The 210,206-nt window shown below is 41.0% G+C and overlaps 4 protein-coding genes and 2 long non-coding RNA genes across 9 annotated transcripts; 2 read left to right on the forward strand and 4 right to left on the reverse strand.

Moving 5' to 3' along the window:
- Nucleotides 1-2,308: 2,308 nt before the first annotated feature.
- On the reverse strand, nt 2,309-3,292 carry LOC140707621 (uncharacterized). The gene is made up of 2 exons (XR_012087782.2): nt 3,154-3,292; nt 2,309-2,456 (listed from the first exon to the last, which is right to left on the reverse strand). It is a non-coding gene; the product is annotated as an uncharacterized LOC140707621 (long non-coding RNA).
- A 9,680-nt stretch (nt 3,293-12,972) lies between these two features.
- On the reverse strand, nt 12,973-49,576 carry PPA2 (inorganic pyrophosphatase 2). 2 transcript variants are annotated; one of them, XM_020796399.3, is made up of 12 exons: nt 49,276-49,576; nt 45,797-45,861; nt 40,772-40,816; nt 39,163-39,216; nt 37,103-37,222; nt 35,644-35,730; nt 34,923-35,049; nt 26,276-26,403; nt 22,185-22,270; nt 20,556-20,625; nt 15,540-15,579; nt 12,973-13,191 (listed from the first exon to the last, which is right to left on the reverse strand). In XM_020796399.3, exons 1-12 carry the CDS (start codon nt 49,478-49,480, stop codon nt 13,160-13,162), a joined length of 1,059 nt encoding a protein of 352 aa, XP_020652058.3. In that variant the 5' UTR covers nt 49,481-49,576; the 3' UTR covers nt 12,973-13,159. The 2 variants fall into 2 exon arrangements, with proteins under 2 accessions (XP_020652058.3, XP_020652059.3); XM_020796400.3 differs by lacking the exon at nt 49,276-49,576 and adding an exon at nt 44,597-44,649 and having other exon boundaries at nt 45,797-45,856.
- A 10,224-nt stretch (nt 49,577-59,800) lies between these two features.
- On the forward strand, nt 59,801-132,925 carry ARHGEF38 (Rho guanine nucleotide exchange factor 38). Of its 2 annotated transcripts, XM_073001839.2 has the most exons (14): nt 59,801-60,134; nt 66,948-67,138; nt 82,930-83,053; nt 89,135-89,282; nt 89,962-89,979; nt 96,904-97,103; nt 99,504-99,637; nt 112,831-112,935; nt 114,299-114,421; nt 115,619-115,942; nt 118,973-119,113; nt 122,100-122,298; nt 122,767-123,029; nt 124,782-132,925. In XM_073001839.2, exons 1-14 carry the CDS (start codon nt 59,933-59,935, stop codon nt 124,965-124,967), a joined length of 2,358 nt encoding a protein of 785 aa, XP_072857940.2. In that variant the 5' UTR covers nt 59,801-59,932; the 3' UTR covers nt 124,968-132,925. The 2 variants fall into 2 exon arrangements, with proteins under 2 accessions (XP_072857940.2, XP_072857941.2); XM_073001840.2 differs by lacking the exon at nt 118,973-119,113.
- Nucleotides 129,015-142,782, reverse strand: INTS12 (integrator complex subunit 12). Its single transcript, XM_020796388.3, has 7 exons — nt 142,599-142,782; nt 139,139-139,302; nt 138,005-138,157; nt 136,753-136,940; nt 133,553-133,712; nt 131,186-131,338; nt 129,015-129,711 (listed from the first exon to the last, which is right to left on the reverse strand). The coding sequence occupies exons 2-7, from the start codon at nt 139,292-139,294 to the stop codon at nt 129,136-129,138; spliced, it is 1,386 nt and encodes a 461-aa protein (XP_020652047.3). The 5' UTR covers nt 139,295-139,302; nt 142,599-142,782; the 3' UTR covers nt 129,015-129,135.
- Nucleotides 142,783-142,800: 18 nt separating this feature from the next.
- Nucleotides 142,801-196,475, forward strand: GSTCD (glutathione S-transferase C-terminal domain containing). 2 transcript variants are annotated; one of them, XM_073001841.2, is made up of 12 exons: nt 142,801-142,904; nt 145,891-146,304; nt 147,110-147,562; nt 148,775-149,029; nt 150,591-150,684; nt 177,184-177,299; nt 177,483-177,527; nt 182,860-182,988; nt 185,516-185,649; nt 186,887-186,917; nt 191,784-191,853; nt 195,904-196,475. In XM_073001841.2, the coding sequence occupies exons 2-12, from the start codon at nt 145,897-145,899 to the stop codon at nt 196,038-196,040; spliced, it is 1,872 nt and encodes a 623-aa protein (XP_072857942.2). In that variant the 5' UTR covers nt 142,801-142,904; nt 145,891-145,896; the 3' UTR covers nt 196,041-196,475. The 2 variants fall into 2 exon arrangements, with proteins under 2 accessions (XP_072857942.2, XP_078232671.1); XM_078376545.1 differs by having other exon boundaries at nt 142,826-143,518.
- On the reverse strand, nt 178,616-182,835 carry LOC144583191 (uncharacterized). Its single transcript, XR_013536848.1, has 2 exons — nt 179,080-182,835; nt 178,616-178,775 (listed from the first exon to the last, which is right to left on the reverse strand). It is a non-coding gene; the product is annotated as an uncharacterized LOC144583191 (long non-coding RNA).
- Nucleotides 196,476-210,206: the final 13,731 nt, after the last annotated feature.

The following is a 210,206-nucleotide window of genomic DNA, read 5'->3' on the forward strand; positions in this document are numbered from 1 at the left end:
CATGTTACTGATCTGTTATTGGCAAAACTACAGCTTGAACGTTCCCTCCATTCACAATGTAAATGTAGAATCTTGAAAGACTTTCTGTTTCAAAAACTGAAGTTTCACCTTTGAAATTTAATTGCAAGTATCATCTGTGCAATCAGTCACTCGGAGTGTGAGATTCTCTGAGGTACATGCAGAGATGCTCAGCATAAACAAGGGCTGCTCTGTTTTCTTTTGTTCTGTCTTTCTGGGAAAGGTTTTGCAAGCAAGATGCTTCCTCACCTTGAATAGAAACAAGCAACTTCCACTTGCATGGTACTCCACAAGATAAAGCTGCCAGATCAGGGCACTTACACAATAGGTTAATGAAACTTAAAATAAACCTTTTTGGGGATAATTTGATTTTTTGAATTTTCTATTTCTTACCCAACATAAAACACAGGCTAGATTGGATTCTAGAAGAGCCATGAACAGTAGGCAAATTAGCTGTATGCATCTCTTACACTTCTGCTTGTGCAAGAGATTGCGTGAGTGGACATTGGCTCTCCTTTCACTTTTTCCCCTGACAGTGCTCCAGTGCAAGGTATAAAACAGACTTTCTGTGGTTGAAAGGCTACATCTATAGGCAGAAAAGCAATGCATCTTTACATTCAACCCGATGTCATTTGCCAAATTGCTTGTAAACAGGAAAAAGCTTAGTTGGAAATAGGGAGGGAGAAATGATGTCTTGTAAATAGAAGTTGTGGTTTTAATGTACAGAACCTTGCTCCATGGTAAATGGCAGGGGACACCATTTACCATGGAGATATAAAACTGCTTGTATAGGATTATCAGGTTGACTATAGCCATACTTGAAGATGCTTCTGAGTGTTGTCAACTTTACTTGAATGATTTTTTCCCCTGCTTCATCTTGATTGACGCACAGTGGCGTTAAAGTTCACTTTTAAAGCTAGTAGTTAACTTTTGCGTAGGAAATGTTAACAGTTTGACACTAAAATAATGACTTTTTTTAGGTGTGCATTTTCCAAGCTCATGTTCTGCTGTTTGTTTGAGGGGTTTTTTTATTTTGCTTTCCCTCATTTTTCAAAATTCGCCCCCTTCCTTTTCAGCTTTGTTCCTAAAAATCTGAGAATGGTTATAAATACTGTAAGTATTGTAATGTAATGAATGCAGGTTATTTGAAAAGCTGTTTTATTATATCATTCCTGATAACGCTGAAATGTGGGTGTTTTTAATAAAATTTATATTTATTTAATGCATTTGATGCTTGTCTTGTGAAAACATCTATTGGGCTCTTTCGCTGGCCACTTAACACCAATGGTGAACAAAGTCTGACTTTCTAAATCTAGAGTTGCAAATGCAATACAGTACACAAGGAAGAGTCCTTACTCTTCCTTTCCTTCGGATACAACCTGACCAAAGGGCTACTGATGGAGAGACAGCTTTGGCCCTATTCTACAGAGGATGAGGCTTGGGGAAACCAATGGATCTCCAAAAACTGCTGGACTCCTGCTCTCAACAGAGCCTTTGCCAAAGGTGAGGGATAGTGGAATATCCAATTCATCAGTATTTGGATTCCCACAGATTACCTAGTTCTGTACTTGAATGGTGTAACTGAACTAATAGAATGTTATTAAGGCAGGACATTGAAGAAGTCACTTCATTTTCACACAGACCCATGTATACATCTTTGGCTAATTTTGGAATGCAAAGCAAATACATCCAGATGTACTTGTGAACTAAATGATTGCTGACTAGTGTTTGGAAAATTAAAATGAAAGTGGTGCTCACTAGCAATGGAGAAGGTGAATTTCATGCTAGGTACTATTAGGAAAAGGATGGGGAGGAGGAACTGACCAGTAATCAGAGTTTGAAAAATGTACTTCCAGACTATAATTCCCACTCTTCCAGCTAGTTCTAATCTCCAGCAGTATTTTCTCCCAGCATGTAAATCTATACCGTGCATCATTTTGGTTGCCCCATTTTTAATAAGAATATTATAAGGTTGGAAAAGGCCAGCCAAAGAGATCAGGGAATTAGAGCACCTTTCCAGTCAGTCGCTGGATAAAGCCCATGAAGAAATGTGGGTTTCTGGGTCTTTTGCTTTCATTGCTTTTCCAATAACACCAGGGGTCATCCAATGCAACTGAATGTCAGTAGATTCACAGGACAGAACAAATTTAAGTACTCCACCACACTATGTATAATTAACTTGCAGAACTTGTTCCCATAAGTTGTGATTTCGGCAGAGTAGAAGATTTCAAAACACAGGCAAAGCTGAGCCTATGGAAGAGGAACAAGGAACAAACACAAATGGCACAAGTTCATTTTAAAAGCAATCTCATGTTTCAAATTATCTGTAATTTAGAACAACTCCACGAGTTCTAAAGCGTATGTTTGCCTCTAAAGGGTCTTGAAACTCAGCCATATTGCTTGTGTCTTATCTGGCAACAGCATTGCCAGCTGGTAGCCTGCAATTAAAAAGTACCATAATTAATAATGCATACCAAAACTAGTTCCTAGCATTCTGTCATGACCAGGGGACAAGTCTGGGTGGAGCTGTATGGTGATTTGTCATGGCTTCTCTCTCTCTCTCTCTCTCTCTCTCTCTCTCTCTCTCTCTCTCTCTCTCTCTCTCTCTCTCTCTGTGTGTGTGTGTGTGTGTGTGTGTGTGTGTGTGTGTGTGTGTGTGTGTGTGTGTGTGTGTGTGTGTCCGTCCTTGATGTGAAAGCCAATGTGCTATAGTGGAGAGAATACTGGACTACAACTCAAGAGGGCTGGGATTTTCCATGGCTTGGCCATGACAAATCACTGGGAGGCGGCAATAGCAAACCACTTATCTACTACTAAAAACCTATTATGATTGCCATTAAGTTGGAACCAATATGATGGCATGCAATAACAAAGTTGCATGTGTATTTTTGTGTTCCCTCCACCGAGTGGAAGGCAGTGTACATGGTTCTCCACCATACCCCACCTCGCTTTATTGTCAGAACAACCCAGTGAGATAGGTCAGGCTGAGGGACTGTGACTGGACCAAGGTCACCTAGTAAACTTCATAGCCTGGTGAGAATTTGAACTTGTGTCTTTCAACTCATAGCCAAACACTCTAATTGTTACACTACACTGGCTTTATGGGGCAGTGAGAGAAATGGAAATGAGTCTTACCTCAAACAATGGATTAATTCTTGAGCTGACTGGGCCCACATCCCAGCAAGATTCAGCCATGTCAGAATACTCTTGGCTTCCTTCCCTTCACTCAAGATGAACTTCCACCCATGCGGCAGGGCTTCTGTCTCCTCTCCTGTGCCCCATCTGCTCCATACACTCCCCAAAATTATCACTGCAAATATAGGACCATGTCAAAGATCACCAAAGGTGCACATGTGTGATAAACATCTTCCTTTCTTTGTGATAGAACTTTGATGAGAATAAGTAACTATTAAGTCTGGGCTCCCTCTACTGGATAGCTATAGAGTAAGGAACTCAACTGTAGCATTTTGTTTTTCAAATAGACAAATTGTAACTTTCCAAACATTCCCTACTCTTTTATTTTTATTTTTTGCATATTTTAGAAACCACACATTTTTAAAAATGGAGATTATACTGGTATTTGAAAAGATATGACTTAACTAAGCACAACACTACTATGCAAAGTTGAACTGAAAATTGACTTAAAATATTTAAAAAAACCCTCATGATCTAGTCTTGCTAGATACAAGCCTATAGATGTATGAAGCAGCTTCTCTGTGAGTGCCACTGCTCTCCTAGTGCTGTTCTTAAAAGAGCTAAATCCCATGTGAAAGGTCCCAAAAGATGTGGTTCAATTATTTCCAATATATGTTTCATTTCCTGTTATTCTATTTTTAAATTTTAATTTTAGCTTTGATACTTCCTGCTATAAATGCTTGTTCAATGCACAGTCATTCAATTAACTGAAAATAATGTTATTGCCTTGAGTTGAATATAGTTTCCACATATGATCAATGCTTACTTTTTAGCCTGGTGTGTGCTTCAAGTCAGAACCAAATTCTAGTGAATGTAGTAGAAGGTTTGGTGTAAATGAACAGGGAATTGACATTTCTACTCAAATCTCAGCTGTATACCAAAGGTTAGATCCAGCTTAGGGCATGAGGTAAAGCAGAATTACTTAAACCAGTGGTTCTTAACCTTTGTTACTCGGATGTTTTTGAACTGCAACTCCCAGAAACCCCAGTCAGGACAGCTGGTGGTGAAGGCTTCTGGGAGTTGCAGTCCAAAACTCCTGAGTAACCCAGGGTTAAGAACCACTGACTTAAACCATCCTCAACACATTAGTACCTTGAAAATTCTACACAGAAGGAGAGTTCTGATAAATGGGGCAAATTGGGAATACCCAATAATCCAGCAGAGGCACCTTCTAATCACATATACTCCTTGAATTTTGGAATAACTGTTGTTGCTTTGCTGCCATCCATTGCACTTTTGCATTGTAATTTTTTATTTAAAATTTGCATTAGTTATTTTATTCTTAGATAATTGTTTTTATATGATGTTTTATTAATTTATTACTATAGCTTTATTATACATTCAAAAGATGCATGGGATCAAAATTAAAATAACACACACACACACAGAGAGAAACACACACACACACACACACACACACACACACACACACACATACACAGTTGTTGTTTAGTTGTTAGGTCATGTCCGACTCTTCATGACCTCATGGGCCAGAGCACGCCAGGCCCTCCTGTCTTCCATTGCCTCCCAGATTTGGGTCAAATTCATGTTGGTAGCTTTGATGACGCTGTCCAACCATCTTGTCCTCTGTCGAACTCTTCTCATCTTGCCTTCACACTTTCCGAACATCAGGGGCTTTTCCATGGAGTCTTCTCTTCTCGTGAGATGGCCAAAGTATTGGAGCCTCAGCTTCAGGATCTGTCCTACCAGTGAAGGTTAATTTCCTTCAAAATGGATAGGTTTGTTTTCCTTGCAATCCAGGGGACTCTCAAGAGTCTCCTCCAGCACCACAATTCAAAAATATCAATTTTTCAGCAGTCAGCCTTCTTTATGGTCCAGCTCTCACTTCCATACATTGCTACTGAAAAAAACGTAGCTTTGACTATGCGGACATTTGTAGGGAAGATGACGTCTCTGCTTTTAAAGATGCTGTCAAGGTTTGTCATCGCTTTCCTCCCGAGAAGCAGGCATCTTTTAATTTCATGGGTGCTGTCCCCATCTGCAGTGATCATGGAGCCCAAGAAAGTAAAATCTGTCACTGCCTCCATATCTTCCCCTTCTATTTGCCAGAAGGTGATGGGACCAGTGGCCATGATCTTGGGTTTTTTTTAATGTTGAGCTTCAGACCGTTTTTTGCACTCTTCTCTTTCAACCTCATTAAGAGGTTCTTTAATTCCTCCTCACTTTTTGCCATCAGAGTGGTATCATCTGTATACCTGAGGTTGTTGATATTTCTTCCGCAAATCTTAATTCCGGCTTGGAATACATCCAGTCCAGCCTTTTGTATTCTGCATTCTGCATATAAGTTAAATAAGCAGGGAGACAATATACAGTGGTGCCCTACTTGACAACGATAATCCATTCCAGCAAAATCGCTGTAGAACGAAATCGTCGTCAAGCGAAAGTAAAAAGCCCATTGAAATGCGTTGAGAACCGCTCAATGCGTTCCAATGGGCGAAATAACTCCATAGGGCGGCCATTTTCCGGTGCCTGTAAAGTGAGGAAACACAGCGGGGGCCACTTTGAAACAGCGGGCAGCCATTTGAAACCCAACGATCAGCTGTTTTGATTGTCGTAAAGCAAAAAAGGTTCCTGAAGCAGGGAACCGATCGTCGTCACGCAGGTTTTAACCATCTAAACACCATTTTGCGATCGCAAAATACTCATCGTGAAGCAATTTCGTCGTCTACCAGGGTAAGCGTCTAGTGGGGCACCACTGTACAGTCTTGTTATAATCCTTTCCCAATTTTGAACCAATCAGTTGTTCCATATCTAGTTCTAATTCTTGTTTCCTGTCTCACATATAGATATCTCAGGAGATAGATAAGGTGGTCAGGCACTCCCATTTCTTTAAGAACTTGCCATAGTTTGCTGTGGTCCACACAGTCAAAGGCTTTTGCATAGTCAATAAAGCAGAAGTAGATGTTTTTCTGGAACTCTCTAGCTTTCTGCATAATCCAGCACATGTTAGCAATTTGGTTTCTAGTTCCTCCGCCCCTTTCAAATCCAACTTGTACTTCTGGGAGTTCTCGGTCCACATGCTGCTGAAGCCTATCTTGTAGGATTTGGAGCATAACCTTGCTAGCGTGTGAAATGAGTGCAATTGTACGGCAGTTGGAGCATTCTTTGGCACTGCCCTTCTTTGGGATTGGGATGTAGACTGATCTTTTCCAATCTAGCCACTGCTGAGTTTTCTAAACTTGCTGGCTTATTTAGTGTAGCACCTTAACAGCATCATCTTTTAAGATTTTAAATAGTTCCACTGGAATGCCATCACCTCCACTGGACTTGTTGATAGCCATGCTTTCTAAGGCCCACTTGACTTCACTCTCCAGGATGTCTGGCTCAAGGTCAGCAACCACACTATCAGCATTGTCCGGGACATCCATATCTTTCTGGTATAATTCCTCTGTTTATTCTTGCCACCTCTTCTTGATGTCTTCTGCTTCTGTTAGGTCCCTACCATTCTTGTCCTTTATCATGTCCATATTTTCACAAAAGGTTCCTTTAATATCTCCAATTTTCCTGAACAGATCTCTGGTTTTTCCCTTTCTATTATTTTCCTCTATATCTTTACACTATTCATTTAAGAGGGCCCTCCTGTCTCTCCTTGCTATTCTTTGGAAGTCTGCATTCAATTTTCTGTAACTTTCCCTATCTCCCTTGCATTTTGTTTCCCTTCTTTTCTCTGTTGTTTGTAAGCATCGTTGGACAGCTACTTTGCTTTCTTGCATTTCCTTTTCTTTGGGATGATTTTTGTTGCAGCCTCCTGTACAATGTTATGAGCCTCCATCCATAGTTCTTCAGGCACTCTGTCCACCAAATCAAGTTCCTTAAATCTGTTCTTCACTTCCACTGTGTATTCATAAAGGATTTGGTTTAGATTATACCCAACTAGCCCAGTGGTTTTACTTACTTTCTTCAGTTTAAGCTTGCATTTTGCTATAAGAAGCTGATGATCAGAGCCACAATCAGCTCCAGGTCTTGTTTATGCTGACTGTATAGAGCTTCTCCATCTTTGGCTGCAGAGAATATAATCAATCTGATTTCGATATTGCCCATCTGGTGATTTCCATGTATAGAGTCGCCTCTTGTGTTGTTGGAAAAGAGTGTTTGTGATGACCAGCTTGTTTTCTTGACAAAACTCTATTAGCCTTTGTCCTGCTTCATTTTGAACTCCAAGGCCAAACTTCCCTGTTGTTCCTTTTATCTTTTGATTCCCTAACTTTAGCATTCCAGACCCCTATAATGAGAAGATCATCTTTCTTTGGTGTTATTTCTAGAAGTCTTCATAGAATTAGTCAATTTCAGCCTCCTCAGCATTGGTGGTTGGTGCATAAACTTGGATTACTGTGATGTTGAAAGGTCTGCCTTGGATTCGTATTGAAATAATTCTATCATTTTTAGATTGTATCCCAATACAGCTTTTCCCACTCTTTCGTTAACTATGAGGGCTACTCCATTTCTTGTGTGGGATTCTTGCCCAGAGTAGTAGATATAATAATCGTCTGAATCAAATTTGCCCATTCCCATCCATTTTAGTTTACTGACGCCCAGGATGTCAATGTTTATTCTTGCCATCTCCTGTTTGACCACATCCAGCTTACCAAGGTTCATAGATTTTACATTCCAGGTTCATATGCAGTATTTTTCTTTACAGCATCGGACTTTCCTTTCACTTCCAGGCACGTCCACAGCTGAGAGTCCTTTCGGCTTTGGCCCAACCACTTCATTAGCTCTGGAACTACTTGTACTTGTCCTCCTCTCTTCCTCAGTAGCATGTTGGACGCCTTCCGACCTGAGGGGCTCATCTTCCAGCATCATATCTTTTAGCCTTTTGTTTCTGTTCGTGGAGTTTTCTTGGCAAAGACACTGGAGTGGCTTGCCAGTTCCTGCTCCAGGTGGATTGTGTTTAGTCAGAACTCTCCACTATGACCTGTCCGTCTTGGGTGTCCCTGCATGGCATAGCCCATAGCTTTTCTGAATTACTCAAGCCCCACCACCACGTAAAGGCAGCAATCCACGAAGGACATACATACATACATACATACATACATACATACATACATACATACATACATACATACATACAGACAGACAGACAGACAGACAGACAGACAGACAGACAGACAAAGAATGGACCTCTTATGTCCAGGGAAAGAAAACCCTGGATCCAACCCCAAATTAAGCACTATGTATGACCATTTAGAACTTCATTGAAACATACTCTTCCATTGCTTTGCTAATTTGACACATGTGGCAAGAGAAAAGTATATTTGATGCTGCTGGGTAGCTCAGTGGTTTAGCTATCTGGCTGCAGTCTGGAAGTTTGATTTCCCACTATGCTTCTTTGACAGGGCTGGTCTCGATCTGTAGGGCCCCTTCCAGTTCTGAAGTTCTTAAGAAGACTATGATGATTTTAGCTCTTATATGAACATACTCAGACATCATTTCATACTTGCCCCCCTCCTTGAAGTCCTTGATTTGAAACACTTCTCTTTGTTTCTGAAAGATTTCTAGGTGTGTTAAAAATTAGGGTTGCCTCTGGTATTCCTTTCCTCATTATATTCTGCTCAAAATCTATGCAGGGGGCAGGAGAGACTTGCATATTCAACTATTGAAGTTTATCTTCTGCTGTTTCTGAGCAAGTCTAGATAGGAACAGCTCTTCAGCATGCATGATAAATTTGTTTTAGTTTTTTAAAAACTGGGGGGGGGAGGGAGGAGCATTGATTCTATACTTCATGGGCACAAGAATCCAAAATTGCTCAAAGTTCCCATTAATGCTCTTTCCGCTGGGAAGTCTGAAAGGAGTGAAGTCGCTGCTCATGCAGGGGCTGACATAAAAGCAACAGAGGACGCCAAAATTACTTTTCTGAATTTCCTCTCACTGCAGTCATAATTGGGCACCCCGAGGTATTCAGTTCACAGTCACAATAATCACCATTTTATATCACCTAACTGACAGTCCAGCTGAGTTTGGGACTGATTTGTTATAAGTTTGTCAAGATAAAAATAAATGTTGTAAATTTTAATTTTAAAAAATTGTCATTATGGTCTGCTAAATCCTATGTGCATTAATAAGAAATAGACAATAAGCTTCCAGAAGGAAAGAAATTTTGCACCTTTATTGGCAGAGGACAGAAATGAGATGGCAGGTGTGTTTGTAACTTCTAATGATGCCACTTATTGTCAACTTGGTAGTGTTCACCAGAATTGCGTTCTCACTGGTAAAGCACGAACGTCAGTACTTATGTGCTTGCCTGTGATGAAGTTTAAGGTTTATGCAAAATAACTTCAATGCTTGGGGCTTTATCCTTTCAAGATGTTTTTATTTTATTTTAATTTTTAAAGGAACAGATGGAACAAAACATTATTTTATGGGGTGGATTGGGGACATCCCTGAGTCTTCTGCATGAGGATAATTTTCTTGATTAAAATATACCTTCAATGCTTTCCAAAGAGTGAAACCCAAAAGGAAAGGACATTTAAAATCTATTTGCCAACTCAGTAGGCAAACCCAACTTGAATTGGTTCTGAAATTGCAAACACATGGTCCTCTCAGAAAAGCTTTCTACCAGTTAAATATGTGCTTACCATTAGAGATGGGCACAAACTTTGATTCAGAGGTATGTGCTGATTTGGCGCTACACGGGCTCAGGTGTTGTGCAGGTCCCTAGGCAATGTGCACTTTCCTCTTTGCTTCTTCCGAACAATTGCCCATTCACTATCCACAGCCGTGTTTCCCTCCTCTGCCTCCTCCAGCAGCCACCATCTCCTGGGCAGCACTGCAGGAATCCCTGCCCCACTTCCTCATCTGAGTCGGCTGCTGCTGGAGGAGGCAGAGGAGGGAAACATGGCTGTAAATGTTGAGAGGGCAGTCACTCAGAGGAGGCAGGGAGAGGAATGTATGCAGTGCCTGCACAACATGTGTGGGCATGGCACCAAACCAGCACAAACCTCCAAACTGAGGTTCATGCCCATCTCTACTTACCATTCTGTCAAATCCAACTTATGGGGAAGAATGTGAGCTTAGTTTACTGAAAAATAAACAAAGTAGTCCTGTTGTAATATGCTGAAGTTTAAGAAAAAAACCTTCATATTATAGATGTTTCTCCTAGTCCACTCTTCGTGCCTACCAACTTACCATAGATAAATATAACAGGAGAATGCATATGAATGCAATGTGTCCTTCTGGGGGGAAAATGGGTTTTTATATAATGGTGGGATTCTAGTTGTCTCATACATTTGTGTAACATAGAGCTATGAAGACCAAGGCCTACTACCTTAAGATTTAGGTATAATTCACAAAAAACAGGCTTGTGTCTTTGTAGGAATGACATGTTCACCCTGGCCATTAAAGACCTGTTTCAGTTACAGTCACAATTATTTATGTTTGATTTTATTTAATTTATCCACCAAAATGTTGTAAACATGGGCTACACAGTTAAGTGTTCTACTAAAACACACAAAGAGAGAGGGAAAGAGAGAGAGAGAGAGAGAGATGGCAATTCTTCCTGAGTCTGAATATATGGCAAATCTGCAGTTAAATTGGGGAGTGGTAGTACACCTCTCTCCCAGGTCAATTTACTATACATTTGTGCTTGGAAAAGTAACTCATAACTGCCACTGAATAATTCAGGTTGGAAGTCTGGGACCCCAAATAAGCACTGTTGAGTTGATAAAGTCTGTTATTTTAGCTAATTAAATGATTCAGCAGCTAATGATAACTATTCAGGAATACAATCTAATTAGGGATAATACCTCAATTTATTCCCTAGTAAGGAGGGAGGGAGGGAAGGTGAGTTTTTACACAAGAGATAGTTTGGAGCACCACTGACCTAAGTAGAACAGCAGTGCTGGGTAGGGGAGCTGGGGTGAAGGTGAGAGTAAATAGGCATAAGCCAATCTCCAAACCTGAGTATCTCCCAACTTCATAGTCTCCTGGGGACTTTTCAAACTAAAAGGCAGCCCCAAGGATATTTGGTTGGGCTCTGCCAGGCCCAAGGAACCACCACACTCCACAGTCTCAAAAAGCCATCATGGACTAAGGCAGATACTCTCTTAACCACCGAAAACTCCAGCTCTCTGGAAACTGCTCAGAATTTAGCTGACTCTCAATTTACAGACCAAGTTGGACCTTGGCGTTTCAGTTGAAGTTAAGTTCCTGATAACCCTTCAACTAAAGCCTAGTAATAAGCCGACAGGCACCACAACAGTTCCACAGACCATGCAAATTGATAAACATTATTGGAGTGTTTGGCCAAATGCATCAAAATATGTCAACATGACCTGAGCAAACATTTATCAGGCAGCAAAGTGTGAGATGCATTCTCCTATCTATGTAGTGGATAGATTACAAATATCCATGATCTTTCACTCTGTAAGTAGATGTAAGCAAAACTGATGCAAAAAGGAATACCTGCTCCACTATAGGGGGAAGGGATATGAGACGGGAAATGGAATCCTACTAAAACGCCACCGGCTTTTTCCTCTTACTTCCAGAGTTCTTTCTCTTTCTCTGCTATGTCTTTTTTTTAATTGTAAGCCTCAAAGCAAGAATCATCTTGTTTCATAGTCATAATGTTGAGATGCTGTAGAAAAACACATTTGCTCGAAGAATGGGACCACGATGCTTAGGATTAAGTTGCATAGAAGGAAGGATGCAGCCTGGGATTACATAGAGTTGCCTGCTGCTCTTACTCTTGCTTCCCCTTCCCCACAATGACTATGTCTTGTGATCAAGACCTGCAGGGCAAGCTGGTATCTCAGCACAGCCAACAAATCAGGCCCCGTGCTCTTCTCTGTACTTCTGCTGGGGCCAAGCAAAAGGCTTTTCATCAGAAAGAACACATTGGAAATATTCCACAGTCTGTATTGTGGTTAAACCTTTATATGGCCAATCAAAAACGGCAATAGAAGTGCAAGCTTTCAAGATCTTCAGATCTCTTTAGCAGAAAAAACTGTATAAATCCTGTGAGCTTTACCTAGAAAGTCAAAGTTAGGTATTTGTAGTTATTTACAGCTGAGAAAACAAAGACTTCTGACATGATGAAGATGCAAAAATTCACCAGGAAGAGCTAAGCTTTGTGGGAGCTGCAAGGCACTAGGGGTCTGATAGTCTCTCTGCCCAGCATGCTTAGCCTTGAGAAAAGAAGACAGAGGGGTGATATGATAACACTTTTCAAATACCTGAAAGACTGTCATACAGAGGATGGGCAGGATCTGTTCTCAATCATCCCAGAGTGAAGGAAAAACAACAATGGACTCAAGTTACAGGATTTCGGTTGAATATCAAGAAAAAGCATTAGAGCAGTAAGACAGTGGAACCAATTACCTTGAGAGGTGGTGAGTGCTCCAACACTGAAAGCATTCAAGAGAAATGCAGACAACCACCTGGCAGATACCCTTTGATTTGTATTCCTGCACTGAGCAGGAAGTTGGACTTGATGGCTTTATAGGCCCCTTTCAATTTCACTATTCTATCATTCTATGCTCTTGTACAGGGTGCCTCCCAAGAATATATGAGACTCCTAATGTCTTGTAACAATTACTGAACTCAATGTCCCCCCGTGACCTCCTCTCTGTTTTCATGTCTGAAAGAGGCCTTTATTCCTCTGCAAGTTATTACAAACACCTGTTTGTTTGGCTACAGTCCCCAGAATTTAAGCTGGAAGGAATTCCTGAAAGGAAAAGACCAGTTGCTTACCAGTAACTGTGGGCAACAATTGGATTAATTTCATACACGGACAAAGAGAAATTCTTTAAAAAATCACTTTTATTTACACAATAGAAGATCTGCAGGACCTAAAGATGTTCATACTTGCAAGTGCATCAGTGATGAATTCAGTTGTGTATACTCAACAATGTAGGTGAGTCTGTATATGAGAGGACAGGGAAGGTGAAGCAGTTGGAAGATTTCACAGCTTGACTTAAGACAATGCTGGTCAGCCCCGACCAAGAAAATGCCACTGGTCAGCTAAGAGAAAAGAGACCAAATGCTATTCATTAGAAGAAACAAACATTATACGAGTAAAATGTAGGTCATTGTTGTCCTCAGTGTATACTCAGCATGGGTGTCTGCAAGGAGGCTATGCTGGAGTCCTAAATCAACTGATGCACATCCAACTGGGGCCTGTTCTCTGAATCTATCAAGGCTCCCCCTACCTGCCCAGCATACACAAAGCACTCAGTCTGAACAAACATTTCTGTAGTTCAAAATTTAAGAGACACACATTTTCACTTATAGTAGCTGATGTACAAAGTGGATGAGAGTGCAAAGAAATAAAATAAAACTTCTAGAATTCATTAATTTGGGTCTTATTCTTTGTACATTTATACTTTCATAGTTTATTTTTTATATTTTGTGTAAACTGCCCAGAGTAGACACATTCTAGATGGGTGGTATATAAGTTTAATAAAATAAAATAGAACTCTCGACCTTGAATAAAGACAGCCATATCCAACACCCACCCTCCCACCCCGAAGATCACACTTCCCCTTTTTAGGGAAGGACAGCCAATGTCCAAAGGTTTGGGGGCTTATTTTCCACCTTAGGAAACACTAGAGGATGAACCCAATATTACTAAAAATCAAAACTACGTAATTCTGGGAATGTACCTCCCGGTTTGTCTTTGTAGATTTGCAGGTTTTTGTGGGGCGTGAATTCTGCACCCAGTGTATTGCAAAATTGTCATGTATTGGAAGTGTGAAAAAATAAGCTAGGGTTTCAGCTAACACTAAAGCCCAAGGAAAGGAGTAATGTTTTAACCATAACTAGCCTTGACTGTTGTGACCAATATGAATTTGACTCCGGGAGGCAGTGGAAGACAGGAGGGCCTGGTGTGCTCTGGTCCATGGGGTCACAAAGAGTTGGACATGACCTAACCACTAAACAACAGCCCTGACTGTACTCTGGCCCCCAGGAGGTCCTTTAAGATGGTGGTTTTGGCTACCTACACCCTGAACTACCAGGTGTCTTGTAACTCCACATGACTCTGTTTTGTTGGTACTGGTGGCCCTCTGAGCTGCCTAAAAACCTCTTCTGGAGAGGGTGAAGAATAAATCCCCTTCTTGGCAATCCTGGTGGAAATAGTTCTGTCACCAGCAACCCCACAGCCTCTACAATGAAGGTTGAACTAAAAGTTTTGCTTCTCAGCATGAGGTGCCACACTGCCGTGTCTGATATGGTCATTCCCATCGCTAGACCACCTCTACTGATCCCACTAGCCTATTCAAGGTAAAAGCAATCAGCTTGGGAATCCACAGCATCCAGCAGGAAGCACAGCACATTATGTTGAAGAAGGTTAGGCTTACTACTCGGAATAGGATTTTTGTATTTCTTTGGAATACAGCCCCCAGAGGTATGTAGGAATCTGCCAATTATGCTCTGTGCAGGCAGCCTCTCACGAAACCACCAGACCTATAATGCCTTGAAGCTCCAACAAAGCTTAGAGCCCCCCCAATAGATTTTCTCCATTTATTTATTTATTTATTTATTTATTTATTTATTTATTTATTTATTTATTTATTTATTTATTTATTTATTTATTTATTTATTTATTTCCTGCCTATCTGGTCGTGTCAGGACCACTCTAGGCGTGTCAGGACCACTCATCATGTCTGAAAGAAGCCTTCATTCCGCAGTTGAAGTAATTACAAATACTGGCTAAAGTCCCAGAATTGTGGCCGGGAGAATTCCTGCAAGAACTCTGGGGCCTGCTGTCTAAAAAAATACAAAAATCCCATGCTTACTTACTATTATGCTAGCTCTTATTTGTGATGTCACAAAGAAGCCTGGAATACCTCTTTGTAAATGATTTTCTGGACGAAGAAATCATAGGATCATGCCTTAGGCTGCAATTCTTTACAGGCTTATGTGGGAGTAAATCCCACGGCACTCAATGGAGCTTACTTCTGAATAGGTAAGGTAAAGGTAAAGGTTCCCCAGTTGTGTCCGACTCTAGGACACGGTGCTCAGCCCCGTCCAAGCAGTAGAGCCAGCATTTGTCCATAGACAGTTTCCGTGGTCACATGGCCAGTGCAGCTATACACGGAACGCTGTTTATCTTCCTACCAAGGTGGTACCTATTTATCTACTTGCATTTACATGCTTTCAAACTGCTATGTTGGCAAGAGCTTGGACAAGCGACAGGAGCTCACTCCATCATGTGGATTCGATTTTGTGACTGCTGGTCTTCTGACCCTGCAGCATAGAGGCTTCTGCAGTTTAACCCACAGCGCCACCACGTCCCACACTTCTGAATAGACAGCACTGTAAATCTTTCAATCTGCTTTAGAATGTATATGACCTGTAACAGCTCTTACCTTCTTTGGAGACTGAATGTTCTTCCACAGCAGGTGGTGCCTACAGAAATAACATGAGTTTTTTAAAAAAATTGAATTAGTACTACTAACGTGCACAGAGAATACAAAAGGAAAGGACTCTTCCCTGAGAAACTTACAGTCCAAAATCCACTGTGGAAAAGGGGGAAGGGGAAACAGAGTAAACAGGAAGAGGATGTGCTCAATTCAGTTACATGTACTTTTAGGCTTAATCACAGCAGATAAGCCTTCCTCAGTCTATGTGCCTCAAACATATTGGACTAGAACTTGCAGCCACTAGCTTTGCTGACTGAAGATGATGGAAGTTATACCCCAGCGCTAGGAGTACAAAATCAGGATTCAAGAAGGCTGTAATACAGCATGACAACTAGAACACAGGTTTCTTCAGGAAGAAACTGGCTGCTTCAGCTAAAAGTCAGGGATAGAATAACAATATTTCTTTGTAGCATATGATGTGGTATGTTCACAGTGGCAGCTTCTTTTAAATTAAATCCACAGGATTTCAAAGTTTATGTACTTCTGGACAGTGTGGCTGGGTCCTGTGTATCCTTACTGTAGCACAGAGGTCGTCAACTGCCGGTCCGCGGCCCATTGCCGGTCCCTGGCTTGACCCCGACCGGGCCGCGGAGACAGACCTCCCGCCATCCCCCCCTCCCCCGCACGCACTTGGAGACGGCGGAGGAGGGGGATAGCCAAGAGCCCGGGAGGCAAGAGCATGTCCGGGTGCTCTTCTGGCTGCTTTCCTCGGTGGAGGGGGGTCCCTCGCCCCTGCATTCAAGCGCCCCGCGCGCAAAGCAGCTGTGGGGAGGGAAGTGCGTGCGGGGGTGGTCGGGAGGTCTGCCTTTGTGGCTGACAGCGGCAGCAGGGGCAAGCCCGAGCCGGGAGGCAAGAGCATGGCCAGGTGCTCTTCTGGCTGCTTTCATCCCGCCGGAAGCAGCGACGGAGGGGGATGGGAGTGGGCAAGACCTGGGAGGCAAGAGCATGGCAGGTGCTCTTCTGGCTGTTTTCCTCCCGGTGGTGGCGGCGGCGGGGGGTGGGAGTGAGCAAGACCCGGGAGGCCGTGAGGACAGACCTCTCCCCACCCCCCGCACGCACTCCCCTCTCGAGAGCTGCTTTGCACCCGCGCTTGTCAGCATGAGCGCTCCCTCGCCCCTGCATTAAAGCGCCCCACGCGCAAAGCAGCTGTGGGGAGGGAAATGCGTGCAGGGGTGGTTGGGAGGTCTCCCTTTGTGGCCCGACAAGGGCGGCAGGGGCGAGCCCGAGCCGGGAGGCAAGAGCATGGCCGGGTGCTCTTCTGGTTGCTTTCCTCCCGCCGGCGGCAGCGGAGGGGGGTGGGACCCAGGAGGCCATGAAGACATACGTCGCCCCACACAAACTCCCCTCCCAAGAGCTGCTTTGCGTGCGCGCTTGTCAGCATGAGCACTCCCTCGCCCCTGCATTCAAGCGCCCCGCGCGCAAAGCAGCTGTGGGGAGGGAAGTGCGTGCGGGGGTGGTCGGGAGGTCTGTCTTTGTGGCCCGACAGCGACGGCAGGGGTGAGCCAGAGCCGGGAGGCAAGAGCATGGCCGGGTGCTCTTCTGGCTGCTTTCCTCCCAGCGGCGGAGGGAGGTGAGAGTGGGCAAGACCCGGGAGGTCGTGAAAACAGACCTCTCCACGCCCCCCGTGCACACTCCCCTCTCGAGAGCTGCTTTGCGCCTGCGCTTGCCAACATGAGCGCTCCCTCGCCCCTTCATTCAAGCGCCCCACGTGCAAAGCAGCTGTGGGGAGGGAAGTGCTTGTGGGAGTGGTCAGGTCTGCCTTTGTGGTTCGGAACAAGCCTTCCCTTCCATAGTGCATGCTGCCACTGCACTTTTCTTCTGACGTCCATCAGCAACAGGGCTTCCTGGCGAGCTGGAGAATTCCAGCCAAGTTGGAACCCGAAGTGGCGAGAAAGCAAAGGCTCCCAAACTGGAATATTCCCTCTCCCCCACTTTACTTCCTGGAGGCACAACACTGCAGAGAAGGAGGGAGACAAGGTGAAGTGGGGGCGGGCAGGAGAAAGAGAGCCACCGGCGCAGCTTCTCTTCCTTTTCTTGCTGTGCCACGGCAAGGTAAAGCGGTGGGTAGGGCAGACGAGCAAAGGCTCCTGTTGTGGGGTGGGGAAGGGAGAGGCCAGCAAGCCTTACCAAACCCCAGCAAGCTGTTCCCTTCTTATCTCTCCCCCCCAACCCTAAGGAGGGGCTCCTCGCCCCTGATGGTCTTCACCTACGTCGCGTTTGGAAAATAGCCCCACCCTTTCCCCCATGTAAACACTCCTTCACCCCTTCAAGCATGTGCCCGGGTGCAGGGGTGGGGTGGGCGCGCTGGTGGGCAGGCGCTCCTGTGCATGTGCGAAGCGGTGGGGGAACCCTTTCCCCAACCACTTTGCAAGTGTGTCAGAGAGCGCAAGCGCGAGGGGGTCGCCCCACCTCCCTCAGAAGCTCCACCGGTCCGCAGTACAAAAAACGTTGAGGAACACTGCTGTAGCAGAAAGATACATCCTTAAAGACATGAAGACTAAATGCCTACCACCCACCAATATTACTTCTCTGTTTTGCATGGAATGTGCATTTTACAAATTATTTTAATGTATAAGCCTAGCCCACAATTATGTTCTATGTGTTTTTCCAGTTGTCCTCTCCTCTCTTTATTCTGTTTATGAACCTTCAAGGATTTAGTATTTTTTAAAAGGGAGTTTGAGGCTAGATTTGAAGAAAGAGGTTACCTGGACAAGCATTTCAAGCAAATGGGTGACAAGAAGGAGCTGCCTAAGACAGGAGGAGACCTTCTACAGAGCAGTGCTGAAGAAGCACACGGCCCCAACAAGGAGGGATCAGAGCAGAATGCTTCCAACCAGCTATTCTCAAAACTTTTTGCCATTACAGGCCCTTTTTGATTTGTGAGAAACTCTTATGCCTCCCCATCTCTTCCGTTCTCTACCATTCAACCTGTTCTTTTAATTTAAAAAATATACCCAATTCATAATTTAAAATTTTAAAAAATGAATATAAAAACTGAGTGAAAATGAATTTAAAAATAAGCACAATATTTTTTTCTAATAATAAAACTGGAATATACCCTTAATGAACAGCAGAAACAAAACAGATGTAACAAAAAAAGCGGTGGGGCATCTCACAGACTCATGCCTTCTGTGGAATTTTTTCACATACCCCTTGCGATGCATGTCCCCCAGCTTGCGAACCAATGAACCACTGAGGAAATTCATCCCCCATCCTTTCTGTAGCAGATCTGCATCTCCTATCATTGAACATGTATTTTGTAACTTATTCAATACACACAGGAGACAGCATGTGTATTGAATGGGTGGAAAACCCAGCCATGCACACACAATTTAGCTGTTATGGCTTCTGGATGCCAGATGTGTTGTCTGGAGCCTCTAGGATAAGATAGACAGAAGCTAAACAAATACTGTAAAAACCAGAATATAAAGGATCCCACTGAAAGGAAACCGAGAGCCCAAGCAAATTAATGAACAGTCTCTGAACATATCTGCCTGTAATAAAAACAGGGAACTACAAGTCATTGAGAGCCTGGCTCTTTAAGAGAAAATGTAGGTCTCACTCTGTGCCACCTCCTCCTTTACAACTGCCATGACTCAGTGTACCAAGTGGACACTTAAGCCGATTAATAGTTAAAACACAGCTTTTTAAACAGCTGGGAATGCTCAAAAAACATTCAATGTAACTGATGGATACAATGAACGCAGCTGTCAAAGCAGTTTATCAACTGATCAGAATTTGAAGTGCCCTTCATAGGATGTAAACAGGCATTTACATTTTCAGTTCCTCTGCTTACGTTTGTATGTTCTGAACAAACAAACAAATGCAACAGCTTGTTGGACCAAGAAGTCCCTTTTCTATATTTCTTAGCCTTACGCGTGCTTGCGTATACATAACTTTCTCTTTTCTCAAAAGACACACCTCATTGCACAAAGCAGCAAAATAAAGTATAATTTTAGAAATGTGATTGTAGATTAGACTAGCCGCCGAGTTTTGGTAACTAGAGATGGGCACGAACCAACTGTCCAGCAGTTCGTGCCAGTCCGTTTATGGGACCAAATATGTGTTCAGCACTTCAAAGCCCCACCTCCTTCAGCAGGCATCCAATTGGAGGCAGAAGCCTGTATTCCCTGCCCTCCCTCCTCTGGACACTGCCTCTGAGTGGGCACCTGCCAGAGGGAGCAGGTCTTTGAAACATCGAACACTATTCGGCCTATAAACAACCCAGAACAAACCACAGAACCAGCGGTTCATGCCCATATCTGGTAGCAACTCATCGAAATGGGGGAAACGAGAGGATGACTAGATACACATGGCCAGATAAACCTTGTCTAGTTTGCTCTTGTTTGTGATGATAAGCAGCAGGAGTGGTGAAACCAGTATGGTCAAATTCTGATATTTCAGTGAAACAGATGAATGTGAAAAATGCATCATCAATACACTGCTTTAAAAAGGTTTCCAATTTCCTCCCCATACATGCTCGTGTTGCTTCCCCCATCTTCATACACTTCCACCACTGCTCCCAACAAGCCCATGAGAAACCTGAGTTCTTCATTTCATTTGCAAGCCAACTCTTCCTTTTCTCTCTGTTTTACATCAAAGTTGAGGAAACTTTGGCTCTCGAGATGTTTCAAACTGCAGCCCCTAAGAGTCTACGTACCAAAGGCCACACTGAAATGGATCCGATGGGAAGTGTAAGCTAAAGGATTCCCATCTGTTTTAATTGCTGGAACACAACTGCAAAATGTTGATTGTCTCTGATGCTGCTAAAGCAGGAGGGGTTAGGAACTTATGACCCCCCCCCCAGAGGCTGTTGGTCTACAACTCTTTCCAGTTCATACTATGTTGCCTACACTGGGTCATGGCCAACTGCAGTTCGAAAACTACAACTCCCTTTCCCTTGTCTCCTGTAATGGCTTAGCCTTTAAGAAAAGAGATGGAAGTTAAAAAAAATGCCCTTACCGATTGAACAATAGCTTGGATATCGTTTTCATTACAGCAATAGGGACTGGTGTCAACCAGGAGATTGGTACTGCAAACAGAATACAATTACAAACAACAGACGATAAACAACAGTACCACAAGGTTTATGATACGGTAGGTAAATAAAGGAGTTTAGTGGTGCCTCGCTTAACAATTGCCTCGTCAAACGACGAAATCGTTTGACGATGAAGTTTTTGAGATAGCAAAACGAGGTTTAGATAGGGAAATTTCACTAAACGATGATCGGTTCCCTGCTTTGGGAACCGATTTTTCACTAAATGACGATTTAGAAACAGCTGATCAGCGGTTCTAAAATGGCCGCCCGCTGTGCAAAATGGCTCCCCACTGTGTTTTCAGGACGGATTCCCCGCTTTACAGGCAGCGAAAATGGCCACCCCTATGGAGGATCTTCGCTGGACTGTGAGTTTTCAGCCCATTGGAACGCATTGAACCGGTTTAACTGCATTTCGTTTCGCAAGACGATGTTTTCGTAAGACTGCAATTTTCGCGGAACGAATTAACATCGTCTTGTGAGGCACCACTGTACAAGAAAAAGAACTGCAGCCATCTAGCTGTAATAAATCTGATGTCCTCCAGGTTTTTTAAGATTACAGCTCCTAACCTCCCCAGTCAGAGATGATGAGAATTATAGTACAACCCATCTGGAGAGATGCAACTTGGAAGAGTGCCAGTACAGAATGAGCAGTTCTCCTGCATCAACATACTATGGCAACATCCTGGTCATTTGCACATTCAATACCAAGTTGTGTAAAAGGCTCTAGAACTAAATTTATTTATAACTCCAAGAATTGGAGGTGGGGGAAAAAAGCAACTTTTCCAATAGCTGAAGAGGAAGCAGGCTCAAATTGTTCACCACCTCTTTGAATAGAGGGTTTCTGGCTCTGCCTGGTAATAGGTAAGCAATGTTTCCTCCTAATAGCTCAGCTTGTGGTTTTTAACTCTTCTTGGCCTTGTCTTCCCTTCTCTCCACAAATGCCACATGTACAGGAAAGTAGGTGGGAAAAGAACATCTTTGTAGTTCTCCCAATCTTGTAGACATTAAAGATTCACAGCATCATCCTATGCATGTCCAATCAAAAATTAAGTATCACTAAGTTTAATAGTAGTTACTCTTAGTACAACATCTACACTGAAGACTGAAGCCCAGCAATGCAATTCTAAGCATGTCTATTTAGATCTAAGGACCACTCCATTCCACATGACTTCCAGTAATATACCCACTTCCTCAGCAGCAAATTCTACTGAATTCGCTGGTACTTACTTCTAAGTAGACAGGCTAAAGGCTGCAATAGATTGCACAGTGACCTTTTCATTCCTTTTTTTATCAGTTATAAATTTTTGGTGAGCAAACTGTAACTAGGGATGTAGAACCCAATCCTTGGTTTTAATTAACAAGTAGTTCACAAGTAGTTCACTAGTGATCATAATTCTCAAAAAATCTAAATGCAGATTTACCAACAAAAAATATGCAGAAGAGATCTTGAGCAACAAACTGGATACCATAATAACAGGATAAAAGAAAACACAAGATCATCTAGCATTAATCCAGGATTTTGATTCTGATGTACCACTAAGTTAGATGCTTACCATTTTATTGCCCCTCCATTAGCCTTTTTGTGAACAAGAGCTTTCCAGTGTTCATGGGTGGACTTAATGATTTCAAAAGCAAACGCCTAGTCAAGAAACAAAATTGAAATGTTTAACGCCCACATTAAAAGAGTCATCATCAGATGTTCTGATCTGCAAAACTCATGAACAACTTCCAATACACTGTGGTTATACAAACAACACATTCAACCGTAGCTTGGTACTTTCCAACTGAATTGCTACGCCATTTCTAATCTTTTCCTTTTTTAAACATCATCTCTCTGAAACTAGTTCCAAAACCATCCACAAAGTTTCCAAATGCTGCTGGATTTACAGCACCCATTGACTGGAAGCAACCCAAGAGTGACGATGAATCCGTCATCGTAATGGACCCCTTTGAGCGTGGCAATGTTCCATGCAAGCCATGGGAACCAAGCCATACTCAGGGAAACAGTCAGTCCATTAGCATTCCCAGAACCATTTTGAGAAGTCTTTCCAAGCCAGTTCAAACAGAAAGCCAAGGAATTCAGTTCAGGATTTGGCTCTGCTTTAGGCAAAGCTTTTCAACATGTGCTTAATTTTAAAATGCCAGCTGTTTGGGCCCCAGCTCTCTCCAAATCTCACTCAAACAGTTGGAAAGTGTCTAATTAAGGCCAGCAGAAGAGCTGGGAATGCAGTGGAGGCCAAGAGCTTTTTTCCAAAACAGGGGGCAGAGGTTGAAGACCATCAAGAACACTGTTTTCCTAAAAGGATGAAACTTCAGGAACAGCAGCAGAGGAAAAGCTTCACCAGAAATGACAAGAAAGCTTATCTGGCATCTCCAGCTCTGGGAAAACTCAGTATTCCTGTGCAAAAAGTATTTCTCATGCACTTAGATTGAAGGTTTCCTATTGACTGGGCATAGGCAGCTCACACAGGGGAATGGGAACAGAGTGATGGGCCTGTAAAGTTTCCCAAGATCACAGCACATTCTTCAGTTCTAAAGTGCAGAAAGTATCACCTTGGAGAACTTTGCAAATACCAGCCGAGGAGCGAAAAAACAAGTTAGTGCACATCCCTCTTTGCAATTAGAAAATAGGAACTGAAAATTAATCTTTGCAAACCCTACAGGTACAGTTAAGTAAAGCCCTTGTTTATTATCTCAAGCAGAAAAAGACATTTTTCCAGTTTACTTTCATAAGCACAGGTGGATGATCTTCTGGCATGAGGAGAACCATCTTAGGCACTTTATGACCAAAATGTTCAGTCCAGCCCTATACTGGATAAGAAAGTGAATGCTTTGGCCATTTTTTAATGAAATGCAAACAGGAAATACCTGCATGCACTTGTAATTTCATTTTTAAAAGACCTGGGAGCTAGTTTTTTCTCTCTCTGACAAAATGAGTGTTTCTGGAAGTCTCCTGGAGCCAAAAAATGGGATTTTAAAGCCAAAGAATTATAGTCATTTTAAAAATGGTCTTTATGGTGGGGCTCTGAAATATCCTTGGAGGCTATAAAAATGCAGCTTAAGGGCTATGTTGCCCATACCTGCTGTAGATGTGTAGTCCCCAAACATGAAGTCATCAGGTGTTGTTGGACTTCAAGTTCCCAGAAACCCCAACTGCTGGACAGCTGGCTGAGACATCTGTGAGCTGAAATCCAACACCTGGAGACTAGGTCTGGGTTTTATTTCTCCAGAACAATATTGAATGCAACACGTGTAAATTGTAATTGATCATGGAGGTTCGGCAAACACTGGATAGGCCATGAAAGCAGAATCTGAGATCACATTTTGGACTTTGGATAAAACATTGCAAACATAAGTAAGCTTTCGACCCTGTACAGGTCTGCATCAGACAGAGCACCACAAAGCTGTGGAAGGTGCAGAAGAAACACAGAAGTTCCAAAAGTCATGGCCAGATGTGCAGGCCAGATTCCTCTGTTAAAAAGAAGTTTCAATACAGAGGCTGCAGACTCGGCTCCGAGAGGCAGGTTTCCAATTCCAGCTCTGGTCGTGTGGATTGGAGTGGCTCTCCAATCTTGTTTCTTCCACACCCAACCTTTTTTTCCCATTTGCATACCCCTTGGTAACCCACTTCCGTGAATTGTTCCTTTCACATTAGCAAAATGTTTGCAATTAATATGGTTGCTGGACTCACAGGACTGACTGAGATGCTCGTTTATATATACACTGGTATGGGCATGATGGAACTCAAATGTCTGCGAAGTGGAGGAAAGCTGAGCCTGTGAGGAGCACGCTAACAAGCATGCACAATGTACAGTTGTGCCTCGCTTAATGATTACCCCACATTACGACGAATCTGCTTAACGACGATGTTTTGTGATCGCAATTGTGATCGCAAAACGATGTTTTAAAAAGTTTTTTTCGTTTGAAAACGATCGGTTCCCTGCTTCGGAAACGGATGCTTCGCTTAATGACGATAAAAACAGCTGATCGTCAGGTTTTCAAAATGGCCGCCGGGTGCTTAAAATGGCTCCCTGCTGTGCTTAGGGATGGATTCGTCGCTATACAGGCACCGAAAATGGCCGCCGTATGGAGGATCTTCCCCTCTTAACTGATATATGATATTTGCTGGACAGTGAGTTTTTAGCCCATTGGAACGCACTGAACGGTTTTCAATGCGTTTCAATGGGCTTTTTAATTTCGCTTTACGATGTTTTCACTTAACAGCAATTTTCCTGGAACGGATTATCGTCGTTAAGCGAGGCACCACTGTAGTTGCATGTTCCTAACACAATGTGTAGCGAGGGACTCCCGACTAATCACCAAAATAACAAAGCAGGGGAATGGGGCTTTTCTTGAGATTAAATAACAAAGAAAACCCGATCCACCACTCATCATGTTCATTTAATTTCACAACTTTTGACTTGTATTTTGTCTTACACTGTTGATACATGCACCTTTTCCTGCCATTATTAGACTTTTTAAAATCTATCTATCTATCTATCTATCTATCTATCTATCTATCTATCTATCTATCTATCTATCTATCTATCTATCTATCTATCTATCTATCTATCTATCTATCTATCTATCTATCTATCTATCTATCTATCTATCTACCTATCTACCTACCTACCTACCTACCTACCTACATACATACATACATACCCCTAAATGAGCTGGTTTGAACCACTGGGGGTTTGTGTACCCCAGTTTGGGAACCACTGTTCTATACTATCCACAACCCTGTAGTGTCAAGCTTGATGAAGACCTGTATAGGATCAAAAGCTAGCTTATGTTTGTGATTTTCCAATACTCTAGTATCTATCACCTACCCTTGCTTTTGGAGTGTACACCAAAGCCACATATCATTTTCTCTCTTTTATTAGCCCAATCATGCCCCTGCTCCAAATTTCACACAAAAGCACCTTTCTATACAGGGCACTACATGCTACCATGGTTCTATGGAGATGATTATTAATTTAAACAAGTCCTTAGGAATACATTGAAAATAATTTTCTTTGCTACTCTTGAGATGAAAAAACAACAACCTCTACTGATGTGGTATTGCTGTCAGATAAACCTTCATCAAAATTCTTAACTAAAAGAAACATAAATGACGAAAACCTTCCCCTCTTAACTGATATATGCAGTAGTTATGTGCTATTGTGTTAAACTAAAGTGTTCAACATACTGGATCATTTATACTCAAGTATCTCTCAGACAAAACATCATGTCTAGACCTTTCTGAGGTCAAGTATGACTCTTCTAGCTTTGTGTGTGTGTGTGTGTGTGTGTGTGTGTGTGTGTGTGTGTGTGTGTGTGTGTGTGTGTGTGTGTGTGTGTGTGTGTGTGTGTGTGTGTGTGTGTGTGCGCGCATTTTTTTAAAAAAATCCCCCCACAATACATGGGCTCAGAGATTCCACGGTGAAGACCAAAATATCTACATCCATAGTACCAGAAACTGAAATATTTCATGTGCACTTCTGGAAAACATTTAATATACATTTATCTTCTCATGAATCTCAGAATGCTTATTTTCTGGAATGAGAGTTCAGCAGTTCTTCAGAAATGATTTCAGAGTTCGTAAATTAGCAACAACCATTAGCCTCTTAAACCATTGCCTCTTAAAACAGAGATTCCTCACCTTGTCTTTAAATGTCCCATTGAATGCAAACTGATTCTCCGGTTTTCCATCTGGGACTTTATATAGTTTGAACCAGTCAACTGTTGCTTCAAGATAACCTGGTTTGAACTTCCTGACATCTTCAATATCTGTAATGAATTATTAAAAATAAACATGTATTCAGTAATTAGTGAGAGGTACCAATTTGGCTCCCAGTGTGGTGAATAGAGTGACGGACTAGGACTCTGGAGAAGAGGGACTGAATCTCCGCTTCGCCATGGAAACTCACAGGGAGTTAGGAACTGGTAAAAACACTCCTTAAATATCTCACTTAACCCTGAAAGCCCTAATAGTGTCACTATAAATTGGTTCCAACTTGACGGCACAGAACATACACACACCACTTTGGCCCCCCAACCCCAGTTGTCAAAGCATGCATACAGGGACTCCCATTTGCCTACAAAAAGCCAGATCAAGGCTCTATAATATGAATACCTCATAGAAAGCAAAAGCAAAAGCCCTTCATTTTAATGAGCAAGTGTGTGTAGGTTTGCCTGAGACCCAAAAGTGTAAGGATTATAAATTAGGCTTGACTTAATAAGAGTTATCTATATAAAGATTTATTTATTTATTTGATTTCTAACCCGCCCATCTGGCCTAAAAGACCACTCTAGCTAGCTACCGTATTTTTCGCACCATAAGACACTTTTCCCCCACAAAACAGGGGGGGTGGAATGTCTGTGCGTCTTATGGAGCGAAGAAAACAGATTATATTTTCCTGTTTTCTTCTCCTAAAAAATTGGTGCGTCTTATGGAAAGGTGTGTCTTATTGAGCGAAAAATACGGTATATAACTCAGTGCAGAGACAGAGACTGGAAGTCTGATTCCCCAATATGTCTCCTGGAGAAAAGCCAGCCTGTGTGGGTTTGGCCAAGCTGCACAATCCCAGGGTGTCCCCAGAAGGGAATGGTATGCCCATTTCTGTGTATCCTCTGTGTAGAAATTCCTGGAAAGGGTCGCCATAAGTCAGAATTGACAACACACAATTATTATTTATATAAAGATGCTAAGCAGAAATGTTAACCCACCCAGCTATACAGCATTTAGCAACTGTCCAGGTTTTTAAAGACCTCTGGATTACCGACCCTGTGTTTGTAACAAAAAATGTGGCGTGTTGCCACAGAAGTAACTTTTTATATTGACTGGTTTTCTAAAATAAGCCTGGAAAATGCTGTTTTTCTCATTGCTCAGTCTTTTCATTAACACCAGAATCTTTAGTAGGCATCTGAAAAGCTAACAGCGTCCCACCACTGCAAAATGGTCCCTTTCTGACAAGAGAGAAATTTTTTTTTACCTCCACCACATCTTGATAGATGTGGTGCAATGTAATACAGTCGTGCCCTGCTTGACGATTACACCATTTAACGATGAATCTGCTTCAGGATGATGTTTTTGCAATCGCAAAAGCGATCGCAAAATGATATTTGAATGGGTTTTTTTCACTTAGTGATGATCAGTTCCCTGCTTAGGGAACCGATTTTTCGCTAAACGATGTTTTTTCAACAGCTAACCGGCGGTTTTCAAAATGGCTGCTGGCTCTTAAAATGGCCCCCCGCTGTTTTTAGGAGGCATTTTTCGCAAGACAGGCACCAGAAAATGGCCACTCTATGGAGGATCTTCGCTTTACGATGAGGTATTTCACCCATTAGAACGCATCAGCCGGTTTCTAATGCATTCTAATGGGCTTTTTAATTTCACTTGATGAGGATTTTGCTTAACAGCGATTTCAACGGCATGGATTATCCTCGTCAAGCGAGGCACCACTGTAGTTGTTTCGGTGCAATGTAATTGTGCATCACCCATTCCATTAACTTAGGGTATGCCTAATGCAACTGGACACCATCAAGTCGATCATGAGCTATGGTGATCCTTCTCAGGGCTTCCCAGGTGTAAAATACTCAGATGTAGCTTACCATTCCCTTTTTCTGGTGGTTCTCTGTGACTGTGCAGCTTGCCCAAGACACATAGCCCGGCATTTCTCCAGAGAACCATAGCAGGGAACCAAACTCCCAAGAGCTGGCTCAGCTGCTCCAACTCAGGATGTGGTCCCACCAGCGAAATGTCCCACTGTGGTTACCCGACTTTTAATAGCATTCCTGTCGGGCTTTGAAGTCACATGGCATTCATTCCCAATGTGTTTCTCGGTCTGACAGATGTTAATTGACACACAATTTTTTTTAAGTAAAAACATTTTAAAAGGACATTAAAAAGTTGCAATAAGATCATTCACACACACAGCATTGCAACTTTTTTTTTAAAAAAAGATCCACAACAAAAAAAAGTAGAAGCTTCTGGCAGATCGAGAAACGATCTGCAATTAGCACGCTTGCTGGACTGGCTAATAGCCATGCATCATGTGACTGCAAATTTAAATGGCGAAATCAAAAGGGGAAAACTGGAAAACGTTTTATTGGTGTGACCACAGCCTCAGTGAGCCGTCCAGTCAGCAAAGCTGAATGCAGTCTTGTTAAAACTAAAAGATACGGCAGAAATGAATTGTTACTCACTGCCAGAAAACCAGAAGCAGAAGAGTATGCACCTTTTTACTGAGATGTGGCCTGCAGAGAATTTGGGGGGGGGGGGTTTGTGAACTCCCCACCCTGAGACATATGCCACCTGCTGTCCTTGTTCTTCACTGTTTCATAGCACAACTAGCGGTGATAAGACTAAATATAAAGAGTACAGTCAAACAACCTCGGCTTTAGTAAGCCAAGTACTGGATCACACCAAAGAGGACATGTACAAATAAAGGCTTTATTGGCCAAACTCAATTCAAAATATACATCTTCAAAAACACTTCTCTAGCATGCTGTATAAGCAAATGGATCACACAGGGATGCAGGTACCGCCCTGGAACTAAAGCCAACCTAGAGGCAAAGCTCCCAATACCAAGCAACCATATCCCAAAAAGGTCTGTGGGAAGAAGACACATGTTTTCAATGATAATTTATAAACAGTCACAGGAAACAGCAGCTTCAGTCCATATAAAGGCAATTGCTGTATTTTTGCATTGGGGGAAAAATGTCACATTAATCTATTTATTTTTGAATGCTTCCTCAAATTCAGTACACAGCATTCGTCAATCTCCCTAGTTATTTTGCATATAAAAACCACAACAGAGTTGTGTGTGTAAAACCAAACATAATAGGCACAGCAGCTAGGTTACTGGTCCTGTTTTCTCAGCTGAAACATTGGTTACATACCTTAGAAGAGAAAACTAATACAGTGGTGCCTTTCATTGCGATGTTAATTCATTTCGCAAAAATCGCTGTTGAGCGAAAACGTCACTATGCGATATTAAAAAGCCCATAGAAACGCATAAAAACCTGATTAATGCGTTCCTTGGGGCTTAAAACTCACCGTTCAGCAAAGATCATCCACAGCGGGGCCATTTTCGGTGCCTTTTAAGTGAGGAATCCGTCCCAGAAAACAGCAGGCGGCCATTTTGTTTACCCGGCGGCCATTTTGAAACAGCCAATCAGCTGTGCGAAAATGGTCGCTTTGCAATGATCAGTTCCCCAAGCAGGGAACCAATCATCGCAAAGCGAACTTCCCCCATAGGGAACATCGCAAAGTGATCGCTTTTGCGATCACAAAAAGTTCGTTGCAAAGCAATTTCGTCGCTAAATGGAGCGCTCGCTAAGCGAGGCACCACTGTAATTATGGATTATTTGTGATATACCTCCTCCAAGGAGTTCAGGACAGCAAAAATATAAGCATTATCTTATTTTCTTTTCAAAACAACCCTATGCGGTAGGTTTAGCCACAGGGTCACACACTGTTTTTCATGGCTGAAAGGGAATCAGAACCTAAATTTCCACAATTTAGATCCAATTTGCCACTCCAAATATGGGCAATCTCCACCTCCTAATCCTAAATACCAAATCCACAGCCAAGGTATCAGGTTCAATACCCAGCAAAGGCCTTCTGCCTTCCCCTGGCAGTCTGCTGGGCCTGCCAAAGAGAAAAAGGAGATATGGCCAAGAGAAAGTACATTCCCACTCACTTGATTCTGGCCATGTCCACTGTTACATTAACGGTGATGTCATCTGCCCGTCATTGCTATGGTTGTTTGTCATCTGCCAATAGCGTGACGGGAGGTGGGACATAAGAGGGTGGAGCTAGGGTATTTAAGGGGGAGTGAATGAGGTGTGAGTCAGATAGGGACTTGATAGGGTCTGGTTAGGGACTTAGGGAGTTAGGGCTTGTACATGTTGTGTAGTACTGTGCTATATATAGAGAGAGTGAAGGTCTGAGAGAGAGTATGTGTGTGGGTACTTTATTATACTGATTGCCTTTTATTTTAATTATTATAGTGATTTACCATTCCTTTTGTTATTATCAATAAACATAAGTTTTTATTTTAAAAATCATACTTTTGTTTGAAGAGTTTTATGAGGGAATGGCTGGTGGCAGCGTGAATAAAGTGAGGGTGTGAGAGTGACGTGGCAGCTCCTTTGTGACGTGAGAGGAGGCTGTCACATCCACCTATACTGCCTTTGATCCGGCTCATCATCAGAATGGATCTGTTTATTATGTGCTGAAGACTTAACTTCTAGGTACTTTTCCTAAGGCAGACAGAAACGTAAGACAGACGGGCTCGGGGCACCACCAATGGGGCTGTCGTGACCTCACGTTCCTCCCCAGTTGTCTCGTCACTCTCTGCTCATGCCAATCCCATGGGACCCAATCATGTGTATCCAATAAGGCAAGAAAAGCCCCCAGTGCCAAGACTGCAAGCTGCGGCTCCACGTTAACCATGTATCTTACCAATTGCTTACTCTTTTTTTCCAAGATGAATTCTGCTTGCTTCCCTCTTTATGAAAGTAAATCCAATTTGAGTCCCACAGCTGCTTTCAAACACTCAAGTGTATTCTACTCTTCCATGTAGGGGAGCACAAGTGTACTCTTCCACTTGATTCTATCACCTCAGCATACACAAAGGGACTTGGTTGTACTCCAGGTGTCTCTTAGACATTTAGGCATACTGCAAAGTCCTGGCATAGAAAATTTTGTTTGTTGGGATGCCAGACATATATTAGGAGAGCACTATGTGTCGATTTTCTTTAAGTATCTTAAAGACTTGATTAAGTACTGTATCTACTGACTTCAAGAACTTATCAAGGCTCCCAAAGTGATGTACAACAAAATCACAATACAAAGAAAGAAGAGAAGCAGAACATTATTTAGAAAGAAATTAAACACACACACACACACACACACACACACACACACACCTAGACAAGCTGTCAATTGCTGTCCCTCATCTCAGAACAGTCATCAGTAACATGGACTTTGGGCTCCAAAAGAAGAAGACCACTTAAGGATGCTCAAAAGCTTCCCTACAAGATGCCAGCTGCCCCTCTTGGAATGGATCCAACCTCTTTCTGTCTCAGACACAAAGACACAACTGCACAGACACAACCGCACCCTGCCGCTTTCTCAGCACTTGGAGCACAACAATGTACTAGGCATGGATTCAATTTAAATATGCAGTTATTCAAAGGCAAATGAAGTGACAAACAAAAAATAGAGATAAATTAAACAAGAAATGCTCAAATATTTATCCAATCCCATGAAAAAGTGTTGTTGCAAGCTTGCTGTGATTGTAGGAATAAACTGGAAACCCAAAGCAAGCACATTTGGAGATTCTGGAACAAGATACTTTTTAAATGAACCAGATTGCTTTACGCAAGTTAAAAATATAACTATCCAAGTATGCATTTATTTTTACTTGCATCTGTCACAGCCTTATATCTTTGAACTCTTCATGTGTTTGAACATCCCAGGAGCTGAATAAACCCATAAGAAAGGACAAAAATGTTCTCCTCTTACTGCTCAAAATGATTACCAACTGGTTAGCATTCATACCAGACTGAAGGCTATCCCACAGATGTGTTCATTATTAGATTTACAAGTGCTTCACAGCTGCATTGGATTCAAATGACCCAATTTCTTATGAACGATTCCCACATGTTCACAAGCTAGCAGCCCTCTGCTCTGCTATCGTTTCCTCAACTTTTTTTTTCTGTCAGAGAAATAATTTTCTAATATCTGGCCCTCTTCTCTTCACCAACAATGAAAATGAAGAAAGAGAAACTAACCCAGATGTGTACTGAGAGGCTCAGAACCCATAAGACAAATTCAGAATTGGTGTCTGAGCCATATTCTTATAGTCTTATTGGCAAGCCAGTTGATTTTAGAATGCCTGAAACTTGATGATTCATCCACTGCTACATCTGGCCGCCAAGTGTGGAAGAAGGATCCCAAATAAGAATGCTTACATCATGCTCAAAAAACCTTACATGGAATATTTGTTAAACAGACAGCTGGACTTGTCATCAGAAAGGTTGTGCTGAATCAGGTCTACCTAGTTTAGCATCTTATTTCCCCAGTGACAAACAAGAGACATCTGGAAAGCCAACAAATGGACATGAGATCAGAGCTCAAAAATTTTAATTTTTTGCTTGTAGTCCCAAGAATCTTCTAACCTGCATGGTCAAGAGTTCGGATGATTCTGGGAACTGTAGTCCAAAAGGAACTTTTCAAAGGTCTGCATTGTTACTTCCCAGTTAGTGGTACTAATTGAAACAATGTCTCTGAAATCTGGAGGCAGCTGATAGAAACCATAGCGAGCAGCCTTTAACAGCCTCGTCCTCCATGAATTTCTCCAATGAACTTCAAAAAGGTTCGTTCGTTTCGTTCGTTTAGTCGTGTCCGACTCTTCATAACCCCATGGACCAGAGCACGCCAGGCCCTCCTATCTTCCACTGCCTCCCGGAGTTTGGTCAAATTCATGTTGGTTGCTTTGATGACACTGTCCAAACATCTCGTCCTCTGTCATTCCCTTCTCATCTTGCCATCACACTTTCTCAACATCAGGGTCTTTCCCAAGGAGTCTTCTCTTCTCATGAGATGGCCAAAGTATTGGAGCCTCAGCTTCAGGATCTGTCCTTCCAGTTAGCACTCAGGGTTGATTTCCTTTAGAATGGATAGGTTTGTTCTCCTTGCAGTCCAGGGGACTCTCAAAAGGTAGCTATCCCCAACTCCACAAAAATGAATTCAGTATACTGACTATATCCTGTGTGAAGAAATACTCTACTATCTCTATCAGACAACTGGTTTTAGATATCATAGAAGGAAGGAGATAACCCTTTCTATCCACTTTCCCTATACTATTCACAGTATAAATTTCAGTCACATTATACCCATTATTCACTCATTTTCTAAGCCAATCAAGTGATTATATAGGAGTAGGGGAAGAACAGCTGAAGAAGAACACAGGTTAGGACAAATATACAGATCACGTTTCATGTTCATTGACACCAAATTTCTACCAAAACTGAACTTTTCTGAGAGGACTGTCCCATTTCCAACTTCAACATAAGGACCAGAGAGGGGCCCAAATTAATTTGGAACCCTTTCTATGAATTTGTCATGCAGCAGCACAGCTGTCATGTGGACCCTCTCCCCACTCCCCGGACCAGCGGAACCATTCAAGTTTCATCAAGTACCATCAGCGTCCTTTGTCACTGGCAGTGCACCAATCTGGGAAAGAGCTCGACCATCCCATCCCCACCTCCTCCAACAGCCGACCACTCTGATGAGATGAGGCTTCTCCTTGTGTAGCTGAAGAGTGGTCGGCTGCTGGAGGAGGTGGGGACGGGGCCAGCCGATCTCCTTCCCAGATTAGTCCACTGCTGGAGATGAAAGACCCTGACGACATGCAACAAAATTGAGTCGTTCTGCCAGTCCACGGGGTGGAAAGAGGGTCTATGCAGCAGCTGTGCTGCCACATAACAAAATTCACAGAAAGGGTTCTGAATTAATTTGGGCCCATCTCTAATGAGGACGACTGAATTCTCTTCCAAATTCACCCAGAAACCTCACTTAGGAAACAAGGAAATCAACAGATGTTAGAGTTCCTTTTTCTCTACCTCCCACATTAGAGTGGATGCATTAAGCTAATCTCATAGCATGAGAAGATTGTCTTTTATGGACTACAGTGACCAGAATTCCCCCACCCAGCATGGCCAACCCCAAACTGTTTGTGAGATTTTGGAAGCTGTAGTCCAAACGAGTAGCTTTTGCAAGCACTTCAAAGATATGACTTTTTCAGGATGAACAGAGCGAGGATATGTGGACAAGGAAGTATCCTTCTGGTTAGGGTGAAAAAATAGCTTATAAAAATTAGGTGAAAATTCTCTAAATTGTCAATAGTCACACAATTAAAACTCTAGTTGACAATTTACATTATACAGTGCTATAGGTTCAGATAGCCAGAAGCAACTCGGACCAAAACCACTCAAGAGACCTATGCCAATTGTGAAACTCTACAAGTGTGATGTAAAGGTTAGACTGTTGGGAGAGGTCCAAAACCTCAGTCAACCACCAAATCCACTGGGTGACTTTAGACCAGTCACTTTCTCTCACAATCTGAATTACCTTTCAGAGTTTTGGGGACAATAAAGTATAGAGGAGAGCCACCTACAGCATTGTGATATCAATGGATGAAATGTAAGATGTAGAAAATAAAATTAAAAATAAGTGGGAATAGATTACACTTGTCAATATTTGTACAGCTTAACAGGAAGTTTAAAATGCTTACCGTGGATTTTCTGCGAGTCTGGATCATTAGCACTGATAGCAATGATCTTCCAGTCGGTTTCTCCCTCATCAATCAGGCCTAGAAGTCCAAGGACTTTCACCTGAACAACCTCACCAGTACGGCGAATCTTAAAAAAAAAAAAGAAAAAAGATGAACTTCTACATCACAGCAGATTCAAGCCAAAGTCCCTACTGAGACATGAAATTCACTGGAATACTCGGGCCAATCACTCTCTCATCCTGTCAAGATTCTTGAGAGGGCCTGGCCTCAAACTCCCACATAACCATGAAGTACACCAGAGGACAGTAGTTCAGTTTTATGTTCTCAGCTTGATTTACCCTCATGGGCACCATGAGGATAAAGTGGAGAGGAGGAGAGCCATTTACATTGCCAGTGCAACAAATAAACATATGAATAAATGAAGTGAGGAACAACATGGCCATTTCTGTTGCCACGGATTCACTGACGGAGAGGCAAGAAATAAATGTAAATAAAAATAATAAAAAGTCACATCTTGTTCCCAAATTGAACTACTTTTCAGGCCTCTTTCTCCTGGATCTACTTACTTTCTTTAGAGCAGCAAAAAGAAAAGCCGTCCTATGGATTTTCTTGCATTGGATATTCTCATAATCACACTGTTTTCTCTCTCCACTCCAAAGCAAAAAAGAAACAACTGAAACACTGAACTCTAGAATAAGTCTTGTTAGTAATTAGGACAAACCTGTGAACCAATTTCACAGACGTCAATGGGATCATTGTCACCACAGCATCCTGTATGGTCATCTTTACAGCTGGGATCTTCCCAAGTCTGTTGAAAGAAAAAGAAAAACACCTAAAACCAAACTTGTGGTTATCATTATCTGCCTTGTATGAACTTTTGTAATTTATTTATATTCTGAGAATCCAGGCCCAGGTCTTGAGTGCATTAGATTTGTTACTGACTATAACACCCCCTGAGACAGTGTTGGCAGTGTGATGTCACAATGAAGTAGTTCTGGGATGGGGAATATGTGGCCCCTCTGATTTTGAGACTCCAAGTGTTCCCACTGTCACTTCTCATTAGCTCTGCTGGCTAAAACTGACACAGTTGCTACTAGAGACGGGGGGTATTCGTATTTGTATACGGACACCCTTGCACAGGTGGACATAGTGAGTCCACTCACCCGTCCGCTACTGCAGCTAGCTACGCGCTCCCTTCCTATTGCTCTGGAGCTCACGGTCAACTAGCCACTCCTGGCAGGAGGTAGGACTAGCCTCCCTGCCAGGTTGAAGAGTAGATAATCAACAGCGAGCTCCAGAGAGATAGGAAGGGAGTGCGGAGCCAGTGGAAGGGTGAGTGGACAAATATGAATACCCCAACCTCTAGTTGCTACCCAACAACATCAGAAAGGTCACACATGCCTCCTCACTCCCAGCATAATGAGAGCACCCTATGAGGTAAATCAGAGAAAAACATTCTCCATGTCTATTTTCTTCACAACCATGAATAATCATGTACACCTCTGTCATGTCTCCTCATTTTTTTCAAATTTAACCAGCCCAAATATTGCAGTCTTTCCTCAAAGGGCCTCAAAGGGCTGCTGCTCCAGCCCACTGATCATTTGGGCTGATCATTTGAACATCTGTAAGTCCAAACATCTGGAGGTCAGCAGCTGCCCAGTCATCTACAACAGTGATCCCCAACCTTGGGTCTCCAGATGTTCTTGGACTAAAACTCCCAGAAGCCTTCACCACCACCTCTGTTGGCCGGGATTTCTGGGAGTTGAAGTCCAAGAACATCTGGAGGCCCAAGGTTGGGGATCACTGATCTACAACATGTTTGGATTACTGGCGTAGCCCAAGAACAGGAAGTAGGACTGTGCTACACCAAAAGATCTCCTCTTACCTTACTCTGAACCCGGATTAGGACCTCTGAGCTTCATAAAGGATAACAGCAGACTGTGTGACAGTTTTGCCCAAAAGATGTGTTTGGTTTTTAAATACAATTTTTCCTCTAAATGTATGGATAATACCACTACACCATACCTCCCCAGGCCCAAGAAACAGGCCTACCAAATGCCTCTGCTTCCCTTGCAATCATTTTGCATTCAAAATATAGGCAGGATTTATGGGGAGACTTTGCTGAGAAGACACAAAAACTTTCTCCAGTTTTTGACAAATGAAAACCGAAGTTACATTACCTGAGGGAAGGCACCATAATTCCAAATATAGCCCTTATGGGGAAAGATATTTGCCACGTATCGCAGCTTGCCTTTCTTTACATCTTGCTTAATGGGATTCAACGGCTCCTTGGTGGCAATCTAAGCGCATTGTGAAACAGAAAGTGGGGGCCAGGGAAGAAAAGATTCCTATAAAATGGTTCAACTAATTGTTCCCATAACAAACAACAACTCAACAAAGCTCTAGGTTTTATATTTAGATTTATTACCAGCCCCAGCCCCTAAGGTGGCGGGAAATGGGAAAACAAAAACATAACACTTAAAACATTTGTAAGCAGATAAAAATATGAAGCATCTAGCGTGCATCTTTTTAAGCAGAAATAGCAGCAGGGGGCAATAATTATTGGGATCGTAGCACATGCTGAGGGCCACTAGGAGACATTGTTCCAATTCAAAGAGAAGCTCTAAAGGAGTATTTTTAAGCAGGACCGCAAGAGGGATTGGGGGGGAAAGAGTTGATCCCTCTCCACTCTACTCACAGAGAGTGATAAGTTTAAGTCCCTCTGTTCAGGCTCTTGAATGATAACTAGAGAGGGGCAAGAACCGATTTGTCCCACTTCATAAAGGCAGCAGCAGAGGTGCTGCTGCTCACCTCCCTCACCTCTTCTGGCTCAATTAGCCATTCACCAGGCCCAGCATGCTAGCTTTCTGAATGGATGGTTCAACAACTACATCCATCCATCCACCCACCCACCTACCCACCTACCTAGTATTTCTTTGACCTTACTCCAACTATATATATATGGGGACGTGGTGGCGCTGTGGGCTAAACCACAGAAGCCTGTGCTGCAGAGTCAGAAGACCAGCAGTCGTAAGATCAAATCCACGCAACGGAGTGAGCTCCCGTCGCTTGTCCTAGCTCCCGCCAACCTAGCGGTTCGAAAGCATGCAAATGCGAGTAGATCAATAGGGGCCACCTGGGTGTGAAGGTAACAGTGTTCTGTGTCTAAGTCGCACTGGCCATGTGACCACAGAAGATTGTCTTTGGACAAAACGCTGGCTCAATGGCTTGGAAACAACGACAAGCACTGCCCCCTAGAGTCGAACACGACTGGACAAAAATTGTCAAGGGAAACCTTTACCTTTACTCCAACTATATGGCTGTGTCACTCCATCCACTGTGGGCTCTTTTTTTCTGATGCATTATTACTCTCTCTAGTGACTAGCAAATTCATCTGGTAATCGCCAACAGGATAACAGTTAAAAACTGGTCACTCAGAAATGAGAGAGGTGACAGCTTTCTTGAGGGAATTTTGAAAAATGGAGTACCCCAGAAGAATGCATACTACTGATGTGTACCATGTACAGAAGCAGTCCATGCTACAAGATATAATTCCCTCTAGGAGTCAAGAGCGTTTGTCAGTTTGATGGCAACTACAGATAGCCACCCCTCAAGAATATGAAGCTTTTTCATATTTAGGGGACATTCTAGAGGTTGAGAGATCCACCCCTTTGTAAATTCTGAGTACTTAAAGAATATTTATTTCAGTTCTGCCTAAGAAAGGTGGGAACCGGAAATATCATCTTTAGGTTTACTGCTATACCACCCTAAACATGTGTCCCTGTCTGATTCTGGAAGGTAAGGCGAACTAGACCTGCTTAGTACTTGAATGGAAATACCAGGCTCTGCTCCTTTGGCTACCAGCCAGGGCTCAGCAAAAATTCTGCCCCAAATCCTAAATGACTGCTGCCAGTCAGGCTTGACAATATTAGGTAAGATGAGCTAATGTTCTGGCGCAGTATAAGCAGCTTCTTATGCTCATACCTCTAAAGCTAAGAGAAGGTTCGTAGATCGGACAAATCCAAAATCTGGAAAAACAACAGAAAGAGAACAAGACGACACGAGGAGAGATAGAATTAACCTACTCTGCTCTTTTGGGTAGAGGGTGTGACTGGATGGCTAGAACCCTTTCTGGAAGAATTCTGATGGAGCAAAGGATACACCAAAGCATTTCATTGCATGTTTCATTTGCATTATTATTATTATTACTTTAACTGTTTTGCCTATTTTTAAAAGTTACCTCCATTTTAGCATTTGTCCAGCGAGGTACTTCTACAATCATATTAAACAGAATCTGGAGAGAGAATTAAAAAGGGAACGACAGCCTGGATGAGCCACAAGCAGCTGTTAAAATGGACCCTGACAATGCTGAGCAATCACAATCAGGTACATGGGCAAGACTGGTAGGAAGAGTCAAGATTCAAGATTCTGACAGTAGGAAAAGGAAACCTTTCACCCAACTGAATTTGGAAATATGTCCCAGACTACGTAGGAAGCTTTCTATATATTTCTTCCTTTCTAGGAGGGCCCAGTGGCCCTCCTAGAGTTAGATCCATCTTGCTGGGAGCAAGATAGATCTAACTCAATGGCCAAAATCCTGTTGTTTAGTGTACTAAATTGCACTGGAGTAGGCTCATTAAATCAGTGGGGACTTAGTGAGTCAACTCTTCTGTTTGTTCAAATAAGTCTATTCTAGATGCAAACTAATTTAGGGAATCAAGTTGAAACTACAGTAAACCCATTTGGATCTATGGAACCTACAGACAAGTTAACTTACCAAATCCCCACTGATTCAATGGGCCTAGTTTAGTGCAACTTACAGTGCTAAGCAACAAGATTTCAACCAGTGGATCTTAACCTTTGACCTTCCACGTTTTCGAGTTCAGCTTCCAGAAGCACCAGCAAACATAGTGAATGGTCAGTAAACCTGTCAGAAGTTTTGGTCCACTCCATATTGGTTAACAAAAGACTCTCTGCTGTGGTTCTTAGGTGGGTGAGGAGGCAGATGCACTAAGCCAGTTTGCACACCTGCCCTCAAGAACTGGATTGAGGACTCTTTATTTAGAGCAGAGGTCTCCAAACTTTTCAGTATGAGGGCCACATCAAATATTTTACACATTTTTGAGGGCCAAAGGAGGGAAGGGGGACCCAAGCAATCCCCCAACCCCCCGCTGTCTTTGCAACCCTGATTTCATGGGTCTACTTTATTTGTGATTAAAAACTGGATTTAGTCAACCATCTCAATGTCCACACAAAGTATTGATATTTATCTTCACCATTGCAACAAGAGAACACAAGATTGAGGCTAGATCTGACTTTGGTACCAATAGATTCTTCAGGCCCACCACCTACTTTCAGAGTTCCCAAAGAAACACTAAAGGCTAGTACTACATATAGACTAATTCAGGAATGAACACATTTATTATTTATGACAGAATTTTATCTGAAAGAGAAAAGATGCCCACTGGTGGGGAATTGTCTTTAAACAGAATGTGGCCATGCATCTTACAAGCATGGCTAAGGTGTACTATTTACACCTGAAATACACAGTGGTCTCTTCCAGACACTAGACCAGCAGCCTCATCAAAACCAGCTTTTGTGAACTGAATCAAACCTCACCCTACATGATAGAAGGAGCAAAATACAGCCACAGGAAGGACCAAAATTCTTTAACTAACCTCTTTAACTAACCCCCCAGACAACTCATGCACCTATTTTCCCTGGCCTAGTTTCAATGCAAGGACACTAACAAGAGATCTTCAATTATTTATTGGTTCTAAAGCAATGCGCCCTTGCCCAATTAGGTAAAACATGGAAAAGAATATCAAAGAAAAGTTCTGCCATCATACCTCATTTTCACTGATCTTTGATCTCTTTGCAGGAATCTCCACATCCTGTGCCGGAAAAGATAAACACTAGTTATTTGCAAGGAGGAAAACACAAAATGTGGCAATGAAAATGGCAATCATTTAATTGGGAACTACCAAGTGCAACATGTAGTGCCTAGGAAAAATATCAGGCTCTAACTCTCTTTTACACTTACTTTGGAGTAAATTCTACTGAACTTACCTCCAAAAGAACATGCATAGGATCAAGCCACATATACAGTGGTACCTCGCTACATGACAACCGTGCAAAACGAAGAATCCGCATGATGATGAGGTTTTGCGATCGCTATACAGTTATTCCAATGGGCAATTTCCTCTGGACGATGTTTGGGTCCCTGCTTCGCAAACCAATTTTCACAAGATGACGATTTTGCCACTGATCGGCGCTTCACAAAACGAGTTTTTTCGGGATCGATGCTTCGCAGCGCAGCCATTTTAACAGCTGATCGGTGCTTCGCAAAATGGCTTCCCTATGGGCGATCTTTGCAAAACGACAACGATTTTTCCCCATTAGAATTCATTAAACAGGTTTCAATGCATTCCAATGGGGAAACGGTTTTCGGAAGACGATGTTTTCGCTAAACAGCGATTTCTATGGAAAGGATTATTGTCGTCGTCATGTGGGGCACCACTGTATATATTTAATATCCTGTTGACCAGCATTGATGGGATTTATTATCCAACAGCTCCCGGAGGGCTGCAAATTGCCCACCTGTGCTATACAGCCTTATACAGGCAATAAACACCACTGCTCATTTTCCTTTCCCTGCATATTCTATGATCTACATCTTTTTAACTAGCTTCAACATTCTAATTTATGAGTAGTGTAAATGGAATACTTCTCCCACTGTTTGCACCATCAATATGGTGCAGCATTTACGTTTTAATCTTTTTGCAAACACCCTGGGAATACGATTGAAAGCCAATATAAAATATTTACAATCAACGAAATAAATAAGTTCCCTGGATTGTCGCTGTTGGTGCTTTCAGACACATGCTGGTGTATTAAAGCCTATTAAAGAGACAAAAACACAGAACTGTTCTCTGCTTGTGAAGCAGAAAGCTTCTTTATACTAAGCTGAAAAAGCATCATGAGGACAGCCCTGCAAGATCAAACCAACAACCTCTTTCGTTCAATGTGCTGCCCGCACAGTGGCCAACCATTTGCCTTTTGGAAGCCCACAGGCAGGGCATGGATCCAACTGCACTGTGCCTCTCGCATTCCCTTTCAGCTGGTAAACAGAAGCATCCTACCTCTATAACCAGAGATAGCATACAGTCATCGTAATTACTAGAAGTTACTCTCTTTTTTTTTATTCCCTCTTGCACAATTTCCCAAGCAGCTTGGACACTTGGCCAGGCTGGCTGGGAGAGTCTAGGACTTCCAGACAAAAAAAAAGTTACTGCTTGAAAGGTCTCCTAGCAGCCATTGACAGCCACTGTCCATCATGAATTTGTCAGATCTTAAAGCTATCCAAGCTGGCAGCCATCACTATAATGTGTGATAGGGGAATCCCACACTTGAACTATGCACTAGGTCACTGTTTTCCAATGCCAGATGTTTTTGGACTACAACTGCTAGAAATCATGGCCAGTACAGCTAGGGGTGAAGGCTTCTGGGAGTTTTAGTTTAGGAACATCTGGGGACCCGAGGTTGGGAAGCACTGCATGAAAATGCACTACCCTTTGTTTGTCCTGAATGCCCCACCACTGAGCCTCATTGTTTTGAAAATGAAACAAAGAAAGCACCACCAACCCTGCTCCTAATGAATAGTTTATATAGCTTAGTATTGTTGACTCTAACTTGCAATTTCCCAGGATTCTGTCCATAGACCCTGGAGATCAAATATGGGACCTTGTGGACAGAAGACATGTGCTCCACACCACTGATCTACAGCCTCTACTGATTCAGACCGATTCTACTAGAACCGGTAGCAGTGCACTCTCCAGATGGTGGGGCTGAACTTGGAAATAACTGCATGAAAAGCTCTACTCCTAACCAAGTGCATTCTTTCCCACAAAATAGTCATCACATTCCGAATAAAGCTTTTTCACTGCTCACCCTAACAGCAGGCTAAACCTTTCAGAGATATCATGAGTTTGCTGATGAAAGTCATAATATAAGTTTCATCATAAACTAAGTGGATCTGTGTCTATGCTTTTTTAAAAAACAAAAAGTGACACTAAATTAGACCATGGAATTTAAACTCTCTGTCACTGTCCCAAAAGGAGATGTGTTGTGACTGGCAGATGGTTCCTAAATCACCTACATGTTTGGAACAGAGACCAGTGCTGGAGATGAAAGGATATTGGAATCAGCACTCTTGTCATTTTTTATTGGAAAATGGAGAGAGCCAAGGGCTGTGTAAAACTAAAACAGCTCTGGTTGCAGAATCTTGAAGTCATCAACAACATCTAGCATTGAGATGATACAGTGTTACTAGCTAAGAACTTTGATGATTTCCAAAGGTTACTCTATAAAGGCATTGAAGTAAGAGTAATGAATGAATGTTGAGAAAACCAAGTACATGGTAAAAAGTAAAAAGCAAGCAGCCAGGAAAAAATGCAATTAAAAATACAAAACAAATCTGTGGAACATGTTGAGAATTGTAAATACAGTGGTGCCTTGCTTAGCGATCGCTCCGTTGAGTGACGAAATCGCTTAGCGACGGAGTTTAAGCGATTGCAAAAGCGATCGCTTAGCGATGGTCCCTATGGGGAAAATTCGCTTTGCGATGATCGTGGGGAAGCATCATCGCAAAGCCCCCATTTTCGGCCAGCTGATCGGCGGTTTCAAAATGGCCGCCCGCTGTGTGTGCTCGCTTTAGAGGCACCGAAAATGGCCGCCCCTATGGATGATTTTCACTTAAGGTTAGTTTTGAAGCCCATAGGAACGCATTAATGGCATTTTAATGCGTTTCTATGGGCTTTTTAATTCCGTTTAGTGATGAAATCGCTTAGCAACGTTTTTTCCTGCACGGATTAATGTCACTAAGCGAGGCATCACCGTACCTTGGAATTTGGTTGAATGAACAGTGGGTTCAAAGGCATACAATGAAAGACAGAAAAGACATGGCACAAAGCAACTTCCTTAACGAAGAATGAAATATACAACAACCCTAAAATTGTACTTGAGAATATGCACTGTATAGTGATGTGTAGTCTCAGTTCTATTGTATGGTATGGAATCACAGACTAACACTGACAGCTATTTAAAAAAAATAGAAACTTTTCAAATGTAGATTCATAGCAGAATGTTCAGAACTTCTTGAATTAAGGGGGAGACCAATAATGAAGTACAGTACTAAGGAAAATTTTGGGGGGAAAGGCAGAAAAATGTGCAAAACATATAAAATACAGAAAGTTAGAATACAACTGTTATGTAATAAGCAGCAAAAAGTATAGATTCTTCCAGCTGATCTTTCGAAGTAAGACAAATGGGAAAGGAGATATAGGCAGGAGAAATCTTTGGCTGAAAAACTTTAAGAGGCTGATTTGAATGCAAGACAGATTTGTTTACAGCTGCCTCATTCATATTCAGAATAGTGGTGATAATCTCTTACTTCTGGGGAGAGAAAAATTAGAAGACTAAAGGTGTACCACTCTGTACCCACACAAGTTAATACATGGTAATATGAAATAGGCCTCCTCCCAAGATGCCTCTCCCAAAGAGATACGTTTTCTCACTTGGTTAATACCTAATTGTTTATCTGGGTATTTATATATCAGGCTAATGGCTGTTGCTGTTAATATCACTTCCATTTATCTGTGTTATTAGTCATTTACCTTTTGGATGTGATTGCTGGTTGTTTTTAATACTCTTAGTGAAGCCATATATTCTATGAAAGACAAGATGTACATAGAACACAATGTGCTTGCCTGTTTGCGAACACAACAAATATTTAACGACAACAGGAAACAAGTTCTAGAAGCTGCCCTTGGAACTTCCTATTGTTCTGAGAAATGGAAAGTATACAAATCAAAATTCCATTAGAATAGGCACAAGGAACCAACAAAACCCACATGGATTCAATGGTCCTATTCTAGTGCAATTAACTGCTAAGCAATAGGATTTGGGCCAATGTGTTCATATTAGAAATGGCTAATAACAGCATGAATACAGAGCATCAGTTGCATGGGAAGGGAAGTTTTTCCATTATATTAGTGATAGGTATGACCAATAATCCAAAACACAACAGAACTGCAAATATTTCCCAGCTTGCAAACAACCAGCTAAAAGAGCATTTCCTATATAAGAAATCAGTGGTATCTGTTCATAAGTACCATAATCTAAAGACTGGGCCCTAGCATTTGGTTGGCTGGGGAGGCCTTCCAGTGTTTACTGAGGGGAGGGCCACATGTGTGTGTGGCACATACGCACACAGGGTAGTATGTCTAGTAGCAACAGGAAAACTGCAACATCCCATATGGGATAAGATAAAGGTTTTTGTCACTCCTGGAGCTACTAATGGGTATTCCAAAACAGTGCCACCCATTCCCTGGTGCCCAGCTGACTGGCAGGGAAAACTGGATGGAGAGCCAAAGCTCAAAAATAAATCACTGTCAGGAAAATATAAGTGTCAGATCTCCTCACTACTCTGGTGCAAACGTCCCCAACTTCTGCCCACAGGTCATGCGCCCTGGCCTGCTGGCTCAAGGCTGTTTTGGTCCCAATATCTCCATGTCTAAAAACATAGCAATTTGCTTTGAAGTCTGCTTTGGAAAGTGGACAATTTGAGACATCATCCTGATTTAAAAAGATCACCTGAACAAGTTTAGCTTGTAAAGGATTAAACCTGGTTCTAGTAACCTGATGGGGTCCAACTCAAGAGAAGTAGATAGAAACCTCAGCTTTCATTATCTTTGCTGACCTAAATATTAGACAGTGTTTAAAAATGGAACACCAATCCTCTTTTTAAAAAATCCTTAGCAAACTTCAACTTCCAAGATCAACAACAACAAATGTGTTAATTTATAAGTAATTACCTCATTGGGTCCAACACACAGAGGAATGTCATGAAACGGAGAAATGTATTTTCCCTTTGGATTCTCTACAAGATTAAACAAAATGTTATAAGCAAACATGCACGCACATAAACAGCACCTTTATGGATACAAAAGAGTTTGCAATTTATGGCATGGTTTGGTGAATTGGAGTGCAAGGGCTGGGAATTCAAATCCCCACAGTAAACTCCAAGGAGTCAGTTGAAATTACCTGGCGCGTTTGCGGCTAATGAGTTTTGCAACCTGTTAGCTGTGTAACCAAGGCCAAGTTGCATAGCCCCTGGGTACCATTAGATGGACCGGTACATCACTTCTAAGAACTTTATAGCTTAAATCCTGTTCTACAGCTCTATCTGCACAAGAAAAATGACATCACTGGAAGTAGCACATTGACCCTGCTGAAAGGCTTCCTTTGGAAATTTCATGAAATGCATGGCAACAAAGGTAAATGAACCCTGAAATCATGTGTAAAAGCCTTTAATCAGCAATAATCTGCAAACATTCTTAGACATAGGCACTTACTGCAGTTTGGCAGTTTGGTAGGGTCTGGCAGACTGGGCCTACAGGTGTTGTGCAGATGCCCCAGGTTCTGTGCCTCCACCTCCTCCCATGGGCACCCACTCAGAAGAGGAGGCCCAGCATGGAAGCCCACCGTGGTGCTTCTGACGAGGCGCCAGCAAGGGAAGACTAGGCACAGAATCCAGGGTGCTTGCATAACACCTGTGGGCCTGATCCATCAAACCACATTGAACACATCTGAACCACATCTCTAAACATCACTGCTGCACAGGTAGACCCAGTCCAACAGGATTATGGCCTCTATCTAGAAACCCCTGGGTTGCCATAAATCAGACTTATCTTAGTTAGTTATTCTGCTTGCTTGGCTATAATATATGTAACAATTATATTGGGATGATTAAAGCCAAAAGGCATCAGGAAACCAGTTGGATTCATTAGTCTGCTGGGGTGGACCATCCAAATTGGTCCCCCACTCCTGCAGAGGTTGTGAGTTCCATTAAGTCTTAAATCCTAATACTATAGGTAGTGATCTGTCCATGACAATGGAACTGTAGAGAGCTCCTCCACACCCAGACCACCACTAGCCTGCCCAGTACAGAAGACTACGGATAGGGAAATCAGAGTGCTACATTGTTTTTATTATGTATTGACAATTGTCTAAATATTTAACTTGCAAGATTTTTGAACGGCTACATTTTCCCTATAAGATGCAGGGAAACTTCACATTATAGAAAACAGCCTTGTGCCATGTTAGACCATTAATCTTTCTACCCATAACCATTTTTTCCCACCTGCAGCTCTCCAGAATCTCTCTCTCTGGGTCCTTCACAACCCTGCAGTATCTAATGAAGCTGAGCAAAGATGAATCTGGGGTCTCTTGCATCTACTCTGCCTGCTCTGTCACTAATCTATGGTCTCTGACTTTCTCAATGGATTTTGTCCACATTTTGAGAGTTTTTTAATGTTACCTTTGGGGCCTGTTTAATTTTCTAGATACCTCACCAACCCTCACCCCAAATTGGTAGGACCAGTGCCAACAGTCATCCTGGCTAGGGGAGTCAGGACACTGTAATCAAAAAATAAAGTAACTTTGCCAAGCTCTGCTTTCTTGCCACTGCTACTATTGTGCACATTTTCTACAAGTGCACAACACGGACAGTGCAAAAAGCAGATACTGGAATGCACAGCTACAGGCTCAATTGTACGTAAAGCCCACTGCAATTAATTCTGTACACACTGGCAGAAGATTTAACCACACAACGTAAGCTTACCAGCAACATTCTGGACTTTAGCAGAGCTTTTATAAAATATTACATGTATTTTCACATGTGGTCAGCCAGTCCTGCTTATTTCAAGAAACTCTTCTACTTGGGTTTTCTGCATGAAATCTTGGACTTCTACCCCAAAATCCTGTACTGACAGCACCATTTCTCAAAATATGTATTACAATGGCACCTTTCAGTATTATTTTTATGGTATCTATAAGTTGGGAACTATCATTGGCCAAACTTCCGCAGCACAGATATGCTCAACAAAATACATGCAAGGATCACATATGGCAGTCCTCACAAGGGTTCAAACTGCACCTACACTAACCCTTCCTGGAGATGTCAGTCCCACATCAAGAGACCGAGTCATATTCCTGGTTGCATTTCAGTCATGTGACTGAGACTGAGTTGCAGCTTGTTAATTAGTGGCACTTCACTGTAATTTACACAACTGCACCTATATTAGTGCAAATTCCCACCAGAATTGTGGCTTGTGTATTTTTCTATATTTCATTTAAATGATGGTTTACATTCAACAAGTTCAAGGTGGCATATACCTTTCCTTTACTTCACAGCCATTACAAACCTGTACAGTAGATCAGGTGGAGAAAGACAGTGTGACTAGTCAAAAATCATCTAGGGACTAAAAACCAGTAGTATGTTACACCTAGAGTACAGTCACTAAATCAATGACACTTGCAGAGGAGTATGCTCACCAAACCCCAATGATCCAGTGGGCCTACTCTAGTTACAACTTATTACTTGCTTTCAGCCAGTAGAATTTCACGGTTCAGAGGGAGCTAAAACCTGGATGGACCTTCCCTGTCTTACCTTCCACTACAATGCTATATTCCATCCCAGGATAGATGTTGTGTGTATAAATCATAAGAGGCTACTCACAACTTTCACTAACTAGGAACTTGATTAGTATACCTTAGGATCCACAGCCTGGAATAAGGGCAAATGTTTATGGCGCAGTGACTCCTGATCCGAAACTAAACCATACTGTTTTCAGGCAAAGTTCGATCCTCCTAGCCCAGAGGATCAAAACTGCCCACGGACAGTTCTGAACAACAAAATCATTTATAGCTTTTTGTCTAAAGTTGATCAGTTGCTTATCTTTAACATACCATAAAAAACCCTCTTTAGTTATATTTGTGAAGATTAACAAGTTTAAAATTAAAATAATCATAGCATCACTGTTTCATTTTATTTTTAAGTAAAGTTTGTTCGGCCCCAAACACAGTTCAGATTTTTCATGTGCCCCCACTATAGAAATTAATTGCCCACCCCTGTCCTAGCCCTTGGCTGCGGAACCCTCATTTCTCCGGGATACTTTTAGTGCCACAATGTGCAAACAGACTTCCAGTCACTGACCACGACAACCTCCATTTATGTCGAAGCTTGCAGTCTCCGACGTCCATATATACTGTATTTCAATACAGGGGCGGGTCGTCCCTAAGTCCCGCCCCAGAGCGCTATACAGTATTTCTGTGTAAACGCCGATCCGACCGTGGCGTATCTTCTCAGGGAACGCAAGCCCCGCCTTTAGAACGCCGAGAAATGACGTAACAAAGGCGAACAAACGCTCCGCGTTCCAAAGGCTTCCCCGGGGGGGGGGGGGCGTTCGGAGGCTGTTGCTTCGCGCGTGGCTCCTCCCGGGCAGGTACTTACTAAAGTAGAGGCGGTAATCGGGCGAGTGGAGCTGCCCGCGCTGTTCCGTGCCGTACTGAGCCATCAGGCTGCTCTGCCAGCGGCAGCCCCCGGACCGCGGCTCCAGAAGCCGCGCGCGGGGGACGCTTTCCTTGCAGGCCAAGCGGCAGCGCTGAGCCGCCGTCCGCAGCCAGAGCAGCCGAGCCAAAGCCGACCCCGCGCGCATGCCGATGCCTTCCGCTCTTGCGAAGCCGTCCTTCCTCTTGGCGGCAAGGGTGGAGTTTGAGCATGCTCAGCTGGCCCGCTTGAAGCCCGAACGGCCGCTCGCCCTCAGCTTTGTTTACTCTTGAGGTGAACCAGAGGAGGCGGGCAGAGAGTCAAAAAAAAAAAAAAAAAGGGTCGGGCATCAGGAAGCCGGCCCTGGTGCAACAGATCCAGTGGCCAGTTGGAAAACGAGACCTGGGAAGCTACTTTTCTCGTAGTTCCGTGGAAGGGCCGGCTTCAGCAGACGTTCCTGCTGACATTCCTGTTAGAAGCTGCAGGAGCTTTAGCATAAATAGAAAACCGGTCTGTTCTTCACTTCGACAGCATGTGTTTCTTCCAGATCTCCCTTTTTATATGAGAAAACAGCGAGGCGTTAGGCTGGGATTTGGGAAATCCAAATTCTAGGGCAACTGAGCCATGAAACATGTGGATTTGGGGCCAAATAGGCTTGGTGCCTCTGATACTAGCAGTAGCGGGTAGCCGCCATAAATTAGTTGCTGTTGACTTTTAACCCAAAGTTGTTTTTTTAAAGTTAGCATTAAGTGTGTGTGGTTGCTGGGGGTAAATTGCATCAATGGGAGAATTACCACAGGATCCAGCTTCTTCTGTAAAAACAGCTCAAGATGCAATCAATCCTATGCACGGCTATTTTATAACAGCTACTGCGAGGGTTCAATATGTACCGGAGCTATTCCTGGCTCTTTTGCACGAAAGACTTCAGTCCAGGATTGCTCTTTCAACAATGGAACATTTATTGTGTCTTGAACAAATAAACTAGTGCCCTTAACCATGTCTGTGTCCTTGTCACCTGTCAAGGGGTTTCCATTTTTAAACAACAAAGGGGTTGCCATACCTAGAGTTCCACAGACCCGGTTGTCTGGAAAGGTCCAGTCTCTTAACGTGGTGGCCAGCAGACCAGGCAACAAGGGCACAGACTCATTTCAGAGAAGGTCGTCTCGGAGGGCATTCCCCGGCTGATCCAATGTTTCCCAGACTTTCTCAACTCTTGTCTTCATTGCCAGAACTCTCCATTCACTTCTCTTTAGCCTGTTCTCCTCAACTCTTTCCCTCTCCTCTTTAATCTTCCTCCTCCACTCTTTTGCCTGTTTCTCCCCAGTAAGAGGGAATAGCAGACCTCCTCCGATAGCCGGCCTCCTCCCTTGGTACTCTGATCCTTTCCCATTTATCATTCCAGGGATCCTTGGTCCATATCCACTCCTAACCCAGAGGCAAGGGCTCCTCTCTTTTTATAACTTCCACATGCCCTGACTCTCTGCTTTCCTCCATCTTGCTTCCCGCCTTTTTTGTTCCTCACTCACTAATTACCATCCCCCCTCATACTCTGGATCAATGTCTCCAGTGCCTTCCCCTTAGGGTGTTTATTCTGCGCTCCCATCTGAACAATCTGTGATTTGCCTTTCTCCTCAGGCCTATTCTCTGGGTCAAGGATGGACAGCGCTCCAGCGAGTGATGTCTCTGACACGCTTCCCATATCACAGCTACTAAATGACATTAGCTACTAATTGCAGCAGATTACCCATTGTGGTATAATGGACAGAAATTCCAGTTTATCTTTTGCTGGCATCAGTTTACATTTAGAAATATTTACTCATGTTACTCAACCAAAGGACATAGCCAGGAGGCTAAAAGGGAACCAGTCAGACCAGTTCCAGACTAGCCCCTTAACTCTGACCAGGACTCTTTTTCAAAAACAAAACAAAAACTGGTGGAACCACAGTAACTCCTCAATGAGATTCATCATGTTCTCAAGAGGATAACTGCTAAGTAATATCAGCTGAATGGAAGAGGACAGGATGATTGATAAGGAGCATTATCAGAACTTTTTAAAATTACTTTTTTGTGCTATGCTGGGAGATTCTAATACTAATTTTTTCCAAGCACTATTATAAATGTCCAGATTATGTAGACTAAACGTTTATGTGTAAATCAAGACTACAGCAATAAATCCTTGAACCAAAACAACTGCTAAGTACAGTGGTGCCTCAACTTACGAGCTTAATCCGTTCCAGAAGATGGTCGTAAATCGAAGCATCATTTCCCATAAGAATGCACTGAAATGTGATTAATCTGTTCTGATTGGGAAAAAGATCAACAACAAAAAACCACTGCAAGACCCATCAGGAATGTGATTAATCCATTCCAGCGGAAAAAAAAAAAACCCAGAAAACAAACAAACCCTGCAAGACCCATTGGAAATGGGGGGGGGAGATCTAAAAAGCAAATAAACCTGCAAGACCCATCAGAAATTGGGGGGGGGGGGGAGAGAGACCCAAAAAGCAAAAGTTGAAGCAAAATTTTGCAGCCAGAACTGGTCGTAACTCAAAATGGTCATAAGTTGGGATGTTCATAAGTCGAGGCACCACTATCTGTAAAGATTCTCAGTCATCCAGGTGAGGACTGAAGAAGCTACTTGGATGAGTAGCAAAATGTTTCAACCTAATAGGAAAGAAGTCCAGTTGCCATGACTCAGCTTCCAGATACGTATTTTCCCTGCCTTCCCTGAACCTTTCTTGACCTAAGAAAAAAAGAAACAAAATATCCCCCTCTAGTGGTCGAAGGCAGAATAGCAGCTTCCCATTAGTTTCTATGGACGGAAAAGAGCAGATACGGATCAAATGGTTTTCAATGCATTCCTATGGGAAATGCAGATTTGACCTGCGAACTTTTTGAATTGAGAACCGCCTTCCAATACGGATTAAGTTCTCAAGTCAAGACCCCACTGTACAGTCCAGGCAGTATCAGGCAGTCTGAAGACTGTCTCCCAATCCACTCTCTAAACGCTGGGAGGAGTGAGGAAGCAGACAGGCACCCTTTTCACTGGCCAACAGTTAACTGAAAGTACAAATGTTGCGCTTTCCCTGCCTCCCACGTGGGTTTTTTTTCAGTTTGTAACTCAAATCTAAGTATGTAAGTCAAGTCAATATTTTCCTATGAGAGTGGTTCGTAAGTCAAAATGTTCATAACTCGGGCCGTTCGTAAGTCAAGCCCCCACTGTATAAATTCAGGCATGTTCTATTAAACTGAAGCAAGGCAAAACAAGATCCTCCTTTTTTGAATTCTCTACAGAGTCTCTAATGATCATTGAGGACATATAACTTTATTAAATCTATCTTTTGCACTAACCTTTTAACCACAGAATACAGTGTCTTGAAGCAACTAGTCTCAAAAGAGAAGGTTTGGTTTTAAATATCATCTTCTCCCAAATAACTACAACTTTCAGTGGGGATATGCCTGGAAAAATCCACCATATTACCATCCATCCTATTGTTCTTTATTTGCTGAAATTTAGTTTCACAGTGCATTTCTTGAGCATGTGGGTTCGCATTCTGTCTTATCATACATATTAAATAGATATACCCATTTTTATCATTTTGTGTGGCAGCTGCTGATGAGTTATCAAACTTGTATCTAAGAACAGCTGCTAAAATACTGAGGCATCCCCCCCTCTTTTTTTCTGCACAGAAAAGAAAACGAGGATAAAGAGAGAGCAAAATTCCAGGCTTGTCATCTTCCCACTCAGACTCTACACCAATTGTCAGATCCTAATTTTAGCTCTATGCCTTGAATAGTCTTACTTGCTCATTGCTGCATTAGAACAAGCCAAAGAGCTTCCCCTCCCATTTTTTTCAGGCTGTTTGGTAACCCTCCACACATCTGATCTGAAATGTATAGAGTAAAATGAATCTCAAATAACTCGGCTACTGGTATTCAGCATGTTTTGAAGTTTTGTAATTCAAAAGTGCTTAGTACTAACTCTGGCTGATGTTTCAGACCACACACAACTGTTAAAAGCTTCAATATTATAACTGGACACATAAACTACACAGCAGTTGTTTCCTAATTTTACTAGCTTGTTCTGCTATGAGAAGCTTCTGATAATGCTGATGATTGTCTAATAAATGTGAGAGGTGTGTGGCTGGCTATTCCTGGATTTCTTCATGTTAATTGTTAGCAAGCAGTATGTAAATGTCACTTTTATTTTTCTGGTTATCTTGCAGTTAAAAACAGTTCATTGGTGCAGCGTTCAAAGTCCTCAGCAACGCAGTCATTCAGTTGGTTGGTAGTGTTTTGTTTTGTTTTTTAATGAGTTTTTCCACCTGACTAATCTTTTCCATAGAAGTTTTATTGAAGCTGGTGGCTTCTCAGAAAGGGCTGGTTGGTAGACATGCCTTTAATGTGAGCCTCTTGCAAAGCTCCAGAGGTTAGAAAAGGCTGTTACGAGTGACTGATATTCAGAGGCTGATGGCAGGGTTACTGTGTATGACTGATCATATGTCTCTGAAAGTGGTCTCTTATCCAGGTGCTAACGACATGCCAACTAGTCCGTTGAATGGCACTTCTGTCTTGATTACGTACATGCTGAAACTTCTGTTCCTGATCCTGTCTCCTTTGAAAACCAGCTCCAGCACAGACTTTAAGGAGGCTGTCCAGAAGCTTTATGGTAGCTGTATCCTTTGAACTCTGCCTTCAAATCAAGCACATCCATGACACAGTGGAAATGAGAGCGATCCTTCAACCACAGTTATACCTCCATGTTTCTTGGTTATTTCTGTACCATTATTGCAGGACAGAATGAGAGACAGAACTGGAGTGTAATTAATAAAAAACAGTTTAAGAATATTTAATATTTTTTAAAAAAAAACATGGGGCGTGTTTCATGACTGAATTCCATTTTGCAAATGGAGAGAGCAAATGAATTAGTTTTAAGAGGGAGGTCAATTGGTTGTACATATTGGGGAATATTTTCAACAGGTTACTTTGAAATGCTGTATATCAGTGATGAGGAGTTAGTGGCAAGGAACATTTTGTTTACTTAGCAGACGCAGGAATATGTCTTTGCCACAGCCATTGCTGGAAATGCGAGACAAAGATTAGCACTGGCCACATAACAATAACTGCTATGATATACTTTAATATTGTTGCTTAGGAACACAGTACCAATATTTTCCATGTGGTGATCAGCACCTGTTCCCTCAGGAAAAACCTTTTCTCATATAGAGAAAATTCACATGGGCATTAACATTAGTTAGGCTGCAGTCAACATGAGGACAGTGTGTACTTGTATACACAGTTCATGTTCTCACTTTGAAATAGAAATGCTTTTATATCATCTGTGGGACTTAATTGACACATATTTGAATGTATCTCATCCTACCTTCAATTTCACCATTTTTACTTGGGTAAATGGAATGTTAGCCATTATTTTGTTTGCTCACCATATGTTTTTTAAGTGTCCCATTAATCGATTCTGAGCTGTATCCATCCAGATGCCCATCCTTCATGCAAATGAGCACTTCCTCTTCTGGGAAAGATGGCTCTTTAGGCCTTTTGGCACATGGGCAATATTAGAAATGTGACCTTGCCTTTCCCATACCAGTGTGACCTTTTTTTCCCCACTTCCAAATGTGGGAAACTCTCTTCAGTTACCTACCTACTTTGCAGGATCTCTTCCCTTTATTGCTATTTGAGCAACAGCAACCCTCTTTTGTGATTAGAGGAGATAAACATGATCAGCAGTGTTTTCAATCATTGCTTGTTCAAAACACTGCTTAAACTAGGAGTTTGGAATTGTGCTTAGGTGCATTTCACCCACCTCACATGGAAACAGAACAGACATAGCTACCTGATCCAAATGCCACCTGGGCAGGAGAGCTGGCTTCACTACACTGGTGCTGCAAATGTTTGGCAACATTCTACTGTCTTATGTACTCAACATGGATTGTTTGTATGTTTTGTACTGTCAAGTCAGAACTGCCTTATAGCAACCTAAGGCTTTCAAGGTAAGTGAGTTTTTCCTGGTGAGTTTCCATGGCCAACTGGGGATTTGAACCATGTTCTCCAGAGTCCTAGTCCATCACTCTATCCACCACACCACACTGGGAATCATGGTTTAGGAAGGGATAAATCTCTGCTTTAAAAGGAGGAGTATGCAGGAGATGATTGATAACAGGGGAAAATATGGATTCTGCTGGGTTTTTTTTCTGATCAATGACTAGAGATAACAGCAAGTTCATACCATGTACGTCTTCTTCTCTCAGTCAAGAAAGCCAGCACTGTTGGGGGGGGGGGTCTTCCCTCAGGGTATGTGTCTGGGAAAGGAGAGTAGTGCAGTAAGTTCCCCAGGACCTTTCACAGACTAGATGAGAAACCCACACAGGAAGAACTAGGCTTGAGGGCTGGAAGTTCCTTCCCCTGCAGTTTAAACCAATTATAGTTTCCCAAGTTCAAAGAGCAGAAAGTACTGTGATCTGACTGAAACGTGAAGTAGGTGTTTCTGATATTCTCTTCTGCTGCTTGAAAAAGAAAGAAGAAAGGAAAGAGTCCTAGGTTTTCCTGCAGTTTTGTTCTTATTGTACAGGTTGTGTAAACAGTGCAGATATTTAAAAGATCAGGCCAGAAGCTGCAGCACTTACACAAAGATGTCCTCATGTGCAAAATCTGGTAGCCCAGTAATTTATAAGCATACCACTAACATTACATAGATTTATGCAAGGTGGCCAGAGAACAGTCCTCCATTGGAAGGACTGCCAGTGAACAAGCCTACTTTTGAATGTGTCTGTTGTTTGAAGGACTGTCAAGACCGAGACTAATTAAAGGGTCAAGAACTGCACAGACAGAGATCATGGACCTTAAGACTGTCTATCCATGGTGAACAACTGAAGAACAGAGGCAGCAGGCTCACGGCTGAGTTCACATTGTCACTGCCATCTGTACTTGAGAGAGACTCATTATAATTCTGCACATATTGCATAAATAATACCTGATTTTGGAAAAATGCATGAAATTAGATACAGACACAGACCTGCTTAACTTCAGTCGGGTGCCTGTTTCATCATTTTATTGAATGTTGGAATACCAAGTGCCATAGCAGGACACAAACATATGTACGGAAACAAAATTAACTTGTAGCTAGCTCTAGCTGTGCAAAGTACATTTTTGCACCCTACATCCTGTCCAACATGGGTTCATTCCATTACTGTCTGGCCCTTAACCCTAAATCATCATCATCATAGAACTGCAGATCTAGAAGGAACCCTGCGGATCATCAAGTTCAACCCCTGTCAAGGAGGCACAGTGGGGAATCAAACTCCCAACCTCTGGCTCCACAGCCAGGTGTCTTTCCAGGCACACTCATGTTTCTGATCAATATTTAGAAAATCAGTTCTGCAAAAACTGTTGAGTGTATGAATGTGGGACCTTGTGCTTATATATCCACAATTCAGAAACGCCAGGAAATGGCTGATATTGCTGCACAACATCATGCCTGCATTGGCAGCAAGAAAAAGGATGTCAAGCTTTATGTAGCAAAGGGCAGCCTGAATGCTGATGATACCAACGGCCACAGTCAAGATGGTCTGCACAGCCATTCTCAACCTTTTTTTGGCCACAGCCATAAGCACAACATGAAAGAAATATAGGTCAGATCAGGACTGAGTAAGTCGCATAATGAACCTTATAAGGTGGTGTGTGAAGAGTGTCCCGTCTCTGCCCCAGGGGCCATATGACCCCCATTGAGAATGGCTGGTCTACAACAATGGTTCCCAACCATGAATCCTCAGATGTTCTTGGACTACAACGTCCAGAAATCCTGGCCTGAACAGCTAGTAATGATGGCTTCTGGAGTCTACACTATACCCTCTTACGCTCACTACCATTCACACTTGTTAAAAAACCGCCAGGAGAATGGTTAATGAAGAAAAAAGGAGTGGTCTTCTGGGATTTTCCTTTGTTGGGCGTCACATTGTGAATGGCATTTGAGAACCTGTGTGAGTGATATAGTGGCAACAGCATTTGACTTAAATAAATTTTGAGATACAGCTTCAGATCTTGGGTTAGTCATTAAGCTTTACTAATGATGCTGACCTATTAAACTCTTGTCAGCCTAAGTTATGAACTGATCTTCCTAGAGACTTATTTGTATTAACAACAGAGCCTTTGAGAGCTGAGGAGAATCCTGAGATCTCTTCTAGTGTGTTCTTTTGGTTCGTGAAGGCTGCCAGAAACCCCACTGGGTTTAGCTCTTACCTTACCTGAACCAAAGAGTGTTCTTTAGCATTCTTGCCTCAATCCTCCTTGGATCTTTACCTCATACAATGCACAACTGCACTGAGGTCCTAGTATTAAGTGCTGGACCTAATTCCGCCACTCTTCTGTCTCTCTGGCCCTGCATCCCCTCCATCTTATGGGATGAGAGGCATACCTGTGGAGGGAAGATAGCTCTATGTGTACAGGCTCCCTCCATGATGGGAAGGGGGGGCAGGTACACAGAAATGCTTTTTGTCTAATCCCCTCCTGGCTCCCAAAAGCATGGATGGCTGAGTTCCGCCAAAGATACAGTATGAGCCATAATTATAGTCAGGACCCTTGATTGTCTTTATTAATAACACTGGGGATGCCACTGAATTGGACTCCTTTGCTGCAGGGGAAAAATGTAACTGAACCCAACCTCTAAGAATCCACCCACTCAAAGCTCACCCTTCGCTATTTGCATTCTCATGTACTTTGGGGGTGGATGGGGGGGGAATAACTGGTTCCACTGATTTTGATGGAAGCTAGCACTCAGATATATACAATAGAACAGGCCTCAATGTTCTGTTGATTCCCTAAATAGCAGAGGGTGGGTGTGAGAGAGAGGTGAAATATGCCCCAAGCCACACTTGTGGAACAGTATTAAAGTTCTTTCTCTGCTGATGGGTTCATTCTGGTTACACAGTTCCAGATTGGAGAAAAAGTGGTTGTAGTAGGAGTGTGGGGCAGGGAGGGGGGAGTGCTGTTGGTGATTATGGGACTGCTTTAGGGATAGAAAGCAGGTTTAGCGCAGTTTCTTCCCTGTAAACCCCCCCTCCCATGCCTCACTACTCTGCCCTGTCCCAGACTTAGTTTTGCAAATGGATCTACAGAACCACCACTATGTGGTGAGTGGTTGTATGTACATCTGAGTAGATAGAGGGAGACCCCCTTCAAATCCCTACTCAGCCATGAAGCTCATTAGGAGTCGTTAATCTGATGGTTGTCTCTCAGCATCATAGAGATCTTGTCAGGGCATTGTTTCACCCTAAACATGCCTATCTTGTCTCATTTTTGGAAGCTAGGCAGGCCAGCTCTGCACTTAAATGAGAATGGAAGACCAACAGGGAATATTCAAGTACTGTATGGTGGTGATGATGTGACTGAGAGCAATGTCTCGCATGTCCAGAGAGGACTTGGAAAGAATCCTACCTGAAATTTTGGAGACCTGCTGCCAGCCAGAGATGACACTACAGGTCTAGATAGACCAAGGTCTGACACAGGAGAGCATTCAAGATCTCTAATATGCCTGGGGTTTCTTCTGTGCCCTCCAGAGATTTTTGGAAAGGACATTTTTTACAACAAAGGTCAAGGTCAAGGCCCCCCTTGACAATTAAGTCCAGTCGTGTCCAACTCTAGGGGCTGGTGCTCATCCCTATTTGTATGCTGAAGAACTGGCATTTCTCCATAGACACTTTAGGAAAATAAACCAATGTCAGAGAGAGAGAGAGAGATTCTAGTTTGGCTCTGACAAATTAGCCTACCATTCCAGCGCTGTTCCTCCTGTGAAACAGAATGAGTCACTTGCCCCAGGCAATTGATTTTGTATGACTTAAAATGGCACCAACATTATACGATTAATGTAAGTTTATTTTATTTATTTATTTATCTATTTTGCCAGAGATTAGAGAGGCACTCCTGGGATTTTTCTGTGCACACCCACCTCCCCCTTTGCTAAAAATAAGTACAACTTGAATCACCTTGAAGGCTGGTTGGTGGTGGTGGAGTTTACTGCTTCACCTCAGGCAGTCTTGAGCTCTATAATCCTTAAAAGTGAGAATGGAAATGCCTTCACCTTGTCCTGCATAACAAAACTAACCATTAAGTGCAAATACCTGCAGACTTTTCACCTGCTTTAGCTAAAGGGGATGAGAGAGGTTCATTGAGTGGGTTCCCTGGCATGTGAAATCAGACCCCCCTGCTCCCTTTTTTGGAATGGATTTTAAAAAAAAAGGCACCTGTATTTCTGTAGTACAGAAGTAAAAAATACAAGGGCAAGGACAGGTGCTCCAGAAGAGGCTTATAAGGGAAGAATAGTCCTTGTTGCTGTGCCATTCCCTGTGCTGCAAGTCTCTCAGGTAACAGGTGTCTGGTTCCCCAGTCAGTGTGCTGAAGGATGACTTCATAAGGGTGGAGTCCTGTGAGGCTGTAGAGGTGGCAGTCAGGTGAGCCAGGTAAGAACTGAACTTCTGCAGGTCTTGGAACGAGACAGGCGACAAATGCAAGAAGCGGCTCCATCCACTCCATTCATCCAAGCAACAGGCAAGCACAACACGCCACCTTCAAGAGGATCAGCTTAGCTTTCAAGCACGGCTTTGTCCTGGAAATGGAAGCCAAAGATCCTGTTGGAAAAGAAAGCTTGGGGGCCAAAAAAAAGAACTTGCCCTTCTTAAGGCACAGGTTCTACATGCTGGAGAGGAGGAAGACCGACACGGTGGTGGAGAGTGGCATTTCTGGAGACCACAACAGCACTGGGACTTTAAGGAGGAGTCAGTCAGACAGGAGTGAATACAGCCAGAAATTACAAGGTACTGGGAGGAGTGGGAGAGGGAAGTAGGAAGGACGAAAGAATCTAGTGACATAAGCTTTGACATAAAACATGGCATAAACTGTTGTGGACTGCAACTCACTGAACCGGGCTGGATTCCACCAAAGTTTATGCCACAGGAAACATGCTAATCTGTATGGTGATGCAATGCTCTTTATCATATCCATATGGTGTAACCATATCAAAGCAGTTCTATACTATATATATCTTGCAGGTTGGTGGACAGTATGATACAAGTTGGAGGGCAGCCTTTGAGAGACTAAATGCAATTGCAGCAAATGGGAAAGAATTTTATTCTAAAATAATTAACGATTAAGCACAACCACTTACTAATTTTGTAAAAGGGGGTTTACTAACTGAATATGCCACTAAGCTTAGCAGGGGCCGCGTGTGGCATCTGATCCACCTCCTCACTCTGAGAAAAGGTATGTAATTAAATGCAGATTTGCAGTACAGCTGTGATACTTTTGTACTGTAACATTTTATTATGCATCAAAGGTCGTTTTCAATTTTTTAAAAAACTGAAAACGTTAAAATGTGCAGACTTCTTAAGATACACACACAAATAAAATAACTGGAAGTAAAATTGTGTTATGGGGCTGCAAGCAGGTTGCTTTGGTTTGGGCACTGTCTTGTTTAGACCTTAAACATGAGATTTGAGGCCACATTGATTTTTCACCTCTGTGCCCTTGAGGTGAGTGACATTTTATCTTATATATACCTCTCTGGAGAGAAGTCTGTTGTTATCTTTTGTGGATGCGGCAATCCCCAGTGCTCTTTTACTGTAATGTCATCCCCATGACTTGAGCAGAATTCTGTTCTGCATAGCAAGGTGAGATCAGATATACCTGGAATGGTGAAAGACATGAGGGGGGGGACTTTTATTTCCTAAAACAATAATCCTTTAGAAAAAATCAAGGCTATATAGCAGAAATCTGCTCCTTTGCAAGCTTACTTGGATGCAAATCCCACCAAATTCAGTCAGACTAATTCCCAAGTAAAGAGGCACAGGATTGCTGCCAAAAGGTTTTAAGCAATGATCGCCACCTGTTATTTACACGTCACCTGGCTGGAGGTATGTTGTCTATAAAAACTACATTGTAATACTGAACAGGTTTGGTTACACTGTCCAAAAGTCATGTCAGGCAGGCTCCCCTCTTCCCCAGCACACACACACACACAGTCGGAACTAGCTCTTAATGAGGAACAATAGTGTAGTTTGTTCTCAACAACCTCTTCCTCCTTTCCGGGCTCCTGCCCTCTGAGGCCTTTTTAAAGGACACTGTAGTATACACACTGCATTTCCTTATATGCAAAGGCTACCTGGCAGAATAATCTGGTTTACAACACATTCCTGGAAGAAATGGGAATACCACCTGTTCAGTTAGCTGTTTGTTAAGACTATGTCCTGCTTTACCCATAATTCAGGGATACATCTATCACTCCCACCTAATCATCCAGTCTATTCAACAACTACAGTGCCTTGTTTCCTTATAATAGGATCTAGTTCCTGGTGCACACAAGTTAGAGCTTACCTGCCAGTTGGACATGCTCCAGTTTGCTTGGGAATCGGATTTTACCATTTTGCATAATATCCTGTTGGATTTCGTAACTGCTGAGAGTGTCTTCCGATTCCGATGGGCGAATAGAATGGCATGTGGCTGCATGCCAATAAAATGTACAACTGTGCATTAGTCCCACTTTACAGGGGATGGTTCTCTACTGGCAGCTCTGCCAAATTAATCTTTGATGAATTTTTAAGACCCACTCAATCAACTTGTGTTTACATAAAGAAAACCCCACAGTGCTAGGTTTTGGACAGGCTATGGGCAGGGTGCTCCTACAGCCCTCCCTCTCATGGGACATCTTCCTCCATGCTGCTGTTGCATCAGCTGCAAGAGGTTTTGTGCCATTGAAGACCCTAAGCCTCCAGCATATAGGTGTGGATTCCTAAGTGCCCCATACCACAAACATGGTCCTTTAAGAGCAGTGTGGAGTCCAGAGTGTTACCATCTCTGTGGAGCAGATGAGTTAGTAACCAGCAATAAGTACCTCTCGGTTTTTTATGACTGGACTTGCTGGAAAAATCAATGCTTTTTCAGAATATTTTCAGAGCAAAACAGTATTAGGTTCAAAGGCAGGTTGCTGCAATGGACTATTTTTGATTATCTTGAAGTTCCTCCCAACTATTCTGTGGCTAAAATCTAGTCGTAAATTAAAACTAGAGCAGACCCATTGATTCAACGGGCCTATTCTAGTTGTAACTTACTACTGAGTTTCAGCCTCTGAGTCTTTGAAAGCTGTAATATCCATAGATATCAGGAAACATTTACATCACAGCAAGGATCTTGCAAAGATATCAGCCGACAAACATGAGTTAGTGGTTATGTCAGTCCAGGTGTGTGCATGAGTGTGTTTGCATGCATGCACAATCAAATTGATTCCAACTTATGCCAACCCTTTCCAGGGTTTTCTAGGCAGAGAATATACAGAAGGGGTTCACCATTCCCTTCTTCTGAGGGTGCCCTGGGACTGTGCAGCTTACCCAAGGCCACACGGGCTGGCTCTACTCGTAGGAAGCACAGTGAGGAATCAATCTCAGGCTCTGTAGCTGGATACCTAAACCACTTGTAGTTAAATATTTGTCACATTTTATTACCTTGGAGCGAGTCTGACTTTCACTGTGTGGGTGAATTCCTCATGGAATGCTTTATTGAATCATTTCAATACAATTAGATGGTGTGACCACTGTGTTTTGGTGGTGTATCAAAACATACTCTATAACTTTCAGAGAGAATAATGATTGTAGAATTTATGCAGGTTCCAGACTTTACAAATCACCACACAATGTAGGAAGAAAACGCTGGTCTGAGGCCACGGCAAACAGTTCTCAGTGGGGATATTCTTTTTTTATCCCTGGCAAATTTTCTCCTTTTTATGGGGTTTTCAGCACTCCAGAGAGTGTTCACACAACTATTCAAAGAATCTAAAGTCAGGGGACTGAAATCAAATCTTTCTGGGAACTGTTAGATGCCTTTTTAATATCTATTCCCAAAAAGCTGTTCATTGAAAAGACAAATCTGGTGACTGGGGTTTTGGATTACCTGATCATACATGTATCACTAGAACTGATCGTAGCAGAGCAATCTCAGATTCTATAGCCATGCATGCCAGGTCATGGGAATTACCACATTTCTTCTCTTCAAATACACTGGAAAAAGAAGATATCAAAAGAGAGAGACGTATCCTTGGCCTATTTTTTGAATGCAAGTTCTCTAGCATGTTGCTGATGTAGTTGGGAGGCAACTGGGATCTCTTCAGACAACTCACGAGTGGGCTGCAGGATCATATGTATTCCTCCGTTTTCCTCATCAGCGTTAGTTAAAGTTAGTTGCTTCAGAAATCTGAGTTGCAAGCCTTAGCTAAGATCTCAGTCAGCAAGTATATTAACTATGCTTAATGCTCATTAGTGTCCTTTTTATCTAGTATCTTTTAACCCCTTGTTCAAAGAGATCCTGAGATTGGCAGCATAAGGTAAAGTGGACATTGATATTTCAAATTAGTGTTGGTGTTTAAAACATTTAAAAATGTCTTTGAGAATGGGCATTTTACTATGCATTCTCGGAATTAACATATAGCGCAGAACTGTGCACTTTAACACAGGCTACTATATAAAAAAGACAGAAGCATTTGAAATATGGATTTATCACAGGATGCTAAGAACGTATTGGATCCAGAAATTGACGAGCAAAAGCAGTATTAACTAAAAGCCTGTTGCATAAGTTACACCTTTGGAACATTGGCAAATGTTATCAGCGAGGAAAGATTTGCAGGAAATAAAGAGTTTGTCACATGGGTTGCCCAACCAGCCTAGGACTGGAGTCATTGCATATGAACTGTAGCCTTCTTCCACCCCGGATCTCACAGCTTGCACCCAGTGAGACAGATTAAACAGACGTCAACACTCCTTAGAGCTGCTGGAACCAAAATCAGAACAGCTATAATACTGGGCGATCTCCAGGAGGATAGGAATGAGAGGAGGAAGAAGAATGATGTCCATTTAGAGCAGGGGTGGCCAACCTCTAGAGTTTGGGGGGGCTGCACATGCCCATCCCTGCATTTGAGAGGGCCACACCCACTCCCACAACATCATTCTCATTGTTTTTCTTACAAAACATTGGAAGGAGATTTAACTTCTTACATCTGCTAGAGGTCCACAACACGTGTTAAACAATCATGTAAAGGTCTTTTACATTGGCATGGTTTACAACTTGGAAAATTGATTCTCCCGCCCTTAGAGAGCACAAGGTTCTTTTGGAGCTCAATTTCTTTTCAGTTTTTTCCCACATTCAGGCTACATGCTTCCAGCCCCTGAGTTAGAGGTTAATCACTGAGACTCTTTGGGGAAAGGCAGGGAACATTGTCTGTGGCTAAAAGATGAAAGGATGGAGAAAAAACACTTAATCATATAGTTCACTCCTGATCTCTCAGACAGGTTAAAAGTTTGGATACCACACAGCCCCAATTTTTGTTTTTTGTTTTTGTTTTTTTAAACACTAAAACCATCTCCAGAATCCACCAGCCAGCATAGACAAAATATGGCTACAAAAATTATTCTTACAACCTCACTGCTTGTTTCTTGTGTTTATGTCTGGATGGGTTTGTCTGAGACCTCAAATAATGAATTTAAGGCTACCACCAATCTGCCTATCCTGAAATCCCAGGTTTGTGGGATGTGTGGAGAAGAGAGAGGAGAAAAGAGATAAGGCTGCTCTTCGCAAGTGTGATGCAAAGCACAACTTGTTACAATTACAACTTGCATAAACCACACAGCTTGGGGGGGAAACCATTTTATTTCTGTGTTATCATAGCTTCTTGAAAATATAGGAGGGGAGAGAATAACCCAAAATGCACTACATTCTGTGCCTACTGCCAGATTTTCAGTGGCACAATATTTTTTTTTCATGTTACTTTTTAAAACTCTGCATACTTGCAAGGCTGACTTGTGTGCCTGAATGGAATAAGCCTTCTCCCAGTTTGCTCCTTCGTCCAGTGGAAAGACTGGAAAATCCACACCTGAGTGGAGCTATCCTGGCTTAGGACCCTCCCCCTCAACTAGCCTGTCTCTCCAGTGCCCCAGACACATAGACATCTTCGGCTAGCTGATTTGCTGCCGAGAGCCTGGAGCAGGACTGCTTACCAAGGGCTTTGCACCCCATTAACATTTTTTTGCAAGTTCGGCTGTCACTTGGAGGCCCCTTTACACCTGGGGAGGTGAGTGTGGAGATTTCTACGGCATGGCTTTAGAAATGATTTATTTTTTTACTGTTTTTATTGCTAATTCCATCACCCACCCATCCCCGCTTTCTTTGCAAAGGACACAGGTAGCTACCTTATTTGGTATTGTCATTTCTTGGGAAGAGCCTCACCGGCATGTAACCTGACACCTCCAAGGACAAGCAAACCTGGCACCTATTGTATTGCTTAGTGGCAGGGAGCCAAAGGGATGCTGTGTCTCCCCCCTCCCCAATACCTCTACAAACTGCTGCCGATGCAAATGTATAATAGACAGAGAGGTGACTGCCTTGGCTATGGAGTACGCATTGGGTGACATTCGTCCAACTTTCATTCCATGACTTTTCCAGCAGTGTTTGTAAAATACCTGTCTAAGACATGTAAGCTCTCAACCGAACAAGGTCATAGGTCTGGCTAGTTGGCAAACGAATGAATACCTAAGTTGATACCTTTTTACAGCCAGAGAGTGAAATTCTGAACCTACCATAAGGGGAAGCTTATTATTTGGAGAAGATAAGAACTGCTCCTGATATGTTGTTTACTTAGCGTCTGCATTTATCAGACTGATTCTGTGTTAGTGCCGAAGCTTTTCATCCTTAGAATTTCCAGTAGGGTAACTGCATTAGCTTGCTGCAGCAAGAAAAGACTCCGGTGACTCCTTAAAAACTTACATATTTTATTTGGTGTAAGGTTTTGTTGAGGTTAGCCCCCTTTGCAGTCCACTTGTAGCAAATAAAAAATGCTAGATATTGCAAGGCTCTTGGTTGTTTTGGTTTCCTTAGAGGGTGCATCATATGCTGATCCTAAAAGTCCATGCTATGATGGAAGGAAACAATTTGGCTTAGATCTAAGGGCATTTCAGGATCAGCATATTGGAGTAAAAAAAAGAGTTTGCAATTAATTTACATTTTGTATTTTAATTGATGCAATGTAAATAGAATGTTTGCTTGTGATTATCATCATCTTAGAACTGCAAAAGTGAAAGGAACCCTAAGAATCATCAGCATGTTCTACCGTTCTTTGTGCTTATCATTTATATTGTTTATGTAGGAGTGCGATTGTGCGCATGGTGCTTTGTAGAGGAAATCAACAAACAAAGAGACAACAACAAACAAAGAGAGGAGGGCAAAGAATAAGGGCTGGATAGCCCAGCAATTTTAGGCATCTGCTTAGGGAGTCAGAGTTTGGCAGTTTGGGTGTCCCCACTGTGCCTCTTTGACAGAGCTGGACTCAATGATCCATGAGATCCCTTCCAACTCTCTAGGATATTATTGTTAAAAAAATACCAGGCGCAGTCAATCAAAATTACAAAAACGTTGACTGATATTATATAACAGATACAAATTTTAATCAAAAACCTAAGTAGCTGATGATGATGATAATGACAACCCTAATTCCATTCTGCTGCACAATGTGTATGTCTTTTCTTATTCTGACTTAGACAAAAATATGTTCTCCATCATACAGACATTAATTATACGGTTACTACATTTTATAGAAAAGATGGCACCCCAAGCAGGGTCTTCAGGGCCAGTCGGTTCACCGCTAGAAAATGAAGAGCAGCGGAATACACGGATGATGGCCAGAAGGCAGAAAATTATTGCTGAAATGATCCAGACTGAAAAGGACTATCTCAGTGATCTGGAATTGTGCATCAGGATCGTAATTGAGCCCTTGAGAAGAAAGCAGGTAAAGAAGTGTTGGGTTGTTGGGAAGGACTGCACATTGACTAGTATAGGAGTGGCTACTTTTCCAACTCTTGGTGTACTGCAGTTCCTAGCAATCCTAGCCAGCACAGGCACTGGGGAGGAATGCTGGGTGTTGTAGTCCAACAAATTCCCCCCCCCATTTTTAAGTACTGTATTTATTTAAGAACAGGGATGGAGAATACAGAAAATAAGGGGGGAAGAAGGAAAAGGGAAAAAAGGGTTTGGGGGATAGGAGAACATAAAATATACCATCATCCGATTAATTCATATTACTAATACAAATCAACTTTTTGCTTTTTCACCATTTGATTACCCTCCTGCTTTTATCTTATCCTTTAATTTTAGTTTTATTCTATGTTACTCCAACACTGTCTGGTAACTGCTGCCATTTATACCATACATCCCATTGTTCAGTTTCCTTTTGAATTAAACAGTCTTTCAGCCCATCTGACAGAATATCCATTTTTTTCACTTCCCATATTTTCACCATAAGATTCTCTGGTTTCAGTACCTCTGCTTCCTTGAGATTTTTGACATAATGCTTTTTAATTTTGGAAGCTGCATAGGTCACTGGGTAACTCTCTATCCCATTTATGTTACCTGGAGTCATGCCTAATACAGACGGTTCTAAAGTTTGTACAGCTTCATTTAAGTTTTGTTTGGCATCTACTGTCCTCTCTTTCATCCCTTTCATCAAATCTTCTATTTTGCTAAGATTTTCATTCACTTGCTGAAATCCTGTTATTATTATCCTTCGCATATTAATCTGCCATTCCTTTTCTATTTGTTGTACCACTGTTCCAAAACTTTGGGATTGAACAGAGCCAGTCTCCATTTGTTCTCTTGAATTTCTGGAGTCCATCTCAGGCTTTGGCGTTTGTATAGACATTACTATACCCTTAACTGCAGTAATCACCCCTTAAATATCCTTCCACAGTTTCCACAATTTTATCAACAATCCAAACCCCTCATCATGAACCTCCCCTTAGATCTCCCTCCAATCTTTATCCAAATATTATAATGTAAGATAATGTAAGATTAACTTTTAACCCAGCAAATACAGAGTCAAATAGAACCATGGCACAATTTTTTTCCTTCTTCTCCTGAGTTCAGCAAGCTCTATTATCAGACTCACACGCAGTCCGCAATCCGACAGACAAAACAACAATCACCAAGTCTCAAACTGTCCAGTAGTTGTCTTTGAAGCCCGTCTTGCGATTTTCATTAACCCCTTGATACTCCTTGGTCCAGTCGACCACGTCAGCTCCCTTCTCCCGAGAACCACCAAATTCTATTATTTACAGTTCACAAAATCCAGGGAAAAATGAAGAGAAGCGTGTCCCAGCCAAACTACATTCATCACACTCAAGTCTCTTAAATCCAGTCAGATGGTGTTACTATCTGGGATTCTTTTCCAAAAAACATAAGATTTATTTTTCCGTTTCACTCTCCTGGCTTTGAAATCACCCTGGCGTTTTAAGAGTTCACTTGGAGAGGCTTTAGTTTCGCTTTGAGTCAGACTGATAAGATAAATTCGCCGCTGCTTTTCTTCTTTCAGCCAAATATTTTCATTCTTATTTTCAGCTTAATGAGGCTGTTTCATAAATCAAAGGCTTTGGCGTACTTACTTGTTATATATTCTTAGTTTATATTGATTGCTCTCCTCTCCCCCGGTAAAGGGTTCCTCGCGGCTCAGTGCCAAAGATGGCACCCGCTCCGGTCCATGCACGGTGATTTCTTCAGAGGGAAGAAGTCCGGGTCTGCCTCCCATTCTTCTCCTTCTGCGGCTCACCATCTGCTTCAGAGAGACTTCTCCTAGACTCTCCTTCGATCCCCATTTCAAAAGGGGGATCCTGGACCGGATGGTGTGACAAACCCAGACCTACTGGGATCTGCCACACAGTTTACACTAAGCTGCCACCAACCATTCCCTTTAAGAAGTCACACAGACCAGGGATGGATTTTTAAACAATAAAAAGAATAAGGTTTATTTAAATACACACAGGGAAAAATAAACAATCAGGTGAATAGGATAAAGTAACGTGGCTTAGATTCACTCATACATACACACAGTTTGGTTCACCCAGAACCTTAACTTAAAGCACAGACCCTGAACCTATCAGTTCTGGCTAACCAATAGACACCTGAACCTATCAGGTTGGTACTCTGACACACAGTAGTACCCTGTCTGACACACAGACTCCCACAACAGCTTCTTCTTCCCAGCTGCTGCTTCGTCACAACCCAGTGTCTCTCAGCATCTCTCTTAGTGTGTCTCCTCCACACACGCATCACATATTTATACAGTACAGCCCCTCCTCCTGATGTCCCGCCTTCCACTCCCCATAGGATGGAACTTTCCCTCCAAACCCATGACAGACAGGTAACATCAGTGCTGTATGTAACACCTCCCCTCTTTATAAGTTGTTTTGTAGGGGGAAAGCTAAAAGTGCTTTTCACCAAAAAACAACCTGTATAAACATACAAAAACAGTTATACATACCATATTATACTTACTTATCCTTATACTCTAAGTTAACCATAGCAATTATGCATTTAAACATTTACCTTATACATTACATCAATTTACCTTTATTCATACAAACCAAATTCAAAACCAGGTACATTTAACTTTTTGTCATCAATATATACACATAGTCCATGTTCTTTCGCCGTCTTCATTCTTCAGGTCTTCTTGACAAGGCGTCAGCAACACAGTTCACTGACCCTCTGACCACCTTCACTTCAAAGTCATAGTCCTGTAGGTTTAAAGCCCACCTCATAAGTTTGCTATTGTGGGTTTTCATTGTCTTTAACCATTGCAATGGTGAATGGTCAGTACACAGAATAAAATGTCTTCCCCAGATGTAAGGCTTGGCCTTCTGGATCGCGTAGACTATGGCCAAACACTCCTTCTCCACGGTTGCCAAATGTCTCTCACCTTTTTGAAGTTTCCTACTCAGGTAGGACACTGGATGCTGGTCACCATTCTCATCCTCCTGGCACAAAACTGCTCCTACCCCGCTGTTAGACGCATCGGTGTAGATGATGAACTCCCGGTCGAAGTCTGGAGCACGCAGGACTGGATAGTTGATTAACGCCTCCTTCAACCTCTGGAACGCCGCCTCACAGTCGCTGGTCCACGGGATGCGGTCATCAGTCTTCTTCCTCGTTAGATCGGTCAACGGAGCCGCAATCTCGCTAAACCTCGGGATGAACTTTCTGTAGTAGCCCACCAACCCAAGAAATGATTTGACCTTTTTCTTGGTGTTGGGTCTAGGCCAATCACGAACAGCTTCTATTTTGGCCTCCAGGGGTTTTATCACTCCTCCCCCTACCATGTGACCCAAGTATTTTATTTCTGGGCTACCCAGCTGACACTTGCTGGCCTTTACTGTTAGCCCTGCTGCACTTAACCTCTGCAGCACTAACTCCAGGTGTATCAGGTGATCTTCCCAGGTATTACTGAAGATCCCTATGTCGTCAATGTAGGCCACTGTAAAGTCACTGAGCCCTGCCAAGGTCTGGTCCATCAGCCTTTGGAATGTGGCTGGTGCATTTCTGAGACCAAAGCTCAGGACTCGAAACTCATAGAGACCAAAAGGGCTGCAAAAGGCAGTCTTTTCTTGATCCCTGGGATCAATTCTTAATTGCCAATATCCCTTTACCAGGTCCAATGATGAGATGAACCGACAACCCCCTATGGTTTCAATCAGGTTGTCTAGCCTGGGCATTGGGTAGGCATCAGGAGTGGTTACACGGTTTAATTTCCTGTAATCGACACAAAACCTAATGCTCCCATCAGGCTTGTCCACAAGGACTATCGGAGAGGACCAAGGACTAGAAGAGGGGACGATTATGTTCTCCCTCAGCATCTCGTCCAGCTCCTTCCGCACCTTGTCCCTATAGGGTCCCGTTACTCGGTATGGGGATACTGCCTGCGGGGGTGCATCCCCTGTGTGGATCCGATGCATCACTCCCTTCACTATCCCCGGCTTGTTGGAAAACACCTGTTGATATTTACTAAGCAGCATTTTTAGTTCTTGCTGCTGGTCTTGGGTGAGTGCAGGACTGATCTTTACCTCCTCTGGGTTGTATTTTACTTCCCCTCTACCCTCCCAGAAGGGTAATTCCGCTTCCTCACTCTCAGCTGCTTTTATCGCGAATAAAACCCTCTGCTCCCCTCTGTAGTAGGGTTTTAGGGCATTCACATGAACCACCCTCCTTGCTTGGTTCTCCTCCTGCTCTATTAGGTAGTTCAGGTCTGACATCTTGGAAATGACCCTATATGGTCCTGCCCATTTGAGCTGCAGTTTATTCTCTCTGCAGGGCCTAGGCCAAAGCACTTCCTCCCCTGGGTCAAAGTGCCTCTCTCTAGCTTTGTGGTCATACCATGTTTTCTGTCTGACCTTCTGAGCTTGCAGGTTTTCTGCTGCCAGCTCTAGATTTCGCTTTAGGTCATTCATCAAGGTGTCTATGTAAGTCACAACGTCTTGTGGGTCCTCCTGGGTGATCTGCTCCCAATTTTGCTTGATCAAATCAAGGGGCCCTTTCACCCCTAAGTGTGCAGCAGACATGTCAGAGTGACCCCTTTGTAAGATCATGGGGCGATACTTTTCAGGTACCACCAGCTGACTTCTGATCCCATCTCCCCCTTTTGAGATATTCCTCGGGGTTTCTCTATATAAAATCCCCTTTTTCTCCAGAAATCTCACTGGGGTTTCAGGTGTTAGCTGGGCGTCAGTCACCTGTTCAAAACACTTTTGGAGAGTGGCGTCTGCCTTTTGCTCGTATCCAAATCTGCTGTCTGTGGTTAAGGTTTCCACCACAGCTTCTGAACTCCCCTCTGCTTCCGTCTCTGGCTCATCATTACCCCCCTGAACTGTCCCTGTGGTGGCTTGTGAGCGTGTAATCACTAGCACCCGTTTCACATGTTCAGCCAGGTCATTTCCCACGAGCACGGCTGCTGGCAGAGTCGATAAGATCGCTAGCCGCCAATCTCCCCTCCAGCCTTGAAAGTTGACAGGTACCTCTGCTACTGGCAGAGAGATTACCTGCCCCTCAATCCCTGCCACCTTCATGCTCTCATTTGGGATTATAAACTCCCTAGGAATAATATCTGGATGGCACAGGGTTACCTGGGAACAAGTGTCCCGCAGCCCCCTATACTGACGGTCAAGTATTCCTACGTCCACCCCTGCTGTCTCAAACAACTGAGAATCTGTTTTTATCAGCAAGCAGCGCTTTACCTCTATAAGAGGACCATTTTCCTCAGCCTGATCAGCAGAGGTAGCTGTTCCAGACTGAGTAGTCATGGCAACAGGCTCCCTCTGTGACACTGAGCCTTGCTCTTTCTGGACACAGAACACAGCTTTTGGCTTGGTCCCACTAGAATTCTGAGGCACCATTCCTTTTAGCTGCTTTAATTTCTCACACTCTGAGATTAGATGACCCTTTCCCTGACAGAAATAACATTTTCTGGTGTATTTTGATTCTCTCTCATCTTGTTTTGGTTTTCCCTCCAAAATCTGAGGTCTTAGTTTCATGTCTGAGGGCTTCCCTTCACCATGGGCCCCTCCCCCTTGCTGGCTTTTCCCTGGTCCCTGAGAGTACTTGCTGTAGGTTTCTTTGGGTTTACCTACAGATTTCCCCTCACCCAAGGGCTTTCTTATTTGGGAAATAAAATCTGCGATCTCTGCGGCTGCTGCCACAGATTTCGGTTTCCTTTCCCTCACCTGGAATTTCAATTCCCCATGCAGGACTGAATAGAACTGTTCCAGCGCTATCAAATCTTTAAGCTGCTCATAGGTCTCTGTCCCCTCCTGCGATAGCCATTTCTCAAGCAGCCTCACCAATTGGGCCCCCACTTGGGTAAAAGTCTGCTCTGGCTTCTTGGTGAGGGACCTGAATCTTTGTCTCAGCTGCTCCGCATTTATCCCATGTCTTGCAAACACCAGTTTTTTAAACTCTGCAAAATCTTTCATCAGTTCCTCAGGCATCTCGGCATAAACCTCAGCCAGGCTACCACTGATTAAAGATCGCATGATGGTCATCTTCTCAGTTTCCCTCACTGAGAAGTCCACAAACGCTCTTTCCACTAAGGAAAAGAACACCTCGGGACAATCTCCCTTGTGGTACACAGGGAATTTCTTCAGGTCAGCTTTAGACAGTTGGCCTCCCTCAGAATCCCTATTATTATTATTGTTCTGGTTCATCATTTCCAGTTTTCTTAATTCAAACGCCATTCTCTCTCTCTCCATTCTTTCTTCCCTCTCCATTCTCTCTCTCTCTCTCTCTAATTCAAATTGCCTCTGCCTTTCCCTTTCCCTTTCCTCCACTTCAAATTGCCTCATCCTCAGTTCGTGCTGTTGGACTATGAGCAATTTTCTAAGTTCTGGGTTCTGCTCTCCTGTGCTGTCACCTTGCACTGAGCCAAATTCATCCTCAGAACCTTGGTCAATCTGGGGGTCTTTCACTTCACCCATGTCTGTTACTTGGCTTCGAGTCAAGGGCATAATCCCCCCTCAGAACAGGCTGCTTTAAAAAGTCAAGCCTCAAAATAAAACGACCACTTTTTTCCTCTTGCCTCAGAACCAGCCTTCCCTAGAGATTGCTGCTGTTCTTCAGCACTAACTTGTAACAGTATCGAGTCAGAGCCTACCCCCCTCTGCTGGGCCTCTCAGCTGGCAAGCTAGCTCACTGTTACTACGCAGTTTTGCCTCAGCTTTTTCCCGCCAAAACTAGGCTGCCTCAGAGCACCTTAATCTAAGTCTCCCCAGTTGGCACGTTCTTCTACTAGCGCACCTCCCCGTGAGGTACACCTAGAAGATTACCTACGCGCCTCAGACTGTCCCTGACTAGACCCCCCTTGCTCTGGGCACACTTGCCAAGGCTTTGCTGGACCGCTGGACAACTGGACCAGTCGTATCCCACACGCTGGACACCAATCAATGTGACAAACCCAGACCTACTGGGATCTGCCACACAGTTTACACTAAGCTGCCACCAACCATTCCCTTTAAGAAGTCACACAGACCAGGGATGGATTTTTAAACAATAAAAAGAATAAGGTTTATTTAAATACACACAGGGAAAAATAAACAATCAGGTGAATAGGATAAAGTAACGTGGCTTAGATTCACTCATACATACACACAGTTTGGTTCACCCAGAACCTTAACTTAAAGCACAGACCCTGAACCTATCAGTTCTGGCTAACCAATAGACACCTGAACCTATCAGGTTGGTACTCTGACACACAGTAGTACCCTGTCTGACACACAGACTCCCACAACAGCTTCTTCTTCCCAGCTGCTGCTTCGTCACAACCCAGTGTCTCTCAGCATCTCTCTTAGTGTGTCTCCTCCACACACGCATCACATATTTATACAGTACAGCCCCTCCTCCTGATGTCCCGCCTTCCACTCCCCATAGGATGGAACTTTCCCTCCAAACCCATGACAGACAGGTAACATCAGTGCTGTATGTAACAGATGGTTCCAGTTTTTTCCAGAGAGAGCTCTTCTCTGGAGTTACTGGCAGTGCCGCAACAAAGCCCCGCCTCTCGTAGTCCAACAAATTCTGAAGGGCTACTGTTTTCCGACCACTGGCCTATAATACACATTCAACATCATTCTTCCTGCTAGAGGTGAGAAATGACTCCTGGACTGATACAAAATGACTGCCTGTGATCCCATGGTTTTAGATCTTCAATGGTGTGCACGTTAAGAAACTATGCACAGGAATCTTTTAAGGCTCATAAGGTTCCAGTAAAGAAAGACAATAATGCTGTTTTCTTGGACACTGACTATGAATAGCTTTGATTCAAGTGGGTGAAATATAGCAAATTAGGACAAAGAGTGAGAGTGACGGATAAGCTTAACCTTTCTCACCATACCTGTTTTCTACAATCTCTTTGGGTAAATAGCAGCAGCATCTCTCTACTTTACATAGTAAATTATAATATTCATATTTACTTCTCCATATTACACTCTGGCTCTGCATATTAAATTCTCAATTTAAGATTTAAATGCACAGTCCTCCCTGGCCTCATTCATGTGATGCATGTGCATTGCTCGATTCCTTTACATTTGGTTATTACGTATGCAGTGACAGGAAGCTGAGTGATGTGACATTATTGAAAAGCTTTGTGTCTAACTAAGATAAGATGAGATTTGGGACTGGTTTGGACATAATGCAGAATTGTAATTTAAACTTTGGGGAAGTGTGCAAGCTTGAATCTCAAACAGTTTAATTCACATGGCAGTCAACTATGGTTTACTGAAATGAGTCAGAGATGGGTTAAACTAGGGTATATTGCTAATTTTAGAAAATATGTTATTTTATTAAATTTTTCAAACACAGGACTGTAACCAAAACAGACAAGAAAAAAAAGGAAAATCTTTAAAAAGACCACACAGACAGACAGACAAACAAACAAACAAAAATACATAAAGCTGAAATCTAATTATTGACAAACGGTTCAATTTTAACACTTTTTTCAATTTACAAGTAAAAGAGGAATTAATTAATGGGCTGGAGATTTTCTTTATCATTCTTTATATTTCAATTTGTATTTAGTCCATTTTACATAATCTGAAGACCTTAAACATACGTTCAGTACCTTTCCGATTTGTATACAAAATGAAATCATGAAATAAAATCTGGTATTTAATACATTAATGTATAAATTCAACCAATGTGCTGGATAGCTCAGTGGTTTAGGTATCTGTCTGTGGAGCCAAAGGTATGGAATTCCATTTCCCCCTATGTCTCCTGTGAGCAGAACCAGCATGTGTGTCCTTGGGCCAAAAGCTGCACAGTCTCAGGACCACCTCAGAAGAAGGGAATGGTGAACCACTTCTGAGTACTCTCTACCTAGAAAATCCTGGAAAGGGACACCATAAGTCAGAATTGACTTGATGACACATGATTATTATTATTAAATTACAACCAGCAGGGTGTATACAGACACATGTGATGGTCATTCTCTCTAGTGTCACAGTTTTGGGAAGAGTATTTACATAAATGCAGCAACCCTTAGGGAGAATTCCTTAAAACTATTACCTGCATAAAGTACCACCATTGTAATTGTTTTAAGGAGCTCTCCCTAAGGGTTTTTGATGCGGTTTTCCTTAATTGGCCTTTCCATAATTTGTTCCGTATGGTTATGTTTTGCTGGCTTGTTAATAAACCCTGGTTTAAGCTGGGGCTGTGCACAATCCCAATTTGATGTGGTGAGCAGTTTGGCTAGTAGGATCAGAACCTTATGCAGGTCAAGAGATCCAGATCCTTCTTAGTGCACCCTGGTCGTTCCCCCCCCCCCCAAACCAAGTCATGAGTCAGAAATAAACTTCTGTGACTCTCACTCCCTTGAATGGGGAACCTACTTGGAGGTAACTTTGTGGAGGAGCAGTCACTTATTTCCATGAAACCTGAAAACCTGGTAGACATAAAAGAGGGGATTCTCTAGGAATGGCAGACACAAGACGTTTCAGATTCTTGTGGCCGGCAACTCCGAGGGATGCTACTGCCTAGCAGGAATTTAGAATTCAGTATTTAGAAAGGAACACTATAACACTATATCAATCACTGCATGGGAGAGAAGGATAAAAGCAAAAGAGGGATTTAGCCAGTTTTTGTGATCTTAGCCTCCCTTTTACCATCCTTTTTACCACCGTTTCATCGTCCTTTTTACCACCTTCATCGCCATCTGTTTTAATTTATCCCGTTGGTTATCGTATTCGTTTGAATGTATGTTTCATTTTATTTTTATTGTGTTTTAATATTGTGTTGCTTATTTCGTTGTTAGCCACCCAGAGTGGCCTAGTTACCAGATGGTGTGGGGTATAAATCCAATGAATGAATGAATGAATGAATGAATGAATGAATGAATGAATGAATGAATGAATGAATGAATGAATGAATGAATGAATGAATGAATACATACATACATACATACATACATACATACATACATACATACATACATACATACATACATACATACATACATACATACTCTGTCTTAGTGGACAATGCCAGAGACAGTCCAGTGACATTAGCAAGAAGTTTGCTTTGGCAGAAGGCTCCCAGGCAAGACAAAGTCCAAAGGGCAAACAAAATCTCCTCACACACATCTCTGAGGCAGAGGCGAAGAATGAAGTGGGGAAACTAGTCAACACACAGCTGGGCTGCAAATACTTAAAACAGCAATTTGCTACATGGGCGGTGTATAAATTGAACCAATCAGTCAATCAATCTTCCTAGCGAAAGCTATGGGAGTGCCCCTGAGCCATTGTGAGTGGATGCATTTAGCCATCCCCTTTGCCCAAACCTCTTCTCTCTAGAGCCATTTGCTAGCAAAGAGGGTATGAGAACAAAAGCCATCACGTTGTTTTCCCTAGTCTTGACAGTTTTGTGGCCAGTAAGGCCTTCTACAAAGAGGGAGCTATCTTCCAAAAACTGTGCAGCACTCAGATAAATTCACAACCATTCTGAGAACAGACACAGTGCGAAAATGCTCTGCAGAGAAGCACAATGAGTCCCAGGAGATTGTGCTTTAGACAGTGGAGCTAATGGAAGTGCTTACAACAATTATATCTTTTCATGCAGATTTTACTTTGCCGTTCTGCGGTTCATAGGAGACTTCAAAGCTGTCTGGCTACCATTTAGATCGTACACACTGCTTTTCTTTTCCTCTTCCCTAAGCAACAGAGGTAAAACTCTGTTGGGAACCACAATGTACTTGGCAGGCAGCAGTTTTTAACTCACTGATGGGCAACAGGTGTGAGGGAGAAATCCCAGCTTGACAATGGTTGGTACTGCAATTGCACTCTTATAATCATATGTCACTTTGAAGCTGATGCAGGTCATAGCCACTGCTCAAAGGAGCTTTTTCATTTCCTGCCTTTTCATTTAGCTGAGGTCCAGGATAACACCTAAACACTAAAACACATAGCTGCATAGCACATTCTGGGAGCTGCAGTCCAAAAAGAGAGAGAGAGAAATCGGCACACCTCCACTGAACAGAGATTGGCTGCGTGGAGGAAACCTTGTTTGTAAAATGTCAGCAACATTGTCTAGTCTTCCCTGATGTCCAGATGGTTTGTATTACAATTTCTCTTAGATCCATCAACAAGAACGATGGAACTTGTATTCTGTATTCACACATTCATTTCCTACCTTCCTCTCATAAATGGGGCTCAAGATGGCATACAGTTAACTAGGGAAAATACATTGAAAACATATAAGGAATCCAAGTATATATAAATACACACAGTTTAAAAACACAGAGATAAGAACATAAGCCCTGCTGGATCCGGCCAAGGGCCCATCTAGTCCAGCTTCCTGTGTCTCACAGTGGCCCCACCAGATGCCACATGAGACAACTAGATAGCTTTCTCTTGATACCCCTCCCCTGCATCTGGCATTTGGAGGTACCTTCCTTTTAAACCTGGAGAGTATACATCCCCATCATGGCTTGTAACCTGTGATGGACTTTTCCTCCAGGAATCTGTCCAGTCCCCTTTTAGAGGAATCTAGGCCAGATGACATCACCACATCCTGTGGCATGGAGTTCCACAGACTACCAACACGCTGGGTAAAGAAATATTTTCTTTTCTCTGTTCTCACTCTCCCAACATTATGCATTAATTTACATTTTCTTATATTGAAATGCATTTGCCATTTTGCCACCAATTCTCCCAGTTTGGAGAGATCCTTCTGGAGCCTTTCCCTCAGCAAGGCTTGTTCTTCTCTGTGTTTTAAGATTTTATCTTGGATGAGGCTTTCCTCGATCTTCCCTGAAACACACATTAGGCTAACCATCCCATAGTTTCCTGGGTTCTCCCTCCTTCCCTTTTTAAAGATTGGCATGACATGCTATCCTCCAGTCCTCTGGCACTGTGACTGTTTTAAGGGACAAGTTGTATATTTTAATTAAGAGATCAGCAACTTCATTCTTTTGTCCTTAATAACCCTTGGGTGGATGCCATCTGGCCTGGTGATCTTCAGTTTATCAATTAGGTCTAAAGCATCCTCTCTTTTAACCTGTATCTGATTTAACTTATTAAATTTAACTTATTAAACGGGGGGGGGCTGTTCGAGCAGCGGAATCTGCCTAAGGTCTACTGTCGTGTAGATAGATGTGAAGAACTCATTGAATCTCTCTGCAGTCTCCAAGTTCCCCTTTACCTCCCTCACAATCCAGAGGGCCAGCCACTTCTCTGGCAGGTTTCCTGCTTCTAACATATTTAAAGAAGCTTTTATTATTCCCCTTTATATTGCTGGCCATACGTTCCTCAGAGTTTTTCTTTGCCTTCGTATCATCTTCTTATATTTCTTTTGCCAGAGTTTGTGTTCCTTTTTATTTTCCTCATTTGGGAAGGATTTCCATTTATGGAAGGACCCCTCCTTGCCCTTTAAAGCCTCTCTAACTCTGCTCGTTAACCACGCCGACACTCTCTTGGACTTAGTTGCGCCCTTCTTTCTTAGTGGCATATACTTCCGCTGGGCCTCTACTACCGTTGATTTTAGCAGGCTCCATGCACTCGGGAGAGAATGGATTCTTTTTACTTTCCATTTCAACTTCATTCTAATGGGTTTCCTCATCTGAGGGAAATCAAGGCTTTTTGTGTCAGATTTCCTTGACACACTCTCCCCCCCCCAACATGCATGGCAAAAGAGATCACAGCATGGTCACTATTCCCTAGCGGCTCAGTGACATTCAAGTCCCTAACCAGGTCCTGAATACCACACAATATTAAATCCAGAGTCCCCTGTCCTCTGGTGGGCTCCATGACAAGTTGTTCTAAGGCACAGTCATTTAGCATGTCAAGAAACCTGGTCTCTCTTTCTTGACCCAAGCACGCATTGACCCAGTCTATGTGAGGATAATTGAAGCCCTCCATGATTACAATCCTCTCCCTCTTGGATGCCTCCCTGATTTGTCTCCTTGTTTTAAGGTCTCTCTCAAGTTTTTTTATCTGGAGGGTGATAGCACACACACACACACACACACACACACACACACACACACACTATCACAGCACTCCTTGGGCTTGCTAGTTTAACCCACAGTGATTCTATGATGGAATCAAACCTGCTATCCATCTCCATTCTGTTGGATTCTACCCCTTCTTTGACATAGATGGCCACCCCACCTCTAACACGCCTCTCCCTATCCCTCCTGTACAGTTATAGCCTGGGATTGCAGTTTCCCACTGGTTTTCTGAATTCCTCTAGGTTTCCATTATGGCCACTATATCAATGTTATCCCTAGTCACCAAGTGTTCCAGCTCTCTCATCTTTGCTCGGACACTTCAGGCATTTGCATAAAAGCACCTGCGTACAGAGTTTCCCCAAGAAGGGCTGCTTGTTGGTTCTTCTTCTTCTTCTTCTTCTTCTTCTTCTTCTTCTTCTTCTTCTTCTTCTTCTTCTTCTTCTTCTTCTTCTTCTTCTTCTTCTTCTTCTTCTTCTTCTTCTTCTTCTTCTTCTTCTTCTTCTTCTTCTTCTTCTTCTTCTTCTTCTTCTTCTTCTTCTTCTTCTTCTTCTTTTTTACTGGTTCTTATTTCAGTGGACCAACTATCACGTCCTATCACACTCCCAATCTTAATTCCTACACTGTCATCACTTCATGGTTCTCTACCCTCTCCATCCTCATTCCACAGGGATGAGAAGTCCCGAATCGGATGCCCCTCAGCTCCTGTTGGCTTTGCCCCAGAATTCAGTTTAAAAGCGGTTCTGCCACCTTTTCAATATTGTGCGCCCGCAGTCTGGTTACATGTTTGTTCAAGTGAAGCCCATCCCTATTGTAAAGGCCCGGCTTGTCCCAAAATGTTCCCCAGTGCCTAATGAATCTAAACCCCTCCCATCTCATCCACACATTGAGACCCCTGAGCTCCGCCTGCCTAGCTGGCCCTGTGTGTGGAATAGGTAGCACTTCCGAGAATGCTACCTTTGAGATCCTGGCTTTGAGCTTCCTCCCTAAAAAACCTAAATTTGGCCTCCATGCAAGGGGAAAAAACCCCACCCTGTTAAAATCCCTTCTGCAGCAAGCAAGCTCAGTCACTGAAAGCCTGACTGAATTTGAGAAAAGTCTTTGGTTGCTCTTGGAAAGACAAGAGGGAAGCGCCTTCCTTGCCGCCTTCCTTGCCTTGCTTCCCTGTGGAAGCAAAATCCAGAGCCCAAGACTCTGTCGTCCCAACATCTGGAGGCTGCCATGTTCAGAAACAGTTCTTCGGTCGCTGAATTTCTTTCCCTTTTCTGTGTTGATGCTGTAGGTAGCAAGTGGTCTCCCTAGAATTTGGGGGTGGGGTGTTCCCCTGCTCAGACCACATACCTCTTCCATTGCAGTTGAAGGAAAAATAAGTCGTGAAGTAACAGTGAAAAGCTCAGGACAGGGCCACTTCCATTTCTTTTTTTTATGCTCAATAATCCATGAATTCATTTAATGCCACTCTAATTATTTTAATTCTTGGTGGGAAAGAGCCTGTATTACATGATGTGCCAAAGTTTAGTATAAAAAATATTGAAGCCTGCAACTCAGTTTCGTGGGAGGAGCTCCAACTGAAAGGGCCACAGATGGCTTCTTATGGGGGCAGGCGCCCCCTCCCCGAAATGTTGAGGGGAGACCAACCCCTGGCCCGGAACCTCTTTCTCAAAAGGACCTGTGTAAGACTGCACTGTTGCTGTTGTGGTTTGGGGTTCTAAAGACCACTTTAGCTTTTAAACAGACATATTATTTGAAAGTTAAATTTTAAAAAACAAATCTGTTCCTACATGAATGACAGAATTGAACTGAGTGTGCTTTGAAGCTCCTAATGGGATTTTTAAAAAAGTTGCTAGCCCCTGCAATCAAAGATTACTTCCACTGGCAATTATTACAGTATATTGTTCCTGTTCCTATAACATGCAGTTTGATTCTTTGGAACTGTTTTCCGTAAGCTGCTGGGTAAATATGCAGTTCTGTTACTAATGAATACTAATGGATAAGCATGTTTGAAGGTGCTCTCTTAAATGCCAAAATCAACAGTGTTGCTAGCTTCACACATTACTCCCTGCTGGGTGTTCTTAGATTTCTACAGGCTCTTACTGTTCCTTCATTTCACAAGGAAACAGCCAATATAGCAAATAAAAGGTAGGTTTCTAAAATGATTAGACAGGAACAATGCCAGGTTTATTCCTGTGATGTGGCTCGCAGGTTATGTTTTTTCTCTCACACTATAATAAGAATAGTAATTATGTGTTGTCAATGCCAATTTATGGCATTTTTTTCCAGGTAGAGAATACTCAGAATTTATTTGCCATTGCCTTTTTCTGGTGGGGGGGGGGGCACCCTGGGACTATGAGGCTGGACCAAGGCTACAAAGGCTGGCTTTTCTCCCAGGAGGCACAGTGGGGAACCAAATTCCCAAGATACTTAACTCACTGACCTATCCAACCAGTATATTTTATAGAATTTTTCCCCAACATGATTCCTTTGATTTTGCTCTGGGCATTTTAAATTTACATTTTTTAAAAAATAAATGTTCATACTTTGCTATGCTCTTCTTTTTTTTTCCAAACTAATAATTTAAAATTTCAAATTAATTTTAACAAGAACAACCGATCAAAATGTAAGCCTTTAAAAAAAAAAAAGGAAATACAGTTTCTCAGTGAGAGAATTAACAAGAGGAGATTGGAGTGTGTGGATAGGAGGAAAGAGGACAACAAGACACAGTGTTTTCTTGGTTTTCTGACAACGGCTGCCCAATGTTTGTGTTTCCTCAGATTGCTAGGTTTGACGTGGATGGCTTATTTTGCAACATCGAATCTGTCCATCAAATATCAACCAAACTGCTGTCACTGCTGGAAGAAGCAACAGAGGATGTGGAACCAGCCATGCAAGTAATCGGTATGTTCACTAGCTGCTTTGAGCTCTACGAAGCTGTACGGAATAATGATAATGGTAATAAAACTCCCATTTGCTCTGGGCCTGGCCCACACCTTAATTCCAGGCTGCCATTTCTTTTAGTAAATGAATGTAAGATGGAGAATAAATGATTAGCTATAAGCAGAGCCTGGATTATAATGGCAGTGCCAGCCACAATGTGCGGAAGGTAAGATGAATAAATGGGGATTGAAGACTTCTGTATCCTGAGCTTGGAAAAGTTAGGGCTTTTTGATTAGCACTTCTAGAATCTTTTTGCTGTTGGCCTTCCTGGCTAGGACACTCTGGGTTTTAGAGTATTTCTTTCCAAGCTGTGACCGGAGCCAGCTTTACCATTAGCCTAACCACCACATGTGGTAGCCTGCACAAGAGCAGTGAATGCCTTGCCACCATGGACTCCAGACTCCCCGTCCCTCCAGAGAGAGGCCCCTGCTCATCAGAGGCGGGTGTTTTCCAGGTGTCAACCTCTGATGACCTCTGAGAGCAAAGCATTTAGGATAAGGCTCTCCAAGAGATTGCTTGTGCTGTGCAGGGAAATCTCTTGTGTGCCTTGGCACAGGCAATTTCTCTGGACAGTTCACTCATGATGATCCTGAGACATCCTTAGAGCCTGGCAGTGAATTACCATATTTTCTGTGTATAAGACTATACTTTTGTCTAAAATCTTTAGACTAAAAATTGAGGGTCGTCTTATACACGGAAGTAAGCTGAGGAGAGAACAAAAACAAGTGGAGGGGAAAGCAGGGATCAAAGCTATTCTGCAGCACTTTGATCCCTTTCCCCCCACTCTTGCTAAGCCCCACTTAGATTTCTTAATTTTGGATTAGAAAAGTGGGGGCGCCTTATACAAGGTGGCGTCTTATGCACGGAAAAAATATAGTAGTTAGTTAGCCTCTGCAGAGATATTGCCAGACACATGATTCAGGGATTCGGAGGAGTGTTGACCATGGTGATTGGGGGTTGGGGCAGAGAGATCTGTGGTTGGTGAGGAGAGGATGCTAGGCAGAAAGAAGGAAGCAGTGAGTGTGGGAGTCAGGGATCCAAGACATCTCTTCCCTCACTTTGTTCTGTTCCCCTTCTCCTCAGATGACATCGTAGAAAGCAGCGATGGAGAAAGTGTATCCCACCAAATTTTGTTCAACTGCATCTCCCATCCTTCCTCACCATTGACTATGCTAGCTAGGGCTGGTGGAAGTTGTAGTCTAACAGCACCCAGAGGGCCACCAGTTTGCCAATCCTGATAATGGGGAGATTGTCTAGATGTTTTCTGTCTGCATGCATCTCAGTTAGTGCGAGAGAACGAACAACCAGTCAGGCTTAAGGACCTCGCTCTTCTGCCCCCTGTAGCCCTCTTTCCGCAGCAGCTCCACATCAGTGGCCAGAATCCTATTGGGGATTTCGGCTGGGAGACATAATTGTAATTGTTTAAATTAAGGGAGACAAGTTGCCATGGATTAACCAAGTGCTGCTTACATTCCTTGTTGTGCACAAGTTGTGACCTCACACCAGGGGAAATTTGCAATAGGATCTCAGCATTGTGTAACATATCTGCCCATCCTCTTTTAAAGACTAGGTTTGTTTATTTTTTCACCTTGCACGGCATCATCCTTTCCTCCTCACTCTCTCCCTTCACGTTTTCTCAGCTTAACTTCTAGCCTGATTAAGAGTTTCTATGAACTCAAAGGCTTGACTTCTTTGTGACCTTTTAGCCGTACCTCATGAAGGCATGACCCTACAGTTTGTTTTTCAGTTACGTATTTAGTATACAAGCACATGCTGAAAATCAAAAGCTGATCCCCCCCCCCATCAAAGCACATGACTACCTCTGTTATCATCTTATCTCTGTGTCCTTTCCTAGACTGAATCACACGGAAATATTGGCATAAGGCTGTCACAAGGGCAGATTAGCTAGGGGCTGGAAAGGGGTCGGCATAGCTTCTGAGCTAGGTGAAAAAAAAATGTAGAAAGGTCTATAAGGGGAACCTGGTTCAGTCCAGAATCCAGGCGATAATCATAAAAATGCAGAGCTGGAAGGGACCTTATGGATCATCAAGTCCAGTCCCTTTCGGAGAGGCACAATGGGGAATCGAACTCTCAATCTCTGGCTCTAACAGCTAGAGGCCTAAACCACTGAGCTATGTAACAGTCCAGTCTGTTGCCCCCAGTTGATGCCCTTATGGGCTCTTTCTACAGTCCTTTGCTCTCCACAGTTCCTGTCTATTTTGTATGCATACCAAAGAGGCAGGTGTTCCACAAGCATAACATATATTGAAACACCCTCAACCTGAGCCAGGGAGATCTGGTGCCAGATGGGAACGGGGGCAGATGGATGGCCATTCCTGAATCCATCTTTCATACAAAAATTCAACTTACTCTTCCTTCTGTGCGGCTTGCCCTGAGATTTGTCTCCTTGCCTTGACATGGGAGGGGGGAGGGGGCACAGCAATTCCCTGAGGCGTTGACACATGGTTACCCTCTCTTTTTAAAAAGAGTTTTATTTTTAACAAAAATATAAACAAGAACAATCATATAAACATCCATTTAACAAACATCTGCTAAACATAGAGCTTTCCCACCAGCACTGGGTCCAATTTTGGAAGTTGCCACCATTTGCCTCCACAAAGCCCTCCCTTCCCCTTCCAAAACAATAATGACTCTTGTTTCCCCCCCAATTCCTAGTTATAATCAATTTTGTCACTGTTAGCAAGTTGAGAAGCAACTCTATAGTTATCTGATTCCATTCCTCCTTTTCAAATACTTGAGACCATACTGATAAATTAAATTTACTTGTATTTAATTTACTTCTTTAAAACACAGTTGTCAAGATCTTGCTGTAGTCTTGCATTCCCAACCATATATGAAAATAAGTACCTGATTTTTGGCATAATCTCCAGAATATCTTAGAATAACTGACATTCATTAATATTTTGTAAATGTCATTGTCCCTTTCATTATCTTCTCCTGCATTTTTCTTTTGCAATACAATCTCCTCAAATTTCATAAATTCTATGCATTTACCCTTTCTTTTAACCCAATCTGTTCATTGCTCTAATTAAAAAATATCATACCAAGATATTTTAACTATTCCTGTCACGTCTTTTATTTACTCTTTATTCCCCATTTTTTCCAAACAAACTTTTATTTTAATAACTTCTCTCTTTCTTAAGAGATTCTCAATCCATCCTTTTAAATGTTCTGGCACCTCCTCCAGCTCTAACTATCACATATAATGCCGAAACTGATGAAAGAAATATTTTTCTATAACTGTTCCTAATTAAAAGCATATTTTTAAAGAATGGATTCTCTATATGTTTACTATATTTTGATTGTCTTGTCCAAAAAGAATATTTACGTAGGTCAAATGTGAGTCTTGCATTTCCTTATTCAGCGAAATTAGTTTATTAAGCTGAATAAAGAATAAGCTATAATATTTGCATATGTCTTAACTGACTGGCTATTTAGTATAACCATAAAGGTGAAGTCCCAGCCGTCCAGCTGTAGCTGGTAACCCTCTCCGACAGCAAGAAATCCATGTCTTTTGGGTAATGACATTACAGTTGCTTGTTGAGACAGACTTCTACAACATGCAGGGAGTCTGACCTGTTGCTGGTGGTGATTGTTTTTGTTTTCGGGGGGGGGGGTATATAAGTCCAATAAATAAATAAATAAATAAAGACAAAGGAAGTGATGTGAGTTCCTGAGGCATGAGAGAGCTCTCTCTTTGCATTTCAGAAGTACAAAGGACGTGGCCCCATACCCATATGCATGCCATCTTTAATGAAAACTGGGCATTTAGTTGCTTTTCAGTTTTGTTCTCCTCTCTGTGATGGGCATTCATCTTAGTCCTGAGGCAGAAAGGAACATCAGATTTTTTAAAAAATTATTCTATTTTTGTCCCCTAATTAGACTGAAGCCTAAGGAAATGCATATAGAGATGTGCTGCTGAAAGTTATGCTCTTTGCCAGACAATGTGTAGCTTATTTATAATCTGAAGCCAAGTTTAATATTATTAGGCTGCAATAACTCCAGTGTACACCTGGCAAGAAACAGTTGCATTCTGTCAGGAAAGTCCATTCACAGAGCCAAATAATATGTGTACATTCCTTCCTTCCTTCCTTCCTTCCTTCCTTCCTTCCTTCCTTCCTCCCTCCCTCCCTCCCTCCGTCCGTCCGTCCGTCCGTCCTTCCTTCCTTCCTTCCTTCCTTCCTTCCTTCCTTCCTTTCACTTTCTCCTGTGACTTCGACGGCAACCTCACATGCAGAAATTAAAACAGGCATTTTCTGTTGGAGGGGAAAAAGGGAAAGTACATTTACCTCAGAAAAGCAAAGAGGAAGTACACACATTTGTCCTCTTTTTCAACTCCTGAAACTACACAAAAAGAAGAGAAGTTTCAGAGTCTCTAGAGGTGTGGGAAGAGGAAGCAGTGTAAATATTTCAACATAGTGTAATCCACAATTTCCTGATAGAAACGTTCTAAAGAGTGAAATGTCTCTGTGCATGTGTGCACACATGCAGCTGCCATAGCATCTGTTCTCTTGGTATAGCAGTTACATTGTCAGATTGTATAAATATGAAAAGAACAGAAATTCCCCCCAGGAAGGATAAAATAGACTAGTCTTTCATACTGGCCAGTCAAATATACTGACCTTTCCCCCATGAAAGGTAAAACATACTGGCCCTGTTAATAAATTGCAACTCATATTGTCTTAATATTTTGTTACTCAAACAAAATAAGATAATTTATTGTCATGAGATCAATATTAAAACAATAACAAGTCAATAATAATACTGATGATAATAAAATGGTAGCAATAAAAATATTAACAGAAAGCAGTACAAAGCTAAAACCTTGCAACAGATAGCAGAGGACATTAGAGACTTTAAAACATTAATTAATTAGAAGTTATTAGAGATGCACATTTTGATTTTTTTTGGACTACAAATCCCATAATTCCTATTTCTTCTTAGATAGACCTAACTTTCAAGGCATGAAGCCTGCCAGCTGGGCTTCTCTTCAGGTGAGCACAATGCAGGTGTCTGTAAGTTTGGGTTCTACAGGTGTAGCTCCCCGGGGAGGGGAAAATATTTATAGTCCAAAAAATCAAAAATGCACAACCCTAGACATTTGTGAACTTTCCATATCATGAGGGAGGAGGGAGAGAAGAGGACAGTGGTTTATTTACAGTGGTCCCCAACCTTGGGCCTCCAGATGTTCTTGGACTACAACTCCCAAAAGCCTTCACCATCACCTCTGCGGGCCAGGATTTCTGGGAGTTGAAGTCCGAGAACATCTGGAGGCCCAAGGTTGGGGACCGTTCGTTTAGATAAAACTTGCATATGCTAATTTATATATAGTTAAAAACAACTTATCTGCTGGATGCCTGTCCATTGAATCACTTATCCACTGCCTGAAAATACAAAATTAAAAAACCTACGTATTTCCAAGGTATATTTACTAGAACTAGAGGGGCCCAGAGACCATGCAATGTAAAGTGTTCAATACTTCTGCATTTTTCTGCATCTGGGGGTGGGGTGGGCTTGGGCTTGATACCACAGTTCCACTGTATTTACATATAAATTTAGAAATCATTCCTTTAAATCGAAATAATCTCATTATGATACGGAACACCGTGATCTAGGAACTTATGTTCTTGATCAGTTTTCTGCCAAGGTGATAATTTTGATGGCCCTTTTTTCTCTCCTTATTTTCCCTAAACTGGACTTAGGCTGGATAATGCCTTAATTAGGCTCTCGACTCTAAACAGAGAACCAATCTCTGTAAGGTAGAACACACACACACACACCCGCAAAATAGGGGGCACAGTTTCTTGGAAAGGTCTCCAACACCATCAGCACCTCTACCATCATGAAGGCACTGCCTGGTAGGTCTGCTCACTTCGTCTCATGAATATGTAGATGATAGAGAAGGAGAGAGCAGGGTTCCCAAGGCCGGACTTGCAAGCTAGGCAGGTTCATCTTTTTAAAGTGGACAGGAAATTATCTGATGGTACTCTGGCTTTTCTTTTTTGCTTTGTGCTTTAACAGGGCAAGTGTTTTTGCAGATTAAAGACCAACTAGAAGATGCATATAAAATCTACTGCTACCACCATGATGATGCCCATGTCCTACTGGAATCCTATGAAAAGGATGAAGAACTGAAACAAGAGATAAGAGAATGCCTACAGTCCTTAAAGTAAGAACCTTTCAAACAAATCTTTCTGTCGCTTATTCATGGCGTGGCATGAGAATGCTAAAATGCCTGTAAATGAAATATTTCCTATAAATCCAGAATTTTATGAGTTCACAAGGAGTGCGTAATTCTCCTGCTTTCCTGGAAGCACAAATACATTTCTCCGTCATTAGACTGAAAGAGGAACAAAATCTACAAGATGCCATCAAGCAGGCTTCCTGGAGAGGTGGTTTCAGGAAAGAGCTGTCTTAAACCAAAAGTATTCCATCTTTTTAATGCCCCCAATCAATCGGAAACTAATTGAAATAATAAAAATTCTTAATCCCTATTTTGTACTTCGCTATAGTGGAACTTTCTGGTCTTCCTAAATCTATTTCATTGTGATTTTTTTCTTAATGTATTGCCTAGAGGGGTGGGGAGCTTCTGGGCTGGGCTTGTCTACACTTTTTCTTGGGAATGTATTCTTATTAGCACATTCCCTTGTTATTCTGGTTCTAAAAGAAACCCAAGAATGCAATTGACTAAGCATTCGGTGGGCTTTGTGACTTGAAAGTTAGCACTCTTTGTCACTAAACATGTATTTCCAGTTTATTAGTGCCATGAGAAGAACCTTTAGCTAGCATTAAGCTGGTTACCTTCCCCCAAAGAATGCTAACAATTCTGAATTTCTTTCTCTTGGCAGGAAGATATATGAAGGAGGGTAAGTATCATATTTCTTTTTATTTTCATGATTCCGCCCCCCCATTCTTCATCTAAAGAATATTGAGCTGCATATGGCATCCACCCCTAAAAACCCTATGATGTAGATTGGCTCGAGAAAGCTTGCCCAATTTGACCATGAACACCAAATGACCTTCAGCAAAGCAAAGCAATCAACCTGTTGCTGTAGACAGAAGTACAGACGTAAATCTATACATAGTGTAGTGATTTGCATACTTTTAACACTCCCCCCACAAACTGATAACCGACAGTTCTGGATCCATAGGTTTTATTTTTTAAAAAAAGATAAGGTCAAAAAAATTGTAGCAGTTTCCTCTTGGCGCAGTGATTAAACTGCAGTACTGCAGTGAAGACTCCGCTCACAACCTGAGTTCAATCCTGGACTCACGAAGCTGCCTCAAACCTTCTATCCTGGCTTGAGGGGAAGGGCAATGTGTGGCTTCACAATTAAACATTGTAAACCACCCAGAGGGTGCTTTAATTGCTATGAGGCAGCATAAAAGCAGGACATTTTGCTTGACTTCATCAAACTGATATTCAGTTAAGGGAATTGGTTGTATTGCCAGACTAATATCCTGGTGATCAACATTAAAATAAACCAAAAAATGGAATAAATGGGCATTCCTGGGACCGAGGTATTTAACTCGCCAAATTTTAAAATCCAACAAAGATCAAGAGATTGCCAGTGAAGGTTGTGCTTGCAGAAAGAATAGAAAACCTGCGCTTTCCGATGTATAAAAGAGAACTTGTGCCTCGGTTTGTCTGTGCATGCGAAAGAGAGAAGCTAGCACAGATGTGCTGCAAATTGCCTTTGCTGCATTGCCACAAATTAATGTGCACTTATTAGCTTCAAAAATAGATGCCATAAAGTGGGAGTTGCTCTCAGAATGTAAATTGGTCAGTAATTCATAACAAAATTGCTTTTTCAGAGGCCAGTTTCTGGAGGGCTCTGTGGTGACAGAATAAGGAGATGGGTGAAATCTTCCAGGCACAACAACAGCTTCTCTTCCCCGCATCCCCCTGCCGCTGCCGCTGACCTTATTTCTGGTGGAAATCCTAATGAGCAATTTCAGCCTGTGGATTTCCTGTACTGGAAACACCTGTCTGGAACACAGTTCACAGTAACCCTTTCTCTCAGCTCTGCGCTGAGCTCCTAACTCATAGCAAAGAGGGGATGTTGCTGATTGCCAGGATAAATTCCTCCATGGAATTCCACAAATAATTTTGACGGCCACACAGACACACACATGCACATACACACAAACAGCAACAACAAAATCAGAATGCTTCTGAGGATGGTTTTTACGTTTGAGTCAAAACAGGAAAAATATATCATGCTCTATTACGAGGCAGCAGCGCCCCCAAGCTGTCAAGCCAAGTCAGCTGCTGAATTCTAGGCCTTACAACTCAGAATGCTACAGGGCTAAATTTACTGCATGCTAGGTACCCTGCAGCATTTCTCGCCAGCAAGATTTCCACCCCCCCACCCTAAACTAACATTATGTGCTAAGGAGATCTCTGTTTTCCACCATCAAATTTTCCTTTAGAATTTTAAAAGGGAAAGAATGTGTGGGAGCTTAATTCTTTGGACTAGAGATCCCAGAATTCCCCAGTCAGTGCTGTGGGCTTCAGAGACTGTAGTACATTAAAGCAAATTTCCCTAGTTCTGCTTCTCATATAACACAGAAGCAATAACCGTGTCCCACATTGCAAAGGGTGTCAAATGAAAGTAACTTACAGTATTTAGAATGAAAGGTAGAAAAAACTTGGTCTGTTGACTGCATTTTTTTCTCCTGCCAGTCATACATTTCCCTGTCAAGACCTAGTTCCATCTCTAGATAGACATGTGCGAATTACATGTCAAAACATTCAATTAACAGGCCAGTTTTTTCTAGCTTTATTCTATTTCGGCGGTGGTGGGTAATCCTATAGTTCTGTACAGTGGTGCCTCACAAGATGATTTTAATTCATTCCACGAAAATTGTCGTCTTGTGAAAAAATCGTCTTGCGAGGTTCCCTATGCATCGGTCTCAAAAAAATCCCACATCTTGTGAAGCATCGGTCTAAAAAAAAGTCTTGCGAAGCATCTGTCTTTAAAAAAAGTCTTGCGAAGCATGGTCATAGAAAAAAAGTCTTGCAAGGCACCATAGTGATTGCAAAACCCAATCATCTTGCGGGTTTTCGTCCCGCGAGGCAATCGTCTAGCAAGGCACCACTGAATTTATATTGCTACATCTATCTGGGAGCCAATGTGATGAAATGGGCAGAATTTCAAATGAGTTGTCATGACAGCTGAATTCAAATCCCCACTGGGTAATGGAAACACTGAGGAGTGGCACTGGTAAACCACTCCTTTAACATCTCACATTCCCTTCCCACCGATACAGTAAGGTCTTCATCAGTCAGAAGCTGTTTGGTAGTATATAACAAGTACGTATAATAATATGTCTCTCCCCTTGCATGTTATGAAAGAATCTCCCAGAACAGAAACCAGTAGTCAGAAGTTATTTGTACTATATCAACCTTGTAAATAAGCCTACAAAATATACTTGTCTGCAAAACGATGATCTGTAGAGTCCCTTCCAGCTATGCAGTTACTATTATTATTAAAACAATTAGCCAAATGGAACTAATAAGAGATAAGTTGTTTCCTCCTCCTACAACATTCTGCATTTCTGAGGAGGGGTATGTCCCTGTCTGGTAGCTTGTTTTATATTTATACTGGTCACATAAGAGATATACTGTAGCCAGTCCCTTTTCTGCCTGCCTGCTTGCAGTTCCTTATTGCCTAGGGTTATCACAGAACTCCTTAATTACAAGCTTAGCCTTCATACTGACATGCTACTTTTCTAAGCCCAGGATTTTGTTTTTCAGCTAAGAGAACCTTCAGACGTGCTGTTCTCCCTTTGCAGTATGCTGTGGCACTCAACAGTTTGAGAGTATGGCGCATTGTACGTTGATTGTTTATATAGAACAGGGATGTACATCCTGTGCCTCCAGAACCATAGCCTTTCCCCCACTTTTCTCAAATAACATCTGATCAACTAGGTGGCGAAGGAAAGTCTCCCATTGTTCCAGAAGTGATGTGAGCAGCAAATGGACAGAAAAGCTAGTCAGGAGCAGTGATCTAGGCAAAGGGAAAGTTTGTCAAGAAAAAGAAGGGTTGTGTTGCAGTGGTTCCCAACCTTGGGTCCCCAGATATTCTTAGACTATAACTCCCAGAAATCCTGGCCAGCACAGCTGATGGTGAAGACTTCTGGGAGTTTTAGTCCAAGAACATCTGGAGACCCAAGGCTGAGAATCATTGGCTTAAAGTAATCCTTCATGTTAAAAGGCTCTTATTTGGTAACAGATGAAAGATCCTGAAAATGACAGAAAAAGCCTTTTTGCAAGTGTTTTCCTTTCATTTTTAAATGGAATCCCTATCCCTGTTTGTTATCTCTGTACTTGATGAGCCCAAACGTTTGTAGCACCTGTTTCTCTTGCAGTCCTGTCCCTATGTCCATGGCTTTTTGGTGCATTATGTCAACATTGTGCAAACGCAAAGTATATAACACTTTACGTTGAGCGCCGGAATCCTGGTGGTATCTAGATATGGATGGTGATACATGCCAAAATTTAAAATCACCGCACACACAGAAGTTAAAATTTCTCATTCTTTGGCACCGCTTGCCCTGAGATTCATTTCCTTACCTTGGAGATCCAGGGAAGCCTAGTGGTCCCTTGAAACTTCAGACTTGGCAACACTCCCACTTCCCAACATGATAGTTCCAATCACTGTGATCCTGAACTGGATCCAACTTACTCCATTTGTAGAGAATGCAAACAGGGATGTTGCAAAAGAGGTATCCTGCCAATTTGCGGTATAACTTGCAAACGTACATGGTACAATCTGAACTGTACAATCGGCTTTGTCCCTTGGTCTAGAATACAAGCACAGGAACATGTTTGTGGACTGAACATGCTGAGTTATATAAAGAGAGGTCTTCAAAGGTACTCCTAGGAGCAGGATTTTCCCATGGACTGACCATTTTTACCACATATCATTATTCTACATTGTGTCCTGCCCTTCCTGCAAACTGTAACATACATGGCGTTACACTGTTTTACAATTGTACACACTCAGGAGAGGCAGGAAATGAAGAGAGGAATATGTTGTTATTCCATGTACGGCTTCATTCTGTTGCTTGCCATCTGCAGAGGGAATGGGATGCAGTTAAAATTTAGCCAGATGCGTTAATTTGAGCATAAAGGAGCAGCAGTGATTTGCGACGAGATTAGCATTGCTACTTGTAGCCTTAGAAATGTGACGGGATTCATGTGAAGACGCTGCGGCTTGCAGAAGCATTGCCAATGAATTACCAACTTAATTTAATGCCCAATGGATGTCACAAGTTGTTACACATCTATTTTAACCTTTGCGGAGAGATTGTTCTCTCTCTTTCTCTCTCTCTCTTCTAGGTATAATGCTAAGAGACGCATATTAAAATCGCAAGTAATCTAGGGAGAGCGGTTAGCACTGGATAATCTGACTGGGCAGAATTAGATGGTCTGAACCTGATAGCATTTAATGTCCCGGGGAATCATTATCTCATGGCAAACCTACTATCTTTCAACTGAGATTGCTAGATTGTGTTGTGCAGAAATGGAAGCAGATAAGCTGCTCATCACTTGGGCAGCTATCCAAAGAGCAATTGTGGAAGCAAAGACAATTGGCATCTACATCACCCTATTAAGGATTAGGATGCATTGCGGAGGGAGTGTGTAGAAAACAATAACAGTTTCAATTTTGGTTGTTCCGGGTTTTTCGAGCTCTTTGGCCGTGTTCTGAAGGTTGTTCTTCCTGACGTTTTTGCCAGTCTCTGTGGCCGGCATCTTCAGAGGACAGCAACCTGTCCTCTGGTTGCTGTCCTCTGAAGATGCCAGCCACAGAGACTGGCAAAACGTCAGGAAGAACAACCTTCAGAACACGGCCAAAGAGCCCGAAAAACCCGGAACAACCATTAGATCCCGGCCGTGAAAGCCTTCACAAATATAGTTTCAATTTTTTTATTTTTATTTTTTAATGTTGTGGGGCACAAAGAGAGTTCTATATTTGTGGGAGTATTGAGTTTTGGAGACGGGAAAAGTCTGTTTGTCAACTAAATCTATACTATCTCTCTCTCTCTGTGTGTGTGTGTGTGTGTGTGTGTGTGTGTGTGTGTGTGTGCGCGTGCATGTGTACACACGGAGAGAGCTAGTGAGAGGGAGGGAGGGGGGGAGAGAGAAAGAGCAATTAACTTGGAGAAATGAGCCAAGCTACAAATTATGCATTATGTGAGAAGCACACAAACACTCTCTCAGGGGTTAAGTATGTAGGGAAGTACAACAACTTTCTGTTATTAATTTTTTAAAGCTGTAGCTGTCTTAGTTTGTTTTAGCACATTTTAACAAATAAATAAACCTGAAAGTACAAAAAAAAAGTATTGAGGTACCTTTAAGTAACAGAGTGATTATAGTATATGGGTTATACTTCACTTCTGCAGGCATTATAACCTATGAAAGTTCGAATTAAATCTGACCAGTTAGGGACATGGTGGCACTGCGGGTTAAACCGCAGAAGCCTCTGTGCTGCAAGGTCAGAAGGCCGGCAGTCGTAAGATCGAATCCACGCGACGGAGTGAGCTCCCGTCCCTATTCCCAGCTCCTGCCAACCTAGCAGTTAGAAAGCATGTAAAAATGCAAATAGATAAATAGGCACCACCTCGGTGGGAAGGTAACAGCGTTCCATGTCTAGTCACGCTGGCTACGTGACCACAGAAACTGTTTACGGACAAACACTGACTCTACAGCTTGGAGACGGGGATGAGCACTGCGCCCCAGAGTCTGACACGACTGGACTAAATGTCAAGGGGAAACTTTACCTTTACCTAGTTATACGTACCTCATTATAATACTGACATAATTCCCTATCTGTCTCAGAAAGTTGAGCAGGAAGGAGAGTCAAGGTCCTAATGTGAGGGACCGGGCTTCAGCTGAGTGACAGAGCAGTGCTTTTGCATTTAGAAGTCCCTCGGTCAAGTCAGCACTCTAAGTACACAAAATCAAATAGCAGGTAGATGACCAAAAAAAGATCCCTTTCTGAGCACCTGGACAGCCATTGCCTCTGAAAATGAACAGTGCTGAGTGAAATGGACAAATAACTGGATAAAGGGGAGTTTCTCATGATACGAGTATCACCCTTGATGTAGGAGTGTCTCTTACTGGCTTCTCCTCTTCTGCAGATGAGACTGTACTACTGAATTTCCACCTCTCATCTTGTTTTCTTTCTGAGACAGGCAGGCAGGTGGGATACCAGCAGCCCTGATGCTAAACCACTGAGGAGGGAGAGAAAGTGCCCAGTTAACCAGTAATGAGTGCAGAAAATGGGTGCTGCAGTGATGTGAAAGAATTTATGGAAAAGTATTGTGAGTTGCTCATGTTTGTGCATCCAGGAAAACCCTAGATGCATGGCAAAGGCACACATGGTACCCTTGCAGAGATATCAGATGCTTACCTTCCACGTCCTCACTAATACTTGACATTTATGGGACACATATGACCCATAAATGGAGCAGACCAAGCGGAAAGAACTGGACGTTCATTTCTATCAACTAGGGTTATATGTAAATGTGAATTGTCATAGCAGCAAAGAACTGAAGGCATATATATCATTCAATATAGAATACTCTGTATTAGCCAACACCTGGTATGCCACTAATTATAATGACACAAGATTCATGCTAACAGTTGCTTGTTTTTCCAAAGCTTTTTTCCAAATGCCTTTTTTCAGCCGTCATATTTGTTTGGGTGAAAGGAACCATTGTGGTTTTGTTCCTTTCACAAACTCCTTTGTTTACTTAACATGACTTTGTTTACATTTCAGGGGAAAACCAAATCTACTGGACATGGGATCTCTGATGATCAAACCAATACAGCGAGTGATGAAATATCCACTGTTACTATGTGAGCTCTTAAATGCAACGCCTGTATCCCACCCAGACCACAAGGCACTGCAGGATGCCTTGGTTGCTGTAAAAGCTATGAATATGAACATCAACGAACTGAAAAGAAGAAAGGATATTGGTAAGAAAAAAAACAACAGCCTATCATTGTATGGGGCAGGAGATAATATCAAGATGTATTCAGAAAACCTTGTAGGAACTTTTTCATAAGAGATTATGAAGACGTGTCAACAACTTTTTCAGATAATGACACTGAGGACAGAATTAAAATGTGGGTAATATAAATATATTCAACTATATTCAGGAACAAAGTAATTGTACTGAGTATTTGGATTTTAGCTCTGTCCATAACTATATTCAGTGCCACTGGAACTGGCTATTTTAGACATTGGGCAGCTCATGGGTTTCAGAAAGAAAGGGCGTTTCCCCCACTCCCCATTTTGTCATGATATCCTAACACAATCCCTCACCCCTTAATTAAATGTCTCTGGTAGACTCAACCCAAAGTTCATCTAATTCTTCTGTTTTTAACAAGGACCAGCCATGTGCCTCTAGAATAGGGATGGTCTACTTCAGTGTGTTTGCAGGCTCCTGTTGACTCCTCTGGAACTCACTGTATACCCCATATGTGTTTTTTATTTTCATTTTCAAAAATGTAATTGACTGGAAGTGGTGGGCATTTTTAGATTAACACCTGCCCCGGAATCTTGTCCTAGAGAAGAATTGGTGCCATTGGAACTTCAAAAAGTAGTGGTTACGATTATTTTGCAGTTCAAAATATTATGTCACAGGATGAAACAGAGGCAATCCAGGAATAGCCCGGGGTGGCTGAAAACATTTGTGAAAATTCCATGCAGCTTTCAGGGCATGTATTTCTCATCACTACTCTATTCTCAACCATTTTTGTTGTTGTTGTTGTTGTTGTTGTTGTATGTATGTTTGTTTTTGGTTTTTTGGCCATGGCCAAAAACACAATATGAAAGAAATATAGGCCGAATCATGATTGTATAAGTCACATAAGAGATCTTGTAAGGTGATGTGTTTCCAGTCTATGCCCCCCTTCAAATGTGCCAGGGTACTCCCCAAGGGGGGGGCATATGGCCTCTCCTGCAAATGAGTGCTCTAGAGATTTTCCCGTTTTATTCTGTAATAAGGTGATAGCCACTCCCTACAGAGGAGTATACTCTGTGTATCGTATTGAGGAAATTCTCCCTGATGCTCCAAGGACTTCATGGGTCACGAAAGCTGTGGAAATACGGAGAAAATAGACATGGGAGTAGTGAGAAATTCACTTTTAGATTTGTGGAAAGGGTCTTTGTGGGAGGTAAGCTCTGGAGCAAGATCCTGTGGCCTATTTAATGGATATTTATTGTTCCTAGAGATTTCCAAAAGTAATAATTCACCTTCCCCCCTCCAATGAAAACCTATTTTGTGGAGGGGGTGGAGTATATTGGTGTTGGGAGGTACATGAGACCCCAAGGCTAACATTTATCCACCCCTGCTATATACAGAGGTTTCTTTTGGCTGTAATGGAAAACTATCAATATTCTTTGTATGTACTATATGGACTTTTCATCAGCATATTCACAGGCAAGGAAAAATTAAATCCCAGAATTATATGGTATATGTAGGTCCCATCTTACTAGCTTTATCTAGTGAGAAAAAGATGGGAATATTAAATGTGCTTCTGGTCCACTGTTCAATGCTTCTGTTTGCTTAAGGCGTATAATAAAGTTAGGCGGTGTGTATGTGTGATGTTTAAGCATCTCCCAGGCAGACTCACTAGGGATTTAGACTGCAAAGGCATGAAAATTATTATCGCACACAGGATTATGCATTCAGCAATAAATAGTATCAGTGGTGCTACTGCAAACAACAGGGGCAATTAGAAAGATGGATTTTTAAAAAGCTTATGTGGCTATAAGGATTTTCATCATCTTTGCTATTTCCATAAGTACAATGGTGCCTCGCTTAATGGGTGCTCCGTTTAGCGATGAAACCGCATAGCGACGAACTTTTTGTGATCGCAAAAACGATCACATTGCAATGTTTCCTATGCGTTTTTTTTTGCTTTGCGATGATCGGTTCCCTGTTTCACTTACCGATCATCGCAAAGCAATGATTTTTTAACAGCTGATCGGCTGTTCCAAAATGGCCGCTGGGTAAAAAAAATGGCCACCCGCTGTGTTTAGGGATGGATTCCTTGCATAAGAGGCAGCGAAAATGGCCGCCGTATGGAGGATCTTTGCTTTAAGGTGAGTTTTAAGCCCATAGGAACGCATTAAACAGGTTTTAATGCGTTTCTATGGGCTTTTTAAAATCGCATAGCGATGGAATCGCTTAGCAGCGATTTTTGCTGCACGGATTAACGTCGCTATATGAGGCACCACTGTACAGCCAGGAGTAATCTTCATGTCCCTATCTCTCTCTCTGGCTTTATGTGACATGAAAGAAAAGTAGGGCTGAACGGCATCCTATACATTCAAAGTTGTATTAATGGGTCTGCCTTACACAATTGCAGTGCTGAAATATAAGAAGAATGACGAAGACGAATCCTTGAAAGAGAAATTTTCAAAACTGAACATTCACTCAATTAGTAAGAAGTCCAAGAGGGTTACAAGCCACCTGAAAATTCTAACTGGAGGAGAACCACAGGTATTCAATTGTCTGTTTTATTTTCTACAGAGGTCCACTCCTCTTCTTCCTCTTTCCCCTTCCTCCCCCTGCCCTTCTCTTCTTCTTTATGGCTAACAGCCATGCTATTTATGCTGATCCATGGAAAACTAAATTTCTGTGCTCAGAAATGATGGCTAAATATGTCCTTATTTATTTACTTCGTTGCTTGCCACTTTACTGTGCTACTTTTCTCCTGACACACTTAAAGCAGTTTACAGTTTCTTCTACTTCTTCAAAATTCTTCAAACAAAAAAAACCTCTCTGTTTTATGAATGTGGAATATTGTGCTTCTGTACCCATGATTCAAAAAGTCAGGAAATGCCCCAATATTGCTGCACAATATTGTGCCCGCATTGCCAGCAGGAAAAGGGATGCCAAGCTTTAGGTACCCTGTTTCCCCGAAAATAAGACCTAACCTGAAAATAATCCCTAGTATGATTTTTTAGGATGCTCGTCATATAAGCCCTACCCCCAAAAATAAGTCCCAGTTAAGTGAAACTCCGCCTTCCGCTATTGTGCAGCAACCAGAAGAAGATGACATGACTGTATTTGAATAAATGTAGTTTGTTGTTCAAAAACCAGCCCAACAATTGCTTTCTGTTTGGGTGGGGAGTGGTTAACTGATGAAAATAAGAATCAGTTACATTAACCCATTAATGCCATGTCTAAATGGGCAGTGAAAAGGAGCCTCATGGCGCAGCGGTTAAACTGCAGTACTGCAACAGAGATCTGTTCATGACCTGAGTTCTATCTGATGGGCTCAGGTAGCCACCTTGAGGCCGAATTCAGCCTTCCGTCCTTATAAAGTAAGCAAGGGGAAGGCAAGTGAGGAGTCTGCATGGTGTCCTAAGATGCAGTGGAGGAAGGTTATGCAGACAATTAAATGTGATCTACCAGGTCTTGCTATGGTGTTAGGATTTTCCTGGAGAAACCCAGAGACTTACTGGGAAATGGAGAGTCAGAACTACTTGGCCCACCATCGTAGACAAAATGAATCTCCAAGGTATACACTCAGCAGTTTCCATCTTCAACACAGCTCAACTCCCTTTATTTCTAGTTTCCACAATGAGGGCTTGTCGCCTTTCCCCCAAATTCTTACTTACTTACAATGTTTAAAAATTCAGATGCTAACTGCATCCTAGCAGCATGCTCAGAATTCCGATGCCAGCCACGATGAGATGTTCTTGATGTAGCTATTTTTATTCAGACATAAAGCCATCTCTATTTTAGCATTTCTTTCAGTAAACACTTTTCAAACTCAAAATATGGGAGAACCACTTTTGGCGGGGTGTGAGGGGAAGATGATGCTTTTTTTTTTTTTAACATCAGAGCATCTTTTCTCCCTTTAGTCTGAGGTTCAGAGCGCTCACATTTTCTTTCTCTGACATCTGCAGCAACCCCTTCAGTGTTAGATGAGAAGACCAGATAAGACATACCCAAGGTTGTCTTGCCCCCCCCCACGCACACAAAGAAGAAAAACAGGAGCAAATAAAATACCACTCCCTTTTATCAGATCAGAACAAGTATGATTCCTGAAATAACAGGAATCTTGAAAACTTGGCATGTGTTCTATCACTGTGCAGATGTACAGTAATGAGCGGAGGGGAAAACAAATGTTTGATACAAAATGATGCATTGCTCATATACATTTTTATGCAAGCTAAGAGAACATCATAAACATGAAAGCCAGCAGGAACATAAACTCAGTGCTAAACTAAAATAAACTCAGTGCTTCTTTAATGTGTTGCTGACCTCCCTATCAGGCGAGGTAATTTCTGGCATTCTTGTTAAAGGTTCTTCTCCCTCCCACCCCCTCCGTTTCCAACTCATTCTCCCTGCCAAAGCTTTTAACCATTGCATTTGTTAGCATGAGGATTCTATGAATGTTCCAGCAGGGAGGATATGCATGTGTATGGGCTAAACTCACTATGCTGCTGGAAGGGCTAATAATCCACTGGCTATTTTCTAATCCATCATTGTTTGCATTTCATTTCCTGCTTTCTTATGCAAAGCCTTGCATCTTATTAACAAGGTTTGTATTTTTGCATGACTGGACTGAACTGCGATTTTGGTTTGCCCTAGTTTTTGAATGAATCCCACCCCTTGCAATCACGTCCTTATAGTTATATACAGCACTGATCCCCAATCTGCACTCTAATAGTGTGGAAGTATGATCCGAACCTTAAAACTTTCCTGCCTCCCAGGTGTATGCAATGCTAATTGGCTTTCCTCTTTACCATATTAGGCTCAGAGATAGTCAGAGACTATGATGATGATGATCCCCAACCTTTTTGACACCAGGGACCGGTTTAGTTGAAGACTATTCTCTCAAGGACCGGGGGCTGGTAGTACTTGTTATGCAGTAGGTTGTTGGAGGATAGCTTTGAATGGAGCTCATGAAGGAAGTGGCAAGTACATGCAGGAGGTGGCATTTGAAGCTCCACCTTCTGTTAGATCTGCAGTGGCTTAGAACCTAATAGGAACACAGTCTCCTATTAGATTCTAATACCGCAGGCACAGCTGATCCAGCAGCACCAGGAGGGGAGCAGGGAGTGAAGCTCCGCCTCCTGTCAGATAATCAGCAGCATTAGAACTTTATAGGAGCATGCTGACAGGAGGCGGAGCTTCGCTCACCACTCACCTCCTGCTCACTGGTCATCTGTATTGGTGGCCCGGTTCTTCCAAGGCCACAGACCGGTACCAGTCAGTGGACTGGGGATTGGGGGCCCCTTGATATACAGTACGCATCTATGCTCGTGATGTTTATTCTGTATCCAGAATGGCTAAGGACACTTGAAGGAATTAAGACAATATAGCAATGACACTTAAATCAACAAATACAATTAAAACAGTACAGGAATATTATAAAAACCCAGAAACCTTATGATGAAACAGCACAAAAATCAAGATCAGAATAAAACAGCAGCAGAGGAGCAGTTTTAATAGCGGCAGGAGGAAACGGTTGTTGAAAGGTATGATTTTTCTGCACACCAGAAGTTGGATGCTGGGAAGCAGTGGGACCAGGAAGTTTTCTATTCTAGCATCTTGAAGGCCCTTTTCCCCGGATCTGTTCATTACATTTCAGATGAGAGGGCAATATGGAGACACAAGTGGTCCCAGCAACTATAAAGGACTCTCTCTCTCTCTCTCTCTCTCTCTCTCTCACACACACACACACACACACACACACACACACACACATGTCCGCCCCCCCTTTTCCTCACACCACAGGCTTCCATCTGATGCAAAATTAGCTCCAGATGGTTTCCCAGCCCCCAGGGGTTGTTTCTGGAACATATTTTCTTGAGCTGGGGGGGTTTGCCGGGGGGGGGGTTGCAGGAGGATACATTTATTGTTATGTTTTATCTATGTAAGCTGCCCCGAGTAGACATGGTCTACTTTGGGCGGAGTAAAAATCAATCAATCAATCAATCAATCAATCAATCAATCAACCAACCAACCAACCAACCAACCAACCAAACACACACACACACACACACACACACACACTGACAGGTCTCAAAGTCAACCTAGGGAATTGTTCATTGCAATTCAGTGTATAAGTTGTTACAGGATCAGATTTAGTTAAGCAACATGTAACAAAGAAGCACAGCTGGGTTAATTGAGGCAGCTGTGGGACAACCAATTTGATTGGTACAACCAAGGATAAAACTAGCCAAGCTTGCAGACACAAACTGTTGGGTAGTTTGGATAGTTGGGTAGTTTGGATAGTTGGGTAGTTTGGGTGGTTGGTTGGTTGTTGTGTTGCTGGTGATCGTGTTGCTAAGAACTGTATATTCTGCATCGCTGGATGAAGACTTGCCATATTGCAAGGAGAAGATCCTGGACGAAGACTATCTCTGTGGTGAGAGGAGAAGACTTCGTGGATGCAGGACTCTTTATATTGGTAACAATCTTTGGTTACTGAAAACTGTAAATTTACCATTGCTAACTGAAGAACTACTGTGAATGACCAGGACTGTATAAAGACCAAGAGAAGCTGTATTTACCCCTGTATATATGGACTTTATTGTAAATAATATTTTCAACACTACAACAGTGTCTGTTTGGTTTCATCTCTGGGCAGTTCACTTCACCATTACGCCCCCTGGCGTAGTCTGGTAACGCAGCACCTCTGTCAATTGGTTATGGGCCCAGACAGCGCACCAGACTGCATCCAGGTATAAATTTAAGAAGTTATTGAAGAAACTGCTGACCAGAGAGAGCCAAGGTAGTGTGGGCTACAGTCTGTGGTAAAAATGGCCAACGAAATGTCTATGGCTGGACTGTGCATAAAAAAGTTGAATGGGGAAAATTATGCAACTTGGCAGCAGAAGGTTCAGTTGCTATTGCAAAAGGAAGCCCTATGGGACATTGTAGAAAATCCCCCAGCAGTCCTAAATGAGAGGAAAAAGAAACTAAATGCAAAAGCTCTGGCTATTATTGGGTTAACTCTAGAAGACCGTCTTCTTATCCACCTGAGAGGCCAAAACTCAGCAAAGCAGGCATGGGAGGATTTAAGGAGACTCTTCGTAAGAGATAATGTTGGAAGCCAGATTCAAATTGCCAGAAAACTTTTCCGAACTAGACTGAAAGCTGGAGGGTGTATGCTTCAACATTTAGAGGTTATGAAGTCAATGTTGATGGACTTACGAGAAAAGACCATCACATTTACAGAAATACAAGAAGCATTTATTATCCTGTCTTCATTAGATGAGTCATATGATCAGCTGGTGACCAATTTAGAAATTCTTCCTCAAGCAGAGCTAACAGTAATTAATATAACTAGCAAACTGTTGGAAGAAGAACAAAAGAGAAAAGATAACAAACAGCTCCGTGACTCCAAACTCACTAATCACCGTGATAAGCTGAAAGAAAGTGAGGAGGAGGGGGACACAGCTGCAAGCATTCATTCTGGAAAACGCTGTTTTTCCTGTGGCTCAAGAAAACATCTGATGAAAGACTGTAAATTTAAGAAAGGAAAAGAAAAACAAACCAGACGCAAGAGAGAAACACTAAGCCTGACTGAGGAGATTTATAACTCTGAACAGGGAGAAGAGTGGATTGTCGACTCTGGAGCAACTGCCAGCATGTGTAAGAGTAAACAGCTAATATTTAACTACCAACCTGTATCCAACCAACAAGTATGCTTAGCAAATGGTGTTAGTGCTAAGGTACTGGGAAAAGGTAAAGTGAAATTGCCTTATATTGCTAGACCAATAGATGTTTTACATGTTCCAAATTTGAAGCATAATTTACTTTCTGTGAGTTCATTAGCAAAGAATGGGTTTGTTAGCACTTTCTATGAGGAGAAATGTGTAATAACTAGCAGGAACAATGAAAAATTGAATTGCTATGCTAGAAATAATTTATATAGACTAAACTGCACTAAGGCTAACAATGTCTATGAAAACAAATGTATACACAAAGATTGTATTCATTTATGGCATCAAAGGCTAGGACATGCAAACTACAAAACATTGAGAAAAACAATTGAAAACTCAGTAGGAGTTAATTTAAAGCAATGCAATGAATATGTGAATTGTCAAGCATGCCAATTAGCCAAGAGTAAGAAAGCTCCTATAATGAAACATAGTGATGTACAAGTGAAAAATATATTAGATTTGGTGTCAGTTGATGTAATTGGACCCAAAAGTGCATCATTAGGAGGAGCCAGATACATTCTCTCTATCCAAGACCAAAAGTCCAGGTTTGGATACTGCTATCTCATGAAGGATAAAAATGCAGTGCATGTAGAGTTTGAAAAATGGCTCAAATTTGTAGAGCGCAAAACAGGGAAAAAGGTTAAGGTGGTACAAACTGACAATGGAACAGAGTTTACAAATGCCAAATTTCAAGCAATATTAAAGAAAAATGGTATTACTCACAGGAGAGCCGCTCCCTATACACCTACTCAGAATGCCTTTATTGAAAGAAGGGGCCAAACTCTGCAGAATATGGCTGAGGCAATGATTAGGGGGAGTAATCTATCAGAGAAATATTGGGGTGAAGCTACACTTTGTGCGAATTTTTATATTAATATCCTTTGGCACAGTGGAATAAACAACATACCCTACACAGTTTGGACTGGGAGAAAACCAAATTTAAAATTTTTACATGTATTTGGATCTCCTGCATGGGTTCACATCCCAAAAGAAATAAGGAGAAAGGGAGAGAAGAAAGCCAGGTTGATGTATTTCCTTGGATACCAACAAAATAGGAGAGCATTTAGGTTTGGGTTGCCAAATACCAACAAACTTGTGATAAGTAGCAGTGCTTCATTCAATGAGCACAGTAACTGGGACAAAATATGTAAACCCCCAGAAACAATAATTAAATTGCATGAAAGGAATGAAAGTAGTGAAGATAGTGCAGATGAAAGTGACTCTCAACCAGAGCAAGAAATTAAAAGAGAGGTAGAACCTGAGGAAATGCAAACTGACAAAGAAATTCCATCCAACTCAGAAAGAAGGGAAACTCTAGAGGAGGACAGGGAATTACCTAGGAGGTCTAGCAGAGAGAGAAAAACTCCTGACAGGTACAAGCCTGAGACCTATTACTGTCTCAATGTGGCTGAACCAGAGACATATGATGACATATGTAATATGCCTGAGAAGGAACAAATAAAATGGAAAGAGGCAATGAATAAGGAGTTAAATTCATTAAAACAACTGAAGGTTTATGAGGAGGTGAAACTGCCTGAAAAATCAAAAATAATTGGTTCCAGATGGGTATTTAAAAGGAAGGTGGATGCCGATGGTAATGTGAGGTATAGAGCAAGGTTAGTGGCAAAAGGGTATGCACAAACTTCAAACGACTATGATCAAGTTTTTGCACCGGCTCTAAGACCAGAAACATTGAGATTTGCTTTAACTTATGCAGCCAAGCATAATCTCATGACCAGGCATGTTGATATAGAAACAGCCTATTTATATGCTGACCTGAAACACACAATTTATATGGAAATTCCACCAGGTATTGAAAGTGAAGGTAAATGCTGGATATTAAAAAAAAGTCTATATGGTCTCAGACAAAGTGGCCATGAATGGAACCAACATTTAACCAAAACTTTAAAAGATAATGGTTTTGTGCAAGGAAAGGCTGACCCTTGTTTATTTATAAATGAGAGAACACAAGCTATAATATTAGTATTTGTGGACGATCTAGCTATATTTACCAAAGATAAGAAAGAGGCTGAAGTAACAATCCAAATGTTAAAAAGACACTACAAGTTGAGAGATTTGGGAGAAATAAGTAACTACTTGGGAGTAGAGATAGAAAGAAGCGAGAAAGGATTTAAAATAGCCCAAAAGAACAAAATATTAAAACTCCTAAAACAATATAAAATGGAGGATTGTAAAGGTGCAGCAACTCCAATGAACATAGAGTTCGAGAAAGAAGATATGAATGGCCCGGAATGTGATATTGATGTATATAGATCACTGGTAGGCAGCTTACTATATTTAAGCAGATGGTCAAGGCCAGACATCTCTATAGCTGTAAACTTGCTATCAAGGAATGTGAGCAAGCCGAATGAAAGGCACTGGCAATCAGCAAAAAGAGTACTTAGGTATTTAAAGGAGGCACAAAATAAAAAGCTAAATTTAGAACCAGTGGGAGAACTGTCTATTACTGCTTATGCCGATGCAAATTATGGTAGTGATTTAACAACCAGAAGATCAACATCAGGCATGACTGTACATTTGGGAGAAAGTTTGATAAGCTGGAAGACAGCTAGACAGAAATTTATATCGTTGTCTTCTGCCGAATCTGAGTATGCAGCATTATCTGAATTGTGTACAGATCTAGTATTCTATAAACAATTGGCACAAGATCTGGGAGTGAATATAAAATCACAAATAAAAGTTTTTGAAGATAATCAAGCTGTCATACAGATGGCGAACTCACCAAATGTAAAAAGCAGATCTAAACACACAGATATCAGATACCAAAATGTAAAGCAAAGTATAGAAAATGGTTTAATAGAACTGGTATACTGTGGAACAGAAAACAACAAAGCTGATTGTTTGACAAAAGTATTGGGGCCAACTAAACATAACAAAGCATGTGAAATGTTGGGAATGATATAATGTATATGAATGCAAAAGGAACTCTGTATATGTTCAAGGCAATGTACTATGTAATTAGATATGTTACAGAATTGCTATAAACAATTGGAGGAGATTGACAGGTCTCAAAGTCAACCTAGGGAATTGTTCATTGCAATTCAGTGTATAAGTTGTTACAGGATCAGATTTAGTTAAGCAACATGTAACAAAGGAGCACAGCTGGGTTAATTGAGGCAGCTGTGGGACAACCAATTTGATTGGTACAACCAAGAATAAAACTAGCCAAGCTTGCAGACACAAACTGTTGGGTAGTTTGGATAGTTGGGTAGTTTGGGTGGTTGGTTGGTTGTTGTGTTGCTGGTGATCGTGTTGCTAAGAACTGTATATTCTGCATCGCTGGATGAAGACTTGCCATATTGCAAGGAGAAGATCCTGGACGAAGACTATCTCTGTGGTGAGAGGAGAAGACTTCGTGGATGCAGGACTCTTTATATTGGTAACAATCTTTGGTTACTGAAAACTGTAAATTTACCATTGCTAACTGAAGAACTACTGTGAATGACCAGGACTGTATAAAGACCAAGAGAAGCTGTATTTACCCCTGTATATATGGACTTTATTGTAAATAATATTTTCAACACTACAACAGTGTCTGTTTGGTTTCATCTCTGGGCAGTTCACTTCACCATTACGCCCCCTGGCGTAGTCTGGTAACGCAGCACCTCTGTCACACACACACACACACACACACACACACACACACACACACACACACACACACACACACACACACACACACACACATACATATACTGGTGAATCAGCAAGGAAATCTGCCACTAGCAGCAGCAGGGAAACAGTGGTCTGTGTTAGGATTGCTGGGAATGTTAATGCTTCCCCACCATCAACCTTGATTTACATTGCTGTTTCTCTACTCCTAGCAGTGATAATGATTAGATTACTGCTGATGGTCGATCAGTGTCAGCAGGACAGCATACAAAAATGAATGTGGCTTCCCGGAACTAATCATAGAGAGTGAGCAGGGCTGTAAGCTGCCTAGCTGTGAAAGAAGCTGCCGTTCCAACCAGAGATACAACATTTTTGCAGAAATTTGAAGATGTTTTTTTAAAAAAGGGAAGAATGTGACGTGTGCAATACTTATTTTCATGTCAGATCTGAACTTACTTTTACATAAAATGCTTCATCCGTAACTTAGTGCACCAACAAAATTGCCATATTAATGACATTTAAAAATATAAAGTTGGTTTTGTACAAGAAAAATAGGGCTGGGTAAAAGTCAAAATGGAATAGAACAGGGTGGAATGGGGACTTCAAAATAAAAATTGATGCCAGAAATAGTGACAAGCAATGGACAGGCATCAGAACAATACTTTAGACTTCAAACGTAAAAATAATTAGGCTTTCATTGACGTTTTATTGCTCCTAAACCCACCAGAGTGGAACACAGTGGCCCAGAATGGCAACTTCTGAGTAGGATAATCAAACTAAATTCATGACACACATGTGACTAGATGAGATGGATGCAGCAAACCACAAATCATCCTCAGAAACAACAGTCCAATACTTGTTTGAGGCAGAAAATCAATACTGAATTTAAAAAAAGTCTGGAATGGTGATTTCTGAGTAGGGTAGCCCAACAAAATTCATCCATTTCATCCAACTAGAGGGAAATGATGAAATCCACCACAAAATGCTCCCAGGAACAACATGCCACTATTTGTTCTGGGCAGAACATTGATGTTGCCACAAAACAACCTGGAATTGTGACTTCCAAGCAGAGCAAACCAACAAAACTCACTCATCCCATCCATCTAGCGGGGGCTGATCTAGAATGTCCCCCAGAACAACATTCCAGTACCTGTTCTGGGCAGAAGAGTGATATTGTGAAAAACAGCCCAGAACAGTAATCTCTCAGTAGAGTAGCTCAATGAAATCCACCCATCTCATCTGACTAGAAGGGACTGATGCAACAAGCCACAGAACAACCTCATCTGCTGAGGAATTACTCCAGCCTGTCCCTGAAAATTAAACGCCCTACAAAAAGTCCAACTTGGATACAGATTGGGGTTGGGCTGGAGTATATTTTCCCATGCATCACTGGGAAATAGATTGCACTGGGCCACTCCACAAGTGGTCCAAATTGTGACCTATTTCCCTGTGTAATCACACCCACTATCAGTTCCAGGGAAGTTCCAGTCATGCAATAGCCCTGCTCTCACCCCCCAGGGCGCCTACGTGCAGAATTCACTGGACAAACTGGTTGCAATTTATATGTGCATTTATTTACTTAGTTACTTGTATATCCAATCTTTCTTTCAAAGAGCAAAAGGTGGTATACAAAGTTTTCCTCCTCTACACATTATCCTCCCAACAACCTTGTGGAGTAGATTACAGTGAGAAAGATTGACTGGCCAGAGGACATCCTATTCAGTTCCATGGTTTACAAGGGATTTGAACCCACATCGTCCAAATCCCAGTCCTTTACACAAACACACATATAAATAAAAATCATTTGGCTAACCCTCTTTCAGTATATGCTAGAATTTTGGATTACTCAATTTAAAGAATTTACAGTGTGGTTATACCATGAAAATGAATTGATAGCTGGATTGGGTTTTTTGAAATTGGGTTAAAGTCGTCTTTGGGTTAGTGTATGCATTTGGCTTTCCAATGTGGATCTACCACTTACAGATTGACACAGTTGCTCCCAAGCACTCTTTCTTGCTGAATTCTTGCCAGTATAATGAGGAGATTTGTCTGTGAAGCTTAGAGAATAGAGATGGGCATGATTTAAAAAAAAAAAAAAACCAAATTCAGGCAAAACAAATGCTAATTTGTCAATTCATATATATTGATTCATTGATTCATTTGGCTATAGAACACCCCACGTGCCCCCCACCAGCACCTAACGACACCAAAATTGTAGGAAAGCTTCCTCTGACTCTCCTCTACAATCCCTCCAAGTTTGGTGAAGATTGGGTTTCTCCAAGCCTGCTGCTAAAGGACACTCTCCTGGAGGGACCTGAGGGTATAAAACTTGGATATCTCTAACTTAATCTCCATCAAAAATGGAGGGATTGTAGAGAAGAGTCACTAAAAGCTTTTCTGTGTTTTGTGTGTGTGTGTGTCTAGGTGTGTGCAGGGAACTTTCCTGCAAGAGTTCTTCGTGGGTGTGTAACTCACATGTCTGAAACTCAAATTTCACCAAACTTGCAGGGCTTTTAGAAGAGAGTCAGGGGAAGCTTCCTTGCAAATTTGGTGTTTCTAGATGTTTGGGGGCCATATTATAGGGTTTTTAATTAACGAATGAATTGACAAATTGATTCATTGATTCATCAGGAAAAAAATAAATTTGTAATTCATGATTCATCGACCTTGACTAATCATGAATCAAAATGAATCACCATTTTTCTGATTCATGCCCATCTCTAGTAGAGAACATAGCTGGAAGAACACAAGGCTTCCAAGGACATGGAGAGAATCCTTGACAGTCTCCTCTGATTTGTTTCCTAAACATCCATCTGATAACATCACTTACATCTGGTCCAACCTGCCTGCTACTTTTAATGCAGTACAAATACTGTATATTGTTGGAGAACCAGATCCTTGCATTGATTTTGATAATTTTACTTATCATAACCTGAGAGGAATGATTGGTAGAGTGTAATCTACTGTATGTCTCCTTGATCATTAGCTGAGAACATTCAACTGAGAGATGATTGGCTGTGTTTCAGAGGTAATTTAACTCATCATCACATGACAGAATAGCAGGCCTATCTTACTATTAGGTAGAGTGAAGAAACCACCCCAGGCAGCAAATGCAGGAAGAGGGAGGGAGGGAAACCCCTTGCACACACCCTTTTTTGGAGGACAGAGCTACGTGAGCCATGCGGTCTCTCCCGCACCCTTAAACTAACCTGGTTTGCAGTGGTTGTATTAACAAATGCATGAGTTTTTCTTTCTCTTTTCTGACTTCTAATCAAGATGCATGAATGCTGGATTTAATGCAAGGGGGTCTGTGAATGTGCTGCTTTACCCATTAACATCTCAGGGCTCTTTTCTGAGGGCATATTATTTTCCATAACCTGGACACCATAGGAATGTCATTGCAGCCTAGAATTGAAAAATCCATTGCTTTTTGTCTAGTAAGACGTTTAGATCCTTTTCATACATAGTGCAACTAGGTGTCACCCAGCAATGTGTGCAATCATCTGTGCAATGATTTTTCCTGCCTGCACTTCTTTCACTAGGATTAATGACCATTTCTTTGAAAGGGGATAAAGCAACAAATTGTGGCCAATCAAAAACTGAAACACAGCTGACAACTTGCTCTTTGCAAAGATGTCATTTGTGGCAGAGAAGAGGCAGAGGAAGGTGTATGCTTCCTGTCAGAGATGGGCATGGACTGAATTGTGCCACTTAGTACAGATTGTGCTGTGTGGCACTACAGGTGCCACATGTTTCCTCCCACCACCCTTCCCAGCCAGCTGGCCCACCTACAATCCATTGTGTACCACCAGGATCCTTCTCCAGTGGTGGGCCAGTGAGGTCAGGAGCTCAAGCTGCCCTTTCCTGCCTCCTCCAGCATCCAACTACTCATTGGCTGCACAGGGAGACTCCCCAACCTGCCTCCTTGTCTGAGTGGTTGGCTGCCAGAGGAGGCGGGGAAGGGCTGCCCAAGCTCCTGCCTACGCTGGCCTGCTGTCAGTGTAGGAGGACCCTAGCAGCACATGGCAGACTCTAACTAGGTCAGCCAGCTGGAAGGTGAAGGGAGGAAACATGGGGAGCCTGTAGTGCTGAGTGACGTGATTCGTACCAAGTGATAGAACTCAATTTGTACCCATCTCTACTTCCTGTTTACACAGGCTGTGCTCACATATCAATAGGCTACACTTTATTTTTGTGATCAACTAAGGCCACAGTATAACAGCAACAAGTTTTCAAATCACGAAGATGCAGTTGTAATTCCAGTGGAAAAAATACAGTGGCATTTATTCAGTGTTTCTAATATGATTAAGAGTGCTCTCTCAGTTATCCATGTCTACATTCTTATCTGAACTAGAGTATTATTATACATTTTAGGTGAAAGATGAAACTTTTAATAAAGAGGAAAAGCTATTCAGAAGTTTGGAAAAGACAATCAAACTCTGTGTGAAGAATATTTCATTGTTTCTGCAATACCTAGAGGTGAGTATAATGGAGTAATCCTTAAAAAATTCACTTACTACTCACAGTTTACTTCTGAGTGATTGTGAAACTCAATCTGAAGTTGGAGCTGAAGCATCTTGCCGCAAACTCTGAAAGCTTTCTCTTTGCATCCACTGGAAGTTATTTTGTCAAAATTCAAATTTAAAAATGCTATATACCAAATTCAAAGATGAATTCTTAAGTAACATAATGTCATATGGAAGGTTGAAATTCTGTTGCTTAGCATAGTTGCACTAAAATAGGACCACTGAATGAGTGGGGATTTAGCAGCCAACTTCTCCGTAAGTTTCATTGATCTGAACATGCCTCTTGTAACTTATTTTAGCTAGTAAATTTCAGCTAGAGTAGGCCCCTTTTTACCAATGGAAGATACAGAGGTGGTGACTCATTGATTATGTGGGCCTGCTCTAGTGTAATTTACTATATTAGGCAACAGCAGTAGTGATTTCCACAGTATATCACAACAAGCCAAGATGAAGTTTGATCAAATCAGGTTTATTGTGACGGGTGGATCCATCTCTGCTGTCAAGCTATAGTTTGTAAACCGGCCATAAATTACAATCTGAATCCATGGGCCAGTATCCTGTTTTTAGTTGTGCTAGTGTAACAAGAATGACTTCAACAGCAGTGGCAGATTATTGCTAATTAAAATATCAGACAAAAATCACATGCAACCTAAAAGAAAACTTGGATTTTTTAATTGCAAAAGCCTATTATTGCCAATGGCATCATTCCTGCCATGACAATGGAACAGGATTTTGGCCAGTTTATTAAACTTTCTAGAGAGCAGCTATGCTAGCGTGCATTAGCAAAAAACAAACAAACAAACAAACAAACAAAAAACCCAAGAGGCCTGTAGCAACTTAAGGAGAAGTTTGTTTGTTTGCTTACACATCCTTTTGTTTTGGAGGTATAAGCATTTCTATACTGTAGCTCACTTCATTGGACATAACAGGCAAAGTGGGCTATGGTAGGCAAAATCTTAAGCCCAATAAAGATTTTTTAAAAAGTTTTAGGGTGCCAGCGAACTTTAAAAGGTTTGTTTTAATGACGCTGTTTTTTAAAAGCTATAAATTGAAGTGATGCCTGAACCTGCAATTCTGGCTTGTCCTTGACTTTTCCTGAGTCTTCTCCTGGAAACAGAGTTAACACAAGAAGCAGGACAGAAACAAACCAGGAATGGGAACTATAAACCAGGGTTTGTTTCATTTTACCTGCAATTTAGTTTGTGGCTTAAGGAGCAAGCCATGGTTGACATAAACAGTTGCTTATTGTGTTATGCCCATTTGTGTATGTGTGTGATTTTCACATTCTTCTCTTCTGTGCATTTAATTCTTTTTAGGATTCAAGTCCTCTGGCGGCACAAACTGTAACAGAACTTCAAGATCTTCTGTATGAGAGAGAGAATGATGAAACTGGCTCTCCAAAGACAAGGATTAATGCCGAAAACTGCAATGAAGAATTTGTAAGTTCAAGACACATAAGTTCAAGGTTCATGCCCATCTCTGTTTTCTCTGCATTGACTCTGACAGCCAGACTTGTAAAAGAAGCTCATGTTTACTTTTCAGTGTACAGTTACAAAAGGAAACACAGTTAAATGCAAGATATAGGGACGAGAGAAAGCAGGTGTTATCACAAACAAAAGACTTTAACCACTTGAATGAACACTGTTTCTTAAACACTTGTTAAATGTATTGTCTACTTTAACCATAATTTTGGCTCCAGTAATTCCATAAGTGTTTTCCCTGATCTCTGGTGGCAAAAAATACACCAAAGAAAAATGGAACAGGTTTGCTGCCTCATCACAAAACCTAAAATCTGCTATCTGAGATGGCCACCTCACTTGGTCTAGCCTTCAGGCCTGGATGTAGTATGCTATAGTGTTTAAAATGCTAGTTGTAAACTTGGGCCTTTGTTATTATCTTTGTTTAGGCCCCAAACCAGGAATGAACCTGAACCAGCAATGTCTTTCTCTCTAATCTACCTCACAGACTTGTTGTGATGCAAAGTTTCCTACTGTAGGTTCTTTGGAGGAAGGATTGGAGAAAAAATGTGGTAGACCCTCTCACTTATTCTCACAACAACCCTGTGAAGTAGGTTTTTGCTTTTTGCTTTGCTTTTGAAGTAAGTTAGAAGAAAAGCTGTGACAGGTCATCAAGTTAGTGAATACGTAAATGTCTTTCTCCTCTTTTAAATGGCTTTTAAATTTGGTGTTTGTTTTAATATGGTAAGTTGCTTATTTGTGTTTTAGTAATATAACTTACTCTATTTTAGCTGTCTCTCTTGTGGTTTTGAAGTCATATTGCGACTTGCCTTGGGTCCCAGCAGGGGAAGAATAGCAGGGTATAAATAAAAGAAAATAAATTTTGAGCCCTGTTTCCCCCTCCCCCCTTTACATAAGTCTACTTTATACTGTATTACTAAAATGTACTGGATATTTTTAAGAGTCATTTTCAACTTTTACTTAAGACAAATTGGTGGGTGTAACATGGGAAAAGCCTTATAAGCTCACAGCTAAATCCTCTGATTCATTCATTCTTAATTTCTCATGTACGTAACTGGGGTATAGTAATTAGTGAGTGAATGCTGGATGTTTATTTGACTTGGACTCTTATATGCTCTGGCTTTCTTTCTCCTGCCTTACCCATACATTCACCTCAAGGCGAATCAACTGGACAAGATGGTGCTGTCTCCCCTTTCAGCGCTACAGGCCTTATTTCTAGGCCCTCAAAAGCTAATCCAGAAACGTTATGACAAACTGCTAGACTATAATAGCTCCCATACACCAAAGATGCCAGGGGACGAAATGGATCTTGCCAGGAGGGAATATGAGGCCCTTAATGCTCAGCTCGTGGAAGAACTCCAGAGGTTTAACAGGGCAGCAAAGAGAATCGTGACAAATTGCCTGTATTGCCTCATTAACCTCTTGAGGGATATGATGTCATCATCGCTGGAGTCCTTTTCCACAGGGGAATCCCTCGTACCAGTGAGTAGATTACAGTTACATGTGTACTGAGTTGTTCTTGATGATGATAATGAAACAACACCACTGAAAAGATTTTTTTTTTTGGACTAAAGCTCTCAGAATCGCACAGTAAATAAAGTGAGGAAGGTTTACTTATTGTTGGACTGCAGTTCTCAATATTTCCCAGCTAGTGTGGATACTAACAACGCTGTCTGATCAGTTCTGAGATCTATTGTTCAAAATAGTTGCTATCCTGTACTATATAATAATTAAAAGGAATATATCTCTGTCACCGGGGATGTGGGACTCACTGTCATGTCAGACTTAAGTCACACTGGTGACTCGAGTTGGACTCAAGATGGGTTTTGTTTTGTTTTTTCAATGACTCGGACTCAACTCACAACTAGGAATCCACCCATCCCTTCCCTTTTTCTGAGGGAAAAAAAGGATGTTTTTAATAGGGACTCGAGACTGAGACTTGGTACTAAAGACTCAGACTTGGGACTTGGTATCAAAGACTCAAACTTGGGACTTGGACTTGCCAACATCCGTGTCTGTCACAGCCTTACCATTAAAAACAAAAACACTGTGACAATTACATTGAATGAGGAATTAAAGAGAGGTTCCACAGCTAGAAATGTTGATAAGACTTTATGAATTTTCCATACCCTAAATCCCAGAACGGAACACAGTTATCCTTCAGTGTTTGCACTTCTCAGGATTATGCAACACAGTTCTCCTACCAAGGCAATATACCCATCAAATGGAATTAAACAGATACAGAAGGGGGCACCTTGGCTTGCTAAAATATCATGTATCTGTAGGGTTGCCCCTCCTTCCCTTCCTTAAGAAATAACATGACTTTTAGCACAGTCTTTCCTGTAGCACAGCTGTGCCAGCGTGTGGATACTGCACTCTAGTGGCATCAATTTTAAACTGGCTCCACCAGGTTTTCAGTTGTGCCACCTGTCTGGATTTCCCCCTCTTCTTTAGCTCAGCATTGTACAATGCTGTACCTGTACAACACAGTATATGTGTATTATAAAATGGCAGTGCACAGATGTCACATTAAATTATGATCCAGTGCACTCTTCCACCTTGAGCCCTGCAGATGTTTTATACTGTAACTCCTATTATCCTTAGTCAGAATAGGAAAATTCATATGAATGGCACCACATGAGGGGGAAGGATGTTTTCATGTAAAATGAAGTCAGTCTCTCCCATGTTTGGATGTTCTCCCTGTTATACTCTGACATGATTTCGAGGAGCTTTTGTAAGTGTTTGCTTCTGCTTTTGATGCACTGTTTGCTGTGATGTTTGAATCCATAATACTGTGGACATCTTAACTGTGGTTAGTTGTGAACAAGCCAGTTTCAAATTATGCTTTATAGAGTGAGTTTGTGCAAACTAAGCTTAATTAAATTGGACCATGGTTTGCTTGTTTGCTTACCTGCATTTTTAGCCCACTTTTCATATATTTCCCAAAGTGGCATGCTGGAGAGCTATCAGCAGTGACTTCAGTACAGTTCAGGCTAGGCTGATGGGAAGGTCGCCAGACATAAGTGTAGTCATCCAAGGTCATAGCGGGTCATTGACCCCTTCCTTTCTTAAGAGCCATGTTCCTTATATCTACCCGCCTACCCATGACTATTCCTTGTTTAATTTGAACAATGTGCAAAAAAAGGTGAAGAAAAATCAGGGCACTGATTTACCGGTTTACTAGTTTACTATGGTCCATGTCACATGGATGTAGGTCATTCTGTTTTGCAATCCCAGTTTCAAAGCATGCCTACCTGGATTATTTTTAAAAGTGTCATTTGATTTTTACTGAGCCAGAGACAATTTCCCTATAAATGGGGCAAAGCTGCCATCTGCCAGCAGCCTTCTTCAGGAGAGAGAGCCTCACTTAATGCAGCTTGATTTCCACCAAACATGCACAGAATCAGGTTGCTGCATTTTTTGCTTAGGGCTACAATCCTGTAGAAACCTCTGCAAGAGTAAGTAATCTTAGATTATTATAAAACCATACAAGAGATGTGCGTATGAGCCGCTATGGCTGTGAGCAGCTATGGTGTGACCATTGTGAAAGAAACCTGCACTCCTGAATTTGCCACTGCAGTAATGGTCTTAACTCACTGTTAGATCAAACATGTTTCGTATGCAGAAAACCCCATATTCAGTCCTTTAAAAATCTACTGGTAGGTCAAGGAAGAGAATCTTGCCTGAACTCCTGAATCAAAATTAAACATACTGGAGTAGATTAATCAATGGTGTGACTCAACATAAGTTAACATCCTGTGCTGCTGTGTGCCTTTGTTGAAGAACAATCTGTGGTTCTTGCTCCTTTAGCCAATGGATGGGGCCACAGCACTTGTTCCCCTTAGATTTCTTGTTTCCAGAGCTACATGCCATTGGTATCCTTGTTCTCTTACTTTTGGCAAGGAAGAGGAAAGCTAACTGTAACTCCCATCATCCTTAGTCACCTTGGAACTTCTCATTTGGCTGATGGACAAACTGGGCTGGCCTCACCCTTCTCTTGCTGTTCTGAGAGGTGGCAGATGTGATCTCTCACTGGCTCTAAGCGCCCGAGCTGATGGCAGAATCAGATTTATGTGACATGGTTTGCTCTGGTCAACCAAAAGCGGAAGCTTCCAAACATTTTGTCTTAGCTATCGAGAGGGAAATGTGTGAGGCCAGAAAAGGGTTAGGTTCATTCACATCATGTTAAACCAGAGCCAATGAGAATTTTAGATGTGTGACATAAACTACACCCGGTTTGCTCAATTTTATTTAACAGCACTCCTGAGCTTTAAACATCAGAAATTCAACATGTGAGATTTTGCTCACTATGCCTGAAGAAATCAAGTCCCAGAAACTTTGCCAGAATAGAGAAGTGATAAGTAGAAATGCTTTCTGCTAATGAATTCCTGCCAGAAGTAAAATATGGAACTCCCATTTTAAGGCCCACCAGGTTCACTACGAAAAGCAACACAACAGTATTCCTGGATTCTTGTGGGCTGTGACTGATTATGTAACTTTGAACATTTTCAGCCGTCTTCTCCAAGTATCACTGAAGTTCAGCATCAGGTGCTTGAAGAGGTGCACAACCTGGGTTTTGTTAAAGAAAACAACAACATAACATTCATCGAAAGAAAGTTAAGCTTTGAAAAAAAGAAGCCCATCACTTTGCAGGTTTGTAGCTCTGAATGCTGGTGTGATGTAATTTGACAGATCCGTAAACATGATAAGTATGAAGAGGAGATAGCTGATGCAGATGGTGAAACAGCCAGTGTTTTTATTTCATAGGGCAAATGGCAACTTAGGGCAGGAACAGAGATCGGAAAAGCTATTTTTTCAACTTCAGCTTCCCAAACTTCCCTGCATGGTCGAGTTGGCTGGGAATTTGTAGTGGAAAAGGTACCTTCTCCAAGATTTGGGTAGGTGGAGTGACAGATCAGAGTTGATCAAGGAGAAGGGAACCAAGAAAAGAAGTTAATTGTGGTCTGAATAGGATAACTCATTCTTTTTCCCAAGCTGGTGCTGATTTTGTTTTTTAAAAGTGGGACATCATGTTCATGGCTGTCCCACACCAAGTCTAGTTTGGACCCCTCGGTCCCAAGCCAATGGGCAGCCCTGGATCCTAAGGAAAACAAAGCCACATCTGTTTTGCCATTTTGCTCCAAAAGGTCCCCAATGTTCCATTTCCACCAGCCCTTAGCTAGACTGCTGACAAATGCTTTCATTCAGATGGCAAATGCAGAGCCTGCAGATACATTTTCTAAATATCTGTGTCACACTTATTAATCTTCCAATTTTTTTATTGCAGAGCAAGACTCTAAATGCCTCTGATAGCAATGGCATGTGGTTTCTTTTTTTAGAAAAAGTGCTCAGATTTAGACCTGTCTACTGCAGAGCATTGCCTTCAAGAGAGCCACAAGAGTACAAAAGTCTTACTTGTCCATATCTGTAACTTGTCATTCCATATATAAAATAGCATAATCTATGGATTACTGGTTTTTCATGTCTGGCCTTTTGATATGGATTGTCATATATCCCTGTCATTGAGGAGATGACTTCAAAAAGCTTTACTTTAATTGACGCAGGGAGGATGAGTGCATTAAGATAGGAGAAGCAGGCAAATTTCTTTCACATTACTATTCATAGGAGAATAATCTCAGAGTCTGCAAAGTAAAAAAAAAGTAAGCCCAAAGACATTGACCCATCTGCAGTGTACAAAAATCCTGTGCATTTTGGTAATTTGTACACAGCTGTACCCTTGTGCATGACAATGCAACTCTAGTTTTATCCAAAAGTGGACTCAGTTTTATGTTAACAGCTTCTCGGGTTTGCTAGCTAGAGCTCAGTTTTGCAAACCAGACCTCAATTCCCTTCCTGGGATCCTGTAGAATTAAACCACGTGTACCATAGATCAGTGATCCTCAACTTCGGGCCTCCAGATGTTCTTGGACTACAACTCCCAGAAGCCTTTACCACCACCTCTGCTGGCCAGGATTTCTGGGAGTTGAAGTCCAAGAACATCTGGAGGCCCAAGGTTGGGGACCACTGCCATAGATGGAGCATGAATTGGTTGATTTTTATGGCACTTCAGCAATGAGATATCAAAGACCTCTTGTACAAGCATAAACTAGCTATACAATAAGGATATCTGTGTGCATACTAATAATGGCCGCACAAGTGGCAAATCCTGCATTATTGCACTGGCTGCGACCTTTAAATTGATTTTTATCACTGATCATTAACTGATCAGCCACTTCGATAACACAAACCAGCAGGCTTCTCTTTCTTCACTGGAGTTCATTTTTCTACACTGCCACTAGTGAGAAATTTGTTTCCAATACAAGCAGCAACTTCAGAAGAGATTTTTGTTTGTTTTTGTGAGAACTGTGGAAAAGAAAGGCTTAAACTCTTCCTCTTCCTTCTGCAGTCTCTGTTGCTTTCTCTTGCCCCACATTGTGTGTCAGCAACTATTTGCACTTTTAACTAATAAGGAAGATGTAATTGATGTCATTTCTTCTTGATATGAAATGCTTAAGTGAGCATATGTGCTCCAGCGGACAATATATTAATTGTGCCATAACAACTTGGGTTCATATCCTTACTCTAATGTCTATCCAAGGGAATGCAAATGAGCTAAGGTTTGAAGAAAAGAGGAATATAATTACTAATAACCAAATAATCGTTCATTAGATATACAGCAAAGTGGGCTGCATTTAACTTTAAGCTGCCCGCAAGACTCATTGGCCAGAATCTTGTTAGGTTCCACAGTCATGAAAGGTCAATCATTTCTGGACACCACACTTCAAGAAGGATGCTGACAAATTGGAACAAGTTCAGAAGAGGGCAACAAAGATAATCAGAGGGCTGGAAACCAAGCCCTATGAGGAAAGACTGAAAGAATTGGGGATGTTTAGCTTTGAGAAAAGAAGACTGAGGGGTGATATGGTAGCACTTTTCAAATACTGTATTTGAAAGTCTCTCATACAGAGGAGGGGCAAGATCTGTTCTGAGTCATTCCAGAGTGCAAGACAGGCAACAATGGGCTCAAGTTAAAGGAAGCCAGATTTTGGTTGAATATCAGAAAAAACTTCCTAACTGTTATAGGAGTATGACAGTGGAACCAGTTACCTTGGGAGCTGGTGAGTGCTCCAACACCGGAGGCATTCAGGAAAAATTTAAATAAGTACCTGGCAGATATGCTTTGATTGTATTCCTGCACTGAGCATGGGGTTGGATTTGATGGCCTTATAGGCCCCTTCCAACTTCACTATTCTATGATTCTATGATACCAGCCATGGTAACTGTTTGCCAACTGTCTTGCACATATTCAGCTGTACTCCAGTTGCATAGTAAATGAAGGAGGGAAAGAAGGACAACTGTCAGGACAATTGTCTAAGGCAGTGGTCCCCAACCTTGGGCCTCCAGATGTTCTTGGACTTCAACTCCCAGAAATCCTGGCCAGCAGAGGTGGTGGTGAAGGCTTCTGGGAGTTGTAGTCCAAGAACACCTGGAGGCCCAAGGTTGGAGACCACTGGTCTAAGGAGAAAGGTGAGGTAACAATATTTTAGATAAAATAAATACTCCACTGGAAATAATGAACTTGGGGGGGGGGCAATGAAGCTGAAAATCTGTCTCGTATATCTTCTTGATTTGTTTTCAGCCAGAATTTCCACGTCAGACTGAAAGCCACAGGTCCATGTTACTATCCACATACAACTCTGACATGCTGTACCAAGCCAAGCGCAAATGCAATGCCTCCCAGGAATTTGATATTGATTTGTATGAAGGAGAAGTGGTGGCTGTGATAGAGCAGAAGGACCCTTTTGGAAGTACCAGCAGATGGCTTGTTGACACTGGAAGTAAGTTCTTGGCAACGGTAGCCAGAACAGCAGCTGGCTTTTAGTTATGCGGATTATAAAACCGAGGTGTGTCCTTGTAAGCTCAGTGTCTTGTCTCCATTTAAGGCAAGTGGAGTGAAATGTATGTTTGTATATGTGCACATGTACACTTCTCTTTTCAACAACAATATGCCCCAGCATCCTCCCCAGACACTACATGGAGCTGCCATGCCAAGAGAGGGGGCTGTCTGAGCTGCTGCCATCAGACCAGGGGCAGTTACATTACCAACAACAGGGACTTCAGTAAGTCCACCTTCCTCAGGCCATGTCCTGGAGATGAATAGCAGCATAGTGTTTATTGAATACTGCCTTATTTTAAAATATCCATATATAACCAATACCGTGCTGCTTGAACCTGTGCAATTCAATGCAAAAGTGTAATTCTCAAAAAAAGTGTTTTTTTCCACTTGGTTGTGTCTCCATGCTTAGTTTTGAAAGGATACATTTATTCCTCCTTCTTGAAACCCTACAATCCGGCAAAAGCTCAAAAGGAAGCGGGAGAACCTGGGTTTTGTGATGGCGACTTTGACAACATCAGCCTTTTTGTTTCTTCACGGCAACTGGATGACAGCGTCATGAAATCTGCTGGCCATAAGAGAAGCAGCAGCGTCTCCTCCTATAACAGCCTGTGTGAAAAGACATCAATTAATGGGACAGAAGTGGATAGCTTCTATGAAGCCGATGACCAACACGTGAGTATGATTTCCTTATTCAGGGTGAAAGAAAAAGAAAAAGAGCTATAGGCCAACCTGGAATCATTAGGCACCCCTCCAGGCATGGGGTCCCTGCTGACCTTCAGAAACTCCTGCCCCTTTCCTTCTTCTCCTTAATTCAGCTGCCTGATCTTCCCCTACTTTATAATCAATGGTTTCTAGGGTTACTGAGGATTAAGTATGAAGACCTGACATTTAGAGACTCAGGGAAGAATTCTGTTGACCATCAGCAGAGTATAAGGCTCTGCTGGCGATAGCTCTGCCTATGTTCCTCTTTATCCCTGTAGAGCAAATAGAGATCAAAGAGTTCACCCACTGACAATGGGGCTTCTGCTTGTAGTGGGGGGGGGGTACAGGATAACGTCAGTAGTGGACTGATCTGGCCCAAGTATTGGACAAGGTCCGTAATTGTTTTTCTGCAGGAGCAATGCTGTGTGAGCAGAATTACCAAAGGTGATTCTATTATTGGTGTTGATTTTTTAAAATTTCCTGTATTGTTTTATTGCTAATGTGACATTACAGAATCCCACATAAACACACTTCAAAAGACTCAGAATACATATAGTGACCCAAATCCTATAGTGAAGTTATACAAAAGACACTCAAGTCCTCAGAGGAGTTCAGTATACATATGTATGCCTTGCCAAGTCTCTCTCCACAGCAATGGCCATTAAACATGGAAAAGAAGGACATGGATGGAGCTTTCTAAGCCACATGGGAAGTGCAAGGCATTAGGGGACTGGTAGTTTTTTTTTTTGAAAGGCACTCTCTGCAGAGCCTAATAGACAGAGAGACTACCAATCTCCTAATGTCTTGCAGTTTCCATGGAGATTAAAATGCTCTTCTCATGCCCTTCTTCATGCTTAACGGCTGTGAAAACATGTGATCTGTGTATACAGTATACTAAAACTCTTCTGAGGACTTGGATTATTTTTGGCTAAAGCTACCAGAATTTGAGCTGTAAGAAATCCTGATGAATTGCGATAACTGTAGTGAAAAACTCTGAAAGTTCCATGCCTATGTGTTGTATACTGAGTTTTATAGTTCAGAGTGCAACAGATAATGCCAAAAATTCTAGAAGTAATGAATGACTTCAACTTGTTATCCTAAGAAAATAATGATCTTGCTGGTTATTACAGTATTTCATCATAATAGCATTATTTCATCAATTCCCCAAAATAATAGATTACTTTTAACATTGTTATGACATATTAGTCCAAATCTAATAGTGTCCTGCTTGATCCTACTGTTTCCCTCAGGACTTACAATCCCCTCTCCCTCCTGCCAACCCCATGTGCAGCTATAAACCTACTAGAGAGGACTGGGAAGCCTTCTAGAACAGTTATTTTTAGCATCATGCAAGGTGTTATGGGAGGGGGAGAAAGTCCTATTCCACTGGCACTAGAAACTAAAATAAACCATCAGAGCTTGATTATTATTGCTAACTTTTGATCCATCATGATGCTGCAAAAGGCCTCCTAATAGTTGGGGGTGGGGGGGTGGGAGAGACACAGACAAGTTGATCTTGCTAATTCATTTTTATTGCTTGCCAACCAACAGTTGGTTTGGATATTCCTTAGCATATGCAATTAATCTGATTCTCCAAACCAGAAATTCAACACACTAGTTTAGGTGGCCTCTCTGAGTGGATATTTTTCACTTTCCTATTAATGCTGAAAGGATGACTAGGATCAAAAATTAATTTTCTGTTCACCTTTCACCCCCTCCCAGACATTCTACGCAGTCCACCCATTTCAAGCAAGGAGTCAACAGGAACTCAGTCTGCAGGAATATCAGCGAGTTCGGATTCTACATTTTTCTGATCTGAGTGGCAATAAAGAATGGTGGTTAGCCGAAGTGAAAGGACAAAAAGGATACGTACCTGCTAATTATCTTGGGAGGATGACTTACGCTTGAACATCAGAAACACTTATGAGCCCTAATTTCCCCAAAAACTACAACCAGGAGACCTCTGTTTTATTTGTTTTGAAGAGGAATGCCCTCGTCTCTTCTAGAAGGCTTCGTGAGATAAAGACCATCAAAAGCTGGGAGCTGAAGATCTTGTAGAATGTTTTTTTAAAAGATCATTTCCAGTTCCTGCCTTTAAATGCCTTTTCCTCTGTCCCAAAATATTAACGGCTTGGGCCAGTGGATTGCCTTTATTGCATAGACCAACTCTGTGTCAGTTCAGATCAAAGCAGGTACTATAGTTCTAGCTCAAGTGTGGAAGTCTGTAGGCTGCATAGCCCACCTCCCACACAAGATAATCTTCATGCCTTTGGACATCATTGCTGTCCTCTCTCCAAATGTGCCAAAAAAAGAATGATTGGTTCTGGCATCATCATCCTGGAAGAGTGCTTCTCTTACTAAACAAGGTACAGCATCTTAGTCACACACAACTCCATTTTAAGGTCATACATCAGTATCTTATTGATCTTCTGCTGAGCAGAAAATCAGGCCAGCACAGTCATGCAGGACTCCATCACTTGCACAAGTCTTTCTGTTGTTCAAGCTGTGGTCTCCATGAAGAACCCCCATCCTCTGCTTGCACCATGGCAGCACTTGGGCAAGTGCCACAATCTCATTTTACTATGCTGGCAAGATGTTATGCTCAGCAGAATTGCAACAGGATAGTGGGCCAATTAAACATTTTTAGGAATTGGCCTTCTAGTCATTTCTAATTTTATTTTTTCCATTTATTTTTAAGCTTGGGAAATTAACTCTGTGGTTCATGGAGTAAGAAACTGGTCTTCTGCTTCAGAGAACTTCCCCATGCCTATCCTAAGGATATTAACACCACTGACTCAACCACGAGGGATCCTGGCCATTGCAAATGTAATGGTAATCACAAATCAGTGGCTTAAAAAAATGGAGGAGTAACATCGTTCATGCAGAATTATGGAAAACAAACTACAACTATGAAAGAGGGGGAATATACACACCAAAGGCATTTTCTTTCACAATTTCAAAGTCTTCCTGTAATTTGCGAAACAAACAAAACATCACAGCTCACAAAATATTTTATTCTGAGTTTTTTAAGAACTAACAAAGTAGAATGAGCAGAGAAAACAGTCTGCAGGTGCTGTCTAGGATCAATCTCATAAGGCACAAAACATTTCATCATAGGGCCAAACTCAGCAGTTACTTTAGAAGTTCAATAGCCCTTTCAGCATGCATAAAACCACATTGGACAGCATTGCAAAATCAGAAGGGATATGCTAGATACAACAGTTTTGAACTGGAGGTTTATTGGTCAGCCTCTTACACTACCACACACATATACACACCAACTTGTTTCTTGTAGAGGGAGGCACACATCTTCTGGTTAAGCATTTGTATTTTCTGCTCAACCAGTGTTCTTCCTGTGCCAGTGAAGGCCAACTTTGTAAATAATGTCCTTAAAAATAATTTTTTAAAAATCGTGTAGCATGAAATGTCATCATGCTACCTAGTTTTTCGAAGCTATGGAGTTCATGCAGTATAAGAACTATGTACTGAACTATAACCACTGCAATCTTTTGCACTGTATTTATATAGTGAATGATTTTTAATGAAGAATCAGAAGTAGAGATGGGGATATTCGTATACAAATACGGATACCGCCATCTCTAATTAGAAGTCCTTTGCTAGAAGGATTTCTCCGCCATTTTTGGTGCTGTTGTTAATATGGCTTGTATTTCAAACTGTTAAAACAATCTCCCCACCAGGAGTAGCTGAACTGCGTGTGGAGCATGCAAAGCACGCAGTGATGAAGCTTTTTCATTCTTGAGCAGGGCTGGATGATCTTCAGAGACCTCATCCATCAACTTTGTAGGGCTGCACCGACACAACCATTTGTGACTCTCAGCCCCTACTCTTTTCTTTAAAAAACTGGTGTTTACTGGAAAAAAACCTTTTTGTGAGCAGAAATAATTAAAACATTTCCAAAAAAGGACATAGGGGTCACTAGGGGTTTGCTGGATACTCTCAAAATATGACAATATGCCTTCTGGAGGGTACAAGGGCACTTTCTGATCCATTTTTCTCTGAAAGAAATCTTAAAAAGTGGTGCAGGGGTGTTGCATGTTGCCCGTCCCTGTTTTAAGAGAAGGATATAATGCTACTTTAATTGTATTTATTATTGTTTTGCATGTGGCAGAGAAAGATAATTTGGAAGGGTTTTGTATTCTGAAGGACGATGTATGAGAATGAGTATAACAGTATATCTGAGACACCAATGATTTTCAGAATCTGTATTGAGGTGTCTAAAGAGATTTTCAGACCACAAGTCACATTTTTAGCGCTTAAATCAACAAAGATCGACAAGCCCAACCCCAAACAAACTCTTAGGATCCAAGATTTTAAAAAAATTAAGTTGCATAATGAAAATGTTTATTTTATTTCAAATTGGATTAAGAAGGTATTTCCTTTCAAAGACACCAAAGCTCCAATGTTAAGCCTTAATTTTTAAAATCTCCTTGCTAGCCATTGACAAATGAAGCCCCAAATTTTGTTTCTTTGGTTTACAGTGTTCAGTCTAATGATGAGGAAAACGTAAACAAAAACCCTCTTTCTTGGTCATTAAAAGGTACACTATAGGAGCCTTCCCAGCAAGTGTGGCAACCCTGTACCAGTATCAATGTCCTACGTAAATGGGATTGTGGTAAACCATGACTTCAGTTTGTGTTGCAGGCTGTAGTACTAGAGTTTAATTTGGGGAACTGAAATTCCAAATAGCAGGCACAAATGTCACTAACATGAATGCGATCAATGCCAAAGTATAACTGTATTTGTATACAGCTCTTCTTCAGGGGGGTTTCAGATCAGTGTACACTATACTGTATGCTGTACAATAACTCCAAGTAGAACAGATTGCTATCAAAATATTGTTTGAAAGATTATCTTTGATAAGACAATGTCTGAATATAGTTCCTAATTCAGATGACACATGAGGAATTTAGGCCAAACTCTTTTCCTCATTTACTTTGTCATCTAAGTCAGTGGTCCTCAACCTTGGGCCTCCAGATGTTCTTGGACTACAACTCCCAGAAGCCTTCACCACCACCTCTGCTGGTCAGGATTTCTGGGAGTTGAAGTCCAAGAACATCTGGAGGCCCAAGGTTGGGGACCACTGATCTAAGTGATCTCTAAGATTGCTATTTTATTGAAAATGTTTCATCAAAACAGAAACTTTTCCATTGCAAACTATTGTTGGGCATGTCCTATGACCAGAGATGTGTCTCTGTGAATTACAAGTACAGCAGTATCAGTGACCCACATATACATGTTTTAATATTACTTAATAAAAATATTTTATAACTATATGTTCATGATTTGCCTTGTAATTATTCTCATTGAACATTCTGTTAATGGCCACAGATTTCAAAATCTATCATAATGACAGCAAAATAGGTTTCCAGTCTTATAACAGCAAAAATAAGAAAAACGTATTCTAGGAATTTACAGGATTTTTTTTCCAAAACTCATTTACACTCAATTTCCATGCTTGACCCTTTTATGCAGCTATTATCTCCCATCATTGAACCATCTTATTTTCCCACCATCCCTTGATTTCTTAATCTGGCATAAGTATAATGTAGAATTTTTGGATAATGTACTTAAGAAAGGGGGGAAAACAAAATAAAAAAATAAAAAATAAAGAAGACAAAAACATATGCCTGAGGAAGTGGACTTGTCTTCAAAAGCTCACATTAAAATACAGCAGTTAGTCTTTAAGGTGACACAGCATTTTTTCTTCTTTATTGTTTATATTTCTCCTGCTTTTTGCCTGACACATAAAATCGAAACACTGATGCGATGTTTGTGTTAAAATGAAAGCAGAATTTCCACAAATGTGAAAGGTTTGCATTAGAAAAATAACATTTCTGGATATAACGCAGTAGTTCTGAAATATATTGAGAACACAGAATCTGAAAAACCAGCATAATGTACCTCTCAGATACCATCACCAAATAAAGACATCAGTTTAGAAGTAAATTAAATGATTTTATTACTTTTTGTTTAACTAAGGCCAGAGTTTAAAGACCTTTGTACTTTGAAGACAAAGCAGTTCATTAAACAATTTTAAAATTTTATGTAAGTCCAGTTACTTTTTCAATTTCTTCTGAGCTGCCTTCTTCTTAACCATCTGCAATCTTTTCATAGCATTGAGTTGTGATTCTTGTGATGTAGGACCCTTGAGAGATGGGGACTGATTGCCGGATTCTCCACTCGATTTACTAGTATTGCTCCCACTGCTACCTGTTGTTCCAGCACTTCCATTTCCACCAGCAGTTTGGCTACTGACTGGAGCTGAACTGCTTGGACTAGGGAGCCCTATTTTGCTTACATTGTCACTGCTTACAGAACGACAAAGGCCCGTTTTCCCCAATGTCAGAGGTGGCAAGGGCTTCAGCTGAACAGGGCTTGTGCTGCTGTTAGACGATATTTTTGATCCTAGCCCTGCTTTAGCTGTTGCTAACCCTGATAAACCCACAGGTTTTTGGTTATTTGAGGCAGTCGTTGGCTTGCCACTGGTACTCTGGGTTGTGGATCCCAGCTTGGCTGTTGATGGACCTGCAGATGATGTTTTTGCTGCAAAAGCTGCCCACCCCGTAAGGCCACTGGTTGAGGATGAAGAAACATTGGCACTGGCAGAGTTACCAGAAATAGTGGCTGAAGGCTAAAATAAAACAGAAATAAACTCTACATTAGTTATATTTGGTCCTAACCAGACAGAAACTAGCACAAATAATGGGAGGGCCATGAATGTCAAATTCCTAGCCCAACAGAGATGATCTAATATATTATGTCAAATTACCTTGATTTAAAAAAGAAGTAAATAAACCAAAGACACATAAACACATGTATGGTCTAGTTCTTCAGATAAAGCAACACCTAAGCTTTCACCTTGCCCTAAAAACTAAGTAAGTACCATATGGCACAATGATCCTCACATTTAAACATGGCAAGACATTCTGGATCTATTAAAAGAAACTTCAGGACTTGTGAAATGAAAAAATGACCCAGCAGAATCCACCACTATTTAGGTTGTTTCTGGTTACCTGGAGTTGCTATGAGCAGGACAAGAAACAATTAATTACACAAACAAGATGTTTTCACTAAAGCTACATAATCTATGGTAACAAGTTTAAAAGGAGTCCATTTAGAGAGGTATGGGTGACCAGTGCATGTCCTAGCTTCTGATATTAGTTCAAAAGACACTACAGTGATTATTAAAAAACAAACACTTCATTTGCACTGCAGCTCACCATAGATCACACAAGATCTGTGCTGCACAAGTACTGTGAAGATTAATGGAAGATGGGAAAGAGCACAGAACTTTTTAGCTATTTTGTGCCCATTTCAAAAGGGAACTATAAACATTTCTCATAATCTACTATTCAAAATAATAATGGACACACACACTGATTTAGAAATGGTTTTTCTAATTCTAATTACAAAAATTAGATCATGTTTAGAAAATTCAGCAACGTCTCTGTCACTTCCTCCAAGTTTTTCAGCCTGGATCCAAAACTGTCAATATGCTCAGTCCATTTAAAACCTTGAGCAAGAACCAATCCTATCCCTCCTTCTGCAGGCAGATTGTCCCTTTTTGGTCCCATTTATCCCATTGCTGCAAAAGGCCAGTTTACATGCTCGCTATCCACAGTCATCCCCATGAGCTGAGACAGTGTTTGCTCCACAGGTGGCACCATAGACTCTCCTCTAGTTCTCTGGATATCAGAGCAGGTCACTTGCATTCTGCAATATACTTCCCTAAGCATGAAACCCCATGGAAGTATGCTGGTGGGCTTTTCACTATGACAGCATTACATTCAATCTTACCCTAAGTACTGGCTGCACTATGTTTCTTTTTCTTACATCTTATTTAATCAAATTTAATGCAGATGTTTTCTATGAGAAACCATTTAAAAATTAAATGCAGACTGATTTCTATACTATAAAGGAGATTAATGATTTTTTCCCCCTGAGAATTTGGAATCCAAACAAAAATATATTCTATCATCTGTGCAGAATGACAAAAGGGGGGGGGATAATTGTGTTAATTATGCACTCTAAGTGAAGGGAAGGCAGAAGCCCATATAAAATATAACATGTATGATTTTTTCCACAGAACATGTTATGTACAGCACCTTGACCTCTGTCCTCTTAAATGCTAGGAAGGTTGTTGGGGTCTCCAACTTTTGCTTAATTTCTGGTTTCTTTATCAGTGGATCTTTCACAGCTGGAACTACTGAAACTACAGCAGGAGTTGGTTTCTGGGAAGGCTTCTGTGTTTTCTGCGCCTGTATGAATTACATACATACTTCTAAATTATCATTCTGAATTTGAGAAAAAGTGAAATCAAAACTAAAAACTTTAGCAATGACAAACAAAAATATGGCGGATACTTGAATATGTAACAGCTAAATTCAAAATAAAGGAGAAGAGTTTGTATGCAAGAAAGGTAAAATGAAGATGTATGTGGAATCTGAAACTATGGAAATAAACATTTGAGATGCAGGAAATAGGGATTCAGTGAAAGAGCAGACAGAATGACAAGGAAAACAGAGAAAGAACATGTCAGTAAGGTGGAAGTATTTAGCCAAAATAAACTAGAAATGAGAACAGTTAATTCTGATATATTTAGTCTTCTTTTGGTCCTGATTACAAAAGTTATTATGTGGCAAAATGTAACAGTCATATAAATCCATCGTTAATAGAGAAACACAAATTGAATAGTCTGCTTATTCATGACTTTAGCACTGCATCCTACTACTATGAAATAGCATATGTTATCTAAGTAATGCATGCTTATCTACAAGAAAAAGTCATTTTTTTTCTTTTCTGGCTAATAAAGTTTTTTTTTAAAGTTCTAAAAGTCTTCTGCTCATTTATCAAGCACTAGCTGAAATCCTGTTTCTTAGTGCTATAAATCACACCAGACTATGCTTATTGAATCAGTGGGGATTCTAGGTTTGAACTGTTTAATGTCTTTCAGAAAGACTTAGAAAGGATCTGTACTGGTAAATGGTAGAGGCGGAGAATCAAATTTGGTTTAGTATTTGCCAAACTAGATCTCGGGGGTGGGTGTTCATCCGATCCTACTTTTGGGCTCTAAAGGTACACGGGGCAAAACATTTGCGGATATGTGGATTGGATGGGCCTACAGATATACAAATGGGTCTGTGGAGTGGATTACCAACCTCTGGAATGGTCTGCCTATGGAATAGCATTGAGAAAATCTTTGTTTGCTTTCATAAATGGCATCATAGATTGTTTTCTTTTGGAAAAGGGGTTGAGGATTTCTCCCAGCTTGGATTTTTACATGATGGAATGAGCAAAAAGATACATAATTGCTGTGGCAACAACGTTTTAGCAAACTGGAATACAACAGAACTGTATGAAGTTGTCTTAAAAATTGGATACTTGCAGGGATTTGGTGAATCAATGCCTATGTAAATTCTACAGATTCAAATGGGTCTACCCCAGTTGCAATTTACTATGCCAAGAAACAAGATTTCAGCCATTATCTCCTAATCTGTTTATCAAATGGAAAACAGGAATTACTATCTCTTTTCTCTTTTTTAAAGTTATTTAAGATATTGTATTTGTTTCTCATAGTAGAATGCTCATTCTGTTAACCAAATTTTACTACTGCAGAACTGCAAGCTCTTTTACTTGGGAAAACAACAAATAGATCACATGAAAATAAAGGCTGTTCCCAGAGATATGCAGTACAATTAAAAAAAAAAAACAAACTAAAGCAACCCCCCTACCAATCTGTTATCTTTTATAGGAGTTAAAGATACATAATTTTGGGCAATATATGTTACCCTTTCTTCATGAAACAATATACACTAGAAAATAACTCTTTCAGGATGTATGAAAAAGGATTAGATTTGTCATACATTTACTGAGCCAAGTTGCTTATTCCTGGGCTGTGATAATCTTGTCTGACCTTTAAAATTTATATATATATATATATATATATATATATATATATATATATATATATAAAAAGGACATTTCCTTACTTTACAATAAATTAAAATGAGGATAATAATCCCACATCAACCCTCCTCCCAAATCCAGTACTGTATAGTACAAGACTATACTTCTTTCCAACTACTCTTTTTTTATATTTAGTTCATAAATCTGTTCCTTAAACAGACCAAATATTTATCTGCATGTATTGATCGTAAGATCAAATCCACGCGATGGAGTGAGCGCCCGTCGCTTGTCCCAGTTCCTGCCAACCTAGCAGTTCGAAAGCATGCAAATGCAAGTAGATAAATAGGGACCACCTCGGTGGGAAGGTAACAGCGTTCCGTGTCTAAGTCGCACTGGCCATGTGACCACGGAAGATTGTCTTCGGACAAAACGCTGGCTCTATGGCTTGGAAACGGGGATGAGCACCGCCCCCTAGAGTCGAACACGACTGGACAAAAATTGTCAAGGGGAACCTTTACCTTTACCTTTTTATTGATTATTATAGCCTCTTTCACAAAGCCCCTTACCATTTTTTTCATCTGCCTAGTACATCGAGCACAATACCAGACTAGGCGGGGATCATTCATTTCCTTGTCTGTCACTTGAGGCTTGTGGCAGTCTTGGTGATAGAGATTATGGCATTCTTGACACTCAACTAATGGATTTCCAGAAGTAACTGTCATTTGTCTGCAAAGAACAAAGTGTCCATCCCACATTAACATGATTGCATGAAGTTTTGGCCATCCTAATGTTTTCTCCCTTCATCAAAACTTCAAGAATTAGCCTTAAGAAGCTTACAACCATCTCTGAAATTGGACATGAACAACAGAAAGGAAAACAATACGATATACATAGTTGTGGACACAGGTTTGCGTCTACCAACTTCATGCAGCAGGCTCACTTGTCTTGATTCTGGTGTCAAGGTATACCAGTTCATAAATATTATATTTGTGTAGGGCCCAGAAGAATAGAATCCAATTTACATTGTCCAAACCACAGGACTAGTATCTCATATAACAGTTGAAGAGCATATAATTCTATTTAGGCCTATGCATACATTACCTAGCCAAATGTTACACTACTACATCCGAGTCTGTTGGCCCCTGAGACTGTTAATACCTGGTGGCTGAGAAGGCAAAACAAAAGCATCTTGCCCTATCTCATATCTAGCCTCTGACTGTCAAGAAATTAACCCCGTCAACATAATTGTGAGTGTAATTCGTTTAAAGACTGAGACCAGATATTTAGAAGAACAAAAGGAATAGGACCAAAAAGAGTACAAAAAGCATTTACTTGTGGAGATCAGAAGGACCAAATACAGTACTTAAAAAAATCACAGAAAGACATCAAAGAACAAAATGTTTGCTCTGGATGTGAAAAAGGAAAGCAATTATCAAATTATCAAAAGTGAGATTTCAGAAAAAATTTTGATAGGGCACTCAAGCACCAAACACAGCAAAAAAAAAAAAAAAAAAAGTGATCTGCTGTGAAGTTGCACCTGGGAAGTAGAATTTCCTTGGGTGAATTCACTTTAGTGAACCATGGAGTCAGCAGAGAGAGCAGAGGGAACTGCCAATCTGAACTTGTTGGCTTTTTGTTAAAGTGGCTCTACTGCAGCTGTCCAGATATGCAGGAGGCACAGCTATCATAACAAGTTGCTAATAAGAGCTGGCTACCAATTTCCTCGTCTATTTCCTCCGTGTTCACTTTTTTCCATCCTTTGGTCTTCAGCTGCTCTAGTGCATCAGCACTGCACCAAGTGATTAGGGGGAAAAATAACAATCTGAAGGATGGTTGCTTGAGGGGAAGTGACACCCCCACAAATGCCCCTTTGTTTTTTCTCTCCCCACCTAAAACTAGGAAGCTGGGAGGGCCAATTTGTGGTTGCTCATTCATTGCATTACCTCAAACAATCACATTGCCTGAACCAATGCAAATGCATTTAGTTCTTTTTAAAAAGTAGAGGAAAAATGTAAGGATTTGGGCCAGCGGACTCTGGGTTGATTTGCATGGACTTCTACATCATGTATTGTAGACAATGAAAAATAATACAAATCAGGCCACTGCAATCCTTGAATATTTCCTGCATTATTTGTTAATGCAGGTGCACCCTGAGTGATACAAATTATGGAAAAAATACAAAAAATGTTTTATAGTTGTCACAGACTATGTTAAGTGCTTCATTTTCACTGGCTAGGAATAAAAAATAGTTTAGAATAAGAAGGTAAGGGGGTCAGAAAGCATACTCTGACAACTATGACTTAAAAGATATAACCATGGATGTATACTATCTTGTGTTGGAAAAATGTATAAAAACCAATTTAGTGAATGGAAATAAATGGAAATACGCCTCTGAGTCAGCAAACTATTACCCTAAAACTTCTCCTTTCACATGAAAAATCAGAGTACTTAATTGCTAAGCTGCGCTCACACATATCCCCATGGTACAGGTACGCAGGTAACCATGGAAACTCTATTTGCAGATGAGTATGGAGAAGAAATATGCAATTCCTTTATTTAATAGGAAAATGAAGACTGAAATTATTGTCCAGATGGCTTTGGAAGAACTTAATTTTGTTGAATGCTGGTGGATTTAAACAAGAAAATGAGGAGCAAAAATCAGCAATTCTGGAACATGTGCCCTATGATTCAGAACAGATTTACCAAGGAGAAAGAACATCTGATTTCAGTGAATCTTATTCTCTAGTAAATGTACTTAGAATTCCAGGCTTATATCTAAAATGTAAGACACAAATTTTTAAAAAGCAATCTTGACCAGAAAAAAACCTTGCAGCTAAATGACAGGAAACTGTCTAGTCTCCATAAATCTAGTTCATATATCCACAAGTGACTACATTTAAAAACAAAATGGAACACAAGCATTTTGTATGAAAAAAATTATCAGACCTTAATGACATTTGAAGATAGTTCCAAAAAGAAAACAATCCCATGTTTTTTTTTTTTAAATAAAAAGTATGAAGTTTAATAGATATATGATACAGCAGAATTCTTGGGGAGGTACGTAGGTTCCTCCATGGCTCATAAATACTCCATTTTGATACAACTGGAACTTGAAAATCATAGACAACCTTTTGTTTTTAAATATTTACCCACAACAGCTAAACACTGATACACATTTGTTAAGCAAAATAATAAACACTTGTTAAACAATGTATCTTTCAAGTATTTACGTTCTGACTGCCCTAACAACTGTTTGATATGTTTTCATTCTTCTACCGATAGTCTGATGTATCTGGTCACCACGGCTATATTGTATATTATTACCACACACAAGTTAGAATTAGGGCCCTTATTTGGTGTGTATGTATGTGTGTGTCTGCATGTACGCTACAACATTATTAACTAGAGGGGGCAGAACACTGATCATTTTATTAAAAGCTATCAACTGAAAAAAATCTGTAGAAACACACTGCCGTGAAATAGAAGATTGCTTCTCTGCACAGGTCTTAATTTTTAAAAGCTGAAAAAAAGACTGCAATCCAAAATTATGGACTTAGTTTGAAACATTTTAAACTGCAATACACATAACTCATAACTTATAGCAAAAGTCTTTGATCATATGAGTCTTGGACAATATCACTATAAACATCTAAAGGATGAAGACCTGTACTCAGTAGAAATGCCCAGTATTACTTAACACTAGGTCCAAATTTATTGACTGTTAAAAAATTTAATTTGTTGCAGATGTCAAATTTAGACAACTCACCGACAAACAACACATGCCAAGCCCATCTCCATGGCAAAATCATCAGCACTCGTCTCTTCAAAACTGGATAGGTCTGCCATGGGTAAATCCTTGCTAGTCTGCACTGTAATTGGTGATGAATGCGTCTCTGGCTTTTCTAATCTTGGCTTCTTTGGAATGTCAGCTCCTTCACTGATTTCAAGCTTTATCTATTAAATGATATACACATAAGAAGCTGGTAAAAACATGAAACCTTTGAAGAAGTAAATAAAACCACATTGGAAGTTGCAGCTAGTAAATGCTACAAGGCATATTTAAAAGTTATTAATGAACACAGTATATTTTATATTCATTAACAACATAACTATATCTAAAATTATAGAGAATGTATGGTGCTATAAATGCTACAGTAAGAAATGTGGCAATATAAAACATATTAATTAGTATTTTGACAGGAATGAAGTGTATTGATAAATCAAAATCTGAATGATGTGCTACTGTGGCTAAAGAATCAGATATAAGTGCCTTTGAGATTTTTAAGACAGGAAATTTAAAGCAGTTAAATCTGCTTAATCTGATCTGTACAGATCCTATGATTTAGACATTTATTCATATTTTGCAACTTCATTTCAAAAATAATCTTCTGCATTAAATATCCCAAAAAGTTTGCAGGCCTGTTAAGTAAGCATAATCATGAATTAATAACAAGAAAATATTTCCAGCTTCAAAAAGATACCGTACATCTTTATAAGAACCTTCTAGCATTTCCAACAGGTCAATGTTATTACCCATACTTCAAAAGAATCAGGAATTGGTTTGTGTAAGGCAATGATGAGTAATTTTAGGGGGTCTGGGAGGTATTTTATATCCCCCAGGACTGTTGTGTGATGGTGGGGCTTTTCCAGAGCTCACACAATTAGGGATCCAGTGCTTCCTTATGTAAATGTAAAGCCCACTGGAATCAACAGGAGTGATCTCTAACCTGCACAGTGGAGCTTGTAGGAACTCTACAAATGGAGCAATTTACTCTGTCCATGGTAAACAATTTACTGGTTCAAATCTGTATGTGAACAGGGGAATGTAGTTTTCAAGTGCACACAACACTTTTTACTTTTACTCCACTGAATAAGTAACATATGGTGAAGAAAACTAGTAAAACTACTCAAGGATTAAGTCTATGTGAAAAGCAACAATAATAAAATAGGCACATTATTCACATATATATAATATTTAAAGACTCTGAAGACATTTCAAGTGCAACAATAAAACTTACTTTATCAGCAGACCGCTTTTCTGCTTCCTTTTTCACCTTTTCGGCAGCAATGAGCTTGCCATTATTGCTACCTGTTGGAATGCCTGAAGAAGCCTTGGGTTCTTGCTTAACAGAAACTGGTTTTGTAATAGAAACTTTGGGTTGATCTACTTCCTGCATAAAGCATAACAAAAATGCTTCATTAAAAATAATACTGGAAACAGTGGCTACTTCTGAAATCACAAAGCTAAATAAATACCACATTGCAGAAATGATGTAATTTAAAATCTTACTTCCCTAAACTGCTAAACTAAGGAAACAGAAAGGAATTCCATTAAAACATGCAGTATGGCCACTTAAGAACACAGAAATATTGGACAGTCCCAAGCATCATAATACTTAACATACTTCTTGAACCAGATTAAGGCAAACAACTTGTGGCCCTCCAGGTCTTTCGAAGCTGCAATTCTCATCAGCTGTAGTCAACATAGCTAATGGTAGGGGATGATGGGAATTGCAGTCCAACAACATCTGGGTGATCACAATTTTGTACACAGATGAAAAATGATGTCTGTGTGTTCTCTCTGTCAACACTATGCAAATCTCTGCTACAGCCCAGCACTTGTAAATGAGAAGAACACTATGCACTCCGGATGGATCACAATAGAATGGATTCACTTTTCAACACTATGTTTAAGAGTACAACCATATACTTTTTTTACGAAACTATTTTGAGAGATATCTGAGGTTCCAGCTTCTCAAATGACATATACAAGGGAATAATAAAGGATGGACTAGGCAGAGCAGATAAATATGCAATTATTATAGGAAGTATGAATCACACAAGTCATCAGTATCGTTAAGATCCCTCAACTTAAGAAACTTGATGGGTTATCAGCTGCTGACCTTTATTTACATAGATTTTCAGTCTTTCAGAATAAGATTGTATAGCTTCAGTCTTAAGCATTCTTATGATGAAGCAAGACTTACCTCTGAGTAAACAACTTTTGAATCAGGCTGTAAATATACAGAAAAAATAAAGATAAATACTGATTATTCTAGATTCCCTTAGTGCCTTTTTCTCTGATTTAGAGAAAAAACTACTCCAGGAGTTACATACCACACCTAAAAATTTCCATTTATTACTTCTAGTACCTTCTGCAATGGGCGATAATTTGAATCAGTCCCTCTAGACAAAGATTCATCAAGCAGTGCTTTCAGTTTTTCAGCTGAATCTTTGCTTTTTGAATGCAGAAAGCCCAGAGCTTTCAAGAATACAGGGTCAAGCTCCAAGTTCATAGCAGCAGCCATTGCAGCACCTTTAAATGAAAAAAAATAATAATGAGAAGGGATGACTTGAAATAAACATGTCTCATGAGTCAGTTAATTTTTAGCTAGGACAAAACCATTTCTGGAAACTAAATGCATGTAGCTTACTTTCATGCATTTGGAACCGAACAGACAACTTGTGGCTTACCAAATGTTGTTGAATTACAACTCCAATGATTTCTTACCACTGGTCTCATAACTTTTGGAAGGCCACAAGTAACTCATCCCTTAAAATGGCTGCAGGGGAGACAAAGTACATATCAACAGAATCCCCTTTTAACACTTGTTACCCTGAGCAATTATACCAAAGGTTGTTAACATTTGTAATATTAAGAGTAAATTACATTAAACTAAATTAATCTGATGGTGGTGAACAAGCAGTTTAATGGGGTGATCCAGCAGAGAAAAAAGCATACCAGTGTTGCTTTTGGAGGTATGTACAGACAAGTCAATGTCAGAGCAAAATGCACATTAGATTGGAGAGATGTAGTTCTTTATTTATTTTCATAAGAAAATAATTAGGGCTGAACATTTCAACACTAAAAATGATTCAACCAATTGTCTTTTCAAATAATGACAACCGTTTAAAATTTTTATTACATTAACTACCAGATACCTTAATCATTTGATACTTATGATGATTACATAAATGATATATATTTTTAAAAACACCTCATATTTCTTCATATAATGAACGCAAGAGTGCTGGCAAACAAGCTAGAAACAAAGAATATCGTTTTTTTTAAAAAAGGTCATATAATTTTAAATGAAAATCAATATAGTTCTAGAACTAGAATATAATTCTAGAACTAGAATATAGAATTACAGAACTAGAATATAGTTCTACTTCTGTGCTGCAGTGAGTCCTGGACACTTCATGCATGGCAGGAGAGGAAGCTGAACACTTTCCATATGCATTGTCTCTGACGCATTTTTGGTATCACCTGGCAGGACAAAGTTCCAAATAGAATAGTCCTAGAACGAGCTGGAATTTTCAGCATGAACACATTACTGAAACAGTGACGTCTACGTTGGCTTGGGCACGTCATGGGAATGGCTGATGGTCGGATCCCAAAATATCTCCTGTATGGAGAATTAGTGCAGGGAAATCACCCCAGAGGGAGACCTCAGCTGCGATACAAGGATATCTGCAAGTGGGATCTGAAGGCCTTAGGAATGAACCTCAACAGATGGGAAACCTTGACATCTGAGCGTTCAGCCTGGAGGCAGGCAGTGCATCATGGTCTCTCCCATTTTGAAGAGACCCTTGTCCAGCTGGCTGAGGCTGTCCTAAAAGCAGCAAAATGAGGGAGCTGGACAGGGAACAGACTGTATTTGTCTTCAGTATGGAAGGGATTGTAACTCTCAAATTGGCCTTCTCAGCCACACTAGACGCTGTTCCAAGTACTCCATACAGAGCACATTACCATAGTCTCTCGAGAATGAAGGATGCCTAACTAACTGAATAGTTCTAGATTATTATTATTTTTTAAATCTTAACAATTACCAATAACTACTACTTAGAAACAGCATCAATTAATCCAAAATCCTTCTGGGTACACAGAGCAGATTTTAACCTGTCTCTTGAAGATACAAAGTGTAAGGACTCAGAATACATCCCAATGGTTGTATTTGGTAATGTTAGTCTCAACAATAAGGTTCATGGCTGATGCAGGAAATGTATGAATACATCACTCCGACAGATGGTTGTGTTACCAATAAGAGTTTGATGTCATTGACAACATTGTCACTCTCAGTAATTTCCTCCTGACCTCACTGTTTAGAAACCCAACTCCAAATGTACTATACACATACTTAAAATTCAAGACAACATTTTATGTCTTTAGGTAAACTAAAACCTTATCTATAAATCTACTAGCAACCTGGAGGCCAAGTATAGGGTCACCAGGGTCCTTGTGCCTTGAACAGTTGCTTAGAAGAATATTCAGGTGCAGCATTTAACACAATCTACACCTGCTGACATATCCTCATCACACAACTATTAAAGGCTCAAAAATCCAACCTTCTTTTCCCCCTAAAGTTGGGGGGGGAGGGGGTCTTCCCTAGCTAGTCTGAAACAAGCCTGTCTCAAATGGAATCACAGGCTGCACCTCAACGGATGTTAGCCTTTAAGACGTATGTAAATTAACCTATTGGTGGCAACAGTATTGCTTATCATTGCAAGTTGCAACTAGAGTTGTTATGTGCGTCAAGTTGCTTCCAACCTATGACAACCCTATGGATGAACAATCTCCAAAATGTCTTGCCCTCAACAGCCCTGCTCAGTTGTTGCAAACTCCAGCCTGTGGCTTCCTTTAGGGAGTTTGCCCATCTTGTATTTGGTCTTCCTCTTTTTCTGGCGGCCTAGGCCCACTGAATCAGTGAGTTGATGAATCCACTCATTTGTAAGTTCAATTGATTTAATGGACTTACTTTAGTTGTGATTTACTACACTAAGCAAAGGATCCCTTTTGAAGTGGTGCACCAGCTGGCCACCTGTCAGAGATGAAGGCAGTTTTGCACCAACACTGGCAAGGGTTTGGTCTAGAGACTCTAGATGAGCTTTGAGATCCCTGTTATCCTGCCTGCCTGCAGAGTGCTGCCAGCACTTTAAAAGTCCCACACAAGTATATATTTTAATTGTACTTTAATTGTTTCATCTTTTTACTGTATTTTAATTCTAAGCCACCTAGAGACCTTTGGGTAGTATGGGCGGCATACAAGTTAAATAAATAAACAAACAAACAAATAAAATAAGCTTCAGGTTATTTACCTGACACATCTCTAGATGGCCTTTCCTGTTTTTCAGAGCCGCTGACAGGTGCCTAAACATTCCTATTCCCTGGGGCCACAATAGCAACACTGACACAGGGGCAATGGCGTTCGCGTTATTATTGTGGCCCCAGTCAATGCTTACCCTGTTGTGTTAGGGGGACAACGGCCTTGAGTGGAGGGCAAACAGGAGAAGAGGAAACCCAAATAGGAGATGAACTGACTCCCGAAAAGAAGCCACAGGCTTCAAGTCTACAAGAGACATTGTGGAGAAGAAGCGCTCATTCATAGGGTCCGCTACGAGTCGGGGGCGACTGGACGGCACAGAACAGCAACAAGATCGGAAAAGAGCGCTAAAAACGGTCCTTAATTCGCCATGTGAAATGGGGTGGGGTGGGAAGGGCCACCCCAAAAGAGAGAAGGAGCCTTCTTTTCGCGAGCTCTCTCCTCATACATATAAAGGCACACACGCACCCCGCCTTTATTGCCTGCCATTCATGCTCTTTTGTTTTACCTCAGAGCCGGCGCTGACAGGGAAACCGCATAGCAAGGGCGCTCCCGGTTTTGCCGCCAACCGAAGCGCTCGCACGGCCAGCTCCGGGAGCCTCTCTCCTGGGGAAAGCCTTGCTTCTTCTTTTTTTTTTTCCAGGAGGCGTCCGACGGCCGGCCGGGCGAGCTCTCGCAAACCCCCGGAAACGACGAGCGGCCGCCGTGACGGAGGAGAGGAAAAGGCGGAGCCTGGAGCTTCGGCGGGCCGGTCCTTGGCTTAGTTGAGTGTCGGGCGAGCGTCGTGTGGAAAGGGTCCTGCGGGAGCGGAGAGGTGAGCCGGGCGCCCGCCCCTGAAGGGCTTCGAAGACTCGGGTTGCTCGTCCTGGGAAAACAGCCCACGCAGCCTCGTCGGGTCCGCCGGTTTCGGCGCGGTCGGTTGGCTTTCTTAAGAATCACGCCGGTGTGAGGGCGGTGCTTTTTTTTTGTAGGTTACAGTCCACTTCTTCAAGCACATCGAGTCCAGTATAAAAATAATTTTTAGAACTGGAATTTTAGACCCTCTGGAGACCCTCGAGCCCTCCAGCTCCTCTCAAGGAGGCACAGTGCGAGAATTGAACTCCCGCCCTCTGGCTCCACAACCAGAGAGATAAACCCCTGAGCTGTCTATGTTTCTGTTTTGGTTTCCACTTGAAAAATCTTTAGTTTCCCATAAGCATACTTATTTATTTAAAATGTTTTTTACCCCCCTCCTTTGTCCGCTAAAAGGACCCAAGGTGGCTCACATCATTAAAAGACGAGTTAACGCTTACGACAAGGGAGTATACAAATACTGTACTAAACATTATTTATTTGTTTATTTAAAATATTTTATCCTGCCTTTCTCCTTCGAGAGGAACCAAGGTGGCTTCTTTCTAACTAAAAAGACAATATTTAAAAGCTAAAACAGTAAGTATCTAATTAAATAGAATTAAGCATTATATTAAAATTGGTAAATAAAATCAACATTAAAACACATTTAAAACAGATCACAACAGTCCATTTTAAAAACCCTCTCAAACTACCAGTCATTAAGAAAATGTTTGCCTGAAGAGAAAGGATGAAAGGAATACCTGTCTTGACCAAACAGATGCTGGTTGATATTTTATTAATGTATTTGTTTTTATTGTACAGTGATGCCTTGACTTATGAATGCCCTGACCTATGAACAAATTGACTTACGAACAGCTCCAGCTGCAAAATTTTGCTTTGACTTGCAGCTGGAGCTTTGACCTACAAACAAAAAAAGGCAGGGGAAAGGCACGGGAAATTAAAAAAAAAAAAAAAACTAACCGTCGGTGGTGAAGAGGCTGCTTCTTTGTAGTTCTTTTGTCCCAATGGTTAGGGAAAGGGATGTGGCGACGGTGATGGGGGTCAGGCCGGGAGGCAAGGACCCAGCCCAGCCAGGATTTGGCTCCTGGCTGGACTCCGGGAGCCAGATCCCGGCCAGGAGACGAGGACCCATCCCGGCCGGGCAGTGGTGGTGGAGTCCAGCCCAGGCAGTGGTGGAAGGCCGGGTGAGCTACCGGACGGCTACCACTGACAGCGGTCTTGGCGGCGGCGGAGCCCACACGGTGGCAAAGGAAGGCTGGGAGGTCTCCCGAAACCACCATCAGCGGGAGCTGTCCAGGAGTTCACCTGGCCTTCCCTGCCGCGCGGGCCCTGCTGCCACTGAAACCGCCAGCTGGGAGCTCACCTGGCCTTCTCTGCCACTGCGCGGTCCCCGCCGCTACCGCTGTCTGGGAGCTCACCCGGCCTTCCCCGCTGCCACACGGGATCCATCGCTGCCAAAACCACCCCACCGCTGCCAAAACCGTCATCTGGGAACTCACCCGGTCTTCCCCACTGCCGCCAAAACCACCACTCCCCTGCCACCAAAACCACAGTTGGCGGAGGAAGGCCGGGTGAGCTATTCGATGGCTCCCCGCCGACTGTGGTTTCAGTGGTGGCAGGGCCTGCACGGCTGCGGGGAAGGCCGGGTGAGCTACCAAATGGCTCCCTGCCGATGGTGGTTTTGGTGGCGGTGGGGCCCAGGCTGCTGACCATGGCCAGGAGGCTTGAGAGGAGGCTTCGTAGGGAAGTAAGTGTGCTGATTTTTACTGTTTTGAGTGCTTTTGCAGGGTGGGATTGGGCTGGTGGGGTTATGTTTGTATTTTGTTTTATGCAACCCCAGGGGCTTGCAGATTTTTATTTTTTGGGGGGGGGCTTCCTTCAGCTGGAACGGATTAATGGGTTTTCAATGCATTCCTATGGAAAATGGTACTTTGATTTACAGTACAAATGCCATTCCAGTACGGATTAAGTTCGTAAATCAAAGCACCACTATAACTTTGTTGCTTTTGAGCTATTGTGCTGTGAAATCTCTAAAATGCGGCATATTATACACTCAGTAAATATCTAAATCTTAGAGTGCAACCCTAAGGTATTGCCACCTTAGGGTTCCTTATTACCATAGATCTGTAAAGCTAGAGATTGGGTGTTTGATTCCCCACTGTGCCTTCTGGGAGAAAAGGCAGCATGTGTAACTGGTCAAGATGTACTGTCCCAGTCCACTCCCAGAAAGAGAGAATGATAAAACACTTCGAGTACTGTACTTTGTGCCTAGAAAATCCTGGATATATATGTATGTTGGAAGTGACTTGATTGCATAAAGTTGTTATTGCTATAACATACATCTTGCCATTGAGAGCCAGTGTAGTGGATACAGTGTCAGACTAGGACTCAGGAGAGCTGGATTCAAATCCTCATTTGGCATGGAAATTGGTGGGTGGGGGGTGAGAGGGGGTGACACTGGAAAACTGCTTCCTAAATATTGACATATCTTGGAAACCTTGCTAGAGTCATCATAAATTGGAACTAACTTGGTGGCACATTAAGTAAATACTACCATTGCAGTTACTTACTATAATAGTAGTCTGAGAAGAGCTAAATTGGCTGCTTGTCTGTGATATTATTTAATCATTTAGTTAGTTTCTGCTGTCATGCAAAAGCTTAAGTGCATTTTTGTATGGTGTTTCCAAATGTTTTCCTACCAGTAATATGAAATGGGTATAAACAGCACAGAATGGTTGTCTTACAGCTACACATAGAAGGGTACCCAAAAAATATGGGAAAAAGAATTTGATGTGGGACTTTGGTGCAAAACAGCTGTACATTTTTTTTGCCCTTTGGCTATAGTTTTCTGATTGAATAATACTAGCCTCAAAAAGACTGAAACATACGTCATAGCCTTAAAGGGAAAAAAAGCTTTATTTTTTTAAAATCTCGATTCTTTCTTTAAGGAAAAAATGAAAGATGTTACTGAAGATCATCTATATCTAGACTACTTTCATCAAAATGAAGATTGTATATTTCCTCTTCATACATCTATATCCTTGTTCCTGTTGTCATACTGTGACTGCAAGATATTTAAAGTCTTTTTAGTATCTCCTACTGAAATACCTCCAGATGACCATCTTACAGAAGTACTACCAGAGGGCTTGGAAATTTGCCTCATCAAAAGATGTCAGCTTCCTTCAATCATCCAGAACTGCTGTTTACCTGTTATTGTTGAGGAAAATGGAAGATTTTGTCGAGCAGGGCTTGCAGTGGTATTGAGACACATAATATATAAAACATATGAAGTAGATCCATCAAAAGAGGATATTTTAGAACTTTTGGGCTTTAAACAGACCTGTTTGAAAGCATGTGCTGAAGTGAGTTTATTTAGCATTTGATTTATGCTGAATTTCAAATGTATTCTTGTTCAGAAAATGATCTCATTTACATTGGACCAATTGTCAATGATTTTCTAGTATATAAAAGCAAAACAATTACAAGGTTTGAGGTAGTTTTTTTGAACAGTTGCAAGAAAACATTGACATAATATATTAATAGATGTTTAAGATGGAATAAATGGAAGGAAATCATTTTATATAGTTCATTGTCAAATGTAATGCCTATGAAGCTGAATATCAATTTGGAACTTATGGTAGAATTTTTCATGTGAATAGCCCAGCCTTGGAAACAGGATTGCTGTCACTAAGGTTTTATAGTATATTAGATAATTGAACCTTGACTTATTAAAGGTCTGGAATACTTTGCAAGCAAACTAGGAGAGCCTGGAAATGCATTGTGCCTATTTAATCAACTGATATAGACACAAGTGATCTGTTTTTACTTTTGTACTGTCCCTACCTCCTTTAAATAGTAGCCCCCATACCATTCCACAAAATGCTTTTGATTGTCTTTTCAGCTTCAAAACAAATTTGCCACATAGTTTAGGAGGCTACTGTCTGGGAAGCACAAGCCCAGAACCACTTTGGGTATATGGGGTTAGTTCTTGAATCTTTCCCAATATGTGTGAGTATCTCTTTATCTCTGATTGTCATGGAAGCAACTGGACACACCTTGTAACATGTTTTAAGTTTTCAATAATATTGACTATAATTTACTGGTTTAAGTTTTCAGTAATACCACCAATAATTTGGCCCTCAGTTGACTGATTCTGTTCTTTTACAGGTTAGTGAATGGACCAGACTTTGTGAAATCAGCATTCCTCAGGCAGTAGAAAACATTTTGGGAGTACCTCTTGATCAGCAACAGACTATTCCAGAGGAGATACTGCAATTTGAAAAGAAATTGGGAGAACCTGTAAGAGTGCATAATGATGACAAAATTCGAAGGCAAAAAGTTCAGCAGCAGAAGAGTTTTGCTAAGAAGTCACCTAACAATGTGTCCTCGCAAGAGGGAAGATTGGCAGAAAATCTTGAGCCTGCTTTTGCAGACATGGAACTGAGAGTAGCTCTGTCTAAATTAACCCTACGGAAAACACCAGCTACCGTCAACAGAGAATCTTCTCACATTAGGAAGATGAAAACATCGGAACTCCCACTCTTGGACCATGTTTTTGCCGAAGGGCTTTATTTTACTTTGGCTGATGCAGTTCTCTTTCCATGTATCCATTATTTTCTGGTAAGAATTACATTAATAGGAGATCCTCAGTCCCTTTTAGCTTTATAGGTTGGCTGCACTCATCTTCCACAACAATGTTTTCCTCACTCTGGCCATGCTCACCTGTGAGTAGAAAGAGCTGAATGGAGATGCCCTATGGTGCTAATGTAAGCATGCTTCTTCAGAAATATGTCTCACTAAGTTCAGTGAAGAAGACAGGATGGCCTGGCGTGCTCTGGTCCATGGGGTTACGAAGAGTCGGACATGACTGAACAGCAACAAGTTCAGTGCAACTTAGCCTCTGTGGAATAGTACACTTGTAATACCAGCTCCTTCCCAAGCCTACTGAAGCAATTTTTCATCATATCAGACTTGCTAGCTTCTGCTCTAGTGCCAGTGATTTGAGTTTTCTGCATATATGGATGATTTGGGAGAAAGAGATGCTTCTACCCAGGTTTTGCTAAAGATTAAAATCCCCTATCACTGTTGCAGGTTCTATCTTTACATTGGCACTTTCTAAGAATAGAGAGCCCTTGCTTCATTGGAGATTGATGGTATGGGCTGTTTAGGTACCAGAAAACCACCAGAATTCTCTTTTGCCTGAAGATCTCCTAACCATTGAGATATGTAGAAGAGAACAAACAATCCAATCAACATGGATTTCATATTCCAGGAAGTACATACACCAGTGTATAACTTCATTATCTGATTAAGGTACAATACAAAAGTGAAACTTTTAAGTACCAAAGAGTTAGTACATAAGTCAAATTAAAGTAGAGTCATGTAGCTGAGGACGTATCCATTAAGCTGTGCTAGCAATTTTCAGTGGTAATTCATGGTTCCAAAACTACCTGCCAAAATGAAAAGTGACCCTCAGCCCCTTATCAAGATCACACACTCCAGTCTAAATACTTTGAACACGGTTTTGATTGAAAACCCTTGAAATTGTTATGTTATTCTGTTGCTCTTTGGAATTGTAGAGGTAAATTCAGGAGTGAATTTTAGGGCCAAGCTCCCTCTTGTGTTTTGGAGTTTGGTCCTCCCTGAATAATTGGCTTCAAATTGAATATGTGAGACTATACTGAGAAACCCAGCATCTGTAATTGTGTCCCTCATGTAGCAAGAACAGTAGGACAAAGCAAGCATGCTTATTTCATGAATTTTCTTTGTGTGTATTTGTCACCTTGCTTCATAAAGTTCATATATAAAGCAGAATTTTGTATTTTTCTTAAGGGTTTCATCAAGAAGCATCAAGACTTTATTTCACGGTTGCCTTTGATAACCAGCTGGTATCAGAGGGTTCAAGAGGTACCTGGGATCAAGCAAGCTGCTGTCAAATGTAATATGCAATTTCTCCAGCATATGGGACCATTCTCTACACCAGATGACCATCTGCAGAATATCTGTACAGCATCTAATGAGCCAAAAGAGGAATATGAAGACTCTCGATTTATAGGTGGACCAAGACCAACCATGACAAAATTAATGGTAGATTAATTATTGTTTATTGATTGTAGGAACTGAGCATAAAAATATTCCCCCCTCCCAAAAGTTTGGTTGACTAAGAGAAGGAATGTGTCAATATCTTTGGCCGTTTCAGTCAGTTCACATGAGAAAAATTAACAAAATTACTTGAATCTTCCTTGAAATACTGAACATATTGATATTTGTGCTCCACTTTAGAATAGGAAATGGTCAGTACTTAGTATTTACCTTTTAGTAATAAGAATTTAATAATAATTTAATGTCTATTAGATATTCCCATGACTGTAATATACCCAGTGTGGTGTAGTGGATAATGAAGAACTAGGATTTGGGAAGCCTGGGTTCAAATCCCTGTTCTGCCATAGAAACTCACCGGAGCCTGGAACTGATAACACCACACCTTAAATATCTCACTTGCCTTGAAAACCCAATTAGGGCTGCTATAGTTTCTGGCTTGATAGCACATAACAAATGCAATACAAGTGATATAACTTGTGAAGTGAATTCTAGCAAGTTACACAGTCCAGATGGATGTTATCTATTATGTTCAAAGCCGCATAATTCAGCACAGAACAAGCAATGCCAATACTGGCTTCATTACTCGTAGCAATTCAATAGATGCTTCTTTTGAGTTATGTATGAAATGACAATAGGATTTATTTCTTTTTCAAAGTTAAGGGTAGTTTCATCTGGAATCAAGATTGTGTTTTGGCTTTTGGTACAAATACTTCTGAGGAAGAGATAGTAATTCATTGATTTATGTAGTTATGGTCAAATAGTCAACCTACTTCCACACAGGTTGTGCTAGTAATCCTTACAGCATCCTATAAATAATGGTAGGAAGCATTGCTATATGTTGCAGATAGACACTTTAATTAATAGCTGCTTACCTGAACAGATCTCCTGGCTCCTATTTGTCATGCTTTGCCAACTTTCATATTGAGCTACTGTAGTTTGTCTTAAACCTGTGTTCTTGTTGGTTTGCTAATCTATTGATACTCCTTATCCAATAATCTGAAAAGATTGGTTTCTCTAGAAAGTATGCTTTGATAGACATACTGTACAGATTGAGATAAGATGCCTCTATAGCATGGTCAGGAAAATGCAGCCTGAAGGTCAACATGCAAACCCTACAAACACTCTTCTTCCAAGGCTACCCTATATCCACCCTCCCAGGTTATTTGCCAGAAAAGACCTGTTTCTCTTTTCAGAGGCCCCACAAGCAGAGTTTTTTCAGCTCAGGAGCTCAAGAGAGGGTTCCCCGCAAGATCCCAGCCCCCTACACGTAAAAATGTAAATTGGAATTGTTCAACTGGCCGAATGCTGTTTAATTCTTTTAGCTGCTTCCAGCTGTTTCAGAGTATGGTGTGACCCGTTGACTGTGGGTAATTATTTGCCCCTCAGCCCACCTGCTATATAAAGCACCTATTAATTAAACCAGAAATTTTCTGAATACTGTGCTTGGGAATTGCAGAACAATCATATTGGCTTGCACTATACAGATAAGTAAGTTGTAGGTGTTAGCTGATCTAATAATTATTTTTATCCCATGAATTAAATGCAGGACAGAGGTATTGAAGCAAAGTTTTCCCCTCATCCTTGTCCAAGCTGGGCCCTAGATTGGACCAGTCTACCAGCCGCAGTTAACCCAGGGAAAGGTAAGGATTTTCTCTTTCTAAAGCCATTTCTGCTGAAATTCTACGTTCATTTGCCAAAAGACAATATGACAGCTGCTGATCCATGTGAAGGGTTACACCACCTCTGGAGAGATGGGAAACACAAACAATATTTCTGTGTCATTCATCATTTCAAAATAAATAAACAAAAAGCTAGGAATCAATGTTCAACCTACAAATACAATATTTACTATGAATTATATACAGTATCATAGAAGTGAGTACACCCCCTCACATTTCATAAATATTTTAGTATATTGTGTAGTATATGTGACAACACTGAAGAAATGACACTTGGTTATGATGTAAAGCAATGTACATGAATGCCAATATGTATTGTGATACACTGAAACAGAGCAGGATCCCCTCCCTTTGGAGACTGGGCTGCAGGGCAGCATAACGACCCCAAACACACCTCCAAAATGACCACTGCCTTGCTAAAGAAGTTGAGGGTAAAGGTGATGGACTGGCCAAGCATGTCTCCAGACCTAAACCCTATTGAGTATCTGTGGGGCATCCTGAAATGGAAGGTGGAGGTGTGCAAGGTCTCTAAAATCCACCAACTCTGTGATGTCATGGAGGAGTGGAAGAGGGACTCCAGTAGCAACCTGTGAAGCTCTGGTGAACTCTATGCCCAAGAGGGTTAAGGCAATGCTGGCAAATAATGGTGGCCACACAAAATATTGACATTGTGCCCAATTTGGACATTGTCACTTAGGAGTGTACTCACTTTTGTTGCCTGTGGTTTAGACATTAATGGCTGTGTGTTGCGACATTTTGAGGGGACAGCATATTTACACTGTTATACAAGCTGTATACTCACTGCTTTACATTGTAGCCAAGTGTCATTTCTTCATTGTTGTCACATGAAAATATAGACTAAAATATTTATGAAATGTGAGGGGATGTATCACTTCTATGATATACTGTGTACACTGCTTCTCCATTGCCAAACATTTAAAATAAGATTTTTGTCCTTTGTGTCCTTTTTTGGAGGTGGAAAGAGGATTACCTTCTTCACCCCTCTCATTCCTAAGTGTCCAGACCATGGTCAAGGCTTGCAGACCTTCACATTCCTTTTCCTAATGTCTATTGGCAACTGTTGAAGTGTTGGGATCAAATCCTCCCAGTTGTTTTGACCTTTCTTCTGAGTCACTTGGGTGGCTCATAGCCTTGCCTTTGCTTTGTTGGGTTCCTCTGGATCATCTGATAGTGTATTCGTTTAAATGATATGCAGTGTATTTGGTCAGTGGAGGGTTAAGTTTGGAAGCCACACAGCCAGCATATATTGTGGAGTCTAGCTCTGCCTCATTACACTTGGGGGCATCTGACCAGTCCTTTATCCCACTTTTTTCCTCTCATTCTCACTAACTGCCCCAGCTCTTCCTCCAACAACCTTATATCCTCTTTTAAATGAATTTTTCCCACTTCTGACCTCTTTCTCCCTTCTGGATCTCTCTAGCCTCCTAACTCCATTGGAGCATTTACTCCAGTGCTCAATGTTATGTTCCACCACATAGCTTTACCAGGGACCCCTGGAGGCCATGTGGAATATGGAGGTAGATCTTTCTTAAGTGTCCCGTTCCATCTGCTCAAAATCCCATAAAGAAATCAGATATCACTCCAGTAATCATACTTGTTGTCAGTGAAATCTCTTGAGTGTTCAGAACTAATATATATTGGTTCCAGATCTCTGGAATGAAATGAAATGCACACACTGTTGTGCTTCATTGTCTTTCTGATAGCCACTGTTGAATATGGAGAATAGAGCACAACTGAACTTACTATCATCTTATGCATTCATTCTTTAATAACTTATATTAACTAACTTAACATGAAGCATAACTACTTTGACATAAGGCATTAACAATTTATATAAATTCTCCTGATGTCTTATAGTTTCTAGGATACTCAGCTGTCTGTATTCCATGGATGAACAATGTCCTCACTTTAAAAATAGGTTGGAATGTTTACCTATTCCTTTCTGTAAACCAGACATTCCTAGATGGTTATCCAGTTGCAGATGATAAGTGCAGGTGACTTCCTTCTTGATAATATTAATATTTTCTTCATATGTTAGTATATTCGATTCAATACGCCATTGCTCTTATCTCCATTAAAAGATAGAAGAGACACACTGTCACTGGCAAAAGAATTTGTGATGGAAGATAAATAGAAAATACATGTCATTTTTATTAAAAATACACTGTAGTTTCAGGAATTAGGGAATTTCAGGATAAAGAGAGAAACCATGAAGAGGCATGAGTTGTGAAATCTGTTAAAAGCTTTTAATCTGGGCTGGTTTAACAAGCTGCTCTTCATGAAAATAATTGAGAGATATAAAGGCCAAAATGCTGTTACTTAGTGTAGTAAGTTGCAGTAGAGTAGGCCCCTTGATGCAGGGAGGGATTGAGTCTACTCTTCTGTAAGTTACATTGATTCAAATGGCCTACTTTAGTTGAGTTATTACACAAAGCAACAGGATTTCAGCCTATGAGAAGTAAAGCTTTAGATAATAAAGTGTTACTGGAAATTATATTTTTGAGATGTCATTTTTGAGAAACAACTATGCATTTCAGCATGTTAATTTGGTGAGGGAATATTTATGGATAGGAAATGATTGCAAGTCTGTGGCCCAAATCTTGTTGGTTAGTTATACCTAGTAAAAGCAAATATTGCTAGTTAATGAGCCGCCACTTGGATTTTTGGGTGTGTCTCAGTCCATTGGTTTGGTGCATATCTGTAAGTGCAAGTGGGGACTTTTAAATTGTGAGTGAGAGTCTGCTGCAAGTTACACACTCTATCTTCTGCAGGTGTAACTAAGCCACAGGATTGTGACCTGTGTGTAGTAATATGGAAATAAGTCCCAGTTAATATACTGATCTGGTATGCACATACGCTGCACTATTATCTGTTTATCCTAATGATTTGAATATCTGCTGGGAAATTTGTCATTCTCAGATAAATACATGCAGATAAAACACAACAATCTCCTATCGTAACATAAAAATATGAACTCACAAAAAGTAAGAAAATATACAGAAGGGAAAAAACACACTTCACTAAAAATAAAAAAGCAGTGCACAATTCATACACAAATACACAGCCCATACAAAAAATGAGGCAAACCACAAAAAAGAAACATAACACAAAACACACACAAACTCACACACCCAACACATAACCAATAAAAAGACCACAGCTCTCCACAAACGTAAAAACAAACGACACTTCCCATAGTAAACAAGAAACACATCTGTAAAAACAGGCAAACTAATCCTGTTACTTCTGTGGTGTTTGGCCTACTATCTGGGTATTTGTCAGAAGATGAAACAATAAGTTGTTTGGTTTGTTTATGGATTGTTTAACAAGCTATTTAAAACTTTTCATATGTAAATGCAACCAATGGGTTTATTTTTGTAGGTTTGAGTTACTGATGGTGTATTGGGATCCATCTCTCTGTTCAACTTTATGCGATCATCCTATAGTCTGGTTTGCTCTACAGAATGAACTAATACATTTTTGTTAAAAATACTAGTGCAGTCTAATACTTCAAAATTAATCTCATGGTCACTCAATTTTTTTGCCCCTACGAAACAAATGGTCCCAGCTTTGCGGGGATGGTGGATACATTAGGGATTTGAGAGCATATTGTCAGTTCTCTTCCATATGGCTTCCATGATTATGTGGCCAGCCAGAGAATACATGGCTCTTTAGAAGACAAACAGGGAAAGATGGACTTTAGGTTTGACTTGTTATAAAGAATAATCCCATGTTCCCTTCAACAACGCATTTATTCACAGACGTTAAAAATATGACACACTTTTCACTGGCATGCAAGATTTATTTAAACTACCACAGTTTAAATTACCCACAATTTCTTATTTGCTTCTGATTGATTTTCAGTGACACACAGAACAGCTGCTGTTAGATGTTTCTTTTAAATGAATTGTTTATTAAATATATTTAATGAATACCTTAATATATTCTCGAAGGCTTTCATAGCCAGGATCTGATGGTTGTTGTGGGTTTTTCGGGCTCTTTGGCCGTGTTTGGAAGGTTGTTCTTACTGACGTTTCGCCAGTCTCTGTGGACAGCATCTTCAGAGGACTGGAGTAGGAACTCTGTCCATGCTCTGTTGCTGTTTGTTGGATAGTCAAGTATTTATAGCTGTGGGAACAGATTTTGTCCTTTTCAGGAAATAGGGTGATGATGATGATCAGCGTCTTTTTGTTGTGGATGTATTGTTTTGATAAGGGGGAGAGATTATCTGTCAATGTGATTGATGGGTGTCTTTAGCTGGTCTTTTTTGTGCAATGATCCCTGGTCCTTGTGGCTGGGTAGAGTTCATTGACCTTTTTGCAGGCTGTATTTTTCAGTGCTGGGGGCCAGGCCTTGTTAAGTTTTAGACTTAAACAAGAAAGAAGAAAGTCTAAAACTTAATAAGGCCTGGCTCTCAGCACTGAAAAATACAGCCTGCAAAAGGGCAACGAACTCTACCCATTCACAAGGACCAGGAATCATATATATAAGCATTACACATTTGGTGGCTCCATACCCTTTTTGCACAAATGTCATCATTTTTTTGCCCATGATTCATTTCTGATACCAGCTTCTGATAGCTTCCTGATAGAAGCTTAGGGGTGAGAGTATCTAGGCACCACCTGTATCTAACACAGTTGCATCCTCTGTGGAACAGGATAAAAATTCAGTGGAGTTATCAAAACAAGCTTTGTATAATAAGACTGAATAATGTAGAGTGAATTTTGCTTCAATGTTTAGCACAGATAAAGCAAAAAAAAATTGCACTCTGAATAGGAAATGCAGAAGGTTTGAAAGCAAAAGCTGTTGCAGTGAAATCTCATGTGTTTTCATTTCTGTCAGCTAAAAATAATAGGATTGCTGTATTTAGAGTATCAACTGGGTTCCTTTTCTTTAAATGATAAGCATAATAATGCCCCAAAAGTACATTACAAGCAACCTTTTATCCTATAAAATGGGAGGATTAAAAAAACTACTGTGTATTTGAAAGTCATTTATTTCTTTTCTTAGCTTCTCAGAATTTTTGAAGGGTTTTGAAGAGTACCTTTTATACATGTACTCTTTCTCCTTCCTCCTAAGCTCCCTAAAAGAAGAACTCAATCCTTTTTTCAGCTGGTTTTTTCACAATCGATGGCATTCTTTTCCTACAAACACACAAGGACAACAAGCATAATCCAAGTGATTTTCAAGAAATAGGGACACATTTATGAATCATCTCCTTTTAGTACTACACTCACTTCCAAAATGTTTGTACATTTTTAAAAAAACATGTACCTTGTGTTAGTTCAGGTCAAGTTGTGCTGAACCTCAAAATAAAGCAGGTCTCCCAATTATGGAAATGTTGTAAGCTGTTCACATAGTAATTCTGATAGACTTCTGGCAGGGAGGAATGTTGAGCATGGCTGTCCCCGCCCCACCATGCTTAAAGCCCTACATCAGTGGTGTCGAACTGTGGCCCTCCAGATGTTCTTGGCCTTCAACTCCCAGAAATCCTGACCAGCAGAGGTGGTGGTGAAGGCTTCTGGGAGTTGAAGTCCAAGAACATCTGGAGGGCCACAGTTCGACACCACTGCCCTACATGGTTTTAGGCTATGATGCCTTTAGTAGAGTTTTTTTTTGTCCCTGTCCCGTAGCTTTAAGATCTCTGCTAAGTTGTAACAGTCTTGGCTAACTCAGTGGGTTGGCTTACCTGGCTGAAGATCAAGAGTTTGATTCCACATTGTGTCTCTCAGGAAAACAGTAAGTTTGTGCAGCCTTGGGCAAGTTGCATTGTCCCAAAGTGCTCCCAGAACAAGGGAATGGCAAACCACTTCCGAGTAGTCTCTACCTAGAAAAAATTCATAAATCAGAATCATTTTGATAACATACAGTATAAAAGGGGAAATCCTGTTGCGTAAAGAACCTTTAGTAGTAAAACAAAACCTGCCAGCAGGATTTTTCACTAGTTATGAATAAATATATTAATATTTTCACAGAAAAACAAAATGCAAACTTTAAAATATTACTAGCATTTTAAATATTTCAATGGACATTTACATATTATGTGACTGATATAAAATGTATTATTGTGTAATTTATAAACAGTTTGGTTTGTTTGCATTATCTTGGCTCTCTTGACTGTATATTTCTAGATTGCTTTTGCTGAGAACATTACCATCAGTTCTGAAGTGACAGAATCCAGATAGTTTGTCTAAGGTTGTTGTTCTGCATGTAATTTTAAAAATTTCACAAGCTTTTGAAATTAGTGTTAGAACTAAAAAACAGTGTCTTTCACTAGAGGGCAGCAAAAGCTGTTTTTTTTAAATGGCTGTTGGCCTACTGCTTGAAAAAATAAGACACACTGAAGCAGCCTCAAAGGAAATGCCACATGTATAAGGCATACTGTGATTCTCAGCATTGTCTTCAGCAAATCATTGGAATCTCCAAATGATTTGTATCTTAGGAAAATTTTAGCAGACTGTAAACTCGTTTTTAAGTTAGCTGGAAAAGTGTTTTGAAATCAGCCTCCTGTTCCCTCCTACTCTTCCTTTAAATCACACAGTTATATGGTCACAAAAGTTCTGATTAAGGTGAGGATGAATATGAAGTAGATCATCCACCATTTCTAAAGCCATCTTGATTTGAGCTGGTCATTGGTAGTGATGGTGGTAAGGCTGAATTTCCTTCATTGGTGGAAGGTGGTTTTGTTCCTGAATTCTCATCTGCTAGGTTGGTTTCTAGTGAGAAAATTTAACTGTGCTACATTGAATTCAGTAGATCCTAGGTCAATTCTGAGTGGCGTTATTTCCAAAGCATCAAGTTTTTATGCCTGTCACTAATGGGAACACTAATGGAGACATGGTGGCAGTGCGGGTTAAACTGCTGAAGCCTCTGTGCTGCAAGGTCAGAAGACCTGCAGTTGTAAGATTGAATCCACGCAATGGAGTGAGCCCCCGTCGCTTGTCCCACCTCCCGCCAACCTAGCGGTTCGAAAGCATGCAAAAATGTGAGTAGATAAATAGGTACCACCTCGGTGGGAAGGTAAATGGCCTTCTGTGTCTCGTCATGCTGGCCACGTGACCATGGAGGATTGTCTGCGGACAAATGCTCTATGGGTTAGAAATGGAGATGAGCACAGCCCCCTAGAGTCGGACACGACTTGACAAATTGTCAAGGGGAACCTTTACCTTTTTAATGGAAACAACACTAGTAGCATATTTATACCCGTATAACTTTTTATGAGTGTAACTGGAACTTCTTGGATGAGCATTCTAGCAAAAGAACTCCAGCACGGAGGCATCTCTGAATTAAGAAATTCTGACTTTTTTATTCATAAAGTGTGGGAAGTTACACTTCTATTTAAAAAGAATTTAAGTTGATATAATCAATTATAGTTATCAAAACAATAATGAAAAAATTTAAACATTTAATACTTGGTTCATTTAACAGTAATTAATTAGTTTGGAACTTGCTGGCAGCTATATAAATAGGTATTGCTATCAAACAGAAAAATACTGTAGTAATGTATGTCTGTAATGTATGGTTATTTAAAGTTTGGCTTGTCATTGTAATTGCAAAAAGAATTAATTATTTCCGGTTAGCAGAGGACAGGAAATTGATAGGAAGATTTTATGAGAACTGCAGAAAGTCATCATTCATCAATTTTGCTGGAAAAAGGTATAATTTGTACTTTAAGAAATGTTAATATGTTAATCTGCCATGAAATATTGTTTAGCTGACAAAATGATGCATTGAATGCAATTCTGTTGTGCAACTCCATGTGCCTATAAAATATTTTATTTTACTGAAAAATATTTTATTTTACTGAAAACTCCCCCAAGCCATTCAATGGATGTGGAGTCCAGTTGCAGCACGTTATGAGCTCTTTTTGGCCCAGGAAATGTTTCAGAGTGACTTTGAATAAATGCCTTTGTTTTGCTAAAGCTACTTTTACAGGAGGGGGGACGAAACACAATAAAATTGCCGCTCTGCATTCTCTAGCCTAGATGGTACAAAAGGACTTCTTGATTATCAAAAATGTAAATATGTATGTGTGGAGCTTGGGGGCTATTCTTGGGCTCCTGTTGAGTGGGTTGTATGTACCCCTTGGGCCACCCTTTGCACACTACTAAATGGAATTAAATGTGTGGCACATAGTACCAGTACACCTTGATAACAAGAATAACACGATAAATGGTACATTGAAAGGCAAAAAGAAGCAAAGATGTTGTAAAGATGTGATAAAGCATTTCCTCAATTGAGCTAGTATTGTATGATGAGAATAAGCAATTTGTTTAAATTAAGCAAAATTAGGATTAATTGAAGAAGAGGAGGAGGAGGAAGAAGTTATTGTTCCCCAACAAACATTTAGGTTTGATGCTGAATATTGTTAAAGCAATGCATTTCTGTGAAATTTAGGATTGTTTCTGGTCTTGAATTATTCATGGAGTAGTAGGGATAAAGGAAGTCTCATTTGCTGAATTTGCTTATTTCCATCTGTTTCTGTAGTAGTTTTAGATATCCTAATTAAGGACTGTAGATGAATTTCATAAGCTGACACCAGTGCAGTCTTTAACAAAATCAGGCTTTTATCTTTTTTCTTCCTTCTAGTTTAAAAGCGAGTTTATAAATGTTTATGGATTTAGAATTTGTTTTGGCCAATTTTGGGCAAGCAGTGTTACTTTAAGAAAATACCAAGTGAATCTTAACTATTTCATTATGTTCACTTCATCAGCTGTTCAAAATCAGTTTCTGATATTTAAAAGGTTTTTTTATTTTAATTAAAAGCCCAGACTACTGCGTAAAGACAGTATCTTAATGAAGATGGTTTTAATTACTCTATGGTTAGAGAGCTCTTGCCTACATGATTTGGAACAACTTCTGAAGAGTTATTCTTTAGCACACTTCATACATCACATTCCTGATTTCTTCCCAGAGCAATGCATTAATCACATTCAGGAGCAAAAATGTACATTATATTGAGCTGGTCACTTTAAAAATGAAATTTGAAAAATAAGTTCAGAATTATTTCCCCCAAATTCTAAGATAAATGTCTCTGCAAATAAAAAAGCAAGCATCATTGTTTATTACAATAAATGTAACTAGACTGGAAATATGATGTGACCTGAACTTTGTAGCTAATGCAAAGAATAGTTTCAAAATATTTTACTGTGGCTCTGTAGACCTAAGAGGAATTACAAATCAAGTGATTAGATATTAGCCACAGAAATAATACAGAGCTTACTGACAGCAGAATTCTGCTGAGATGTTGGTTTTCATTAAAAGGGCCTCTTCAGATGGGTCATCATCTTCTCAAGAACAAATACTGTATGCTTGCTAATTCAGATTTTTTTCCCCTACAGGCTGGGTTCTAGTAACTCATCCAAAAAATATTGGGAGGCTTTCCCTTCAGTCTTTCAAATCTCAGTAGATTCAGGAATCGGGAGTCCTCTTGAGCAGATGATCCTTTCCTAAAGTCATCATTGGTATTTTCAAGATGCATGTCTGAGACTGGACTATAAACCTGAGCAACAAATTAGGGATATAGTCAAAAATGTATTTAGAAGTTCAGAGATCAAAGACTGAGAAGACAGGTGTCAGATAGTGCTAAGTTCAAGAAGAAACCAAGGTCAAAGCCAAGATAAAAGTAATAGCAAATTGTTTTCTTATTGGTATAGATAAACATGTATTTTTGCATAAAGAGTAAATCTTACACTAGAAAGTGCACTGACTAGATACATAATCAGTCTTTAGATGACAATATATTGACATATTACTCAGAGTAAGAAAACAACTTTTGTTTGCATTTCCTATGTTTGCCTTTCCTGACTTCACTACATTTAGCTGTGTTTTATACCATCCCAAATAGTAGTGGTGATCCAGAAAAAAACTTTTACAATCATAGCTTTGGGCATGCAGAAAGCAATCAGTACTTCCAACATAAGCATACCTAGAGCAAAATTTGCCTTGCTGTAACACTTGCCTGTAAGTAAGTTAACCTAAAGGGTTAAGATAAGGTAGATGTTGATTTAATGCCAAGTGATTAGTTTCTCAGATATATGTATGACTGAAATTGATATTAAAATATGTGCACATACAGACAAAGACTATCCAGTGCAAATATTTTAAAGTCTGAAGCAACATATGATGACACTGCTTTGATATGAGACAGAGTTTCATGGCTGAGTACCTGACAGATAACCAAAACAAAGAGCTAACTGTAAAATTGCCATCCCTCATTGGCAGAAGAAATTTCTGGATAGGAAATGATTAAAAAAGAGAAAGAAAATAAGACCTTTTATTTATACAACTCTGCAGACCTAACATGGTAACTTTACTTTTTTGTGTGTTTTTTAAAAAATCCATATTCAGATCAAATATTTCTGAGGCAACCTACCTGACTTAAAAACAAATGTTGATTTGTTTTTGATTGATTTATGGAATTTTATATATCATCTTTCTTCATGACCCATTAAGACTTGTAGAGTTTAGACTTGCAACAGTTTGGAATATCTTTATATGTAAGAAGAGGAATATTTTAAAAATTCCTTGAGATCTAAAACATGTTGCTTCTCCCTTCATTGCCCCCTCTAATTTATCTTCTATTTTCAGCTGCATAACCCCTGCACTGAATCAGAGAATGCTGCTAGGATTAAAATGGCATAAAAATACAGTTGTCTTAGAAAATATTGTATTATACTTCTGCTGGGCTCAATTTAAATGATAAATTTAAAAAATATATGATTATTTGCTTGAAATTAAAATGCAAGATGATATGGTAAAAGAATGTATGATCAGGTGGGCACAAAATATAGGACATAATATTGATATTGATCAGTGGTTGCAAATATGGAAAAATAACATAAAGCTCACAAAATCAGTAAATTTCAAGGAGAAGATATATAAGATGTTTTATAGGTGGCATACGACTCAGAAAAATTGTCAAAGATTTATACAGAGGTATCAAATGTTTGTTGGAAGTGTGAAGCACAAGAGGGAAGCTTTTACCACATGTGGTGGACTTGTAGAGTAGTGAAACAGTATTGGATAGCAGTACATACTCTGTTACAAAAAAATAGTGCTTTGTAATGGTCCACTAACTGCAGAATTGTTTTACTGAGCATTATACCAGATGATATAGATAAAGACAAAGAACTACCTAGTTTTATATATAATGGATATTCTATCAGAAGTGTTGAAAGACCGTCCGGTACAAAAGGCAACTGAACGATGGGATTTACTATATAAATGGCTTGAGTCACCAGATAGTGCTTGAATAACATAGAATTAAACTAAGATATAACTGTAAGTTGAAACCTGGAGCGCAATCAAATTGTAGTAAGGCGAAAAGTCGATATCGCAACATGAACCGATTGGTTGACAGTACATTTTGTGTTCTTTCCCCTCTTTTTTCTCCCATATCCCCTTCTACCTTTTATACACCTTACCTTATCCCTAGTTGTTAAAAATAAAAAAAAATTAAAAAAGAGAAAATATTGTATTATTTATATATTAATATAAAATATCATGTTATTTATTCCTGAAATTTTTCAGTATATACTATTTTAACATTGTAATATTCACTGTTCTCAAAATGATATTTTTACTTTTTATTTTTAAAATATATCTTGCTTCCTCTGTACAGGGTCTCAGTCAGTGTACACAGTATTTAAACAAAAAAAATAGTTTAAATTAAAAAAACAACTATATAATAAGAAGTGTAAAAACTCACCAACCATCAGATTAACCAAAACAACAATACCATAACCATTTTTTAAAAAGTATTTAAATATACTTAATCACATTTAAGTGTGTATCTTTTTAAAGTCTGGGTAATGGAGTATGTATTCTTAAAAGTAAAAAGAGATCAATGCTATGCTAATGAAATTTCCTTTGGGAGAGGATTCTAATGTCAAGTTGTTTCCACAGAAAAGGCCTTTTCCTTTCTGTTAGGGAGTAAATACCTGCTGTTGATTAAATATAAATATATCATCCCCATTCTTCAGTGTATATATCTGGAAATAGAAGTTGGTCTGCATATATTGAAATGCTGTAGTACAGCATTGTGGTTAACTTCAAGGAGAGAGTAATTTGCACAAGAGAGGAAGGGGGAAAGTGTAAATCTGTAGTACTCTTCTGACCTCCTAACAATATTTAAGAGATTAGACATGTTAAGCCTATATCATACAGTGCAGTTCCTCAGAGAATCTCATACTGGCTTATATTTGGTTCTTTGGAAGATTCAAATCTAGCCAGTTTACAGTGTTGAGTGTGCTTGACTTTAACTAGGCTTTATGTTTTCAAAACTATTTCTGAGCCAGTTACAGGGTCTCTTGAGGAGTGAGATCTGAAGATCCACTTGGCCATTGTAACTTATCCTAAAGAACCCCCTGTTTGTTTGTTTTTGATTCATTCCTACACTGGTCTAAAAGTTCACCAAATTCCTCATATTACTATTCTTACATTTTAATCAGCACTGTGCAGCAAATCCTTTAAAAAGTACATCCAGGTTGCTTTCTTATTTTCTTCTGTTTCTTTTGACACCATTTCAGCAGGTTCAATTGTTTCAAACCAAATGTTATTGGAAAGGCCAGTTCTCTGCTTATTTTACCTGGCAGGACTTTAAACTCAAGGTCCTGTCCAGATCTGTCTAGCAAAAGTTTGGTCCACTCCTGGCATCGAGCTTTCAATTTATTTCTGCCTAAGATATTTGTAGAAGACAATAATGTAGATTGTTTTACAAATGTTCTTTGAGCAACAGTGTTGCCAGTTTTTGGATAGGATGTTGCCAATCTGGTTTTTGCAATTCATCCATATTTATTATTGTGTTGTAGCATTTATGTTCTGTTTTACAACTGTTAGTTTATACAACGACAAGAAAAATCGGGGCTGCCCTTGCCTTTGGATTTCCCTTGTAAAAAGACACAAAAGGAAATTGGGTTGGGGAGGGAAAAGAAAATGAGAAAACGCATGTTTAAGCTTTTCATGTTATGTGGTTCCTCAGACTGGTGATATGGCTTCTCAGTTACAGCTGAAGAAAGGCAAAGTCTTGAGAAATCGGCTATTTGGGAGAGCTGATCATAGGTCTGCTTCTGTCTTGTAGCCTGACAGAATAGCTGCTAGAATTCCAGATAAAAAGAAAAAACAAAACATGTTACGGCATTTTAAAGAATAACTGTTATATGTACAGTAGGTACCCAATAACTCTGGAGGATTGGTTCTAAGCCCTCCTTTGGATGCTGAAAATTGTATAATAATGAACACTATAAATAACATAGTCTCTGGCCTTCTCTAGTGGTCAGTTCTGGCAGTTACATTGTGGAAATACACATGTCTTTCTTTTTTTAGTTTTTTTTTAATATTTTCAGACAGCAGATAAGTGAAATTGTTTTTAAACAAGTTTTCCATGGAAAGTCCCTGAAGAACTGACCATACTTTCTCCACAAGAAACAGTCTTTTTTTTCTCCACAAGAAACTAGAAAAAAAATATACAGTGGTATCTTCTGTTATAACAGGTATAATAGCCATATATTAGTGCATAAAATGAATTTCTTATTCTAGTCTTTGAAGATTAGAAACAATTCATTAAAACAGATTTTCTTTTTAAAAAATTGTTGCAAACTTCATTGAACACTGACCAGTTTCGTGTTTATGACAAGAAAGCCGATCTGTTACAGAGGTATCACTTTAATTCTTTCATGTTTATTCTGGTCTTCACCTCAGCTGTGACCTGTTTGATATACAGTGGTACCTTGAACTTAATCCATATTGGGACTGCGTTCTTAAGTCGAACTGTTCTTAAATCAAAGGAATCCATAGGAAAGGATTGAAAACCATTTAATCCGTATCTGCTGTTTTTCGTTCTGAAGTTGAGGCGCTGTTCTTAAGTCGAAGCATTAGTTCCCATAGGAACTAATTCAAAACCGGTTAATCCGTATCTACCACTGGGGCAATTTTTTTTTACTTTTTCTTCTTTTGACCTAAGGTAAACTTAGGTCAAAAAAGGGCAGGAAAGTTTTTTCCCCCTCTTTTTTGGTTCTTAAGTTGAGGCTCCGTTCTCAAGTCGAAGCGACTTTTTGCGAGCGGAGCCATTCTTAACTCGAATCATTCTTATTAGGGACATTCTCAAGTTGAGATACCACCGTACTGTAAATCAACGTTTGCATCCCATTATCGTTTGGATGTCAGGGCCAAGTCAGATGCAGCTTTTGGCCATGCAATCTTGTCTTTGGTCTTGCCGTGACGTCCCTCCACCTGTAAGGTAAGCTTGTTAATCACCCATTAGTGTGCATTCACAGAGACCACGAAGAAGAAAGAGAGGTTACTTACCTGTAACTCTGGTTCTTCGAGTGATCATCTGTGAATTCACACTTCCCGCCCATCCTCCCCTCTGTCCATCATGTCTGTCTTATTGTGCAGCAGTGGGCTGTTGGGAACTGAGGTAATCGCCATGACGAGCGGACCACGTGCACGGGGGGCCGGGTCCTGGCAAATGCGTCTTTGAGCACTAGAATGTTCAGGAGACCTCTGTGCAAGTGCAGATTAAACCCATTAATGTGAATTTACAGATGACCTCTCGAAGAACCAGAGTTCTTCCTCCAAGGTAGGCTTCAGCAGTATGTGGACCGAGAACTCCCAGAGGTACAAGCTGGATTCCGAAGAGGCAGAGGAACTAGAGACCAAATTGCTAACTTGCGCTGGATTATGGAGAAAGCCAGAGAGTTCCAGAAAAACATCTACTTCTGCTTCATTGACTATGCAAAAGCCTTTGACTGTGTGGACCACAGCAAATTGTGGCAAGTTCTTAAAGAAATGGGAGTGCCTGACCACCTTATCTGTCTCCTGAGAAACCTATATGTGGGACAGGAAGCAACAGTTAGAACTGGTCATGGAACAACTGATTGGTTCAAAATTGGGAAAGGAGTACGACAAGGCTGTATATTGTCCCCCTGCTTATTTAACTTATATGCAGAATACATCATGCGGAAGGCTGGACTGGATGAAACCCAAGCTGGAATTAAGATTGCCGGAAGAAATATCAACAACCTCAGATATGCAGATGATACCACTCTGATGGCAGAAAGTGAGGAGGAATTAAAGAACCTTGTAATGAGAGTGAAAGAGGAGAGTGCAAAAAACGGTCTGAAACTCAACATCAAAAAAACTAAGATCATGGCCACTGGTCCCATCACCTCCTGGGAAATAAAAGGGGAAGACATGGAGGCAGTGACAGATTTTATTTTCCTGGGCTCCATGATCACTGCAGATGGAGACAGCAGCCAAGAAATTAAAAGACGCCTGCTTCTTGGGAGGAAAGCAATGACAAATCTTGACAGCATCTTAAAAAGCAGAGACATCACCTTGCCAACAAAAGTCCGAATAGTCAAAGCTATGGTTTTTCCTGTTGTGATGTATGGAAGTGAGAGCTGGACCATAAAGAAAGCAGACCGCCGAAGAATGGATGCCTTTGAATTGTGGTGCTGGAGGAGGCTCTTGAGAATCCCCTGGACTGCAAGAACAAACCTATCAGTTCTAAAGGAAATCAACTCTGAGTGCTCACTGGAAGGACAGATCCTGAAGCTGAGGCTCCAGTACTTTGGCCACCTCATGAGAAGAAAAGAGTCCTTGGAAAAAACTTTGATGTTAGGAAGGTGTGACGGCAAGAGGAGAAGGGGACGACCGAGGATGAGATGGCTGGACAGTGTCTGCGAAGCTACCAACATGAATTTGACCAAACTCCAGGAGGCAGTGGAAGACCGGAGGGCCTGGTGTGCTCTGGTCCATGGGGTCACGAAGAGTCGGACACGACTAAACGACTAAACACACACAACCTCTCTTTTTGCTTTGCTCACATTTTGAAACGCTCCAAGTAAATATCAGTTTTGGAAATCATATTATTCAAAAAATCACTTTATATGTTTCATAGTACAGTATCCTAAGATTGGCAAAAATTTACTTTTGTGTTTAGACTTACCAGTATGATTGTTCATACTTAACAGAAGGCACTTTACAATGAATAAGAGGTGTTATTGCCTCTAACCAAAATATTTCAGATATGAATCTCTTGGTCATGATCAAGTGAAACAATTTATTCAAGCCAAAATGACTCAGTGTATTTTTCTGGTTTTTAGTTTTTAGCTCAGCAGTGTCCTAAACATAATATGGCTACTTCTGTAAAAATAGTCAAAGACCAAAATATACATGAAAGAACCACCGCTTAGATACATCTGCAAATTACTATTTCCATTCATGTCTGTTGAAGTGGACTTGTCCACGAAAGCTCACATTAAAAAATATAGAAGTTAGTCTTTAAGGTGCCACCATGTTTTTCTCTTATTTTATTTTTTTTTCTATTTTGCTTTTTCCTATAATATTTTGTTCACTAATTCAGTGCATCCCATTAGCTCAGTTTTTTAGATGGGGAAAATCTGAGTTTAAATCCCATTTGACCGTGACACTTACTGAGTGACCTTTGAACAGCTAAAATCCTTGTGTCTAACACACCTTCGAGAATGCACCTTACATGGTTGTGTGGAAATAATGTGGCAAGCTGCTGCATATGAGCAGCCAGATTTTTCTTGGCTTGTATTTTCAAACAAAGCTTTGAACAAAAGTGTTAGTAGCCCAGTGTATATCTTGATGGATGAGTAGAGCTCTCTACTGTGTACAATAAGTAAAGAGCCAGATAAGAGGAGACCTGGGTTTAAACCCCATTTGACCGTGATGCTCACTGAGTGACCTTGGGACAGTCAAAATCTTTGTGCGTAACTTACATTACATGGTGATAATGAGAATAACTGCTTTGATGTGAGGAGGGACTACGATAATATTCTGACCTCATTGGAAGCAGTATGGGATTAAATTGATGCATTTTTAAAGAAAAGCTTAAGATACTTCCTGTAGCTTTAAAATCCACAATAATAATACTGTTTACTGCAGTGGCAGAACCCCAGTGCTCACATGATACGCTGGCCCCGTTCATTGTTACCCACCTGAACTATTGCAGTAGAGTAAGAGAGAAGAGTGGGCAAATGGCTTCCTAACAGTTGGGTCAGGATTTTTCAGAGAGTGTCCTAAAAAGGAAATTGAATGCAGTAGATAGCAAAACTTTGTCTTTTTAACATTTTGGTCATTGCATACTAGGTTATTTTCACGATAGAGGCGTAATAGATTGGAGCACAAGGTTGGGCTAGTGTCCAAACTTTCAGTAGTGAGGAAAAAAGTTTTTTTTCCACCCACATTTTGCTCTTTCTTCAAAAAGCCAGTAAAAGGATTTACAGCTGCTTTGACATTTTATCTTCATAAACGAAAGAATAATGCTAGAGCCCACCCTGAAAACATGGCCAAGTGCAAGAGTACTGGACTTTTTTTTGAAGTTGGATTAATAGATGGCTTGGCAGGGAGTACTTATAAATCACAGTATTCTAAATTTGGGCTCCCCCCAAATTATTCTGATTTTTGTCTTTATTTTTTAAAAGGATTAGTGGTGCTTGGTATTTGTGTGGGCATGGTTATCATCTTTGGGAGATGTTGGGAGGGAGCATCTTTGTGTCAAAAAGGAAGGATGCTTTGCTTTTATGCCAAGAAAGCAGATTCAGAACCTAAGGCACAATTAACTGCTCTGAAAATATCTTAATCCCTTTAACCCTCTGCAATGTTTCAGAATGCTGCTGTCATCTGTATGCTCCTTTTAGAAATCTAAAGGGCAAACAGCTTTATAATTACACTGATTTTTTGAAGTAAGGTTTAATATGATTATTGCAAAGGCCAGCTAGCTATTTATTGCTAATTTTCATTTGTTTCCACATTCTTCATGATTTCATGTTGCAAAATAGTAGAGATTTATGAAATGGTTAGTATACATGATGCAAAAGCATATAAAAGATTTAACCATTATTATATTTACGAAGAAACGATTCCTATTGCTTGTAAGGTTCACTTGACTCTTGTTTTAGAGAGGCTGAGTTATAATTGGTACTGCAACAAAATTTGAGGTTGTGGCTACATCATTCTTAATCTTATCCCAAAATATATTTGCCAGTGGAAGCAGTTCCAGTGAGCTCTCTGCAAGTTTTTCACTCCCCATGGGGTCTGTAATAGTCTTGATGGCTGTGACCCATTTTCTAGGTACGTATGTGCTTACTTCAAAAGTGGTTAGATGGCCTAGAAGCTATATGTGCCTATTTTTCACATTTCTAGGGTAATCTCAGGAAACATAAAGTATGAAGAACTCTGGCAACTGAAGGTTTCAGGGCATGCATACAAAATACATACTTGCTCAGGAAAACAGCATTTCACCAGGATCATTGATGCATAAAAGTGTGGCAGTTTAATCCTGATACTTGGTAATGTAGAATATTGTACAAAAGGCCTGCTGTAAGGTTTTGCAGGCTGCTGTTATCACAGTGTAAGTGCATTTTCAGGGAACTGAGCAGATATATTGTCATTAGTAATATGCTACTTTGTACTTTTGAGAATGGACCTTTATATTGTAAAAAACAACTCATATTGTCTGAACCTATTCTGAATTAAGCCAAGGGTCTTTACTAGTCTGTCCATTCATTATAAGCACAGAGAATAAAGAGTGGGAGACTCAAATGTCTTAGGGTGCATATTGTTGATATATGTTATTTTCGTATAGTAATGTGTGCTGGTGAAAAGTAATAACTAGAGGTGGCCACAAAATGCTTCATTATGCTTCATCGCAATTCGTATGCACAGCACCACAGGTGCCATGGGTTCCACACACACACGTTGTTGTGTGCCACCAGGACTTCCCTTCCTTGCCTCGTCCAGCAGTCAACTACTCAGGCAAGGAGGCGGGATAGGGATTATTCCCTGCGCAGCTGTTGAGTGTCACTGTGGAAGCACATTCAGTCTACTTCAGGAAAGGCAGCAACTGAAATTTCTCTACCCCTTGATTAAACTAAATGCCTTTATTTCTGCATGGAGACCTAAGTCAACTGTTCACAAATACTGAAGAAAGCAATCTTATCACTGTAGACCAGTACTGTAATGGAGTTAAGGAATGTTACTTGGAAATGGGAAGAATTGTTAATGAGAAAGATAAAGACGAGAGAAAAATATTTTGAAAGGAAGGCTATAGTGCTTGTATCCTCAGAATGTCAGATATCTGCAGAATTTTGGAAGTAGAAGTAAAGTCTTCTCTTTTAACACTTTAAATGAGAGAGCACTAGATCAAACCTTTCAAATATTAACATTGCCAGTTTTTAAAATATGTATTTCTTTCATCAGCTGTTGAAGCCTTTGAGTCATTAAGAAACTTTGTACTAAAGAATGAAAACACCTAGTTTTAATCATTTTCAAAACTCTTTAATCTATCTCTTAGTTTTTGTATAACTTGCTTTGTTTGTGGTCCAAATAGATTTCTTAAATGAAACAAAATAAAGCTTATGAAGGGATATCTGTTCAGCTTCACATTTTATAAATTGTCAAAAACAGTTTTAATTTAATTAGACAATTACCCTTTCCAGGAAATAATAGAAATAATAGCAAAGTCATATAGGGAACAAGGTTATTTTCTCATGTCAATAGTGATAAAATCATTTTACAGTTTCCCCTCATCCAGAACAAATTGGCTTACAGTACTGGAAGAAATGAACACTTAGTTAAAAGCAACAAACATCCAGTATTTAGAAACAGACTCTTGTTTTACATGTTCCTGAATTACCTTTTAAGTCATGGTTTGTACTGTATTTCTTCTCCTGATGATGCATAAAAGGGACATAAATGAGAGAAAGCCATCTTGTATTTGCTCCACCTTGAAATTGTTCCTCCTCTCCCTTCCCCAAACAAGAGGACAGTGAAGGAGAGAAGCCAGTTGCTTTCAGCAAACATTTGGTTCATGGTTCATATGGAGCTTCAGCCTGAGACCCATCCACCTGGCACACCAGAAAGCTGCAGAAGGATATGATCTGGAGCCCAAAAGGGAACACAAAGGCTAAAGTTCTTTTGCTTACTGTAGTAGGTTGGACTAGAATAGGTCCATTGAGCCTCTGAGTTGACTTCTCTACAAGTTCCATTGATTCAAATGTGCCTACTGTATTTGCTACTTAGCGTATAAAGTGTGACTAGAGCAGATGTGTTTGAATCAGTAGAACCTACAGAGGAGTTGATGTGTCAAATCCCCAATGATTCAGTTGGCCTATTCTAGTGCAACGTATATACGTATACAGTATTCTACTTGCCCAGCTCCTGGCTGTAGTACCATTCATAAGAAAGCTGCTGCTAAAATAAACAATGAAGACAGAGAATATGTGGGTTGGGTCAAGATGTAGGCATGTGCAATTGGGCTGGCTAACAAACATTCCTGCTCCTCATCCCCACAACAGCTTCTCAAAAATAGTTCACATAGTGAGGTTGACCCCAGGTGAACTGATTGTATTTAAGTTTAATGTTAATATTACTGGTAGGAGATTTTGGCCAAAATTCTATTGCTTAATTATGTTTGCAGAAAGCCAATGGTATAATGTGCAGTGCATTTTCATGCGCATTTAACTAGTCTCTGCTTGGACCATTATTATCTGTCCTGCACCCTGGGATGATCGAGAACAAGACCTGTCCCTCTTTTGTATGACAGCCTTTCAGGTATTTGAGAAGTGCTATTATATCTTCAGTCTTCTTTTCTCAAATGCTAAACATGTCCAGTTCTTTGAGTCTTTCCTCATTGTGCTTGGTTTCCAGTTCCCTGATCATCCTTCTTGCCCTCCTTTGATTTTGTTCCAGGTTATTGGTATCCTTAAATTGTGGTGTCCAGAATTAGACACAGTACTCTAGATGAAGCCTAACCAGTGTTGAATAGAGGGGAACTAGTATCTCACAGGATTTGGAAACTACTTTTAATACATCCTTAAATAGCATTTGCTTTTTTGGCAGCAACATCATACAGTTGGCTCATATTCATCTTTTGATCTACAACAATTCCAAGATCTTTCTCACTTGCAGTATTGCTGAGCCAAGTATTCCCCATCTTGTAATAATTGTGCATTTGATTTTTTTCCCCCCTAGGTGTAGAACTTTGTACTTATCTTTGTTACATTTCATTCTGTTATTTTCAGCTTAGTGTTCAAGATCAGTATCTGTTTGAATTTTTTTTCTGTCTTCCCAGCTATTAGCTATTCCACCCAGTTTTGTGTCATCTGCAAATTTGATAAGCATTCCGTGCACTCCTTCATCAAAGTCATTACTAAAAATATTGAAGAGTACCAGGGCTAGGACTGAGCTTTGTGGTACCCCACTTGTTACCTCCTTCCAGTTAGAGAAGGAGCAATTGATAAACATACTCTGAGTGTAACCAGCTGTATATCCACCTGACAGTTGTTCTATTCAGGTTACACCTAGTTAGCTTGCTAATCAGAATATTAAGGTGGCACTTTGTCAAAAGCTTTGCTGAAGTCAAGATACATTATTTCTACAGCATTCCCACTATCTATCAGGGAGATAAAATGCAGTGAACAAAGTTCATATTATAATGTAGTCATAGTTACAATTATTAAATTGAAGATATTTTGAGAATTGTTTTGACCAAAAAGCAAAATGTGGCATATCAATAAATTCTCTATGAAGTATTTGCTTGCTTGCTTATAATGATACACTATTCTAGGTGGTTTACAGCATGGTAAAATAAAACCCAACAGCAATAAGATTATAAATAAAAAAAAATCAGACAATAAAACAAGCTACAAGAGGCATAGTTTCCAGATAAAAGGCGGAACACAAGGCATAAGATCAGGGATTTTATGATTTTAGGGCAATGAAAGCCAACTCTGAAAAGCAGTGTTTTCAGAAGGCTTTTTAAATGTTGGGAGGGAGGGCTCCAGGTGCAGCTCCATCAGGAGCTGGTTCCAAAGTATTGGTGTCACAGAAAAGAAAACCTGGCTTATTGTGCTTGATTTCCTGGCCTCCTTCAGAGTGGCCAACCAGAGGAACATTGCCTGGGAGGATCTGGTAGAGCAAGTAGATGACCTTGGCCAAAGATGCTCCGAGATATACTGTGGTCCAAAACCATGAAACTATGTCAGGAGGACTAGCAAATCTTAGAAACCCTACAGACCATTAATCCCTTTTCAGAAGTTCACAAGTCAGTCTGTGTATCTCCTTTTGTAACTAAATTCGGCCAACCATTTCTGGAAGAAAAAGGTATATTGCTAATGCATTTGTCATGCAATGACTAGAGCTACAATGCAGATAGCAAATTGTTTAATAACTGGCTATGTTATGGTTCATGGATGAAACCTAAAAATTACATTCCCATGCATAGCTGGAACATGCTCACCTACTACAAATGTTGGTCTACCATTCTAAAAATACAGGTGTTAGTTGCACCCATGTTCTATTTCTTGAGAATGTAGTTCTAAACCTTTTGTAATTGTACTCCGATTAGAAGGCATGAATCACTTTCTGTTTTATGGTAGTGGTCATGTATTTATTTTTGAAGAACAAATCAGTTGTAATGCATTTTATATCTGTAGTGACACCACTGACTCAGAAGTGTTTGCTGTTATTTCTTTATGCCAATTTTAAATATGTGAAAGTTAGAGTTAATTACATAGGAATAAAAATGTTTATTAGTACATAAATTATTCATTAAAATGTATAACTTTTATTGTCATGTTATAAATTGCAACTTTTGTTTATGGTCATTGTCAAAATCACCCTGTGTATGGATGAAAATGCCATATTTAAAAAAATACTTAAATTATAAATGAAGCCTCTGTTTTGCAACAAGTTATAGTAATTTGCTGAAAACCACCAAAAATGATATAAAGATTAGCTTTTAGTAAAGTTAGTTGTGGGAATGGGGAAAGCCTATTCTGGAAGGTTTATTGGGATCAGTTTATTGCTCATGCTGTTGCCATTGTTTTTAGCTGACTTAAGCTGTATTTTATTTTTATTTTTTTAGTTATGCTGTTTTAAGACTTGTTTTAATGTGCATATTGCTTTAGTTGTATCAAGAAAATGACTGCAGTTTAAAATAAAATAATTTTGTCCATGTCAAATGAATAAATAGCATGCCTTGGCACCATCATAGAATAGTGAAATTGGAAGGGGCCTATGAGGCCATAAAGTCCAACCCCCACTTGATGCAAGAATACAAATTGAAGGCTATCTGCCAGGTGGTTGTCTAAATTTCTCTTGAGTGCCTCCAGTGTTGGAGCACTCACCCTCTCTCGAGGTATCGTAATTGGTTTTGTCTTACTGCCCTAACAGGCCGTTTTTCCTGATATTCAACCAAAATCTGGCTTCCTGTAACTTGAGCCCATTGTTGTGCGTCCTGCACCCTGGGATGATCAAGAACAGATCCTGCCCCTCCTCAGTATGATAGCCTTTCAAGTATTTGAAAAGTGTTATCATATCACCCCTCTGTCTTCTTTTCTCAAGGCTAAGCATGTCCAGTTCTTTCAGTCTTTCCTCATAGGACTTGGTTTCTAGTCCTCTGATTATCTTTATTGCCGCCCTCTGAACTTGTTGTGATTTGTCAGTATCCTTCTTGAAGTGTGGTGTCCAGAACACAGTACTCAAGGTGAGACCTAACCAGTGCTGAATAGAGGGGCATGTTGGTTTCAATTTTTTAAAGAAATGGTCGAGAATTGTTACCTTGTTAGAACTCATAGAAGTTGTTATGCATATGTTACAGAGCTATTGTGAAAACCATTCCAGTTAGGTAGTGCACTGGGAATTCTATTTGAAGCATACATATGTTTTAGTAGGAAGAGGGATAATTTTGGTGGAACATGTGCTCCTGGAGCCTTCTCTGGCATGTCTAGTCAAGTAGAAGATATCAAGATCTCTGTCTGAGGTCCTGGAGAGTTGTTGTGAATCAGCACTACTAGACCTAAATGGTCTGACTCAGTATTAGACAGTTTAATATATTCACTTATGTTTAAGCCATATAGCACGACTGGATAGACGTCAAAATAAAGAAGTAAATTTATTTAGTTAACTGCTCTTAAAATATATACTTGAAGGCTTTCATGACCGAGATCCAATGGCTGTTGTGGGTTTTCCAGGCTATTTGGCCCTGTTCTTAAGGTTTTTTTTCTTAACGTTTCGCCAGTCTCTGTGGCCAGCATCTTCAGAGGACAGGAAACATAACTCTGTCTGTGCTCTGTTGCAGTTTGTTGGATAGTTGAGTATTTGTAGCTGTGGAAACAGCTTTTGTCCGTTTCAGGAGATTGGGTGATTATGGTGATCAGCATGTTTTGTTGTGGGTGTATTGTTGTGATAAGGGGGAGAGATGATCTGTCACTGTGATTGATGGGTGTTGTTAGCTGGTCTTTTGTGGGCAGTGATCACTGGTCCTTGTGGCTGGGTAGAGTTCGTTGACCTTTTGCAGGCTGTTTTTTTATGCTGGGAGCCAGGTTTTGTTGAGTTTTAAACTTTCTTCTTTTTTGTTGAACGACTCCTGGTGTTTGTGGAGTTCAATGGCTTCCCTGTGCAGTCTAACATAATGTTCTTAAAATATTGCTGTTTTTATTTGAAAACTCATTATCTTCTATATACTTAATATATTTATGAGGTCTGACTAATTAAAAGAAAGTATCTGGCAAAAGAAAATGTTTCACTAACCATATAAAAATATTCCAGACATTTTAGTTTCACTATACAGTATTCTGTTTATGAGAGCTAGTTTGGTGATGTGGAAGAGTGATAGATTAAGAGTCAGCAGAAATAGCCTCGAATCCTCGCTCAACCTATTGGGGATGGTAATGATAACATTACTTAAACATCTCACACACCTCACACACATTTTCTGTTTATATCAATCTTAATGCCAGTTATTTATGAATAGAGCACTACATAATACATAAAAACAAAATGACAGCAGTAAAACACAGGATAAAATCTCCGAAGAAAAATCTTTTTGCTGGTTATCAAAAAGGTTGTTGTTTAGTCATTAAGTCGTGTTTGACTCTTCATGACCCCTTATTTCATTTACATTCGCCCTCCCATTGAAATGAATGATAAAGTCTAGAGCACTGGTTCTTAACCTTGGATTACTCAGGAGTTTTGGACTGCAACTCCCAGAAGCCTTCACCACCAGCTGTCCTGACTGGGGTTTCTGGGAGTTGCAGTTCAAAAGCATCCGAGTAACAAAGGTTAAGAACCACTGGTCTAGAGAACCTCTTCTAACCATAACCTTTTCTGAATCCGAACAGTTTGTGTGAACTGGGAGCTAATTAACACAGATGGAATGTTTTGATCAAACTTGGCATTGCTATAATCTGTAATTGCATGAAGCAGCACTGGTTTTTACTTCTGTGCCCTGAACATTTAACCAATGATAAAACCAAACTGTCACGTATTACAATAATTTATCACTAAGACTGAATTCAGACCACATGTTTATTACTACATAGCTGTATTGCTTAAGGTGAGGACGTGGTGGCACTGTGGGCTAAACCGCAGAAGCCTTTGTGTGCTGCAGGGTCAGAAGACCAGCAGTTGTAAGATCGAATCCACATGACGGAGTGAGCTCCCCGTCGCTTTGTCCCAGCTCCTCGCCAACCTAGCAGTTCGAAAGCATGTAAATGCGAGTAGATAAATAGGTACCATCTCAGTGGGAAGGTAAAATGGCGTTCTCTAGTCACGCTGGTCACGTGACAACAGAAACTGTCTTCGGACAGGCGCTGGCTCTATGGCTTGAAAAGCGGGATGAGCGCCGCCCCCTAGAGTCGGACACGACTGGATTTAAAAAAAATGTCAAGGGGAACCTTTACCTTTTATCTGTATTGCTTAATGGCGCTTTGCATGTGTAAAAGACCAAATGCATTGTATTTGTATTTGATTAAATACTGTTAAACAATTTTAATGTCACTCCTATTCCACATTAAACATTTTCATTTTATAAATCCAGGTAAAGTGTTGGATACAGAGTTGCACAGATCAGAAACAGTGTATGAGATTTCAGTAGAAAAAGGAAGTATGGATAATAATGGCTGCTTTGTCCCCTTTGCCAGCAAGGAGGGTGCACTGGATCTCAATTCCCTCCATCAGTGGAAGGAGACTTTCTGTTTGTGGAAGGTCAACTCAGGTCCAACCCAAAGGAATTACATGATTAAAATTAACCCACCTAGTAAAATGTTGAATTGATGCATTATAGATCCACTGGGACTATTATGTCACTCTTTAATCCTTTCAGGTTTTCTCAACACATTTTTAGCTATTTATTCCTTTTCATATTAATGCCTTTGTAAAAGTTTAAATTGTGATACCTTGAGGAATTTCTCTACTGTAAAATCCTTTCTTCTTTGTTGTTGGCCTCCTCACCTTTTTGTCACTATCATAAATCATAAGTCCTTGTTGAACTGGATATTTCTGTTTTTCTTTACTTTTTACCATATAAATAAGAAATATAGCAAAATAATTGAATTGAAACAGGAAATTCTGGGAAAACTGTATTTTTAATAAGTCATGAAATTTTATTCATATTATCCTTAGGAAAGATGTCTGGTGATCGTGCTTTGAGGAAACAGCAACAGCTCAACAATCTGGTGGCATTAGTAATGCAGCTGGCTAAGCCTGGAGATATGATTGTGGATTTTTGCAGTGGTGGGGTAAAGTATTTTTTTATTTCACCTTGCAAGACAGAGGCAGGGATACTGGAACTTGAGCTCCTTTGAAAATCTGTGTCCATATTTTGTTTCTCTTTGTGTGGGGGGTGGGGAAGAGAGAGAGAGAACTTGATTATTTGCGTGAGATTTAAGATTTACAGCTGCATTTTTTTCTGGTTTGATCAGGGCCATGTGGGAATTGTTCTTGCTTATATCCTGCCAATGAGCCAGGTAAGACATCAATAATATGTAAATAGAGCCTTTGCTAATTAAGAACTTCAAATATGGAATTACATGCACATTACTAGATTTCAGTAACTCCATTATAAAACTCTAGAACAGTAGTTCCCAACCTTGAGTAACCAGATATTCTTGGACTGTGTGAGGTTTGTGCAAGCCCGCTCACTCCCAAGATGTTTCCTTCTTTCTCACATCAGCAGTCAGAGACTAAGATGTTATATCAACAGATTTATTCATGTTAACAAACACAGCACCGTATTTGCCAGGGTACAAGATGACTTTAGGGCCCAAAAAACATGCCTCCAAGTGGCGGGGTTGTCTTGTACGCGGGGTGCACTGAATGACGCGGGGCCGCGCTGGCCGGGGAGGAAGGCAGGCGGGCAGGCAGGCAGTCCGTCTGGATGGAGGGAGGGAAGCACAGCCTGCCATGCCTGAGTGGCCAGAGCCCGCCGCCGGGCTGCCTGCCGCCCCGCGCTGCTGAGCCAGCGGCGCGCGCCCGCCACCCGCCTGTTCCCCTTTTCCTCCTCCTCCTCAGCCTCTTGCCTTCTTCCTCTCCCTCTCGTTGCCATGCCTGAGCAACCGCCGGGCTGCCCCGCGCCGCTGAGCCAGCCGCGCACTCGCTCGCCCACCGCCCGCCCGTTTCCCCTCTTCCTCCTCCTCCTCTTGGGGGGGCCGTCTTATACGGCTGGTCGCCTTGTGCGCCGGCAAATACGGTAGCTCCCTCATTCTTCATCATAGTTGAACTCGACTCTTTTTGTTCTGAGTTATAATTCCAATTCTTAACATCATCCACACTTGAAACATTCTCTTGAACTGAACTAAAAACCGGCATTAACAAGCCCTCCATAACATTCCAACTAGAAAATGGAATCACTTGTGAAAAACCCATCCCACATTGGGCTCCCATACTCTTTCGCCTGGATTCTGGAAGGTAACTGGGTCTTCCCAGAGCTGTTCCCACAGGAATTCAGGCATCTTTGTTTCTCCGAGTAATTGGCTTCTTGGGCAAATCATTCTCTTTCCTTCGTACAAGCCTCTCGCTCCGCAGTCTCTCCCCGGTATGGAGGTTTCCCCACTGGTTTCTTTCTCCACTCTTACTGAGCTTCTTCTTTCAATACTTTCAGAATTACCCATTCCCCAGTCCAAGGTTCTTCCTTAATAATTTGTACCCAATCCTCCTTGTCTTTTGGCTCCTCACCAACTGCCCAGCATTCCTCCACAGCCACTACTGCTCCCCTCCTCCACTTTCCCTCTTATCCCCCTCTTTTCTCACCAAAACTGCTACCTCCTCTGGTGGTTTGCTTTTCGGGCTCTCTGCTTCTTCTGTGGTTAAATTCCTATTGCCTATCATTCTTTTTAATTAACTCCTTCATGTCAGGTGTGATTATCCCCACTATCTCTGGAGAAGGAGATGGCATACCTCCTGTTTCTAATTCTGTCTTACAGACTGCAGCTCCCAGAAACCCTGGCCAGCATAGCTGGTGGTGAAGGCTTCTAGGAACTGCAGTCCAAAACACCTGAGTCACCCAAGGTTAGGAGCCACTGTTCTAGAATATTTTACAACCACCTATTCACGTATTTTTCTGATTAAGGTAAAGTACTTACATTATTTGTCTTACTATTCTAATTAAGTAAAATATTAGTTCATATATCTAACAGTAAACTAGAGCTAATGGAAACTCTTTTAAAAAATCACAAAGCTAGAATCACATATGTCACCTTTTCGAATCTCACATTGAAACTAATAAATGTTTTACATGAAAAAGGAATTCGCCACCACTAAGTCTCAGTTTGTTTTAGCCTTTTTTTGTTTGTTTCATTCCAAGAAAGATGGTTAAAACATAGAGTTGCTTTTTTTCCAAATGTAGTTACACATGGAAGTCCCTCTTCTTGTTTCTGTCTGCTGGCAAGCAAAGACCTTTTTCTTCAGATAACTTTTTGACACCTAGGTTGGGCTGTAGTGTGTGGGTTCTAAGTGGTTGGGTAGTTTTATTTCTATTGCTGATTTTTTAAAATTGTATTTTACAGACTTATCTTATGGCTGAATAATATTTGTTTTAATTTGAATTTTATTACTGTTAGCCATCTTAAGTGCTACTTTAAGGCAGGACACACATTTAATAAGAAACTAAAAGGTCTCTAATTTTAGCTATTGTTTCCTCATTTCATCAGAACCAGGAAACTAGTTGCCAGCTGCCAAACAAGCCGGGATCTTAAACAAAAGTTGAAGTAAAAATCTAATGCATATGCTGGCCAAGAAACAATAATATAATTATGCAAAACGTGTCGAGAGAATTTGGGCAAATCCAATTGTCTGTCACAACTAAAGTAAACTCACTGAATCAGCAGAAAATTGGCAAGTGAACATGAATATAAGCTCCCTTAGGATCTGTTCCTGTTCTTGGAACTAACACTTGGATTTAGCTCTGTATGGTTAGGAGTTCAAAACAGCCAGGCAACTTTTAATCCTACTTTTTAAAAATCCTGCATCTTGTTGTAATTCTTGACATTTTACCCCAGTGCCCCTTATCTTAAATCCAGCACATATCCTATGTGAATTAATATTGAATTTTTACTGCTTTGATTAGTTTCCCCTCTAATTAGCATCTTCTGAAAACTTTTGTGGCTCAGTAATATAGAAAATCATATATCTAAAATTGTGAGCAATCTTATTCCAACTTATTAAGAAGAAAACAAATTTAATTGGAAACCTCATAATGAGAAGTTGAGATCAGTAAATTCTGCTTTTCCTGTTCCTGAATGTAGAGGCTTTATGTGACAGTGCCCTAATGTAGGTACTGACTGATCAACAAACACAAGGAGTCTTCTGTGTGTCTACAGAGCAGCATGTAACTGTATTAAGACTCGGAAATTTGAGTCAATCATGCCCAGGCCTACAAGTGAACCTGAAAAGGTTGGCTGTCTTCCAGATGCTTTAAAATGAACTGTGGAGGTTTATATGCAAATTCCTGTGGGAAGTGCAGTGTGCACAGTTCTGAAAAACTGTATTAGCTAACCTTGATTATGAGAAATATCTTTATGGAAACTAGATGTGAGAGATCTTATTTGTGATAATTTACAAACATATTTGATGACTGGATGCAGATAGCATGGTTGGTATATACAGTATGACTATGCTGGGAGACTAGGAGTACCTCCAGAGGCACTCCACAGAGTGTACCGCCCGTCTCCTCAAGCAAAGACACAGGAGAATACCTGTCTGTCTTAGAGGAAGCTTTACAAGGGCTGTGTTTAAAGGAAGGGACAACAGAGGACACTGTTTTGCTGGGAAAGGAGAAGGAGATAAAGGGGGAGGAAGAAGGAGGAGCGAGGCAGTTGGGGATAGAAGATGAAGAAGCTTGTTGAGATCAGGAGGAAAGAAAAGAAGATGAAAAGACTGGGTGGAGATAGTACAGGAGGACCCCTGGACAGGGGAGTGGACCAAGTTCAAGGTCCTGAGAGAATATGCTGAGAGAGAGTGGAAAAGAAAGATTTATAGGAAGCCACCCTACTGGGGCAAAACCGAAGAGAGATAAAAGTGTAAAGAGTTCAAAGCCTGGCAGCAACATGAGGCCCAAAGAAGAGAACACCAACAATGTACCGAGAGTCCTGGGAAATCCTGTGGGGCCAGTCCATTTAGACCAAGGCTGAGACATAACCTAGGCAAGAAGGTATGGTAGCTGCAGGTGGCCTGGGTTTTCCACCCACCTCAATGACACCTGACAACAATTTACCTGATAAGTCAGGCTTGACACCTAAATAGAGTTGCAAAGTTTTAAATTCATCGCCCTTGTCGTTAAAAGGGGACTTGTTACAGTTTGGAGATGAAAAGAGTTATGGCTTGGCGTTGAAACATGAGACTGAAGCCTTTGTTAATAATGAAGCTGATAAGTTGTCATACAATAAACATGTTTTATTAGAAGACCTTGGTGTACATGGCTCATCCTTCCAAGAGAACATGCCAGAAGGAGAAAAGGATGTTGCACAAGATCACAGTTGCACAGGAATCTGGGTTCTCAGAATTGTGACAAGTCGCTGTATTCCATTACACTAGCATTAAAAGTTAGACTCCCCCTCTTTGCACTCATCTAGCAGTAGTCATAGACATATTGCTGCCTCAGTATCAAATTACAAATTCTATGACACATAGCAAGGTGGGTTTTTAATGTTTTTTTAAAGGGTGCACTGAAGCCTCTAAACAGCAGCAGTGCTTCACAATAGATTTTAAAAGCACACTCATTTTTTTTTATTTTCAACACATTCTTTCACTTGGAAATGAGTGAGGTTTGAGGCTAGTGGACAGGTCTGTTCCCACTGGCATGAACAAAATTTTGGGAGCTTGTGATTGAGTTCACTTGTAAAACTGAGCACTTCCTCCTTTTTGGTGGGAAAGACCATGGGAGTCATGTTCTTATCAAACAAACTTTTATTAACAGCAGGGGTGGGAGAATCAACAATAACCTCTGTGGGCTCGACATAACCAGTTTCTAATGGAAACTCAGTCCATGGTAAAAGCAGTCCATAGTTCTGTTCTCCTTCTCTTAATGTGGAGAAGGTCCAAACTTCTCCTTGTCGGTGGGTTTTCTCATCGGACCGCTCCTCATGGTGCAGATGGTCCCACAGCATGGGTGACAGGCCCAATCTCCCCCTGAAAGTGACTGAGCTGGTGGAATCAGTTCTGGACGAACCACCTTCCTCCAGGGACCCTGTCACTGCAGGTACACACAAATGGTCCATTCCAAAGGATCCAGATCTCCTAATTGGACTTCTGTGCCACGACCTCCTCATCCACGCACAGACCCACAACCTCTGTCTCTCTCTCTCTTTTTTTAAACTACTTCTTTGCCCGGTACATGAAACACATAAGGCCCCTCTTCTTCTTTCTTCTCCTCACATTCTGGATTGACCTGCTCCTCTGATCCCCAACTTCCTCTCTTTCATTTTTCCTCCCCCTCAGACATCAAGAAAACGTTTATCTCCTCCTTTACCTTTAACTCCTCCTCTTCCTGCACTCAGATCTCCCATACAGCATCTCATGTCATAACATTATTTTGTCCTCTCCTCCTGCCTCAGACACATGAGGGGACAGCTCGCTTCCTTCCTTCATTGTCAGCTCCGTCTTCACTTCACAGAGCTACAACTGCCAATAGAATTAGTTTTGATTAAAAGGTAGAATTGGGCAGAATTTACATTTGATAGTTGCTAGATTGATACATATCTAGTTATTTGTTAAAATTTGTTAATGTTTCTAGGCTATTGCCTCTTATATGAAGATTCTTCATCAAAACATTGACCACAAATAACCATCTTTTCTCAAATATAGGTAGTATTGGTGGAAAATAAAGAGCTGTCACTGGTTCGTGCTAAAGAGAGAAGTGATGAATTAGGGTTAAAAAACATTTGGTTCATTCAAGCAAATATGGACTATTTTAAAGGAAGCTTTAATATTGGGGTAAGTGATTCTCAAATTATCACTTCAGTATTTGCTTTGAAAAACCTTTGCTTCATAAAAGAGCAGGTTCAATCCAGATTTCAGTACATGCAATTTATTTATTTATATATTTATTTATTTATTTATTTACTTACTTACTTACTTACAGTTGAACTGGTGGAAGCAAACCTTCTCATAGCAGCCCTTGCAGCCCCTTGAAAATGCTATGTGTAGCCTATTGAATGAAGAGGGTGATAGGTGAGGCAAAAAAAGGGATCCCCCCAGAATCTGGAGTAGGCATGGTGCCTCTCACCAATTTTAGTTAGATCCCACAGATGTTTTTATTCTCTGGGTAACATTTTGAGGGTGCCGTAGGGGCTCTTGTGGTAGGGCAGAGATGAGCTGAATATGTCTTAGCTAAGAAGAGGAAGAGAATGACAAAGAAGGAAGGGGGCGTGTTATTAACAGACACCCGCCTCCTCCCCACACACACTTCTGATTGGATTTGTAGAAAATAGGGCCCAGATGGCCAACTCAATACCAGTAACCATGCATACCAGAAACCTGATAAACAGTATAGACTTGCATCTGGATCAATCCACTAGCTTCAAACAATGTTTCATATGTGAAAACTCAAAGTACTTTTCCATAAAAGCTCTTAGCTTTTACACTGTAGAAGTATGTATTAATGGGAAATTAGAAGTTAAAGAGTGTAGAGCTATTACTAATTGTTTGATTCCCCAGCTTTAATGTACAAGATAATGAAGCTAGTTGTTGGTATTGCCCTAAAAAGGCCAAAATAATGTAATCTTGTAAATGACGGACCTGATTACATGGGAAGGAGGCAGGAATGTCTTGCAAGTGAATATTAATATCACAGAACTGAAGAAGATTATTGGAGGAGTGTATTTATGCAAAATAATTAGCCCTGTTACATGTAGGTTTCCAATAATTATAACATAACTCAGGAGGAGGAGGTAGTTGATAGATATGATTTCTTAGCACAGTGGTAACTTTTGATAATAATCCATTTAGAGAACAGTGAACAGAGATACTAAGAGCTTGCACCAATGTGAGGCAGCTCAGTCCTTAGACATAATTAAGAACCTGAGGCCAGTCTGAGACAGAGAGAGAGAGATTACATTCTCTCTTCCATTACTCCTTTCTCTTTGAAATAAAAAAATGCCTTATTCTTTCCATACCAGCCTTAGCAGTATTTACAGGTTCTTCAAGGACTACTGTCAACCATGGGTGTTCTTTTAAAACCAGTTTTTGAATCTCATTTTGTATGAAGATTCCTTGCCGAGTATTATCTGTGTTAAACAATGGAGCCAGTATAATACTTCACTGTGATTAAGGCATGGAAAAAGAATTGTATAAATTTGTAGTTGAATGCATGGTGGAATGGACTGCTTTTATATGTGCAGTGAACTAAAAGCACAACCCTGAGTATACACAGTTGAAAGTAAGAGTTATTGAAGTCAATGGGGCTTACTTCCAGATAAATGTGTACAGAATTGCAGCTGTGGAGAACATGAAATTATAGTAGCACAGTTAGGATAGATGTGGCAATACCCTGGAGCTTGGGGGGGAAAGCAGAATAATGCAGGGAGTGGGAAACCACCAGGAACTAATTAGAGAATTAAAGAGGAATTGTTTGTAAATTAATATATTTGGACATACCAGCAGGTGATATGGAAATGTTGACTGTAGCATATCAACCAAATATCTTCATAGGTGAATTATAAATAATGAGGCGGGGGATGAAATAATTATCAGAAAAATTCCATTTTATAGTCCACGTCATATAATGGCATCAGTGTTGTTGATAATGAAATATTTATGCAATAGTTCTGCTAATTAATATGTTGTATAGTCTGTTACTTGGCACGGAAGTGCAGTGCAGTCTAGACAGTCGACAAGATTTTTTTAACATATCAATCAACCAAACCCACAACATTCTTTAAGTACTATGTACTATGTACATTTATTGTGCATATATAAATGTCTGCATTGGAGGCAGTGATTTTACATGACTGAGAATAAGCCTGGCAGGAAGCAGTCCTGTGCCAATAGACCTATGCAAAAATACTGTCAAATTTCATCTAACCTCATTTTCAAAGTATTGGGATTACACATTCAGAGTTATTAGAATGAAGTGCATTGGTATTATAATATGGTTAAACTTTGCTGGATCATTCTGATGCATTGCTTGATTAATATCTGAGGTCTACAGTTTGGCTTCTTACCTAGAAAAATGTCATCTTGCCTGGCTGCTGCGTCTGAGTGGATACGCACAGGAGGAGACAGGGCTAGGAAGTCAGGGCGCCCACAGAAGAAGCTGTGTGGCTGACCAGCTAAACCACACCAAAGGCAGAATAGCATTTCATGTATCCACTGCCAAATGGATTTCCTGGATCTAGTATAGTCTTTCCTATTTATCTTAGAAAGAGTTGTGAAAATATTGCAGTTGCTGGTAAAATGTAGCCTAGGAATAGAATCCTAGCTGCATGCACAGTTATTAACCTCCTTTGCTTTTCTTCTGTAGGTAGCATTGCATGCTTGTGGGGTGGCAACAGACATGGTGATTGAACGTTGTATCAAAGTTCGTGCTGCATTTGTTGTCTCGCCTTGCTGTTATGGCTTCATTCAAAACACAGCCAGGTTTTCATTTCCACAAAGGTAAGTTGCTTGTAGAGGACTTGAATTTAAATGTATGGCATGTAACACAAAATATTTGTCACAGCCTTATACACAATGGTGATTATGCCCCACTGAGGACAGTGGAACTTATTTGCATCCTCTAAGAGCATAGGCTTGCATTAGCAGTAGCCATCTTACTAATACAAGGACAAAAAGAACAGCACAAATCGAATAATATGTCTGTATTTGTCAATTTGCATGGCCAAGTAGGTAATTAATTGGAGTCTGTTACAGTTAAAGTTGTAGATTCTGAGGAACATCATCAAAGAAACCGTACTATTTTCATAAGACAGGGAACAACTTGAGCTTGGACATGCTGTGTTTTTTAAAAAATGGTCTTGTAAATTTATGTACAGTAATTCAGATAAAAGTATCAGTAGAATGACAATGTGTTTCTGCTCAAGATTTGTACTGATCCTTTCTGATTTGCTTTGAAATATAAAGGGTGGTCTGTGTTAATATATATCATAGTTTAAATCAGAACATTATTTTTACTGTGCCATAAAATATATACATGACTCTTAATTTTGTGTTGGACTGGGTTTCGCTGTATCTGTTTAATGCCATTTTACTGTTGAAGGTACTTGTATCCTACGTTTTCTTCAAGGTGATTAACTCAAAAAATAACATAAAATGTAAGAAAATAGAAAAAGCAAAAGAGTAATAGCAAAAACAAATAACCAACATTAGGTGCAAAAGTTCTGCTGATATTATTGATCAGCCAGACCAAACAAGTGTTAGGTTAGCCTGGCTTCCCAGCCCTGTCTCCTCCTGTGGGTATCCACTCAGACGCAACAGCCAGGCAAGATGACATTTTTCTAGGTAAGAAGCCAAGCTGTAGACCTCAGACCTGCAGGAGGAGGGGAATGGTCAAGCAATGCTTAAGCTAAGCACTTCTGCCTCTGTCACAGAAGCTCTTATATACTGTATGTGAGTTTGTATCACAGTATATAAGTATATACAGTATACCTATCTGTTTCTGTTAGGACACCTAAACCTATTTGAGTCTCTAGGTTTGTAAGAGAGGATGGAGATTCAGAAGTTGCATTTTCCAGCATGTAGCCCAATGAAGCCACAAGGTACATAAGTCAAGTACAAGAGTAGGAGATACCTTTATAGACCATTAACAAAAATTATATGTTTGCTTAGAATTCTGTCAATATGTTAAAGATTCAATCTATTTTTAAATTATTGCTTCTTTTGTTTTCTTTTTTAGTTCACAGTTTAAGGAAGCGTTATCTTACAAGGTATGTCAGAAGTGGAGGTGTGGTTTAGAACCTTTTTCTGGTTTATTACCGTGTTTCCCCGAAAATAAGACAGGGTCTTATATTAAATTTTGCTCCAAAAATGCATTAGGACTTATTTTCAAGGTATGTTTTATTTTTTTTCACGTACAACAATTTACATTTATTTAAATACAGTCATGTCATCTTTGCTGCACAGTGCTGCACAAGGGTGGAAGGTGGGGTTTCACTTAACTGGGGTTTATTTTTGGGGTAGGGCTTATATTATGAGCATCCTGAAAAATCATATCAGGGCTTATTTTCAGGTTAGGTCTTATTTTCGGGGAAACGGCATCAAATTGTATATTGTATTTAATATGCAATAGAAAAAACTAAAGCATTGTAATTTAAATCCCCTTTTTTTGGATTCAAGGATTTCCAAAGGCTGTTCATCCATATTCACTGGCCATTTAGGATTTAAAATGAAAATAAATAAATAAGCAAGAGAAAATGGTTTCTGATTAAATTGCTTTACTTAAAGACTGTAAATACATGAGTAACCTTTAAAGTATGGAATGCTAAAGTAGGGAGTCAAGAGACAAAAGGAACAACAGGAGTTCAAAATGGAGCAGGGCAAAGGCTAATAGAGTTTTGTCAAGAGAACAAGCTGGTCATCACAAGCACTCTTTTCCAACAACACAAGAGGCGACTGACTCTACACATGGACATCACCAGATGGGCAATACCGAAATCAGATTGATTATGTTCTCTGCAGCTGAAGATGGAGAAGCTGTATACAGCCAGCAAAAGCAAGACCTGGAGCTGATTATGGCTCTGATCATCAGCTTCTTATAGCACAATTCAAACTTAAATTGAAGAAAGTAGGAAAAACCACTGGGCTACTCAGGTATAATCTAAACCAAATCCCTTATGAATACACAGTGGAAATGAAGAACAGATTTAAGGAACTAGATTTGGTGGACAGAGTGCCTGAAGAACTATGGATGAAGGCTCGTAACGTACAGGAGGCAGCAACCAAAACCATCCCAAAGAAAAGGAAATGCAAGAAAGCAAAGTGGCTGTTCAACAAGGCCCTACAAATAACAGAGAAGGGAAACAAAATGCAAGGGAGATAGGGAAAGTTACAGAAAATTGAATACAGACTTCCAAAGAATAGCAAGGAGAGACAAGAGGGCCTTCTTAAATGAACAGTGCAAAAATATAGAGGAAAATAATAGAAAGTGGAAAACCAGAGATCTGTTCAAGAAAACTGGAGCTAATAAAGGAACATTTTTTGTAAAATTGGACATGATAAAGGACAAGAGCGGTAGGGACCTAACAGAAGCAGAAGACACCAAGAAGATGTCAAGAATACACAGAGGAATTATACCAGAAAGATCTGGATATCCTGGACAACCCAGATAGTGTGGTTGCTGACCTTGAGCCAGACATCCTGGAGAGTGAAGTCAAGTGGGCCTTAGAAAGCATGGCTATCAACAAGGCCAGTGGAAGTGATGGCATTCCAGTTGAACTAGTTAAAATCTTAGAAGAAGACACTGTTAAGGTGCTACATTCAATATGCCAGCAAGTTTGGAAAACTCAGCAGTGGCCAGAGGATTGGAAAAGATCACTCTACATCCCAATCCCAAAGAAGGGCAAAGCCAAAGAATGCTCCAACTAGTGTACAATTGCACTCATTTCACATGCTAACAGGGTTATGCTCAAAATCCTACAAGGTAAGCTTCAGCAGTATGTGGACCGAGAACTCCCAGAAGTACAAGCTGGATTTTGAAGGGGCAGAGGAACTAGAGACCAAATTGCTAACATTCACTGGATTATGGAGAAAGCCAGAGAGATCCAGAAAAACATCTGCTTCATTGACTACGCAATAGCCTTTGACTGTGTGGACCACAGCAAACTATGGCAAGTTCTTAAAGAAACAGGAGTGCCTGACCACCTTATCTATCTCCTGAGAAATCTATATGTGGGACAGGAAGCAACAGTTAGAACTGGGTATGGAACAACTGATTGGTTCAAAATTGGGAAAGGAGTACGGCAAGGCTATATATTGTCTCCCTGCTTATTTAACTTATATGCAGAATACATCATGCGAAAGGCAGGACTGGATGAATCCCAAGCTGGAATTCAGATTGCCGGAAGAAATATCAACAACCTCCGATATGCACATGATACCACTCTGATGGCAGAAAGTGAGGAGGAATTAAAGAACCTCTTAATGAGGGTGAAAGAGGAGTTCGGCAAAAATGGTCTGAAGCTCAATATCAAAAAAACTAAGATCATGGCCACTGGTCCCATCACCTCCTGGCAAATAGAAGGGAAAGATATGGAGGTGGTGACAGATTTTACTGTCTTGGGCTCCATGATCACTGCAGATGGTGACAGCAGCTACAAAATTAAAAGACGCCTGCTTCTTGGGAGGAAAGCAATGACAAACCTAGACAACATCTTAAAAAGCAGAGACATCAGCTTGCCGACAAAAGTCCACATAGTCAAAGCTATGGTTTTTCCAGTAGCGATGTATGGAAGTAAGAGCTGGACCATAAAGAAGGCTGTCCGCCGAATAATTGATGCGTTTGAATTGTGATGTTGGAGGAGACTCTTGAGAGTCCCCTGGACTGCAAGGTGAACAAACCTATCCATTTTGAAGGAAATCAACCCTGAGTGCTCAATGGAAGGACAGATCCTGCAGCTGAGGCTCCAATACTTTGTCACATTTTAATTCATTTGGAAACATTTGTTCTTTAGAAATGGTTTAGCTTAAATTCCATATGAAAGTGTGTTCTCACACACTTATCCTTATCTAAAGTTACCAGCAGCTCTGTCAAGATGTACAGGTTCTGATTTCTGTGACTTGGCACTTGAAATTGTAGCTGTTTTATCCAGTTCATCTGTCAGCAAAGGCATTGTCACCACATTAAGCTTAATTTTGCACCCTTCTCTATCTGTGCAAAGTATAGCTATCACTAAGATTTGTCTGCCTGGAGTATATTAAATACTATTTATTTAAAGTTGATCATAACGTGTAATCAGTGTAATCCAGTGTTTTACCGGGAAGGATAGATAAAATTTTGTAGTGTGATTCTCCATCCACTGATGCCCCCCACATGTCATTTCTTTGCACCGTCATCTAACTCCACTAGAGGAATGAACTCACATATATGCTTCTGGTCATTCAGATTGTAATACGTGACTGATGTTCTTAAAACATAAATACCAAGGTCAGTTACCCCTAAAGTCCCAATATAAGGAGACATGTCCACAGTGAGCAAGGGAGCTAGCAGGATAAATGAGAACTATTGAATGTATGTTCCATATTCTTGTTGTTATTGAGTAGCACTGGCAGATAAGATTGAATTTTGTGAGGTCCACTATTTAAATGCCATAAAATCAAGCAGAAATCTTCAAGCATCACAATGCTACCAAACAGTACCCAGAAAGATACTATTATCACTGGTATCAAAAACTGCTGGAAAATCTAGAAAAACAGGGTTCCATCAGGGCTGTGAGTGCAGTTTTCCTCCTAAACTCTGGCCTAAACCTGAATGGAAAGAATCCAGATTATTTTTTTCATTCAGGGCTCCCAGTACACATACCACCACTGTGCTCTTGACTGTCTAGAAAACAGGATATTAATCTTTCAACTATAGTCTGCCTCATTATTTGGGTGTCTTCAGAAGTGACCATGGTGGCGTTGCGGGCTAAACCGCAGAAGCATGTGCTGCAGGGTCAGAAGACCAAGCAGTCGTAAGATCAAATCCACGCGACGGAGTGAGCTCCCGTTGCTTGTCCCAGCTCCCGCCAACCTAGCGGTTCGAAAGCATGTAAATGCGAGTAGATAAATAGGGACCACCTCGGTGGGAAGGTAACAACATTCCATGTCTAAGTCGCACTGGCCATGTGACCACAGAAGATTGTCTTCGGACAAAACGCTGGCTCTGTGGCTTGGAAACGGGTGAGCACCGCCCCCTAGAGTCGAACACGACTGGACAAAAATTGTCAAGGGGAACCTTTACCTTTACCTTTAGAAGTGGCCATATTTTTCAGGGCAGCTGGAACAACTATCTCCTTTACTGAAATAGTTACAACCTACTCCATGTAGTTAGCCACACACACACCTATTGATTTTATTAACCAGGGATGCCAAGGAGCAAATATACAAAAATAGGATGAATGTATCAAAAGACCCAAACAATATCTGTTGAAACCCATTTCTAAAATGCTCAAGCATCCAAGAGCCAAAGAAATCATTTTGGAAGAAACTAGGGGATCAGCATCAAGGTAGATGCAAAGCATTTTATCCTCATATAGTCTTGCGAATAGGACACAATGGGTTTCAAAGGGTTCTGCATAATTTCCAAGAGGAACAGAATCTAATGAACTCTAAACTACTTGGAAATCTTCAGCTGGAAGGCCACTTAGAAATGGAATGGAGCTGAAAAACATTCCCTTTGGACCAACCTCACTACCAGTCATGAGTAGTGGATGCAGAGAGATAACAAGTGATAACAAGTGAGAAAGAAGAGCTTAAATACTGTGAACAAGCAAGGAACATTGCAGAAAGTTAACCATGTTACTGGTCACTTAGCAAGTACACAGTAATAAAAGACCCTATTAATCTAACTTGGAAGTTGACTAGCGTGTACTAGCAGCTCTCTCACTGGTTTTAAAAAATATTGGTCTAATTAAATTGTCATGCTAAAAAGTCAAGGACCTTCTGAAAATAATTTGCCATAGCAAAATAGAACACTCCAGCCAACCTTTGATGCTTCAGATATACAGAGTTTCCTTGGTACTACTATAAGAATAGTTATTTTGGAAGAATATAATGGAAGATGCATGTGAATATTTGTGATTTGTTTTTCCTTTTAGGAGCACATGGTTCTCTGCAGATTTGCTGATCAGACAGCTGTCCAGCTTCCCCCTGAACGCAGGCAAATAGGTATGCTGGTCTGTGGAGCAGCTGTTGTCTAGATTATAGGCACTATAATTGGTGATGTGCGTAGCTTACTATATATGGGTAATTCTGGTGTGTTTATCAAAAAGGAATTAAAGTGTTGGTTTCTTAGAACACATAGTGTGACATTGCTAGTGAAACAATATTCTCTGTTTATATTCTGTTCAGGTCTGGGATTTGAGCACATTATGCTGTAATATATTTGTGATTCTTTTTATTCACTTGTTATTTACAGCCCAATAAAATGATGATGGTATTTAAGCAACATATGAATGCCTTCAGAGGCACAGTACAATATAGTAGCTAGAAGTATGGTCTGTGAACTAGAAAATCCCTGGTGCAAATATTCCATTAGTCACAAACTAAATGGCCTAAAACAAGCCATTCCTGCATTATCAACAAATCATAGAGTTATGGGACCGGAAGAAAGGAAGTATCTCCTGCCAAAGCAGTAAATCTATAGCTAAGGTATCCCTGACAAGTGGCCATTTAAAACCTCCAGTCAAGAGGAGGTCTCCACACTCCAAAGATTGGTCAGACTTTGAGGTTGGCACAGGAGATGAATCTGAGCAAAAGGTTTCTTGGCCACAGCTGTCATCAGGATACCCTGTGGTAAACCTGAGGCCAGAGGAAATCCCAAGTGACAAATGTAATCATTCAAAGGGAGTGCAGCTTTATCGAAAGCAGATTGGCTTCCTGCTCCTGGATTAGTAGGCCATTGAAAAATGGTACTTTTGTATTTAGTGGACTTCCTCCCCTTTAAGTCAGCAGGAACCCTCCAAGCTGAATTATGGGAATGCAAACCTCAAAGCAGCAAGGGTTGGAATAGCCCCTCCAGTTCTATTCAGTTCCCAAGCTATTCTTCTAGTAAGTGATGCAAAAAGTACCCCTGTGAGTTCTGACAGAGACTGCATCCACTTGAAGCTCTCAGTGTCCCAGGTTGTTCTAGGTTCCTTTTGACTTTCTTGTTTTAAAAGCAGGTTTCAGCTGATTTGCTGTTGCTTTTATTTATCTTATGTTGTATTATAAGCCACTTAGAGATAGTTGTTGACTGTAAATCAGCACACAAACCTTCAAAATAGAAATGAAATTTTTGGATAAATCCAAGGCTAGGTGCTGGTCAGTGCTTATTCTGCAGAATTTATCTGTGCATTAGGAATGCAACTGCATCTTAAAATTGACATTTGAGAACACAATAGGAAGTACTAAGAGTTATGAGATAATTTTACCCTTTTTTTTTTCATCCTAACAAAACTGGCAGAACTTTAAAGCCACCCTTGTATCTGAAAAGGAAGATGCACTGTCAGGGCCACAGCTGCCAGTTCAAGAGGTTTCACTCCACCAAATGGAACAGGCATTTTCCCCCAGCACTTTGGTGATACAAAAAGGAAATGTAATCATTTAAGGAAGGGTGGGGTGGATTGATATAAATGAACATCTAAATGTCAGCTCAGCCTTTCAGGTAAATTGTGTGTGCAGCAACACGTTATAATGCCTTTTTCCTTCCAGGACGAACAGATAGAGTAGAAATAGGTAAATAATAAAAAATCCTCCCCTCATCCCACTCCCAGCATTTTTGATCTTGTTGTCTGAGGATATACTTAACACCAGGCTTATCCACTCCATTAAAAGAATCTTTTCCATTTCAATCATCTTTCTTCACCTTTTAAACTTGCTAATGGGTGTGTGGTTGGTATGGATTAAGTCTTGTTTTCAGATGACTAGGGTAAAGGTCAGATCAGATTAGCAGTAACCACATGTTCTGTTAAGGGCAGAATCTCATAGTGAAGTGTTTTGTAAGGTGCACTGAGTCAGTAATTTTTCTGAGGGCTGCCAAAAAGTAAGACCCATTGAATGCAGTGGGGGCTCACTTTTGACAATAGGGTTGGGTTGTTAGAATGTCCACCATCATAACAGTTCCCTTTTTTATTTTTAAGAAGGTGATTTTAATGATATTTCCAAACAAAATTATTAAACAAAGAAGTACAATATTTTCTCCCACTCCACTGCTATTTATTAATGATATTTGTCAGTCTATATAATCTGTCGTTGGACAGAATCTAGTAGTAAGTCACAAATAGAGTACACCCACTGAATCGGTGGAACTTAAAGATGAGTTCACTCACCAAATCCCCACTGATTCAACGGTCCTACTCTAGTTGTGATTTACTATAAGACTGTAGCCGTAAATAGATGATTTTATGTGATTTTGTGTGTAATACCACCACATTAGACAAATACAAAAGCAAGAAATTTGGGACAAGATTTTCAGTATTTACTACTCAGGTATCCTGAGATGGTATGTTTTATGTCTCATACAACAACATTTCTTTCAGCATATTTCATGTAGACAGTATCTTAAATAAACTTTGAGCAAAACTAGAAAAGTAAAAAAAGACATGTTATGTAGGTAAGAAACTACATAGGAACATATAAACTTCTGATCCCACTACTTTTGGTTTTTATTATGCTTTTAAGTTTCTAGATCTTTATTTTATTTCTATCCTACTTTCCTACATATAAAGATCTAACACAGCTTACAAAATATTTAAACTACATGTGCAGCTAAAACACATTAAAATATAATATTAAAGCCTCAAACATACATATTCACCAGAATTGTTTTGTCAGCTTATGCGTGCTAATATGATATTGCATAAGTCCAGCTTAGTGGCTTATGTCTCTGGTTGCTGAGCCAGAGAATTAGGTGTTCATTTCCCCACTGTGCCTTGTTGAGAGGGGCTGGACTTGATGATCCATAGGGTCCCTTCCAGCTCTGCAGGTCAAAGGTTGTAATTATTAGCAGCAGCATGCTGCTCATTAATGAACCGCTAGTTGTGTTTCTATATATGTGCCTGTTCACCCATCCACAAATACAAGCAGCACCTCATTAATGATAAGAAATCTGCTACCCAGATTACATGATTTCTCTGAAGCAAGCAGTGATCAGTAATGGAATTCTGGCCATTGTTATACAATACATTGATTTCTACATGAGAAGGTACATCAGATGTGCATCCTGAGTTGTCCATCAGTTTAATTTATATTAACATGTATAAGCTGCCCCTCTGCCCTAGAATGGGCCTCAGAATGTCATACAAATGTTTAAATGTATAGTAAAAAAAACTCCTGAGCACAATTCAGGCTGCTGTTGATTACATATAATACAGTGGTGCCTCGCTTAACGATTACCTCATTAAACAACGAAACTGCTTGATGATGAAGTTTTTGCGATCACTTTTGCGATCGCAAAATGATCTTTTAATGGTAAAAAATCGCTTAACGGTGATCGGTTCCCTGCTTCGGGAACCGATTTTCCACTAAACGACAATTTTGAAACAGCTGATCGGCGGCTCTAAAATGGCTGCCAGCTGAGCAAAATGGCTCCCCACTGTGTTTTCAGGATGGATTCCTCACTTTACAGGCACTGAAAATGGCCTCCCTATCTTTGCTGGATGCTGAGGTATTTAGCTCATTGGAACACATTGAACCGGTTTCAGTGCATTTCAGTGGGCTTTTTCATTTCGCTTGATGAGGATTTCACTTAACAGCAATTTCAACAGAACGAATTATCCTCGTCAAGCAAGGCACCACTGTACCTGGTATAAACTAACATAAAACCTCTAGTATTGGTATTCGACTCATATTGGTGGTAGCACTGTTCTACCCAGGGCCTTTTCTGTCAGGGATGAAACTTTAGATTTCTGCTTACAAAGCATGTCTTCTGCTATTGAGCAATCACAAATTCATGCGTTCCTGTTGTGCTCACCAAGAAGTGAGGTGTGCCTCAGCACATAAGCTGTATCTTTTGGCCACCAGTCTTTGTGTTCTTAGTACTATAGAGATACCTTTCAGCTATATTTTTTTAAAAACACAGATTAGGACAGTATTCAGCTATAAGTAAAAGGAGAGTTGGAGCTCATTACAAAGTATTAAAGGCAGTGTTATTAGTATGATTTATGCCAAAATACTGATTTTTCATATAGAATAATTAGGGAAGTCTTTACATACTCTCTGTTCATTTTTGTGTTGTAGGTAAAAATTGCATGGGGCTTGTGGATCTCGACAGGGCTTGGAGCGTGGAAAGAAGCAACTACTCCGTCCAAGTGATATCCATGGAACCAGAGACGTGTTCCCCAAAGAATAACTTGATAGTGGGCGTCCCAATTTAGTTCAAACGTTTTTCAGATTATCTGAACTAACAGTCGTCCCTTATGATCAAAGTCTAATAAGCATTTGGAGATTCAGACTTTAACTGGGAAGCAGACGGTGCACATCTTGAATTCATTGTCTTTGGAAAAAGGAAGTGGATAGGAAAGGGCTTGGCAGTGAGGATGCTTCACAAAGCTTCCTAAATCTTGCATGAAATGTGTGATTAAATGACAGCTGTTTCTCAGAGTAGGAATATTCCAAAGAAGTCTCTCTGTCCGCCACCATAGAAAAACAAGGTCTTTTAAAAAGCTTCATGGCTGGAAAAATGATTTCCTTTTCCATGAAGACAAATGTTGTATGTTGGAAGAGCGTTTCAAATGTGTTTGTGCTTACAGAGTTTGACAGTTTTTAAAAGTGTATGCACCTACATTAAAACCCTTTGACAGCTTTTTAAATCTAGTTGCATTCTTTTTGTGTAGCTGTGCAGCCTACTGCCCTTTCTGAGGGGAGGAGGCCCTGGAAAGGATCCATAGACACACTGGAGCAGGAATGCTATTGAACAGCTTCTAACTTGGTCAACTCTCCATCTCAACGGACTGAGGAGTTGTCCTGGACCCGGCATCACTCCACTCCCTTGGCAGTGGTTTCCTACACTCGTCCCCAAGTCTCATTTTGGTGTGTGTTCCTTTCACTAGTCCCAATTCCATGGGACCCCCCCACCCCCGTGAAGGCTGGTAGTCCTGGGCAGAGATCAGTCTCCACAGAGGATGGCTTCCAGTATCTGAATGATCTGCATGAAGTGCAGTTTCCACAGAAAGTTTCTCCATCATGTGTGCTGTTTGGGAGTGGGTCCAAGTGCACAAGTTTGTCTAGGCTGGCGGTCATGGGGTTCCACTGAGGGTCACATCACTCCCATGTCTGTATCCCTGGACCAAGCTCATACACAAGCCCACAGGTCGCACAGGACGTTCAGCTGTGCCCCCACCAAGGCACAAAAAAGTGACAGCAAATCTTGCCAAGTTTCCGACCATGACTCTCCCTCTTTCACTTTTTCCATCCCACCTGTGCTCCAGGTTCACGCCAGATGTTCTGCCCCCTTCTTCCACCTAGATGCTCCTTTCCCCCTTCTTTGCCTGCCAGAGATGGCAAGGGCATCTCACCAAAACCATTTACCTTAATTGTCTACAGACATACAGTACATCTTTAAGAGATCTTTTTCTGTAAATTGCATCATAAATTGCAAAGTAATTGGTTACCACTTTAGTCATTGAAGTATGTTTATAATCCTGAGATTCGTGTGGCCCCCTCGCTGGGTATCTTTAAGAATCAATTAAAAACATGCCTGTTTAGGCAGGCCTTTCCATCAGATAATCCCTGACGCTCCTGACACCCTTTCCCTCTCTTATCGTTCCTTTCACTTTGTGTAATGTTTTATTATTAATGATTGTTTATATATTAATTCTATTGTAGTAGTATTTTTGTTGTTAGCCGTCTAGAGTGGTCCTGACCCGACCAGATAGGCGGGATATAAATAAAATAAATAAGTTAATTAATAAATTAATAGTAGTAGTAGTAGTAGTAGTAGTAGTAGTAGTAGTAGTAGTAGTAATCATAATCATAATCATAATCATAATCATAATCATAATCATAGCAAACTGTTTAAGTAGAAAACTTTGGCTCAAACTATATATTATTTTGATTCCCAGTGTAGTGTAGTAGATAGTATGATGAACTAGGACTCTGGAACACAGTTTGAGTACCTGCTCAGCCATGAAAACTGACTGGGGAAGAGGAACTTATAAAATGACTCCTTAAATATCTCACTTATCTTGAAAGCCGCACTAAGGTCTCTGTAAGTCAGTTCCAACTTGACTGCACAAAACACACACATATTGAGTGACCCTCTTGGTTTTCCTCTTCTTACCAGTTCCCTCATGTCTGAGTTTCTTCAGTGAATGTTGGATTTCTTTGGCAATGTTTTCTTACATACAAATTACATTTGTTAGCACTTGGGTTTCAGCAACAAACATTTTCCTGGGCACCATGTAGGATTAAGCCCAGAGTTACCATTTTGGTCAGTTTTCATAAGACAGAGTGATTTGGGGTATTTAGACATTTTATCTCTTTTTAATGATTATCCCATCTAGATGAAGGCAAAAAGCATTTTGCCTTCATCTGGAGGTCAGGATAATCAGGGAACTGACCAGATTCACTGATTGTAGTAAATTATGGTGATTAAAACAAAAAGGGGCAATGAAGACTCTCTCTTGGACATTGGCAGGGATGGCAGTGTTTGTGCACCAGCCAATATAGGAGCAAGGGAGTTGGCTGCCATGAAGCCTGCTCACAAAATCAACAGACTGTGGAAATGGCAGATTACCCAGCTACAGGTGGACACTGTAGGGGAGGCCAGCTGGAGGGTGCCTTTTAATGGGTAGCAATAATATATTATGCATAGCATGGTGCTTGAGTCTCTTCTCAAATGTTGCATCCTTTTAAAGAGAAAGATGCAATAGAAATATTCTAAATAAATAAACAACAGCTCTAATGGTTCAAGCTATTTCACTGGAACATGGGAACCCATATGGTTACTTTGGCTTTAAGTTATAATTCAGAGTGGTATAACATGTTTGTTCTGTTAAAAGCCAAATCAGGCCTTACGTGGCCTGTGCATGTAACAGACTCTCAGCATTTTTCTTTGTAATGAAAAGCAGACATAGGAAGCTGCTCAAGTTGTGAGCAGAGCCTCCTTCACCTCCCTGTTTGCTTCTCTTTTCCTTTTCCTCAAATAAGCACCTCATCCCAGCAGCAGCAACAAAAGGAGCTGGAATGGTTTACTGAGTTTTAAAAAAAATTACAGTGGAGGAAAGGGTTTACCCAGGAACGTCCCAAAACATTTGCTCTCTGAGACAGAACAACAAATTCTGTGTCCCAAATAAAGAAACAGAGGACTAAAAGCAAAACGTATTGTTTTGGCAAATAATACAACAAAATCACTCAATTTTCATTAAAACAAGTAAACAGTTGGAAGATAGTTGTATAATTTTAATCCATAGTGTATATCTTGGTATCTGTGAGCCAGACCTCTCTTGTTTCGCTGTGTTTTGCTGTTGTCGTTGCAGACCAGCAGGCTCCACAGTGCAAGTATATGACTATGTACAGTGAAGCAGAGGTGTTGTGTGTGTGTCTGTGTCTGTCTGTCTGTCTGTCTGTCTCTCTCTCTCTCTCTTTGTGTGTGTGTGCATGTGTGCGTGTGTTTTGGACTACAACTCCCAGAATGCCACAGGCAGCATGCTATCTTGGAAACTCTGGAACCTTTAGACCCAAACAAACATCTCTACTTTGAAGGATATATGATCACTCCAAGCTAAGTATGTGTACAACTCAGCTTTGAGTAGATAAATTGATAATCAGTTGCATCTTCAGTTAACTAAGAGACTTGGCTTCATTTTTATTGGTGAAGGAAGATTTCAGGTGAGAAAGTTGAGAGTTAAAAGCACATTGCTTTATTTTGGAAGATTATATCAAATGCGCTCATGCATTAATAAATGAAATACAAAATATTAAAGGTGTTTCTTCTGGTATTTTATGGCAGCTCTTCTTTGTTATGTTCTAAGTTATTTCATGTGTCCTCCAGTGTCCTGTAAGCATGCCTACAATAACATTTTAGCAACATTCAATCAAATGTAAATAAAATGTAATGAGTTTATTTAAATCTTTGCAGTGCTTTCCTGCCCTATTAACTGATGATTTTAAAATCAGATTATTTACCTCCCCAGATTGCATTGGTCCCACCTGAACTCTCCATAGATCTCCTCATCACAATATTCCCATGCTGTTATTTTCTCCCTTCCTTTGTACAGGTGCACTTAATGGTCAGATAAGAGTGGCTTCAGTGGCATCACTGATCTCTAACGTGATTTAAATTATAAAGATTCTTTAAGTTCTGTTTAATGTGGCTAGCTGCACTCGGGGCTCATTACACACATTTAAGAATTACAAACCTTCAAGATCAGATTTACAACTGACTTCGTGTGGCTTAAAATTACAACAATGTTGCATTTTAGCAGTATTGCTACATTCAAGATATTTCACATAGCAATCACAATCTTTTAGAGGAATCTGTATATATCTTAAGAACATCTTGAAAATATCATTTTCTTTAACTGTGTTGCATGGTTTAAAATGGTTTAAAAACTGATGTCCTAGTGTTAGACTTGCTAGATCACAGCAGCCAGACTCCTACTGAGGGATACTGGCAATTTAATTCATCTGGCTGAGGATGATAGGATTTGTAGTCCAACAAATGAGGAATTGTAGTGTAATGTGTGTGTTAAACAGAAAGGGCTTCATCAATTTAGGATGAAGAATAAAAAAGAGGGTTAAATCCAGTTGTTAATGCCTGGAGAGTTAACCCATAAACAAAAGGGGTTTATATAAATGTTGACTTTAAGTCCCATTCATTCCGTAGATATACTTTAGTTGGGACTCAGAGTTGGACTAAGCCCAGAGATTCTAACAAAGATTACATTCCATTAGAGATGTGGTCTAGGACTTGAACTTTCTACTACGGAATTGTCAACTGAAAAGTTGGCAATATATTTAAAGTTTGGTATAAGAGTGATGACATGCAATCTATCATCAAGTCCTCTGTCCTATAGTTAACAAGTACTATACCTGAGTGATAAATGAAAGTGTATATAGTATTACAAAGCATTCCCATATAAAGAAATTATTAGATAAGGCAAACGATTCTTGGAACCAACCAGCAACTGTTTTTCCTCTAAAAGCAAATAACCAATGCTAATAGTCACACAGCAGAGGAAAAAAATGTTCAGTTTTAGTATTAGTTATAGTTAGGAACTCTTAAGTGCTTGTCAACCCATTTGCAGCTCACCTCACTGGGAGGGGGGGGCAGATAGAAAGCAAAATGGCTCACAGCTAATCTCATGTGCACTGGTAATGACATTTCACAAGTGACAAGTCTGGAAAACAGCCAGCAGCTGTGAGCAACATGGCTGTGGAAAATCAGGTCTGGGTGCCTAGCGGATGTTCTTTAGTAGATTAGACATGGGAGAATATCTTCCAGTTAGGTCACAGCCTGCCCAAGCTCTACAAGAGCAATTTGACATTGGAATGTTAAGTAGAGGATTTGCTGTGGACACCACCTGATGTGTATACACATACCCCATAAGACTCTGGTCACAACCCTCTGGCTAACATCCAGTAGTAAGTCACAACTAGAGTAGGCCTATTAATTGCACTTTATGGAGGAGTTGACTTACCCAAACCTCACTGATTAAATGAGCCTACTCTAGTTGTGACTTAGCACTGGATTTCAGCCATTGTTTTGGGGCAAGAAATATTTTTGCTTTACACTGGGGGTGTGTGTGTTTGCATCCTGAATGCTTATTTGCTTCCTTTAATTTATTTTATTTTGGCATGTGAATACAGAGACCAGAGGAACTATTCCCACTGCCACTTCTGAAATAGATAAGTTTGTTTTTTAGAACACGTTCTGCAGAGTGGGCGTCCTCCCAGGAAGGTATGCGTGCATGTTCCAATAATTCTTAGCTAAATTCATTTTTTTTCAGTACAACCCTAATACTTATGGAAGTTCCCAATATCTTATGTAGAAGTGTGTTCTGTGAACTGTCAAGTATTGTGTCTATTAGTAATGGACTGATGGAAATTAGATTCTTGCACAAGCTTTTTAGGATATTGTGAGTCATCTTATTTCAACTAAGCATGTGATTGTTTCAACTTATACCATTCCATAGTGCTAAAACACTCTCTGGTGAGTTTACAACATAATTATGCTAACAACGCTTTGCTCACCAGTGATCTGGGTATTCACTTTATTGACCTCAGAAGAATAGAAGGTTGAGTCAACCTCAAGCCTGCTACCTGAACCCATTGGGACTGAACTCAGGTTGTGAGCAGAGGCTTGACTGCAGTACCGCAGTTTAACCACTGCATCATGGGGCACTTATGCAATTATTAATAGAGCATATAATTTCAGGATCTGTCTTTGGGACTGATCCAGACAGATCATTTGTTTCTGTACGAGTATCTCGTTCATCACTTATTGTGTTTTGTGTATTTTCTGCCATCTATATGAGTCAATGTGTTGGTGAAAACTGACAAAATCCATGCCTTTCTGAGTTTTTTTAAAAAAATCCCTCCTGAAGGCATGTTTTTCCACCCCGATCCAGATGCAGAGTATGGTGCTGTAGCACTTCCTATGCAATGTTAGTATATCTTTTCATGTGACAACACTGAAGAAATGACACTTGGCTACAATGTAAAGCACTGAGTATATAGCTTGTATAACAGTGTAAATGTGCTGTCCCCTCAAAATAACGCAACACACAGCCATTAATGCCTAACCACTGGCAACAAAAGTGAGTACACCCCTAAGTGACAATGTCCAAATTGGGCCCAAGTAGCCGTTTTCTCTCCCTGGTGTCATGAGACCTGTTAGTGTCACAAGTCTCAGGTGTGAAGGGGGAGCAGTTGTTACCGCTTTCACTCTCTGAGACTGGTCACTGGAAGTTCCATGTGGCACCTCATGGTAATGAACTATCTGAGGATCTGAAAAAAAAAAGAATTGTTGGTCTATGTATTACACTGTTATACAAGATGGCCTGGGCTATAAGAAGATTGCCAAAACCCTGAAACTGAGCTGCAGCACAGTGGCCAAGACCAGACAACAGTTTAACTGGACAGGTTCCACTCAGAACAGGCCTCGCCATGGTCGACCAAAGAAGTTGAGTGCCCGTGCTCAGTGTCATATCCAGAGGTTGGCTTTGGGAAATAGACATATGAGTGCTGCCAGCATTGCTGCAGAGGTTGAGGGGTGGGGGTCAGTCTGTCAGTGCTCAGACCATATGCCGCACACTGCATCAAATTGGTCTCCAGGGCTGTCATCCCAGAAGGAAGCCTCTTCTAAAGATGATGCACAAGAAAGCCCGCATACGGTTTGATGTGGACAAGCAGACTAAGGACATAGACTTCTGGAACCATGTCCTATGGTCCAGTGAGACCAAGATGAACTTATTTGGTTCAAATGGTGTCAAGCATGGCAGCAACTAGGTGAGGAGTACAAAGACAAGTGTGTCGTGCCAACAGTCAAGCATGGTGGTGGGAGTGTCATGGTCTGGGGCTGCACGAGTGCTGCCGGCACTGGGGAGCTACAGTTTATTGAGAGAACCATGAATGCCAACATGTACTATGACATATTGAAGCAAAGAACGATCCCCTCCCTTCAGAGACTGGGCCGTAGGGCAGGATTCCAACATGAAACAACCCCAAACAACCTCCAGAACGACCACTGCTTTGCTAAAGAAGCTGAGGGTAAAGGTGATGGACTGGCCAAACATGTCTCCAGGCCTAAACCCTATTGAGCATCTGTGGGGCATCCTGAAATGGAAGGTGGAGCTGCGCAAGGTCTCTAACATCCACCAGCTCTGTGATGTCATAATGGAGGAGTGGAAGAGGACTCCAGTGGCAACCTGTGAAGCTCTGGTGAACTCTGTGCCCAAGAGGGTTAAGGCAGTGATGGAAAATAATGGTGGCCACTGTGGCAACCCCAGACCTACTGGAGTATCCCACCCTGTAATTATGCTGCCACCAACCATTCCCTATAAGGAGTCACACAGACCAGGAATGGATTTTAATAAATAAAAGAACAAGGTTTATTGAAACAACAAACAGGGTAAATAAAAGAATCAGGTAAATAGGAAACTGGAACGTGGCATAGCCCCAGTCACACACATACAACAGCTTGGTTCCCACGGAACACTTTAAGGTAATGCACAGACCCTGAACCTATCAGTTCTGGCTACCTAGATAGAAACCTGAACCTATCAGGTATGTACTAACTGACAAACAGTTGTACCCAGTCTGACACACAGACTCCAACTCCCTTCTCCACACAAGCTCCAAAAATATATACAGTACAGCTCCTCCCCCCTGATGTCCCGCCTTCCACTCCCCATAGGATGGAACTTTCCCTCCAAACCCATGACAGACAGGTACCATCAGTGCTGTATGTGACACCTCCCCTCTTTATAAGTTGTTTTGCGGGGGAAAAGCTAAAGTGCTTTTCTCCAAAAAACAACCAGGATCAAAACACAAAAACAGATATACATTATCATACAATCCCATACTTACTTACTCTAGGTCAAACATATCATTTATGCATTTAAACATTAATATTTGCAATACATCAAGTTATCTTTATTAATACAAACCAAGCCTGTTCAATAAACAGGTACATTTAACTTTTGGTCACCAAAATATACATAGTCCATGGTTTCTTCGCCGTCTTCACTCGTCGGGTCTTCTTGACAAGGCGTCAGCAACACAGTTCATTGACCCTCTGACCACCTTCACTTCAAAGTCAAAATCTTGCAGGTTTAAAGCCCACCTCATAAGTTTACTATTATGGGTTTTCATTGTCTTTAACCACTGCAGTGGTGAGTGGTCAGTGCACAGAACAAAATGTCTTCCCCAGATGTAAGGTTTGGCCTTCTGAATCGCGTAGACTATGGCCAGGCACTCCTTTTCCACGGTTGCCAAATGTCTCTCACCTTTCTGGAGTTTCCTACTCAGGTAGGACACTGGATGCTGGTCACCATTTTCATCCTCCTGGCAAAGAACTGCTCCTACTCCGTTGTTAGACGCATCGGTGTAGATGATGAACTCCCGGTCGAAGTCGGGAGCACGCAGCACTGGATAATGGATGAGCGCCTCCTTCAACCTCTGGAACGCCTCCTCACAGTCGCTGATGCGGTCATCAGTCTTCTTCCACGTCAGATCGGTCAGCGGAGTTGCCATCTCGCTAAACCTCTGGATGAACTTTCTGTAGTAGCCCACCAACCCAAGAAATGATTTGATTTTTTTTCTTGGTGTTGGGTCTGGGCCAATCACGAACGGCTTCTATCTTGGCCTCTAGGGGTTTGATCACTCCTCCCCCTACTATGTGACCCAAGTATTTTATTTCTGGGCTACCCAGCTGACACTTGCTCGCCTTTACTGTTAGCCCTGCTGCACTTAACCTCTGCAGCACTATCTCCAGGTGTTTCAGGTGATCTTCCCAGGTATTGCTGAAGATCCCTATATCGTCAATGTAGGCCACAGTAAAGTCACTGAGCCCTGCTAAGGTCTGGTCCATCAGCCTTTGGAATGTGGCTGGTGCATTTCTGAGACCAAAACTAAGGACTCTAAACTCATATAGACCGAAAGGGCTGCAAAATGCGGTCTTTTCCTGATCCCTGGGATCAATCCTTAATTGCCAGTAACCCTTTACTAGGTCCAACGATGAAATGAACCGACAACCCCCTATGGTTTCAATCAGGTTGTCTAGCCTGGGCATTGGGTAGGCATCAGGAGTGGTTACGCGGTTTAATTTCCGGTAATCTACACAAAATCTAATGCTCCCATCAGGCTTGTCCACCAGGACTATCGGAGAGGACCAAGGACTAGAAGAGGGGACGATTATGTTCTCCCTAAGCATCTCGTCCAGCTCCTTCCGCACCTTGTCCCTATAGGGTCCCGTCACTCGGTATGGGGATATTGCTTGCGGGGTTGCATCCCCTGTGTGGATCCGATGCATCACTCCCTTCACTATCCCCGGCTTATTTGAAAAAACCTTATGATATTTCGTGAGCAGCGCTTTTAGTTCTTGCTGCTGGTCTTGGGTGAGTGCAGGACTGATCTTCACCTCATCTGGGTTGTATTTCACTTCCCCTCTACCCTCCCAGAAGGGTAATTCAGCTTCCTCACTCTCAGCTGCTTTTATGGCAAATAAAACCCTCTGTTCCCCTCTGTAGTAGGGTTTCAGGGCATTCACATGTACCACCCTCCGGGCTTGGTGTTCCTCCTGTTCTATAAGGTAGTTCAGGTCCGACATCTTGGAAATGACCCTGTATGGTCCTGCCCATTTGAGCTGCAGTTTGTTCTCTTTGCAGGGCCTAAGCCAAAGCACTTCCTCCCCTGGGTTAAAGTGCCTCTCCCTGGCTTTCTGGTCATACCAGGTTTTCTGTCTGACCTTCTGAGCTTGCAGGTTTTCTGCTGCTAGCTCTAGGTTTCTCTTCAGGTCATTCATTAAAGTGTCTATATACGTCACAACATCTTGTGGGTCACCCTGGGTGATCTGCTCCCAATTCTGTTTGATTAAATCAAGTGGACCTTTCACTTTTCTCCCAAACAAAAGTTCAAACGGACTGAACCCGGTACTGGCTTGGGGCACTGATCGATAAGCAAACAAAAGGGATTGCAGCTTCTGGTCCCAATTGTTTGGATTCTCTGCCAAGTAAGCCCTAATCATGCGCATCAGAGTCCCATTGAACTTCTCCGTTAACCCATTACTTTCGGGGTGATAGGCAGTGGTTTCCTTGTGTTTAATTCCACAGATTTGCCATAACCGTTTCATGAGCTTTGATGTAAACGATGTGCCCAAATCTGTGATTATTTCTGAGGCAAATCCCATCCTGGACATATACCCCACCAAGGCATCTGCCACTGTGTTAGTTTCGATGTTAGTCAAGGGTATGGCTTCGGGGTACCTCGTGGCATGGTCCACAATGGTGAGAATGAACCGGTTCCCCCTCTTTGTGGCCTTGGGCAAAGGTCCCACAATATCCACTCCTATACATTTGAACGGGGTGTCAATCACAGGCAAAGGGCACAACTTCGCTTTGGTCCTGTCACGGTTATTCCCCTGCCTCTGACACACATCACATTGTTTACAGAACTCCTTGATCTGCTTCCCTATTTCAGGCCAGTAAAAATTTTGTGTGATTCTCTGCTGTGTTTTGTTCACCCCCAAGTGCGCAGCAAACCTGTCAGAGTGCCCCCTTTGTAAGATCATGGGGCGATACTTTTCAGGTACCACTAGCTGACTTCTGATCCCATCTCCCCCTTTTGAGATATTCATCAGGGTCTCTCTATATAAAATTCCCTTTTTCTCGCGAAATCTCGCTGGGGTTTCAGGTATTAGCTGGGTGTCTGTCACCTTTTCAAAACACTTTCGGAGAGTGGCGTCTGCCTTTTGCTCTTGGCCAAATTTGCTGTCCGTGGCTAAGGTTTCTGCCACGGCTTCGGGACTACCCTCATCTGCTTCAACCTCGGGCTCTTCAGTACCCCCCTGAACTGTCCCCATGGTAGCTTGTGAGCGTGTAATCACTAGCACCCGTTTCACATGTTCAGCCAGGTCATTTCCCACGAGCACGGCTGCTGGCAGAGTCGATGAAATCGCTAGCCGCCAAACTCCCCTCCAGCCTTGAAAGCTCACAGGTACCTCAGCTACTGGCAGTGAGATCACCTGCCCCTCAATCCCTGCCACCTTCAGGCTCTCATTTGGGATTATATACTTCCTAGGAATAATGTCTGGATGGCACAGGGTCACCTGGGAACAAGTATCCCTTAGCCCCCTATACTGATGGTCAAGTATTCCTACGTCCACCCCTGCGGTCTCAAACAATTGCGAATCTGTCCTCACTAGTAAGCAGCGCTTGACCTCCACAAGAGGACCACTTTCCCCAGCCTGATCAGCAGATGTAACTGGTCCAGAGTGAGTAGCCATGGTAACAGGCTCCCTCATTGGCAAGGAGCTTTGCTCTGTCTGGACACAGAACACAGCTTTTGGCTTGGTTCCACTCAAATCATGAGGCAAATTTCCCTTTAGCTGCTTTAATTTCTCACACTCTGAGATTAGATGGCCCTTTCCTTGACAGAAATAACATTTTCTGCTGTACTTGGAGTCTTTCTCATCTGGTTTTGGTTTTCCCTCCAAAATCTGAGGTCTTGGTGGTTTCATGTCTGAGGGCTTCCCTTCAACATGGGCCCCTCCCCCTTGTTGGTTTTTCCCTGGTCCCTGAGAGTACCTGCTGTAGGTTTCTTTGGGCTTACCCACAGATTTCCCCTCAGCACCTAAGGGCTTCCTTATTTGGGAAATAAAATCTGCGATCTCTGCCGCTTCTGTCACCGATTTAGGTTTCCTCTCCCTCACATGGAACTTTAGTTCTCCATGCAGGACTGAATAAAATTGTTCCAGCGCTATCACGTCTTTGAGCTGCTGGAAGGTCTCTGTCCCCTCCTGAGACAGCCATTTCTCTAGCAACCTCACCAGTTGGGCCCCCACTTGGGTAAAAGTCTGCTCTGGTTTTTTTGTGAGTGACCTGAATCTTTGCCTCAGCTGTTCAGCATTTATCCCATGCCGGGCAAATACCAGTTTTTTAAACTCAGCGAAGTCCTTCAGCAGTTCCACTGGCATCTCTGCATAGACTTCTGCCAGGCTGCCACTGATTAAAGATCGCATAATGGTCATCTTCTCAGTTTCCCTTACTGAGAAGTCCACAAACGCTCTTTCCACGAGGGAAAAGAACACCTCAGGGCAATCTCCCTTGTGGTACACAGGGAATTTCTTCAGGTCAGTTTTAGACAGGCTGCCTTCCCCATTCCCTGGGTTCCCCTCATTATTATTGTTATTCCCATTTCTACTTATTATTTCCAGCTTCTTCAGCTCAAACGCCATTTTTTCTAACTCCAACTGTCTCTGTTTCTCTTCCCTTTCAAACGCCATTCTTTCTCTCTCTAATCTTTCTTCTCTTTCCATTCTCTCTCTCTCTCTTTCCATTTCAAATTGTCTTTGCTTCTCCCTTTCCTTTTCCTCCATTTCCCTCACCCTCAGTTCATGCTGTTGGGCTATGAGCATTTTTCTGAGTTCTGAGGTCAGTTCTCCTGTGCTCTCATCCTGCACTGAGCCAAATTCCTCCTCAGAACCTTGGTCTCCCTGTGGTTCTCTCACTTCCCCCATTTCTGCCATTTGGCTTCTAGTCAAGGGCATAATCCCCCCAGAATAGGCTGCCTTCAAAAGTCACGCCTCAAAATAAAACGACGACTTTTTTCCTTTTGCCTCAGAAACAGCCTTCTATAGACTGCTGCTGTTCCTTCAGCACCAACTTGCAACTGTTGCCAGGCAGAATCCACCCCCTCTGCTAGGCCTCTCAGCAGACAGGCTAGATCACTGTTACTTCACGCAGCTTTGCCTCAGCCCTTTCCCGCCAAAATGGGTTGCCTCAGAGCTCCCTAATCTAGTCCCCCCAATCTGAGTTTGCACGTTCTTCCACTAGCCTACCTCCCCGTGAGGTAAGCCTAGAAGATTACCTACGCGCCCTCAGATTTTCCCTGACTAGACCCCCCTTGCTCTGGGCACACTTGCCAAGGCTTTGCTGGACCACTGGACAACTGGACCAGTCGTATCCCACACGCTGGACACCAATCAATGTGGCAACCCCAGACCTACTGGAGTATCCCACCCTGTAATTATGCTGCCACCAACCATTCCCTATAAGGAGTCACACAGACCAGGAATGGATTTTAATAAATAAAAGAACAAGGTTTATTGAAACAACAAACAGGGTAAATAAAAGAATCAGGTAAATAGGAAACTGGAACGTGGCATAGCCCCAATCACACACATACAACAGCTTGGTTCCCACGGAACACTTTAAGGTAACGCACAGACCCTGAACCTATCAGTTCTGGCTACCTAGATAGAAACCTGAACCTATCAGGTATGTACTAACTGACAAACAGTTGTACCCAGTCTGACACACAGACTCCAACTCCCTTCTCCACACAAGCTCCAAAAATATATACAGTACAGCTCCTCCCCCCTGATGTCCCGCCTTCCACTCCCCATAGGATGGAACTTTCCCTCCAAACCCATGACAGACAGGTACCATCAGTGCTGTATGTGACAGCCACACAAAATATTGACACTTTGTGCCCAATTTGGACATTGTCACTTAGGGGTGTACTCACTTTTGTTGTCAGTGGTTTAGACATTTAAAAAGTGTTACACCCCTTCCTGGTCCTTGCAGGGATGTCATACTTCACAGCAACTCAGAAAGAGAATTCATGGGGCAAAAACACAAAATGATTTTTTCCTGACCTACTTGAGACAAACAATTTTAACAGTGGTGCCTTTAGTAGGGCAGTTCCAGATTATCTCAATGGGTGCAAGGACTCATGGGTAGAGGCGGTTCAATGCGTATGTGGGTCTCAAACCATGCAGATGTGTCTTAAGTCAAGACCTTGAATTGTGCGTTGAAAACCACTTTCAGTCAATTTAGCTGGCACAACATGCATGTTACATGGTTGTAACATGCAGAGTA

The sequence above is a fragment of the Pogona vitticeps genome, chromosome 5 (assembly GCF_051106095.1).
Source record: "Pogona vitticeps strain Pit_001003342236 chromosome 5, PviZW2.1, whole genome shotgun sequence".
In the NCBI taxonomy this organism is placed as follows: domain Eukaryota; kingdom Metazoa; phylum Chordata; class Lepidosauria; order Squamata; family Agamidae; genus Pogona; species Pogona vitticeps.

Coding starts and splice junctions, on each gene's coding strand:
- ARHGEF38 (XM_073001839.2), top strand. CDS start 59,933: ATGGAAGCCAAAGATCCTGTTGGAAAAGAAAGCTTGGGGGCCAAAAAA. Junction 60,135..66,947: donor ATACAGCCAGAAATTACAAG/GTACTGGGAGGA, acceptor TACATTTTATAG/AAAAGATGGCACCCCAAGCA. Junction 67,139..82,929: donor AGCCCTTGAGAAGAAAGCAG/GTAAAGAAGTGT, acceptor GTGTTTCCTCAG/ATTGCTAGGTTTGACGTGGA.
- INTS12 (XM_020796388.3), bottom strand. CDS start 139,294: ATGGCTGCTGCTATGAACTTGGAGCTTGACCCTGTATTCTTGAAAGCT. Junction 138,158..139,138: donor ATTATCGCCCATTGCAGAAG/GTACTAGAAGTA, acceptor TGCTTTATGCAG/GAAGTAGATCAACCCAAAGT. Junction 131,339..133,552: donor CTAGGCAGATGAAAAAAATG/GTAAGGGGCTTT, acceptor TAATTCATACAG/GCGCAGAAAACACAGAAGCC.
- GSTCD (XM_073001841.2), top strand. CDS start 145,897: ATGAAAGATGTTACTGAAGATCATCTATATCTAGACTACTTTCATCAA. Junction 185,650..186,886: donor AGGTTTTCATTTCCACAAAG/GTAAGTTGCTTG, acceptor TTTCTTTTTTAG/TTCACAGTTTAAGGAAGCGT. Junction 186,918..191,783: donor AGGAAGCGTTATCTTACAAG/GTATGTCAGAAG, acceptor TTTTCCTTTTAG/GAGCACATGGTTCTCTGCAG.
- PPA2 (XM_020796399.3), bottom strand. CDS start 49,480: ATGCGCGCGGGGTCGGCTTTGGCTCGGCTGCTCTGGCTGCGGACGGCG. Junction 35,731..37,102: donor ATTATGGTGCCTTCCCTCAG/GTAATGTAACTT, acceptor TTCTTTCAACAG/ACTTGGGAAGATCCCAGCTG. Junction 35,050..35,643: donor TCTGTGAAATTGGTTCACAG/GTTTGTCCTAAT, acceptor TTTTTTTTTAAG/ATTCGCCGTACTGGTGAGGT.